General features: G+C 42.9%; 2 protein-coding genes and 1 pseudogene across 2 annotated transcripts; 2 read left to right on the top strand and 1 right to left on the bottom strand.

The window, feature by feature from the left end:
- The first annotated feature begins 58,646 nt into the window (after positions 1-58,646).
- LOC147424199 (uncharacterized) lies at positions 58,647-172,519 on the top strand. The gene is made up of 4 exons (XM_086501165.1): positions 58,647-59,993; positions 148,009-148,111; positions 171,604-171,918; positions 172,070-172,519. The coding sequence occupies exons 1-3, from the start codon at positions 59,969-59,971 to the stop codon at positions 171,710-171,712; spliced, it is 237 nt and encodes a 78-aa protein (XP_086357291.1). The 5' UTR covers positions 58,647-59,968; the 3' UTR covers positions 171,713-171,918; positions 172,070-172,519.
- LOC147424201 (uncharacterized) lies at positions 142,552-143,627 on the bottom strand (annotated as a pseudogene).
- On the top strand, positions 145,850-146,389 carry LOC147424200 (uncharacterized). Its single transcript, XM_086501686.1, has 2 exons — positions 145,850-146,096; positions 146,181-146,389. Exons 1-2 carry the CDS (start codon positions 145,850-145,852, stop codon positions 146,387-146,389), a joined length of 456 nt encoding a protein of 151 aa, XP_086357812.1.
- Positions 172,520-288,358: the final 115,839 nt, after the last annotated feature.

Below are 288,358 nucleotides of genomic sequence, written 5' to 3'. Positions count from 1 at the left end.
TCTCATATGCCTTGATGTTGACCAACCAGCAGTGTGGGTGTTCAATTCAATAAAAGGAACCCACCCTGAAATTAGGCTGTAAGTGTTTTGTATCAAAAAGTGTTTCTTATAGATATCCATGTAAATTTGAAGCCTCATGCTAACATCTTGACATTGCTTTGTGCAGTTGTATAAAGAGGTTGTTGCTTGCCTATGGCAAGCTATGTGGAAGGTATGAACTATACAAGGCCCCAATCAAAGATGTACCTGTCCCAAATCAAACCAATGGAAATTCTTGCGGCTGGAGATGTCTTCTCCATGCAGAATATGTCCTGCAAAGCTACTTTGCATTAAAACCTTTCATGACTAAGGTACCCATTTGGCAATGCATTCAGTTAGTTTTGGTTTAGTCTATAAAAGAATTCTCACCATGTGGTCTTTCAATTTTGCAGAGTGCTTTAAAAAACTACACATATGATTATTTGCAAAGATACCGGGTAAGTTTAATACAACACCTGCTTACTATGTCTATCCCTAGAGAGCTTGAAGATAGCGGCTTGGATGACCGCACTATTGATCTAACAAAACATGACGTGCCACCACGACAAACCCCTACATCTGATACAGTGGAATCACAACGGGCCGAGGGGGTCATATCAGCAGAAGATGAAAGAGCCGAGGATGAGGAAAGGTCAAATGAGCATATGGAAGGTGCTAAGGTACAACCAGAGAAGACAATGAAAGAGCCAAGTCAGCCAGTGGAGGAGCCAAAAGAGCCTATGGCTGAAACCCAAGATGAGGAAAGCAGGCCTATAGATGCGCAAAAGGATATGGATGAGGAAAGCAGGCCTAGGGATGAGCAAAATGATATGGATCAGGCAAGGATGTATGAGGCAAGCCGATCAACCGAGGGAGAGGAAAAGACCTTGGAGGAAACCTTGAATGAGGTAGAAAGAGCCATGGGGGAGACCCCTGATGAAGATGTGAATGATGACTATGAAGATAAAGCAGAGGAGAGCAACAACGACATGAACACTACAGAGACCCAGTATGGACCCTTGCTACCTGTAGATACGGTTGTTTCGGTAATGTCTATTCAAGTATGGCAAAATATGTTCAGCTTCTAACTACTTATATGTACTTTTCAACTTTTACAGAGGTTGATTATCTTGGACGTCAATGGATTGCTGCTGATGCGGGTGCCTCTCGGTGACAGAGGACCCTTTGAGGATTTACAAACGTTTCGGATGGGAACTTGTCGAGTCGTGGTTCGTCCAGGAACCAAGGAATTTATTCAGTTTCTTCTTCCGCGCTTCAGAGTTGCCATATGGTCTTCAATGCAAAGGCAAAACTTGTCGCCACTAGTTGCAATAGTTTGCAGTGTATACCACGCTCACACGTCAGATTTTGCCTTTTTGTATGATCAAAGAAATGCGTTACCGTTGAGGGCCACTACCACCCTAAAAAACCACACTTACCTCTTTTGTACAAATCGTTTAGCCAAATCGGTGTACCCTTTGATGCAACTAATACACTACTAATTGATGATACTCCTGAAAAGGGAGAACTAAATCCGCCGGGAACAATTGTCTCACCACCTTCTTTCGAGGGGCATTCCTTCGATTTTTACCTTGAAGACATTCTGATTCCATACTTACAGAAATTTTATCTCAGTCCATTGTTCACGGACGAGTTTGTACTTTCTAATGAATTAAGATGACTCTTCTATCATGTCTTTGTCTTGTCTAACATAGAGAGAGAGAGAGAGAGAGAGAGAGGTTTGACATGGTAAAGAAATGTATTTCAAGCACACTTTTTCACAGGGCACAATTGAAAAATGAGCTCAATAAACTTCATGTCTTGAAAGTCATTTGTATACACTTGGGTTCACAAGAATATCTGTTACATTGACACTACTTCAACCCGACCATCCAACTCTTTGCACAAAATATCTTTTTCCCTTCGCCGCATCACCTTACGGCCAGCTAGGAAAAAGGAAAAATCTGATAGGTCCTTGTCCATTGACTCTTCAATTATGTCATGCCGCAAATGCTGAAGACTGCATAGCTCCCTTATTGTAACCACCAACAGTAGGCCATGCTCTTTATCAATCACTTCCACATCCACAGCAGGATTATCTTCCAAACCTGCAGAAACCTGGTCCATACGAATGTACTTACCGTTGAGCATTTGTGATCGCATATACCAAAACGAGAGCAACAGTGATTGGCTTGCAATCATGTACTTGACAACTAGAGTATCAAGCGCGACCTCGCACCGTAAACCAATCTCTTCCTTTGCATACCATCCTTTGTCAAGAAGTTTGTCACAGGATGACTGCTGAAATGACTTGCACATGAACATAGTTTTTGTAACTCGGATGTTGTAGCTATGAAACAGCTCTATGAAGAGTGCAACAGGACAGAAGTTTGCAATTCTAACCAGTTTGGTAGGAATAGAGCTACGTAGAGACCTTTGTATATCCTTGTAGAGCTTACTTCGCATTGCCTCCACCATTGTTTCCTCGGGAACTGGCCAGCCCACAGTGTTCCAATCGGTTGGTAGAGGCACTTTCACCAACATGCCATTCTTATTCCCTGAGCTGAGTTGGTAAAAGTGGTCATAAAAAAAGATTCCCTCATCAGCCAGTCTTTTGCTGCTCCTCTCTGAATACTGTAGAGAACCAATGTGGGCATGAACAACATGGAAGAGGCCTATTATGCACTCCACAGGCTCCCATTGCTCATAAGAAGAGGGATAAACATCTGCAATATATATAAGAAGAGTTAAACTAAGAGTATCAATAAGAACAAATGACAAATCTAATGTAATTGAGCTGTGAAGAATGGAGACATTGCTCATAACAAGCAGGAGAAACATTGCAAAATATATAAGAAAACTTATAATGAGAGTATCAGTAAGTTCACATGTCAAGAGTACTTACAATTGCAACGTGGTTGATGTATATCTGATACATTTCCACCGTTTTCTATCACCTCAGGATGGGTAAACACATGCTGAACAAGAACTTCCTTTACAGATCTTTTGTCGATGTCAACTTTGAAATCCAACACTCTGGCCTTCCATGCTGAGCGGTAAACGTTGATACCACTAGACCTCTTGGGTCTTCTTGGTTGCATGAGGACCCATGAACCTTTGTTTATCCTTTGTCCAACCCATTGGTTCTCTGCACTTATTGAAGCTGGTATTGTAATTGAGGATATGCTACTACTTGGCCTTCTAGGCAAAGTGCAGTTGTTGGTTGTTGGTGTGAGAGACAGTAAACACCTGGAGCCTCTTGGGCAAGAAGACGTGGACGCCATAGCTCTCAGAGAAAAGCTTTAGTGGAGGGAGATTCACTTTGAAAGCATTCTAATGGAGGGAAAGTGTTTTAGAATTCCAATATCTTGTGCGGGCTTAATGGTCACCCTCCAGTACGTTAATGACCATAAGAGAATATCAGAAGTGGGACCACATGCAAGCACCTAAAAGCTCGGTAAAAGGAAGGAAATTACGATGCTACAATCCTAGATTCGTGAAAGTTTTATGCTATTTTCCTATTTTTTGAGTCTTTCCACGTACTTTCCTACGTAACGTAGCCTTCGTGCTCATTGGACGCGCTCTATTATTCTCTCTCTTCATATGGCCCTCCAAATGACCTCTGAAATTTTCTAATGAGGCTGAAATGGATAAGATTCCATATGCGTCTGTAGTGGGTAGTTTGATGTATGCAATGATTGCTACTCGCCCAGACATTGCATTTGCAGTGGGAGTAGTAAGTCGATACATGTCAAACCCAGGCAAGAAACATTGGGAGGCAGTGAAAGGAATATTGAGATACCTGAAAGCTACAAAGAGTATGCGTATATGCTATGGGAGTCAGGAGCTAAGTGTAAAGGGTTTTACAGACTCAGATTATGCAGGTGACTTAGACAACCGAAGGTCTACGTCATGGTATGTCTTTACATTGGCTGGTGGAGCAGTATCATGGCGTTCTAGATTACAAGATTGTGTTACTCAGTCTACTACAGAGGCTGAATATGTTGCAGCATCAGAGGCATGCAAAGAATCAATTTGGCTTAATCGACTAGTAACAGATTTGGGAATCAAAGAAGAGATGCCTGTGTTATATTGTGATATTCAAAGTGCTATACAATTGGCTCGCAATCCAGTTTATCACTCAAAGACAAAGCATGTGGATGTGAAGTATCATTTCATCAGGGAAATGCTCGAGGATAAGCAACTTCAGCTTGTCAAAGTTCACACCACAGAAAATCCTGCTGATCTACTTACAAAAGGACTTCCCTCAGAGAGCTTTGCGCATTTTCGCAAGCAGTTAGGTGTAGGGTAGTACATCACTTCTCTACATCTCTTGTATATTAGCTTGTATAGTAGCTTCTCTCACACTTAAAGTACCACATTGGACTTTAAGTGGGAGGTTGTTGGGGTATAAAGCCCAATGTGGTTGCCCAGGTAAGTGGGCGGGCCGCCAGGTATGTACACATATTCTTTTGTTAAAACCTAATAAGAACTCACTATGCTCTACACATTACAGTAGAGCGAGTTCACCATATCGTCGTGCTCTTCTTCTCGCACTCTCTCTCGCGTCGCACTTCCGCTCGTACTCCTTCATTATGGAATTGAATAGTGGTACTACTCACTCGGTATTGACCCATGTCTTCGCGGCAGTCATCAAGTTTTTCTTTTTAAGTCAAGCTTGATTCATTAAATGGCTCACTACCATTAAGACATGGGTCAATACCAAGCGAGTCAGTGGCATATGGAATTCGATAGCTGCCCCACTCGCTTGGTGTTTACTCATGGGTTTGTGGCAGTGTGACAGCCTGCTGAAATACCTTAAGTTTAATCTCTGCCATTGATTCATGTTAGGCACACTGTCTTGCTTCTGCCCCCTGAGGTTCAAAACAAAGTATATGTAATATTCTGGCGAAAAAGAATATTCCGACGAGGGAAAAAAAAAGTATCGGGGGCTTCCGCCCCTGAGGCCCCTAAAGTTGCCACTGAATTTTGGCCGTGAAAGTTTTGGTTTTCGGCGAGTGGTTTTCCTTCACGAACGATGGCTTCTCCTCATAATGGGGGCCTTACAAATGTGCGTTTTTACCACAGAAATTAAAAGGGGTAAATCAGGCTCCATACTTAACAGAGTGGACCCCGAGGTAGTCATGGAAGAAACAAACACAGTTATGGAGGAGCCAGCTAGACACCAAAATGAGCAAGTCATGGAGGATCCGCAATTAGTAAGGGCTGATGAGGAGCAAGAGCAGGCCAGGGTGGACCCTAAGGCATTTATGGAGGAACCAATATTGAAAGAAAATGATCCGGAGCCTGTGCCTGTTAGGGAGGACCCTACGGCTGTTAGGGAGGAGCCTGAGGTAGCTAGGGAGCCAGCTCAAGAAAGGCAAGGGCAAGGCTCTGCCTCACAAGGGCCATCGAACATATCAGATGAGTCAATTATTAGAGAAAATCAACGAAGAGAATGAAGAGGAGTTGCAATTTTTTCTCAGTGCAGCGCCTCTGCATGCATAGATACTGCTGCCTGGAAGGTCAGAGGAGGCCTGCGTTTTCAACCTCAATCAACAAGATTTCCTATGCATGAGCAGTTTCACCAACTCCAACTCAACGAATGAGGTCGTCAACATTGCTTTGTGGCAATTATCATACTCTTTAAAAGTCACGATTGGTTCATTAAATGGGTCTGTACCGAGACATGGGTCAATACCAAGCGAGACAGTGGCTTATGGAATTGAATAGTGGTACTACTCGCTCGATATTGATCCATGTCTTCGCGTCAGTCGTCAAGTTTTTCTTTTTAAGTCAAGCTTGATTCATTAAATGGCTCACTACCATTAAGACATGGGTCAATACCAAGCGAGTCAGTGGCTTATGGAATTCGATAGCTGCCCCACTCGCTTGGTATTGACTCATGGGTTTGTGGCAGTGTGACAGCCCGCTGAAATAGCTTAAGTTTAATCTATACCATTGATTCATGTTAGGCACACTGTCTTGCTTCTGCCCCTGAGGTTCAAAACAAAGTATACGTAATAGATCCGTTGATATCGCCTATGCTACAGAACAACTCAGTTTTCTTTTTGAGTTTGATGAACTGGTTTAGCAGAGTCAACTTTGACCTAGCGCGCTTTTTGGTCACTGCATACAATCAATCGTGACTTTTTTCTTGCCTTGGAAAATCCATCTTGCATTTAGAATCTTTCTCCTCATCTTTGATGGTGTCTTTGTAGTGATCATTGGAGTCTGATGTTATTTGACATGGAAGCTAAGATTGTTTACTACGCAAACTCTGGGCAAAGCAAGGCATTTCATGGTCGTGTAAAAACGTAAGGCCCATCTGGGTACATTTGGAAGTAGTGTCTCTTTGTAATGTGTTGCTGACTCAAGTGGTTATGTATGTAGTGCCGCGAAAAAACTTGTATACTGTGTAGAGCATGTTTTGTTAGAACATGATCTAGGAAATACCATCCGGCACGAACGGGTAACCGTGCCCACACAGATTGATGACTATAGCTGTGACTGACGAACTTGTTTGAATGCCCTGTTGCTCCTCAGTCAAATTTTGGATGTACCGAACGTAAGTAATCGTGCTGTTTCATTGTTTGCTACAACGTTTGTCTGAAGCAACATCTTTACTTACTTTCCTATTATCACTCTTCTACAGGAACTTCAATTACATAACTACACCCCCAACGATGTGCGACATTTTTCTGTAATGGCCATCCAGCATATTATAATCTCGGTAAACATACGCACAAGAGAGGAAGGGGCGAGATCTGAGGAGTTCGAACAGGCTCGCATTAACGAAATGACGCAGCGCTACAATCAAACTCAAGAAGATGTTCGAAATATGCAAGAAGCACTAAATCAATATTATGTGGACACCGTAGAAGTAGAGGAATGGGCTATACGTCGACGGCAAGAGCAAGAACAGAGGGAAGCTTCACAGGTGCAAGATGCATGGGAAGCCATGGAAGAGGCCCATGATTTCGAGCGACGCGAAAGGATGCCCGAGACCAGCGTCCCCAGAGGCACAAGTAGCAGCAACTGGAGCAGAGGGCAAGGGACCAGTGGCAGCAACCGGGGGAAAGGACAGGGGACCAATGGCAAAAACCGGGGGAGAGGACAGTAGCAGGAAAAGGGAGAAATTTACTTGTATAAATCTTGATAGAAACAACACAATATGTAAAGTTTTGAGACAATGAAAATGTACATTTTTGAAACATGGTTTGAACGCCACAAAATGTCTCTGCATTAGTCATTTTGAAGAGTACATCATGGTTTGCATGGCATCAAAGCTCTTTGCGTGCACATGGTATGTGACCTAGCTTCCAGTGGAAGCAATTAAGTGAAGTGTATTTGTGAGTGACTCCTTGCACAATGTTGTTTTCTCCTTACGTCTTGGAATCTGAAAAGAAGAAAAAGTTAGATTTTATCTTAATGTATTAAAGACAATCAAAATTCATCCATTTAGTAAGCACCTTTCTATTGTTGAGACTGAATGCATACAATTCCGGCAAAAGTGGAAGTTCTTCACATGTAAGATCTACCCTGAGCTGTGCAAGAGTTGTGCTTGACATTGTCTCCATCACAGTAAGTAGGCTGTCTCGAAAGTAGAGCTCCATTGATAAAGGTTTGTTCTCGAGGCTATTCTCTGTATCTTGGTCGAGTGGAATAAGCTGCCCACTAAGAAGATGATATCTAATATAGTAAAACAACACTAAGACATTTTGAGAGCTTATAATGAACTTGCAAATTATGGACTTCTTTTGCAAAATACAGATTTTGCTTTGTGATTGTTTCCTATCCCAATTATCATCTAAAAAGTCTAAACAGCTCTCAGACTTGCAAATGAACATTGTCGGTAGTTCTTATTTGCTCATCAAAGAAAAAATATACAAACACTTCAAGAGGCATAAATAGTGCGAGTCGAACTATTTTTGTGGCAATTGAATACTTGAGGGACTTTTGTATATCCTGAAACAACTTATTCCTAAAGCTTTCACTAGTTTGCAAAGCTGACAAGGACCAATCCTTGCTGTCAAAGGATGGAAGTGACAAAGGAGCTACACGACCTCAACCAATGGAAGTTCTCGGTTCCACATATGACATATCATAAAAGAAAATTCCATTATCTGCAAGTTCCTTGTGTTGTCTTCCTCGGTACATTTGCTCACCAATAAATGAATGGAAAGCATCAAAAATCCCAATTATACTCTCAACTGGTTGTCAATCTGTCCTATTCGATGGAGAAATATCTGAAACATACCAAAGATGATATCCACCACTTAACCTTCGAATATAATCATGCACTAAGCGAGATGCTCAAAATAACTTACAGTTGGGTCGATGCCTTGGAAAACTTGGAGGAGATGTTTGCAACCTTAAGTCTGCATGCTAGAAAGCATGTTGGATGAGGACCTCTTTCACCCTCTTGCTTTGTGCACACACTTTAAACTCTTTAACCTGTCCCTTGAAAGCCTCCACGAAATCATTGCGTTGCCTCCTCTTCCTCCTCCTAGTTTGCAGTAGAACCCAACTTCCGATAGTTATTCGAGATGGTATCCATGCTTGATCATCTGTAGTATAACTGTTAAAAATGCTAATAGAGTCAATGGTAGTGCTAGGCCTTCGAGAAGTAGTCATGGTGTGCAGTAGAATACACAGAAAGGTTAGTGCAAATATGAAAAGGGAAAGAAGTTTTGAGAGGGAAGTAGAGCTACTCAAAGTCATATTTGGGTGGGAACAAAGATACTAGATAGAGTCTTCAATGAAAGTTCTGAAATTCCTCGATACAGAGTTAGTACGACTTATGACATTTATGCCTTGAAAGCGTGCGTGAAATTTGATGAACAAAAACAATATTTCCTTCATTTTTTTTTAAAGAGCTTGACTCCAAAATGTCGATTTTCAACGTAACGTTAGCCTCTTCCTCATTGGTCGAGCGTCACTCTCTCTCTAGAACTGAAAGACCCAAAAGTGAGTCCAACTTTCTCCTAATGTCTTGACCTTGTTGGTCGTGTGTGTCATGTTGTTCCTCTCCTTGTGTGTGACTTTCCTCCTTTTTGCATTGACTAGATTCGTTAGATGATTCGAGACCATCGAGGCGTGGCTTCTTTGATTCTTCTCTTTGCCTTTGCTCCATCTTTTGCTTGAGCTCATTGTGAATGCGTTGTCGCATGGCGTCGGCAATTTCCTGTTTTTCTTCAGCTTCCTGCCTCTTCTATTGCTTGATCCTTTCCAAAGCCTGTGTTTGCTTGCGTAGCAGTGGAATACTCTCGGCTCCATCCTCTTCTTTCTCATCATCCTGTTCTGTTCCTTGGGTTTGATGTTGATCTTTCTTTTGTTGGTGGAGCTTTTCCCTCAATGCCTGAGCTTCTTCCATTGTCCTCCTGGCATGAGCAATGGGGATAGCCTCTGCCAAGTGCGCAGCCTTTTTCTTCAACATGGTATATCCCAGTGTGTATGGGTTGTCCTGCTCCTCCTCCAAAGACATGTACTCCGAAGGAGTGTCTCTTGGGTGGGACCCCTCATCCTGGCTACTCCGAGCATCTGACTCGATCTTCTCGCTGTGAGAATCCTTTAGCGGTGCATTTTGCCTTGTCTACGTGACTTCTGGTTTCGGCCGTGTAGAAGGTCCTGCTACTGGTCTTACAGCTCTTTTGGATCTGTGGATCAGATCTATCTATGCTTCGGCAGGTGGTAGATTCTGGATCATTCCCAGTGCTTGATAGGCTATACGTGTGAGCATTGGTCCCCCGTTCATGTAAGCTTTACTTCGTTGACTTCCCTTCATGTTTGCTTCCACAATAGTGTCAAGAAAGATAGTTGCCAAAGTCGCAACTGACCACCCTACCTTCAGCTAAGCCCATCGCCATTACCACTGTCATATGCAACAAAGGTTCGGTATATCTAGGCAGCTTCTGCACCTTGAAATGTTGCAATATAAGGCGCAATGGCAGTTTAGTTTCTGAGATCATTGTCTATTGCCTTTGTTTTTTGCAATAGATTGTGTGTCCCTTGCGGCAGGTGGAGGGCGTCATTGATAATTTCCGTTGTGATCTTTACCTTAACGACTGTCCCATCCTTGTTTGTTACAGTTGCTTCCCCATTGTACTGAATTGAACTTATGAGCTCGTGAGCTTGTCTGAAGTCCGTTCCCCAAGGAGGCAGTCGTAAGAAGTTGTCTAGTTGTAGGCACCTGCCCCCTGCTTGCACTTCTGGTTTTTGGTGCAAAGTCCACATTTTCTGTGGAAAGATTGTGGCCTTTACAATTTCTCTGTCTGCTGCTTGAAACCTTCCGATGAAGATGTTTGCCGGAATTGCTTCAAGTACTTGTTCGGTGAGGTGAGCTTTCTCATTTGATGAGATATCGGTTATCTCATAAGGTGCCGCATTCCACTCCCTTTGTGCTTTCCTTCGAGGCATCCTGTTGCCAATTTTAGCATGTGAAAATAGGTTTTAGCCATTGATCAAAATTTGTCGAAAAGTGTAAACTTGACCATAGAAAAAAAAAAAGAGCATAACTTTGTCAAAACTACTCCAAATTTGACCAAATTTCACCAATGCATCTAGGATTACTATAAGCACAAGACTGTAATGTGACAGATGAATTTTGGCAAAAAGGAACATAATTCACAATCCATGTTGGGAAGCATTTGAAAATTCGAACTTTGGGAAGTTGTTCCTGGGCATATGGAGATGCTATTGAGCAATTTTCTCTAGATTTATGGCTGAAGGTACATGGATTCGCGATCCATGTTGGGCAACATGTTGGAAATCTGATGATACCATCTGGTAGGGTTCATCTAGATTATGCCTTGGTCCAAATGTTTTGGGATTTGGATCATTGGTTTGACACTCGGGCTAAATTTTGGAAACCATTTGCAAATTTAGAGATTTTTTGGCTTTTTGAAGTGGATTTTGGGATTCAAATGGTTGGAAACTCCATGGCTTGTCTTTCTTGAACATACTGAACCAGATGGCATGGTTTTTGCTTATATTGAGCAAAAAGGTACATGGATTGCGATCCATGTTGGATAGAATTTTGATACAGTTCTTGTGCACATTTATTCCCATAGGTTTTCCTAGTACACTGGTGAAATTTTCAACTTTGGACATGTTTTTCCTTAGTTTGCCCCATTTTTCAGTTTATGGCCATGTTTTTTTCCGTTTTGACCATATATGTTTTTGGCAACCACTTTTTGGACTCATGTTTTGCCTGTGATCTATCATTATTTTGATTTCTGATGATTTAAGTCTGTAGTTCATAGCTTTGCCTAGTTCCTTGGCAAATTCCACCAGACATTGAATGCTTTTGAGAAGACAAACTGAAGCCTGCAATTTTCACCATTTTGCAAGTAACTTTTGCTTAGTTTTGATCCTACTGCCATCCTTACATTACAATTGCTTGTTGATAGGCTTCGAGGAGAGTGTGAAGTCTCCCAATTGACCTTATCAGTAATTTGAATTTTTCAGGACTTTATCTTTAGCCATTCTTTATAGGTCTTGCTGGCATCCCAGCATCTGTCCTCTCCTGATTTTTTTTCTTGGGATTCCACCTTGACCAAAAGACCATTTACAGACTAAAAATAGCAATCCAAGAGAATTTGATGATCTTTAGAGCACTTTTTGTGATCATTTTGCAACACTAGTACCATTTGTACATTGTCCAGCTAGTGAGCCACTCTTATCCTGATTTTGGCAAAAAGGAACATGGATCGCGATCCATGTTGGGAAGTATATTGAAAAGCCAGTCATAGGAGTGTGTTCCTGACCCTCTATTGTTGCTCGTGTAGAAATTTCCATGATTTTAGGGTTTGGGGAACATGAATCGTGATCCATGTTCCACCACTTTTTTCTGTTGTGTTTACCTTGGGTGATTCTGTCAGTTAGTTGGGGTCTACTGATGAAATATTTGTGGTTTTTGATGGGTTAGCCCTGTTAGTTTGCCAATTTTGTAACTTTGTATTGCTTTGATCTGTTGTTTTGGCACTGTTGATGCAGTATGGGACACACACACATGCTCTTGCAAGGTTAATGATCATACTTGAAATCTGGTGTAGTAAGATCCACCGAGGTGGTCGCAGTGGGCAGAAGCAACTCCAGAAACTCTATGCTCATGTGGCTCTCTCTCTCTCTCTCTCTCTCTCTCTCTCTCTCTCTCTCTCTCTCTCTCTCTCTCTCTCTCTCTCTCTCTCTCTCTTTGAATGCAAATGAGCTTATGTTGCCCCATTTGACTATATGTTCCGAGTCTACCCGGAAATCCCCAGTTACTTATCTTCATTCATTATATCTTGTTGTTCATATCACCTGCGGTTCGAACCGTTCGTCATTCTGACACTCGGTTTACAAATGACGTTCGATCTGCAATTTTGATCCTTCAAAAGTTGGCTCAAAATTCATCTTGTGCCGAATCTTTCCATATTTGCCATGTTCAAAGTCCTCACTTTGAAGTTTCGGCGTTTGCTTTCAAAAGTCAATTCTGACTTTCCTCGCTCGACTTATCAAATTTTTGTTGATTGTCTGTCGTTTTTTTCTTTTTTGTAAAAGAAAATTATTAACAATGATTATTAGTCAGCCAAAAATTAGCCAAAATTAGTGTCACCTCCCTTATATACATACTCTTATTCTGGTATTAGATGGTGACGGTATGGCTCATGATTATGCCAACTAGGAGTCTGTCAGGCTCTGAAAAACTTGTTCTTTGTTTTTTAAAGAAAGCGAAAGGAAAGGAAACGAAAATAAAATAATTAAGATGATAATAATAGTATATAAAAATGGTAATCCTGGCGCATTTCCCCCATTCCTAGAGTGAGTCGTCCCCGACGAACACGTGTCACAGTGCTTGGGAATAAAGTGCATGTCTATGCATAGCCGTATAGTGTGGCTCTATGATGCTGATGGAGGATATGCATGGGAAAACAAAATGCTATGCAAGAGATAGGTGCTGAACAATATGTTCAGTGGCTGGTGGTGGCGAGGTTCCCTGGAAGATGCGTGGTCCGAACAATAGTAATTGGAGAAGACGCGCTCTGTGTTGGACTGTGACCTGCAAAAGTTTTGATGTTGACGGTTGGGTTGCTTTTTGGCATTGTTTGGGTTGCCATCAAAATTGCTTAGGTTTGGATTCGCTAGAAGAGGCATCGTGAAGGCGAGGTTTTTTTGGTTGCCATACTTATTTGACTGTGTGTGGATGTCGAAGATAGTGGTCCATAGCGGTGGGCAATTTGTGGTGGTTTAAATTCTGTGTAGGCAATATAGGCTCACGTGTATTGGAATGTCGTATAGGTATCCACAATTTCTTAGGCTTGGTTTCCATTATTTATTTTTTGACCCATATTTTCTTGACCATGGTGGTGGAGTATCGTTGAGCTGGTGCATGTGGCGATGGTAGAGGTTCCCATAAATGGTCCATTTGTACGAATGGCGTGGCGAAAGATTGGCCCTCGTGTTCGAGGAGTAAAGTGTTGTCCTGCCATTTTGGTGTGGCTTGATAAGTGCGCATCCACGGAACTCCTAGAATAGCCGCTTCGTTAAGATATTGATCTTCGACCACATGAAATTGATGCGGATAAACGGTTCCATCAATGGTGATTGGTAAATTTATGTGGCCCAGACTGTCCATAGTGCCTTTGTTTGCTACTTTGAACCCCATAATGTTGGGCATTAGAGGTTTCTTCGTGATTTTTCTGAAAGTGGAGTAGTTAACAACATTAGCTCTGGCCCCTGTGTCCACTAAGGCTCTTTCGGTGGTGCCCTCGGCAAGTTGTAAATGAATACGTAGATCCATTCCTCCTAACCATGTAGTTGTCATTTGTATGGATGGTATCGGAGCATTCTCAATAGCAACGTCCTGCTCTGCTTTCCTCTGGAAGTTTGATTGTTCTTTGCGTTTCAATATTCTGAGTTTGGCTTCCTGCTGTGCTTGTTCCCGAATGTCCTGTGCTTGACGTATGCGCTAAGCTGCTGCATGGAGTGTTGCGAGTTCGTCTGGTGTTAGCGAAAGAAGATATTTCTTTAATCTACAGCCACTCGTCCAATTAGGCATCTCCTCTTCTGCTAATGTTGCAAGTTTGATGGCGCCACTTTGCGATATATCATATATTATAAAAGGACCCATTCCTTGCTTTTTGAGTTTTTTGGAGTCTTGTTTGAGGGTATACATGAGAATGTAATCCCATTTTTGGAACTCCTTTCCAATCACGTGTTGATCATGAAAAGCTTTCATTTGTTTTTCTGAGCATATATCCCAGCTATCACTCTAGTCTAGTTTCATCTAATTGTTCTAAGGTGTCTAGTCTCTTCGATAGCTCATGGCCCGTCCATCTTAATTGTGTTGCCACTCTTAGGGATTTGATTAGGAATTCCAATGGTAGGATCACATTAATCCCGAATACCAGGTTAAAGGGAGTCGTTCCAATGGAAGTTTTAAAAGCTACTCGGTAAGCCCATAAGGCTGTGTGTAGCTTTTGATCCCAATCATTTCTTGAGTTGCTGACTATCTTGGTGAGCACGGTGCATAGGATTTTGTTGGTACTCTCTGCCTACCCATTAGCTTGCAGGTGATAGGGTACCGATTTGTGATGGACCACCATGAATTCATCGAGGAGGCTTTCAATGACATCGTTCAAAAAGTGTGTTCCCCTATCGCTCACTATTTTGATTGGTAGTCCATATCTCGTAAAGACGTTTTCGAAAAGGAACTGAGCTGTAGTTCTTGCATCATTTTTTTGGGTTGCTTTTGCTTCCGCCCATTTAGTCATGTAGTTTGTTGCTCTGATGATGTATTGTGCATGAGTCCTGTATCTTGGAGGTATGATGGGACCAATGAAGTCAATGCCCCATTTGGCAAAAGCACGTACACCCATCATTGGCCTCAGTGGCATTTCATCTCTCCTTTGGGGTGGTTTTGTGCGTTGACATTCATCACATCATTTGACATATGTCTCTTCATCCATAAACAGGGTTGGCCACCATATGCCTGAGTGTAGCACGAGCCTTGCAGTTTTATCAGCAGAGAAGTGTCCCTTGGGCTGTCCTGAGTGTGCTTGATCTAGGATAACGTAATATTCGCTTTCTGTAGCACACAGCCGTAGTTGTTTGTCCTTTCCTCGCCTGTACAGTTGGTTGGCAATGAGCAGATAGTGTTTGGTCTCTTCTTCAACAGTTCTCATTCTTGCTTTGCCCCATTCCACTAGAAAGGTTTGGTTTTTTAAGTACTCAACTATGTGAGCACTCCATTTAGGTGCTTGTACTACGCGAAACATGGTGGCATGTTCCACTGGGGGTTGCATTATACCACTATCGCAGGATTTTACATATGTATGGACACTTTGTTCCATGTTTGGCCAATAGACGCCCAGTGTTTGTAGCCGTTGGTATGTCTGTGTTTCACCAATGTGAAATCTTGTGTTTTGTATATGAACTTGTTTGAGGTAGTAGGTGGTATCTTCGGGCTATACACATAGTCTCAGTATCCCATCCTTATCGTGTTTGTACAACCGTCCTGCTAAAAGCTGGAGATTTTGTGTTTGATGGATTATTGATGGTTGTCTTTCTATATGCAATGAGCCAAATGTGAGTAGAGGAATGACCTCTTCGCTCCACCTTGGCACCATTTCGATGTTAAACAAATATGAATCAGGAAGGTCATCATCGACACCCTCAGGTGCTTCCCCATGAAATAGTTGTGAAAGATGGTCTGCTCTTTGGTGTGTGGTCCCCTTTTTTACTACCACTGTGAAGTCAAACTCAAGCAGTAGTATAAACCAGCGAACAATTCTTCTAGTGTTGCAAGGTTTGTTTACTAGATATAGCGGTGCTTGATGATCCACGAAGAAGACAAACTTGTTTGCTAGAAGGTGGTGTCTAAATTTCTTGACAGCATAGATCATTTCCAAACCCTCTCTTTCCGTGGTGGTATAATTTCTCTCTGCGTTGTTTAGTTGCCGACTAGAGTAGAAAATGGGAAAATCCATTTTCTTCTCTCCTAGCTGGGCTAATATGCACCCGATGGCATAGGCTGATGCGTCCACATGGACATGAAAGATATTGCTCTAGTCAGGGGTTTGCAAAATTGGAGCCGAAATTAACTGTTGCTTGAGTTTTTGGAAAGCCTGCTCACTTCCTCCATCCATTTGAACTTAGTTATGAGGGCGTACAATGGCTTAGCTATTACAACATACATATATATGAAATGCCTGTAGTGCCCGCAATTCCCCATAAATGCTTTCACTTATTGTATCTTCGTTGGTCTCGGTAGTGCAGCAATTATTTGTACCTTTTCTTGATCAGTTGAAATTCCGTTTTTGGACACAATGTGGCCCAACTTTCTACCTTGTCTTACCATGAAGATGCATTTTTCCGGGTTTAAGCAAATACGATACATTCTACATTTTTCAAAGACTTTTCCTAGCTGAGTGATGTGGTCACTTCGTCGATGAGAATGAACACAAAGATCATCCATGTAGATCTCCAAAAATTGTCTGAGATATTCTTTGAATGCGTGGCTCATTAGTCTTTGAAATGTAGCCGGGGCATTGGTCAAGCCGAAAGGAATTACCCTGTAGGCAAATACACCCCACTTTGTCACAAAAGCTGTCTTATGCTGATCTTCAGCTTTGATCGTCAACTGGTTTTAGCCTGAGGACCCATCCAAGAAACTATAGGCCTCTTTCCCTGCTACCCTCTCAATAACATGATCGGTTATTGGTAGCGAATAGTTATCCCTGATGGTGGCTGCATTTACCTGTTTGAGGTTTACACAGACACGTAGTTCGCCATTATTTTTGGGTACCACCACAATCGGGGACACCCAATTGGTGTGCTCAATCTCGTAGATAAACTCAACGTCCTTCAGTTTGTTTATCTCCTCCTTAATTTTCTTGGCAAAAGTTTCATTGTACGTGTAAGGGCGTTGTCTGCGTGGTCTGGCATCACTCTTAAGGGGAATCGTGTGCTGACAGATCTCATGATCTATCCCCTTTAGATCTTTGTATGACCATGCAAAGACATCTTTATATCGTCTAAGCGTATCGACTAGAAGTTGCTCTTCCTCTTCAATAAGGCCCATGGCAATGTATGCCAATTTAGGCTCCTCACCTGGTTCTGCTAAGTTGATGCTTTTGGTGTTTTCAGGCCCATCATATGAAATTCCTGGTTCTTTGGGATCTTGTTTGGGTTTTTGCACCACAATCTTCCTATCCTGAATGATATACTTCTTATAGTGGGAAGGTGCATCGAATTTATCATCATTTGATTCCTCATTAGTTTCCATTTCTGTTGTTTAAACTTCCTTCAAGGCTCTCTTCAATTCATTGTATTTAACCTTGCGCTCCATTTTGGACAATTTAATTGATTGTTTGATATTTTTCTCTTTTTTTGGTTTTTGTGTGTTTGCTTTTTTCAATTTGGTTTTGGTTGATTCAGGTTTCATGTATTTCTTTGATATCCTGTCCTTGAGGCAGTCAGTCGCTTCTACTAATCTTAAGTACTGCATTCTGTCAGTTAATAGAGGTACTGAGTCCTTGTTGTGCTTGTTTTGGTTGTTTCTGCGTTTATCTCAATACCAGCGTTGTCTTTGAGGGTTTTGGTTTGGGAAATCATAGTAGATCACCCGTCGATCCCCCTCTGTCTTCGGAGTTAGGCTGACACCCATCATCTGGAATGGAATGATATCATACCCTTCCTCATCACAAAATTTGGTGAGGGTCACCTCGTTTACACAAACATCAAGAGTAACTAGTATTTGTTGCCATCCAAAAGGTGCGAACATCTCTTCTGGAAAAGGCTCTGGTATGTATACCTCATCTTGTGCAGTCCTATCAAGAATGCGGTTTTTCTTTTTTAGACTTTCACATTCTAAGCTTCTCCTGTCCCCACTGGTGAGATTTGTTCTGTAGCCAAGCCGGTATTCCTCCTTCCTAGTCAGTTGTGGAATGCAAGTCTTCTCCCGGGGTTCTTTCTACGTCTCTATAGCTATGATCTATGACACTAACTTTTGTAGTGACATCCTTGTTCCTGAGATATATATAGTCGTAGCCCCAATCTTGCACCATTTTGAGCTGACGCATGAATGGTCTGCCCCATATGATGTCAAAATTATTGCTCTCATCGAAATTCATAATAGCAAATGTGTGTTCATATGCAATTCCACAAGAGGTTACTACAAGCTGCTCCAAGATGCCTATGGGTCTTTCCAGATACCCATCTGCAAATTGAAGTTTCATTCTCGTCTTTCTAAGAGCAGGTTTTCCCCATTTTTTCCACATGGATTTGGTAGCTATGGCTTTGGTAGCTATGGCTATTCCAGCCCCGCTATCCAAGATTGCTATCAACTTAATCTCTTTGTACTCCACCGGTAGGGTAGTATTTCCTTCTTCACCTTCACAATAATCCCTACCTTGTTTACTGGTATTGGCCAATGTTTAGTTTGTTTTGAGGGTTGTTTCTTTAGTGTGTTTGGAGAAACCTCGGGTGAAGGAATTACCAGCCCTATCTTTTCCAAATATTTTTCGACCTCATCCCAAAGATGTGGTCTGATATGCAGTAACTCTGACAGAGTCAGTATACAATGGATAGGGGATGACATCAGCTCGTGAAGAGTTTTAATATCCATCATCTTAGGATTGGCTTTCCATTGAGATGGGACTTTCCTTACCTCCGATCGAGTTTCAAGATTACCAATAAATGAAGGTAAAGTCTTCAACGACTGCGGTTTACCGTCTTCCAATATTGTTGTGCCTGCATCGCCATACAATGATCTGATGTCATTTGGGTAGAGCTCATGCTCCAGGTGGATTTCTGGGATAGGAGTTGACACAAGTGTGGCACTTCCATCTTTTCTAGTCTTGGTATGTTCCCATAGCTCTTGAGGCCATTGTTCTTCTACCTCCGGAATTGGCAGTGGTACTTGAGAATGTGTTTCATCTGTTGTATTGGCTACCACCCTCGAATTCAATGGTGTTTCGTCTACAGGATTTGGTAGGTTATTCTCTTCAATTCCCTGCCCCTCTAACTCCCGAATCTTTTCTTGGATTAGTACCTCAGTTTTTGGAGCCGTAGGAACTAATGGTTCCATAAGAGCTTGAGCGGCTTGGATGAGCTCGTTACACATCTTTAGCCTCTCTTTCTCATAGCCTGGATGAGGGTACATTAACCACCTATCCTCTTGGGTTTGGTTAGGCTTTAGCCTTGCCTAGTAAGCTTTCAGAATTGCGTCCAAAGGTTCGAACACCTTATCTACCAAGACTGACCCTCCTGATGGCAGATCTCATGGTTTTTTTATCTCGTTGTTGCCCTTAAGGTCTCTTTCCCTTTGAGGTTGTTCCTCTGTTTTCAGCAATTTGGTTTCCAAGGCCGTTGTTTCCTTTTCTCTTTTGGCTTTCATCTTGTTTTGTTTTGCCTTCCAGGATTTTCTAGGGGTTCAGACAGACAAGTTGTCTAACTCTGTTAGGCTGGCTGGGACGTTCCTTACTGCCTCATGTGCTTGAGATCTAGTGACCGCGTTTATCGGAATATTTGGTTTTGTTTCTGATCCACTTGAGCTTGGCACAATCTCCATTTTGTTCATGGTTACTTTTTCTTTGTTTTCGGGGTTTTTTGGACAGTGTGGGATGAGATGGTCGGTCGTGCATCCGTCAATCACAGAATCCAAAAACTTTCACCCATTCTCCTTTGTTTAAACAAACTCTAGCCAATTTTCATCGCCACATTCATAGCATGGTCCTACAGGTGGTGGAGAAGCTTGTGGAGCTCCCATTGGTTGTCCTGTTCTAGGAGGGTAGCCCCTAGGTTTGTAGCCCTGATTTTCCATGAACATGACCATATTCTCATCGACCAAATAACTCGGGTATTTCTTTCGAAATTATCCATGGATTATGTCCCTCTGGAGCATATGCATTCCCATCAAATCCCCTCTCATAAGTATTGTCTGAATCTTCTTGATATGAGACTACTTGGACCATACTCTGATCAGAAGGTGGTTCTATGGGTTGAGAAATCCTTACCATAGCCCTATTTTCCTGGGGTAAGGGAGGTTGATGTCCCAACACAGGTTGAGCTTTTTTCTGCCCCAAGATTGCGTTATTTGGCCCCACTTGCTACCTTGGAGGGGGCGGAAGTTTTTGCCTCCCAAGTGGTCCTTATTGTCTCTCTCTAACATAGTTCCGATTATAGAAACATTCGTGAGTTTCATAGTTTGTCCATTTTTGTTATGTAGCACACCATTTCAATATTTGCTGTGTGTTTATTTCTGGCCTTTATTGAAGGTTGCACCACTGGCTTGGATGATCTCCTCCACAAGTATCGCATTTTTGGGTGGGCGGTTGTCGTGTGTTTGGGTTCGTCCTGTTTCCTTGGTTTATCCTCCTGATCACTTCCTCGATCATTCGATCAATGTCCGGCACAGTTGGGTTTTGCCTCCCAATTTTGTCGTGGACTCACTAGTGGTTGAAGAGGGGCTATTCATTCCTTGATCTGTGTCTTCAGTCATCTCTCCATATGCCTTGCAGTTGTCTACAAGATACCATGCCTCTTTTGTGACTTGCTCAAAAGTTACACATGCCTTCAAGTGCAAGTCCTTTTTGAGCGTGTCATTTCGCAATCCTTCTATTAAAAGGATTGATAGTCTTTCATCCTGAGGTAGTTCTCGAGCAGGGCATCTTTCTATGTACTTCTTGAAACGAAGTGATGCTTCCTTCACTTTCTCTTTTTCCTTTTGCCTAAATGCATAAATCTGGGAGACAGTGTTATGCTTGATCCCTCTTTTTGAGAATTCCTCAGTGAATTCTCGAAGAAGTTGCTCAATACTTGGGAATTCCAAGATATTTAATGGTTGGCAAGGCAGTACATTCTAATGTCAACCCAAATCCTTCATATTGAGTGTGGAAATCAGTCACATGTTCCGCTCTCAACACTTGTTTGAAGATTGAAACATGGGCATTCGGATCTCCGGATCCATTATACTTTTTGGGTACGCATTTTGCCACCTAAGATGGTCGCATACGTCTGGCCTCTGAAACCATTCTAACAACTCTTGGTCCACTTGGTGTGGCTTCTCAAGGTTCATAATGTCCTCTTGGTACTAACAGTGGTATCCTATCCGCTATACGTTCATCAAGTCGATCTCGTGTAATAGTCGGAGGGATTGCAGTGGTGTAAGTACTGTCAGCAATAATACAGCCTCTATGTGTGTTCATGGAAGCCCTAGATGCCGTCGATCCTAAAGGTCCTATTTTTGGGACTTGTTCATGTCCATAAGAATCCTCTATCCTAGTTCTCAAGGGGCTCACGGTTACAGTCTCAGGTTTGGTGTGCGTAGTCGTGGTTTTTACCTCTTCTGGATTTACATAATATTGGTGGAGTGGTCCTCCAAAATATGTATATCTCTCTAACTCCTTTCGATCCATTGGAGAGTACTTTTGGCCATACTTGTCCATTATGACCACCTGAATACTTCTGCCCTCCGTGTATGTGTAAACATACAAATTTTTTCGGTCTGTCAATTCTTTGATGCGGGGCTCGTCACATCTGTAATAGAGTGTTTGTTCTCCATAATTGAACTTATAAAGCCCCACATATGTGTTGTCTGTGTTAAGGTGCTCTGTCTCATTGGTGTGTTTGAGTATCGCGTTTTGTTTCTCCATTTTGGGTGATGCATCGGCCAGTTCACTATCTACTCTGTCCTTGGTGCCTGTCATTCCCCATGTATCCACAATAAAAGGGTTATAAACCACTAGGTACATTACTCCCTCTCGGTCGAAATATCTATCCCCGTCATAATCAACATCTACAAGGTCTCTGAACTTGCTCATCTTATTTTCCAACTTAACACAATAGCGGTCCATTCCATCCTTACAGATTTTGGCCTTAAGCACATTTTCAAATTGAAACTTCAAATACAACAATTTTATGTCAGATGTGGGTTGAGAAGGACCTGCACCCATCGAAGTTGTTCCCTTAGGGTCTGACTTGTTAGAATCTTCATTCATGAGGCTGTATGATCTCTCAGACGAAGTGTTAGAGAAACTCTCCTCTAAAATGGGTTCCAAAGGTGGCAGTGGTCTCTAATTCACACTTTCTTTTGTCCAGTGATTACTCCCTTGATCAAAGATGCTGGGGTTCCTATTCTGGTACAAACTTCCTGACCGCAAATTCATGAAGAATTGGTAATACAAAATCCAAACTGAGTTACCTCATTAAATAGTTTGAATCTCCCGTTTGATCTTGCTTGCTGGGTAGTATCTTCCAGTACCTGCAACCTATCAAGAATTCTCTTGATAGCTGTGAGCTTACATCCGTTCTTGTTAGTTCTTGCTTTTATTTGACAAAACTTAGCACACAATTCCCTACACAACCTCAACCATTTGGGTCCAATTTCAATTTTGAAAGAAGCACCAGGTTGCTATGGACTAGCTCTTTGTATGGTAAGTTTCTATCTCTGTTCTGACTCAGAGGTACATGGATCGTGATCCATGTTGAGAAGCCAATTGAACTTTTGTTGTCATCATCAAATTTAACCTGATTAAGAGGTCTTATTTTTGGAAATGAACCTCTGGATTGGAGGCTAAGTTGATTTTGTCACTTTTTTGCCTGAGCTTCTGTCAGTTCTAAGCTGTTGGGATGGTTTCTTGCACCCAAATTCAACTCTAGAAGGACCACTAGACTCTCCATGATGCCCTCTAGCTATGGTACTAGTTTGGTATCAGAGCATGGATTGCGATCCAAGTTCCTTTGTGTCAAAATACACTAAATTTTATCCCACAGCTAGTCCTTGGCCTAGTGATGCTGGCTATATGGTTTTTGAATTCTTTAAAGCTTTTTAGGACAGACAAAAGTCAGTTTTAGGGTTTATTTTAGTGGTTTCCCCCTTGATCTAATTTTTGCCCCCTTTTGCCCTCTTTTTGAAATTTTCTGATAAGGGTCCTTTGGGAGAAAGTGTTTCAATTGTTATCACTTCCCTGCTTGCCTTTTATTAGCTCAAAAGGTACATGGATTGCGATCCATGTTGGGAAGCATTTGTACATGAAATTTGGTTTTGTTGATTCCCTGCTTCTAATTGATCCCAATTCTCATCCTTTTTTGAATTTGGACAAGTAAAAGTTCAGTTTTTTATTGTTTTTCCCTTTTTTCAAGGTTTTGCTGTGCTTACCCCAATCTTTTGATTTTTCTGATCTTTTAGCACTCTATTTCTGACCAAACTCAAGGTTCTCATGCTTGAGAATCTGTCTTAAGCAAAGGAAATGGTTTCAACACATTTTGCCCAAAAGGTACATGGATCGCGATCCGTGTTGGACAGGTAATTTGAAAACTTTTAGCACAGTCTTTTTCAGCCAGTGTTTTAATCCCATTCTTGAAAGTTTTACTGGGTTTGGTCCAGTTTTGAAGCTCTGACCATCACCTCTTCAACTTGTCAGAGTTATGGTCTTCAACACCAAAATAAGGTTTTTGACAGTTTTTCCCTCGATCCTTTTGGCCCCAAATGATGGTGTAATTTGTTTCCTGACCTACTCCTATAAACTTAAATGAATCTCCAAACATAGTTGAACTTAACAGTACGAAAATAACAAAAAAGTGTGTGATGGAACAGCCCTTTCCAAGCATGTAAAAAATCAATGAACGAAATACTATCTTGTACTTCACTCACAGCTTTCTTTGCTCTTAAGGAATAGCACTGGCTAGTCACGGACTCCAGTCTCTATCAAGCACTAAACCTACGTCTAGCTGCTTCATTGTCTATGTGTAAGCGGAACGGGTATCAAAAGCTTGAAGGGGGATTTTTTTTGTTTTTTGTACACTGATTCACTCACCACCTAAGGATCGGTTTCCTTGACAGTGGCACCAATGTTAGCGGGTTGCCGCGAGACGGACGTCTGCAACATAGCTCTTTTGTACTAACATAATGTCAATATGCAAGGAAGCAACTCGAGATGGGGCATGGAGACTTAATGAGAGTGTCAATCTCACCAAAGTGAACTCAGGGGCTACTCGTTCTACGACAAAAGCAAATCAACCACTTCCTAGTCAAACAATCAATATGCGTCCAATCTCACCACTCTAGGTCATCACGCCGTTTCGGCATCCAAACAAATCCGGAATGCCACGAAACTTAAGGAGAGGTATCACAACACTTAAGGGCTCAATCCTACCAAGTTTTTTCACCATCTGGGAAGGTACATAAATCACAATCCATCACAAAAAATGTGCAAAAAACTGAAATAAAAGTGCTTGGAAAGGTCTTCCTTAAGCATAGAAACACTTATCCATGGTCAAAATATAAAAAAACAACCATTTTAACCTCCAAATCAATGCATTTAGCTCACAAACAATGCATCGCGAACTACAACAGAATTGGAAATGATTACACTTAGATTGTAGAGCAAGAGACAAGGAACGCAATGTGCTATTCGAAAACGAATTTTGCTTACCAGCTCAGGAGAAAAGAAGATTACAAGTTGTAGCAGGAAGAGGCCTCCACAGTGCATGTTTTTTATCCTTCCAAACTAATGATAAATCTTTCTAAACTAAGGGTTTTGACTTTAAAAGTTAAGGGGGCTTTCCCACGACCATTCGGCCTCTTACAAGGGTGTAGACTCAGAGAAGTAAGGAGGGTATTGTCTAATTACATCATGATTACAACTCATCCTATGCTGAATTACATGGCTTTCTTTGAAAGAATAGAGTGTTTACAAGGTTTGGTGTGCATACACCTGTATATGCCTGTATCCACCAAACACACCCACGTAAGCACAATCTTCGGGTAAGAGGTGCACAACATTTTTCTTCTGATAGTGTTTATTTAAGGAGCGGGGAGGGTGACATACGCCGGTTATACTCCATTAGGAAGGACCACCTTTCTTCGGCTTCCATACAACTCTGAAAAGGGAGAGGGTGAAGAGGATAGCGGCGAGGGTGAGAGGCTCACAACCCATGGGCCCGGAAAAAATTGCTTTGATACCACTGTGAGGATTATTGTTATAATCCTAGAATTAAGACTTAATTTGCATACTTAATTAAACTTGCACAGAAAGACTAGAACTCAGAAGACTTGATTGATTGAAATGAGTGTTACATCATGCCCTTTTATAGGCAATGAAGGGGTAAAATTGTAGGGACATGCCCTTTAGGCTAAAAGGTACAACTGTTGACAAAGAGACATAATGTAAGGGCATTGTTGAAGAGTTGTAGCCGTTCATGAATAGTCACGTCCTTTGATGAAAAAGTACATCCTTTGATGAAGAGGCAAATCTCTGGGGAAGAGAGACACCATGTCGTATCTCCACATTTGTATATAAATAGTATGCACAAGTAATAAGACATAGTCACAATCGTGACACTAAACAAAAAACAGTTGTTGATAGTCATCGTTGAGAGCTCTTATTTAAAGAGAATGATCAGGTCTTATTGCGCTTTGAAAAGGCATGATTGAGAAAGAAGAAGGACGAGGAACGTTTGTTTCCTAAGCTTAGTATGCGTTACTATGGCCCTTTTCAAGTCTCAGAGAAGATCACTAATGTGGCATACAGGCTGAAATTGCCTGAGAATTGGAAGATCCATAATGCATTCCATGTGAGTCTATTGAGGCCTTTTGTTGGAGAAGTGCCAGAAGAAATGGCTCAAGAATAACAACCTGAAGTTGAGGAACTAGATGAAATTCTGATTCCTAAGCAGATTATGGCACACAAAGAAAGGAGAGTCAGAGGTCAGGTTGCAAGAAGATATTTGGTGAAGTTCAAGAACTATTCACCAATGGATGCCAAATGGACGGAAGAGTTTGAATTGGCTGATTTTCCGAGCAGTTATTGCAACTTTACAAAGAGGCTTTCCTATTGAATTTTACAGTGACATGAGATGCTTTTTGAAGCAATGTACATTATGTGCTTTACACTTGTTCAAAGCACTTCATTTGAATAATGTACATAATTGACATTTGTTGTCATTGCATGAGCTTTCAGTGCTTTGAAGTTGTACTTGTTACGCTTCAATAATATGATTACACACGTTGTGACTTTGTGTTGCATCCAGAAGCATGCATAGAAAAGGCTCCAACTAAGCATCTTTGACTACATTTATGTGAGGCTTGAACTTGCAATGGCACAAATGATAGAGGGGAATTCCTATCATCGACCTTCTGTCATCTGTTAGCAAGAAATACATATGATGGCACAAATAACATGGGGAATCTTGTTATTGTCACGTGTCATCTGTTAGCATGTGTGGCTTGCAATCGAGGTTGCTTACTTCTTTCAAGAGGGGGGTATGTCACCAGGTGGTGATATTTTTACAGTTTCTTTCCCTATTTATATATTTATATAAATACATTTTTCTTTTCTTTTCTTTGCTGTTGTTTCTTTCCCCCGGAATCTTGGATTAAGCCTGGACATGCATTAGTGCCACTTGTCAGTTTTTGAGCCACTTTCCACATGCAGAAGGGGAAAATTGTACGATGTAACCTTGAGCTTGCTCCTTTCTGCCTCCTACTCTCTTATATGGTCAGTAGTGATGCGCCACTAGAGGGCCTTTCATTTGAAATGATGTACAGCTGTGTGGAATCTATGCTTTTACGTCGAGGCAAGAGCCTCTTTGACCATGAACAAATCCCTTGAATATTGCTAAGAAAATATCTTCCTAAAGAAGAAACTTCACCTATAAATAGAGTCTCTTGCCCCTCACTTGGGCATCAAGCAATCAAGCAATCAAGCGATCAATCAATCCCCACAATCAAGCCACTCTATCAAGCCTTCACCTAGCCTCCTAGCCATCTCCTTGAGAGAAACTCTCTCTCAATTTCAGCCCAACACATCTTGAGCTTGCTACTTCATGCCTCAAGCTTTCTATCTCCACACTTGTAGCATTCATACACTCTAGTACCCTTCTCTTATCAATAAAGACACATCATTGATGGCCCTTAAACGATGTTGGATCTAACTAATCATCTTCTACTTCATCAAATTAGCAACAAGACTATGGAGTCTTGAGGTGTGCTCATTTCCTTGGCTTGAGCTTGTGTGGGTCTTTGTGTGATGGTTGTCTCTCTTTTTCTCTCGTCCATTGTTTGATTGCTTTCCTAAACGTCCTTAAATGAATAATCCCAATGGTGTAACCTTTGACCCTTTTCACTTTGTGCAAAACATTAGGATCAACGTCTGTATTAGCTATGAAATCCACTTCCAACAGAGAATTGTGTCACTCTTTGGGCCAAAAAGACTGAGAGAAATTCTTATTTCTCCGCGTCCCCTTATTCTGCCACTTTTGGATTACTCTAATTCTTTTGATGTGCACATATTTATTCTCCTCTAAAGGTTGAGTTTTGTTATGAACCAAGACGACTTGTACACTCGAGTCACTCCTATCACTAGGCAAAACATCTACATCCTTGTAAGCACAAAGTTATAGTTTCAGAGAACCATCCGCAGTCTATTTGGAGCACAATGACTTGCAGCTATAAATGCATCAATAAACCCTTTTATCTTACCTATAATTAGATACGATCAAAGCCTTGATGTTCTTGTCTTTGTTTTGTTTTGAGGGTTTCACATGTGCGTATGTGTGTGTGTACGTGTAAGATCTCAATGGCTACACACAACATATTTTTCTACAAACACTAAGCTTGCTTAAGTGAAAGCCTTCACAGCTAGAGGCCCGACGTCTTCCTGGCAAGACTGTCAACTCTTTGACGGCGCGATAGAGACCTACAGATCTGGGGAAAAAATCAAAGAATTTTGATTGATAATGTTGCATGGTTTCATTTTTAAGGCTAGAGTTAAACCTTGAAGCTTGATCCCACATGCAATAGAGTTGACTCCCATCAATAAAGATGATCCCAAATCCTCTACAATAGATAAATGAGGACGAGAACTAGAGCTGGATTGTGGGTTGAGTCACCTCCAAAAGTCCCAGTCCACTCTATCATATACTTTTTCAATATCCAAAAAAAAAATTGTTAAAGGGTGCACGTCAGACATGCCCACTCTACCCCCTGGTAGTAAGAGAAAATATTATTTAAGATACATCTGTACTAGATAAAAGCAGTGTGAGAACAATGAATCAGATCAGGGAGAAGTGGCCAAAGACATGCTGCAATCATCTTGGCAAGTATCTTATATAGAGTGGGGAGGAGTGATTGGCCTCGACTATGGCAGCTAAGTACAATCACCTCCCTTAGGTATAAGAGATATCAGGCCAGAGCATAAAGAGGGTGTCATGCGCCCTGAAGAGAAAATTTGATGGCACCTCTGAAGTAAAGGACCATACATTGCATCCTAATGCGTCTCAAAAAAATAACGTGTGAGACCATCATCCCCTGGACAAGAGGCAGGGTCCAAATCAACTATAGCTATCTGAAGCTCCTCCATAGTGAAAGGCATCATAAAAAACTGACTCATTCCTGCAGTAACAGTTTGTCTAGTATGTGACCACATACTTTTGTATGGCTGCTCACATAGGAGGTGTAACTGACAGCTCTACAAAGAAAATATTTAAGGTAATAAGCAATAGAAATCTGCATAACAACACCTGGATGAGTCTGAAGGTGGTCTCTACTGAAGCCCTCTACGCTCAGCAAAAGCCCTCTCTATGCATAGGGCACTAGGTTGATTTCATGTCCATATGTCATTAATTAATGTGTCTAACTTTAGAAGATTTATTATTGATCGTAGGAAGTACCCAATGGCTTCTTAGACTATGAAACCAAGAAAAGGTTCTTGGGTGAGTGGTTTGGAAGCCATTGTGGTACTTCCTGCAACTCTTTCAAAATCATTAATATGGGCTTATGGTTTTGTATTCAATGATCGTGAATGGAGATGGAAAATTATAATTAATACACGTAGTAGTATTATTCACACATTTCAATCTCGAGTATGGCTTGAAATAATTAAACTCAGTGTATGTTTGTATGAAATGTATGTTTTTTAATACGTGAGGGTTTAATGTGTATTGTATGTATGCTATCAATTTCATGTATCTTAATTTCAACGGATCTATGGTGGATTGTAAGAAGTACCAATGGCATTGTATGAAATTAGTGTAGCATTGTATGAAATGTATGTTTTTTAACACGCGAGAGGTGACTTTGTTTACATTTACTTGTGTATTCATTATTCTATGCTTTCTTATATGAGACAATTAAGATGGAAGAAAACGTGGGACCAAGTGAGCCTTGCAATAGAACTCAAAATCGGAAAAAAAAAAAGGCACTGGGGATAGAATGAAAATATGCAATAAATATTGGTGATCAGTTCATAGATTGGGAATGTAAACTATGTCATGCAACAAAACCTGGTGGAGCACCTCGACTTAGGGAACACTTTCTAGGTGGAGGAACGAAATGTACATGAATCCACCCTAGTGCAACTGCAGTGGCCAAACGCTTGAGAGAATAAATTCAAAAAATAGATGTAGAAACATTACACATGTAGTGATATTGCTTCAAGGATGCAAGAACAACATGGATCTAATCAACAAACTCCATAAGCATCTCCAAGTTGCATGCCAAACGTAAATGGGCAGCTTGAAGGCAATATTCTAATTGCATCTTCATCGAAGCGTCACTTTGATCTGGGAAAAGTGTCTATGCGTCAAACTTCATTGCAAGAAAGCTTACGTAACGGTCAAACTCGATGATGCACAACTCGCTCTTGCTGCAGCATTTTCTTTTTTGGGAATGTGACGATGATGGTGGACAATGAACATTGAAAGAGAGCATGGAAGAAAATTGGTGAGTTTGGACCATGGTTTTCACCACCCACGTAAAATGCTATACGGAATAATCTTTTAGAGAAATTCTATGGTCAAGTCAAAGAACGTGTACAAAGGATTATTCTTAGCAATATTGAACTATCTCGATGCAGTATAGTTAGTGCTGGTTGGTCTAACGTGCAAAGAAAATTATTAATAAATATAATGATTGTTTCACCTAGGGTGAGACATTCGTCCGTGCTGTGGATTCTGCTAGTTTAATTAAGTCTGGGTCGTATATTGCGGATGAAATTGCTACTGTGATAGAGCAAGTAGGTGCGCAGAATGTAGTCCAAGTTCTGATGGATAATGAGCTCTAGAAGGTTGTGCATTTCCATGAGGGATGGACAATGCAAATTATGTCAAAAGATCAGTTCGGCTTCGGACCCGCAAAGCGTCACTTGGCTCTCGCAGCCAAGCGGTGCGTCCGTTTGCCATCAAACTTCACAAGCAGCTTACCCATGCCACTGATAAGCAAGCCCTATGGCGGGATTCACTAAAGATCACCCACGGGCTATCAACCAAAGTATGGATGCTTTCAGAGTGACAAATCACCAAATGGGGTACTAGTGGATCCAAGTGCCTGACCAACCACATGGCAAGGTGTCCTATGATCATATGAAGTAATGGTGATCACTTTCCTAGAATTTCATCGCAGAAAGTCACCCCAAGCCTCAAAAGAGGTTTTTGAGAACAAGGAGCCAATGAGGGAGTTAAAGCTTATCATTTGACTTCTTTTAATTGAAGTAGGGCACAAGAAGGCTTAGGGCACACACACTAAGCATAAGGAAGCACAAAAACATCATTTTCAATCTAGGGTCATCCTACGCGTAGGATGTCTTGTAGATCATTTTTTACAAAGCCAATCCCATTTTTGAGCACACCATAATATTCATCATGCTTCACTTAGCCTATGCATCAAGTTTCATAGAGTTTGGACCTAGGTAAGACATCCTATGCCCAAAAAACGCAAGGATGCCACTTAGGAAAACAAATGGTCATAGACACCTCAAAAGTGGTCCAAACTAGGTGAAATTTGACCTACACATTGTCCATAATATATGCATGCACACTACCGAGTCAGAATTTGAAAATCACTCAAAGAACATCTACACATAGGATATCTCACAGGCTCAAATTGCGTTTCTGACCATTTTTTCATGCTTTCCATGCATTCATCATGTCAAGACCACTACACACACCAATTTTCACCCAAAATAGATCACATCTTGACATCAATTCTTAGAGTTAGGGCTTTAGGTCACGATATACCAAAAGTGGCCTTGTAACACTCAAAACAAAGTGGCCTTGTAACACTCACGATATACCAAAAGTGGCCTTGTAACACTCAAAACAAAGCCGAATTCAAATCTGATTACGTGAGAGTGTTAGAACATCATATAATTGTCTTTTATGTCCTAATAAGCCTATACTCCAATTTTCAAGCCATTTGGACATTTTACACCTACTGTGTGAGACATCCTACCAATGAGAGCACCAGATCTTTAAATAGCCAAATCATGACCTTTCGACCTCCAAATTCAAATCCAAGCACATCAGAGTCATACGCAGGTCTTGTACTATGTGTACACCAAGAATCATCTTATTATGATAAAAAAGACATCCTACACGTAGGATGTCTCCAAATCTATTTTTACACCCAAAATTCATTTGCTCAACCTGCATGGCATCCTTAAGCCTTTTTGAGCTTGCATTTCAATTGTTAGATCATTTGGATTGCTAAAAGTCACTCTAACGTCCATACTGCAAGAATACGCTAACTTTGGATTTTTAAATGCAACAAGATCCATGGAATCGATCAAGTCCCCTGGCAAGAAGAAGAGAATGAATGTGAAGGACTACCTAGATCAAGAAGATCCCTACACCATACCACCACAGACATTGAGGCCGGCTACCATTTGGATGGAAGAAACAATGCTCAATGAGCAGAACATCCGGCTGTACCAAGGAACGTTCAAATATTCAGAAGGACATCACACAAAAGTGTTTATGATCCCACAATAATTGATTGATTACACATGGAAGCCAGAAGTGATGGAGATCTTGGAAAAGCTAGATCTCCATAGATACTTTGAAGCACTTGTGGCGGCCATTGATTGTCAGAGAGTGTATGAGCTAGTGACAAGTGTCGAAGAAAATGGTCAAGTAGAGATCATAGATCTCAGTGGGGCAAAGAGGTAGGTCGAGATCACACCACAACTGATCTTGGATGCACTCAATGTATGTGCTCAAGGGATGAAGAGAAGAGATGAGGTCAAAGTCTACAAGGAAAAGAAGAAAAATTATACCTTTGAAGACCTTCAGAATCCGAGGGTGGGAATCATGTGTCGGGTGTACAATCAATTCCTCCATGTAAGGTCTCCACCTGCCCTAGAAGAGGATTACCCATGTAAAATTTTAAGCCTAGACATTAATTTCACAAAAGATGCTATTTTTGGCAGGTTTCTGTGATCGGATATCGTTTTCGTGAAGTAATTCTTGTAGATTTTTTAATTTCAGTCCAAGACATGTTTCGCATGGTCTAGATGCGGCTGGCTCGTCGAAAAACCCCTTGTCCCAAGTTTCCTAAAAAATAGGGACCGAACGCCAAAAAGATGCTATTTATGGCATGTATTTGTTCCGCATGCCTGCTACTCCGTCTCAAGTTAGCAAGTTTCAAAATTTAATTTGGGTTAGTATAGGTCGATTTATCCTAAGGTGAGACTTTCCTAAGGTATGTCTATGGTATGGATGTGCATGTGCATGCATGCATGGGTATGCATGGGCATGGACGTGCATACATGGTCATGGATGTGCATACATGGTCATGGATGTGCATACATGGTCATGGATGCATGGTCATGTGTCCACATGATGTGTGCATACATGGCCATGAGCATAGTTAGCCTTAGGATAAGTGTTAGCTCAAATATGGGAAGCTTGGCATGGAATCTAAGTAGGGCTAGTGAGGTATAGGGTGAGGTGGAGAGAGAAAAGAGAGGGGCAAGCGCCACAAACCCCCCCCCCCCCCCCCCCCCCCCCCCCCCCTTATTTAATTTTGTGAGAGGGAGAAAAATAGAGGGAGAAAGAAAGAGAGAGAGAGAGAGAGAGAGAGAGAGAGAGAGAGAGAGAGAGAGAGAGAGAGAGAGAGAGAGAGAGAGAGAGAGAGAGAGAGAGAGAGGGAGGGAGAATAGGATAGTGAGATGGTCAAGTGAGGACATCTCAGTAGGACACCACACACTCTAGCATGGGCTTAAGAGAGGAGTCACTAGTGTGTGTGTAGCTCACCCCTATATAAGAGAGGCATCACACCTCTTGTAGACACACACTACCCCAAGATCTCTACAAGGAAGTGCTACTGTCGGAGCTAGTCCTTGGAGGAACGTATCTACGTCACCTAGCACACACAAGGAGGCTTAATCAAAGGGTAATTAATTTCAAGTTATGCTAATTGTATTGCTCCATAGCCTCTTTTCTCTAGAGGACCTATGTCAAGCCTATCCTACTATTACTCTATGCTAGCTGGCTACAGCAAATTATACTCCCTAGCGTCTCTCAATGCAGGTGATTGTCAATAGCCTCTCATCTATTGATCACACCCTCCCTTGTTGTATTAAGAAGAATTATGTCACCTTAATCTCTCAAGGAGATTCAATCCTCCTAATTTATGCATAATAATGCATAGTGTTGTTATTTTGCTCTTATTATTTATGCATCCATATCAATGTTGAATTGTTTCTTTTTCACTTATGCATATTAATGCATAGTGATCAAGGAATTCTTCTTGTCTCCTTTATGTACTTAATTGTAGCATAATCAAGATGAAATTATACCCTTGATTTGCATAGAATTTAGTGCATAATTGTGAAGAATTGATCTTCTTTTTTATCACTAGTTTGATGCATAATTAAGGGTGATACCCTGCGGTTGATGCCAATAGCCCCATTTTCACAGGAAACTTTTTCCCATAGGTTTTCCAGGTTATCCACATCATCCACCTACTTGCAAAACCCAAGAAAAACACAAGAACACGAGAAAAACCCCAACTTAGTGCTAGGAAGAGTGTTTTTGGCTTGTTCATAAGTCAAAACACATCCAAACAAGTTGTACAGGACCAAAAGACTCCACAGAGGCTTGGGAAGCTCAGGGAATCAGCTAGAGTAAAAAAACACCAAGTGGCACCAACCATGGTTGGTGACAAGGTGGTCAGATTGAGCTCAAAGTGGTGCCAAAAGTTTCCTAGCAGCTTCAGGATTCCAAAATATGCATGTAAAAATCCATTTTGACAGGTGAAAAAGTCCAAAGACCATCCAGAGACCCACTTTTAGGGGCAAAATTTCCAGATAAGTCCAAAAGGAGTCGAATCACTTCATACAAGGGTCCATTGGATTCCAAAGACCTAGGAAAGAGATTAGAAATTCACTAGGTAAAAAATAGAGCAAGTGGCACTGACCGCGGTCACTAACACCTGGTCAGAATCTAGTTGTTTTGGTTTCATCTCCTGGTACACAGTGAGAGGGTCCCAGGGGTATATTGGAGTTTTCAAACAGACATCAGAATCTAAAGATACTGAGTTTTGAAAATTTACGACGTGCTCACAAAATTTTGACCTGATTTCTGCCAGAATTTTGTGTCTAAAATTTTGTACAAAAGAATTGCCTGAACTTGGCTAGCTTATGCAAGCTATAGTCTCATAAAGCCGAGAGACAAAAGCGTTGTGATCATTTTCCACAAGTATCCACAGCATTCACGCGAGGCAACAAGGAGACATATTGCAAACTGAACAGGTATTATGTTGGGTTTAAGATCAAACTTGTCAAGCATATTCATGTATTTGAGGTCAGGAAGGTTTCTACCAAAGGAACTAGGATTAGGAGGTGATCAAGCCAGCCTAGTATCAACAAAAGGAAGTGTTAATTAGGCAGGGATAGGACCCCTTGCACCTAGCATAGAAGAGGGTAGTGAGACTGACACCTCTTTTGACCAATCTGTTTACGTTATGGTTGACCAACGTGTAGGAAACTACCCAACTGTCATGGTAGAAGGAGGTAGTACCTCTCAAAGCATGTATCAAGCACCAAGGTACACCACAATTTTCCTAGAAGGATCAAACGCACATGGAGCCCTTATTTACTCTGATGTTAGGGGATGTAAATGCGTGTGTATTGAATAGAGACCAGCCAAAGGCCTTGAAAATGTTCAGGTCTATGACAATGGTGATAGGTTTCACGACAAGGAAGGGACACATTACCTGATTGTAAGAGATATTGAGAATTACAATAAGTTCGGTGATAACATGGCGCGAGGTAAGATGGTCATGGAGCAAGGCGACCTGCCTCCTCCTGTTAGTCTTCCCAATGCCCTATGTATCTACGACAAGAAGGTAAGTCGAGTTCCAAGAGAGCACGATAACGAGAGAATCTATGAGCGTGCAGAAGGTATATCTAGGAGCTACTTTCATTGCCTAGAACCTTATCCAAACGAGTTAAGCCCAGAAAAGGTCTTGTCCTTGTTTTCCTACGACACGACCCAAGGAAGTAGTATCATTTACATTGATAAGTTTGGGTGTGAGTACATGCCGATAAATCCTAGGGAAGATGAGAGAACCGTTGGTCAGAGGGCACCTATCAGTGTTCCCAACATAAGACCTAGTGCCAACCCCTAGTAGAAATACCAATCTCTTTAGAGATGACGTAGATATTGTCACACAACAACTAAAAAGGTCTATAAAAAATAATGAGCCCTCCGCATGAAGAGCCAATGGGACCATAGTTCTTGCGGTCATGGTTGTAACCAAGAAGCACTAGAAAGGAGCTACAATAGAGGTGGATATTCAGCCATGTCAGGGCCAAGAACACGACCACCACCTCCGCCATACAACTTTTTGGCAAGAGCAGATCGCACATCTCAAATCGGGCAACAATGGGTACACTATACGCGGAGAGAGCACTCTCAGAAAGAAGACGAGATATGAACGACCCATTGCAAGGCCACAAAAGAGACTACGGATTGGAAGATGAGAGGGAAGCAGACCCTATCTTTGGACTAAGGCTAGGAGCACCCATTAGACGGGGAGTAGGAGAGCAAACACTCAAACTAGTGAACCAAAGACAAATTAGGCCATCCCAAGTTCAAAAATGCATGAGTAAGAAATACTCAGGAGAAGGGGATCCAAGAGATCACGTGGGGGCATTTGTCAGAGTGATCAGAGCCAAGGAAGTCCACAATTTCATCACACAATATGTAGGATTTGGGCTTACCCTTGAGGACAACACTACTACATGGTTTGATTCAGTAGAGAGCAGGGAGTTCGATACGATCGACGAGTTCATAGAGGAATTCTCCCAATGGGGAATTGCCCACAATATAGTCTCCCAGATGTGAGTATGAGAGGATAGTAATTTTTTGACTCATCTCAATGAATTCAACTCCTTGTTTACACAGCTTACTTCAAAGGGGATGAACTTGTTAACACGACAATGAGACAAGAGCCATATCCTTGCTTTTTCTTTGGCAAGTTTTTGGCACATGTTCAATACAAACAAAAGCAATTCCATCCTAGGCAGAAGGTAAGTGTTCAATGGTGTTACAAGTGCATTACTCACACTGAGGAGATACCATGCCAATCACTTGATTTTGGCGGTCATGGTGATGCCTATGTTATTGGTGGATCCAAAGGGGCCATAATCAGAATTGTGACAAGGCTAAAGAGTGCAAGAACACTTGGAGCAAGATTAGATGCAAATATATATATATATATATATATATATATATATATATATATATATATATATATATATATATATATAGTATTGTGTGATACCAATGTCATGAGAAAGGGCATTTGAAGAAAGATTGCCATGCTTTATAGTGAGATAAGAAGAAGTCTCAAGAAAAGTCAAACGCTAGTGCACCAAAGAGCAATGTAAACATAGAGGAGCTCAATGTTGTCAAGTCAGAGTGTTTTTGCAATGACACAACATGCAAATGTTCTTATATTCACTGTAGATTGTATGCCAAATGCCTTGGTTGCACAAGATGAATGCTATGCACATGATTGGTTTCTAGACTCTAGTGCCAATTTCTCATAGACAGTTTAGCTCATAAGTTGTTACGCATGGTGTAGTTAGGTGTGGTGACTCTTATGAGCTTGACATACAAAGTGTTGAGGATATGAAGTTATGCATGCACAATGGCATAGAGTACACACTTAGAAATGTTAGACGTGTGCCTAAGTTGACAAGAGCTTAATTTTTGTAGATCAGCTAGATGATATGTAAGCAAAACCTTGTGACCATGAAAGGCAGAAGATTGAATTATTGGATTCCCTTTATGTCTTTAGGGTTAAAAAAATTTTAGCTTCTATAGTTACATTGCCTTCTACTAAGTTGTGGTATGCATAGCCTGTTGTTAGATCACCTTTGACAGAAGGGGTGAAAATTTTATAGCATCCGATCACTTGCTTGTATTAAATTATTCCAACTTCTTTTTCAGTGAGCACTGCATTTATGTTGACAATTTGCCATTGGATTGGTAGCTAGGGAGTCCTCTAGATTTAGTACACAATGATCTGTGTGGCCCTATGCCACATAAAACTCTAGGAAGGGCTATATCCCCACATCACTATGTGACTTGAATCCGAGCCTTCTGGAGAAAGGATCTAGCCCTGTCTCGTAGGGGAAGCGAAGAACTATTCTAAACTACTCGGTCCTAAATTCCACCGTCCAGGAGAGGAAGAATCTCGGTTCCTTTTTCCCCATAGCTTTCAGAGGCACGTACCGAGACCTTTCGGCCCTTGGGCCAATGAAATAGCTAACTGATCATGCTTCACCTTCCAAGAGAGGGGAACTTTGAAGTACATTGAGTCCTTGTCTGCTCTTGGCACAATGAGAAGTCCAATTCGGTTTTTATACTACAATGGGGTAGAGAAGTCCCGACCAATCGGGACCACCCATCTTGTAGGTTGGTTACCATAACCAACCCCCCACTTTTCACCCCACAAGCACACGGATTTTTGTGTGGCCTAATTACTAACACTTTGTTGTTCAATAACAAAAGTTCCTTGCTTATTTCCCTACACTCATTCCTTAAAACAACCCTTCATATAATTTCAAGTCGGCACCAAAACAGATCTTTTCTAGGAAAAATAAACTCAACAATACATATTTCATTAACATTCCAATGTTGTGGACTCATAGGAACTTCTCCAGTGGATGTTCACTTCACCCCTTGTCGTCTAGCCATCCATACAACCAGTTCATGGTTTACCCATCCTAGAGTAACCCTCTAGGTATGACCATGTTTATCTGCCGCGTAACCCGCAAGTCATGGATAGAGAACGCCTAGCTGGTAAGCTCTTGCGTAACAAATATTCTAGCTCCTGCAAAAGTCTTGCGAGCTGCCCCTTGTGATCGATAGGGGTTCATACTAGTTTCAACATTGGAATGGGAAATGAAATTTGGTCGAGACAAATCTTTCCTAGCATACAATCTTTCCTACTGCAAACAGACTTTCCAAACAGCAATCCTCCCTCATGACTTAATCTTGAATTCAATAAAACATCAAGTACATATGCCGAATGTTTCAGTTCGATATTCCAACATGTTTAAAGAAGTTCAATCATTTCTAACTATCTTAGTGCAATGCTTTAACTTAAATGACAAAAATGATTTAGCCTACCTCATTCACTTTCGCTCCAACGCTTCGTGAGATAAATGGATCGTCCTCTCTCATGGGTGCCTTGCTGTTGGTGGCCACGTTGCTAGTGCTCGCCTCGCAGTCATTAGCACCTCTAAAACAAGTTCTTTTGGGAGCCATGTCTCCCTACTAGGGATTAGGAAACTCCGAAAAATGAAAGGCTATCTGATGTGAACCAATTATCACGTCAATAATGAGAAAAATCACATAGCTAGGTAATCTAAGAGAAAATTATAGAAAGAAGAGAACAATCATCATGCTAAATATGCATAGTCATCTTGTAAAACAAGCATCTGCCCCATAAGTTTCACACTTTGCATCAGTTAGATACATTAATTTAGGGTACAATGAAGGATTATAAACTTACATAGACTATATATGGTTGTAAGACGATCAACTCAACTTTTATTATGCATAGATTAGGTACAAATTGATTAATGCCATGGTGACTCTAAACATGCATAAGATTTAGGGAATAAGAGATCATAATCATGTAGAATTTTAATGCACAATAGATGGTTGATTTCATCTATAACTATGCATAAACTTGTGCATGAAAAGAAGATCAATCTTGACAATTTTGTACTAAATTAATTGCAAATCAAAGTTTGATTTCACCTTAATTATGCTATAGTTAAGCACATAAAGGAAAAGGAAACAAATTTTCAGTATTATGAACCATTATGTATAGTGAAGAGAATCAATTCATCATTAAATTGGATCATTATGTATGCATAAATAAGGAGAAATATAATAACATCATTATGCATTAATTACATAATTTAAGAGAATTAAGCCTCGCTGAGAGATTAAGGTACATGATTGCTCCTTAATTAAACAAAGAAGGGCATGATCAATAGATGAAAATCTATTGTCTATTTCCCACATTGGAAGACACTAGAGAATAGAGTATTTTGTTGTGGCCAGCTATCATAGAATAGTATGATAGGATAGGCTCGACATAAGACCTCTAGAGAGAAGAGGCTATGGAGCAATAGGGTTAAGATAATTGAAACTTAATTACCATTGATTAGCCTCCTTGTGAGTGTGCTAGATGACGTAGAAGCGCTCCTTCAATTACTAGCTCTGGCAGCAGCACTTCGTTGTAGTAATTGCGGTAGTGTGTGTCCTTGCTTGTGTGTGCTAGCTCACACTTATATAGGCCTCTCACACTCACACACACACACACACACTCACATCCATGCAAGGGGATGGTGTGTCCCAGTGAGGTGCCCAGTTTCCAATCTCTCTCTCTCTCTCTCTCTCTCTCTCTCTCTCTCTCTCTCTCTCTCTCTCTCTCTCACACACACACACACACACACACACACACACACACACAATTGATTAGAGGACAGGAGAGTAGCGCTCTCCTAGGTTGCCTGTTTGGGGGGGGGTGTGGTGGCCACTTGCCCCATACTCTCTCTCCACCTCACCCTACCCCTAACTAGCCTCCATGCTTCACCTCATAGCATACCCATGCCCATGCATACCCATGCACACATGCACACACATGAACATCCATGCCGTGCACATAGCATACCCATGCACACACATGAACATCCATGCCGTGCACATACCTTAGGGAATAATTAACCTTAGGCTAACTTGACCTATACTAAACCAAATTCAATTCCAGGACTTGCTAACTCGAGATAGATCTGTCGGCGACAGATACGACCACCTGCCATAAATAGAAGTTTTCCGACGTCTGGTCCCTATTTTTTAGGAAATCTGGGACAAGGGGTTCTGAGAGATTGCATGGAGTGGAAAGTGAAGAAGTGGGGCTTATTGTTATTCATCTAATATAGTTTGAATGTGAGAAAAATATAGATAACGAAGGAATCAAAGGAGGAGAAGAAGAGAGCTTCCCTCCCAAGCCCTTTCTTGCCCGTAGGCAATAAGGATACTGTGGGGAGAGATGTACCTGTAGCAAGGAGAACCCAGAGCTCGTAGTGAGAATGAGCTTCTACAGAGCAAAAGAGATGTGTGAGAATGTTTATATGAAATATGGAGAATTAAAGGTTGATAATAGGTAGGGTTAGGTATAGATTAGGAGATAGGAATAGAGATGCAGATTAGGCTACAAATGAAAAACAAGAAGCAAAAACCAACAAAAACACAAGCAAAAACACACCTCTCGATGAGCCGCTTTGAGAGTGTTTGCCACTTTGATGGAGAGATTGGTAGAGACAAGCCTCTAGCCTTGCTTTGATACACCCAATTCAAGTCCTTTGATTAGAATTGATGAAGCTTATACAAGTTGGGTAGCTTTCCTCAAGAAACAAGTGTAGAGAATGTGCTTAAGTTTATGGCCAATCACAATGTAGCATTACTCCCTTCACTCCCTAATGAGTGGTGATGCCCTTTCAAGGAAGAAGGGGGCCCTTTTTATAGATGAAAGGGATCCCTTACGGTTACACAAGAAAGAGAGAAGCCAATGTGAACATGAGCTGGCAAAGTTTGAAATGATCTCTTCCTGCATGATGTGGGGGTCCGCCATTTTGATCGTATCTCCACGTCCATAGCTACAAAAAATAAAATAAAAATATGTGGAGAATCCTTGGCTCATAAGCTACAACTTCTATGAAAAAAACTTTTTCTACGCTGGATGGAATCTATTTTTAAAAATTAGCCAAAAATGGGTGACTTTTTGGCAACAAAAGTCCTCTTGGGGTCCACTTTGTCTATGCTTGCACTTGATTCCAATGGACACCTCATGCAATATGAAAGAATGACATTGCTCCTTGACAAAGGTTTGTAGGCATCTTCTCAATGATGGACTAAAATGAGTGCATCTTTGAAAAGTATGCAAGGTAGGGACCTACTAGGAGTTGATGTCTTCCTAGTAGATATCCAAAAGAAATATGAGAAAAATATAGAAAATACTTGGAAAAAATATATATTGGGGTTCTCATAGCTATAGGATGTAGCTAGAGTTTGAGATAATTATGAGATAGTAAGAAGAAAGCACCAATGGCTTTTCCCCCAAGTTAAAGAGGCACAGCCGTCGATGCTTTTTCTCGCAGTATTTACTAACGGTAAAGTAAAATATTATATCACTGAGATATTTTATAAATAGTAAGATGAGATATAAAGCTCATTATACTTAGACATGCATATGTACATTATTGAAAATATATCATGCTTATAAAAGTAAGAAATTAAATCCCCTAGCACTTGTCCCACTATGTATGTGCCACAACACGACAACGTCTAAGCTGGTGCACTTTGGCTTTGGAGTGCCAAGGGCTTGTGATAGCAAAGAACTCTATGTCACTCTATCTCCTAGCTGAGTCCACTGAGAGGCATGTCTATGAAAGTAGAACTCATGTCACAGCTCCTCGATCTCTGTGACCTCCTGTCTGGCCTAACTCAACAAGGTCTTCACCCACTCATAAGAAGGCTGCTGCTCCTAAAGCTGCTGCAAGGAGGCTAGACTGTGTCTCACCGACGTTCTCACTCCCGAGTCTCCTCAAGTTGAGTAAGAGATATCTCATGTAAAAAAGAACTAAGTGTAGCAATTCCATGAGCACACTGTTCTGCTGCATCCACTTTCAAACTTTGGATATCCTTCCAAATGCGCTCAATGTTCCCAGCTAAGCTAGCATTTGCAAAAATCCGATCTAGAATCCTCAGCTGAAGGTTGGGCTCTTGAGGTTTCTCCTCAAAGGCCAGAATGACTGGCACATGCTCTGAAAAGGAAGTGCCTGCTAGAATCCCAATGGCTCCACCCTGGTCCCCAAAATGATCACATACACAAAACCGATCGATACAAGAAAGATTAGTTCCTCCCTGTTGGCAATCCGGCCTGGAGAAACTCAAGCTTCCTTGAGAGCGTGAAAAGACCTCATGCTGCCATACATCAGTGATCCACAAAGACATGCATAGATGCTCCCAGGCTACCAACTCTGAGCCCTGAACTATTACATGATTGCCTCCCATCCTGTCAGATGGGTCCTCAAGCATATTAAAGTCACCTCCCGCACACCAATGATCAACTTGAGGCAATGCATCCAAAATCTGTGTCCAAAAATCAGCTCTGGCACTAGCATGGTTGTGAGCATAAACATTAAGCACCCCTATGTGTTGATTGTGCATCCTCAAAGTGACATATTGCACCCTACCATGCACTTTAATCCTTTGATCAACAATGGCCTAGTGCCAAGACTCCACAATAGATATACATACACCTCCTTGCCCTCCCATGGGGCAAAGCCTCACACCAACAGGTATCCCATCTGTTCAGCATAATAGAACCATATCGGGAAATCCTAATCTCACTCAAATGTTTCTCTTGAAGCATCAAGATATCAATACTTCCTCCTACCAGGCATCTGTGAAGCTCTCGACGAAGCCAACCTCTGTAGTGCAAATAGTGCGAGCCTCCCAGGCCCTCCACATTCTATGAGATGATCCTCATGGGCGGCTGCTATAAGTGGATGTTGTCTCAGCCGTATGGCAAGCTTTCGCCACCAGCTTGGATGAGGAGTAGTCCCCATCTGACCTGCTGCGAATCTACCCACCCTGTGCTCCACAAGCACTACAAACAACAAGTCAATGTCTATGGCCCATGGCTACTACCTTAGCCTCCAAGAGCGTGTCCTCATGAATGCATACATAGCCAGGATCCCGTGCAAGATTGGTCACTATACGAACCACTAAGTGGTGAAACCCTGTGGGATCCACACTCCTTGTGACCAAGAAGCGTGCTGCTGCATGTGCACATCGGAGATGTGGCAATGTGAACCGCGTACACCTCATTGCACACTTGAGAGCTTGAAGTAGACACCATGATTTTCTCATGCAAATTTTGTCGGATCACTTCATGACCCTTGATTTTTCCTTCCATAAAGATTGCAAAGTCTATTCTTTTTGTCATAGCCTCAGAAATTCCTGCCCGACACCGTGCACGTTCATAGTTTCCATGGTTACCTTTTTTGCCACTTTGAATCCTCCTCTCTCAACTGCCTACAGCTCAGTGTTTGTCAAGTTTGTTCCCCTCTCAATTAGCCAGGAATTTGGAACTCTTCCCTGATTGTGGGTGATAGTGTTGCATATTTGCCAAGTGTGGTCAACACTATCATTCCAGAACCACATAAACTAAGCTCTAGAACCCCGTGCATTACTGCTGCCACTTGCATTGTCCCAGGTTCTTATTCCCCAAAAAGAAAGGACTATCGATCCATTGCCAGTGTTTCTTATGTTCTTCTTGCACTTTCCCTGATGTTTGCCCAAGAAGCCTTAGCATTGCACTCTACTCCCTTTTGGAATCCTCCTAATGGCCCACATTTTTTGTGAACATCAGACTCGACGGGAATCATCCCATACTGGACTTCCTCATTTAGATTGGACTCTTGGGAAGAGGTGGCATGTGGTGCTCTTCTTTGCCTTGGTTGATTCTGTGTAACATAGTCAAGTCTGTGTGTTGCATTTTCTTCCTCTATTGAGATAGTATTGTGTTTTCCCTTTTTTTGCTCACTGTCAAATTGTCTCTCTCGATGTTAGGATGTTGAAATAATGGATTGCCTTGCAGGACTTCTTCTACTTGGCTCACTGTGGATGTGGCTGTTGGGGTTCTGCCTTGTGAGACTTGTCTAGCTAATTTTTCTACCGATGACCTAGCCCCATGATATCTTCCCTCCAGATATGCTAGCATTTTCACACCCTATAAGAGTGCATTGGCCAAGTCCGAGACATAAGTGTCGTAAAAATTCAACGTTCCTTCACTGGCTAGCCAATTTGCCTGTTTTGTTTCAGAGAGGTTTGTTGTCAGTATGTGTGTTATGTCATCCAGCTCCTGTAATAAAAGTAGACATTTGGACACGAAGCATGAGAAAAGGTCATGTACAACTGTTAATAGCTTTTTCCATCGAGGATAACACACATTCCACCAGCTTAACCAACAATCCATTTGCAGAATGTTTGCATTTGGTAAGCAACTTTTGTTGGTTCCCTTTTTGATTGCTGTTGGGTTGTTTTGGTTGACTCTTTGAATGATTGGTCTCTCTTGGATACCCAAATGAATTGATTTGTTTTTTGTGCATGATGGTTTGTTTTGGCACCCATATTTTGGTGGTTTTTGGTTGTTGAGGCTTTGTTTGTAGCCTTTGTTGAAATTTTTATGTCCGTGGACCTTTTGGATGGTAGATTTTTGCTTTTTGGGGAGAGCTTGGCTGCTTGCGGATCCATATGGTGGATGAGCTTGGTCTACCTTTTGGTATCGAGATTTGTCTTGCTGATTTGCCTTGTTGATGGTTTTGGGGTGGCCTTTGCTTTTGACCGGCTTGACTGGTAGCCTTTGGTAGGGAAATCTTTACCTTTTGGTATCCAGATTTGTCTTGTTGGTTGGCCTTGTTGATGGTTTTGGGGTGGCCTTTGCTTTTGACCGGCTTGACTGGTAGCCTTTGGTAGGGAAATCTTTACCTTGGGTGTTTTTGGAACCCACATGGGTGGCTTTGATTCTTCAATCTCTTTCCCTTTGTTTGCTTTGTTGTTCAGAATTTCTGTGTTTGGCAGCAAAGGTTGCTTGGCGAACGTAATCAAGGCTGTAATGTCTTGATTGTGTATATGGATCCCTTCTTATTGCCAATCAATTTGCGCGTTATAAGTCCGTTGCCATGGCTGTCCTAGCAGTAATTGATTTGTTGCTTGACTGTCCTTGACCACATAGAACTTGTGACGGTAAACCAGATCCTTGATTTGAATGGGAAGTATGGAAATTCCAATTTCCCTTGCCTTGTGTCGTATAGCTCTGGATGTCCTGACTCATGGTTTGAAGATCCTTGTGGGCAAGTTGCTTGTATAGACTTAGGGAGATTATGTTTGTTTGAGCTCCTGAGTCTATTAGTGCCATTGCTAGAATTTGGTTATTGCCTACTTGTATTTAAATTATAGGATCTACTCTCTCCTCTTGTGTCTCATTCAATGTGATCTGATTGATTCGTAAAGCTTGAAGTCATTGTTGTCGTTGAACCGTCTTTTGGCGATGCGTTCTTGTGCTTCATGAATAATCGTGGCCTTCTCTTGCGTCTTCTTTTTTCATGATGGATCTTTTGAAGAATGTCCTGGGTTAGTGGCATATGATATTTCTTTAACCTGCATCCGCTTATCCAATTAGGCATCTCCTCTTTCTCTAATGTCACAAGCTTGACGGCCCCACTTAGTGATAGACCTTTCATCACAAAGGGTCCCATCCCTCGCTTTTCCAATTTATTGGCGTGTTGTTTTAGCGTGTAAACCAGCATGTAGTCTCCAGTTTTGAACTCTTTTGATCTCACATGTTTATCAAAGAATTCCTTTTGTCTTCTCTTGTTTGCATAAAGATCGGCTACTGCTTTTAAGCGAAGATCGTCTAGTTGTTGTAGTTCGTCAATTCTAGTAGACCACTCGTGTCCTGTCCATTCCAAATCTTTTGCAATTCTCAAGGTTGGGATTAAAAATTCTATAGGCAATATTGCGTTAAGTCCGAACACCATGTTGTACGGTGTCGTCCCAAATGACGTTTTGTAAGCCACTCTATATGCCCATAACGTGGAATGTAATTTGTGATCCCAATGAATTAGACACTATCTTAGTCAATACAGTGCACAGTGTTTTATTTGTGGTCTTGGCTTGTCCATTGGCTTGTGGGTGATAGGGGGCAGGTTTCCTATGGATGACCATGAACTCATCTAGAAGACAGGTTATGATCTCATTAATGAAATGAGTGCCTCTATCACTCACAATCTTGATAGGCAAACCATATCTAACAAACACATTCTCATACAAAAATTGTGCAGTGGCCCTCGCACCAGCCTTTTGTGTGGCCTTAGCCTCTACCCATTTGGTGAGATAATCCGTGTCTACAATGATATATTGAGCATGCGTTCTATAAGCAGGGGTTGTAATGCATCCTACAAAATCAATGCCCCATTTCGCAAATGCTCGTGCACCCATCATTGGCCTTAATGGCATCTCATCTTGTTTTAGAGGAACTTTTGTGCGCTGGCATTCATCGCAACGTTTGACGTATTGGTCAACGTCCATATATAATGCCACCATCTCATCTTGTTTTAGAGGAACTTTTGTGCGCTGGCATTCATCGCAACGTTTGACGTATTGGTCAACGTCCATATATAATGCCACCATATCCTTGTGGTCAAGATAATTTTTGTTGTCTTGTTGCCCGAGAATGGCCTCTTGAAATTCCTCCATGTGCGTGCTCTAGTATAGGCAAATAATTGTTTTCCATGGCACACATCCTGAGTTGGTTATCCTTACCCCTCTTGTAGAGCTGTCCTTCTATCAAGATGTAGTATCTTGCTTCTAATTCTATGGACCTTTGTCAAGCCTTGGGAATATTTTCTGGAAATATCTTGGTTGTTAGGTAATCAACCATGTATTGGCTCCACTATGGTGCTATTATTACTTGGAAAAGCATGGCGTAATCCACGGGTGGTTTGGCCTTGCACTTCTTACAACTATTGACATATTCATGAACATCTGTTGCATACATGGCCAATACACTCCAAGCCTTTGTAAGTGCTGGTAGGTTTTCTCCTTGGAGCAATGGAGATCAAGGTCTTGTACATGTGTCTTTGACAGATAGGCATGTACTCTTCTGGACTTATGCACAAGCTTAGGATCCCATTTGAACAATAGTGATATAGGTATCCTGCTATGATCTGAAAATTTTGTGCCTGCATGATCGTTTGCTGCTTTGTGGATGATTCCATTTTGTCGAGGATGATGTTGCAACAACTCCAAAAAGTTACAATTGTTTGTGACCATTTTGGAACCATCTCGATGTTAAAAAGATATGCGTCGAGTAGATCATCATCTATTCCTGTGGGCGCTTCCCCATTTGTTAATCGTGAAAGGCGATCTGCTCTCAAATGGGTTTTCCCTTTCTTAACTACTACCATGAAATCAAACTTGTTAACCCTCACGGCTCACGGACACCCTATCACCTACGACAGACGTTGTAACCTACGGCGGACGTTGTATTATTTACTTATAGAGTCAGGTACCGGGCTTGTCGGTCCAATAGGAAAAGGGTAAGAGTGATCGCCGATGAGAGGCGCACTCTAGCTGGAACATTCAAGGGATTAGTTGGCTAAGCATGGGCGCCCAAGTGTGAATGGGGCGAGCTCATATAAAAGTCAACTAAACCTAAAATTCACTCATTCTCTCATTTGTGCAATAGAACAGTGCTTTTGCTCCATCTCCATCTTCTTCTTCTTCATCTCCTTGTGTGTGTGTGTATACGTGAGAGAGAGAGAGAGAGAGAGAGAGAGAGAGAGAGAGAGCATTGCGACGACGGCATGGCGGCGGCGAAGCGGTTGAGCGCAGCAAAGCAACGGCTCCTTCTTCTTCGCGGCAAGGAAACCTCCACGAAGCAAGCGTAGAGCGGTGAGTGACACACCATCGCCTTCTTTGAACTTACTAGTTTAGGCTTGTTGTGTGCTTGGAGCCATTTGTGGCTCGCACACGGTGTATCGGCAAGTTCCTTGCATTGACACGTGCGACATACGCGCACATTTTTGGCGCCGTTACCGGAGAATGCCGTGCATTAAGCTCGAGTAGCACTCTGTGCTTCTCCGTGGTGCAATTTCAATTGTAGGAAAGGTAAGGAAGGAGGGTGTGTGTGTTGAGAAGAGGGATTTGGTGTTATACTGTGTGTTTTTTTTATTAATGGAGTTTTCAAAGGTACTGTGTTTATTCTCTGTGTATTGAGGTTGTTAGTTTTCTTTGTTAATAGAGATTTCAAAGGTACTGTGTTTATTCTCTGTGTATTAAGGTAGTTAGTTTTCTGTGTACAGTAAGTAGGAAGTAGATTAGTGAGAAGTAATAGAGTGTGTTACTGTGTGAGAGTAGGTGTATTAGTTAGAAGTAGGTAGATAGAGTGTGTGTGTGCTCTCGCGCAGGCCGCGGCGATCTTATCCTTTAAATGAAAAATTAAAATTTTAAAAAAATAAAATAAAAGGTAGGACCGGGATCGGGAATATCTCCCAGACCCAAGCCCAAGCTTACGCTCAAGCCTAGGCCTCAGTTGCCTTTTAAAAAAACGAATTTTAGCTTCACACGTAGCTAAAAATCGATTTTTTGAGGACCAACGGAACGTCAGATGCCCGAAAATTGTGCTGTAAAGCACACAGCGACTCTCCAAGTGATACGCTCATTTCGAGCTATCACACACTTTAATCAAAAAAATCAAACATTAAAAACGTAAAAAACACGAGTGAAAACGGACGCTTAAAAAAGGTAAGCGGTTAACCTTCGAGGTTATTCGCCGACGTTTGTAGGGTGCCAAAGGCACATGCATCTGCCCTCTGGTCGTGTGCTAGAGACAGAGCAACTGGAGAGAATTTTGGCTTACACGAGTTCTCAATATCCACCTACTTTAGGTTCTGGACCCTCGGCGGGGACCCAAGGTAGTATAAACCAAGACCCGAACATAGCGGCTAGTGACTCTTCCTCTGACTACGACGTCATGGAGGGTTTCCCAATGTCTAATCACGATAGCTCGAGCCAAGACATGCATGCCATGGGTCCTCGGTTCGGGCCGAGTGTGCTTAGCCGCCTAAAGGAAACCTTTAGTAGAGCCACTCGCTCCGAACATGGAGCTAATGATGTAAATGAGGCGGGTGGGGAAGTAAATCCTCCATTCGTGACAAAAGTAGACCCTATACCGTTAGAGAATGTGCACGTGAATACTTAATTCACTGCACCTCCTGACTCTTCAGAGTTATTTCCCTCCGAGGTCATATTACCTGATGGTAGAAGCCTTGCCGAAGTGCAAGAGGTTGAGCGATATATCCTTGCAGCGAGGGAAAAGGAAGTCGAGAGCTTACGCAAGGCGGAGCAATGAACAGAGTTAAAAGCGAAAGCTCCTATGTCAATATCCTTGCTAAGAGAGCAATCAGGTGCTCCTGATTTAGCAACCGCTAAGGGCCAACCCCTAGAAAGCAACATTGCATCTAGCTCAAAGGACACCCCTAGCACCTCAATCCTAGATGGAGTGTTCTTAAATGAGAACTAGGAGTACGAATTACAAACAAAGACTCTGACCGACCTATACACAGGTCACACTTATCATGTGGGTTGGTTAGATGTCCTACAATCCACAATGGTGCTACTAGTGTGGAGGATCAACAACAAAGAGTTTGTGAGGTCATCCATAGGGTCATTGAGTTAAAGAGACAGAACAAGGGGATCAACATGCCTTCAACGGGTCTCATGAGATTCTTGGATACAGGGAAGGCTAAACAACCGACCTTATCGCAAATGGAGACTCCCTCGGTAAGTTCGATGGATCCCCCATATGTTGTTTCTCCAGGGGTCTCAGTGCAATCTGAGCCCACAAGTGATAGATTCACCTTTCCAAGTCTAGCTCATCTTTCCCTTGATGACACCATGGCTACCATGCCTACCCCAATGATGGGCATGCCGAGAAACACGCCATGGACCTCATTTGTTAGTAAAGCACCACTACATGGTAGCTCAATGCCTGCAACAGTACCTACAAGTGTGTACCAATCGTATGCACCTAAGGGTCATCACACTCATGTAGTCCCTACCCCTCCCATTGTTTCAACTACCTATGCTCCACAACCACAATACACAAGTTCTTATTTCCATGGGACTATACCGGTTAGCATTAGCATGTCACATTCGACGTCTGCTATGCCTAGGTCCACCCATATGAACTATGGACCTCCACATGGCACCCAACGTGGAACCCAAGGGCTTCCTATGCGCCAAGACCGATGCCAATACCTACTCCACATGTAGTCTTTGGAGCACCTCCACCCACGGTGCTTGCTCACTTAGGTGACTTGGCAACATTTGCTTAAGCTATCAATCAATCTATTGCTGAGAATATGCGTAACGCGCCTGATAGAGAGCCTAGAAGTAAGACAGTACAAATAGCCAAGCTCACACAAAAATTTAGTGGAGACGGGGATGTGAGAAAGCATATCGAAGTGTTTGAACAAATATGCGATTCTCTAGGAGAACACAATGACCTACATAAGAGCAATGCTTTAAGCCTAACCTTAAGTGGAAAGACAGGGGATTGGTATAGAACCCTAAGGGTGGAACAAAAAACGAATTACCCTGCTCTTAGGAGACTGTTCTTAAAAGAATACATACGAGAGAGAGTACTTTGGGGTGTAGGCTCTCAGCTCCAGAAAGCCCAACGAGAGGAAGGAGAGTCGGTGAGAGACTTTATAAGTCACTTGAAGCATTTGAATTCTCGTTGTAATCCAAATGAGCGCTTCAACAATAACCAATTGCTTGATAGATTCATTAGGGGATTACGACATGAGGATATCTACAATGGCCTAGTTATTAGAGGTATCACCACTTGGGAAGCAGTCACCACCAATGCGATCCAATTGGAGGATAATTTAATGATTCAAGGAGAAAGAGTGTCTGTTGAGCCTAAATCTATTAGCTCGCAAGCATCAATGCATCAGCCAATGACCCTAAAGCCTATTGCTAAAGAGCCAAAGATATCTGAGATGACTTTAGCAGATCTCACCAAGGCTATTCAAGAGAGTCTTAGAGACAATCGTGCTCCGCAAAACAATCATATGTATCCAAGAAGGGAGCAGCAATGGTGCTCAGTATGCTATAGACTGCAGAGTACCAGTGAATGCCCTACTTTTAGAGTAAAATTCAATGGGAACTGCAATGCATGTGGAAGGTATGGTCATCAAGCTAAGGATTTCATAGTATTTAAGCGCGCGATGGCCAATAGACCAACCTTAGCATGGACAGACACACCTCGAGTGCCTGCATTGATGCCGGCCCCACCTCTTGAACAAACAACACAACACATGGTCCCTAGGGCCCAAAATGTTGTTCAAACAACACCCTTACCACCTCCAGTGCTAGGACCGCAACCACCACATCCGAGAATCACTTTTGTGAATCAAGTGGGAAGTGAGTCATCTATTGCTTGTTTGGAAGGCTGTGAGGAAGATATAGATCCTAATATCGCCTATGGGATGGATGTGCTTGAAGAAAGTCCACAATACTACATGGAGGACTATTGGGGACAAGTCAAAACTGCATATCAAGTAGCTGCTCTTGCGGCAAGAGGCCAAAATATCAACTACACTGCTAAGAGATCGCCTCTTCAATGCTATGAGTGTGGAGGTCCACATTGTGTAGCCGAGTGTCCTATTAGGCTACAAAAGAACACCACACTTATGCAAACCAATCAAGCGAGCACGTCTACAATGCCGATACTCATGTGTAATCGATGTGGCATAGATCATTTGATTGCCCAGTGTCCAAATAATCCAAATTCATCGAAGATCACACCATTAAACTTGATTGAAGTTACCGAGGAGACATCACCAAGTACACCCGTGGTACCAGTAAATGTACTCACACGATCGATGCTCCAAAAACAAAACTATATTCTTGAGGAAAGAGACACGGCATCAATTGCCCAATCTCAGAAAAAGAAGAAACCACGAAGAAAAGATCGCAAAAAGCAGCGAAGTCAGAACCCAGTTCAAAGACCAACATAAGGACTGGTGACGACCCCGTATATATGAACGACACTGAAGAAGATTCTGATTCAGGTGAAACCATGGAGACCAAAACGACCACTAACATAGAAACCAACAAGGAAGATCTTCATGAGCCACAATGGCCAGGATCCAAAAAGAAGATAGGAACTTACCCAAACCCTACAGAGGAGATTGAGCGAGTCAAGCAATTAAGGAGTTTGGTAGAAGATATCCAAAGGGATCTAGAACCAGCACCTAGAAATATCCAAATTACAGACACCGTGTTCCCTACGCAACAACAACCTCACCAAGTCCATAGACCCTTGGACATACCTAGTGTCATCCAAGAAGAAAGTGACTTAAAGTCATGGGAAAGTGGGCGTACTCACTTCTTGATGGAAAGAATGTTTACAGAGGGACTACCTGATCCTATTGAAGAAATAGAGATCCCATATTCCCCACGTCAAGGGACTCAAGGCCAAAAGGTGCCGTTAAACATTTCCAAATTGATGGATTTCATGTCTTCAGAAGTAAGAACCACCATCATGTCCAAACTATATAAAGAGCCTGAGCTAGTCTCAGCTCTTCGATCCTCAATGGAGAACTGAAGTTTGGGCTACCACAATTTGCACAGATGGATGGAGCTGGGGAGATGCCAATAGAGGAGGAATACATAGATCCACAACCCAACCTAGATGAGAACCTTGTTATAGAAATACCTGTTAACAAGTTGGGACAATACTTTGAGGGTGATGAATCCAATGCGACCATACCAATCACTACTAAGGGATTAACTGTGAAGGGAATCCTTGATGGTGGCGCTGGGGTTAGCATTGTGACTAAAAATTGCTGGGAAACTATGGGAAGACCTCACCTTGCGACCACAACCATAGTAGTGAAGATGGCCAATGGGTCTATTGGTAAACCTATTGGGATGCTAGAAGATCTCAAGATCAAGGTCTTTGGATATAAAATAAGAGTTACCTTCATTGTTATGGACTTCTCCAAACACACTATGGCATCGGAGATGATCTTAGGACGTCCTTTCATGAGGGAAGAAAAAATGGTACATGACTGGTCTAAAAACCATGTCTACTTGCAGTTCCAAGATTCTGTAATTCGAGTGGATCTTGTGACTGGTCGAGCACATCCTCTAGGAAATTGGTTTATAATTGGTCATAGATCTAACACCACAGTTCACTCGGCCCCATTGCAGTATTGTTACACGTGTAAAGCGGACACTGATGTTGGGTAAGATTCTCCTTATATGGATGTACTACCTGGGATGACTGAGTCGGACAATGTGGATTGGGTTCACCTAGCAGCAACCATAGACACTTGGGGAAACAGGGGGACGACCTAGGTAACACCTGAGGGGGATGAAATGTCCGTACCCTTAAATATGCTACAAGCAATGCATATAGCTTCTGACAAGACCCATCCCAATATAACAAAGAAAACATACAAGTGGGTCCCTAAAGCCTCTTTAACGACCATAGCTAGTGCTAAAAAACAAAAGCCTGGTAAGAAATGTCCCACTCGCTCCAAGAAAAGTAAGAAAACGTGGCGTTGGATTCCTAAACGACTATTGGAAGACGAAGGCTACTATCAAGGAAATGATCAAATTTGGGTGCCAAAACGTAGATTGTGTTATTACCTATCACCTGACCCATGTGAGCCCAATCCCATAGCTCCAAAACGAATCGACGATCGAGGAAAGAAAAAAATCAGAGAATGCTACACACTTGCTCCAGAGCTAGTCTGGGTACCGAAGAAAGAACGATTTGTTCCACCTAGCTCAGGAAGGGGGGAGTCCCATGAAGCTTCTAGCTCCTCATGTAATGCATCCATAGAGGTAAAAGCTTCTCCACAGCCTCAACCTACAATAGTGGACCTCCATAAAGCTACAAAGGAATCCACACCTCCTAGTGTTGAAGAATCACCTGATGAACCACTTCAAGTTCGATCCTGGGAGAGTACCTTACCACCCTTGCAACTCGACGAGGCACCTAAGGTAATAGAAAACTACTGGCAAAAATCCTCACCTATTACCAACTGGAACAATTGGTTTCAAAGGGTGACGAGCTCATTTCAAACGGCATGATCTACCCAAGGAAGGGGGGAGTGGTTGCTAACAGTCATCATTCACTTGCTTCCCTCTCAACCTTGTTTCCCTGACCTCTTAATCTCCAATCTTAGGGAATGTATATATATAGCCTTATACTCATAAAAACAAAATAAATAAATAAAGAGCAAGAGCAATTAGCAAATGAGTATGCACAATTAAAGTCAAAACATTGACTCAGACCTACACATTCGCATCCAGTACACTGAAATAGAAACTTGTGTCATCAAACACCTTTGATCCGCATCACTCAAGTGATGGAGGGTAGGTAGAATTGGTACGATAGGAGTGTTTCTGTTTTAGAGTTGAGTGATTACCAAAGTTCTTTTTTCCCACTGATGTGCCTCCTAGAGGTATTCTTGTGTTTCATAGTGTGTACAGGAACGTGTTGCTGTTGTTAGGATGTGGACCTTCATGGGATCTTTCTCTCGTTCACACTTCAAATCAAGCGCGACCATCAACACAAACAGGTGTTTCTTGTCCATTAGCATTGCCCCTTATCTTTTTTGCATCTATGATTGTCTCCTTTGATTGTGATTGGTAGCATAATATCCAACACATTTGCTTAGTATCAAACATTTAATTCAATGTAATTTTTTGTCATAATCACTTGTCTAGATTTAAAAATCAAGCAGTCCGACTAAGCTAGTTTGACCAAGTTAGGTGTTAGAGATCTTCTCTTAATACCATGGGGAATGCCTCCCTAATAATCAATGGTTACTTAGGTTCTTAATCCGATTTAGGTAGCATTGTGTGAAATGTACTAGGGCTTTCTAGTGGGCTTGACCCTATTGACCTTTAGCTTAAGTATTATAAAGGGAGTTTACTAGTGTGATGAGCCTGGGGAGGTGTATCAGTGTTATATGATCCGCCAAAGTTACAAAATTAAAATGATGAAAATGAACAAACAAAAAATCAAAGTGCCACAATGTAAAATCTTAAGCTGGAAGAGAAATCTCAGCTTGATTGGGTACTTCACTCACATGTATCGCCTATGGTACTAGAGCCCTAGAGGTTCCCACTATGGGCGCTTTTCCTTGAAAAGCAAAAAACCCAAGGCATACAAAATAAGCACACACATCAAAATTGAATCACTGTGAAAAGACTTTGGGGGGTCAAAGAAAAAGTAATCAGTCAGGCGATGATTTCATGAGAAATTCCTTTTATCGTAGCTTAACTACAAGGTCTTCTAGGTATAGCCTCTAGTCAGCCCTTGAACATGAAATACTTGGCTCTCGCGATTAAACAACTTAATTTACCAGAGAAAATTAAGAAGCTTACCCATGGTATTAATAGTCGATCTCTAGTGCCTTTCGATCGTTAAGTTAGCGACCCCAGACTTGTTTAATTTTTTACCTTTACATCTGTTTATGCATTTGATTATATTGCAATTTAATGTTTATATCTGACAAATTGTTTAAAATTCTGTTACTAATCAATTTGTCTGCCTAAAACTGCATATGCTTTTTAATCGCTTATGAGAATGCAATTACTGTGCCAATGTTGTTTGATTTTGCAGTGACTGAAGAAGGCTAAGGACATTCATCTCAAATGCTCTTCCACCTCGACGAACGAGCTTCAACTCAATAGCTTCCGAGGACGGAATCTACATCAGGAAGGGGGGCATGTTAACCCTCACGGCTCACGGACATCGTATCACCTACGACGAACGTTGTAACCTATGGCAGACGTTGTATTATTTACTTGTAGAGTCAGGTACTGGGCTTGTCAGTCCAATAGGAAAAGGGTAAGAGTGATTGCCGATGAGAGGCGCACTCTAACTGGAACATTCAAGGGATTAGTTGGCTAAGCATAGGCACCCAAGTGTGAATGGGGCGAGCTCATATAAAAGTCAACTAAACCTAAAATTCACTCATTCTCTCATTTGTGCAATGGAAGAGTTCTCTTGCTCCATCTCCATCTTCTTCTTCTTCATCTCCTTGTGTGTGTGTGTGTATGCGTGAGAGAGAGAGAGAGAGAGAGAGAGAGAGAGAGAGAGAGAGAGAGAGAGAGAGAGAGTGCGATCGAGCATTGCGACGACGACACAGTGACGGCGAAGCGGTTGAGCGCGGCGAAGTGGCGGCTCCTTCTTCTTTGCGGCGAGGAATCCTCCACGAAGCAAGCGTAGAGCGGTGAGTGACACACCATCGCCTTCTTTGAGCTTACTAGTTTAGGTTTGTTGTGTGCTTGGAGCCATTTGTGGCTCGCACACGGTGTATCGGCAAGTTCCTTGCATTGACACGTGCGACATACGCGCACAAAACTCAAGCAATATAATGAACCATCTAACAATTCATCCCATATTGCAAGGCTTGTTTATCAAATAGAGGAGCGCTTGATGGTCTGTGAAAAACACTAACTTGTTGGCCAAAAGATAATGCCGGAATTTCTTCACAACATAAATCATTTTTAAACCCTGTCCCTCCGTGGTTGTATAATCTTTTTCTGCACTGTTCAGTTGCCTGCTAACATAACAAATGGGAAAATCCACGGTCCCCTCTCCTGGTTGTGCTAGAATACGTCCTATTGTGAAGGCTGAAGCATCTATATGTACGTGGAAAAGCTTTTCCCAATGAGACGCCTTTAACATTGGTGCAGATATCAAAGCTTCCTTGAGTTTGTTAAATGAAGCTTCACATTCATCAGTCCATACAAACACAACTATGAGCCTATAAAGAGGTTGTGCAAGTTTCATAAATTTTTCTTTATTTTCTTGATTTTTCTCTTTTTTTTCTATTTAATTTCCTTTTTTATTCTTTATTTTCATAAATTTCTTTTACTTTTGCTAATTCCTACTTCATTTTCCTAAATTTTTTGAAATTTTATTTAATTCTCTATTTTTCTTTTAATGGATGTCTTGACACTTGTTGACGGGCCCAGAGATAGATGCTATGCGAGCACCACTGGCACCGCATTTTACTTTTTGACTTGATGATTGCCATACGATCCTCGACCCTTCGAGCTTGCTGCTTCGAGTAGGAGTGCCTCACCTCCTCTAGACATAGTGCCACCACCCACATCACTCAGGAGACCACCGCTAGGTTTATCATCACCTAGACTTGATTTGCCACCAGGCACCTCGAACTACCACGAGGCTAGAGTGATGCATACCTCGGCGAGTGCTAGTACTTCCCGTACCCGTCAGAGTGAGTCACAGATGGAGACCTAGAGCCTTCGAGAGTCGCATTTTATGGTGTCGACACCCTGCACCATCTAGAGACCTATGCCAGCCTCCGACGACACAAATGAGAGAGCATACGAGAGAGGCGATGGCGACCCCAGCACCACCTTTGAGAGCACCGGATATAGGTCACAGTAGATCATACGATGTAGATAATAGTGCTCCTCGATCGTTGACCCCCGCGCTTCATGTATCACATGTGGCTAGAGAGACTTCAGGTAGCACGACACAACCAGAGGGTCAGATTTTGCGTATCATAGGCCAATATCCACGTTGCGTTGCCTTCTATGTCGATTTTACATGACCACTTTTATGTCAAGATGGCAGACCCATCGAGACCATTGTCTAGACCTAGGCAGATTGTGAGAGTCTATCCACAGGCCGAGAGCGTACTTTTTATTGACGAGCTTAGAGAGCATTATCGCTCGATTGAGACCCTTGACTTTGATGAAATTGAGTGAGCACACCCAGACGATAGCCTAGACACGCAGAAAAATTCTAGGCTAGTGGAGCTTTCAGAGAGTTGAGCAGACCATGACATATCTAGACGAGCTTGGGCGTAGGTATAGATGCTTATCGAGTGGTGGATCTCGCGATCCTTCAGTGCACTTTCTTGCATATCTGATAGGAGATCCATGTTAGAGAGTCTATAGGGATACCGACCACGTAGTATACATTTTGACTATAGGTCTACCCTACTCCCCTCGCCTTAGGCATCATGACGTATGTTTATCTATGATGGCCACGCTAGCTCCACTATTACCAAAAGCTCCGAGTCCTCGCGAATGCCACTTGCGAGATCACCTCCTAGGCCTCCTTTATCGCGACATATTTTACCACCTTGGGATAGATTAGATGAGGACGACACCTATCTTGATGAGCGAGTGACTGCATGAGAGAGGATCGCTCAGAACACACCTTGTATAGTGCTTGAGCCTACACTAGAGCCTTTGAGGAGTTTGCCACATGAGATCCATCCAGCACCTAGCCTGCCCCCATAGGTAGAGCCCTCGAGACCAGAGCCTAGTCAGAGTGATTTTACGGAGCCTACACCACCTGTCACCCTTGTCCACGAGACTTCGAACGCGTAGCGAGAGACCTCACAAAGTCACACATTGAGTCACCTCGGCCTAGACGCAGATGAGACCATTTCACAATTTTTAGTTGTCTGAGCATTTTTGTTTCGATCTGCCGATCACAAAACGGCCCTTAGGGATAGCTGTCGAGCTAGGGCTACATACAAGACTAGATCCCTCTACAAGAGAGGCTGCAGAGCTGACATCATCGCTACCCCACACTTCTAGCCTGCATAGCAATGTCACTGCCAGTGAGCCACTGAGACAGCAACCACCCCAGGTAGATGTTGCCCTGGTGCCATCTACACATGCCGATTCATGATCATATCACTGGATTGAGCAAAGACTAGCCACGAGCCGTAGATTGCTAGATCAGGTTCCTAGAGACCATGTTAGAGACACCACGGAGATAGAGGTTACACCATAGATACCTGGGTGCACACGGAGTAGAGTGACCTCTACTCACACCCCACATAGGGATATGAGAGATCCTGCTAGGCTTGTTTGGAGACCATGTACACATGCATCCCAGTCATGTGTAGAGCCTTCTCTAGGCTGAGGTTCACAGCGACCAGTAGTGCCGCTGAGGAGAAACCCACGCCAGATCAGGCACATAGCTCTCCACGTAGAGCTTTTCGGATGACCCGACCTGTATTTGTTTCTTGTGATGAGATACATGCTAGATCTTTGCCTTGTGACGACATGACCATTTTTCTACTGAGCTATATGACCGACAACAGACTTTCACATGGTTGGCTCACATCTAGACAGTCACTAGAGGCATAGGATTATTTCGTGGGATAGAGATAGGTTTGGGTTCCTAGGCCACGAGCGATAGCACAACTAGCACATACACGAGCATATCCTAGTGCGAGGACTCCACAAGCCCGATGTCGAGAGACGAGACGCCCCGTAGAGAGGCTGGTACCTCCACAACAGCTAGCATGTCCTAGAGCTAGATGCACACGCATATGTGCTAGGAGATCTCCAAGAGATATCCCTACAAGAGTGCGAGCATTGCAGATCTGGCTACCGAAGAGCCTTCCCTTGAGTTTATCACACGTAAACCCTAGCACGACCTGGAGTCATACTTCCATTGACCATCCTAGAGACATAGAGCTATGTAGGAGTCTACCCGTGATACGTGAGCTTCATAGATTTATGACCAGTGAGGACAGAGAGGCTGATGTCATCCCTAGACTTGATATTTTCACCTTAGAGGAGACCACATGTGTAGATCTAGGTGCTAGTGAGCCTTTGACCATCAGACAGAGAGCTCGCAATTTATAGATTTTATTGTTTGGAGAGAGTTCTCTTGTCCATCCTAGTGCACTAGATCCTTGAGTTCTACGGATTGATCATGGTGCACTAGACACATGCACGTTTACTAGAGGCACTTTTTCCCACTTGATTTTTCCCTCTAGTTATCTAGGTTTTGAGACCTTAGTTTAGGATTTTCATTTTGTTTTCATGAATAATTGCTTCTTCCTGTTGATTTGCATCCGTGATGTATTGTGCTTTGGGTCTTACTTTTGTGCAGGGTAAAGAAGCTTGAGGACTAGCTTGACATTTTCTCTCGGTGACTTGCATTTTCGGCGAGCATCTCCATTGCTTTTGGGGCCTATTGTCACATCCAGATATGAGGATCCACCCCATTATTACAGGTGTGCTACTTCCATTTCTTCGCACTTTCTGCATTGTATTTCATGTTGCATACTTTCTTGTTGATGATGATTATGGCCATTTATGTATCTATAAAGTCACGATTCTCCTTGCCATAAAGTATATGAATGGACGTCACTAGTAACATGTGCTAGTTAATTGACTTAGAGTCTAACTTTATTTTTGTGCCCTCAAGTAGGTCATAGTACTCTTAGGCTCATTCTTGGTACCAATGAACTGACTTAGGCATTCTCTTCGCATTGGTAAACTCTTTAGATGTATCCTATGCTTGTGTGACCGTATAACATCTTAGCACCAAAGCAACATAAATTGTGTGTACATGCACTTAAATGTCTAATGAATGATTGCATAAAAGAAAAAGTAAAGCCAGAGTTCCCTGAGTGTATGTACGCTCACGTTGATCGAGGCTAACTCCCAGCAGTTTGGCGCTTGTAAGTGCACTTGCCTGCGGGGAGAAACATTCCCTGCTATTGTTGGCCTACCTCTTTCTAGAGCCGGCTCAACAAGTAAAAGACCTAAAAGGGTTCACTATTTCTTACTCCCAGACATTCACATAAAGCAAAGGCTCTACTTACTTAACTTGTGCATGTTGATTCCTATACTTTTTAATGGCACGGTTGAATTTTAAGTTTAGCGGTTCACATTTGACCATATTGTGTGCTTCACGCTTTTATTTCATGTTCTTATCATGTATCACAAGCACGGCATGCTTTCACATCTTTTACTTCTATGTAGACACACTTCGGCTCGAGTTTCTTTGTAGGAAAATCATTTTTCCTAAATAACCATAACCTCCTCTCCAAGGAGCCTCACACAAGAGTTTTTCTTGATAGATTAAGAAAACTTTAGCACAAGATAAGCATATATGTTCTCAGTCCAAGTTCGTGAAACACCATCATCCTTTTGCAGGACAATAGAGCAGCTTCTATTGTATTTTATATTCAAACCAGCAGTATGATTACCATGACAAGTTAAAAAACCTTTGATATTCATTATGTACAAAAGAAACCTGAGAACCTTTTACCTGTGGATCAGTAAGTTGTAGTGTAACCATAAATTTTCGTCAGACGAGTATTAGATGGTGCAAAAACTTGACCAACAGCATTTTGTTGACGGTGGTGACTGTAGTGTTTCAAATTGAGGAGGGTCAGAGTATGCCCAACTTACATAGCAAGCTTGGAGAAAGAGGTCTCACAGCTTACATAGAAGTCCTGTAGATGGCAAAAATGGAAGGTCACTATGTGGAGCTTCTATTCAAAGGAGAGACATCTTATGGTCTCTGCATGCCTCCAATTGTAATTTCCTTTTTATTTTTGGAATGCCTCTCTCCCTTCCAGTGAGGCAAGTTTGTAACTCTTTTTCCTTTTAATATTATTCCTGCTTCTTCCAAAAAAAAAGAACTTCAAGAAGATCCTACATTAAATGACCATATGTCTCTAGGCCAATCACATTTTTCTTTTCAATATCAAAATTGTTTTTCAATAGCAAGCATCGATTTTTCATTAGCAAAAAAGGGAGGCATTACTAAGGCCTTAGCCCTCTAGGGCAGGCAAATCTTTTTTTTTCTTTTAATACAATCTTTTTTAAGAACTGCCTTGAAGATTTAACACATAGGATGGGCAGGCCAAAACAAAGTTGCTCAGTGCAAGCAAACTTTGGCATACAACAAGGCCTAACAAGTGATAAAATCACTAGGTCTGCGGCCCCCCCTCTCTCTCTCTCTCTCTCTCTCTCTCTCTCTCTCTCCCCCCCCCGGAAATGTAAGGTGCAGCGGAATGATTGTTTGCGCTTTGCTCAAGATGAGTGCTCCGAACTGTGCTCAAGGTTCCTTTTGTTCTTATGGAAGGTAGAGCCTTCCGTTCTTAATGAGAGAATGCTATGATCACAAACAAAGTGAATGGACATTGTGCGTGCAAGTGTATGAGACTGAGAGATAGAGAGAAAAGAGATACGACACCAGAGACGTTGTAAAACCCTCCTATGAAGGCTTTACTCTCGTTGGCGAGAATGGTCTACTATTGATTGCACAATCTGGTACAAATGAATGCAAATGACTGATGCTCGCTCATTCCTTTGACGGCGGCCGCCATTCTTTCTTGGTGTCTGCGCTCCATTTCTCCTTTTCTTTCTGCTCTTCTTTCTGCGTTTCTTGCTTCGCGTTCTAAATTCCTTTTCATAAACATCTGCTCTAAAGCCTCCATAGGAGTTAGTGCAATCTTTGTCGTAGATGGGAAAGGGGGAGGGTCGGAAAAACCTCTTGGTGGGGAAAATTCTTCTTCGCCTCTCTCATGCTCATCACCTCCAAGCGAAGTATCCATTCCGCTTCGAGTGATGACCATTTTGAAGTCGTGGGTTCTTGTGGGTTCTTAAGTTCACGAGGAACTTGGGTTCTTGTGGGTCTTGGGTTCTTGAGGTTCTTGATGTTTTCTTTCGCTTGCGAACCGCGTTTGAGAAGGATCTTCTCTTCACCCGAGTTCTACTCCTTTCCGTGGGCGCACCCCTTGGCGGCCTTGCGCTCACACGAAGGTTGCTTTCTCCCACCTCACGTCGATTGGCCGGCCGCTAAGTGCACGGTCCGCTCTCAATGAGTGAAAAGAGACACAAGGGGAGGCTGGACAAGCCCTTCTTTCCTGGGATTCTTGTCACTCTTCAAAAACACGATGAGGAATCGACACGTCCAAGCGAACTTGGGTTCGTGCGACCTCAACAAGCAAAAAAAATTCTTGTGATTCTTGTGGTTCTTTCCTTGAGTGATACAGAACACTACCAAAGCTCTGATACCAATGTTAGGTGCAGTGGAATGATTGTTTGCGCTTTGCTCAAGATGAGTGCTCCGAACTGTGCTCAAGGTTCCTTTTGTTCTTATGGAAGGTAGAGCCTTCCGTTCTTAATGAGGGAATGCTATGATCACAAACAAAGTGAATGGACACTGTGCATGCAAGTCTATGAGACTGAGGGATAGAGAGAAGAGAGATACGACAACAGAGACGTTGTAAAACCCTCCTCCAAAGGCCTTCCTCTCGTTGGCGAGAATGGTCTACTATTGATTGCACAATCTGGTACAAATGAATGCAAGTGACTGATGCAAGTCTAGGCTATGTCGACGATGATGACGAAGTCGACCTAAGGGCTGAAATCTGCAATCTTTCTACTACTGTCCAAAAACGCTATGGGTTGAAATCTGCTAATCTTCTATCTGCTGAATGCTGACTCTGCCGATGACGATGTCGATGGCGACGATGCGACGACGACGCGCTGAAAACGCAGATGCTGAAATCTGCGTTTTCTGGGTTGAAACTGTCAACCTTGCGCTAACTGACCGTGCGGCGAGGAACTGCTGTGGGAAGGTGAGATCTGTGAGGTTCGAGACTTGATCTGCGGGTACTAACTGCTGAAAACTGAAAACGCTGATGTTCCTTGACTTTCCGTCGCGGTAAAGGTGCAAAACACCGGGGCTGATCTGCAACCAAAAACGCTAGGGCTGAATTTTGGTCCTGCTGTTGCCGTGGTTCTGCAAAATGCAAAACGCTAGGCTGATCTGCTGATCTCTTGCAAAAACGCTGGGGCTCTTGCTGTCTGCGGTAGCCGAGGCTGATCTGATGGGGAAAAACACTAGGTGATGCTGGATCTGCAAAACGCTAGGTCTCCTGGGGTGTCTGCTGAGAAGTTGCCTGTTGAGCGTAGAGCTTCTGTTGCCTCTTCTGCCATTTAGTGCTAACTTGGGTTTGCTTATATACAAACTTAGCAAAATTGCCCTACCTACTTTTGTTGGAAAGTCACTTAAATTAATAAGTGAAAAATGTCAAAAATAGGGAAAATAAGCTAAAATCACTAGAAAAATCCGCTAACTGATTCTAATGGATTCTGATGGGAATACTGATGATCATGCTATGCGCAACCAGAGGATATGCATCTACCCTAAGTGACTGGGCATGCACGGTCTACGAATAGACTCACAAAAGTGCCATATCACTTCTAATCTAGATCGACTGGATTGATTGAACCTTGATCATGCTGTAGCTTGTCCACGGACACATAGGGTTGGATGTGTCACGTGACAGGAAATATCCTGGTTGTAAGGTAGTCAATCATATATTGGCTCCAGTGTGGTGGTATGGTTACTTGGAATAGCGTGGTGTATTCCATTGGTGGTTTGGCTCTGCACTTGTCACAATTGTTGACATACTCATGAACGTCTGTTCGCACACATGGCCAATACACTCCAAGCCTTTGTAAGCGTTGATAGGTTTTCTCCTTGGAGCAATGGGAATCTAGGTCTTGCACATGTGCCTCTGATAGGTAGGCTTCGTATTCTTTGTCACAAATTGGTGACGTGGCTGCCGAGCGCGCGCACACACACCCTCTCTTGCAGGAACCCCCCCCCTCCCCCGCCAAAAAATGCTGACGTGGCTTGCTGTACGCACGCTGCTGACGTGGCTTGCTATACGGACGCCCGCCATTTGCGGCAACAGCAGTACGGAAAAGCAAATTTTCGCGTGGCAGCTTTTTGGGGCTACTACTTTATTCCATGCAAGAGGAAGAAAGAGAGAGAGAGAGTTTTACTTTTTTTAAGCTTTGCTTTATTTACTCAAGAGAGAGCTTGTGAGAGACAGAGAGCTTTTGCTTTATTTTTGGCAAGGCTTTTGATTTTGAAGCTTTTGGGCTCTGCTTTTGGCATCCCTTGTAACCTCTTTATAAGAGTTGTTGGGCTCTCACTTCTCAGAGCATCTGAGATCAGTCGACTTCCTCTGCATCCGGAGATGTGGGAAGAGATCACATCGAAGATTTACGCAAGGAGTACGGCCCATCTCGACCTACTCGGACGGAGATCGAAGAGATGTAGCGTCGACGTTTGATCAGCGATGCATGTCCATGAAGTTGAAAGCTTCTTGGGCTTGTTCTTACTACCGGCATCTCATCAGAGAGTTTACAGAGGTTGTTTACCCCTTTTCTTATTTGACGTAGAAAGGAGTCTCTTTCTCGTGAGGATCCACAAAGGTGACTACCTTTCAGAAATTGAAACAAAAGTTGACTACAGGACCAATTTTGACTTTGCCGGATTTGCAGAAGTCGTTTAAGTATATTGTAATACTTGTGGTCGTAGTCTGAATGCGGCTTTAATGCAAGAAGGCCAATGTCATTGCCTATGAGAGCCGATTGTTTGCAAGGCTGGAATTGATAGTACAGATATGTGAGAAAGAGCTTTTGGCGGTTATCCATGCTCTTACTCAATGGCGACATTACCTACTCGGAGCCGATTTTACTGTTTTCACAGATAGTTGGACTTTTACGCTACTTCTTGTCACAGAAGTAGCTATCGGAAAAGCAGATGCGGTGGGCAAACATCTTATCATCGTTTTACTTCCAGATTGTCCATGTGCAGGGACAGAAGAAATTGGTGGTAGATACTTTGTTTCGGAAGCCGTAGGTTCTGGCTATTTCCGCGATACATCATAGAAGCTTCGAGGATATGGTCGGTCAGTACGCCACAGATACAAATTTTGCAGATGTATTTAGTTGAATATGGAATGGGGAGATAGTAGCGGGATATTCCATTCGGGATGGCTACTTGATGAGGAAAACACGATGTTGTGCATTACACAACTGTCGAGGGAAAAGGTTCTAACCGAATGCCATTGTCCACCTTTAACGGGTCATCGCGGCATTGCTACCACCTTGAAAGGGGTAGAGACATACTTCTTTTGGTTGAGACTCAAGAAGGATGTGGACGAGTTTGTGCGCAGTTGCTTGGTATGCCAGAAGGTCAAGTTGGACAGGCATAAAGCACAGGGATTGTTACAGCCTTTGCCCATATCCACCTGCCCTTGGGAAAGTATTGCAATGGATTTCTTTTTTATCTCCTGAGTGTTAAGTATGGAGCCTGATTTACCCCTTGTAATTTTCTGTGTTAAAAACGTACATTTATAAGGCCCCCATTATGAGGAGAAGCCATCGTGCGTGAAGAAAAATAACTCGCCGGAAAATAAAATCACTCGCCGGAAACCAAAATTTTAACGCCCAGTCTAGAGCCTAAGCTCGAGACTGGCTTCGCCGAAATATTTCTTTTCGCCGGAATATTATGGCCAGATGGCGGTCGGAAAACGACCAGTCGGTTAGCCGGTGGTCGGAAGTCAATGGCCGGTGGCCGGTGGCCGAATTCAATAGCGGACTTGTCTTTTCAAGGGCGGCCACACTTGTCTTATTTTGAAGTACTAAAGCCATTGAGTGGTTGCTTTCTCGTGGACGTAGCCCACATTGGGTGAACCACGTATATCGTGTGTAGTCTCTCTCTCTCTCTCTACTCTATAATCTCTTGTGTGTGAAAATTATCTCTCTCCATTAAGTAATCTACTCAATTATCTACTTAGCTACGTAATATTTCCTAACACCGAGAACATAGAGTGGTCACGATGATATCTGGACTGTTATTGACAGATTTAGCAAGTAGGCTCATTTCATTCCAGTGAAGAAAACAGTCAAGCCGGATAACTTAGCGAGACTGTTTGTGGCCCAGATCTTCAGATTACATGGCATGCCCGAGACGATCGTCTCCGACAGGGACCCCAGATTTACGAGTTTGTTTTGGAAGGCAATTTGGGAGAACATTGGCACGCGGTTGCAGTTCTCGTCATCTTTCCACCCGCAGACTGACGGGCAATCTGAGATTGCTAATTCAGTGGTTTTAGATTTATTGAAGTCTTACATCTCGGATCAAAAGACTTAATGGGAAAAGTATCTACCTTTGGTGGAACTTGCCTACAACAACACGAAACACTCTTCGACGGGGAAGGTGCGATTTGAGATTATTGAAGGTGCTGCGAAGGTTCCACCCTTTCTAAGTACGAAAAATAAGATTTATGAAGCCGATGAGTACACGTGCGACTTGGACACGGCTTTTGCCAAGGTCCGTGAGGCTTTGGAGAAATCTCAGGAAAGACAGAAAAAGGTAGCAGATCGCCATCGTAGCGATCTGAAAATGAAGGAGAATGATTGGGTGCTCTTACGTTTTGAGAAGGCACGCCTGAGAAAGAAAAAGGGAAAGGAGAGGCTTTTTCCAAAGCTTAGTATGAGATACTACGGACCTTTCCAGATCTCCGAAAAGATAAATGAGCTCTCCTTCCGACTGAAACTGCCCGAAACTTCGACGATTTACAATGCTTTCGTGAGTCTCCTAAAGCCTTTTGAAGGCGATGTGCTTGAAGACGGGGGAGCCTGATGAGCAACCCGAAGTGGAAGAAAATGGGGAGATCCTTGTTCCAGAGTAGATTTTGGCACATAAGGATAGAAAGATTAAGGGTAAAGTGAGAAGGTGGATCTTGGATACATTCAAGAACTATCCTGCATTGGATGCGAAGTGGATGGAGGAGGAGGACCTAGCGGATACTCCTGAGATTGTGAAACTTTACCTTGAAGCTTTTGGTTTAGCATAGTCTATTCCAAATGGAACCCCGAATTCAGCTTGGCCGGATATCTGGTGCACTGGGTTTGCACAAGAGGGGAGTTACTTCGCTTCTTTGTCAACAAATGCCTCGATTTTTGAATACTAGAGTCACTGATGTCTCTTTGAGCTTCAGGGATACTGAGAGCTGATAGTATTCTGCTGTATGACTTTATGAAATGGAATTCCGGAATATATGAAACTGACTCGTTCTTGACTTGTTTAAGTGCAAGAACTGATAGACGAAATGACTGCAGCACTTCGGTCTGAATGATCTCGATAGACATGGTTGCAATAGGGATTAGTCAATCGGGCATCTATGAGGTCCTGAGTGGATCTAGATGCGATTGCTAATTGCATTGTCGATAAATCATGGTTTGAGATTCGAATGAATGTTGAATGCTGCACAGACGCCCGCCATTTGCGGAAGCAACAGTATGGAAAAGCAGATTTTCGCGTGGAAGCTTTTTGGGGCTACTGCTTTATTCCACGCAAGAGGAAGAAAGAGAGAGAGAGAGCTTTACTTTTTTTAAGCTCTGCTTTATTTACTCAAGAGAGAGCTTGTGAGAGACAGAGAGATTTTGCTTTATTTTTGGCAAGGCTTTTGATTTTGAAGCTTTTGGGCTCTGCTTTTGGCATCCCTTGTAACCTCTTTATAAGAGTTGTTGGGCTCTCACTTCTCAGAGCATCTGGACGCAGACTGTGAGAGTGAGTCGCGACTACTCGCTTGTACTTTGAGTTGCAGATTAATACAAAAAGAAATACCGAAAGGGGCGCTAGTGTTTGGGGCCAATATCTCTAGGCACGGAACTCCACCGGGCCAGTGTCGACGAATCAATTGTGAACTGTGAACTATTTGAAGTGAATTCTTGTGGTGTTGCGGTAGAATCTCGACTTGGAGTGTCCAAGTCTGTTACATTCTTCCAGACTTATGCACAAGCTTACGATCCCGTCTGAACCATAGAGATACAGCGTCCCGCAATGATCTAAAAACTTCGTGCTTGCATGATAGTTTGCTGCTTGGTGGATGGTTTCGTTTTGTCGAAAGTGATGCTGTAACATAAAAAAGTTACAATCGTTTGTGACCATTTTGGAACCATCTCCATGTTGAAAAGATGGACGTCAGGTAGATCATCATCTATCCCTATGGGTGCTTCCCCGTTTGTTAACAGTGAAAGGTGATCTGCTCTTAGATGGGTTTTGCCTTTTTTTACCACTACCGTGAAATCAAACTCAAGAAACATAATGAACCATCTAACAATTCTTCCCGTATTGCAAGGCTTGTTACCAAATAGAAAAGGGCTTGTCGGTCTATGAAAAACACAACTTGCTGGCCAAAAGATAATGCCCGAATTTCTTGACAGCAGAGATCATTCCTAAACCTCTCTTTCTGTGGTTGTATAATTGTTTTCTGCGTTGTTCAATTGCCTGCTAGCGTAACAGATGGGAAAATCCATGGTCCCATCTCCTAGGATACACCCTATTGTGAAAGCTGAAGCATCTATATGCACATAAAAGATATTTTCCCAATCGGGTGCCTTCAACACAGGTGCGGAGATCAAAGCTTCCTTGAGTTTTTTGAATGAAGCTTCACATTCATCGGTCCATACAAACACAACTATAAGCCTAAAGAGGCTGTGCGATGATTGCATACATGAAGATGAACCTCCTTAATATCCACAATGCCCCATGAATGATTGTACTTGTCTTGCGTTCCTAGGCCTGGGCAATTCAACTATCACTTGAATCTTTTCAAGATCCGTGGATATCCCGTTTCCTGATACTATGTGCCCTAGAATTCTTCCCTGCCTAACCATGAATATGCATTTCTCTAGAGTAAGGAAAATCCTATAAGTTCTGCACTTCTCGAATACCTTCCGTAGATGCTCAATGTGCTCTTCTCTCAAAAGAGAATAAACAAAAAGGTCATCCATGTAAATTTCCAAGAATATCCGTAGGTATTCTTTGAAGGCGTGGGCCATAAGCCTTTGGAAAGTGGCTGGGGCGTTGGTCAATCCAAATGGCATCACTTGATACGCTTATATCTCCCATTCCGTGGCGACTTCCGTCTTGTACTGATCTTCTTGCGCTATTGCTAACTGGTTGTATCCTGAGAATCCGTCTAAAAATGAATAAGCCTGCTTGCCTGCTACTCTCTCGAGCACATGCTCTATGATTGGTAAGGGGTAGTTTTCCCTTATCATAGCTGCGTTGACCTTTTTGAGGTTGATACACACTCTTAACTTACCATTTTTCTTGGGCACTATCACAATTGGTGATACCCAGTATGTGTGCTCTATTTTGTAGATGAACTCGGCCTCTTTCAGCTTCTCAATCTCCTCTTTGATGCGCTTTGCAAATGTATCGTTATAGGTGTACGGGCATTGTCTACTAGTTTTGGTGTCGAGCTTCAAGGGAATTGTATGTTGACATATTTCCGGATCCACTTCCTTGAGGTCGTCATAAGACAAAGCAAAGATATCCCTATACTCCTTGAGGAGGCTAATGAGCAGTTCTTCCTCTTCTGTGCTCGAGTCCGTAGCGATATACGTTGGCCTTGGATCCTCTCCTGGCCTTGCTAAATCTATCTTTTTCGTGTCCTTCGGTCCATCATAGGACTCGGCCTCTTTTCGTTCTCGCATGGGTTGTGCTACCACAATCTTTCTATCTTGAATGGTGAACTCCTTGAAGTGAGAGGGAACACTAACATCGTTCGTGTCATCTTCTCGCTTTCCATTTCGGTCGTCCATTTGGTGTGCTTTTGAGCTCTTTGTACTTCTTCCGTCTTTCCACCTTTGTCCATTGAGGCTATCCAAATTCATCTAGCTTTGGATCGTCCTTCTTCTTGCTCTTCCTGTTGGTTTCACTGGCCTCTGAAGCCCTTTTCCTTCTCCTTTTTGCGCTCTCTTGTGCGTTTGGGCTTTTGTGTCCTAGGAATCTCCTTGAAACCTAGTCCTTGACACAATCCTAATGCTTTGACAAGCATTAGGAAGTGCGTCTTGCCTTCTTAGGCATCGAATTCTCTCTCATTTGGTTCAAAGATTTCTTGCTTTTGTAGTGGCGTTGGCATCTAGGCTTCTGATTTGGAAAATCATAGAACCGTTCTGCGTTCTTGGCCTCTTCTTTGCCACTTTGACCGTCTGAACATTTGTCATCTGCCTTGTCTTGGGGTTCTGATTGTTCTAGTGAGTCATAGAAAGCTTCCTCCGCATCCTAACTCCTCTCATCATCTGAGTCTTTCGTGGTCTCTGGTGTTCTAGCTGGCTCTGTGATCTCGGACCACGCTTAGCATGTAGTAAGGAACTATGTCATAGCCTTTTGGATCACAAAATTTGGTGGTGAGGCAATCCTTTGTAGCGCACACATCTATGGTAGCTAGGATATGCTCCCATTCTAGCGGTTCTAGGGCATCCTCTGGAAATGGTTCTGTAATGTAGTCTTTGTCCTCTAGGGCCCTCTCTAGAATGCATTCTTCTCGTTTCAAGCTACCGCACTGCGATGCTCCGCACATCCATAGCTTCTTGGGTTGTCCTAGCCATGTCGGAATTCTTGAGTCTGCTATGGTTGTGGATGAATCAGAATCTTCTACAGGAGTCCTCGTGACGTCTCCGTAGCTGTGGTTTTTCACATTGATGCGTGTAGTATTTCCATGTGACGTAGGTAGATATAATCATAATCCCAATCTTGGAATATTTTCAAGTATCGCATGAATGGTCGACTAAAGATGATGTCATAATTATTTTTCTTTCCAAAATCCACCACCGCAAACCTGTGTTCGTACTCGATTCCGCATGACGTGACTACCACTTTCTCTAGAAGTCCTAAGGGCTTTTCTACGTATCCATCTGCGAGTTGCAGCTTCATTCTCATAGCCCTTAATGCCGGTTTTCCCCATTGTTTCAAAATTTCCTTGGTTGCGATAGAAACACCTGCTCCACTATCTAGGATAGCCATAGTTTTGACCCATTTGAATTCTACGAGCAATGTGGTGTTACCGTCCTCACCCTCGCAGTAATCTGCTACCTTGTTCAGGGGCACTAGTTGTGTATTTACGTGTGGCCTTTCCAAGTCTTGAATCCCTTCCTTGAGTCTCAATGTTTTTTTTTTTTTCCGAGAAAAAGATCCTTCTATTAGTTAATGAAAACTGCCCGTAGGGCTACAACCACCTCTACAAGAGAGGGCTACAACAAACATGATGGGGAGACTCTCCCAATGAAAGAACAGCATATATACAATGAGGCTAAATCAAGAGATGGGAGGAGGGAAGAGCCACACAGGTGGTCGGTAGTGCCATCTGAGCACACCTTGGACACTAGTGAAGAAAGGCCCAGGGCTCCAGAGTCGAAGGAAAGCCTCGCGGCGCCCCCGCATGCAGTCGGAGCTGCCCTGTAGTCCCTCTAGCTGTCCCTGAGAGTATGGATCAGCTCTAGCCAAAAGTCACGAACAGTCTCTGCTGGTGGCACAGAGCGAGCCTCAAAAATGAGGAAACAGGGGGCCCGCCAGATGAACCAAAGTGTCAGGCCACTGATGAGCTCCCAACACTCCTCTCTCTCACTGCACCACTCCTGTGGAGTAAGCTCTGTAGCAGGCTGGAGTGTAGGTCGCCCCCCCTGTATCACTATCATCCTGCTGGTGGAACATAGCTCAAACTGAAGTGCCGGGCCCGTGAGAGTGGACCAAGCCGCTGCCCCCAAAGTGTACTGTCTAGTCGTGGAGAGAGTAGGCATCAGCAGAAGAACTCGTAGCCACACCTGCTGGGCCGAGGGACAGTCCCAAAGACAATGACGCTGACTCTCCACCAACTGGTCACAGGCTGCACATGCGGCCGAGAGACCACTATGCACAAGCAAGCTCCCTACTGCTGTAGCTCTGTGTGCAACCAGCCACTGAAACAAAGTGACGCGCCTCGGTTGTCTGGAGTCCCACAGCCTCTGCCAAAAGGCTTCCAAGAACTCGACTGTGAGGCCCTCCTCCTGCCAATGACGTGCTGCAGTTGGGCGGGCCTCTCTCTGTGCTGCAAGTATATGACATCCAAGCCGAACAATGTACTGAAAGAAGGGGACTCCTGGGTGGTCTGCAGAAGAGAAGGGGTCCCTCCATAGCCACTCACCAGGATCCCACTGTACTCGTGCCAATGGACAACACTCCCAAGCCCATAGCCTCCAGTGTCCAGTCTCAAGAGCTGCTGGGTCAGGGTCTATAACGCAAGTCCTCCCACATATGCCCACAACTCGGATCCTCTGGAAACACCACTCTGCTACCTGCGTGGCCTCTACTGCAACTCGCTGTAATCGTCCCCCACCCTGAAGCTCGAAGAACAGGGCTGGGACAATCTCTGAGCAGGCCCTGACTGAAATGAGAACCTCCAGTCGTGTGAAGGCTCCCATCCACCGGGGTGCTACTGGCTAGAGAGGCGTGAGCCATTCTGTTGGAACTGACTCTGAGATGTCCTGACACATGCTCTGTACCCCTCTCATGCCCTGTAGCTGGAAACCCTGCACCTCCTCTGACAAACCTGTGAACTCTAGCCAGTCACCTAAAGAGCGCACTGGACTTGCTGCCATGGGACCCCAGGAAACATGAGGCCGACTACCAACCAAGTGGCCTCTCTGAGTGCTAACCATGGGGTTCCAGACGAGGGGCCGCCGTAGGCGCTCCTCTGTGCACGTCGGCTGTCTCTGCTCCAGGCCACGCCGTAAGAGCTCCCAAGATCGAAGCAAACTCACAGCGAAGCGGTCCTCCAATCTCCTGCTCAAACCAACTCGGCGCATCTCTGTAAAGATCCATCTGGTCGAAGGTTGCCAATGGCCTCCTGACTGAGGCACCCTGGCACGAAGCCTCTGTAGCAAGAACTCGTTCCAGGGCTCCTCACCTTGAAGAAGTCCTCTGACTATGAACTTCCCAAGAAGGGCTCTGCTGTGCTGTGCTGGATCAGTGATCCCAAGCCCTCTTTGAGACCAAGCGTGATGACCGACCAAGCCACCTTGGCTCGGGCTATCTGAGTGTCACGTCCTGACCAAAGGAAGTTCCTGATCAGCCTCTCTACCTGGCTGATACAAGAACTCGAGAAGATCCAACAGGAAGTGATGTACCACATAGTCGCCAACAGCACCTGGTTGGCAACTACTACTCTACCAGCCAGCGAAAGTCGTGCTGAGCTCCAATGTAACAGCTTTCTCCTGATGGATAGGAGAAGAGGAGCGATCTGTTGCTCGGGAGACAAGTCCAAACCAACCTGACAACCCAAGTACCGAATTGCAGTCCCTGGGGGAATCCACCTAAAACCCTCTCCTGGCATCCAATCTGGCACAGGAGCACTACCAACCGAGAAAGCCACTGTCTTTCTCCAGTTGATCAGTGTGCCCGATGCACAACAGAAGGTCTCCAAAGCATGCTCACATCTATGAAGATTGGCCTCCTGGCCATCTAAGTACAAGGCTGAGTCGTCGGCAAACTCAGCGTCCAATAGCTCATCTCCCCGAATAGGGAGTGCTAAGCCCCGTAAACCAACCTGCTGAGACACCAAAAATCTGCTCATCGCCTCCACATAGAACAGAAAGAGAAAGGGGGCAAGAGGACAACCGTGTCTTACCGAGCGTGTGAGCATGAAGCGCTCACCTCTCCCTCCTGCCAAAAGCACCTGACTGTGAACCTGTCTGTACAAAGCTGACACCCCTCTGATCCAAGCATCTGAGAAGCCCATCCTGCGTAGAGTGTCCTCTAGAAAGTCCTAGTCAACTATGTCTTATGCCTTCTCAAAATCGAGAAGAAGAATCACCAGGTCCTCACCACGGAGCCGTTCCAAGGCAGAAGCCTCCCAGAAAGTAAAAATGTTGTCAAGGATACTGCGTTCCTTGACAAAACCTGTCTGAGTCCCTTGTATAAGGCTCTCTAGAAGTGGCTGAATCCTCAAACTCAGAGCCTTCGCAAGAATTTTGTAGGCTGAGTTGAGGATGGTGATGGGGCGCCACTGTCGAATCTCATCCAAGGAGCCATCCTCCTTGGGAATGAGGTAGATCAGGCCCTCACTCATGCTGTCAGGCATCACTCCTGTGTGCAAGATGTACTAAAAAGCACTACAAAGATCTGGGCCAATTAGGTCCCAGTACTCCAAGAAAAAACTGGGAGTCAACCCATCCTCACCTGGACAGCTACCACGAGGGAGGGCCCTAAGAGCCGTGTGCAGCTCCTCAAGCTGAAGTGGCATCTCAAGCCTCTGGTGCATCTCCTCTGTCACAAGACATGGCATCTGTGCCCAAACCTTCTTCCTGCATGCATCCTGTCGCTCTGACTGAGGCTCAGCCGACAGTAACTGTAAAAGTCAGTAGCAACTGCACGCATATCCTCGGGCTCACAAGCAACTGACCCATCGGACCTCCTCAACTGAATGACCTTGGCATGCGAGTGCCGAGGTCCCACTGTCTCAAAAAAAGCACCAATCACTCTGTCACCCACCTGAGTCCACTGAGATGCCTGTCGGTGAAAGGCAAACTCATGATGCCTCTCCTCTGTGCTAGCAAGCTCCTGTCGAGCCTGCTGTAACTGCTCCGCCTCTCTCGCTGCAGCCCGGCGAGCCAGAGACTCCTGAAGAAAAAAGTGGCTAAGCTGAGCTAGGCCTGAGGCCACTCTGTCTGCAGGTGAAACCTGGCTGTCCATGCCCTCTATCCAGAGAGCCTCTACCCTCTCTCTGAGTGCCGAGTCCAACAAGACCCTATCTGGGATGCGAAGCATCGTGCTCCCACTCCTCTGCCTGTCTGCCACTGTGATGATCACTGGTGCATGGTCCGAGAAGGATGTCCCTGCCAGGATGCCCACTGATCCCCCCAAGTCACTGAAGTGATCACTAGTGTAGAAGCGATCTATCCGCGATAGATTCACTCCTCCCACTCTGCGGTCCGATCTAGAGAAGGCAAGACTGTCTGGGGGCCTCACAAAACCAGAGTGCTGCCATGTATCCGAGACCCTCAAAGTCATACACAACCTCTCCCAAGCTGCCAACTCGACTCCATGCACAATAGCATGGCTGCCACCAATCCTGTTAGAAGGGTCCTCCAACATGTTGAAGTCTCCTCCTATACACCAATGATCGGCCTGCGGCAAAGACGAGCACTCGCCACATTGGGTGCATAGATGTTCAGAAAGCCCACAAGGCCACCGTGAACCTGCATAGTAATCCACTGAGCCCTGCCTGGCACAATAATCCCTCTGCCCACAATGGCCTGTTGCAATGAGTCCGCAATAGTCATACATACCCCACCCTGGATGCCTCCAGGTCCAAAAGCAGCTGACCAAAAGGTATCATATCGTCCACGCAAAATCTGACCACATCGCCGAATGTGGCTCTATGCGGCTCTCACACAGATGGTGCTCCTGAAGCATAAGGAGATCAATCTCTCCTCCCACAAGGCAACGCTGAAGCTCCTGACGCAATCGGCCCCGCTGTCGTTGAAACTGGGGCCCACCTAGTCCCTGCAGGTTTCATGAGACGATCCTCATGGGGAGCGAGAGAGAACAGATGCCGCCGCAGCAGCAAGACGGGCTATCTTCGAGGCTGGCTTGGATGGGGAGTAATCCGCATCCGAGCGTCCTCTAGATAGGCGTGACTGCAGTGAGTGCCTAGCCCAAGCCCAAGCAAAGCGAGCCGTGCGTAAAGCAACCTCCTCCGTCCAAGAGTCCTCATGAATGTATACATAGCAAGGCAAACACTGCGTATCAGCAAAGAAGTACACCACAATGTGCCTACATTCTGCTGAGTCTGGGAGTGTCACCGCAAACTTGGCCAATGGCCACAAAGTCTGCAGCATATCTGTAACTCCAAGTTCTCCCATGTGGTGAGAGAACTCTAGGACCTGTGTATGCAACCATCCCACCACTGAGTCGAGGGACCACTCTGTGTCGGCCCTACCATAGAAGGGGAAGGAGAAACCAACTGCTGAGTCCAAGGCCTCTGTCCCCCTAGCGGCGAGGAACAAAACATGGACCCTGAAGCAGGTTGCCTCATGGTCTGCTGCGGAATCGCCGAGAAAACGAGTAAACCTGTAGTCGAAGAAGTCCCAGCGGCGTCGGATGTCAATGCTCGTCAGACCATGAGGGATAGCTGCAAGGGAAGACGTCTGAATCTGCAAAGGGGGCCGCAAGAAGGGCTGACCCTCTGTTGCTAGGCGACTCGTGGCAAAGGCGCTGCCAAGAGATCTCCTAGCTGCCGGAGAGGGACCTGTCCTCTGAGTCGACTGTGAAACTGGAGCAGGAGGGGGGGGGAGAAGGAGCTGGGGGAGGCGAAGGAGAAGAGGGGCGGGATGGGGCGACAGAGGTAGAGGGGCGAGGTGGAGAGGCGACGGGAGCAGAAGGCAGGGGGGAGGATGAGGAAGAGGGGGGAACTCTGGGGGGGGAGCGGCTATCGATGGTGAAGCGGAGGTGGAGGCTGGCGCAGGGATCTCCTCCTGCTCAAGAGGACCAAAGCGGTTTCCCATGGGAACCCACTGCTGCTGAGTAGGCACCTGAGGGCCACTTTGAGTACCAGGCTGACGCTACGGCCCTTGGCGTCGTCGGCCACGGGCCTGCTGCCACTCCTCCTCCGCTGGAGCCCCAGGCTCGGAGGGCGGCTCTGTATGTGTGCGCTGTGCCGTTGTCTGTGGCTGCGGGCCAGCCCTGTCAAGTTGGGGTTGAGGCTGTGGTGCAGGTTGTGGCCTCCTCCGTGGACAGGCCTTCGCTAAATGGCCTATCTGTCTGCAAATGAAGCACTGGTTCGGGAGGCCCGAGTACTCCACACTCTGTCGAAACCAACCCCCACTCACTCGAGGCAGAAGGATAACCTTCGGGAGCGTGTGGGTATCTCTGACCAAAACTCGAACTGAGGGGATGCCTGCCGCCTTGGCAGCTACTGATGTTGCCGTACGAGGTGTCTCCAGGACAGTCCCAATGACGGAGCCGATCCTAGAAAGAAGTGGTAAGTACTCCCTCCGTAAACCCGGAAAGTAGACTGAGATGGGGATGTCTGCCTCCTCTACTAGTACATCTGAAGCCGGGTCAAAACCATCGGGTCAAAACCATGTCGCCACTGTCGAAAGTGGGCGCGTGATGCTCGGATGGCCAATGGACTCATAGCTATGACCTTGGATGCCATCTCGGAGGTCTCAAACTCGATTTGATAGTAACCCCGTCCGAGAATCTGGACATCCAAGATCTTGCCCACCTCCGCGAGAAGGCGGGCCTGGAGAAGGTCTCGCAGCTCTCCTCTGCTAGGTCGGGTGCCGAGAATCTTGCAGATGACCGAAGTCGCCTGCAAGCGCTCTACTCTGCGGCTAGGCTTGCTTGCTCTGCCGGTGAAAGAGCAAGTCGAATGGTGGGCTCAGAGGGGTCGGGCGAGGGGGCTTCGGGCGAGTCCCTCTGTGGCGGAGCTAGAGCCTCCATTTGTGTCTACTGCTGTGTCGGAGAAGCGGATAAAAAGATAACGCTGCAAACGACCTTGACGAGCACTGTCCAAGGAGGAGTATTGCCAATCCTGGTTGAAGGATACCTTCGGGAAGAAAGGCGAAAAAACAAGGAGGCCGGGGGGGGGGCGCAATGCGGATTGGGCCGGAATATGGCGGTGGGCGGGGCAAGGCGGGACAGCGCGCTGGAGGGGCTGCGGGCTGGGATTGGGCGCGGCAGCAGGCGGGGGGTGGGCAGCGCACGGGGCGGACAGGGGGGGAGGTTGCGCAGGAAGGCAGGCAGTGCGGGCTGCGCAGGGGCGGGAAGGGCAGGCTGTGCAAGGGGGGCAGGGACGGATGTGCAACACATGGGCAGGGAGGAGGAAAGGCGATGGTGAGGAAGGGGGGGGGGGGGGGGGAATCGAGCGGCAACAGTAGCGAGCAGCAGTTCGAATAGCTTGAATTTTGTCCATGAGTCTCAATGTTGGATCCTTTACCCCAATCTTTTCTAGGCACTCGTCTATTTCTGACCACATACTTGGTCGGATCTTCAACAACTCTGCTAATGTGATGGTGCAAGCCACAAGTATTGACAAGATATCAACTAGCCCCTTGGAATCTATGACCTTGGGAGCCAGGAGTCTGTATGAGGGCATGACCTTGATGTCTGATTTGGCCTCGTACTCACCCATGTAGAATGGTAATGTCTGATTTTGCCTCGTACTTACCCATGTAGGATGGTAATGTCCTTAAGGATTTTGGTTGGCTCTCTATAGACACCATTGAACCTTTGTCCCCATAATATGATTACAATTCTAGGTTCACTTGTGACCTTGCCTCAAATTCCTCTATGGGAGCAGAAGGAAACGTTTCACTTCCGTCCTTAGCTTCTCGTACTGCTCTCCATAACTCCTTTGGCCACCGATCCTCAACTACTGGTACGTATGGTGGGATTCTCCTAAAAGATTAATCTGTCGTATTTGGGATAATCCTAGGATCCTCTGGCTCTACTCTTGGCTTTCTGCATTTGTCTTGTCCTTTCTTGGTTCATTCTCGTGGGTTTTCTCCTCTTCTAGGCTTACTTCCTCTGGTTGATTAGGCTTCTGGACTGATGTGCGGGTGCTACTTGTGCTGGAGGTGCATATTGCCGCTCTCTCACGTATCCCTTGTTGTAGTAGCAGTCTTTCGTTGTATGGTTGGTCAATTTTTGCTCAACTGCACACCACTTTGGTGGTCTCAATTGCTGCTGCAGCTAAGGAAGCACAGGGCATTCGGTGTGATAAGTGATCTCCTCCGCATGTGTAGCATCTCTTTGGTTGTCTCGGGGGATTGATTCTCCTGACCACTTCCTCTATGAGCTGCTGCTTGTCAATAGGTGGCTCTGTCCTAGGCGATGCTCTTGTCGATCTTGGACCACTATTTTGTGATGAGGTGTTGTCATCTAGATCCTTGTGATTACCTTCCTTGTAGACCGCACAATTGTCCACGAGGTAGAAAGCCTCTTTGACTAGCTCATTGAGCATTGTCATTCTCTTCGTGTGCTGGTCCTTTTGCAAGTCTACGTTTCTTAGCCCTTGCGTGAATATCAGCATCAGCCTTGATTGTGTCGGAAGCTCATCTACAAGAAAAACTTTTACATAGCGTTTGAGCCTCAAGGCTGCTTTCCTAACGGACTTTCCTTCCTTTTGTTTGAACTTATGAATCTGGGAGACTGTATTGTGGGCAATTCCCCATTGGGAGAATTCCTCTATGAATTCATCGATCGTATCGAACTCCGTGCTCTCTACTGAATCAAACCATGTAGCAGTGTCATCCTTGAGGGTAAGCCCAAATCCTGCATATTGCGTGATGAAATTGTGGACTTCCTCGGCTCTAATCACTCTTACAAATGCCGCTACGTGATCTCTTGGATCCCCTTCTCCTGAATATTTCTTACTCATGCATTTTTGAACTTGAGATGGCCTAATTCGTCTTTGGTTCACTAGTCTTAGCATTTGCTCTCCTAGTCCCCCTCTCATGGGCGCTCCTAGCCTTAGTCCAAAGATAGGGTCTCCCTCTCATCTTCCAATCCGTAGTCTCTTTCTGGCCTTGCAATGGGTCGTTCATGTCTCGTCGTTCTTTCTGTGCGTGCTCTCTCCGCATATGGCGTACCCATTGTTACCCGATTTGAGATGCTCCTCCAAGGACTAGTGTCACGTGCACATCTAAACCTACGTGTACATGGACAAGCTACTTCATGACAGGAGTTCAGTTAGCCTAGCTTAGGAAGTGTTCTGGTCATCAGCATTACCATCAGATTCCATCAGGAGCATTTTGTAGTGCAGAAAACCTATTTTCCCTATTTTAGCCATTTTTCACTATATATTTTTAAGTGACTTTTGTTGGGAAACTGGGTAGGGCAATTTAGCCAAGCAAGTATATAAGAAACCCTAGCGCTAGCATTGTCTGGCAGAAGAGGCAACAGGAACCCAATGTTCAACAGGCACCTTCTCGGCAAGACCCCCCCGGGCATGATCACTTAGAGTTTTCAGCCACGAACTGGGCCAGCGTTTCTTCAAGTGCACATCAGCCCAACATTTTGTAGATGCAGTAGCCTGGTGATAGCAGACACATCAGACCACAAGCGTTTTTACATCAACAGCCATAGCGTTTTCAGCCTTGCTGTCCAGTGTTTGCAGTAGATCAAATCAGTGTTTTTGCAGTAGGCGAAATCAATGTTTTTGTAGCAGATCAAACCAGCGTTTTCGGCATTGCTATCCAGCGTTTTTAGCAGGTGAAACCAATGTTTTCAGCACGTCGTCGTCATCGACATAGAGGCATAATTCAGCAGATAAAGGTTTGCAGATTCCAGCCATTAGCGTTTTCAGTTTTCAGCCCGTCTCGTCGTCGTCCTCATCGTTGGCAAGTCCATTGCATTGTAGAGATTTGTGCAATCAATAGTAGACCACTCCCGCCATAGAGAGTGGGGCCTTCGGAGGAGGGTTTGACAACATTCTGGCGTTGTATTCTTCTCTCTTTATCTCTCAGTCTAAGCACCTTCATTCACAGTGTTTATCCACTTTGTTTGTGATCACTTGCACTCTCTCACTAAAGGAACGGAAGGCTCTCCCTTTCCTAAGTAAAAGGAACCTTGAGCACAGTTTGGAGCACTCACCTTACATTGGTATCAGAGCTTTGGCAGTGTTCTGTATCACTCAAGGAAAGAACCACATATTTTTTTTTGCTTGTTGCGGTCGCACGTAACCCAAGTCCACTTGGGCGTGTCGATTCCTAATCGTGTTTTTCAAGAGTGAGAGGAAACCCAAGAAAGAAGGGCTTGTCCAGCCTCCCCTTGTTTCTCTTTTCACTCATTGAGAGCGGACCGTGCACTTAGTGGCCGGCCAATCGACTTGAGGTGGGCAAAAGCAACCTTGGTGTGAGCGCAAGGCCGCCAAGGGGTGCTCCCGCAGGAAAGAGAAGAGCTTGGGTAAGAGAAGATCCTTCTCTAACACAGATTGCTGAAACCGGCCTGTTCAATCCAAAAAGGGCGGTAGACTTTACTTTAAACCTTGATTTAGCTTTCACCCATTATTAGCCGTCTATTTTACTTGTACTTTCAAAACACAACAAAGGGGAGAGGGATACAGGCTGCTAGATTGCACCTGTATGAGTAGACGGCGGACACCAGATTGGCCCCTAACTTAGGTGCCCCTTTCGGTATTTCTTTATTGTTCAAAAGAGGGAATAAATGCTGTGGTTCCCTACAAGCTGCCCCGCACAAACTCGGCTGAATTTCCACTGTTCCAGCCCGATTTCGGCAGCATAACTGTACCAGAACCCTTCACGGTCAGTATTCCCACGCATTAAATGACTTTCCCGACGCATACGGGCACTTTGCAAAACCTGGCAAGAATCTGCAGCACGCTGAATTCTCTGTTTTCAGCCCCGAAAATGCGCCAGATCACCTGTACAGCGGTCCCCTTGCGTCCCCGAACCTCCTGGGGGTATCAGGGTCCGTCTAGGGCCAAAACCCTAAACCTGCAAAAATACACAGTAGGCTGTAATTCACTGTTTCGGGCTCTGTTTCGCGTGCTGGTCGCATCCGTAGCAAGTCCTCGAGCTCCCGCACCTGTAGGGCTACTTGCCCTTTGAATTGGACGAGATTTCTGGCGTGAAACCTCTCCGAATTCACCTGTACCTGCGGGGGGATTAGCCGCTAGCTAATCCAGTACCTGTGCAAGAGGCTCTTGCCTCGGCAATCGCGCATGAACCCACACAACTGTACATTGGTCAAATGAAGAGCCCACTAGAGGGGCATAACATACTGCCAAAGGGGAGAGAGAGGGCAGTGCGTAGCGTGCAGGGCATCACTCCTGGCACCGCACTGTGCATAAGAGGGAAAGCAAGCACTCCATAGCTCTTAACCTGTGACAAAAAACTGAAAATGAGGCTCTCCCCCTCCTAAATTCAGCGCCACTTCTTGTTGCATGAGGCAAGTGCACCAGAAGGTGCCACTTGGCACATTTATAAGCATTTTCCCGTTTCGGGGTTGCCGCCAAAAAATCTCCCAACCGGTTGCCCAGTTGACTTCACGGCAGAGTAAGAAAATGTTCCCCTTGTCATTCTGGAGGTAATGACGCCAACACCTTTTCAGGTCCCAAAATAGCAGTTCCCTAAAATTTAGGAGATGCTGCCATTGTATCTTTCTAGGTCATCCGACCCTCTTTGTACACTGCGGCCACATCCAGAACTGAAATGTAGCCTCTGTAGCAAAGGATTCCACTTTGGCTAGTCAATGACCCCACTTGGCTAACCATAGTCCTTGTCCAACCTTAGTGCTCTCTTGCCCTCAGGCTTGGACTCCCTCTGGACAGTTCCACACTATCTATGCAATGCAGGGCAGTTAGATTTCCCGAGGGGTGTTTCCAAAAAGTGAAAGTAAATAGATAATAAGAAAGAAATCAACAAAAAGGATAGATAGTAGTCACACGCTGGTGACATACCCCCCTCTTGAAATTTCAAACGTCCTCGTTTGCATCTATGTCGCACATGCTTACTGTCAACACTGATGTATTCAACACCTGTCGACACATATACGACACATACATGCTCATTGTCAACCCTGGTGTATTCAACACCTCGTCGACTCATGTATTGCCTGCGTGTGAACCCTGTCCCAATGACATAGTGGTAGCTTCGCACTCTGCCATTGCTTTGAGTCACTAACTGTCCAATGACAAAATGGTAGCTGCACATTTTGCCACTGTCTTATAGTACACGTTGGATCCCGTAACACTTTCGAGCATACCCAAACCGCAGTTTAAGAATGCAGTTACACATGTACTCTTCAATAGAAGCAATCACTGTATCCTTGACAAACTGACAAGAAATACTCACTTCTATAGCACTAACCAACTTTTGGACATTCCATAAGAGCAATTGCCAAACTGACAATCTGTACAGCTCTAACATTCATGTAACAGGTATTTCATTTGAGCTCACTTTAAATACCATGTACATCATTTGTTTCAGAAGCCATTGTCACACTGACAATCCATGTAGCTTTGAAACTCAAGGGGTCAAGGTAGGTTGCAAATCGAAAGCTTCCAGGTAAAGTGATAACACAGTTGGTGACTCTGCAAGTTCACCTTCTTCCATCCACTTAGCATCCATTGGTGGATAGTTTCTGAACTTTACCAAGTAACGCCTAGCAACCTTGCCTTTCACTTTCCTTTCTTTGTGTGCCAAAATCTGTTCCGGGACCAAGATCTCGTCAAGTTCCTCGACTTCCGGCTGATCTTCAGCTGGCATATCTTCTGGCACATCACCCACATAGGGTCTGAGAAGACTCACATGAAACGCATTGTGAATCTTCCAACTGTCAGGCAATTTCAGCCTATATGCAACATCACTGATTATGTCGCATACTTGAAAAGGCCCATAGTAACGCATGCTGAGCTTTGGAAACAGTCTTTCCTTGCCCTTCATCTTCTTTAACCTTGCCTTTTCAAAGCGTAAAAGCACCCAATCACCAAGTGAATATACCACTTCACGACGGTGACGATCAGCTGCTTTCTTTTGCTTTGCCTGAGTCCTTTCTAAGGCCACTTTGACCTTCTTGTACATTTCATCCATGTCCTGAACATACTTATCTGCTTCAAATATCTTGTCCTTTGTATGCAGTATGGGAGGAACTTTCTTGCCACCTTCAACTATCTCAAAGGGTGCCTTGCCAGTTGATGAATGCACTGTATTATTGTATGCATACTCCACCAATGGCAAATACTGCTCCCACTTTCCTTTATGCTTTGACACATAACACTTCAGCAGATCTAGGACAGTAGAATTTGCCTCTTCTGACTGCCCATCTGTTTGAGGATGAAATGACGAAGAGAATTTGAGCGTTGTGCCCATATTCTCAAACAAGCCTCTCCAGAACAAACTTGTCATGCGTGGATCACGGTCGCTAACAATCGACTGTGGCATGCCATGATACTTGAAAATATTGCTCATAAACAAGCGTGCCATCTGATCTGGCTTTATCTTCTTCCTGACAGGAATAAAATGAGCCTGTTTGCTGAATCTGCAAATAATGGTCCAAATACCATCGTTTCCTGTCTGCGTTCTCGGAAGATCAAAGATAAAATCCATAGCAATACTTTCCCATGGTTTATCTGGAATAGGTAGTGGTTGCAATAACCCTGGTGCCTTTTGCCTGTCAAACTTGACCTTTTGGCATATTAGGCATTCTCGCACAAAGGCATCCACCTCTCTTCTCAATGTAGGCCAATAGAAGAATGTCTCAACCGCTTTAGCTGTAGCATCGATACCATGATGCCCTGCATACGGTGGGACATGACTCTCTTCCATAACTTTGCGTCGCAATGGCTTTGTGACACACAATCTGCCATGCATCATCATGAACCCATCTTTAAGGAGATAGTGTTCATGACGTTGTCCATCCATTAGTTGCTCGAAGACCCTTGCAAAATCTTCATCATTTGCATACTGTTCTCTCATATCATCAAGTTCATGATGATAAGGAATCGACACAGCTGAAATTTGTGGCTTCCTTGACAAGGCATCAGCCACAACGTTCTTCTTGCCTTCCACATGCACAATCTGAAAATGGAACATGGACAAGATATTTGCCCATCGCATATGCTTCTCAGATAACTTTGTTTGTGTCAAGAAGTATCGCAAGGTCTGATGATCCGTTTGGACAACGAAATCTGCACCTAGCAGGTAGTGTTTCCAACTTAAGAGCGCATGAATCACAGCCAGTAACTCTTTCTCATAGACCTGCATGGTCATCTCTGGCCCTTGCAAAATTCTGCTCTCATAGGCTACTACCCTGCCATCTTGCATTAGCACTGCACCAATGCTACTACCGCAGGCGTCACATTGGACCACAAATGACTTCCTAAGATCTGGCAACACAATGACTGGATCTGAAGTCATCTTTTCCTTTAAGAGATTAAAAGCTGAAATCTCTTTTTGTGTCCATCTAAAGGTAACTGCCTCTTTTGAAGAGCATGTAAAGGTGAAGCAATCTCAGCGAAATTTCGGATAAACCTTCTGTAATAGGAGCATAGTCCCAAAAAGCTTCGGACATCATGCACCGTCTTCAAATTTGGCCATGACTTGATCGCTTCAACTTTTGCAAGATCCATTCTGACACCATCCTTTGAGACAATGTGTCCCAGAAAGTGAATCTCTTCCAGAAAAAACTCACTTTTCTTTGCATTGATGAGCAACCTATGACTGTGTATCTCTTTGAACACAATGGCCAAGTGATGCCTATGCTCCTCTTCATTCTTTGAGTAGACTATCATGTCATCAAAGAATGTACCAACAAACTGCTGGTGTGGACGGAAAATTCTGTCCATCATCCTATTGAACGTAGCAGGAGCATTTGTGAGACCAAAGGGCATCACTAAAAATTCGTAAAGGCCAAACGTCGTTCTAAAAGCAGTCTTGTGCACATCCTCTTATCTAATGCGGATCTGATGGTACCCACTCTTTAGATCTATCCTGCTAAACATAGCTGCTCCTTCTAATTTGTCCATAATATCATCAATTCTAGGTATAGGGAACCTATTCTTGATGGTATTCTTGTTCAGTGCACGGTAGTCGATGCACATACGCCATGAGCCATCCTTTTTCTGCACCAACAACACTGGAGAACAGAATGGAGATGAACTGGGCTGAATCAGTCCCTTTTCTAACAACTCCTGTACTTGGCCCATTATCTCTGAGCCGCACTAACCTTGTACGGAGGCTTATTTGGTGGGCTACTGCCTGGCACCAAATCTATCGCATGGTCCTCGGGTCTCTCTGGCGGTAATTGAGACGGTAATGAATCGGAAAAACAGTCACTATACTGTTGTAAAAACATTGACCTTTCTTTATCTAGCACAGATAAATTTGATTCATCACAATCTGACACTTCACGTGCAAAAACCAAGTACGTAGAAAGATGCTTTTTCATTACAGAAGTAATAGCAGAAGCTGATACAGTAGGAATAGACTCCCCTTTAAGCTTTACATCCAGAATGTGAGTCTTTCCCCTGCTCTGTACAGTGATCTTTTTGTTGTAGGCATCCATGATTCCCTGTACACGAAACAACCAAGGAATACCTAACAACACATCACATCCGTCCAGTGGCATGATGTAAAATTCTTCAGCATCTACATAGGACTGGATATGTAGACGCAACTTTCCAATGATGGGTGTCACAGCTTCTGTATGGCCAGGACATGCCAAACCTGCCTCTGCTGTATACCCCATCTCTTCAGGTCTGATTCCCAACTTTGAAGCCAATTCTGGGGAAATAAAGCTGGCTTTGGTACCTGGATCAAAGAAGATAAGCACTGTTTGATCCCTGACCTTTCCCCAAGCTCTGCAAAGCTCACTTGCATCTGAATTTGGCTTGTCGCCCACCATATCTAGCACTAGACCAGCCATGGGCTTCTTTCCTTTCCTGTCTTCCTTGTCATCAGAATCAGCTAGCCTTTTCTTTGTAGGACAATTGTAAGCAATGTGGCCAGGCTGCTCACATATAAAGCATTTGTTCTCTGTCCTCAGGACCTTCTTTTGCTCTTCTGACTTGCGAGGAAAACGTCTTTTCCATTTCTTTGCTGGTCCTTTTTCTGATTCAGCCGTAGCTTTGTCTTTCCCTGCGTTGGCTGACTCCTGAGTCCCTTTAAGAGCCTCATTGGGAACGTGCTTCTTGGCTGAATTTTTCTTGCTTGATCCTGCCTTGACGCCAGTGTTAAATTCACAATCTTCTCCCTTGAGCAAACCATTGCCAGTGTTTGCTACCTCGATGAGCTGTGTCAAAGTAGTGACTTTTGTCTTTGTACAGTACTTTCTCAATCCTTTAGGTAGGCCACAACAGTATTTTTCAATCTGTTTTGTCAATTGCACAAACCTATAGGAAGTTACTGGAAGTAGAGCTTTCCAAAACTTCCGATTGTAATCATCCAGATTCTTGCAAGTAGCAGCATTAAGTTGGTGCCATTCTGTCATGACATCTGCTTCGAAATCATCAGATAACCATGCTGCTGCAAAAATCTACTTAAAGTAAATCCATGTGGACGGAGCTTGCCCTTGAAGCAATAAAGTTGTCCACCATTGTCCCGCATTCCCTGTCAAGAAAGTGGCTGCCTTGCGGACCTTTGAAGCCTCTGTAAAGTTTCCCCCTGCATAGGCCTTGTCAAACTGCTGGAGGAATGAAAGAGCCTTCTTCCTGTCATCAAACCCTGTAAAGGTCGTGAATGACACACCTTTGCCACCTTCTTTGTACGGAGTTGGCCTCTCCAGCGGCATTAAATTGTCATATGGAAGTGACTGAAACATGGGAACACTATTAGGGTTCATCTGTGTTCCTTGGCCGCTATTGACTTGACCTGGAAATGCTATATTTGGCTGCTGATTTGTAATTCCAGCCATACCAAAATTTGCCTGTGGTATCCCAAATTGGCCCTGAGTTCTCTGAAACCCTGGTTGCATACCCATGGCACTGTACATGGGGTTAGGCATCATCGTTTGAGCACCCCTAAACACTGTTCCTGGCGTGTAAAACTGATTTCCAGGTGCATGACCAGCCATGCTCTGGAATACGGATCCACCTCCAAAATAGCCAGGGTGTACTGAAGGTGGTGGGAAGACCTGTTGCATAGCCTGTAGGTTGCTTCCCTGCCCATTAGAACCAGCTATAGACTGCTGAAAGGTGGCGTGCTGAATTGGTACAGCTTGAAAAACTGGCATCTCAGCCACCTGTTCTTGCACCTTAGGCACAGGTTGTGGAGACTGCATGTTCTCCGTCAAGTGTACAGGTGTTTCCATTGACTGTGCGGTATGAATCACCTGTGCTCGAGCCTTAACAGGCTTTTGAATATGATCGAGTGACCCAACTTGCTGAGACGGAACAGGAGGTTGCAGAAAGGCTAAAAACCTCGGGTTCTGCATTACTTGTGTGAACATAGCCACAGCAGTAGCCAACTGGGTCCTGAATATATCGTCATCTGTCTGTGGTGGTCTTGACGACTCACCCACTTCATGTGTCTGTTGACCCTGTGAAGAGGAAACCTCTTCAGTCACATCATCTGGTCTGTCAGCCATAATTGCAATTCCCTGTGTCTGGTCTATGATCCCTTGTGTCTTCAAGCCCAAAACTGACCAAGGCTCACTTCTATGGGAAAAAGGGATTTAATCCCGTCGATGGAACCATGAAACCGGCCTGTTCAATCCAAAAAGGGCGGTAGACTTTACTTTAAACCTTGATTTAGCTTTCACCCATTATTAGCCGTCTATTTTACCTGTACTTTCAAGACACAACAAAGGGGAGAGGGATACAGGCTGCTAGATTGCACCTGTATGAGTAGACGGACACCAGATTGGCCCCTAACTTAGGCGCCCCTTTCGGTATTTCTTTATTGTTCAAAAGAGGGAATAAATGCTGTGGTTTCCTACAAGCTGCCCCGCACAAACTCGGCTGAATTTCCACTGTTCCAGCCCGATTTCGGCAGCATAACTGTATCAGAACCCTTCACGGTCAGTATTCCCACGCATTAAATGACTTTCCCGACGCATACGGACACTTTGCAAAACCTGGCGAGAATCTGCAGCACGCTGAATTCTCTGTTTTCAGCCCCGAAAATGCGCCAGATCACCTGTACAGCGGTCCCCTTGCGTCCCCGAACCTTCTGGGGGTATTAGGGTCCGTTTAGGGCCAAAACCCTAAACCTGCAAAAATACACAGCAGGCTGTAATTCACTGTTTCGGGCTCCGTTTCGCGTGCTGGTCGCATCCGTAGCAAGTCCTCGAGCTCCCGCACCTGTAGGCTACTTGCCCTTTGAATCGGACGAGATTTCTGGCGTGAAACCTCTCCGAATTCACCTGTACTTGCGGGGGGATTAGCCGCTAGCTAATCCAGTACCTGTGCAAGAGGCTCTTGCCTCGGCAATCGCGCATGAACCCACACAACTGTACATTGGTCAAATGAAGAGCCCACTAGAGGGGCATAACATACTGCCAAAGGGGAGAGAGAGGGCAGTGCGTAGCGTGCAGGGCATCACTCCTGGCACCGCACTGTGCATAAGAGGGAAAGCAAGCACTCCATAGCTCTTAACCTGTGACAAAAAACTGAAAATGAGGTTCTCCCCCTCTTAAATTCAGCACCACTTCTTGTTGCATGAGGCAAGTGCACCAGAAGGTGCCACTTGGCACATTTATAAGCATTTTTCCGTTTCGGGGTTGTCGCCTAAAAATCTCCCAACCGGTTGCCCAGTTGACTTCACGGCAGAGTAAGAAAATGTTCCCCTTGTCATTCCGGAGGTAATGACGCCAACACCTTTTCAGGTCCCAAAATAGCAGTTCCCTAAAATTTAGGAGATGCTGCCATTGTATCTTTCTAGGTCATCCGACCCTCTTTGTACACTGCGGCCATATCCAGAACTGAAATGTAGCCTCTGTAGCAAAGGATTCCACTTTGGCTAGTCAATGACCCCACTTGGCTAACCATAGTCCTTGTCCAACCTTAGTGCTCTCTTGCCCTCAGGCCTGGACTCCCTCTGGACAGTTCCACACTATCTATGCAATGCAGGGCAGTTAGATTTCCCGAGGGGTGTTTCCAAAAAGTGAAAGTAAATAGATAATAAGAAAGAAATCAACAAAAAGGATAGATAGTAGTCACACACTGGTGACAAATTGCAAGCAAAAGAAGAACCTCAAGACTCCAGAACCTCAAGAACCCAAGAACCCAAGACCCACAAGAACCCAAGTTTCTCGTGAACTTAAGAACCCAAGACTTCAGTGTATGGTCATTACTAGAAGCGGAATGGATACTTCGCATGGAGGTGATGAGCATATCAGTGGTGAAGAAGAATTTTCTCCACCAGGAGATTTTGGTCAAGACGATGATGGACATGATGACACAACAAGAAGCGTTGCACGAAGAAAGAATGGCAGTCTTAGCGCGTGAGCGGGAGCAAGCATGCTTGGCAGACGAAGAAAGCATTGCAGCCTTAGAGCGTGAGCTTGAGCAGTTACGCTTGGCGGCCGCAGAAAGAAAAACAGAATTGGATCGCGAGCAAGTTGTTCATTCTTCATATCTCATTTCTAATGTGCAGGCGAACATTGAAAAGAATCAGGAGAAGGAGACTCTCTCAGTCTCTTCTTTTTCAAAGCATGACATACATGATTTGCATGATAATGATAAGCATGATCAAGATGTGATTATTCACGAGCATGATGATTTGCATGATCAAGATGTGATTATTTACGAGCATAATGATTTGCATGATAATGATGTGATTATTCACAAGGATGATGGTCTAGTTGATACTTTGTCTAGTGAAGCTAACCCCATTGCAGATTCGATCAATCACGAAGAACCGATCTTGGCTCTCGAGTCGAGGTCCAAAGAACCCCCACAGGAAGTATTCTGTGTTCGAATGATTAGTTAGCATGCATTGTTCAAGAGTTCCATTCGTGATGCTTTCCTGTATTTTAATGACCGTCATTATGTGATTCCTTTTCATAGGCATGACATATTGTCACAAGACGGGCACCACGTGCCAATAGAAAAGAACAGGTTGAACAGACTTTTAGCACTTCAATAACAACTGAACTGAAATAGAGAGAGACGACACGCGACACGGAGTGGCGGAATTCCACCCTAGAGAGAATTGGCTCCAAACCTTGGCGCCCCTTTCAGTATTTCTTTATATTGCATCAACCCAGTACAAGTCGGTACTCCAGACTCTGCACCTTCTCCAGGAAGCATGTCAGAGAATGAGCCCTAGCCTCATATTTAAAGGCCCTTGGCTTGAAAAGCAGTTACAGTAAAAAGCTTTTAAAACTCAAAAGCTTTTGGTCCAAAAAGCAATGCCAAAAGCTGCCAGCGTAATTTACGGAAATCCGTACAGCCTGCCACGTCATCAGCCAGCGCAAAACGCGAAAATCGATACAGCCTGCCACGTCATCATCCCAGTGCAATTTTCAAAAATCTGTCATGTCATCAGTTTTTGGCGTGTATCCGGATCCTGTTTTATTTTCTTCCTTTATGTCACTTGGGGCCCCATCGAACGGGGTTCCCATAAGTTGGTAGGACTTCTTTTGTTACTTGTTCTTCTTAGGGTTTAGGCCCCTCGGCCGACATCTGCAAGTTGGCTCCATTATTTAGGCTTTGACACGTAACAATGAGAGAGAGAGAGAGAGAGAAATGAAATGAAATGAAATGTTATATTAACGTCTTCAAAAGGCCAAAGTGACCTATGAGACCAAAAAGTTAAATGCGGTGTATCTGATACAAAGTCAGATTAACAAAATAAATTAAACTAGGATAACAAAATATGAATATTGCGGAATCCTAAACTAAGCTGATAGGTGTGAAAGGTGAAAGGCGTGAAATGTGTGAACTAAGCAGTACAGTGTGTAGACAATATGGGAGGGAAGTAGAGATCCATCTTCATAGGATCCATCTTCATCTGCACTCTGGACGACGAAAAAGTATGGCTCGAATCCTTTGCTGTAGCCTCCTTCGAAACTGTGTAGCTCCTCTTCTCCATCGGGGTCGTCTAGATCTCCCTAGCTCCAATGCTCGGTCTATGAGAATGCCAATAGTGCGGGCAGACCTCTCCACAGTTGGCTGCTCCTCTATCTGTTCTTCTGGGTGTTACATCTCCCCTTCTTGAAAGAGAGTAATCGTCCGCGATGACAACATATCTGCAAAACAACTCAAGTTAGCTCAAAAATTTCCGAGGGTCATTCACATTCTGAGGGACAATCAGTTTGCACTTTTTATTAAGGAGTTAGCTTCTCCTTTTTGCTCTTTTGATCAAGGAGTTAGATTCTCCTTTCAGCTCTTTTGATCAAGGAGTTAGCTTCTCCTTTCGTCTAGATCGGAACTCTTGATATTCCGGTGTAGTAGAATTAGCCATCACACACAGACCGTACTGATCTTCCACGGATGTCTTGATGCACCAAAAAATTACATACCCAGACAATCTCATCCAATTAGGAATATTTTGTAATTGGAACATCACAATGCAACACAAATGCTCACATATGCATGTTACAAAGACATAGAAACATAAAGCCGCTGATGAACACTCCCCCCGCAAATAACCATCCAGGTCCGAGCCATGAGTTGTTCAACGACTCCCTCATCACTCCTCCCGCAAATAACCTAAAAAGTTTCGGGCCATGAGATATAGAGGCCTTTTACAACCAAACGCCCCCCAGACCGCAATGTGCGTTGTTTGGAGGTGCTGAGAGTAATCACTGGTCAGAGACTTCTTAATACTCCCCTCGTAAATAACCATGCAGGTCCGGGCCATGAGTAACAACAACAATACTTCCCCCGTAAATAACCACAAGGGTCCGGGCCATGAGTAGAAACAACACTTTTCAATCATTCAATACTCCACCTGCAAATCACCACAAGGGTCCGGGCCATGAGTATGAACAAGCATTCTCAAACATCTTTTCTCACTACTCCACCTGGAGTAAAATCACCAATCATTGAAACCGGTATTAAAACCAGAGTCAAACAATTCAAATCGGCACCAAGACAGGTTCAAAACAGATACCATCCATTTCAAACAAATTCCAAACAGGATCACCAAAGAAGATCAAACAGATTTCAAACTTAAAAAGCAATCTCGACATCAGTCGAGCTCGAAAAGTCGACCGACCGACTTTCCATCCTAGAACCTGCACCAAAAATTAGGGTTAGGTTCATTCTGTAAGGTCGTAGCCGAGTACAACATGGTCCATCAGCTCTTGGGCAGACAGTGTTTCTTTGGCGGCGATGGTAGTCCCAAGATAGCAATCACACTGGATCTCCAAGTTCATCTGCTCGTGAAGAGACATCTACTGGGAGATGTCGAGAATCTTCAAGTTATAATCTGCTAGGGTTTCCATGGCAAGCATTTTAGGATACCCCACTCTGCCAGAAGTTGCACTACGAAGGAAGATGTCAGAAACCATATAACTTTGGGCAAATTTTTTTTTTCTTGAAAGCTTGCCAAGTACTTGGAGTATGTTGCTTGGTAGCTGTAGACATCAACATCTGCATGGCACTGCTTCCTAGAAAAACAGTGACTTGAAACAAATCTGGATCCTTCTCTTGCAAGTGATCTTAATTGGCTTATGCTTTGTAAGACATGAGCGGTGAAGACGGGAGCGCGCCCGATGCGCGATGAAGTAAGGGTGGGAGTCGCTAATATGTCCGGGTTGAAAGGCGAAAAAATCTGTCTGCTCTTTTGTAGGACCGGTATGCTTTCAGAAAAGCACACGCCTGATGCTCTGATACCACTGTCACAAGACGGGCACCGCGTGCCAATAGAAAAAAACAGACTGAACAAACTTTTAGCACTTCAATAACAATTGAAGTGAAATAGAGAGAGACTGAACACGCGACACGGAGTGGCGGAATTCCACCCCAGAGAGTATTGGCCCCAAACCTTGGCGCCCCTTTTGGTATTTCTTTATATTGCATCAACCCAGTACAAGCCGGTACTCCAGACTCTGCACCTTCTCTAGAAAGCATGCCAGAGAATGGGCCCTAGCCTCATATTTAAAGGCCCTTGGCCTGAAAATCAGTTACAGTAAAAAGCTTTTAAAACTCAAAAGCTTCGACTGCTTGATCAAGTGATCATTAGCTTCGACTACTACTCGCTACTGCTGAACGCCCCCCCCCCCCCCTTGCTGCGCCATCGTTGTTCCCCCCCCCCGCCTGCCCTTGCGCGCGGCAGCCCAGCCCGCCCGCCCCCCCCCCCCCCCCCCCCCCCCCCCCCCCCCCCCTCCTGCTGCGCGTACCTGCCCGCTGCCCCCATCTCGCGCTGCCCCCCAGCCCGTCCGCTGCCCCCCTCTCGTGCCGCCATTCCCCCCCTCCCTCCCCGGCTGCCTCTTGAAATCCCGCACTGCCAGCCTTATCCGATCTCCCCCCCCCCGTCTTCTTCTTTCTCGAAGCCTCCTCGACACTTGGCTCTGGCAGCACTGTTTCTTCGGACAGTGCTCGGCACGCTTGGTTGCAGCGTCTCTTCATCGTCCGCTTCTTCGCCACAGCAGTAGACACAGATGGAGGTTCCAACTCTGCCATAGAGGGACTCGTCCGAAGCCCCCTCGCCCGACCCCGCTGAGCCCACCATTCGACTTGCTCTTTCGCCGACAGAGCAAGTGAGCCTAGTCGCAGAGGTAGAGCGCTTGCAGGCGACTTCTGTCATCTGCAAGATTCTTGGTATCCGACCTAGCAGAGGAGAGCTGTGTGACCTTCTCCAGGCCCGCCTTCTCGCAGAGGTGGGCAAGATCTTGGACGTACTGGACGCTGAGTTTGCTGACGACTCAGACTTGTCCTTAGATGACTAGGAGGCCAACCTTCACAGGTGTGAGCAGGCTCTAGAGACCTTTTGTTGTGCATCGGGCGCACTGATCAACTGGAGAAAGACAGTGGCTTTCTCGGTTGGTAGTGCTCTTGTGCCCGATTGGATGCTAGGAGAGGATTTTAGGTGGATTCCCCCAAGGACTGCAGTTCGGTACTTGGGCTGTCAGGTTGGTTTGGACTTGTCTCCCGAGCAGTAGATTGCTCCCCTTCTCTTGTCTATCAGGAGAAAGTTGTTACATTGGAGCTCAGCACGATTTTCTTTGGCTGGCAGAGTATTAGTGGCCAACCAGGTGTTGTTGGCGACTATGTGGTACATCACTTCTTGCTGGATCTTCTCGAGTTCTTGTATCAGCCAGGTAGAGAGGCTGATCAGGAACTTCGTTTGGTCAAGACGTGACACTCAGATAGCCCGAGCCAAAGTGGCTTGGCACGTCATCACTCTTCCTTGTTCACAGGGAGGGCTTGGGATCATTGACCCAGCACAGCAGAGCAGAGCCCTTCTTGGGAAGTTCATCGTCAGAGGACTTTTTCCAGGTGAGGATCCCTGGAAGGAATTCTTGCTACAGCGGCTTCGTGCTAGGGTGCCTCAGACAGGATGCCCCTGGCAACCTTCGACCAGATGGATCTTCACAGAGATGCACAGAGTTGGTTTGAGCAAGAGATTGGAGGACCGCTTCGTTGTGAGTTTGCTTCGATCTTGGGAGCTCTTGCGGCGAGGCCTGGAGCAGAGACACCCTACTTGCACGGAGGAGCGCCTACGGCAGCCCCTTGTCTGGAACCCCATGGTTAGCACTCAGAGACGCCACTTGGTTGGTAGTCTGCCTCATGTTTCCTGGGGTCCCATGGCAGCGGGTCCAACGCGCTCTTTAGGTGACTGGTTAGAGTTCACAGGCTTGTCAGAGGAGGTGCAGGGTTTCCAGACAGGGCATGAGAGGGGTGCAGAGCATGTGCAAGGACATCTCAGAGGCAGTTCCAGTTGAGTGGCTCACGCCTCTCGAGCCAGTAGCACCCAGGTGGATGGGAGCCTTCGCACGACTCGAGGTTCTCATCTCAGTTAGGGCCTGCTCAGAGACTGTTCCATCCCTTTTCTTCGAGCTTCAGGATGGGGGACGCCTACAACGAGTTGCAGTAGAGGCCCCGCAGGTGGCAGAGTGCTGTTTTCAGAGGATCCGAGTAGTGGGCATTTGTGGGAGGACTTGTGTCATAGATCCTGACCCAGCAGCTCTTGAGACTGGACACTGGAGGCTGTGGGATTGCGAGTGGTGTCCACTGACACGAGTACAGTGGGATCCTGGTGAGTGGCTCTGGAGGGACTCCTTCTCTTCTGCAGACCACCCACGAGTCCCGTTCTTTTAGTACACTGTTCGACTAGGACGTCATATACTAGCAGCACAGAGAGGCCCGCCCTACTGCAACACCTCATTGGAAGGAGGAGGGTCTCACAGCTGAGTTCTTGGCAGCCTTCTGGGAGAGGTTGTGGGACTCCAGACAGCTGAGGCGAGTCACCTTGTTTCAGTGGCTGGTCGCACACAGAGCTACAGTAGTTGGGAGTTGTGGCTAGTACATAGTGGTCTCTCGGCCGCATGTGCAGCTTGTGACCATCTTGTGGAGAGTCAGCGTCACTGTCTTTGGGACTGTCCCTCGGCCCAGCAGGTGTGGCTACGAGTTCTTCGGCTGATGCCTGCTCTCACCACGGCTCGACAGTACACATGGGGAGCAGCGGCTTGGTCCACTCTCATGGGCCCGGCACTTCAGTTTGAGCTATCTTCCACCAGCAGGATGATAGTGATGCAGGAGGGGCGACCTACACTCCAGCCTGCTAACTACAGAGCTTACTCCACAGGAGTGCTGCAGTGAGAGAGAGGAGTGTTGGGAGCTCATCTGGCGGGCCCATTCCTTCCGCATCTTTGAGGCTCGCCCTATGCCACCAACAGAGACTGTTCGCGATTTTTGGGTAGAGCTGATCCATACTCTCAGAGGACAGCTTGAGGGACTACAAGGCAGCTTCGACCGCATGCGGGAGCGCAGAGAGGCTTTCCTTCGACTCTTGCGTCCTGGGCCTTTTTACACCATGGTCCAGGGTGTACTCCGGTGGCATTACCGACCACCTGTGTGGCTTTTCCCTCTCCCCATTTCTTGATTTAGCCCCATTGTACATATGCTGGTTTTTTCATTGGGAGAGTCTCCCATCATGGTTGTTGTAGCCCTCTCTTGAAGAGGTGATTGTAGCCCTATGGGCAGTTTCAGTAACTAATAGAAGGATCTTTTTCTCAAAAAAAAAAAACTCAAAAGCTTCTAGTCTAAAAAGCAATGCCAAAAGCTGCCAACGTAATTTACGAAAATTCGTACAGCCTGCCACGTCATCAGCCAGCACAAAACGCGGAAATCCGTACAGCCTGCCATGTCATCATCCCAGCGTAATTTTCAAAAATTTGCCAGGTCATCAGTTTTTCGCGTGTGTCCGGATCCTGCTTTATTTTCTTCCTTTATGTCACTTGGGGCTCCATCGAACGGGGTTCCCATAAGTTGGTAGGACTTCTTCTGTTACTTGTTCTTCTTAGGGTTTAGGCCCCTCGGCCGACATCTGCAAGTTGGCTCCATTCTTTAGGCTTTGACACGTCAACAATTTGTTACACATATTGTACGATGAACACGTCTCACTCATGAATGAGCACGGATGTATGCGGATTACGCATGAAAAGATGAAATTTTTGCACCCAAGGAATTCACATTCCATGTCTCTTCCTTGGCCGCATGACACAGTATCTGAAAGAGCACAAGAAGGATTGAGCATCAAGCATCGGCATTTTCATTGTGATTTGCCACAATTGATTGATTTAGATAAGAAAGTCAAGATTCGACCCCATTGTTTGCGTGTGTTTGATGAACGGTTTGGAACTCCGTCTCTATGTTCATCTCCATTGCATGCACAGTCTTTTCGAAAGACTAGAATTTTTCCAGTCACTTTACATGGAATGGGTATGTTTATGTTTTTGTGTTGGAAGTGGTTTCAAGAATTTTCATCCTCGGAGATTCTTGAAGAAGGTAGACGCATGACTATAGACGAAGTTGAAGCATTGAAGGAGCCACAGATGACTTTGTGTCGCTTCCGGCCCGGCCCAAAGAAGAAGCGTTGCAGACCTTTATGAAGTTCAAGTATCGCACGACCCACGCATCAGAGTGGGCCGGTGAAGAGTCCTTTCCAAGATTCCAGATACTGTTGGCGATCTCCCTCGACGCCATATAGTTCTGTCACGTGCACATCTAACCCTGCGTGTACCTGGACAAGCTACTTCACGACATGGGTTCAGTTCAGTCAGTTACCCTAGCTTAGGAAGTGATCTGGCACTTTTGTGAGTCTGTTCGCAGACCGTGCATGTCAAGACACTTAAAATAGATGCATATCCTCTGGTTGCTGGCACAAGACGGGCACTACGTGCCAATAGAAAAGAACAGATTGAACAGACTTTTAACACTTCAATAACAACTGAACTGAAAGAGAGAGACGACATGCGACACGGGGTGGCGGAATTCCACCCCAGAGAGTATTGGCCCCAAACCTTGGCGCCTCTTCGGTATTCCTATATATTGCATCAACACAGTACAAGCCGGTACTCCAGACTGTGCACCTTCTCCAGGAAGCATGCCAAAGAATGAGCCCTAACCTCATATTTAAAGGCCCTTGGTCTAAAAAGCAATTACAGTGAAAAGCCTTCAAAACTCAAAAGCATCTGGTCCAAAAGCAATGCTCAAAAGCTGTCAGCATAAAATCTGGAATTCCGTACAGCTGCCACGTTAGCAGTCAAAGCAAAATGCGAAAATCCGTATAGCATGCCATGTCATCTGCCAGCGTGATTTTTGAAAATCTGCCACGTCATCAACAGCTACGTAATCTTGTGTGTGTCTGTGGATCCTGTTTATTTCCTTTGTGTCACTTGGGGCCCCATCAGACGGGGTTCCCATAAGTTGGGAGGACTTCTTCTTCCGTTACTTGTTCTTCTTAGGGTTTAGGCCCCTCGGCGAGCATCTGCAAGTTGGCTCCCTTCTTTAGGGCTTTGACACGTCAGCAGTTTGTGACAGTTGCACACAGCATGATCATCAGATTTCCATCAGAATCCATCAGGAGCATTTTTACAATGCATAGACCTATTTTTCCTATTTTTGACATTTTCCACTTATTATTTTTAAGTGACTTTTGTTGGGAACTGGGTAGGGCAATTTTAGAAAACAAGTACATGAAGAAACCTAGCGCTAGCACTTTCTGGCATAAGAGGCAGCACGAGCGCTTGCTCACAGGCAACTTCTTAGCAGGACCCCAAGATTCTCTAGCGTTTTTGCATCAAAGCAGATGAGCTAGCATTTTTGGATCAAGAACCCAGATCAGCCAGCATTTTTGCATCTGCATCAGCCTGGCGACAGCAGAGGACAGATCAGCCCTAGCGTTAGTGGTTTGCACCAACAGATTCACAGCGTTTTTGCAACAAGACCCATTTTCAATCCTAGCGTTTTTGGATCAGCATACCATCCTAGAGTTTTGCAGATCCTTCGTGATAGAACAGTTAGAAGCACCAGTGTTTTTAGTTTTCAGCACTTAGGCACAACAGAACGGTCCCCGAACCTCGCAGATCTCACCTTCCCGCAGCAGATCTTCGCCGCACAATCAGATCCTGTGAAGTTTACAATTTCAGCCCGGAAAACGAAGATTTCAGCATCTGCGTTTTCAGCGCGTCGTCGTCGCATCGTCGCCATCGACATCGTCATCAACATAGAGTCATAATTCAGCAGATAAAGATTTGCAGATTTCAGCCATTAACATTTTCATATTTCAGCCCGTCTTGTCATCATTCTCATCGTCATCGACATCGTCGGCAAGTCCAAGCATTATAGAGATTTGTGCAATTAATAGTAGACCGCTCTCGCCATAGAGAGTGGGGCCTTCGGAGGAGGGTTTGACAACATTCTGGTGTCGTATTCTTATCTCTCTATCTCTCAATCTCAGCACCTTCATTCACAGTGTTTATCCACTTTGTTTGTGACTACTTGCAGTCTCTCACTAAAGGAACGGAAGGCTCTCCCTTCTGTAAGTAAAAGGAACCCTTGAGCACAGTTCGGAGCACTCATCTTGAGCAAAGTTCAACATTCACTTGCGCTGCACCTTACAAGTTAGGTACCAGTACCTCAATTTGAAAAGGAGCGGATGTCACGTGCACATCTAACCCTATGTGTACGTGGACAAGCTACTTCATGACAGGGGTTCACTTAGCCTAGCTTAGGAAGTGTTCTGGCACTTTTGTAAGTCTGTTTGCAGACCGTGTATGTCCAGATACTAGTAGATGCATATCCTTTGGTTGCACAAAGCATGATCATCAACATAACCATCAGATTCCATCAGGAGCATTTTGCAGTGCAGAAAACCTATTTTCCCTATTTTAGCCATTTTTCACTTAATATTTTTGAGTGACTTTTGTTGGGAAACTAGGTAGGGCAATTTAGCTAAGCAAGTATATAAGAAACCCTAGTGCTAGCATTCTCTGGCAGAAGAGGCAACAGGAACCCAGTGTTCAACAAGCACCTTCTCGGCAAGACCCCCCGGGCATGATCACCTAGCGTTTTCAGCCATGAACAGGCTAGCATTTCTTCAAGTGCAGATCAGCCCAGCGTTTTGTAGTTGCAGCAGCCTGGCGAGAGAAAACACATCAGATTTCCGTAAGTAAAAGGAACCTTGAGCACAGTTCGGAGCACTCATCTTGAGCAAAGTTCAACATTCACTTCCGTTGCACCTTACATTGGTATCAGAGCTTTGGCAGTGTTCTGTATCACTCAAGGAAAGAACCACAATAAATTTTTTTGCTTGCTGCAGTCGCACGTAACCCAAGTCCTCTTGGGCATGTCGATTCCTATTCGTGTTTTTGAAGAGTGACATGAAACCCAAGAAAGAAGGGCTTGTCCAGCCTCCCCTTGTGCCTCTTTTCACTCATTGAGAGCGAACTGTGCACTTAGCAGCCGGCCAATCGACGTGAGGTGGGAGGTGGGAAAAAACAACCTTGGTGTGAGCGCAAGGCTGCCAAGGGGTGCACCCGCGGAAAAGAGAAGAGCTCGGGTAAAGAGAAGATCCTTCTATAACAGAGATTGCAAGCTAAAGAAGAATCTCAAGACCCTCAAGAACCTCAAGACTCCAGAACCCCAAGAACCCAAGAACCACAAGAACCCAATCGTGAACTTAAGAACCCAAGACTTCAATGTATGGTCATTACCGGAAGCGGAATGGATACTGCGCATGGAGGTGATGAGCATGGCAGTGGCGAAGAAGAATTTCCCCACCAAGAGGTTTTTTTGACCCTCCCCCTTTCCCATTTACGCCAAGGATTGCACCAAATCCTATGGAGGCTTTGGTCAAGTCGATGATGGACATGATGTTACAACAAGAAGCGAATCGCATTGCCTTGGAGCCCGAGCGCGAAGCACGCGAAGAAAGAAAGGCAGCTATTGAGCGTGAGCGTGAGCAAGCGCGCTTGGCGGCCGAAGCACGAAAGGAAGCGGCTCAAGAAAGACGAGCGGCCTTGGCGGTAGAGCGAGAGGTACAGAGAGACCTACGTATGCAAGAATTGGTCCGACAAGTTCACAGCTCGAAACCCGAGCCGACCAAAGATGTTGGTAGTAGCCGTCTCACACTTGTACATGATTAGATTTTGGCCATCTGGCATAACCCACCCTAGTTTCATAAGTCAAAATCCTCTCATTTTGAAGATGTACACAGCACTTAGACTATTTCTGGGAGCTCTTGAGCTTTTGTGGAGAATCGGCCTACACTCGCGCGCTCATATCTCTTTTTACACGTATTTGAATGAGATAAGACTTCATGTGTTGCTTCTATATGCTCTTGGCACCGTGTACACGTGCTTGTCACTGTGTTTGAGTGTGCGTCGATGTCGCGTCGAGTGATTTTAGCTTGAGGTCGCGTCGTGCTTTCTACTTGTCTTTTGGTGGTTGTTTGAGGTTTCTATGCATATGTGGGCTTGGACAGAGGTAGCTAGAGCCTAGGACTTAGGAGGATCCATTTGACCCCTCAATCGACTTTTGGGGTGGTGGCACCAGATGCGGTAGGTGGCACCAATCACGGTTGGTCATTTCAGCACTTTTTTAGAACTGAGATTTGACTTCGCAGATGGGTTCCCTATGGTCTAAACAGCCTAGGTTTCAAGTTTCATTGAGTTTGGAGCTCGTTTGAGCCCTCTACGACCACTTTGAGTGCAGGTTTGCTTGCACGAAGGTTCTCGCTGTTTTCAGATCTACCGCGTATTTGGGATATTACACTACCCTCCTCAGTGCATTGTTGTACATGATAGTGTATTCGACATTTCCATGCCCTAGTCGAGTCAGCTACGCCCTCGGATTGAGATTTTTATGTTGGTCGAGTTCTCGCTATACTTGTCACGTGACACATCCAACCCTATGTGTCCGTGGACAAGCTACAACATGACAAGGGTTCAGTTCAGTCAAGTCAGTCTAGAATAGAAAGTGATTTGACACTTTTGTGAGTCTGTTCGCAGACCGTGCATGCCAAGACACGTAGAGTAGATGTATATCCTCCGGTTGCACACAGCATGACCATCGGATTCCCATCAGATCCCATCAAGAGCATTTTTACAATGCATAGACCTATTTTTTCTATTTTTGATATTTTTCACTTATTTATTAAGTGACTTTTGTTGGAAAGTAGGTAGGGCAAATTTGCTAAGTTTGTATACAAGCAACCCAAGGCTAGCACTATCTGGCAGAAGGAGGAAGGAGAGCAACAGGCACGCAGTGCAGCAGGCCCTCTGGAGCACCTTCTCAAGCAAGATTCCCCCATAGAACCACAACATTTCCAGCCTTGAAGACTCATTGTTTTCAGCATTAGAACCCCCAACTCCCCAGCGTTGTGAAGGCCATCACTTCAGCGTCTGTAGCTCAACAAAGCCAGTGTTGTTAGCCCCATAAACCTGGCGTTTTTCAGGACTAGCAAGCCAGCGTTTGCAGGATCAGTAGACCAGCGTTTTCAGCTTCAAAAAACCAACGTTTTCAGCTTGAGTAGACCAGTGTTTTCAGCTTTAGGAAACCAGCGTTTTCAGCCTCAGCATACCAACGTTTCAGCAATCCGTAATCAACGTTTTCCGCAACCATTAGCCAGCGTTTCCAGCCCCATTTGGACAGCGATTTCAGCCATCGATAGCCGACCAAAACAGCCATCAAATCCATCGATTTTCAGCCGTCAGACTCAGTTTTCAGCCATAATCATTGTCCTCGTCGTGCACCCGTCGACATCGACATAGCCATTAGACTTGCATCAGTATCATTGTATCAGATTGTGTAATCAATAGTAGACCACTCTCGCCATGGAGAGGGGGGCCCTTGGAGGAGGGTTTTACGTCTTCTCTGGTGTCGTATTCTCTTCTCTATCTCTCAGTCTCATGCACTTCCATTCACAGTGTCCATTCACTTTGTTTGTGTCCATTGCACTCTCTCACTAAAGGAACGGAAGGCTCTCCCTTCCGTAAGTAAAAGGAACCCTTGAGCACAGTTTGGAGCACTCATCTTGAGCAAAGTTCAACATTCATTCCGTTGCACCTTACAATACCGCTTCGTCCGATTGCGGTGATCCGCCAACATTGGCGCCGTTGCCGGGGACGTAGGATCTACAATAGTGGAGAAGGTCGCAGTGAGGTTCTTTTACCCATCTCTCGAGTGTTACAGTTTTAGTTGGTGTTGTTTGTCCATAGTTTAGACAGAGAGGCAGGACAACTTCTTGTCTTCTCTTGGTCGGTTCGAGAGTTCGGTGCACTCTTCGACCTTCCAGCTAGGTTAGGAGACTTAGGTAGTGGTTTTGCTGCTCGGCATTGTGTCCACGCTCAAGGGATAGACTTAGGATAGACTAGGTGACCAGAGAGTGAGCGGATTTTGGCTAGGTTCGACCACCCACCTCTGTCACCTTCTTTTGCATTTTCTTTGTTCCTAGTTCGCATTTTGTTTTTGTTTAGGAGTAGTATAGTTAGCTTATGGTTTTGGTGATGTCTCATGCTTACATTCAGGTTGCAGTTGCGAGCTATGTATGTCTATATGCCTTGTTATGCGGCTTGCTTTTTAGGGACAGTTTCAGCCTAGAGCAGATAACAGGTCAGAGGTTGCGATTCGAGAAGTGGAACTTGAGAAATCTTGCTTCCATACTTCCGTCATCACGAGTGGGTTGACTTGTGCTCATTTGGTTACCATTTGGTTATCATATTGACCATATCCTCATTTTTAGCATTTTTTGCGTTTTTTGCAGAAAACCGCCTAGAGCACACACAGAGCTTCAAGAGTGATTGGAAGTGCGAAAGTTGGGAATCCCGGTTCTCACACTTGCAGTAGTATCTGGGGATTGAGCCCTACTCATTTGGTTGCCAACAAATGACCATCGCAATGTCCATAGCGTTTTGATGCCAGAAATCACCTACGAGAAAATTTCACCAAATCGAGAGATTCAGAGCAGGAAATTCAAGAATTTTGCTTTGTGCACTTGCATATACATTAGGAAAGATCATCTGAAGATTTTGGTTGCATTTGGAGTGGAAATTTTTGAGCTTGGCCATTGTTTGCATTTTTGGACAAAGTAAAGGCGGAAAGCTTGGTTTTGTGTGAAAGAAGTGTCCAAACAAGCTTTGCAGGGTGTCATTGGAGAGCCAGAGAGTAGGGGGAATCAACAGAGACTGGCCATTCAATGAAGACTAACAGGTGGCACCAATCGCGGTTGGTGCCAACAACTCCATTGTCAGGGTCAAACCATCCCCACCGCTTACACTAGGTGCCTAGAGTACTTATCTACCTGCAATAAGCTAGAAAAATAAAAAAAAAGTGAAGAAAACCTTGAATTAGAGCCAGAAAGAGTGTTTTTTGGCTTGTTCACAGGTCAACACACATCCAAACAAGGTGTGAAACAGGACCAAAAGACTCCACAGAGGGTGGAGAAGCTCAGGGAATCAACCAGGCTCAAAAATCACCGAGTGGCACCAACCACGGTTGGTGGCAAAGTGCTCAAATTGAGCTCAAAGTGGTGTCCAGGATTCCAAATATGCCTAGAAAAATCCACTTTAACAGGCGAAGGAGCCACAAACCACTTAAAGATCCACTTTCAGGGGAAAATTTTTTAGACAAGTCCTAAAGAAGTCAAATCACTTCATACAAGGTACCATTGGACTCTAGAGACCTAGAGGAGTCAAAAGAAATTGGCTAGACCCAAAACAGAGACAGGTGTCACCAACCGCGGTTGGTGCCACTTTGTCAGATTGAGACCAAAGTGCTGTCAAAAGGATCCCAGCAGCCTGAGGACCTCAAATTTGCCTGTAACAAGTGATTTTGATAGGTAGAAAGGCCAAAAAAACCACCCAAGGACCACTTTTTAGGGTGAAATTTGCCAAACAGATTCAAAAGAGGTCAAAGCAAGTGGAAACAGGTGCCATTAGACTCAAAAGATATAGGGGAGTGATTTAGAAATTGACTAGGCTCAAAACAGAGCAAGTGGCACCAATCACGGTCACTGTGGCACCAACTGCATTTGGTGGCAAAGTGCTCAGATTGAGCTCAAAGTGGTGCCAAAAGATTGCTAGCAGGTTCAGGCTTCCAAATATGCCTGTGGAAATTCATTTTGATAGGTAGATTTTCCAAAAACTACGCAAAGATACACTTTCGGGGGCAAAATTGTCAGATAGGGCCAAGAAGAGTCAAAATATTTTACATAAGGGGCCATTGGAATCTAAAGACCTAGGGAAATGATTTAGAAATTGACTAGACCAAAATTAGGAATTGGCTAGACAAAAAAAAGGTGGTGGCACCAACCGCGGTTACTGCTACTTTGATATTTTTTGACTGTTTTGGTTTCATCTCCTAGTACACAGTGAGAGGGTCCCAGGGGTATATTGGAATTTTCAAACGGACACCGGAATCTATTACTTCATGAAAATTATGACACTTGATTCAAAAAGGCTAATTGCAATTTTTATTATCCAGTATGTATTTGACAGGGACATGTTTAAAGCTTATGATAAGATGGGCGATACTGAGATAGACCTTCGTACTTTGGTAGCTGCAACTAAGCTCAAAGCTGATTGCAGTTCCAAGAAGGCATGAATATCCGCAAGATTGTGGCAAACAAAGACAACCATCTCATGACAGATAGCGTGATCAAGTTCAAGGATGGACATATTGTGCAAGAATATGTGTTAAGCTACAGAACGTGGTTAAGGGTCAAATTGAATTGGAGTTAAGGTGGCAACCCTGTGACCCATGCCCGGACAAAATACTTATGCTTAATTTCCTCTTAACCGCCATATTACTTCTCGGTACATAGGTTAAGAGGTTTTGTGTTCCTGCATTGAGGCTCTTGAGTCCATGCATGGCTGTAATTATGGATCATGGTTGTGGTCCTATTTTAGGAGCTGTATTATATCATGTTAGTGTGAGGGTTCTTGGCTCATTGATTTGAAAGGTCATGGACACAGTGTTTTGCATGCTTTGTAACTTGAGATGTGTCACGTGACACATCCAACCCTATGTGTCCGTGGACAAGCTACAACATGACTAGGGTTCAGTTCAATCAAGTCAGTCTAGAATAGGAAGTGATCTCGCACTTTTGTGAGTCTGTTTGCAGACCGTGCATGTCCAGACACTTAGATTAGATGCATATCCTCTGGTTGCACACAGCATGACCATTAGATTTCCATCAAAACCAATCAAGAGCATTTTTACAGTGCATAGAGCTATTTTCCCTATTTTAGTCAATTTTCACTTATTATTTTTAAGTGACTTTTGTTGGGAAACTAGGTAGGGCAATTTAGCTAAGCAAGTATATAAGAAACCCTAGCACTAGCATTCTCTGGCAAAAGAGGCAACAGGAACCCAGTATTCAACAGGCACCTTCTCGGCAAGACCGCCCGGGCATGATCACCTAGTGTTTTCAGCCATGAACAGGGCCAGCATTTCTTCAAGTGCAGATCAGCCCAGCGTTTTGTAGTTGCAGTAGTCTGGCGACAGCAGACACATCAGATTTCTGTAAGTAAAAGGAACCTTGAGCATAGTTCGGAGCACTCATCTTGAGCAAAGTTCAACATTCCCTTTCGCTGCGCCTTACATTGGTATCAGAGCTTTGGCAGTGTTCTCTATCACTCAAGGAAAGAACAACAATAAATTTTTTTGCCTTTTGCGGTATCACGTAACCCAAGTCCTCTTGGGCGTGTCGATTCCTATTCGTATTTTTGAAGAGTGACAGGAAACCCAAGAAAGAAGGGCTTGTCCAGCCTCCCCTTGTGCCTCTTTTCACTCATTGAGAGTGGACTGTGCACTTAGCGGCCGGCCAATCGATGTGAGGTGGGAAAAAACAACATTGGTGTGAGTGCAAGGCTACCAAGGGGTGCACCCGCGGAAAAGAGAAGAGCTCGGGTAAAGAGAAGATCCTTCTCTAACAGAGATTGCAAGGTAAAGAAGAATCTCAAGACCCTCAAGAACCTCAAGACTCCAGAACCCCAAGAACGCAAGAACCACAAGAATCCACTCGTGAACTTAAGAACCCAAGACTTCAGTGTATGGTCATTACCGGAAGCGGAATGGATACTTCGCATGGAGGTGATGAGCATGGCAGTGGCGAAGAAGAATTTCCCCCACCAAGAGGTTTTTTTGACCCTCCCTCTTTCCCATTTACGCCAAGGATTGCACCAAATCCTATGGAGGCTTTGGTCAAGTCGATGATGGACATGATGTTACAACAAGAAGCGAATCGCGTTGCCTTGGAGCGCGAGCGCGAAGCACCCGAAGAAAGAAAGGCAGCTATTGAGCGTGAGCGTGAGCAAGTGTGCTTGGCGGCCGAAGCACGAAAGGAAGCGGCCGAGGAAAGACGAGCGGCCTTGGTGGCAGAGCGAGAGGTATAGAGAGACCTACGTATGCAAGAATTGGTCCGACAGGTTCTCAGCTCGAAACCCGAGTCGACCAAAGATGTTGGTAGTTCATCACGTGGCGCAAGCCGTCTCACACTTGTATATGATTAGATTTTGGCCATCTGGCATAACCCACCCTAGGTTCATAAGTCAAAATCCTCTCATTTTGAAGATATACACAACACTTAGACTATTTCTGGGAGCTCTTGAGCTTTTGTGGAGAATTGGCCTACGCGCGTGCGCTCATATCTCCTTGTACAGGTATTTGAATGAGATAAGACTTCATGTGTTGCTTCTATATGCTCTTGACACCGTGTACATGTGCTTGTCACTGTGTTTGAGTGTGTGTCGGTGTCGCATCGAGTGATTTTAGTTTGAGGTCGCGTCGTGCTTTCTACTTGTCTTTTGGTGGTTGTTTGAGGTTTCTAAGCATGTGGGCTTGGACAGAGGTAGCTAGAGCCTAGGACTTAGGAGGATCCATTTGACCCCTCAATCGACTTTTGGGGTGGTGGCACCAGATGCGGTAAGTGGCACCAATCACGGTTGGTCATTTCAGCACTTTTTCAGAACTGAGATTTGACTTTGCAGATCGGTTCCCTATAGTCTAAACAGCCTAGGTTTCAAGTTTCATTGAGTTTGGAGCTCGTTTGAGCCCTCTACGACCACTTTGAGTGCAGGTTTGCTCGCATGAAGGTTCTCACTGTTTTCTCAGATCTACCGCGTATTTGGGATATTACACTTCCCTCCTCAGTGCATTGTTGTACATCATAGTGCATTCGACATTTCCATGCCCTAGTCGAGTCAGCTACGCCCTCGGATTGATATTTTTATGTTGGTCGAGTTCTCGCTATACTTGTCACGTGACACATCCAACCCTAAGTGTCCGTGGACAAGCTAAAACATGACAAGGGTTCAGTTCAGTCAAGTCAGTCTAGAATAGAAAGTGATCTGACACTTTTGTGAGTCTGTTCGCAGACCGTGCATGCCCAGACACGTAGAGTAGATACATATCCTCCGGTTGCACACAGCATGACCATCAGATTCCCATCAGATCCCATCAAGAGAATTGTTACAGTGCATAGACCTATTTTTCCTGTTTTTGACATTTTTCACTTATTTATTAAGTGACTTTTGTTGGAAAGCAGGTAGGGCAAATTTGCTAAGTTTGTATACAAGCAACCCAAGGCTAGCACTATCTGGCAGAAGGAGGAAGGAGAGCAACAGGCACCCAGTGTAGCAGGCCCTCTGGAGCACCTTCTCAAGCAAGATTCCCCCATAGAACCACAGCATTTCCAGCCTTGAAGACTCAACGTTTTCAGCATTAGAACCCCCAGCACCCGAGCGTTTTGAAGGCCATCACTTCAGCGTTTGTAGCTCAACAAAGCCAGCGTTTCAGCCCCATAAACCTGGCATTTTTCAGGACCAGCAAGCCAGCATTTTCAGGATCAGTAGACCAGCGTTTCTAGCTTCAGTAGACCAGTGTTTTCAGCTTTAGGAAACCAGCGTTTTCAGGCTCAGCATACCAACGTTTCAGCAACCCGTAATCAACGTTTTCAGCAACCCTTAGCCATCGTTTCCAGCCTCATTTGGACAGCGATTTCAGCCATCGATAGCCGACCAAAACAGCCATTAAATCCATCGATTTTCAGCCGTCAGACTCAGTTTTCAGCCATAATCATTGTCCTCGTCGTGCACCCGTCGACATCGACATAGCCATTAGACTTGCATCAACATCATTGTATCAGATTGTGCAATCAATAGTAGACCACTCTCGCCATCGATAGTGGGGCCCTTGGAGGAGGGTTTTACAACGTCTCTGGTGTCGTATTCTCTTCTCGATCTCTCAGTCTCATGCACTTCCATTCACAGTGTCCATTCACTTTGTTTGTGTCCATTGCACTCTCTCACTAAAGGAACGGAAGGCTCTCCCTTCCGTAAGTAATAGGAACCCTTGAGCACAGTTTGGAGCACTCATCTTGAGCAAAGTTCAACATTCATTCCACTGCACCTTACAATACCGCTTCGTCCGATTGCGGTGATCCGCCAACATTGGCGCCGTTGCCAGGGACGTAGGACCTACACTAGTGGAGAAGGTCGCAGTGAGGTTCTTTTACCCATCTCTCGAGTGTTACAGTTTTAGTTGGTGTTGTTTGTCCATACTTTAGATAGAGAGGCAGAATGGCTTCTTGTCTTCTCTTGGTCGGTTCGAGAGTTCGGTGCACTCTTCGACCTTCCAGCTAGGTTAGGAGACTCAGGTAGTGGTTTTGCTGCTCGGCATTGTGTCCACGCTCAAGGGATAGACTTAGGATAGACTAGGTGACCAGAGAGTGAGCGGATTTTGGCTAGGTTCGACCACCCACCTCTGTCACCTTCTTTTGCGTTTTCTTTGTTCCTAGTTCGCATTTTGTTTTTGTTTAGGAGTAGTATAGTTAGCTTATAGTTCTGGTGATGTCTCATGCTTACGTTCAGGTTGCAGTTGCGAGCTATGTATGTCCATATGCCTTGTTATGCGGCTTGCTTTTCAGGGACATGTTCAACCTAGAGCAGATTACAGGTCAGAGGTTGCGATTCGAGAAGTGGAACTTGAGAAATCTTGCTTCCATACTTCCGTCATCACGAGTGGGTTGACTTGTGCTCATTTGGTTACCATTTGGTTATCATATTGACCATATCCGCATTTTTTGCGTTTTTTGCGTTTTTTGCGTTTTTTGCAAAAAACCGTCTAGAGCACACACAGAGCTTCAAGAGTGATTGAAAGTGCGAAAGTTGGGAATCCGGTTCTCACACTTGCAGTAGTATCTGGGGATTGAGCCCTACTCATTTGGTTGCCAGCAAATGACCATCGCAATGTCCATAGCGTTTTGATGCCAAAAATCGCCTACGACACAATTTCACCAAATCGAGAGATTCGGAGCGGGAAATTCAAGAATTTTTCTTTGTGCACTTGCATATACATTAGGAAAGATCATCTGAAGATTTTGGTTGCATTTGGAGTGGAAATTTTTGAGCTAGGCCATCGTTTGCATTTTTGGACAAAGTAAAGGCGGAAAGCTTGGTTTTGTGTGAAAGAAGTGCCCAAACAAGCTTTGAAGGGTGTCATTGGAGAGCCAGAGAGTAGGGGAATCATCAGAGACTAGCCATTCAATGAAGACTAACAGGTGGCACCAATCGCGGTTGGTGCCAACAACTCCATTGTCAGGGTCAGACTATCCCCACCGCTTACACTAGGTGCCTAGAGTACTTATCTACCTGCAATAACCTAGAAAAATAAAAAAGTTCATTTCACTATCACCAGTGGAAGAGGGTCGAGTCAGCCATTAATTCCCTCTGAAGACCTCCGCCATGCCCTCTGTGCTTGATAACCTGTATGCTCTTGGTATTCAGTGTGAAAACAGACTCTTTGCTTTTGTAGCTGGTCGAGGTTGCAATTGTGGTTGTATATAGAGATAAGGGTATTCATGTAGATGGGCTGGACTCCTTTCACAATATCACTTGTGCACTCACTTTTTTTTTTTCCCGAGAAAAAGATCCTTCTATTAGTTAATGAAACTGCCCATAGGGCTACAACCACCTCTACAAGAGAGGGCTACAACAATCTTGATGGGGAGGCTCTCTCAATGAAAAAAACAGCATATGTAATGAGGCTAAATCAAGAGATGGGAGGAGGGAAAAGCCACACAGGTGGACAGTAGTGCCATCTGAGCACACCCTGGACCATGGTGAAAAAAGGCCTAGGACGCCAGAGTCGAAGGAAAGCCTCTCTCCGCTCCCGCATGCGGTCGGAGCTGCCCTAGAGTCTCTCAAACTGTCCTCTGAGAGTATGGATCAACTCTAGCCAAAGAACCCGAACAGTCTCTGCTGGTGTTACAGGGCAAGCCTCGAAGACGTGGAAGCAGTGGGCCCGCCAGATGAACCAGAGTGTCAAGCCGCTGATGAGCTCCCAACACTCCTCTCTCTCATTGCACCACTCCTGTGGAGTAACCTCTGTGCAGGCTGGAGTGTAGAACGACCACCCTGCATCACTATCATCCTGCTGGTGGAGGATAGCTCAAACTGAAGAGCCGGGCTTGTAGAGTGGACCAAGCAGCTACCCCCCAAGTGTACTGCCGAGCTGTAGAAAGAGCTGACATCAGCCGAAGAACACGAAGCCACACCTGCTGTGTCAAAGGACAGTCCCAAAGACAGTGATGTTGACTCTCCACAAGATGGTCACAAGCTGCACATGCGGCCGAGAGACCACTATGTACAAGCCAACTTGCAACTGCTGTAGCTCGGTGTGCAACCAACCACTTGAACAAAGTGACTCGCCTTGGCTGTCTGGAGTCCCACAACCTCTCCCAAAAAAGCTGCCAAGAACTCAGTTGTGAGACCCTCCTCCTGCCAATGAGGTGCTGCAGTAGGACGAGCCTCTCTCTGCGCTGCCAGTATGTGAAGTCCCAGTCAAACAGTGTACTGAAAGAAAGGGACACCTGGATGGTTTGCTGAGGAGAAAGGGTCCCTCCAAAGCCACTCTCCTGGATCCCATTGCACTCATGCCAGTGGATAGCTCTCCCAAGCCCACAGTCTCCAGTGGCCAGTCTCAAGCGCTGCTGGGTCGGGATCTATGACACAAGTCCTCCCACAGATACCCACCACACGGATCCTCTGAAAACAGCACTCTGCCACTTGTGGGGCCTCTATTGTAACTCGGTGTAAGCGTCCCTCACTCTGTAGCTGGAAAAACAGGGTCGGAGCAAGCCGGAATTGAGATGAGAACCTCTAGTCGCATGAAGGCCCCCATTCATCTAGGCGTTGTTGACTCGAGAGGTGTGAGCCACTCAGCTAGTACTACATCTGCAACGTCCTGACACATGCTCTGCACCCCTCTCATGCCCTGTAGTAGCTGAGTGCCCTGAAACTCCTCTGACAAGCCTGGAAACTGTAGCCAGTCACCTAAAGTGCGTGCTGGACCCTCTGCCATGGGACCCTAGGAAACATGAGGCCGACTACCAACCAAGTGGCCTCTTTGAGTGCTAACCATGGGGTTCCAAACAAGGGGCTGTCTCAGCAAGCGCTCCTCCATGCAAGGAGGCTGACGCTGCTCTAGGCCTTGCAGCAGTTGCTCCCAAGATCGGAGTAGACTCACAGCGAAGCGGTCCTCCAGCCTCTCCTGCTCAAGCCAACTCTGCGCATCTTTGTGAAAATCCATCTAGTCGAGAGTCGCCAGGGGCCTCCAGCCTGAGGCACCCTAGTACTAAGCCTGAGGACTCCTCTCTTGGAAGAAGTCCTCTGACTATAAACTTCCCAAGAAGGGCTCTGCTCTGTTGTGCTGGGTCTATGATCCCCAATCCTCCTTGAGAATAAGGAAGAATGATGGCTTGCCATGCCACTTTGGCCCGGGCTATCTGAGTGTCATGCCTTGACCAAAGGCAGTTCCTGATCAGCCTCTCTACCTGGCTGATACAAGAACTCGAAAAGATCCAACAAGAAGTGATGTACCACATAGTAGCCAACAACACCTGGTTGGCCACTACAACTCTGCCTGCTACAGAAAGTAGTGCGGAGCTCCAATGTAACAAATTCCTCTTGATAGATAGAAGGAGGGGAGCAATCTGCTATTCGGGAACAAGTCCAAATCAACCTGACAGCCCAAGTACCGAACTGCAGTCCTAGGGGGAATCCACCTGAAACCCTCACTTGGAATCCAATCAGGCGTAGGAGCACTACCAACCGAGAAAGCCACTGTCTTTCTACAGTTGGTCAGTGTTCCTGATGCACAACAAAAGGTCTCCAGAGCCTGCTCACACCTGTGAAGGTTGGCCTCCTGTCCATCCAAGTACAAGGCTCAGTCGTTTGTAAACTCAACGTCCAGTAGCTCATTTCCCGTACCTGACTATGCGCTCGTCCGTACAAAGCTGACACCCCTATGATCCAAGTATCTGAGAAGCCCATCCTGCGTAGAGTGCCCTCCAAAAAAGTCCCAGTCAACTCTGTCGTAGGCCTTCTCAAAATCAAAAAGAAGAATCATCAGATGCTCACCACGGAGCCGCGCGAGGACAGAAGCCTTTCAAAAAGTAAAGATGTTGTCAAGGATACTACGCTCCTTCACAAAACGTGTCTGTGTCCCATGTATAATGCTCTCTAGAAGTGGCTGAATCCTCAAACTCAGAGCCTTGGCAAGAATTTTGTAGGTTGAGTTGAGGATGGTGATGGGGCGCCACTATCGAATCTCATCCAAGGAGCCACTCTCCTTGGGAATGAGGTAGATTAGGCCCTCACTCATGCTGTCAGGCATCTTTCCTGTATGCACCACTGAGCCGCGCGAGGATAGAAGCCCCTCAAAAAGTAAAGATGTTGTCAAGGATACTACGCTCCTTCACAAAACTTGTATGTGTTCCATGTATAATGCTCTCTAGAAGTGGCTGAATCCTCAAACTCAGAGCCTTGGCAAGAATTATGTAGACTAAGTTGAGGATGGTGATGGGGCGTATTGAATCTCATCCAAGGAGCTACCTTCCTTGGGAATGAGGTAGATTAGGCCCTCACTCATGCTGTCAGGCATCTCTCCTATGTGCAAGATGAACTGAAAAGCACTGCAGAGATCTGTGCCAAGCAAGTCCCAATACTCCAAGAAAAAGCTGGGACTCAAGCCATCATCACCTATACAGCTACCACGGGAGAGTGCTCTAAGAGCCGTGTGAAGATCCTCTAGCTGAAAAGGTAGCTCAAGCCTCTGGTGCATCTCCTCAGTCACAAAACAAGGCATCTGTGCACACGCCAGCTCTCTGCATGCATCCTGACGCTCTGGCTGAGGCTCTGCAGACAGTAGATCACGGTAGAAGTTAGTAGCAACAACTGCACGCATGTCCTCTGGCTCTAAAGCAGCCGATCCATCGGGCCTCCTCAACTGGCTGACCTTGGCATGTGTATGCTGGGTCCCACTGCCTCAAAGAAAGTGCCTGTCACTCTGTCACCCACCTGGGTCCACTGAGATGCCTGTCGATGGAAAGAAAACTCATGGCGCCTATCCTCTATGCTGACGAGCTCCTGGCGAGCTTGCTGTAACTGTTCCTCCAACCAAGGACTGTCTGGATGATGCTCCTGCATCCTCTGCAAGGAAGGAACGCCCCGTCGGAGACCAACCTCTTGAAGATGTTAATATATCATTTCATTTCATTTCTCTCTCTCTCTCTCTCTCTCTCTCACACACACACACACACACACACACACACACACACACACACACACACACACACACATATACACACCCACACACACACACACAAATTCATTATAGATTATTCATCTCTCTCTCTCTCTCTCTCTCTCTCTCTCTCTCTCTCTCTCTCTCTTTGAGAGATCCCCCTTCCCCGGGGTCTATGCAATAAATAACAATTTCAACATTTCAACAATATCACATTACATCAGAGTGCGGAAGTGTGTAACAACATGGGGAAGGTGGGCTCTCACGCCTCACGTATCATGGAGTTTAAGCTATGCGCCAGACTGCACCCAAGGGTACCTAGCGTCTAGTGCTACCCTTGAATGTTTATGCGCGAAAGTGGACACAAAGTTGTCAAGTGTATGGTGAATATAAATTTTCCGGGTCCCGTCGGGAGCAGCGCAAGAGATTGAGAGTAAGGGGAGTGCACAGTGAATACCAAGAGTGCCCAGGGAGACGTGAGAGATAGACAAGAGAAATGTTATGCCCAACTAAATCAAAAGGCAGCCATGTATTAATGCCACTTCAACCAAACTTGAAATAAACTGTACATCAAAACCAGTAACAGAAAGTAGAACCAATAACAGAAAATGATTTTGGATCAAAAAACCTTTTGAACAAAAACTTTTATACAAAAATACCATGCACAACTATTTTTGTAACTTCCAAACTCAAAGCAAGTAATGAAGAACCTCAACAGAAATGCTATATTCAAGAAATTAACTATAAAAAACTAATAAGTCAAATTAGCTAAAAAATAAAAGTACTTAAAAACTTTCAATGGTGTAAATAGGCAAATAATTATAGGCCTTGTATTTTGTGCAGAGCTTGGTTTCTCACTCTATGCAAGGCATTTTTATAAGAATCACTTGCCATGTGCTCAATTAACTGACACTTGGGAGTGAAGTAGTCATCTAATTTAGGATATTACGAATGTATGCAAAGTGTTCTTTGATATGAGGTAATTAGTTTGAAAAACATAAGATAATAGAATTTAATCTTACTTAGTTTAGTGTTCAAGTTTGATGTGCAGAGATTTACTCTCATTTCAAAGTGAACATAGGTATATAGACATTTTTGCGTCCATGTGTAGAGTCATTAATGTGTAGAGTCATTAACATTATGCTCTCACTGGAATAAAAATTTAGGAATAGCATGTCTAAAGATAGTTATCTTTATTTGGATTGGAAGATATATTGTATTATGTGAGAGCATACCCATGCTTGCACTATAGATAGATAATCGTTTAAAGGCCTATGGTGGACTATAAGAACTTCATGTTCTCACTTCAGAGAGATATCGTAATCATTGAGTATTCCAAATGATTATCTTTTAGTAATGTCACTTGTAGCTTGTGCATTTCATCAAAGACTTGACTTGATTTAGATTATTGATTACTGTAATGTGTGAAAACTGCAAGCTTGCACTTTAGATAAATCACTGTGCCACAGCGTTGATCTGTGTTATGCGCAAGGCTTGTCTTGTGGCACTGAATTGCTGCCAGCAACAGGGCTGTGTGTTCATGTGCCACGCTGCTGGTGAGTGTTATACGCAGGGCTGTGCAGGCCTCTTTTGTGGTTGTGTTGGGATTGTATGTTGGTTTGTGTACCACAGCGCTGGTCTGTGTGTTATGCGTTGTGTTGCTACCAACTGTTGTTGTTGAGAAGCATGTTTCGGCTGTCTGCAATAAGTGAGGATTCGGCCTTTGGGGCAGCGGTGCAGCGCTGCTGTGTGTCATGTGCAAGTCTGGTTTTTGGGGCTGTCTCCGGTGAGTGACGACTCGGCCGTTGGCACTCAATCGCTTCCAACGTGTTTGTTGTGCTATGCTAAGCTTTTTTTGAAAAAAAAAATGTGCTAAGCTTTTTTCACTCTTGACTTCAGAGATTAAATATGCGGTAAAGTTTTTCTTAATTTTCTCAGAGCTCCAATCAGAGTGTGCCAAGTGGCACGCTTCTCCACTCAGATAGACGATTTTCAGTCTTAGACAATCAAGTGTAAAGAAATGAGGCATATCAACGGGTGATTTAAGGACAGACATTAGACTACATGTGTGGCAATTTAGTGGTATGTAAGACTAAATAGTTATAGAAATTTTTTACTCCAAACTATATTTGAAATACTCACTGCCCATCATCATTATGTTGTTGGCATCAGCTTTGCGATTCGCGACTATTTCTTTCTCACCTCCCATTGCGCGGTGCCTCCCGTCTTCTCTGACGGCCTTGTTAATGCATGGAGTAATGATGTGCCCGTGTTGAGACCACTCTATTTAATCACACAAAATTCCTTGAGGTTGAACTACAAAGAGCCTCTAATGTCCTTTTTTTAACATTCCCTAGGCTGTGCTATGGACTTCATCACGAGGTAACCTTTCTTATCTTTGACTAATGAGTTGCCTTAGCAATCTTCGTTGTGTGATTTATTGCTTTTCACTCTACTTTTTATAATGCTACATTTTAAGACCTAGCACTTGGTATTTTTAGGACTCTCTCTCTCTCTCTCTCTCTCTCTCTCTCTCATACCTTGGAATTTTGATATTCAAAGGAAAGTAGCATGTTCGCATGAATTCTGTATTGTCAACTGCATGTAATGCTTGTCGCAAATTACAGAAAAGACCACTAAAGCATCCTTTGGCCAAAAATATTAATCCACGACTACTAGTGATTATGTTCTTGAGTTGCAACGAATAACCCAAACCGAAGCAATCTTTTTTCTCCTCTGGACATGCGAGAATGTCATATGGACATACCTCCCAACGCAAGAATGGTGTTACTGTTCACCTTCATCCATTGACTCTACAAAATATATTGTGGGGATTGGAAACTTGAAAGCATCGTAACTACTGGACCAAAGAAGCTATCGATGGACAACTGGCCTAGCTATTTCCTTTTTCCGTGTATATGTATAATATGTGAGTGCACAAAAATTAAGTATGGTGTCCTTGGAGCAAGACGCCCGCTCGCTGCTGCTGCCACACCTCCCCCTCTCGCCATCATTGCCCCCCCCCCCCCCCCCCCCCCCCCCCCTTTGCGTGCAGTCCCCCTCTCGCTGTAACCTACCCCGCCCGTTGCCTAGCCTACCGCTGCCTCTCTGCCCCACCCGCTGTCCGCTACACTACCCCGCCTGTCACCCTACCCACTGCCCGCCTGCCTGCCCACTGCCTCGCCCGCTTGCACGCTACCCTTATTCTCCGCCTCTTCTTCACAGCATCAGACACAAATGGACCCAAGGTCATCGTGATGAGCCCCTTGACCAGCGGAGCAGTTCGAGTCTACTTCCGACAGTGGAGACACGGTTTTGACCTAGCTTCGGATGTTTTGGTAGAGGAGGCAGACCTTCCCATGTCCGTCTGCTTCCCTGGTTTGAGGAGGTAGTACCTACCACTTTTGTCCAGGATAGGTTCAGAGATTGGAACTGTCTTGGAGACACCTCGCACGACAGCCTCAGTAGCTGCCAAGGCGGTCGGCATTCCTTCGGTACGAGTTTTGGTTAGGGACACACACTCTCCTGAAGGTCATACTACTTCCTCGGGTGAGTGGGGGTTGGTTCCGACAGAGCGTGGAGTATTCGGGTCTCCCGAATTAGTGTTTCATCTGTCAACAGATGGGCCATCTTGCGAAGGCCTGTCCACGGAGAAGACCCCGACCTACACCTTAGGCCTAGCTCCCAGCCCTAAAGGGCTGGCCAGCAGCAGCAAGCAGAGTCACAGAGTACACAGGCAGAGCCACCCTCCAAGCCTGGGGCTCAAGCGGAGGAGGGCTGGCAGCAGGTTCGTGGTCGACGTCTGCAGGGGCTACCGCGCCAGCCTGGTACTCAGGTTCCTGCCCAGTAGCAGTGGGTTTCCACGGGGAATTAGTTTCGACCCTCTTCAGCATGAGGAGGTCCCTACTCCAGCCTCCACCTCAGCCTCACCCTCGACAGCTCCCCTCCCCCACCCAAGTTTCCCCCCTCTTCCACCCTGCCTTTTCCTCCTTCTCCCACTGCCTCTCCATCTTGCCCTCCCACCTTTGTCGATCCCCCTCGCCCCCCCTCTTCCCCTTCCCCCCTGCTCCCTCACCTCCTTTCGCTCCAATGCCGCAGCCGTCCCAGGGGACAGGGCCCTCCTCGGCTGCTAGGAGATCTCTTGGCAACGCCTTTGCCACAAGTCGCTTGGCGAGAGAGGGACAGCCTTTCTTGCGACCCCCTCTTCTGGTACAGACATCTCCCTTTGCAACAATTCCTCGTGGTCTGACGAGCTTTGACATTTGTCATTGTTGGGATTTCTTTGTCTACGACTTTACGCGATTTCTCAGCGACCCCTCCCCAGACCTAGAGGCAGCCTGCTTTAGAGTTCATGTGTAAATGTTCCTTGCAGCTAGGGGGATAGAGGCCTTGGACTCGGCAGTTGGCTTCTCTTTTCCCTATGCGGCAAGGACCAAGCCGAGTGGACTATAGACTCAATGTTGGAGTGGTTGCAGACACAGGACCTAGAGTTCTCTCATCACTGGGAGACCTACGGGCTACAAACTTGCTTCAGACTCTTTGGCCATTGGCCAAGTTTGTCGTGACACCTCCAGACGCAGCAGGATGTAGACACATTGTGGTTCACTTTTTTATTGCCACGCAGAGCCCGCCATGCTATGTACACATACATGAGGACTCCTGGATAGAGGAGGTTTCTTTACGTACGGCTCGGTTTACTTGGGCTTGGGCTAGACACTCTATTTAGTCACGCCTATCTTGAGGATGCTCGGATGCAGATTACTCCCCATCCAAGCCTCGAAGATAGCATGGTTAGCTGATGCGGTAGCATCAGTTCTATCTCGCTCCTCATGAGGATCGTCTTATGGAACGTACAGAGATTAGGTGGGCCCCAGTTTCAGCGTCAGAGGGGCCGGCTTCGTTAGGAGCTTCAGCGATGCCTTGTGGGAAGAGATATTGACCTTCTTATGCTACATGAGCATCATCTGTGTGAGAGCCACACTAGACATCGTGGTCTGCTTTTGCATGGACGATATGAGACTTTTTGGTCAGTTGCATTTGGACCTGGAGGCATCCAGGGCGGGGTATCTATGACTATTGCGGATTCTTTGCTAGCAGGCCATTGTGGGCAGAGGGATTATTGTGCCAGGCAGGGCTCAATGGATCACTATGTAGGTTCAGGGTTGTCTCGTGGGCTTCCTGAACGTCTATGCGTCCAATGTGGCGAGTGCACGTGCAAAATTTTGGTCTCAAATTGTTGAGTCTCTGCCGCATGCAGAGCAATGGTGCATAGGAGGTGACTTCAACATGTTGGAGGAACCCTCTGACAGGATTGGTGGCAGCCATACTACTTTGCATGGAGTTGAGCTAGCAGCTTGGGAGAGGTTTTTTTATGACGGCGGGTTTCAGATGTGTGGCGGCATTCTAGCTTTGTGAGGCCCCTAGACAACCTGGCCTTCTCTCGTTCGGACCGCAGAGTGGGAGGCGTGAATCTATCTCGGATAGATCGCTTCTACACTAGTGACCACTTCTGTGACTTGGGTGGGACAGTTGGCATTTTGGCAGGGACTAGTGATCCTTATAGTGACTGATAGGTAGAGGAGGGAGAGCATGATGCTACATATCCCTGAGAGGGTCTTGCTGGACTCAGCGCTCAGAGAGCGAGTGGAGGCTCTTTGGACAAAGAGCTTAGATATGCAAGATTCTCTTGCTGACAGAGTGGCCTCTGGACTTGCTCAGCTCACTTCATTCTTTCTCCAGGAGTCTTTGGCTCGCCTGGCTACAGCGAGAGAGGAGGAGCAACTGTAATGATCTATGAGACCAAGAAGTTACATTGAGGTGTATTTGATACAATCTCTGTGTAAGAAACTAGAAAGGAAAATTATATTGCTAGAAAGTTAAAAAATGTGTAGTAACCTAGAACAGAGATGTGAGTAGCTAAATCAAAACATGTGTATGAGAACTGTTGTACAGATATAGTACATGAAAAATGTGGGGGAGAGATAATACCCTACAGTGGCAGTGAAGTTTTCTGTATCAGCAGCCGTCAATTACACATACATATACCTGGTCTGATCATCCCTCGTCAAGATGTGTACTAGAGACTGTAACTTCTCTCTAAAGAGACCTTGCTGCGTAAATTTAGTTGTAAGGTGCAGCGAAATGAATGTTTGAACTTTGCTCAAGATGAGTGCTCCGAAATGTGCTCAAGGGTTCCTTTTACTTATGGAAGGGAGAGCCTTCTGTTCTTAATGAGAGTGCAATGATCACAAACAAGTGAATGGACACTGTGCGTGAAAGTGTATGAGACAGAGAGATAGAGAGAGAAGAGAATACGACACCAGAGACGTTGTAAAACCCTCCTCTGAAGGCTCCACTCTTGTTGGCGAGAATGGTCTACTATTGATTGCACAAACTGGTACAAAGTGGATGCATGTGATTGATGCAAGTCTAGGCTAGGTCGATGTCGACGATGGGGGTGACGAGATCGACGTTGTGGCTGAAATCTGATGCTTTCTATCTGTTGAAAACGCAAATGGCTGAAATCTGCTGCTGCGGAAAACGCAAGAGAAAACGCTGATTTTTTTGGTCTTTATTGCTGAATTTCTGTTGGTTCTTACTCTTGTCAAAGGCTGAAATCCGTTGATGCTTATCTGCGAGGGCGATTTGGGGATCCTGGAAACGCTAGGGGCTGAGGTTGTCTTGTGGGGAAGTCTTGAGGGAAAACGCCAATGCTAGTGAGGCTATGGAAATGTTGATGCCTGTTGAAAATGCCAATGCTTGGGAGGCTATGGACGATGGGTACTTGATGGAAAACGCTAGGGCTAGGGGAGTCTTTGCTTGGAGGGAAAACGCCACCAAGGGGGTTCTTGTTGAGAAGTTGCCTATTGAGCTTGTGCTCCTGCTGCCTCTTCTGCCAATTAGTGCTAGCCTAGGTTTGCTTATATACAAACTTACTCAATTTGCCCTACCTACTTTCCAACAAAAGTCACTTAAAAATAATAAGTGAAAAATGTCAAAAATAGGGAAAATAGGTCTATGCACTGTAAAAATGCTACTGATGGGATCTGATGGTCATACTGTGTGCAACCTGAGGATATGCATCTAATCTAAGTGTCTGTACATGCACGGTCTGCGAACAGACTCACAAAAGTGTCAGATCACTTCCTATTCTAGACTGACTTGACTGAACTGAACCCTGGTCATGTTGTAGCTTGTCCACGGACACATAGGGTTGGATGTGTCACGTGACATCCTCTCATTTTCAAAGTGAGGTACTGGTACCAAACTGTATGGCGTCGAGGGAGATCGCCAATAGCATGGAAGGGACTCTTCGCCGACCCACTCTGATGTGTGGGTCGTGCAATACTTGAACCTTTTTAAAGGTCTGCAACGCTTGCTTATTTGGGCCGTGCCGAAAGCGACACAAAGTCTTCTATGGCTCCTTCGATGCTTCAACTTCGTCTAGATTCATGCTTCTTCCATCTTCAAGAATCTCCACGGCTGAAAATTCCTGAAACCATTTCCAACACAAAACCATGAACATGACTATTCCATGTAAAGTGAGTGGAAAAAATCTCGTCTTCCTCAAAGACTGTGCATGCAATGTAGATGAACAAAGAGACGGAGTGCTAACCCGTTCACCACACACACGCAAACAATGAGATCGAATCTTGTCGTACTGATCTAAATCAATCAACTGTGGCAAAACACAATGGAAATGCCCACGCTTGGTGCTCATACTTTCATGTGCTCTTTCTACAATTGTGTCGTGCCAAGGAAGAGACATGCAGTGTGACTTCCTTGAATGCATACTTTTCAGCTTTTCATGAACAATCCTCATACAATTGTGCTCATTCATGAGTGAACCCTGCTCAACGTACACTATGTCATGCCTAGGAAAAGGGATCACATAAGACGCTGACGAAAATACAGGAAATGATTACAAATGAAACACTCGAACAATGTGTGTGTACTAATCATGCGAACACATAATACTTCCTGTGAGGGTTCCTTGGACCGAGGCTCGAGACACAAGATTGGTTCTTCTTGAAGGGGTGCTTTGGACCTATGCTCGAGAGTCAAGATCGGTTCTTCGTGATTGATGGAATCTGCAATGAGGTTAGCTTCAATAGAGAAAGTATCAACTAACACATCATCCTTGTGAACAATCATATCATCTTCATGCAAATCATCATGCTTGTGAGAAATCACATCTTGATCATCCAATTCATCATGCTTGTCATTGTTATGCAATTCATCATGCTTATCTTTATCATTCAAATCATCATCATGCAAATCATGTGTGTCATGCTTTGGAAAAATAGAGAGTGAGAGAGTCTCCTTTTCTTGATTCTGTGCAAAGTGCGCGTGCACTTGAGAAAAAAGTCACCACAACTCTTTCATGTGTTGATTGCTCTTCTCTTGTCTTGCTTTGTTTTCGCGGTCATATTTTGCTTGTCTTTCATTGTTCTCGTGATCAAATTTGGCTTGTCTTTCTTTGGCTTTCAAGCTTGCTTGCTTGCTCACGCGCTATGGCTGCCATTCTTTCTTCATATTTGCGGTCGATGGTTGCTATTCTTTCTTCGCTTTCTAACTTCCTGTCCATCATCCTCTTGTCGCAAGCCTCCATAGGAGTTAGTGCAATCCTTAGCGTAGATGGGGAAGGGGGAGGGTTGGAAAAACCTCCTGGTGGGAAAAATTCTTCTTCGTCTCTCTCATGCTCATCACCTCCAAGCGAAGTATCCATTCTGCTTTGAGTGATGACCATCCACTGAAGTCGTGGGTTCTTGTGGTCTTGGGTTCTTAAGTTCACGAGGAACTTGGGTTCTTGAGGGTCTTCTTTCGCTTGCAATCTTTATTAGAGAAGGATCTTCTCTTCACCCGCGTTCTGCTCTTTTCTGCGGGCGCACCCTTTGGCGGCCTTGCGCTCACACCAAGGTTGTTTTTTTCCACCTCACGTCGATTGGCCGGCCGCTAAGTACACGGTCCGCTTTCAATGAGTGAAAAGAGGCACAAGGGGAGGTTGGACAAGCCCTTCTTTTCCTGTCACTCTTCAAAAACACGATTAGGAATCGACACGCCCAAGAAATCTTGGGTTACGCGCGATCGCAACAAGAAAAAAAATTATGTGGTTCTTGTGGTTCTTTTCTTGAGTGATACAGAACACTACCAAAGCTCTGATACCAATGTAAGGTGCAGCGGAATGAATGTTTGAACTTTGCTCAAGATGAGTGCTCCGAACTGTGCTCAAGGGTTCCTTTTACTTATAGAAGGGAGAGCCTTCCATTCTTAATGAGAGAGTGCAATGATCACAAACAAGTGAATGGACACTGTGCGTGAAAGTGTATGAGACTGAGAGATAGAGAGAGAAGAGAATATGACACCAGAGACGTTGTAAAACCCTCCTCTCGTTGGCGAGAGTGGTCTATTATTGATTGCACAAACTGGTACAAAGTGGATGCATGTGACTGATGCAAGTTTATGTTAGGTTGATGTCGACCCGACGGGACTGACGAGATCAACGTTGTGGCTGAAATCTGATGCTTTCCATCTACTGTCAAAAACGCAATGGCTGAAATCTGCTGCTGCGGAAAACGCAAGAGAAAACGCTGATTTTTTTGGTCTTTATTGCTGAATTTCTGCTAGTTCTTAGGCTTGTCAAAGGCTGAAATCCGCTGATGCTTTTCTGCTGAAAAACGCCATGCAAAGGGAGGGCAATTTGGGGATTCTGGAAACGCTAGGGCTGAGGTTGTCTTGTGGGGAAGTCTTGAGGGAAAACGCCAATGCTAGTGAGGCTATGGAAATGTTGATGCCTGTTGAAAATGCCAATGCTTGGGAGGCTATGGACGATGGATACTTGATGGAAAACGCTAGGGCTAGGGGAGTCTTTGCTTGAAGGGAAACACCACCAAGGGTGTTCTTGTTGAGAAGTTGCCTGTTGGGCTTGTGCTCCTGCTGCCTCTTCTACCAATTAGTGCTAGCCTAGGTTTGCTTATATACAAACTTACTCAATTTGCCCTACTTACTTTCCAACAAAAGTCACTTAAAAATAATAAGTGAAAAATGTCAAAAATAGGGAAAATAGGTCTATGCACTATAAAAATGCTACTGATGGAATCTGATGGTCATGCTGTGTGCAACCAGAGGATATGCATCTAATCTAAGTTTCTGGACATGCGCGGTATGCGAACAGACTCACAAAAGCGCCTGATCACTTCCTATTTTAGATTGACTTGACTGAACTGAACCTTGGTCATGATGTAGCTTGTCCACGGACACATAGGGTTGGATGTGTCACGTGACATTAGTGCTGACACAGAGGGTCGACATTTGGGGAAGAGGAATCATATGATTGGGCTATGTGGGATGTAGGATCAACTTCTTTGATGGTGCATGGGCGGATGGGGGACTGATTTTGGCAGAGATTCTTGCAGAGATACATCAGATTGACAGAGATGTCATAGCCAGGAGTTAGGAGATTGAGTCTGCTATACCATCTTTATGGGATAGAGTGATTAGAGGCACTAAGGCCTTGCATGAACATGGAGGATGGTGGTGTTTCTTTGAGGGCTCGGTGTGCTCAGAATTTCATTCTGAGGTCATCTCGGTCACCGTTCGGCTTCGACAAAGTTCTGCGCAGGCCATTTTCGAGTACGTGGTCTCAGCGGGTGCAGATCCGACTCTGCAAATTTGGGGTTTTCGGCCTACGACTGCAGGTGCTGAGGATATCGACACTCCCAGAGTGTTGATTTGTGGCTGTCTACACATCGAAGGACGGCTCACAGTTCTTGGAGGCGTGTCATATACGACACGGACGCATCTACACACAGACTGTAGGCGACATCCACTAGTTCATCAGGTAGCTTGTGTTTGCTGCTTGATATTCCAGATTTCATCCTGACATTGCAGGTACTTCCACATGGGATGTATTGTCAGAGATGATGTATGTCTGTTGAGGGTTTGCTGGCTGTGAGTCACGCAGCAAACAACCGCCGCAACGGTTACAGCATACAGTGGGAAATTTGTGGATGTATGACTTTGTGGGAAGTCTATGTACTGTCAGATTTACTGCAGCCTTTGTTGAGGGTCGAGTGAGGTTTTATTGAGCTGGAGGATTCTCGAATGTTGAGATCCTTTCGGTGATACAGGTCTTGGAGCGATCCCTCGAGCACCCTTAGATAGGCAGCTAGGATGTATTGACTGTGAGTTAGACAGTTGGGATTGCATCTTTGCTTTACTGCCGTTGAGGCATTGTCGCAGTCTATGCTTACAGGACTGATAGGATAGTCAGAGACAGTACAGGTGCAGGACAGGTTTACCCACAGCTTACAGTGTTAGAGAGACAATGGTTTTTGGAGCTGTTTTTTGGTCTGTTTTTAGTACACCAGAGCCATTTTACAAAGGAGATTCTGCCAAAATTTCTGCAGAATCTCAAGCTTTCTTGGTTCATTTGACAGCTTGATATTGGTTCAGAGGTCAATTTACAGGGGAAACTCTGCCGAACTTTTCCCAGGAAAGTAAACTACTGTGAAGCGTAGCTATGGCTGGATCACAAGACACTGCTCTTTACAATATCAAGAAGCTGGATGGAACCAATTTCCCATTGTGGAAGAAGAAGATTTGGCATGTGTTGGTACAAAAGAAGAAGATAAAACCTATAAAGCTCAAAGGGATAAAACCAGAAGATATGGACGAAGATGAATGGAGCGAAATGGATGAATTGGCACTTTCTACCATTATGCTGACTTTGGCAGAAAGCATTTACTTCAATGTAGCAAACGAGATGTCGGCTTATCAAGCATGGTTAAAGCTGAGTGATCTTTATGAGAAGCAGAGTGCAGCTTCACAGGTATACTGGCTTACGAAGCTTGTTGACTTGAAGATGAAAGAAGGGACACCTATGTCCAATCATCTGAATGAATTCAACACAATCTATAGTCAGTTGTCAGCTCAAGGTGTCAAGTTTGATGAACCTGTTAGAGCTATGTTCCTGTTGATCACATTGCCGGAAAGTTGGGACACTTTTCGCACAACTTTGAGTAATTCTGCACCTCCAGATGGTTTGAACATAGCAGGTGTAGAAGGAAGTCTGCTTACTGAAGAAACCAATAGAAAGACAATGGACAAAGGCAAAGGAACAGCCTTAGTTGTCAGGGGAAGGACCAAAGAAAAGTACAAAGGTGGAAAGAGGAATCAGTCTCGTAGCAAGTCCCGCAGTGCTAAAGGCAAGAGTGACATAGAATGCTACCATTGTGGCAAGAAGGGTCACATGAAAAGAGACTGCAGAGAATGGAAAGCAGAAAAATGCAAAGACAAAGCTGAAGACCGTGGTGAGAAGAACAAGTCCTCAGTGAAGATTCAAAAAATAAATGTGACAAACACTGTTGCAGAGGATGACAGTCTAGTGTCAGGAGACATCTACTTCTTGAAGAATACAATGGACTCAGCTCTTCTTACAACATCTGATGGAAATGCACTGAGTGACTGGATTATAGACTCAGGGGCATCACTTCATGTGTCTCCAAACAAGGAGTGGTTTACCTCTTATGTGACCACTAAAGATCATGTTCGGCTAGGCAATGGGCAGACATGTGAGATCTTAGGTGTTGGAGATGTTCAATTGAAGTTTCAGAATGGATCTTCTTTCACGCTGAAGAATGTGAGACCTGTTCCCGCAATTACAAAGAGCTTGATCAGCACAGGTTTACTTGATGATGCTGGCTACGTCACCACTTTTGGACAGAACATGTGGAAGATATCCAAGGGTTCTATGACAGTAGCACATGGAGTAAAGTCTGGAGGACTTTACATGATTTATGTATCAAATGTCTCTAAAAATGTAATCAATGTAACCGAGCAGCCGAACGTTTCTTTGTGGCATAGCCGGTTAGGACATATGTCCAAGAAGGGAATGGAAATCTTGTCTCGTTCTGGTTATTTGCCTGGCTTTTCATTTAAAGATTTTGAATTCTGTGAACATTGTCTGTATGGTAAGCAAACACAGTAGCCACATAAGCATAGAAGCACTAGAAGAGATACACAGTTGGCACTTGTTCATAGTGATTTGTGTGGACCTATGCCTAACCTATCTCTAGGGGGAGCTTCTTACTTTATGACATTTATAGATGATTACTCGAGGAAAGTATGGGTTTACTTTCTCAAGCACAAGGATGAAGCGTTTAGTGTTTTCAAAACATTTGTGACACTTGTGGAGAATCAGAGTCGCAAGAAGCTTAAATGCTTACGCACTGACAATGGTGGAGAGTATGTTTCAAAGGCCTTTTGGGACTTTTGTGAGTCAAAAGGTATAAAACATGAACTTACTGCTCCTTACAATCCTTCTCAAAATGGTGTTGCTGAGAGGATGAATAGGACCATACAAGAGAAGGTCAGAAGTATGTTGTCTAATGCACAGATGCCAAATGGGTTTTGGGTTGAAGTTGTATCAACAGCTGTTCATCTTGTAAATAGATCTCCTAGCAAGGTTTTGCAGAAGGATTCAGTGCCAGAGATGGTATGGTCAGGCAAAATTCCCTCATACAAGCATCTCAGAGTCTTTGGCTGTGAGGCATATACTCACGTTCCAAAGGAATTTAGGAACAAACTTGAGCCAAAGAGTAGAAAGTGCATCTTTCTAGGCTATGGTAATTCTGGTGAGATGGGGTACAGACTTTGGGATCCCGAATCCAGAAAGGTTGTCCGCAGCAATGATGTTCACTTTAATGAATCCAAATATCATTCTAAACTAGAGAGGGTTGAGGAGATTAGAAGAGTTGTCTTCCAAGAAGATGGACCTGCACGTGCAAGACAAAATGCCAGGGCTCAAGAGGAGCAAGGACAGGATAGAGTGGAACCACAGGTTGTGGCTGAGCCTGAGCCACCTATTGTGCGTAGATCTGGATGTTTCACGCGACCTCCTGATAGGTTTGTTCCATCTATGAACTATGTCATGTTGACCGATTGCAATGAGCCTTCATGTTACAAGGAAGCAGTGCAAATGAAGGACTCCGGGAATTGGCAATTGGCCATGCAGTTAGAGATGATAGCTGTGCATAAAAACAAGACATGGAAGCTAGTTAAATTACCACAGGGCAGAAAGGCTCTACCTTGTAAATGGGTTTACAGGTATAAGATCACCGCTCATGATAGTCAGCCAAAGTACAAAGCAAGGCTTGTTGCCAAGGGCTTTAAGCAAGAACAAGGCATTGACTTTGATGAAGTCTTCTCTCCGGTGGTCAAGATGACTACATTGAGATGCTTTCTTGCATTGGTTGCCATATTAGATTTGGTGTTGCACCAAATGGATGTCAAGACAACGTTCTTGCATGGTGATTTAGATGTGGAAATTTACATGCAGCAGCCAGAAGGGTTTGTTGAGAAAGGCAAGGAAGATTGGGTATGCCAGTTGTTAAAGAGTCTTTATGGCTTAAAACAATCACCGAGGGCATGGTACCATAAATTCCACAAGTTTATGCTTTCTCAGGGCTACAAACGTAGTGAGTTCGATCACTGTCTATATACAAAGAAGGCTAAGGATGGTAGTTGGTTGATCCTTATTTTGTATGTGGATGACATGTTGATTGCTGGCAAGCACTTGGAAGAAATTTCAGCTTTGAAGTCAAAGATGGCAAAATCGTTTGACATGAAAGACATGGGTGAGGCAAGTCATATACTTGGTATGCGCATTGAGAGAGACAGATCAAAGAAGTTGATTTGGTTATCTCAAACATAGTATATTGACAAGGTTTTGCAATGTTTCAATATGGAGAAGGGAAAGGCACTGAGTGTTCCATTGCCACCATATGTGAAACTTAGCAAACAAGATTGTCCTGTGTCTGAAGAAGAACAGGCTGAAATAGAGAAGATTCCATATGCATCTGCAGTGGGTAGTTTGATGTATGCAATGATTGCTACTCGCCCAGACATTGCATTTGCAGTGGGAGTAGTAAGTCGATACATGTCAAACACAGGCAAGAAACATTGGGAGGCAGTGAAAGGAATATTGAGATACCTGAAAGCTACAAAGAGTATGCGTATATGCTATGGGAGTCAGGAGCTAAGTGTAAAGGGTTTTACAGACTCAGATTATGCAGGTGACTTAGACAACCGAAGGTCTACGTCAGGGTATGTCTTTACATTGGCTGGTGGAGCAGTATCATGGCGTTCTAGATTACAAGATTGTGTTACTCAGTCTACTACAGAGGATGAATATGTTGCAGCATCAGAGGCATGCAAAGAATCAATTTGGCTTAATCGACTAGTAACAGATTTGGGAATCAAAGAAGAGATGCCTGTGTTATATTGTGATAGTCAAAGTGCTATACAATTGGCTCGCAATCCAGTTTATCACTCAAAGACAAAGCATGTGGATGTGAAGTATCATTTCATCAGGGAAATGCTCGAGGATAAGCAACTTCAGCTTGTCAAAGTTCACACCACAGAAAATCCTCCTGATCTACTTACAAAAGGACTTCCCTCAGAGAGCTTTGCGCATTTTCGCAAGCAGTTAGGTGTAGGGTAGTACATGACTTCTCTACATCTCTTGTATATTAGCTTGTATAGTAGCTTCTCTCACACTTAAAGTACCACATTGGACTTTAAGTGGGAGGTTGTTGGGGTATAAATCCCAATGTGGTCGCCCAGGTAAGTGGGCGGGCCGTCAGGTATGTACACATATTCTTTTGTTAAAACCTAATAAGAACTCACTATGCTCTACACATTACAGTAGAGCGAGTGAGTTCTTATTAGGTTTTAACAAAACAATATGTGTACATACCTGGCGGCCCGCCCACTTACCTGGGCGACCACATTGGGCTTTATGCCTGTCGAATTTCACTCCAATCTGAGCTGGTGACTCTAGCCTCCTGCAGTGCTGCCCCCCGCCAGGTATGTACACATATTCTTTTGTTAAAACCTAATAAGAACTCACTATGCTCTACACATTACAGTAGAGCGAGTTCACCATATCATCGTGCTCTTCTTCTCGCACTCTCTCTCGCGTCGCACTTTTGCTCGTACTCCTTCAGGTAGAGCCTTGTTAGAATTGCGCTGGGATTCAGCTAAGTGGGAGTGGCATACACGTCTTGGTTTCATGCCTTTCTTCAAGTACACTGTCAGGATTGAGAGGACGCTCTTAGTACAATGCTAGCTGGATAGGCCGACTCAATTGTAGATGTGGTTGCATGAGAGTCTTCAACACACTTTTCTTAGTTAGTTCTAGAGAATCTTATGGGGTTTGTGTATTGCGATGAGGATGATTTATTTTCTATGGCTTGTGGTACACGTGGGAGTGCTGTTGGGTACATGGGCTGGTTCTAATGATCATGGTCCTTCATGCCTCAGATGTATTTAGCATGTACCGTCTCTAGGGTTGCTTGGCTTTCCATGCAGTATGGTGATCAGTGACACTTGTGATCAATAGAGCAGGCTGCAGTTTGGTTTCATGACATGGGGTTCCATTGTCATGTGATAGCAGGACAAGGAAATGCTAAACACAGAGATGAAATATTTTTAGTAGTAGGTTGGTATCTCATTATGGAACATTTGAAAATCATGTTGCCTTCATGTTCTCAGAGATTCACCGAGAGCTACGCAGACGGTTTTGGCGACGATTCACCTTTCTTTACCTTAGATAAGGGGGCCTTGAGATGGCACTACCAGCCACCTACATTGTTGTTTCCTCCTCGCATCTCATGATACTCATTGTTGTGCGTATGTAGCTTACTTTGGCCATGTGTATCAAAAGAGCTAGAAAGAAAAAGATTCTCTTTCTATCATAGGAAAAAGTAGCTTCAAAAGGTACTTGACAGGTTTAATATGTTTGATGCTAAGCCTTTGGGAGTTCCCCCTCCATCTTAGCAAAAAGGATTGCCCAAATGATGACTCAGCCATACATGCTATGGGAGATGTTCCTTATGCATCAACTTGTGGTTCATTGATGTATGCCATGGTTGCTACACGCCCAGATATTGCTTATGCAGTGGGAGTTGTAAGTAGGTATATGGCAAAGCCTGGAAAGTCACATTGGAAAGCAGTGAAATGTATTTTTCTCTATTTGAGAGGCACGTGAGTAAATGTTTATGTTTTGGACAAGGCTCTATACAGCTAGTGGGATTTTGTGATTCGAACATGGCAGGTGATATTGATACTCGTAAATCTACAAGCGGATACATCTTTTTTTGGGCTAGTGTTGCAGTTTTGATGGTGCTCTAGATTGCAAAAGATAGTTGCACTATCTACTATAGAGGCTGAATATATCTCAACTACGGAGACTTCTAAGGAAGCCATATGGCTTAGCAGACTTGCTACAGATTTGGGATGCAGCATCAGATACTTGTTATACATTGTGATAGTCACAGTGCTATATATCTGGCTAAAAATGCCATGTTTCATGCACGCACAAATGATATAGATGTGCGATATCACTTTATCAGGCAAGTGATCAAGGGTGGTCTAGTCACCCTGACTAAGATCAACAAGACACAAGATAATCCTGTGGATATGCTTACACAGAGTTTGTCAAAAGCTCAGCATGAGCATTGTTATACACTAGTCGGGGTTGGATGACATTGCATCATCCCTACTTCTACTTACAGGTCACCACACTTGGTCTTTAATTGGGAAGTTGTTGGGGTTAAAGGCCAGATGGTTCCCAGATGGCTTACCTGTATAAAACCCTGTGAATAGGCTAGTGTATAAGTGATTTTTTACATTTCTAAAAAAATTGTTTGGCCATTTTATTGGCCGGCCACCATGTGAATGGGTTAAAATTCCCAAACCTTAAAAAACTCAACATAAGCAAAAAACGAGCTGGTAGAGTGAGATTAAGCCAGTGAAACCTCTCTCTCTCTCTCTCTCTGTGCTTTCCTACGACACACCTTTACACATCTTCTCCTTTGTGCACTACAAGCTTTGCTCAATCTGCTACACACATGATTCACTTCTTTCCTCGCTCTCTGTGAGATCTATGATCTCTCTGGCCATTACGAGCTTCTGCTTCCCAAGAACAACAACATGAGATGGCACAGATAGTAAAACATGTTATCCAATGGAATGCATTATTAGCATGCAAGGGAGGTCGCTTGCAGTATTTCAAGAGGAGGCATGTCACCAAGAGGTGCATTTTAATGTTTCCTTTTTCTAATCACTTACTATATGATTTTCTTCATTTTATGTTTTTTTGTATCCCCTAGAACTCTTGAAAAGGTGCATATGGACATTACGAGCTTCTGCTTCCCAGGAACAACAACATGAGATGGCACAAATAGTAAAACATGTTATCCAATGGAATGCATTATTAGCATGCAAGGGAGGTCGCTTGCAGTATTTCAAGAGGAGGCATGTCACCAAGAGGTGCATTTTAATGTTGCCTTTTTCTAATCACTTACTATATGATTTTCTTCATTTTATGTTTTGTTGTATCCCCTAGAACTCTTGAAAAGGTGCATATGGACATTGCATGGCCAGTGTGAAACGGCTCAGGATCATAGCATCTTTTGCTGCTACAAGTCTTGGGCAGTCAGCCACGGGCTGATCAGGTCAGCTTGCACTGAATTTTGATAGGTAAGGAAGTGTGTACACGCCAAAATGGAATTTGGGCCATGCGGCAAGTCACTCACAACTTTATAAGTTGGAAGGGGCTAGGAATTAACCCAAAGACCATAGTGGACACATGGCACCATCTGGTGCACTTGCTTAATGCAAGCAGGGGAGGTAGCTTGATGGTTGCGTAAAATTGATGAGGGGGACTCAATTTGGAGCCATTCTACTACAGTGTGAAGTGTGTGTGAGTGGTAGGTGCAGGTTTCCAAGCTCACATCTTTATTGGAAAGTTTGCCTTCTCCAATCAACACTTTACCGCTGCAATAGGATGGAAACCAAAGTGCTTGATGATGGGTCAGCATAGGCTAGGATTAGGAGCAAAGATGGAAAGACGGCAATACAATTTTCGATAGTTTGTGTGAACCACGGAAGAGATAGGGAAAACCTTAGGGACTATCCGCTTCCAAGGGCTATCAAAGAGTTCAAAGAGTGTAGAGGGTTTCGAGATTTCCTAGGGGCACTATTGTAAAGCGGGACTATAGTGGTGCAAAGGAAGAAGAGATCTTGCCAACCTATGAAGGGCAAGAGACTCTTTCTTCAGGATTTTTGGGGTAATCTATAGAAGGTTGAATTTCATGCAAGAAATTCAATGAGTTGTGCAAGTGGAAGAAGAAATATATATATAGTGTTCAAAGTGAATTACAAGGATGTGATGTTATTGAACCTGAGAGGTTGATCATAGGAGTTTTGGAGGAGGTTTCTTTTGTTGATATTATGAATTTCAAAGTTCCAGAGAAATTTCAAGGATACAGTTGAAGCATAGGTGGACACTAATTTACAAAACTTTGGCAAAGAAAGTGAAGCCTGTAGCTGCACCTCTTCCAAACGAAAGTGACCAAATTTTTGAGAAGGTTTTAAAAGAACGGAGTCTTAGAGATTTGATTAAAGTTGGACATAAATTTACATAAGAAACATTGGATGAGTTGAAGATTGGAGAAGGATTTCTTACAAATGCAAAGATCAAGTGCTTTTGAGAGATGATAGCAAAACATGGGATGATAGCAAAATATGGATACAGGTCCAATCTAATATTGTAAAAGTATTTTCCATCTTAAATTGGCCATTTAAGTTTCAAGGAAATAAAAAGAGAACAAGTGAGATCAAGTAAGTGCTTATAGACTTAATTTGGCCAAGGCTTGGGGCCAAAGGAAAGAAGTCTATAAAAGAACAAGGATAACTGCTAACTAGTTTACCCTAGTCAAAGATGCTGGTCAAGGGAGGATAATCTTATCTCGAGTAACCTTGACTAAGGGAGCAGGACAAAGGGGGTGAGTAGAGAAATTATAAGAGTCTAAAAATAGTAGCTAGATATGTAAATTCTAAGTGTAGAGTTTTTTTCTTTAGATTCCAAACATGAATCCTCAAAGTCCTAAGTTAAATTTGAAATTTCCCAAAATAGTCTAAATTTAGCAGATTCTAAGTTTAGTAGATTTTAAGTCCAGCTCCTCTAGGGAATCTCTAAAGGTTGTGCTATAGGTTTAGCATAAGAGATGAGAGTTTTAAAATGCCAAAGGGTGAATTTTATAATTTCCAAAGTCTATCCTTATTTAGCAAGTCTTAAATTAGTAGATTCACTCTAGCCCAGGGCAGTTTCATAAGCGTCCAAAGGATAGTGCAAAGTTCTTGCACATTTAGCTAGGACACATGTCTTAATTAGCTCACATGAGCTTAATTAGTAAAGGCCAAGTGTGTGAGTGGTATTTAGGTTACTCTTAAGTCCAAGGAAGAGGAGAGCATGAGTTTTGCAAATGGGGAAAGGTCTCCAAGTGTCCAAGCATGCATAAAGTTGAGTGAGAAAATCAATTGGTTAAAAAGGCATTGAAAAATTTTGCCAAAAAGGTGGTAAAACATAAGTAATCACATTTTTTGCATAGCTGGAAAAACTATGTATTGTCATTTTCTATTGGGTGATGACTGATTTGAGAACCAACTTTTGACCACAACATTTCCATAATTGAGAGGCTTTGAGATGAAAAGGTCATAGACAAATTTGGTGATTTGATTAGCCCCCAGGTCAGTAAATTGAAAATCTGCCAGACAGAAAAGATTGATTGTAGTCACTAAAGCTTGGAAATCAAGACCAAAAACCTTAAGCTTTAGAGCTTGAGCATTGCAAATGAAGGTTAGACCCTAGGACCTTCAAGAATTAGGGTTAGAGACCTCTCTTAGAAAATTGCAAAATTTCACACAGAAAATCAAGAAAATTAGGATAAACCCTAATATACAAGGCCAAAACCTATGAGACTTGAAGGGTAAATGCCATAGAAGGTTTTGAGTCAAGTTAAGCTAAGAAGCTCTAAAAAAGCACGATTATTGTTGAGACTCTACCATATTTGAGAAACACCTTGTCAAAGCTGCTTGAAAGATTGAGCCTTGCAAGAGAAACCCCACCATTCAATCAAAGTCAATTTTGGCCATTAGAGTCACACTTAAAGTGGAACTATTTGCCTTTGGAAAATAGACACAAAGGACAGCCAATGCTACCGCATGGAGATCCACCTTTGGTACCAATGGTGGAATATGTCAAGGTTCATGAAGAGGTGATTTTAGGGCTGAAGAATTAAATAAATTCCTGGAAAAATTTAGGAAATGGCTCAAGTGTACCACAGTATTATAGACCCATGATAGGTTATAGGCACAAGGTAATTGAAGAGCTTGGAAAACCAATCATATCAGAGAAAGTCTTGTATGGAATGTTTTGGCCAAAAACTCAAGAAATTGGTAACCTACAAAGCACTACAAGGAGTTTACAACAAGGAACGTAAAAATTCCTAGGCCTTGAGGAGTTGAATGACCATTTTTGTGGGCCTCAACGAGATAGACCAAGGGAAGAGTTTGACCCTATGTGGCATGTGCATCAAGGTGACTTTGTTATGCTAGTTCCAAATGAAATAGAAATCTATCCAGTTTGACTTGCAATGGCTCTATCTGACATTGATAATGAGCCTACATCACCAAACTACAAAAAAGTATTCATCCAATATTGGGCACCTTGTGCAAGAAAGAGTGGGATGATAGATGCTCAAGCTTACAACAATTGTTGGAAGGGTTTTTGGGTTGTCAAGTATAAAGATCCACAAGTGTGGGAAACTGTAGATGCAATTGTTTGGTCTTGGTGGAGACCCAACAAAGAAGGACCATTTTCTAGAATTAAGATTCCAGAAAGGCATGCTCAAAAAGCGAAAGAAGGGCTCATGCGTGCACATCAACCACTCTTGGATCAAAGTGTAGATGTGGTATCAAACTACAATAAATTTATTTGGAGCTTTTATTGGTGACTATACAAGTGAATTCTCTAAACAGAATCTTTATTTGTATCTTCATTTGTTTTATGTAATTTGGAATATTCATAAGAGTTCATGTGTAGTACATCCTCTTGACTTTTGGTATTTACCAACACCAATCCTTTATGATTTGCACTCTATATACCAACCATAAGTCAACACGTTTGTCTCATATTTTTCCACTTTAAGTGGATAACTCCCAAATTACATGAATGTGGTCAATTTGGAAATTCCCATATTGTGATATTCTTATAAAAATACCTAATATGGTCTTAAAAATAATTGAGATCCCTTGTTAGGCTAAAAATTTGCCTTATATACCCCATCCCTTGGATGTCCTAATGCCAAAATTCACCTACTTTACTCTAATGTCAGAAATATTTACAATTTGGAAGCTCTTAGAGCCCCAAAATAATGTACAAGGTGAAATGTATCCCATAATGAATGATGTAATCCTCAGTTTACATGTCCGGAGTTAACTCCACTAACAAGGATCAATTGGTTCTTGAGATTAAGACTACTTAGTAAGTATCATGGTAAGTGGGATACGACTTCTATTCATTCATTTTTGCAACTCTCTCTCTCTCTCTCTCTCTCTCTCTCTATCTATCTCTCTCTCTCTTGGGGGTGGGGGGGATCATCCTGTATATATCCATCGTGGTCGCCATAGTTGTAGGAGGACCTCCTTGTGCTCTTTCATGCGATCAAAGCTACTTAGAAATCGCTGATACTGACCTCTGAGTGAATGAATGAAGCAGCGAGCTCAAAGATACAGAAGCAGCGAGCTCTCTAATCCAAATAAATCAAAGTGTCAAGCTACCAATGTAGACCGACCATCATGGATCAATCATCATGCTGACAGAGGTCATCTCGTACCTAAGTGCGGGATCCATGAGAATGGACCAAGCAGCAGCTTCCAAGTGAAATGTAGTCGACGAAAGTGTAGGCATCATTTTGAGAGTCCGTAGCCAAACCTACTACGCCACGGGCCAATCCCACAGACAATGTCTCTGTGTACCAAGTGGATGATCACAAGCAATACAAGTGACAATGTGACCGCTATGAACCAACCAACTCCCTACTGCAACAACTCAATGGGCAACAAGCCACTAAAACATCGTGAATCTCATTGGCTGCATTTTCAGCCTCTCGGAGTTGTGTTTCTTTGGGTAGACAGCAGCCTAAAAGGCTTATGTTTTTGCACATACATCGACAACGACAGTATAATATGAGATCAAATCATTTGTTCTAGAATAACTCTAGATGTAGTTCTAGAAAACTCTATAATACATATATACGCCAAATGCAAGAGTTTAGATGGGACTAAAAAAGTATTTGATGGATTGAAAGACAGAGATATTATTTCATAGAAAGCGATGCTTATGGCATATATTGTGGATGAAAGATGAAAAAAAACGCATAAAACATAATAAGGTTGTATTTCTAAGCTACCTAAAAACATGTGATGCCATAAGAAGCTTGCTTTGGAGAAGAATGATTCATGATCAAATCATAAGGGCCGAACTAGACTCAGATACAACTATAGGAAACACTCTAGTTGATACTTATGGGAAGCTTGGTAGCTCAAGTGAGGCACAGAGGGTGCTAGATGGAATGCCAAGTCAAGACATTGTTTCATGGGCATCGATAATATCAAGCCTATCTCATGATAACAAGTTTGTCTTGACTAAAGAATACGTGGAGGTGATGCAGAAGCATGGGTTGAAGTCTATTGATACCAATTTGATTGGTGTGATTTCTTCTTGTACACATGCTGGAATGTTGAAGCAAGATATAGATTGTTTTGAGAATATGAGTGAAGACCACATCATCTTTCCTAATTGTTGAGCTATTCAGCTTTATGATTAATCTCGTCAATGCACAGGATGTCAAAGAGAGACAAAATATTTGATACAAACAATGCGCAACTTACCTGACAATATTTCTTGGACATCATTGCTTACAAGTTGCAAGACATTTGGCTGCGTGTTCCAGTTTTGACTGAGGTTCTTTGGTGTAATGTCGTGAAACTTGAGGAAGAGAGATACTCAGAGCCAAGGCCTTGAAAGTTTTGTATTTAAATAGCTTGACCTTAAATCTCTGCATAGGGAATGCATAGGTCATCTATTTTTTGTCAGAGGATAGACCAGCATTGTGCAATATGTCTTACGTCTACAATAAGATTCTTGTATCCTTCTGAAGGTGTGAATAAGGTGCCTTCTTGAAGAATATTAACGGCCAAGGAAGTAAAAAATCTCAAGCATTCAATACAAATTAGGAATTGCTATAAATTTCTAGACAACTCCACCACGTATTTCTACACATGCCACTAAGGCACCAACGATCAACCACTTAATAATATCATGGTCCAATAAGCATTAATAGTAAAAACCCATTTCAATGCTTTTTTGGAAACACCAGGTAGTCAACAAACAAAAAGCTATGAAAGTATGTACAGATAGTCAATACTCTGTACATACCTCCACGTTCAACAAGTGAGACAATTAGACTATTTTTCAAAGACTTATGCTTGAAAAAGCCAGTTGAAAAGGGTCTGCAACCATCATCATTCTTTTCACAAACCTTAACCTCTCCACAGACAAGAAACAATTGTGGAATAAAATTAACGTCAAATCAACAAAGCAAAAATACCACTTAAGAAAATTCTCAAGTGCTAACAAACACACAAGAACATAAATATCCACATAGAAGTACTTCAGCATGGCAAAGGACATCACCTCTCACAGTTTGCAAATATAAAAATCTGATATGAGAACTTGCTCGATCAAGGCTTTGCTGATAATTCTTACAGAATGCCACGAGATACAAGCATGCTTCCATTCTGCAAAAGAGATTCAACGAAACAACCTGAACTCGTTGACAACACCCCATGCACTTGTATAAAGATGAAAATCTAGGAGGAAATTTGAGAAGAGAAACACTTTATACGATTACAAATGTGTCACATGAAATATATCACATAAAACTAAGGATTGGTAGAACTAAAGCATGCTACTTGCAAAAAGATTTGAGGTGAAAGTACGAACCTTCACCTCCTTCATGTGCATCTATAAGCACGCTGCAGAGCAGCCCTCAATGCAGCGGAAAAACTATCCCTTATAGGCTGTGACAACACCTCCCAGTAGAGAAAAACGGCAAACAACTTATAGCTACAAGCAATTGCAGCAGTAGCGGCCATTGCAGAGCCCATTATTAGATAGCAGTTACGAGACTAAGTACACCGGAAGTCGCTGGGTAATATGGACGTCTGAGGGAGAGACAGAGGAGAAGAGAAGAGAGAAATATACTAGACAGAGGAAAAGGGGGAGATGAAGAGGAAAAATAATGTTGACAAGCCCACCTCTGCATCAACAGCCTCTCCAATCCTATCTTTTTACAGAGGCATGTGTGCACAAAGTAGAGAGGAAGGGCGAAAACTCACAGTTTGCAAATATAGAACTCTGAAATACAAAGTTACTCAATCAAAGCTTGCTATTGATTCTGATAGAATACGATGAGACAGTGCTTGCATTCTGCAAAAAGAAATTAAACAACAAAAAAGACAAACTGCACCATCACTTTTTACATGCTTGACCACCAAGAAAAATAGAAAGTGTGTACATGTCCTCCACATTTAAAAATGGTCTTGAAATGGCCAATTCTCATTGGCTAAGCCCCCTATGGCTATGGTTTCAAATTTCTCCCCAATAGACCCTGCCGTAACGGCAGTGCCAACAAAGGACATGTCATAAAAGACTCGATGCATAGCTTTCACATAAACTAGACACCATTTCTTTACTTCATTTCATTTAAAACATAATGCAGACAATATAGAACACTGACTACACCCGCTTGAGCCGTTCATCAAGCCTCGATGATCCAACCGCCAGAGCTCAAGTCCAAGAATCCTTGAAGCATATACCTGGGATATCATTTCTTGGCCTACCTCAGAATCAACCCCTCCTATGTTTAAACCAAAACTCAAAACAATTGTGGACCGTATAAGAGTTGGTTGAAAGTAAATGCTAGCACAATAAAACTGGGTAAGCCACATCGTGGTTATTACAATCAGTACAAGTAAACTCAAGTGGGCAATAACAGCAAAATCATAGGAACAAGAAATTTGCATTATAAGCTGGAATCAGAGTCAAGCACTCACTTTACTTTGGCCCAATGTCCTTGAGTGCCCAACACCCATTGCAGTTACCACAAGTCTTTCCCACATAACCCCATGTGGATAAAAAGAGCCAACTTTTTTTAACATTGTCTGAACTTGAAGTTTGGAAGTTTTGGGTGCCACCCTAACACTAGGTTGGTAATGGGACACTTTTATGTCTTGTTAAGTGACCATTTTCCTTGAATTATGTCAAGAGTTTCAAAATGGATTTTGAGGTGCTATCTATCTAGAAAGTTGTCTCATGAGCTGAAAAAAACTCCACATTTTTTTGGAATATCAATTCCATCTTTAACATTGTCCTTGCACAACATTTCACAACCTAAACTATGTAAAAAAACGGGTCCTATTTTTGCCTTTTTTCAACTTTTTGCAACTATACCACTCTAGAATTTATGTTTGTGAGGTCTATAATGCTAGAGAACTATCTTTAGTAGTCCTCAACATGTCTTGATGCTTCTAGGGAGAAATAAATATTAAAGTTGTAAGTTATGACCAAATTACAAAAATTGTCAAATCCTGTTTTTTAGCCAATTTTAGCTCTTCTATGATTTTTTTGGTGGATTTCATGATATCCAAATGCATTTTTGATTTTCTATGTCGCATATTGTAACATAAAGCTAATATTCCTTGAGTTTTGGGGCACCTAATACCCTATTTTGCATACTACAGAATGATGGTTGATTTTTTCAATTATAGAAGAAAATGAAACATTCTAGTATATCAAGTATAGTTTTTTCAATATTGTTAGTTTCTTGTGACAACTACATGCATTTTGTAGGTAGTAACCATATCCAGTCATAAGGATCAAATTTGGCTAGATATTCAATAGTTTCTATGGGATTCTACAACTCATAATATTGAACCCAGTTTTTTCATGTTTTCTGTATTTAGCACTTCATCTTTGTCCCCAAGATTCCCCTTGGTAAGAGATGTATTATTCTTTTGACATGCTCCATGGCTCCTTATGAACATAAAGGACAATAGGGAACTAAGAAAACATGCATATATTATTTGTATTGAGCGTGGCTATAGAAACTTTGATGATAGGTTTGCAGAATGGTAAAAATTCAACTTTTTTATACCTATTTATTTTGGCAAAACAAAAAATAGTGAGTGAGAAGCAATCATATGTTATGATCACCAACCCATTGAAGTTAACTAGGGAATTTATATCAAGTCCTACAAAAATCCCTAATCTTATTTTTATGCAACAAAGCATAATAAATGACTGTTTTGATAAAAATGCACTGGTCCATCAACTTTGGAGGCTTGGTGTGACCAAAAGATGATAAATTTTACAAGTTTCTTATTTTTTCCATGTGTAGTAGGCCTTGAACTATAACCTCATGAAAGGATTTTACAAAATAAGTGGATCTACTATGGTTTTGGAGGTTTTTTTCAAAACCCTGAAAGGACACTTTTATGTCCTGTTAGGTTACCAACCTAGTGCTAAGGCTAACCTACACTTTGAGCCCCAATTGTTACGAGGCAAGTTAACAAAATTGGCTCAACAACATACGGCTATCTACCGTCTAAGCTTAAACCTAGATTTACAGGTATCAAAATTTTTACGCTGAATAAAAACAGCCATATCAAAAATTAAAGTAGCAGCTGTTACACACTATCCAGATCATCTTTGAAGTAGCAGCCATTACACAACGTCCAGATCATCTTCAAAATTAAGGGTCTCAACTGAGGCTCCAAAAACAAAAACGAAGACATTCAACAAGCAGTCTCTCTTCAACCAGTCATCTTGCACACAATGGAGGCGTACACACCAAGATCTTTAGAGATATCATGTGCAGCTCGCAATCCTTGGTACTGCGGCATGTTCACTCCGTACTTTGTGGAGGTCAAGCCTGTGAAGAGACCATTTGCCTCTAGCACTGATATCATGGCTGAATTCTGGCAAAACCATGTTCCAATCAGTCGAGGCCTGCATTCTTGACGCCACAAGAATCTCTCTGCATTTCTTTCTGCACTCATCTAGCATCTTCCTAATCAAAACGCTCTCCCAACCAACAAGCTTTGTGATCTTCTTGTTCAGATTAGTAGTCTGCCTCTTCGAATTAGCAACCTGCCTCTTCAAATTAACAACCTTCCTCTTCAAATCAGTAACCTCCCTCTCCAAGAAGGCCACCCGTTTTGTCAGGTCATTGTTCTCGACTTTTAGGGCCTCGTTCTCCGCTTTCAACACTTCATTATGTGATAGCAGAGATGTCTTCTCTGCCTTGAGCTGGAAAATGTCGAGTTGAAGTTGCTACACCCGTTTTGCTGAAATGTTATTTTTCAAGTTCTGATGTTCTTCTTGCAAGTTGAATATGCGCAACTTTAGTGCAGAGTTCTCCTCCTTTAAGGCGCCGTTCTCTTGCTTCACGTCATTTCTAAGAGCAACATTTGGTGCGCATAATGACACATCCTTAACCCCCTGCATCCTCAATTGATAAATCATGCATCTTGGGCCTTGCATCTTGTGATTAGTCTTCCAGTGGGTTTGGCTTCGACGACTACCATGTAGTCGTTCACCCATTCTTCCACCGGGAGTGGGGAACTATCCTTTTTCTCAAGAGGCCCTATTGGGCGAGCATGGAGGAGTTTCTTGGGCAGGCGGAGCTCATTTGATGCTTCTTTCATGCCATGGGCCGCGATAGCCTTGAGCGAGCCAGAGAGATCGCCCACACGAACAAGAGAAGAATAAACAAAGTCGCTCTCCATGTATGCAACCATCATAGCAGCAGCAGTAGCAGCCACATCCAAATATATGCCTGCAAAGCTGAGAGACAGATGGCTTGACTCGCAAATATATCTTAGAGAGAATACACATAGCCACAAAAAATCACAAAATGGTATGTCTCTTGATTCCTTTGAAAAGACAATCTAGAAAATTGTGGGGTCCCTACACGTGGGGTCTCTCCTGGTGCCCTATTGTGTTTGGTGCCCTACGATGTTAAAATTCTACGCCTTCTTCTTCTTCTTCTTCTTCTTCTTCTTCTTCTTCTTCTCTCTCTCTCTCTCTCTCTCTCTCTCTCTCTATCTTCTACTAACGTAGTAACGCCTCCCTTTTCCCCCCCACTTCTCTCTCTCTCTCTCTCGCTGTCTTCCAGCCAGAGCACGGACCTCCCATCTTTGTTGTGAACGAGATAGAGTCTCCCTCGTGCCACTGTTCTAGCAACCCGCTACATTGTCCAAGGTATGTCTGCAGAACCAGACAAGCTAAGTAGTAACTCAAAGTTTTTGACACCGCGGCGACCCCGCCCGAGCTTTGCCACCGGCCTTGCGGCACCGAGCAAAGTGGATCGCATCGGGCGACTCCAGGCAACCCTTCTCAGGGTGATGGAAGAAAACCGTGACCTCAAAGCACGTCTCAGTGTGCTTGAGGGGCGTTTTGACACCATGGTTGGGCTCGCCACTAGCAAAGTGAAGGAAGTTGAGGCCAAGGTTACCCAAGCTCACACAGTGGCATTGACCAAGGTCGAAACCTGTGTGAAGGCAGAGCTCCGAGAACGACACCTTAAAGAAGAAAACACACTCAAGGTTCGCATTGGGGGCCTACTCCAAGCATGGGACAAGTGTGAAGACGATTTCTTTGAACGCATCAACTTCCTCAATGAAACCCTCAAGCCAATCCATGTGGACTACGACATGATTGAAAGCATCACCAACAAGCTCAACCACAAAAATACACCAAGCGGACATACCATCCTCGAGTTTGAGAACAAAGAAGGACGACTCCGGCTACTCCAACAATCGCACCTCCTCAAAGGCACCAGCTTTTGGATTGCCGAGGAGCTCACCACAACACAACTAAAACACAAAGGTAGCGAACTCAAAAAAGTACACGCAGCAAGAGCCCAAGGGAAGTGGGCGGTATATCGCGGAGGAAAGGCTCTCATACAGGAGTTTCAGTCTCCCAAGCCTCCTATCACACCGCCGGATACCACCCCCTAGCCCCATAGTTCCCATTTACCCTACTTTATTTTGTATTGCATCCTAAGGTTGTCCCACCTATCCACTAGATCTTACCCTAGCCCTACCGACCCCTTTTTTTTGGTCGCACATGCTAATGTAACAACCATTACCCTCTCCTTGATGAGAGGAGATACCCTTTGTACGCATGTTTTGGTCCCATGGGTCATATTTGACCTCCGAGGACGATAATGACATCTATCTATCTATCTCTCTCTCTCTCTCTCTCTCTCTCTCTCTCTCATGAATCATCATGGAAGCAATTCCTCCATTGTGCCCTAAAACCCTAGCACCCTCTTTTCTCTCCGACATGCCTCTCCTTCTAGCAACAGAAGCAGTTTAGCATTTAGCAGAAGCAGCTTGCCAAGGGCGAAGGATATAAAGGGCAATGTCAAGCCTAGGGGCAACCCGGACAAGGGCAAGGGCAAGGCAAGCGCGTCAATGAATGAAGATGTGGCTACTGCTGCTGCTGTTGTGAGGGTTGCATACATGGAGAGTGACTTTGTTTGTTCTTCTCCTTTTCTTCGGGCGATCTCTTTGGATCGCTCAAGGGTGCCGCGTTCCATGGCATGAAAGAATCATCAAATGAGCTCATCTTGCCCAAGAAACTCCTCCATGCTCCGCCAATAGGGCCTCCTGAGAAAGAGGATGGTTCCCCATTCCCGACAGAAGAATGGGCCAACGACTACATGGTAGTCGTGGAAGCCAAACCCGCTGAAGGATTATTGGCAAGATGCAAGGTCCAAGATGCATTGATTTCTCAGTTGATGACTCAGGGGGTTGAGGATGTGTCATTATGCGCACCAAAGGTTGCTCTTAGCAATGATGTGAAGCAAGAGAGCGACGCCTTAAAGGAGGAGAACTCTGCACTCAAGTTGCGCATATTCAACTTGCAGGAATAACATCAGAACTTGAAAAATAACATTTCAGCAAAACGGGTGCAGCAGCTTCAACTCGACATTTTCAAGCTCGAGGCAGAGAAAATGTCTCTGCTATCACATAATGAAGTGCTTAAAGCGGAGAACGAGGCCCTAAAAGTTGAGAACAACGACCTGATGAAACGGGTGGCCTTCTTGAAGAGGAAGGTTGCTGAGCAGGTTGCTGATTCGAAGAGACAGGTTATTGATATGAACAAGAAGATCACCAAGCTTGCTGGTTGGGAGAGCGTTCTGAGTAAGAAGATGCTAGATGAGTGCAGAAAGAAATTCAGAGAGATTCTTGTGACGTCAAGTATGTAGGTCCCGACTGATTTGAACATGGTTTGCCAGAATTCATCCCTGATATCAGTGCTAGAGGCAAATGGTCTCTCCATAGGCTTGACTTCCACAAAGTATGGAGTGAACACGCCGCAGTATCAAGGATCGCAAGCTGCACATGACATCTCTGAAGATCCTGGTGTCTACGCCTCCATTGTGTGCAAGATGACTGGTGCAAAGAGAGACCGCTTGTTGAATGTCTTCAAATTCGCTTTTGGAGCCTCAGCTGAGACCCTTAATTTTGAGGATGATTTGGACGGTGTGTAATGGATGCTGCTTTAATTTTTTATCTGGTTGCTTTTATTAAGCACAAAAATTTTGATACTTGTAAATCTAGGTTTAAGCTTAGACCGCAGATAGCCGATTTTTGTTGGACCACTTTTGTCATATTGCCTTGTAACAATTGGGGCTCAAAGTGTAGGTTAGCCTTAGGGTGACACCCAAAACTTCCAAACTTCAATTTCAGATAATGTTAAAGAAAGTCGGCTCTTTTGATCCGCATGGGGTTATGTGGGAAAGACTTGTGGTTATTGCAATGGGTGCTGGGCACTCAAGGACATTCGGCCAAAGTAAAGTGAGTGCTTGACTCTGATTCTAGCTTATAATGCAAATTTTTTGTTCCTATGATTTTGCTGTTATTGCCCACTTGAGTTTACTCATAGTGATTATACTAACTGCGATGTGGCTTAGCTAGTTTTGTTGTGCTAGAATTTAGTTTGAACCAACTCTTATATAGTCCACAATTGTTTTGAGTTTTGGTTTAAACATAGGAGGGGTTGGTTATGGGGTAGGCCAAGAAATGATATTCTAGGTATATGCTTCAAGGATTCTTGGAATTGAGCTCTGTTGGTTCGGCCATCAAGGCTTGATGAACGGCTCAAGCGGGTGGTCAGTGTTGTGCGTTGTCTGCATGATGTTTTAAGTGAAATGAAGTAAAGAAATGGTGTCTAGTTTATGTGAAAGCTATGCATCGAGTCTTTTATGACATGTTCTGTTTTGGCACTGCCGTTACGGCAGGGTCTATTTGGAAGAAATTTCAAACCATGGCCATAGGGGGTTTAGCCAATGAGAATCGGGCATTTCAAGACCATTTTTAAATGTGGAGGACATGTATGCACTTTCTATTTTTCTTGGTGGTCGAGCATGTAGAAAGTGCTGGACAGTTTGTCTTTTTCGTTGTTTAATATCTTTTTGCAGAATGCAATCGTTGTCTCATCGTATTCTATCAGAATCAACAACAAGCTTTGAGCGAGTAACTTTGTATTTCAGAGTTGTATATCGCAAACTGTGAGTTTTCGCCCTTCCTCTCTACTTTGTGCATGCAGGCTTTGTAAAAATATAGGATTGGAGAGGCTGTTGATGCAGAGGTGGGCTTGTCAATATTCTTCTTCCTCTTCATCTCCCCCTTTTCCTTTGTTTAGTATATTTCTCTCTTCTCTTCTCCTCTGTCTCTCCCTCAAACGTCCATATTACCCACCAACTTCCGGTGTATTTAGTCTTGTATAACTGCTATTTAATAATGGGCTCTGCTATGGGCGCTATTGCTGCAATTGCTTGTAGCTATAAGTTGTTTGCCATTTTGCTCTACTAGGAGGTGTTGTCATAGCCTCTAAGGGATAGTTTTGTCCCTGCATTGAGGGCTGCTCTACAACGTGCTTGTAGATGCACATGAAGGAGGTGAAGGTTCGTACTTTCACTCAAATATTTTTGCAAGTAGCATGCTTAGTTCTACCAGTCCTTAGTTTTCTGTGACATATTTCATGTGACACATTTGTAATCGTATAGCGTGTTTCTCTTCTCAAATTTCCTGTTGGATTTTCATATTTATACGAGTGCATGGGGTGTTGTCAACGAGTTTAGGTTGTTTTGTTGAATCTCTTTTGCAGAACGGAAGCATGCTTGTATCTCGTGGCATTTTGTAAGAATTATCAGCAAAGCCATGATCGAGAAAGTTCTCATATCAGATTTTTATATTTGCAAACGTGAGAGGTAATGTCCTTTGCCATGCTGAAGTACTTCTGTGGGGATATTTATGTTCTTGTGTGTTTCTTAGCACTTGAAATTTTTTTTAAGTGGTATTTTTGGTTTCTTGATTTGATGTTAATTCTATTCACAATTGTTTACTATCTACGGAGAGATTAAGGTTCGTGAAAAGGATGTTGATGATTGCAGACCCTTTTCAGCTGGTTTTTTCAAGCATAAGTCTTTGAAAAATAGTCTAATTGTCACACTTGTTGAACGTGGAGGTATGTACAAAGTATTGACTATATGTACATACTTTCATAGCTTTTTGTACGTTGACTACCTGGTGTTTCCGAAAAATCATTGAAATGGTTTTTTACTATTAATGCTGGCTGGACCAGGACATTAATAAGTGGCTGATGGTTGGTGCCTTAGTCGCATGTGTATAATTACGCGGTGCAGTTGTCCAGAGATTTATAGCAATTCCTAATTTGTATTGAATGCTTGAGCTTTTTTACTTCCTTGGCTGTAAATATTCTATAGACATGTAGTAGTGTTAGTGTGTATACACGCTTCACCAGGGGCACTTTTCTCCCACTGGGTTTTTCCCCCTGGACATCCGGTGTGAAAGGACACCTTATCTCTTAGGGTTTCATATAAGCTTTGTAGCTCTGAGTTTATATACACTATTATTCTAATACAGAGAGAGAGACTACAAAGATCTCGTACGCAAGCTCTATGTCTTCTCCTTCTCCATCTTCTTCCTACTCTGAGTTGTTGTATTCCTTCTGTTACCTGTTTCATCATCTTCAACAATTGGTATCAGAGCAAGGTGATTTCCAGAGCCTCTACTTGCGTTTTCGCGTCCGCGCGCGCAATCGTAGTTTTCAGGCAGTTTTCGGAAAATTTGCTCGTGGGAGCATCCTCGACGTTCCGGGAGTATTCTAAACAGGTGACCTACGGTTTTACCTCCCTTTCGAAGCCACTCGAGCCCTCAGAATTTTGTTCTGAGCAGCGTAGCAGAAGTTACTTTTCGGAGGCGTTTAGATCAAGAGGGTGTGCTTTTTTACAGATTTTCTTCAGGTAAACAGTTCTTTTGGGAAGCAGCTTGTCTTAGCTTTGTGCTGAGATTTTGTGTAGAGTTTTGCTTGCATTGGAGAGGAGATTTTTGAATCTCTTGGAGGTTCTTTTGCTCTCTTGTGTGCATCCACAGTATGGCTCAATCTACGGAGAAAGAGATTTTTGGTGCGTTTACATCCGAAGACAAATTGGATGGTACCAACTATTCTCTTTGGTCTTTTATGGCAAAAAATGTTTTGGTTGGTAAAGGATTGTGGGATCATGTATCTGGAGATGAAGTTCGTCCAGGTAGCATTGCACATGCCACGCCTGGTCGTGGTGCGGCTGTTGGTGCAGGACCCTCACAAGTCACTCCAGAGCAAAAGAGATGGGATACTAAAGATGCACATGCTATGGCTGTGATTGCCTTAACCATAAAGAGGACAATCACACCACATATCAGATCTTGCAGAACTTCTGGGGATGCTTGGAACACTCTGCAAGCTATGTTTGGAGGAAGAAATGCTGCCAGAATAGAGTTTTTGAAGAAACAACTTGACAAAATACAGATGGAAGAAGGTGACGATATTGTCGAGCATCTTACAAAAATCAGGGATCTTAAAGAGCAATTGCTTAGCATTGATGAACTGATTCCAGAGAAGGACTTGGTTTCCAAAACACTCAATTCACTACCACCATCTTATCTGACTTTTCAGACTTCTTTGACTCTGTCTTTGCGAGCTAATCCTGAGCTTCTTCATTTTGAAGAGTTAGTGGCTTTGCTATTGCAGGACGATCAATCACGTAAGAACAAGTCTTTATAGGTGGATGGTATGGATCATGCTCTTCTTGTACAGAACAAAAACAAGGGTAAAGAGAGTGCTCATTACTCCAAGTCTGGTGCAGGACAGTCTTCAGAGAAATCTAAAGGTGATTCCGACAAGTCCAAGAAGAAAGGTAAATGTCACTACTGCAAGAAACCTGGTCACTACATTAGTGAGTGTAAAAGCGAATTGCTAAAGAAAAGAAGAAAGAGTCAAGTTTGGTTGTTTCAGCTTCTGATGATTCTTCTACAACTAAAGAAGAGTCTGCAAACTTTGTGCAGGATTCTTATGCTTTCGTAGTATGTTCAGATTTTTCTGCTTACAGTGTTGACAAGACACAAATGATTTGGTACTTTGATAGTGGTGCATCCAGGCATATTACTTCAAGGAAGGATTTGTTTTGTTCATTGGATGCATCTCTCACAGGAAAGAAGGTGACATGTGCAAATAATGCTTCTTATCCAATCAAAGGCGTTGGTAAGATTTTGATTACCATTTCAGATGGTTCAGATTTATGCTTGCCAGATGTCTTATATGTTCCAGGGATCAAGAAGAATTTGTTGTCTGTATCCTCTCTTGCAAAAAATGGTCTTCGGGTCATTTTTGAGGATGACAGATGTGTTGTACGAGATCGAGAGAATGGTTATTCTCTTATCACTACAGGTACGCTGGAAAATGGACTATTTGTGCTAGATCGTTATGAAAAGCAGATTCAGGTATGTATTGCAGAAACAAAGACTCAGGCCATGCATGATGCTGAGTTGTGGCATGCTAGATTCGGGCATGTTAGTTATGGCAGTTTGATGACTTTACAATGTCATAATATGGTGCATGATTTGTCTTTATTGGAGATGCCACCAAGACATGTATGTGAAGGTTGCGTTCTTGGAAAGATGCACAGATTTGCATTTTCGCAGGATGGTTCAGTGAGAGAGACACGAAAGTTGCAGCTTGTACACAGTGATGTATGTGGTCCTATGAGGACGCCATCTATAGGAAACAGCCTTTATTTTGTGACCTTCATTGATGACTTTTCCAGGTTTTGTTGGGTGTATCCACTCAAAGAAAAGTCATACGTGTTTGCAGTTTTTCAACATTATGTTGCCATGGTTGAAAATGAAACAGGTTGCAAAGTACAGACTCTTCGTACCGATCGAGGAGGTGAATACATGTCAGGTGCATTTAAGGATTTTTTGGGAAAGAAAGGCATTAAACACCAATGCACTATGCCATACACACCACAACAGAATGGTGTTGCAGAAAGGAAGAACGGGTCTTTAATGGAGACGGCTAGATGTATGCTCAAGGCTAAGAGTTTGCCTCATAAGCTATGGATGGAGGCAGTTGCTTGTGCAGCACATGTTTTGAACAGGTGTCCTACTCGTGCCTTGAAGACCATTACTCCATATGAAGCTTGGTATGACAGAAAACCTTCAGTCAGTTATCTTTGTGTTTTTGGTTGTCTTGCTTATGCTCGCATCCCTCAGCAGTTACGTGGGAAGCTTGATGATAAGGCCATCAAATGTATATTTGTGGGGTACAGTAGTGGAAGTAAAGGTTATAGACTTTACAATCCTGCTACAAACAAGATTTTTGAACGTCGTGATGTAATTTTTGCAGAAACTACTGCTCAACCTATGGTTGCTTTTGATGTACCTCATATGCAGACACATGATGTATTTGAAGGTTTGCTTCCTTCTTTTGTGGAGAATCAAGAATCACAACAGGTTGATAATCTTGATCAATCTTTTGATCAGCATGTGACACCTCATGATGTAGAGGAAATTGTGCGTGAAGAGCAAGAAGTTCTCAGGGAAGAAAGAACCTTGCCTAAATGGGTTCAAAAAACTTTGCAGGATAGCAAGTTGGATGCACCGTTGCCACGAAAAACACCTGCTGGTACTACTTTTGGCAGAGATCAAGTAGATTTGGCTTGCTTTAGCACTCTTTGTGATGCAGATGAGACTGATTCATTTGAACAAGCTTTAGAGTGTGTTCAGTGGAAAGATGCTATGCAGCAAGTAATTGATTCTATTCATAAGAATCATACATGGGATCTAGTGGACTTGCCTACAGGTAAAAAGCCTATTGGTACAAAGTGGGTTTTTAAGGTAAAAAGGAAACAAGATGGTACTGTTGATAGGTACAAAGCAAGGCTTGTGGCAAAAGGCTATGCGCAACAGAAAGGCATATATTATGATGAAACCTTTGCTCCTACTTCTCGTGCGTCCACAGTTAGATCACTAGTTGCAATTGCTGCTCATCATGGTTGGAAAGTGCATCAGTTGGATATCAAAACTGCTTTTTTGAATGGTGATTTGCAGGCAGAAATTTATGTAAGTCAACCATGTGGTTTTGTTGTAAAAGGTCAAGAGCAAAAGGTATGTAGATTGCGTAAAGCTTTGTATGGTCTCAAACAGGCTCCAAGAGCATGGTATGAGAAGATACATACTGATTTGATTGGCCAGGGATTTCAGAATAGTCCAACAGAAAGTACTTTGTATGTCAAAAAGAGAGATGGAGTTCTCATTATGCTAACACTTTATGTGGATGATATTCTTCTTACAGGCAATAATGCAAATGAAATTGAAGCGTTTAAAGATGCTTTGAGAAAAACCTTTGAGATGTCTGATCTTGGTTTGCTACATTATTACTTGGGTATTCAGTTTGTGCAATCAGAGGATGGCATATACATGTTGCAGGCAAAATATTTGCATAAAATTTTGGACAAGTTTGGTATGCAAATTGTAAGCCAATCTCTACACCCGTAGAAACTGGATCAAAGTTGAGCATGCATGATGTTGGAGAACCTTTTGATGTACATACTTATGCAGCAGCCGTTGGTTGCTTGATATATTTGGCAGGCAACACTCATCCAGACATTCAATTTGGGGTTTCACAAGCAAGCAGATTTATGCACAGCCCAGGTATGCATCATTGGCAGGCTGTGAAGCGCATACTTCGTTACCTTTCAGGTACCCCTAATCTTGCCATGTTCTTTCCAAGGGGGGATATGTATGGAAAGCACAGTTCTATGCAGCTTCTTGGTTACAGCGATTCAGATTGGGCTGGTGATTTTGACACACGACATTCCACAAGTGGCAATTGTTTTTTCTTGGGAAATGCATGTATATCTTGGCTAAGCAAGAAGCAACCCACAGTGGCTACATCAACTTGTGAAGCTGAGTACATGGTAGCTTTCACGACAACAGTTGATTGTGAATGGATACGCAGGTTATTGGCAGATCTTTGTGAGTGTCAACAGGCACCCACTACCATTTTCACTGACAGTCAGAGTGCTATGGAACTTGCAAGGAATCCAGTATTTCATGCAAGAACAAAGCACATAGAGGTTCACTACCACTATGTCAGGGAAAGGCTACATGCAGGGGAGATCACACTAACTTACTGTCCTACACAGGATAACATTGCAGATCTATTTACGAAGGCGTTATCACGAGAAAAGTTTGAAGCTTTCCGAAAAGCTTTGGTCTTACTCTCATACACATGATGATCTGCTACCTTGTACGGATTAACACTATCACTACAGGGGGGATTTGTAGACATGTAGTAGTGTTAGTGTGTATACGCGCTTCACCAGGGGCACTTTTCTCCCACTGGGTTTTTCCCCCTGGACATCCGGTGTGAAAGGACACCTTATCTCTTAGGGTTTCATATAAGCTTTGTAGCTCTGAGTTTATATACACTATTATTCTAATACAGAGAGAGAGACTACAGAGATCTCGTACGCAAGCTCTGTGTCTTCTCCTTCTCCATCTTCTTCCTACTGTGAGTTGTTGTCTTCCTTCTGTTTCCTGTTTCATCATCTTCAACATATTCTTCAAGAAGGCACCTTAATCACATCTTCAGAATATACCAGAATCTTATTGTCAACGTAGATGTTCGTCACGTTCTCGTAAGACATATTGCACAATGCTGGTCTATCCTTTGACAAAAAAATAGATGACCTATGCATTCCCTATGCAGAGATTTAAGGTCAAGATATTTACATAGAAAACTTTCAAGGCCTTGGCTCTGAGTATCTCTCTTCTTCAATTTTTACGACATTACACCAAAGAACCTCAGTCAAAACTGGAACAACCAAAAATCTTGCAACTTGTAAGCAATGATGTCCAAGAAATATTGTCAAGTAAGTTGCGCATTGTTTGTATCAAATCTTTTGTCTCTCTTTGACATCCTATGCGGTTTAGGAGATTAATCATAAAGCTGAATAGTTCAAAAATTAGGAAAGACCCTGTGGCCTTCACTCATATTGTCAAGACAATCTATATCTGGCTTCAACATGCCAGCATGCGTACAAGAAGAAATCACACCAATAAAATTGGTATCAATAGACTGCAACCCACGCTTTTGCATCACCTCCACGTATTCTTTAGTCAAGACAAACTTGTTATCATGAGATAGACTTCATATTGTTGATGCCCATGAAACAATTTCGAGTGACTTGGCATTCCATCTAGCACCCTTTGTGCCTCACTTGAGCTACCAAGCTTCCCATAAATATCAACAAGAGTGTTTCCTATAGTTGTATCTGAGTCTAGTTCGGCTCTTATGATTTGATCATGAATCATTCTTCTCCAAAGCAAGCTTCTTATGGCATCACATGTTTTTTGATAGCTTAAAAATACAACCTTATTTGGTTTTATGCATTTTTTTCCATTTGCTCAAAGAGTGCCAAGGCAGAAGTATTGTGCCCATCCACAATATATGCCATAAGCATCGCTTTCCATAAAATAATATCTCTGTCTTTCAAGCCATCAAATACTTTTTCAATCCCGTCTAAACTCTTGCATTTGGCATATATATGTATTATAGAGTCTTCTAGAACTACATCTAGAGTTATTCTAGAACAAATGATTTGATCTCATATTTTCCTATCATTGTCAATGTATGGGAAAAAACACAAGCCTTTTAGGCTGCTGTATACCCGAAAAAACACAACTCCAAGAGGCTGAAAACGCAGCCGAGGAGAGTAACGATGTTTTAGTGGCTTGTTGCCCATCGAGTTGTTGCAATAGGGAGTTGGTTGGTTCATAGTGGTCACACTGTCATTTGTATTTCTTGTGATCATCCACCACTTGGCACACAAAGACATTGTCTGTGGAATTGGCCCATGGCGTAGTAGGTTTGGCTACGGATTCTCAAACTGATGCCTTCACTTTCGTCAACTACACAATTCACTTGGGAAGCTACTGCTTGGTCCATTCTCATGGATCCAGCGCTTAGATGAGATGATCTCAGTCAGCATTATGATTGCGATCCATGATGGTTGGTCTACATTGGTAGCTTGAGACTTTGATATATTTGGATTGGAGAGCTTGCTGCTTCTGTATCTTTGAGTCTCTACCCGTCCAGTAGAGACTATATAGGATATCTAGATAGAGGTCATTCATTCACTCAGAGGTCAGTATTAGTGCTTTCTAAGTGAATATGGCGACCATAACCTTTGTTTACCTTAGATCAGGGGACCTCAAGATGGCACTATCAGCCACCTACATTGCTGTTTCCTCCTCGTATCTCATGATACTCATTTTTGTGCGCATGTAGCTTATTTTGGGCATGAGTATCAAAAGAGTTAGAAAAGAAAATCTTCTCTTTCTATCATAGGAAAATTATCTTCAAAAGGTGCTTGATAGGTTTAATATGTCTGATGCTAAGCCTTTGGGAGTTCCTCTTCCATCTTACATTAAGCTTAGCAAAAAAGATTGCCCAAATAATGACTCAGCCATACGCGCTATAAGAGATGTTCCTTATGCATCAGCTTGTGGTTCTTTGATGTTTGCCATGGTTTCTACAGGTCTAGATATTGCTTATGCAGTGGGAGTTGTAAGTAGGTATATGGAAAATCCTGGCAAGTCACATTGGGAAGCAGTGAAATGTATTTTTTGCTATTTGAAAGGCACGTTGAGTACATGTTTATGTTTTGGACAAGGCTCTATACAACTAGTAGGATTTTGTGATTCAGACAGGCAGGTGATATTGATACTTGTAAATCTACAAGTGGATACATCTTTATTTTGGCTAGTGCTGCAGTTTCATGGTGCTCTAGATTGCAAAAGATAGTTGCACTATCTACTACAGAGGCTGAATATATCTCAGCTACGGAGGCTTCTAAGGAAGCCATATGGCTTAACAGACTTGCTATAGATTTGGGATTGCAGCATCAGATACCTGTTATACATTGTGATAGTCAGAGTGCTATATATCTGGCTAAAAATGCCATGTTTCATGCATGCACAAAGCATATAGATGTGCAATATCACTTTTTCAGGCAACTGATTGAGGATGGTCTAGTCACAATGACTAAGATCAAGACAAAAGATAATCCTGCGGATATGCTTACAAAGAGTTTGTCAAAAGCTCAACATGAGCATTATTATACACTAGTCGGGGTTGGATGACATTGCATCATCCCTACTTCTACTTACAGGTCACCATACTTGGCCTTTAAATGGGAGGTTGTTGGGGTTAAAGGCCAGATGGTTCCCAGATAGCTTCCGTGTATAAAACCCTATGAATAGGCTAGTGTATAGGTGATTTTTTACATTTTTAAATTTTTTTTTTTTTGGCCATTTTATTGGCCGGCCACCATGTGAATGGGTTAAAATTCCCAAAACTTTAAAAAAATCAACATAAGCAAAAAACGAGCTGGTAGAGTGAGATTAAGCCAGCGAAACCTATCTCTCTCTCTCTCTCTCTCTCTCTCTCTCTCTCTCTCTCTCTCTCTCTCTCTCTCTCTCTCTCTCTCTCTGCTCTCCTACAACACACCTCTACACATTTTCTCCTTCGTGCACTTCAAGCTTTGCTCAATCTGCTACACACATGATTCACTTCCTTCCTCACTCTCTGTGAGATCTACGATCTTTGTGGCCATCGCGAGCTTCTGCTTCCCAGGAACAACAACATGAGATGGCACAGATAGTAAAACATGTTATCCAATGGAGTGTATTATTAGCATGCAAGGAAGGTCGCTTGCAGTATTTCAAGAGGAGGCATGTCACCAGGAGGTGCTTTCAATGTTGCCTTTTTCTAATCACTTACTATAAGATTTTCTTCATTTTATGTTTTGCTCGTTTTTTCTAGAACTCTTGAAAAGGTGCAAATGTACATTGCATGGCTAGTGTGAAATGGCTCAGGCTCATAGCATCTTTTGCTGCTACAAGTCTTGGGTAGTCAGCCACGGGCTGGTTAGGCCACATTGCATTGTATTTTGATAGGTGAGGAAGAGCATACGCACCAAAATGGAATTTGGGCCACGCGGCAAGTCACTCACAACTTTATATGTTGGAAGGGGTTAGGAATTAACCCAAGGACCATAGTGGACACATGGCACCATATGGTGCACTTGCTTAATGCAAGCAGCGGGTAGCTTGAAGGTTGTGATCACCATCATCATCATCATTTGTAGTTAAAAAGACAATAGCTGCAAATGCAACACAAAAACAATGAAGATGTTTGGTGCAAAGAAACATGAGAAAAGCAATATGCTCAATGATCCTGAGAAGTTAGCACCAAGGAAGATAGCATGTGGGTCTCGAGAGTGTGGATGTGTGTCCAAAGAGAGAGAGAGAGAGAGAGAGAGAGAGAGAGAGAGAGAGAGAGAGAGAGAGAGAGAGAGAGAGAGAGAGAGAGAGAGAGAGAGAGAGAGAGAGAGAGAGAGAGAGAGAGAGAGAGAGAGAGAGAGAGAAAAGTACAAAAGTCAATTAGAAAAGAGAGAAGATACAAGCATGTAAGAAGTGTAAGGAGGTGATTTAGAAGGTGTAGGATATGGAAGAAAGAGAGGTTAGAGAGAGACTCACAGTCACACAAGGACTCCCCTCTTAATGCTCCTTGGACCATCCTATGTTTGCAATTCCCACTATCATTTTGGCCGCAAAAGGTCATACCACCACCCTAGAAAGGTGGGCCATTTCGGATGGTTGGTGTAGATTTTCAATGAAATAATATTTGTGCCATTTTAGATCAATCCTTTTCAAATGAATTATGCTGCTTTTGTTTTTTTAAAGAAAAATGATAAATTAGATCAAAGTAAAAAATTACACGTTTCCTAGGGAAATGGACAACGCAAATCCAATAGAAGACGGTTAGATAATTGAGGGGGGGCCCTAGGGCGAGAGCATAAGCTTAGATACTCATAAATCATTACTAATCTTTGAGGAGAATAGAGCTTAAAAAAAACAGTCCTCCACTTTTGCCACCTAATGACTTTTGGACCTCCTTTACATCTTTGACAACAGCCTCTTTCAATACTTGAAGAGATTCCTTCACAATGTTTATGCTCAGGGGAGCATAATTGGAAGTAAAAGGCCTTCCAAAGACTGCTTTGTTCCTCTCAACCCAAATATATGCACTCCTCAGACATTCCAAGTAGAAATATCTTTCATGACGCATTCATCCAGAAGCAGTTCTCTCTAGGACACTGGTGCCTGATTAGGTCTATAGGCTAGTTGTAGCTCCTTCAAACACTTTTGATTACACTTGAAAGTCAAAAACAAATGTTGTAAAGTTTCTTCTTCCCTACGAGATCTACCACGGAGACCACTGCTTAGTCCTAGCTTCTTGGCCTTTGCATCTATCCAAATACTATTGTAGGAGCAACCATAACAAAGTACTTTGTTTAACTGAACGTGGGAAGGCCGAGATGCACTTGAATCTATATGACCATTGATTAGCTTATTAATAAATCTTCCATCTACTCTTTAGTTTAGCCAAAAGCTTCTTATCAAAGGGTTTGATGCTATTATTTTGCTTGTAGATGTGGTGACAAAGTTTGTGCAAGGAAATCACCCTATCCCTTAGGCATGCTTGTATGGAGTTCTTCATAACAGCTAGTCTAGACAGTACCAGATCAACACACCCTAATGACACTCTCTATGTCCTTAAGATCTCTTCTTTAGTTAGCCAATGGTCATCTTTAAACACATCCTTCTAGCACCTCTTGATGCTTGGTCTGAAGCATGAGTGAGCTTTTCTTGATAGAGGTGACCTCATACCATGTACAAGGTAGCCAAAACATATAGAATCAAAAAGGAAAAAGTGAAAACATTGTGTTGAGTTTTTTGGAGGAGTCCAATTAGCTTTTGCCTTGAACCAAGCTTTCCAAAACTTTGGATATAACAACAAACCCTTTAAGGGAATTTTAGCTAGCGTAGCATAGATTTCCCTAGAGTTCAAGTCTTTCGAGGCCTTGTAGAATATAACAATAGACCCTTTAAGGGAAATTTTAGCTAGTGAAGCATAGATTTCTCTAGAGTTCAGGTCTTTCGAGGCCTTGTATTCCTTTAAGGAGAAGCTTTTAATGTTTCTCTTGATTAATAGTGCCTATATTTTTTTTGATGAAGGTGATTGCCATATTCAATTGGCAACAAGTTTGGTAGAGATGTGCTCAATATTAAGAACACCCAAGCCTCCATTCTCCTTTCTCATGCAACAAGTCTGCTAAGCTACTTTTGGTATCTTATTTAGGTCATCATTACCTTGCTAGAAGACTCATTTTTTCTTTTGAGCTTCTGAAGGCATCTAACAAGACAAAAAAAAGATTAGAGAAGACAACAAGTATTAATTAAGAACAAATACTTTTGAGGATGTTAGTAGCACGCTAACTCGGATAACATTTTTGGAGCTTTCATTGTAAAAACACTTAATATTTTGATGAATCGGGAATGTTGTAACTCCTACTTTCCAGATAAACAGTGTAATTAATGAGCCAGGGCTACAAGCTTCCAGATTGTATCAACCCGTTTTTAGTTAGAGCTCCCAGATTATTAGTTTTGACCAGAAAAACCTTGGCTAAGGTATAAAAGCCAATTTTTGTAAGTATTTTAGAAGTTTTTGGATAATAGAAACACAACGTGAGCTCACGACGCTCACCTCTCTCCTTTTCGTGCTTCCTACTCCCTTTACGGTTGTCACATTGCAGTGCCGTCTGTTGCGTTGCAACCGTAGGTAAGAGCTCTACGCATTGACGTAAGCATTTCATGGTAATCCGTAGCTTTTGGCATCGCCGACCCGCGGCCTAATTTCATTATAAGTAGGAATTTAAGCTTCAAAATCATAAACAAGTATAGGCGGGGTATTGGGGCATCATTGCTAAGCATTTAGATGCATTCTGGGTCGAAAATGACTAGGGCAAAAACTCACTACTGTTAATAATAGTGATTTTTTCACTTGACCTAAAGTGATATTTGAGACTATAAGCATGTGTGTTTAGGTCTTATAAACATGTCTTAGAAGTTTTGTAACGTTTGGATGTCGTTTGATGCTGCAACGGTTGTGATTTGTTTGCCGATGAGCGACTAGTTTTTGGTGATTTTTGTCATTTGAGTGTAGCTTGATATAGATGTGAGTTGTTTGTTGTTTTCCAAGAGATTGACAACCTCTTGTAGTCTTTATGCACTAGTTGAGTCAGCTTCATCCCATGGATTGACAATTATATTCGTGGTTCTCGCTATGTCTGAAATAAGATGGGAGTGAGGTTAGACACCCGTCCCACATTTAGCGCCACTGTTGGGGATCGAAGAGACCTAAACTAGGAAAAAACACGAGCGTCTCGTGAAGTTATCCTTTAACTTCCTATAGGTTTACCTAGAGTCAAAACTTTCTTTTTAAAACAACATAGGTTAAGATTGTCGTCATTTGTTGTGTAGAGGTAGATTGGAAGTAGGTTGTACTTGCTAAGTACCTTTTAGGACTATAGGATTAGATTATGATTTTGAGAATGATTGATGGACGAGACAAGTCTTAAGATCAAGGCTAGAAAACCATAAAAAACAAGAAAACGAGTGTTTGTGGACACTTTCCACAACCCCATTGCAGTTGAACCTAAGAGTAGGGTAAGTAGAATCCGAGGTGGGATCTCAAAACATTGCTCTATCCAAAAGAATCAATTGTGAGTTTTTTGTGTGAAGTTACAGAATTTCAGGTCTACGGCTAGAAATAGCACCAGAAGACTCTCCACCATTGTATCGGATTGGAGATTATGCTTTAAAAGTTGTATAAACCATTGGGTAAGCTTAAGGACGCATTTGAGGTAAAATTTCAAGAGTTTGCAAAAACCCATATTATTTACTTTCTCTTGACATTTTAGGCCAAATTAAGTTTTGACTTTATTCAGAGGCTTAAAATAGTTCGTAAAAAGACTGTCCACTGAAAAAGTTGAAAAAAGTGCTTATTTTAGGCCAAAAGTAAATAATCGCGATTATTTACTTTCAACTCAAAAGTGACCAAGTTTGATACTAGAGACTTTATGTATGTGTTCAAACATATTTTGTAAAGGCCCATAGAATTTGGATCATCAAACTGACCAAAAACTTGGTAAAAATTAAAATTTGTACTCATTGTCAAGAACTTGAGTGTAAATTGGAAAAATTTTGTTCAAACTCAGTGAAACTTGACTCATAGGCTTATATTGAAGTGTTAAACAAGTGTACATGCTCAATTGACCAAAAAGATGCAAAAATTTGTCAGAAGTAAATAATCACGATTATTTACTTTTGTCTCATTTTTTAACTTTTTTGACCAACCTAGCATACCACTAGTTTTAGCATGATATATTAAGCCCACAAATCAAATTTGGTGAGAATTGGATCATTGGAGTGAAAATTGTGGCCAAATTTATAAAGTGAGTCTGCAGACACAAAATTGTTGACCATTTGAACATGGATTATCCAAACTTGATGAAACTTGGCTAGGGAGCTTAATTTGATCTTCTTAAACATTCTGTGTCAACATTGTGGCAAAAACTTGCATAAAAATAGTAGAAGTAAATAATCGTGATCATTACTTCTGATACATAGAGACACCATTTTGAACTTTTGAGCTTGTACCGTGTTAGACCAACATAATACAAGGCCATCGGTCAATTTTGGTTTCAATCGGATCCAAATTGGTACATATTCAGCCGGTTTCCAGGTTGCAAGTTAGTCCTTTAGCTTTTTGCAAAAGTAAAATCTGAAAGTCTCAATTGCTGACTCATTAAACTCAATTTGAATTGATACACATAGACCATTCACAATAGTTAGCAAAAATTGTATAGTCTTTGTGAAAGAATAGCTAACTTGATTAAAACTAATATAGGAATCAGGTTGCAAACAAGGAATTGAAAGCTTGACAGAAGTTGCAATCAAGTCAAGTGGAAGAAGTTGACAACAAGTCAATGCGACGGGAAGTACTCTATCCAGGTCTTCGCAAGTCTATATGAACCTTAGATCTGGTCGTATATTAGCAAACCAATGCATATTTGGAGAGACCGCTAGTAGAGTATCCACCGAAGAGAGTGTGAATCAAGGTGATCATTTGGACACTATCTTTGAAGAAGTCTCACTCACTTTCTCAGAATCAACATCTAAAATGTCTTCCTATTTGACTCATTCAGAAACCGGAACGACAATGCATTATAAGCACATACTCACCTTTTATAAGACTAATCGCCATGGAGCTCAGGTTTACCTAGATCCTAAGAAGAGTATGCTATTCGCATTGATGACCATGACATAGAGTTTGAAGAGGAAATCATGGCAAACAAACAAGGAAAAATGTACATGGATAAAAATGAAACTCAATATTTACAAGTTGAAAACCCTATGTGATAAATACCATAATTCCAGATATGGCAACAAAAGAAGGACCACCGACTTTAGAATTCGAGGGATACAACCAAGTTGATCTGAAGCCTTTGAAACGGCTTAGCACAGATAATCCTAGGATCGGAGTCTATTGTTGGGAGGATAGAAACGTCAAAGATCTTCTACGGACTTCTCATGCCAAATCAAGACAGTTAACACCCATGAAGATCATCTATATCTTCAAAATCAAAGACAAGGGTTCAACATATCTACCAACATACCTATTTAGGGATTGTTATAACAATAACTTTGTTATGATGAGTCTTGAAGAGGTGGAACAAACCAAATATCAAGGGTACTCCATAAGGGATTGGATATTGGGCCAAGGACCAGAAACTATTCCAAGAGATGAACTCCGTGAGAGATCTTTTGAGAGCAATGTTAAAAAACCAAAAAATACCTCATCACGAAGAAAAACAGGTGACACTAAAGCCAATCGAGGACTACATGAGTCACTATTTCCAATAGATTGGTTTGAAGGACTCGGAATGGGACCAACTGCCAGGAGACCTCGAGCTGAACCAAATAGACGTGTCAGATCAACTGACTTTTAAAAATGGGTCAGAAAATACAGTGGATCTGGGGATCCATATGACCACTTAGCAAGCTTTAAACAAGTGCTAAGAGCAGAACGTATATTTGATTTCCATACTCAATTTGAGGGATTTGGAATGACATTAGAAAAAAAAGCACTGACATGGTTACAAAACATTCCACCAAGGTCAATTATGGAATTAAATACATTAGCTCAAGGATTTGTAGTTGCATGTTCCAAAATGGGGATCAAACATAATACGGTAGCTCAAATCTATAGCTTCAAACAAAAACAAGTTGAGTATGTTAGGGATTGTGCAACTAGAATGAAATAATACATTGTAAGATGCCCAAAACTAGAAATACCTGCAAAGGAAAAGTTAGTATCATTATTTCTAGAGGGACTGCTAAACAAAGACCTTCATGCTATATTGTAAAGCAACAAACATATGACCCTACAAGAGTGTGTGTCAGATGCTATTGACTTAGGAGACAATTGTGATATTTTTAATGAAGAAGATGTGCCTAAGGATAATCAAAGTGAGAAAACAGCATCCACCAAACTAGCACAAGTGGGAATGGCTACTGCAGCCCCGCTTATAGCCATAGAAGACATGCTCAAAAGGATGAATGAAATGATGAATAACATGCAAAAAGCACCTATGAGGGGACCAAGGCAAGGGATACCTCAACAGAGACAACCAAGCAGAAATGGTATGCAATCGAGGGTAAATGGACCAACCATGAGACCAATGAGTGCTATTACCAACCAAAGTATGATGGGAATGTTCAATACGTGCCTATGAGGCCACCAACACAACCCATGTACAGATATCAGTCTAATATGGCCCAACAAAAAGACCACCGATGGGTATGGAAAGGCCTCAACGTGTGTTGGGTCAACAACTTCCATATCCTAAACATAATGCAGTACCTGTAAAGTACATGCATTCAAAGAAAGTCATAGATAAATAAGCACTAGTGCTTGTTACACCCTATGCTGAGCCTAGTCCATCTACCATAATGGTAGAAGGAGATTGGTATAATTCACATCCACCACCAATGGAAGAACCTATGACTTATACTACACCAGAACTTGCATCGATGTACTATGTAGCTAATCAAGGTGTTAGAGCTCCGATGGTAAGCCCCATGATTAAGCCAAGAACTGAGAATTGTCATAACTGTCGTGCAGATGATCATTGAAAAAATGAATTCCCAGAGCCTAATAAGAACATTAAGCCAGTTGAAGCTTTTTATATACAATGTTGCAAAAAGGAAGGACACTTCCCTGAAGATTGTCCAAAAAATCCTTTAAACAACGACAAAACAGTAGTAAACATAGTCCAAGTGTTACCTAGTAGCTCATCAGAAAGTGAACCTATTGTTCCAATCAAGGTAATCACCAAAGCCCAGGCTAAGAAAAAGAAACATAACTCCTCTCCTCATTCGGAGAATACTAAAATTTCCTCTCAAAAGACCAAGAGAAGTAGAAGCAAAAGGCATGAGGTGAGAAAACAGAAACAAAGGGCTGAAATCAAGGAGAAAGCAAAGAAACTATTCCAGGAAAAAGTGAAAGAAACTAGAAGTGAAATCAAGGAAACCAGAGTGAAATCTGGAGGATTAATTTTGGTAGACAAAAATTTTGAGCCAATCAATGCAGCCTTCGAAGCTTACCAAGCGGTCCTTAAAGAAGGCCAATACATGGAAAACAAATGAAAAAACTATCCTTCTCTAGATATGGAAGCAGTAAGCTTGAAGCTTATCAAAATCTGGTAAGAACTACTCAAGATATACTGGAAAAACAAAAACTCAAGGTCGAGAGTATGGAAAAACTTGAGGAGCTTGTGGTAGGAACCAGTAAAGAGAAATCTGAAATGGTAGTAGAACCCCACCTTGAAACTAAAGATCTAGAACCCAAAGTGCTTGACAGTGAAGATGTCTTAGATATAACTCCATTTGTAGAAGAAGACTTGCCAGGACACTTACGGGAAAAAGTTAGAGAGATTAATGATGGGAGCCTAACTCTGGAGTCAGCTTCTATAGAGGAAGTTTGGTTAGACAATCTACCTCCCGATAGGGAGAATGGATGTACAATCCTTGTATGGAGATTGCGGCTCTGAAGCTTTGGGAATGTCTATACCAATGACTCTAAAAACACTACCCTCTTACTTGGGAGATAACAAAGATGAATCCATAGTGTGTAAAACCTGTTAGGAAATAAGACGTAGCTAAATAGATTTTTGAGTAGATTACTTAATGGAGAGAGATAGATTTCACACACAAGAGATTATAGAGTAGAGAAAGAGAGAGAGTACACACGATATACGTGGTTCACCCAATGTGGGCTACGTCCACGGGAAAGCAGCCACTCAATGGCTTTAGCACTTCAAAAGAAGAAGTAGTTTACAAAGGGATTAAACCCTTGATAGAGCTCCCGCCTTGCTTCACTCTCACCACCTCACACTCACCTTGTTGCATTAACTTCACACTATGAAATGTGTGTAGAAATGGCCTCCTTTTATAGGACAAAAGGGCTGTCCTCTCTTATGAGAGACAGCCATGTGTAGCCGCCCTTGTGCGAATAAGTCCAAATCGGACCCTCCAATCCGCCCATGTGTGGCCGCTCTTGAGAAGACAAGTCCGCTTTTGAATTCGGCCACCGGCCACCGGCCATTGAATTTCGACCACCGGCCATTGACTTCCGACCACCGGCCATCGGCCATTGACTACCGGCCACCGGCCAACCGATCGGTTGTTTTCCGACCACTTTCCGACCGCCATCCGGCCATAATATTCCGACGAAAAGGAATATTTCGGCTGAAAAAAAGTCTCAGGGGGCCTCCGCCCCCGAGGCCTCTAAATTTGCCCCTGATTCTTGTCCGTGAAAACTTTGGTTTCCGGTGAGTGATTTTCCTTCACGCACGATGGCTTCTCCTCATAATGGGGGCCTTACAAATGTGCGCTTTTACCATAGAAAATTACAAGGGTAAATCAGGCTCCATACTTAACAAAACCACTCAGTTAAAAAGAGTGGAACAGATCCTAGAGGTAGATAACATCCATTCAATCATGTCTACACCCATCCAATGCAGGAGAACTGTTAAAAATCAGCCCATATTTATGGAATGATCTACAAAAAACTCTAGAGAAGGTGGAGATAACAGGGCTGATCACAAAAAATTTGAAAAAACTAAAACACGAATTGGATAACAAAGAGATTAGTTCCGTTCCAATGAAAAAAGTTGGAGAATACTACAAAGGGGAAGAATGAAACACAATCCTTCCAGTGAGACAATGATTTAGAAACCATGGCAATATTGGATAGTGGGGCATGCATAGCCATAGCCACAAAAGCAGTATGAGAATCATGGGGAAAACCAGTCATTAGACAAACTCAAATGAAATTGCAATTGGTTGATGGACACATCGAAAGACCCTTAGGACTGCTTGAAAAAGTGATAGTTAATTCCCGTGGATTGATTATCAACACACTTTTGCAATAGTGGACTTTGAAAATAAACTCAATTATGAAATTATCTTGGGGAGACCTTTTATGCAACAAGTAAAACTCATCCAGGATTGGGAAAACAATTATCTGTACTTGAAGCAAGTGGTATCAATAACAAGGGTTAATCTAAAATATCACAATTATAGAGATGTCATGAAAACACCCATACAAGAATTTGACTCACACTCTTCGGCTGAAACTAAGCTTCCATCTTGGTTGAACAAAGACACACCTATTTGAATGTGTAGAGCCTCAGAAAACAGGAGCTTAAAACAAGAAGAATGTATCTTAGAAAGGGATTGCACGTATGAAGCCTATGTACCTGAACTCTTTCTGGATAATTTGTTTGAGCCATTTAAGTGGACTCAAATTTTGGCAACAATGGATGTGTGTATAAATACGTCTTTGCCTACTCAATTTTGCAATGAGGATGGCTATGACATAATTCCCATACAAATGATCTCAACCCTTCACATTGAAGAAGAAATTCATTAGGAGATTTCGGAGGTCTTTTGGAGGGCCTTTTGGAAGAGAGAGGAAAATAAGCTCCTTCAATGAGAGAAGAGCTTACGTTACATAGAAAAATAGATTGCTATTAACAAAAATATAAAAGGTGTTCCTCTCCTCATTTAATAATCTAGTGGTCCTTGAAGACGATCGCTCTCTTTCATTTAATGCGAGCACCTTTTTCAGAAGGTAGATGCGGTGCATTTAATACGGCTTACGTCATCACTGGAACTCAAAAAATCACAAAACTATCAAGTGGTGGAAGATTTTGAAACTTTTGATATTGTCAATGCGTCCGGAACGCCCAAATATCCTAGAAATGAATGTCTAATTGCCTTGCTCCGACATCCAAAGAGGAAAAAAATGTCAAAAACCCCTAAAAGAACATTTTACTAATGGCGTGCGAGAGGGCATTCCAAAATTTTGGAATGCCTCCTCGCGCACCGTTAGTAAAAAGCCCATTTTTTTCTCTTTTTAGGGAGCTTTTTGAGAGGAAAATGTCAAAAAACTTCTAAAAAGGGGCTTTCTTGAAAGATAAGTGTCCAAAAACCACTAAAAGAAGCTTTGTACTAACGGCGCGCAGGGGGACATTCTAGAATTTTAGAATGCCTCCTCGCGCGCCTTAAGTAAAAAGCCCATTTTTTGGGGTTTTTTGACATTTTTTGCTTCTTCGGATGTCGGATCGAGACAAGTAGACATTCGTTTTTAGGGTATTTTGGCATTCCGGACGCATTGGTGGTGTCAAAAGCCTCAAAATCTATCACTATTTGATAATTTTTGACTTTTCAAGTTCTAGTGATGACGTAAGCTACGTTGAATGCACCGCACCTGCCTCCTCAAAACGACGCTCGCATTAAATAAAAAAGTGACCATTTTCAAGGACGATTGAGAATATAAATCTACTTTTTAGAGTGTCTGGTTGTCCTTTTGGACGTACTCATAAGGTGCAGTGTATTTTAAAAAACGTTTCTAGAGAGAGAAATACAGTTTCTTACAAGGCCCTCCAAATGACCTCCAAAATTTTCTAATGCAAGAATTCAAGGAAATAATGAAAGCTCAAAAAGTCTTTTCAGACCTCTACTATGATGCAACAGATGAGTTAGAAGAACGTTCAGCTATCTCAGATAATTCGGGGTCAGAAAAAGAACATATGAGAGCTAAACTACTGATGAAAGGAGGGGAAGAAAAGTTTTTTGACTTTCCAAACCAGAAACCAAGAAGAAAAAATGATATAGAAAAAAAAAGAGACACGAGAAACTCGAAAGCTAGACCTATGCCATCAGTCTCTAGTAGAACACAGTTTTTGATGCAGATAGATGCACATGATTGTGTCAAAGACAGAATCACTGGTAGATATCCTTTGAACAAAAAGCAAAAAATATCAAAAACATTATGAAAAACGAGAAAGGAAACTCAAGAAAAACCTGAATACAAGGACAAGGATTCAACCATGACACGAGTTGAATGAAGAAAGAAGTATCAAGAATTGAAGAAAGCTCTAAAGGCGATATATACAACTGAAATGAACACCACTGAGGAGGAAGGTAAAGATGTAATAAGTGTTCCATCCCATTACAAGAAATATACTCTCCAGGACTGAAAAATCATAGTCGAACAATCTGTCAGGGAACTACAAAAAAAGGGTGAGTCCTACGAAGGACCTGAAAACGTAAAAAAGATAGATATGGCCAAATCAAGAGAAGAGCCTAGACGTGCCTACATTGCAAACAGCTTGATGGAAGAAGAAGAAGAGCTTTTGGTAAGCTTACTGAGAGAATACCAAGATATCTTTGCTTGGTCTTATAAGGATCTCAAGGGTGTTGATTCAGAAATCTGTCAACATACCATACCTATGAGAGATGATGCAAAACCAAGCAGACAGAGGCTATAAACATATAATGGAACATTTTCCAGAAAGATCAAATAAGATATTGAAAAGCTAAAGGAGGCCAAATTCATTTATGAAATTCAACACACAGATTGGGTGTCTCCAATTGTGGTAGTACCCAAGAAAAATGGAAAGTTACGGGTGTGTGTTAATCTCAAGAAAGTGAATGCAACTACCATCAGAGGCAACTTTCCTCTTCCAATCACTGAGCATGTTTTATAACGAGTTGCAGGAACAGAAGCTTACAGATTTTTAGATGGATTTTCGGGATATAATCAACTTTTGGTTGACCCCAAAGATCAGCATAAAAATTATTTTGCAACTAAATGGGGTATTTTTGCCTATAGGATTATGCCTTTTGGGTTAACTAATGCTCCTGTCACCTTTCAAAGATTAATAAGCCATGCTTTTAAAGAATCCTTGGATTTACATCTTGAACACCAAGTCTCCATCTTCCGGACCGGTTGTCTTGTCTGGCTAATTTCTGCAATCTGCCTAGCCATTTCTTCAATTTTCTTGGTCCATGATCCCTTCTTTGATTTTTCCATTCATTGGAGCTGCTCTCGGAGCTAGTGGACGTTACACTGGAATCAGAAGCTTAAGTAGCCGAACTACTGCTACTACCGGTCCTTCGCTTCTTGTGGCTCTTTTCTTTCTTAGCCTGCTGTTCCAGTTTTAATGCTCTTTGGACTAGATCATTGAATTTTTTTGTAGGGGCTGGTACTTCTTGTTCTCTAAGATTTTTGCTTCTGAACCCATTCAGAAACCATGCCCTCAATCTGTTCTCAGATGGCGGTTCTTGCAACTGCCTGGTCAGTTCTTTTATCTTTTCGACATAGCTGCGGACTGACAAATTCCTCTATTTGATCTGATCCAATTCACAGAGAATATCCTCGTCCCCTCGATTGTCAGAATATTCCAACCTAAAGGACTTAAGTAATTTGTTATATGATATCAGCTAGCATGCAGGGTAATGGTAATACCATTTCCTCGCTGCTTCCTTCAAGGTTTGTGGAAAACATTCCCCCCAATCATCTTCATCAATGTTTTTTAGTTCAGCATATTGCTCGAAATCTTGTATGTGAACATCTGGATCATCCTTTTTCCCTCCTTTGAATATGGGAAAGGAAATCTTCAGGGAAGCGGTGTAATCATTTTGATTACTGCTGATCCCACCACTTCTCTTCTTGGCTTCAGAATGACGCTTGGGAGCCTTCTTTCAATTGTCAGTGTAAGCAACCCAATCAATCTCTGTCTCTGTCTCAGTATCAGTATCTTCTCTGTTTTGTCTGCTAGAAGTACGGTGACTTCCCTTTCTGCCCTTGACATTCTCATCTTTCTGGCGAGACTGAGAACTCTTGGAACTCTTTGCCTTTCGTGCTTCCCGTTCTGCCCGTCTGCGTCGAGAATGACTGGAGTGATGTGAGTCCTGCGCCTCCTCAGCCTGACTATGCTCCTCCTGAGCCTCAGTGTCAGTCATTTTCTCTTGCTTGGGGTCAGACTCTCTTCCTGACTCCTTAGGAATGGGGTCCACACGATTGGTAGATTTCCGGCCACGATTGGACTTTGGTGCCATTGCTGAAAACTTCAACTGAGAGAAGAGTCTTTCAGTCAACGAGCTTCAGCTCGAGCCACCGTGATCGCCAAAATGGAATTGGAGCTGATCTCTTGAGACAGCTAATTCCAGTGTTGAAGGATTTCAGCTACTAGTGTGGAAAGATTTCAGACAGCAGACTAGACAGAAATCAGAGACTAAACTGAAATGTGGATACTAAAATAAGAATCAGACTTATAGACTGTAGTAAGGTTCAGATTCAGATTCAGAAGACTGGTCGAGAAGTAAGTATCACTGAAATGTATACCATGATTGAGATTACGGTGAATATGATTACAGAGAGAGAGAAAGTATAGCCGACAATACTGCCACTGATGCTCAAGTACAATTATAGCCCAAAGCGCTAATACAAGTGATAATAATTGCCAACCTGATAATAATGTAATGGGCCCTATTTATACACTTCGGTTTTACTATAGTAATTACTAAGTAATTCGCTACCCATCTTCTAAGAACACGTTCCCACATGGTGATAACCCAGCCGTCAGATCCTAAAAGACAGTCTTACAAGAAGTATAATCAACTGCCTCTTATGTACATGACCCATTGGTACAACTTACATGAATGGGAGTGCAAGCTGATTCAAGAATCCTTTGGATTTCTAATACTTTTAAATGGATTATTTACAAGTCTTATGAAAGATCCTAAGGACGTCATGGAGGAATAAGATTTACCAGTAGATGAAAAAGAGGAAAAGAATGAGGAATATATTGAAGTGACAGAGATAGAGGAGTCCATTGATCTTGAAGAAGAAGAAAAAGAGGTGAAACGAAGCAGTCTTCTCTCAGCGAAAACCTCAAATATCAAGCTACCTCTAGATGTGTCAGGTTTCAATGAGCGGCAAGCCACCTTAATGCTACCAGGAGTGACAGAGTTTAAATTTTGAAATAGGTCATACATTTTTCTTCATGATATACAAAGTATTTTTTGTTTGCAGGAGGACTTTGCACTGGCCACTATCTCCAAGTATCAGAAGGAGAGGAATGGATTTGTTTCAGATGATAGTAGTGATGATGAGGCAATGGAGATCTCCAGTAACCCACTAGACTGCCTTAAACTCTCCTTTGAAAAGGCAAAAAAGTATAAAGAAAGCCTTCCTGATGAAGCCACATTTCAAACTATTCGAAATAATCTTAAGCCATCAACTAGTAAATAGGATAAGGAGGATTGGTTTAAACGACCAGTGCAGGAGTCAACCGGATCAGTCAACCTATGGAAGGATGAGTTTTTTTTGCAAGATGAGAGTTTCATGGTATAAAATCCTGCCCCCCCCCCCCCCCCCCCCCCCCCCCCCCCCCTTCCTCTCTCTCTCTCTCTCTCTCTCTCTCTCTCTCTCTCTCTCTCTCTCTCTCTCTCTCTCACTCACTCACACACACACACACAAATACTTCTTTTGTTTACAGTCATGAATTGATGAAAAGGACCGACTTTCTTTGTCGTCGAAGAAGATAGTTCCATGGTAGGGATGCAGCTCTAGGACAATATCTTCCTAGTTTATGTGAGGCACCCATCACAAGAGGGGAATACTGCAACCTATGCTTTCAAGACATTATCTCGCTTCTTAGGTGGTCCAATGCTGCCACAAAATGCTGACAAAGTTATCCTCATCGACAAGGTTTTTGGGAGAGAATGTTTTGGTTACTCGCCAGAATATACTGGGAACCGTGCAACATATTACTACACATATACAACAATGGCATTATCTTTAGGGAAAGCAAACCCTACTGAACTCTTAGAGTATGGCAAACATTTAATGATCAGATACATGGGTGAGGTTCCAAATGATATTTGTAAATCATCAAAATGTTGAAATAACTGTGGTACATATTGAATTTAATTCTACAGGCATTTGTGGTACATCCAATCATCTAAACTCTAACTCTCTTGTTCCACCGATAGTTGGCATATTGCATTGTCTCTCTCCACCTGATTTGACTTTCAAGAGCACTTGAGTTGTTGAATGTGTGTGCTCGCTTTCTTTTGTGAAGGTGCAAATGTCGGATTGCCTATACGGTTGTTAAAGAGGCCAGTACTTTCTTTTGTTGCATGCAATGAATGATTCTGCGATAAAACCACTGAAATAACTCCTTCACTCAACTTTGCTAATGTAGGTAGAATGATATACTCTCCCTCGCTTTGTTAGCTTCACATCTTCCATACATTGAGGTTTAGATAGAAAACAGCGTGCCTTGACCCCACCTATGGATGGTTTGCAGGGTACATCTTCTCATTGGTTGACCTTTTTTCGTCCCGTTGTATTTTCACATTGCCCCCATGTAGACCAATATCTAACAAAATTATTTCCAAAGCCTCTCGAGCGACTTGTCATTTAGATGACTTTTTGATTTTCCAAGCAAACCCAATGTACAAATATACCAACTTCTCTACAATTCGGCAGAGACCATGCATTGTACAAATATGGACATTAACAAGTAGTATATCTAGAACTAGTCGGAAATTAGAGTCTTGATTGTGACGAGTAGGAGCCTTTAGTCACCACTTTTGGTCATCACTATTGTAGGCTCCATGCAATACAAGCATGGAGACTTTGCCATGGCACCCATTCCACAATTATACATACACTTCAATGTTTTGAGGTCACCTGCAAGATGCCATTGAACTTGAAAGTCTCCTCTCCCAAATGCAGCCAATACCTCTCCTCGATTCATTTGCCTATCAATGATATCTAGAATAGGGATTTGATAGAACACCCAAAATAAAATGTCATGGTCTTGTTTCTTTACCTGCGGGATCAATCCTTATGAGATACGAAAAATAAATCTAAAGAGGGCTTGCTAGAGCTGCAAAATTGGAGATAACAGGAATACATTAAATGAACCAAGCCACCATATGTTTGTTTCTGATTGAACACTGAAGTATGAAGGGTTATCAATGGGACATTTGGAAAGGGCCCTATTCATTAATGTGATTGTAACTCGCTCTAGCTTCTTCTCTTTAAGAATCTCACACTCATCTAGCTTCAAAACAAAATGTAGAACGCCACCTATCTCTTCAAATGTGATATTGTAGAACTCTACCATTCTAGTTTGCAACAAAGTGAGGTCCATGAAGATATTGTTGTACTCATCATAAGTGACAGTAGTTCCCTGTGAGTGATAAATATCTTGAATATGAAATGGACATCCAATGAAGTCTGTCTGTTCATTCTTGAGTTGTAGTCTTTCCTTCCAAACACTTGCAGATGTTGATAAAAGCTTAGAATTTATTCCCTTCTTCACAAACATGGAAGAGATAGACTGTTGAATAGCTGAGTAACCTCTTTTACTAACTCCAAGGGAGTCCAATGTACCCTGTATATGCTTGGCAGGCACTGCATTCTTTGAAATGAATATGTCAATGACATCCCATTGCAAAACCTTAAACTTTTTTTCATGCATGATATCCTTTGCAAGACCACTAGTTATCAATGGCTTTAACTGCTTTCCTACATTGGCCTTCGGGTCTATGTTCTCTTTGTCTGGATAGATAGAATCTCTACAAAAAAAGCATAACTAACATAAACAAAAACTTAGGTTAATTTAGATTAATTGAATAGTTTAAAATGCTCACATCAATACTTGGATTCTTTTCTTAAGGCCGCCAGAGCCTACCTTCAACGTTTCAAGATTCCGAAGTTTCTTCTTTCGCACATGAGTGCCTAACATTGTCTCTTTGTTTTGTAATGGCTGTACCTTTGTTCGCAAGACCTGTGATTTTTTGTGTGCGCTACATAACAGTCTTTTGGTCCTCATGATGCAAGTTTGAAAGTGTCTGAATCTCATTTTCTTGGTGCTTCACCATGTCTTTATAAGTTTCTGATTTTTTGTTTAGAGATTTACAATAGCCAAGCAATACATTCTCTCCATTACCTGCAAAGGTCAATAAGTTAGTGGGATTTGAAAATACTGGGAAAGCTTTTGTCATGGGATTCAATGGATAGAGTGAGCCTTTTGTCCAAATATCTAAGTGCTTTTCTCTCTCTGGTTTGAGACTCTCTGTCATGATCGGTGTCACTTTGATGTTAGTTTTGCCTCGCTTACATAATGGTGTATATTGGGGATCCAGATCAATGTGTAGATGATAGAAGGGTCTTTTAAGGAGGACATTTGTGGGGGTGGAAGAAGAAGCCATGTGTGCAACAGGGAAAGAAAGGGAGGATTTCTTTAAGGTCAGCGCACAAACAATGAGAGAGTAAGGAGAGAGTAGGTTTGGAAGGATACGTCCTATTTCCTTTAGTCATACATTCCATGTACAAGAAACTCCCTCCAATCCTAGGACGTTCATTAAATGCAATTGAAAACAATTTTTTCTTCAATCATCACGGCCGTTATGACACTGTGGCAAGAACCTACTTGTAAGTGCACTTTTTGAATGGTTATTCCAAGTTTACAATTGCTTTTACCACACCTATTTTCTAGAGAGAGAAAGTCAAAATTCTATTTTTCTTAGAAGGCTCTCCAAATGACCTCCGAAATTTCCTAATGAACAAACAACATTCTCGAAAACTTCCCATTTAGTTTCCAATGGTGCATCGTATTGAAGCTTCTTCATCCATAATTTTTGCTCAACCATTTCAATGTACATTGGTGCCCGTTTGAAATCCATACATAGTGATAATTTCTCTTTCCTTTGGCTAAAATTATCATGCTTAGTTGCTTCTCCACATGAAAGGTCGGTACATAAGGTGCGATGGTCGGATTCTGGGTCCATTGGACAAACATAAAAACTTTTTATGCAATATATGATGGCTTCGGAGAGTGGCATATAGTCAATCACACTGTCCCCATTATGTCTCATACATGTAAATCCATTGGTTCCACTCCACAAAGATACACCATTGGCAATGAGCATACCCATGCTATTACACATGTGTAAAAGTAACTTTCCATAGTGATCCGGCTCTTTCTCATCCATTGAAGAACGATCATATAAGTGAACTTCCTCTAACTCCCTTGAAATGCAGTATGGCATATTAAATTGTTGAGTATCATGTTGTAATGTTTTGTGCGAGCATTCATATCCCTGAATACAATAACATCACCTTCACCTTTGAAATAAACAATGTCCTCTTCTAAATCAAAAAATGGTTGATCTCTATCCATGCAAGCATAAAAGGGGGAATTATGATAAGGAATGTAGCAACCGGCTACAAAAATGGGTGTTCTTTTTGGTGTCATAATTTTCAGCCATACATAACGTTTGTACTTGTCATCTTTCACAATTGATACAAAATAGTCCAATTCTTTCTTAACCATACATGCTACCCCTCTTTGTCCTCTTCGTTGCTTAAGATTCTTTGACCACATCAATGAATGTACATTGTAATTCTCCAAGCAATTAATCCTTTGTGTATCATGCTCTCAAGTTTCAACAAGAAGTACAACATCGGCTTTGCTTGTTAGTTCATCAATGCCAACCCCGCATTCCATGTGTATCCATTACAATTCCAAAAGCATATTTTCAATTGTAACTCGGTCTCATAGGTCACGCATCCCTATTTGCTCGAGGGACTTGCCTCCTCCTTGGGCATATTTTCTTCATCAGAGATCTCCTTGTTTTTCTTATTCTTTTCCTCATATGCCTTGCGACGCATGTTTTGTTGCTTAATAGTGCAATCTTCACATACAAAACATTTTTTGTCCCTCAAATAGATCCAACTATGATCAAGGATAATCTTTGCTTGGTCTCATCCGGCATGGTGCATACAATTGGCTGTTCTCCCGAGCAAGGAGCTCCTTGCTTCCCCACTCTATGTGCTCCATAGACCATAACTCCGGACATGCCAAAGTGGGTTTTGAAGAAATCTTTGATAACAATGGAAAGAGAAGGAGGTGTCTCTAGCTTGTCTTCGGGAATTCCACGAATAACAATGTTCTTGGAACGTTGCTCTCGTCTCTTCAACTCCTCCACATACACATTTTCAACATTCTTGTTTGAACCACATCTTGCATGAGTGAGAAATTGGAAACCACATTGCTACCACATACATCAGCCCAAGACTTGTTTGTGCATACATTTTTCATGTCGCACACATTCCGGCTCATGGTGTCAAATTTCTCCTCTTTCAATACACGGTCATGCTCTACTTTGCTCATCCTCTCCTTCAAAGCATTCAAGTCCACAAGAGAGCGTTTACATTTCTTGACTTCCTCTTCAAGTTGCATCATACGTGTTGTTTGCATCTCAAGTGTCCTCTTGAGATTGTCCTTCTCAACCACAAGTACTCTTAGTGTGCTTTTCTCCATTGCAAGTGCTCGTAAGTCTTTGCCTTGTTTGTTTACGATCTCTTGTAATGATACCAAGTATGCCATGATCATGGTTTCCGATGTCGTTGGTTGGGTGGTTGTGTTGCTATCTCCACACTTAGGAGATTTTGAATCATTTCCTACAATTGTTGTGGACAAACAAACAAAGCGTAGGAGGAGGGACCGGGCGGATCAATGCCATCTCTGAACGACTAGAAGGAAAAAATGGTAAATGCCATTCAAGCATGGCTAGAGTACGGGCTCATCGACGACGATCATGAGCATGTGCTACGAAAGTAAGTACACCATGTCGTGTCAAAATGCATGCTAAAGAAAGCAAAGGGGGAAGGATCGGATGACGCTTCGTCAAGCAAAGCAGGAGAAAAGAAATGAGTTTAAATTTTCAATACAATTTACATATGGCCTAAATGGAAGGGTTTTGGATGATGTCCATTACTTTAATAGACAATGTATGTACCGTACTTTTTATAACAAGACTTGGAACTTTAATGATGTCCATTTTTTGTCGCTCTATTCTCTATCTCGCTACATTTCTTTTTTGCTACCTCTCACTCTATACCTCTCTATCTCTATCTATCTCTCTCTCTCTTACAAAATTACGGAATTGCACTAGACAAGAAATAGTAAATCATAAACTTGGAAAAGAAAATCATTTTTTGGTGGACAAGATCTAGACATCGTTTCTTGGATAGGTCTTGGCTCGGGTTAGTGCCTTAAATAATTTGGCTTCACTTACAAACCAGACTGATGGATAAACATGTTCTCATTCTAGCTTAAACCCAATACTCACAAAAAAATAGAAAGACAAATGTTTGCATGCAAGATAGGGTTTTTGCTTTGCCACACAATCCATGAAGTCCGGGCATTTGCTGGATGGCTCCTTGCAAATATGGACACTATACAATCTAGCATGGCCATCTTCACCAAGGGACTCTACTTTGAAGACCTCTTGAACACCATGTGCTCCACACATCTCCTCTAAGACCCGTTCATTCATTTCTAGGGCTAGGGTGATCTTATGTGAAACATCTAGGGAGATATAGGATATATATCGTATGCGCACGCCATCTCTCATCATGGCCCATGCAGTACCTTGAGGCATGGTTGTTTCAATGCACTTGTTGGGTGTGTTACTTTCATTTCTATCACATGCATTGGATGTGGCAGGAGATGGCTCTGGCTCTCGTACACTCTACTTGGTACCCCCCTTCAAGCAAACTTTAAATCTCATCACTGGCTAGATTGGGGCCCACATGTACAGGCCAAATGTGTGGCGGATGCGAAGGCTGTGGCTCAATGTTTTGGTCCACTATGTGACAATGCAACACATGATTAGGGAAAAACCAAAACCATTTCCGCACTACCTCTTTGTGATGCTTTTTGTAACCTCCAAAGGAAGGAGCTAGTACATCAATGCTTGACAATATTCTGTCCACACCTTTGTCCCCCTCTTGGCATGCCACTGCATGTGAGTGTGCTATCGTTTGATGTTCTTCATATAGCCCACATTGCTTCATTTACCTTGTGTTCCTTTACAAGCTTTCCACCTGGATCTGTTGAGCATTCTGGGGTTTGTGATGTGTTGTCTTGCACAAAATTAATTTTACGTGGCCTTCCACTCTTCTTATGATCCTTGCTTACCGAGTTGTACTCTGGCCTGTGTGAAGCATCAGCTTCCACAGCAATCACTTCACTTGGTCTTCGCTTTTGCCATTAATTCTCCTTATCTCGTCTCAAGGGAACATTTGCTATGTACATTGGAGCACCTTCAGTAGCTTCGTTCAATGTTCTAATTACTTAACTTGGACGACTTCCATTACGTTCAGCAAGCTTTTGATAGACGGGCCCTTCCCAATGTATTTGCCTTGAAGGTATGATATGGCCTTTGTGCTTTGAAGAATAGATTTTGCTAAATCAATTGTACAAGAATCATACAATGAAATGCATTTGTGGAATCTCTCTCTTGCTAGCCAGCTGACATGCTTGCTCTCAACTAGGTTTATGCGTAGAGTATCCGGTCCTTCGGTGCTACCTTCTACAAGTTTCATAATGCTACCCTAATTTGCAATATGAATCTCCCATCAACTGAGCCATGAATCCATATATGAAATATTCTGATCCATGTAGTGTCTGTTACGCCACCATTGTCGTATAAGTCAAGCCTCTGCTGCTACAGACTCTTTGGTGGGCGCTTGCCTCCACTTCTCACACATTTCTTTGTGTATACGTTGAGACACTTGTGCAACATATTTTGTTGTGTGTTGATTCAAGATTTGCTTCCAATGGAAGAGACATAAACGCTCTCTTCCGCGCATCACATTATTCTTGTCCCCGAGGGGTTCACTATATGTAAGACCACTATATCACGTGCATTCAGACCCTTTTTCTAAAATCCCTATTCTGTGAATTTTCTAGGAAATATAATGAACCCTTTTCTTTAAAATTCTGTAAATTTTTTTGAGCTTTGTAAAAAAATATCCTTATGTAAATTAAATTTTTTAAAGCTGTGAGAGGCCAGCGTTCCTAGTGCATCACTTAATGGGACGATCACAGCACTGTGAAATGGGGATATTTGGTACACGTAATACAAGTTATTTGGGAAGTGTCTACAAGTGTTAGAGTGTGCACAAGAGCCAAGAAGTTACACATAAATGAACATGGATTGAGTTTGAAGAAGAGGTAGCATCGTGTGTATGTGTTTATGTGTGCATCCGGGGACACCTGGGAACGTTTACTTCTATGATTGAGCATTGCATTCATTTGGGGTCATCCTCTCCCTTACAAGTCAAGATTTAAGGTGTCTTCTAATTGAGGAGAAAGGTAAGTGTCTCACTAACAAAGATGAGAGAATAAATTCTTTCACTTAGAAAGACGAGACGTGCGTTCCCTCTCCCAAAACGTACACGGGACGCTTTCTCTCTCGGCGGGAAGGATGGCTACTAATTTTCTCTCTCTTCATCAACCTTATTCTCTCTCTAGTCGTGCATGAGAGAGTCCAAGACCTATTTCTATCAAAGGTTGTAGCCTGAAAGATCTTCCAATCTTCATCCATCTCTCTTCTGCATTTCTCCATAAGGGTTTGAATATCACACTGGGGCTAAAAATATTAATAGACTTAGAGATGTGAGAACTGTCACCAAACTCCAATAATATTGTGTCAAGCAGCCTTTTAGGAGGAGTCTCATCAACACTACGTTAGAAACCAGACATTGTGGAAGTAAGGCAATGAGGCTGTAGAATTAAACAACGAGTTGATTGGAGAGCATGACGTGTATAGGAGAATTAGAAATTGATGGAGGAGGCTATACACTTCGTGAGGATAAGACCATAGCACGAAGCGAGAGGAGACACGGGGGAGAGACTTTAAAGTGGGCATTGAAAAGAGTGGACAAATTTATAGTACGTCAAAAATTTTACCGTTGGTCACACATGTCAAGCATGCAAATGCGACACATGGCACCAACATCATACTTTATGACACATATAAATAAATATTATTTCTCGCATTTAGGCCCATGTGTGTCTTGAGCTTCGTGAATTTCAGGATTTTTTAGTGTTTTCTCTCTCTCCCGCAGATGCACACAACGCGCATTAAGCGAGAAATAAGACCTAACTTCAAAACAACCACAGGTTTTGTTTTAGGTTGCAAGTTGTCATTCATGAGAGTGGTCAAAGATATTTCTATTAGGTTGAGTTATAAGTTATAGCCCTTAAAAAGCCATCGAAAGTACAAGTTCCTAAATCTTACAATAAATGTTATCATTCCAAACTTGGACTCTATGTATCTCCAAGCATTGGCAATCAGCCTCCATCCACCACAGGTTTTTGATTTAGGTTGCAAGGGGACAAATTGATTGAAGTACTTGAATTTACTAGTTCCATCATGCAAATTGGAGTTTGGATGGATTTGGCATAAAATTGCCAAACAATCTTGGCAACCTTGCAAAAAGAGATGAAGTTAAACAAATGAACGTTTTAAGCAACATGAATATGATGAGAGAAAGTATACAGGCTTTTTACACCTTGCAATTTTTTTCAGTGCTAGGAAGTGAGTCCATAAACATTGCATGTTTCCCCAAAATGTCGATGATGATGAGACTCGGGTGCTCTCTATAGAGTAAAGGATTGAAGCAAAATCAATATAGACTTCATAACTTTGGATGATAAAGCTTGAGGGAGAAACATTTACTTCTCAACTAAAAATAAATAATATATTTTCATTGTGAAATGACAAGTTTCAAAAGAAACTCTCTATTTTCCCATGAGAGTTGAAGACAACATGTGTAATAAGTGGATCCAGAATAAAAACTTGTCTTTTCACTTCCCCTAGAAGTTCCAGCATCAAACATCTAGAAGAAAATCGAAGAAGGCATAAGAGGACATACCAAAACCAACCCTGAAATCAAAAAGATAAAAGGAAAATTCCATTACCTCAATGCAGCCAACCGCACAGTGTCAAAAATCTCTAATTTGAAATCAAGAAGCATCTTCGTATTGTCAAGCAATATGTTGAGGTAGTTTTCATTCTCGCAAGGAGCTGAGATGTCAACTATCATCTGGCCAATGACCTTTTGGGACTCCTTCAGGTTGGAGGCCGTAAGGATGTCTATTTGTTCAAAGCTAAGTCTTTCTCCTCAGAGATCTCTCCCTCTTTTCTTCCTCCTCCTTTTCCTTCCTCTTCTCTTCTTGGACTTCAGTGGTGGTTGTCCTTGTAGGATACAGGTGGGTGATGTCTTCAATCACAACAATTGTCTCCTTGGGCTTCCCTGCTAGAGGGATATTAAGGATATTGTATGCTTTCATTTCTTGATTGGGATAGGCTCAAGTAATCTGTCAAATTTGTACCCCTCCCCACCCAAGGGCCTATATCCTACATTGGAACTAGAAAAGGAGCCCTTCCCACCCAAGGACTCTCTAAACAAAATGCCCTCCCCTAGATAAGGAAAACTCCAAGGGGCCATCCCCTATCAAGGATAAATCCCCAGTCAAAGAAAGGGCAAAGCAGTCTCCAGCAACAGAAAAATTAAGACAACCCCCCTGGTCCTGACCCCAAAAGGCAAAAATGAGGATTAAAGATTGCTAATATCTTTTAATGAAGGGAGAGAGTTAGCTATCAATCAGTAGTCAGGTGTCATGAACTTGACGGCTACTAGCAATGGGCCCTACTTTGTGAGACGAGGAAGTTACCTTACAAAAATGGGACAAAACTCAATATTTTAAAATGTTTCTTTTCATTTTTGTGTTGTTTTTCATGTATTTCTACATTACGTAAGGTTGCTGCTCATTGGATGTGCCTTCTTTTCTCTCTCTCTCTCTTCAATAAGGCCCTCCAAATGACCTCCAAAATTTTCTAATGTTTGTGCCGAAGAATGATTCGCTATAAAGCATCTCCATGGTATCAACAAAGATAGATCACACAAAAAGTGGTTTGATAAAGAATGTCAAGATGCTCGAAAGTCCTTGATAAATCTTGATGCAACTATGGACAAAGATAACTATCAAAGTCATTTGCATACATACAAGGCATTGATTCAAAAGAAGAGAAGAAGATGGGAAGTAAAGCAACAACTTTTTCAAGTCCAAGAAAAGGCATATGCATGCGGAAGATTTTGGAGAAATTTAAGGGGCAAGCGGGGTTGAGAATTTTGGTAACTTGAGTCTTGTGGATATGTACACACATTGTAGGCAATTAGATGAGCAAGCAAATGCTAAAAAAAAGTCATTTTATGGTTCACTCCCATGTATGCCCTCTTTTTTTACTGTTGAAGATGTATGCGGTGGGCTTGAAAAGTTGGCCACTCACAAAGCGAGAGATCTTCAAGGTATCAAGCCAGAGATGATCAAATGGAATGGACGGGATATTTTACCCATGAGTGTATGTGTGGTATGTTCAACCTTGCCCTTCAACATGGTATGCCTTATGATTGGAGTACTAATTGGGTTAAGCCTTTGTATAAAGGAGGGGATGTAAAGAATGTAAAGCACTACCGGACTATAATGATTGGGTCTCTTATGGCAAAGTTTTTTGGGTGCATAATGGAGATGAAATTGAGTGATTGGGCTGAAGATAATGACAAGCGTGCAAAGGGACAAGCTAGTTTTCGTCGATGCCATAACACCATCGATCATCTTGTCACTCTTCGTGTTATCATGGAGGAAAGTCGGTTGAAACGCAAGTGATTTTATTATTGTTTTGTGGAATTTAAGAAAGCCTTTGATATGATTCCACGTAACAATTTGTGGAGAAGGATGGAAGAACTCCAAGTGCCAAGTGAGTTTATGCTTGCGGTTTCTCGAATCTATGAGAAGGTGATTTCTCAATTGCGCATGGGAAGAGAAATTTCAGAAATTTTTATAAGCACTATTGGGGTTAAACAAGAATGTCTGTTGTCACAAACTATCTTTGGTCTATGCATCGATCAATTGGAACAAATGGTACTTGACTTTATGCAAGAAGAAGGCATTGAAGAGGTCACTATTTGCAATGCGGTAATCATGCTTTTGTTGTATGCGGATGATGTAGTGCTTCTAGCACACACTTTAGAAGATGCACAAAAGCTTATGGTTATCCCTTGAGAACTTTTGCTTGCATAGTGGATGATTGTGAATGAATCCAAAACAAAGGTTATGCTTGTGAAAACCACCATAAGGAGAAGCCATGCATTGTGTACAACAATAGGTTCCGTCCAATCACAAGTGGCATGAATGTGCTATGCATCGTTTGGAAGCGGGAAAGAGAGCATATTATGCATTTGAGAACATGTGTAATGCGGGAAACATCAAGTGTTGGGTTCTCAAGAAGTATCTTTTTGATGCATTGGTGACACCGGTTCTTCTTTATGGACAAAGTGCATGAAGTCGTCTGGAGTTAAAGTGTGGGGCGGGAGCATCTCAAAGTCTACTTGGAAAGAGTTTGAGAATGTCCAAAAGATTTTTCTCACAAACTTTCTCAACTGAAGACACAAACACCATATGTGCTCCTACTTGTTGAGTGGGGATGTCTTCCGATTGAGGTTATGGGGAAGGAAAGGGTTGTGGAGTACATGATAAAGATGCGTCAAAACCCCCCATATCGACTTCCTACAATTGCATGGGACTCGCAAGCAAAAAAGTTCAAAAGATTCATAAAAGAAAGATCTTGAGCATGGGATGGATGCAAGACATAAAAAAGTGGTTTGGGAGATGAGATGCATTACACTTGCTACATGATGCTTCAATTGACTCCCAAGTGAATGAAGCTTTTCTACAATGCCAATGTATTACGGCTTGGGAGAAGTCCGGTGGGTCACACTTCATACATTACACCACCCATATTGCCCCCAACTACAAAACCATGTTCTTCGCTGAAAGAGGAAACCGTACTCACACTTACATGCTTTGAGCCTATCCCCTTTTCTACGATACGCACTATCGCAGCCATTTGGCTTAGCTCCCATTTCCTTCGATGCGAAATAGGACATTGAGGCAATGAAGAAGATTCAAATTGATTATGTACATTATGCTCAGTGCAAGTTCGAGAGTCTGAGTACCACACACTACTAGAGTGCTCAGCTTTTGGTCACATCCGAACTTGCTTCTCTCACATTTTCAGCCATAACTTAGACATACACACTTTCCTCTCCCAGCCAAAGTGTGGGCTCTCCATTGTGACTTTCATCACCACAATTTTGGAGCATCGAGTATAAGACTTAGGGTAACTGAACATAGGATCCTCCTCCCTACCGCCCCTTATATAGGCTAGCTCCTAGCACTTGCCCTAAGCGGATCCCCAGTCCGCACTGGTCCAGTCTAGGCCCTTGGCCTAGGTCCCTAATCCCCTAGGTTGGGCCTTGCCCCGTAGGACCCTTGTCCTGACATTACTCCCCCCTTAAGGAAGAGTTTTCGTCCTCGAAAACACAAACAGTAATATCTGCTTAAGAATACGGATGTTTTCTTTACTGACGTCCCATAAGTGAGCCAGTTGTCTGTATGACCGATAATTGGTGCAGTGAGGAGGTTCAATGAAACCAAGAGCAACATCTTGATTTTCAACATTGTTGTCCGTTTGCAACCACTTGGGTCTAAATGGTGACTCCATTTATAACTCACTTGAGTACTGTAAAGGAGTAACCACAACTAAGAGTTGTCCAAAGGCATAACTAGTTTTCAGATCTTCTGAAGGTACTGGAATAATGGAAGGAAACCTTGGTGTAACTTTCCATGCAGTTGTGAGCCAGATTTCCTACTCGCCTGAGTATCTTGGAAAGTCCGTAGATAGGGAATGTCCTCGTGTTAGAATTCTGAATAGTTTGGAACACAAAGAACTACATGATCATCCCTAATGAAGGTTACTTGCCAACATACTTTGTCAGCACACCTGGTAAGTCCTTGACGTATGAAAGTATTGACACGATCTCCAACCCCACCACAACAGGTGTTCAAAGTTGAAAACCGTACTTAAGCAAATTCTAGAATAGGGAGAAAATTATCTATTCAGAAATGCGTTGTGCTAACGTATGCTCTTAGCCGATCCTTTAGCATAAGATTACTCTTTGTAATCTGCCTGTCCCCTTGGATAACTGACAGTACTAAGGTATGTTTTCCTCACGGTTTATAGACAGTCGTCCCAGATGACTGGTAAACGGAAAATCACAGTAGTGTATAACATTGGTGAGGACTCAACAATGTCCGAAATAACCATCGTAGTTAACTTGGAAAAATCCACAAACACCCAAACCGAGCCATGACCTCTATTGGTGATTAGTGGACCCGAAAGTAATCTCATACAGATAGTGCACATAGAGTGCAAAATGCTTCATAAGCAGCAACCTGAGGAATATGCATGCCGTTCCAAATCAGCCTTTGCTAAACACTAGGACCCATAACACCTAGTGTGCATGCATTTAGCAAAAACTAACCCGAACCTGTATATCCATAATGATCTTTGCCAATAATTATGGCAAATGTGATGAACCTAGGACACATTAAAAGGAATGTAAATAGTTCGGAAAAGAAACTAAATACTTTTAGTTGCAATCTTTTGCAAGTCTTGTTGAAACATCTGAATCACAATAGAAGGTGAAATATTGATCACTTCTAGGTATAGTCAAGGAAAATTTTTCACGAACAACTTATAGCCTTGCTATATGTATAAACAACCATCTGTAATGTTGTTTAGCAGTACTTGTACCTTAACAAGTCATTCTAAGTATCTGACAATTTTTGGCCACAAAATTGCTCCTGATACGTCGTGCTAAAAATGGTCTAGAAAACAGATGGGACCAGCACCTAGGGACTTTGTCGTGACACATAATTGAAATAATGGCGCAAGTGTCAGTCCAGAGACTCATATTCTCTACATGTGGAATATGTCTCATATAAGGATGTGTAGCTCTCGCCGAGGCTAACCCGTTGATGCTCTCCGTTCTCCGTTCCGAATACCATAACGCACGTAGCACACACAAACTCTCACTCCCTCTCTCGGTCACACAGAGTCGTACGACAGTTTTTGGAATTTAAGATAAGATAAAATTAATGTGCTCAAAAATGTTACAAAGTGGGTTTTATACCTTAGCCCACAAACCCTAAAAATTGATCCTAATCTAACTCACTGTCTCAATATTTACAAAGTGAAAGCTTGTCGAAAGCCCCAAAAATAATATACATGAAGAAACTGTTGCCGTTACTGCCACATGATACAAAAATAACAAAAATATGAGTTCCAAGCGCTGCCACTAGCTAAGAAGGGTGGGTTCAGACTACGTGGCAAAAGAGAAAGGCAAAGGGGCGTCGATGCTCCATCGCGAAATTTGATTGGTTGGAGTTGAGGCACTCTTCCGTCGGGCCCTCAATTTTTCTTCCGAACCCCCCCCCCCCCCAAACACCTTTCGAAGAGTTGATGGCCTCTCTTAGCCCCCTTCACTTTTTCACTTTTCCTCCTCCTCCTCCACACTGTCATGGACTGAGAACATGAGCGAGAGGACCTCATAGACTTACTCCACACTTGAATTCCATGAATTCCTATGTCGTGGTGGACAGCCTTTGTCCATGCATATTCCATGAATCTTGGAACATGTTGGAACAACATGTGTCCTCCTGAAAGCTGAGAATTTGACAACATACAATAGTGGGTCTATCCTTACGTTCATTAATTAATTACCGTAGAAGATTCCTTTGCCAACAAATTCAAAAGCAAAGGTCTCCTGATCCCCCCACTCCCACGCAAGCATCCTTGCTCGCCCACTCGCCGTAGATAGCCGCTCGTCCATACGTGCTCGGCTCCATCTCCGCTAATTTGACCTCATCCTGCCTGCACTGCAGGGAATCTCCTGCTCCTGAGAATGCCGGAGCTTGCCCTGCCATAGCAAAGAGGGGATGCACGCCCCACTCCGAGCCTGCTCTGGACACTGAAAGGCCTCGAGATGGAGAGACGGAATCAGATCCAATTCTTACCAAGACAAACTGTGTCTCTCCCTCTCTCTATTCGCTCAACTGAGGCCGATTTCCTTCTCTGCCAGTTCTGTGCAGACTCTCACATGGAGCTCGACAGCCCACAATGATGAGATCTCCCACGACTACCAGCCGTCACGTCTACTCCTCCAATGCCCTTTGCTTGCGGATCCGTCTCTACTCCATGCAGATGCTCCTTTTCTTCTCATCTCCCCACCACCTGCGTCAGCGTGAGAGAGAGAGAGAGAGAGAGAGAGAGAGAGAGAGAGAGAGAGAGAGAGAGAGAGAGAGAGAGAGAGAGATTATGCCGGCCCATGCCCTGCGACTCACACTCACTGCGTCTGCCTCTTGCATCTACAACTAAGGCCCATGATGTGAACGAGCCCGAGACAAAGAGAGATCCCACATCATCCCCTCTGCTAGTGGCCATCGCTGGGTCCTGCGCTTCTTTGCCTCCCTTTGCTGGGCGGACCCCTTCCCACCCCCTCTTACATCTGCCTCTACTCGTCTCTTACTATCTCCGTCTCGCAAAACCGGTTCGCCTCCCCCCCTCTGTCTTCCTCTGCACACCGCTTGTCCGACCATGGCCTCACATCTCCCTTTAGAGCAACACTGCGGGCCCGCACGTTGGAAATTTAGAGGAATTGAAAAAATCTTTTCTCTGCCGCTATCCCACATGGCCAATCCCTTTCTCTCTCTCTCTCTTCCACTTGCCATGCCCGCCTTTTTCCCCTCAAAAGAGCTTTGAGGGGAAAAAGGCGGGCATGGCAAGTGGAAGAGAGAGAGAGAGAATTGGATTGGCCATGTGGGATAGCGGCAGAGAAAAGATTTTTCAATTCCTCTAAATTTCCAGCGTGCGGGCCCGCAGTGTTGCTCTGAAGGGAGATGTGAGGCCATGGTCGGACAAGCGGTGTGCAGAGGAAGACAGAGGGGGGGAGGCGAACCGGTTTTGCGAGACGGAGATAGTAAGAGACGAGTAGAGGCAGATGTAAGAGGGGGTGGGAAGGGGTCCGCCTAGCAAAGGGAGGCAAAGAAGTGCATGACCCAGCGATGGCCACTAGCAGAGGGGATGATGTGGGATCTCTCTTTGTCTCGGGCTCGTTCACATCATGGGCCTTAGCTGTAGATGCAAGAGGCAGACGCAGTGAGTGTGAGTCACAGGGCATGGGCCGGCATAATTTCTCTCTCTCTCTCTCTCTCTCTCTCTCTCTCTCTCTCTGACGTAGGTGGTGGGGAGATGAGAAGGAAAGGAGCATTTGCATGGAGTAGAGACGGATCCGCAAGCAAAGGGCATTGGAGGAGTAGACGTGACGGTTGGTAGTCGTGGGAGATCTCATCATTGTGGGCTGTCGAGCTCCATGTGAGAGTCTGCACAGAACTGGCAGAGAAGGAAATCGGCCTCAGTTGAGCGAATAGAGAGAGGGAGAGGCACAGTTTGTCCTGGTAAGAATTGGATCTGATTCCGTCTCTCCATCTCGAGGCCTTTCAGTGTCCAGAGCAGGCTCGGAGTGGGGCGTGCATCCCCTCTTTGCTATGGCAGGGCAAGCTCCGGCATTCTCAGGAGCAAGAGATTCCCTGCAGTGCAGGCAGGATGAGGTCAAATTAGCGGAGACAGAGCCGAGCACGTATGGACGAGCGGCTATCTGCGGCAAGTGGGCGAGCAAGGATGCAAACCTTGCAAACCTTGCGTGGGAGCGAGGGGATCGGGAGACCTTTGCTTTTGAATTTGTTGGCAAAGGAATCTTCTACGGTAATTAATTAATGAACGTAAGGATAGACCCAGGAGGCATGGATTATGTAGCTAATATGTAGATAAATGCCATGAGTAGGAAAGCAATTCTTTAGGTAGAATCTTAGGAGATACTTTTGTTTAAAGGGATGTAAAAATAAAGTTGAGTGTTTTAGTTTTAATCGAAAAGCAAAGGGAAAACTTTTCCTTTATTGGTTTCATATGCAAGCGATCGGCAAGCCAACGGGAGGGTGTGTGAGCTGGGGTGAGGAGGGATAGTTGTTGCACAAGCTAAGATGCAACATCAATGTTTTTTTTAAAAGTTACCCATTCGTGGTTGCAAATCTATGCATCGAATCTTCAAAGATTTGGTTTGACAATGAGATCCGTTTTTGAGTGCTTAGTATGTAATTTGTCACAAATTACCTCGCAAAAAAGGCAATTATGTCTAAAAATATTGAACCAATTCATCACCAAAGCCTACATACCCAACTCAAATTTTAGTTTTAGCATCGTGTACGATAGAGTAGGACGCCACAATTTTTGAGTTTGGGGCTTATTAGAGGGTATCTCACTAGATACCCTCAAAAGCAAAAGAAAACTTTTGGAAATGCAAATTTTCTGTTGCACGCCCAGACAATCGTGGAGGGGGTGTGTTAACGCAGACTCCAGGAGAGAGACAGATGCTTGAGTATGAGTATTTCACAAGATACTTTGGTGTCTTATAAGCAGTGTTTGGGAGAAATGCATCGGCTTAATATCTTGCTGCTTTCAATTTCAAAAATGCCGGTTGAGGGCAAGAAGAAAAGGAGAAATTCCGCCCCAAAATAGAGAAAAAATAGTGTAAAAACCCAAAAAATAAACCAAATTCTCTAAAATTTCCTCTTGGCAAAATTGAAGAAAAGGAATTTTGTATGTTAGGAAAAATGATTTTTCCCGAGCACTGCTTATACTTGTGAAAGTGGAGGGTGGTGATGACAGGTGTAGGAGAGAGGGCAATAGGGACAGCGCAGTGCGAGAGGGAGATTTTTTAAACTTGCAGGACCAGCTAGGACGGCCAGTTCTTCACGATGGAAGTGGAGGTGGACCAGCCAGCTGATCTGCAGGAGGTGAATCTTATGTCTTCGCAACTATGGGTATGCATGGCCTGAGACTAAGACTGAGTGAGCCAACTTCATTCAGAGTTGATGGTGTAAATCCATTCAGAGTCAGGCCTGTGCGGTTAGAGAGAGAGAGAGAGAGAGAGAGAGAGAGAGAGAGAGAGAGAGAGAGAGAGAAGAGAGTGTAGCAGCTTGCGATGAGATTTGGGAGCTAGAGGCAGGCGAGAGCAGATGGGCCACACATGAGCACTGTTGGACAGACCAGGAGGATGAGATATGCAGGAACGCAAGAACGAACTCTAATTGCTTTAGCTTCAAATTGAGAGATTCCTTTGGCATCGAATATGACATATTAATAGTTTTGAATATGACAGATTAATAGTTTTGTTGGTGGTTTAGACCCAGTAGTAAATAAATGCCAATCCAAAATACGGAATACACGATTGTGTATAGATAGAGTTGCTGAAGAGAGAATATGCCAATTCATGTTCCAAAATTGGATCCACACACCATGTGATAATAAAACACCCTGTATATACTAGGGTAAAGGGGCCAATAAAAAACCAGGTCCCTATCGTAGGACGCGTGGCCCCCTTTTACAAAGTTCATTTTGTTCTAGAAGAGGGACACACTCAGCTGGGTGTTGGAGTGGTTTATGTGAGACTTGATGGAACACTCACCGTCCGATCGTGTGATCAAGCCTCGTTGGTTGAATGGTCCAAATTAGACCCCTCGTCGTCTTCCTGCTCAAGGCCGTTTTTGTTACACTTGAAATTTTGTTTCGCCTCTTGTGTCCTGTCCGCTTCGCTGCAGTCCACCAACATGCCATGCATGTGATGCGTGTATAGATTACAAGCCGTGCTTGATGAGAAGTTGGTTTATAGAGGAGTGTTTTGGCTTGTTAAGCAGATGCCTAGAAGACATTGTGTCTCATCTAAGGGTTACGTTACATAGACTGGAGAGAATCAACGATGGTCACTCCAATCCAACTTGTTGTGTGCAACCAAAGACCGTCTTGATGCGCCTGATAGCTCTCATAGAGATTACAAAGAAATAGGCGATGCTACGGCCGACTGATGTAATTAAGAAGTTGCTTGTGTCTATAGCGAGGTTGCGTAGATTACGTGTACGCATGCAGTGATGCATGCAAAACTGAACCGCCCTGCAATGTTGTGCCAGTCACCTCATGTTGCAAGTTCTCATGCACGGACTGCCGTAGTCGATGATGAGACTGCCCTTGTAGTGGCCTCCTTGTTGTTTGCACCACCCACACGCATTCTCACTTACTAGCGTAGGATTATTGAATAAGGAACTAGAGTGCTTCGTTAGCCTGTATAACCGGAAGTGGATAACAAACTAGTATAAAGGTACAAGCCTTCAAGGCGATTGCAATTAGAGGGAGCAAGAATTGAACAAGAGTAAGATCCAAGAAGATCGTAAAGAAGATTGTAGAAAATGAAAGTGTGTGTGTGTGTGTGTGTGTGTGTGTGTGTGAGAGAGAGAGAGAGAGAGAGAGAGAGAGAGAGAGAGAGAGAGAGAGAGAAACTTGAGAGAGCGCTTACTATTTGTTTTGCACAAATCTTGTTACGCCAAGTGAGTGTAAGTGACTGAAACGATTTGATGAAAATAGTATGCCAAAAAGTTGATGAATTAAGAACGGAACTTTGAATGTAGCATGCAATGACTTCTTTACAATGAAATGGACAAAACTTCTGTGGAGAAGAGGAGGAGGACTATATCGGTAAGATGCTCTTCAAAGTTGCGCGTTTGGGTAACTGGTTGACAGAGAAATGGCGCGAAACGAATTGTTTAGCTGACTGAAGGTGGTTGGGGACCACATTAGAGTAATTTATTTGTATAGTCTCGAGTAGGCCGAGCACGTCCGCAATCTGCACGAACAACATACAATGGTGTTTTGTGGAGCAACTAGCTAGCACGGCGATGTCGATGGTGATTTGTCGAGACTGAGTGTATTCCAAGTGATATAATGAGGATGCCATGGGGTAGGTGGTTGAACTGGCCATGGAATGAGTGGCCATGGAATGAACTCACTCCATTTATGCATGTAGTGTCTGAGCACCCGCTCTTGCAAATTTGGGTAAAGACAGTATTGCAAGTTATACATTGCAGTCTCAAATTCTAGCTGCTATTCAATCAGATCAGCTGAAATTGGCCTACCCATTCTAAACTCAAAAGAAAAAGCATTTAAATCAAAGCAGTTGATAAGTTGTCATGTCTGTCATAGTTTGAATGGAAACAAAAAGGCATTGTTGTAGGCAATGATCAAAGTTTTGTGACAAATACAGTGAGCAAAACAATGAAATAAAGACGACAGTAGTTTGTAGCTATATTTTCTTGTGATTTTTCAAAAAATAATATATTCTCAACCTTGGTGGATGTTCGGAACAAACGTTATAACCTAATGCAGTTGTTGTTTTGTGTTGTTTAATATAGAAATGTTCTAAGTTTCTAGCTTTATGTATATTGGTACTAGTTGCTAAAGTGGTAATTTTAAAATTGTCCTCGAAAGGAATATGTGTCTACATGTCCGCTTGCATTCTCTTCGAAGGATTGCGCTTGTGCTAGCCAATGCGTTTATGGATGTTATTCGTAACTCCGATATATCTCCTATTATTTTTTGTGCATTGTATACTGTAGACTATGTATTCTTCCCACGACGTTTCTTTTTCTGGGGTGGAAGGATGATGCTTGTCTCTGGTTGTTGATGAGTGTCTAAATCTGCAGTCCATGCAGATTGGTTAGGTAAATAAAAAAATGACGGTGCTACAGAGAAATGAATGGAAGCTAGTGATACTTGTTATCCATACTTGCCTTGGTTTGTTGCAACTAGCTCGTATGGGGAGGCTGGTTGGCCATAATTTACTGCTTTGTGTTCGCAGTAGAGCCATGCTACCTTCTGGATTGTGATAGGTGGATTAGTTGCGTCGTGCATGTGGTTTGACGAAGTCATGAAATTTGTCAATATAGCGGCACATTTTTCTTGAGTGGCTTTTGAAAGTTCAGCCAAATCAATGTTGTAACCAAACAACAGTAGCTCCATCGCGTACAATGTAATTCCTTCAGTTTTTGTGTCGAGGAGTGTTGTGCTTCACCATTATGCAACATACTCTCATCATCCTCGTACTGGATATCAAGCTCTTCAAGTATTTGCTTCATGAGACGTGCAGGATGTAGGAGCAAGCTGGTTAGCACAACAGACAGAAGGCATTATATTTTCCCCTTCTAATAGTACCTATTGTCATCCTGTCTGTTTTTGGTGTGGCCATCGTTTGGTCTAGAGCTTTATATCTTGCGTCGCACTTATTCATGAAGTTGCGACGCTCTTGAAAAGTATGGAAGCCCTCAATATACGCATGGGGTTTCTCGCCTGCTGAGTTTGCCAATCTCATCTGCTTAGTCGTGTTTGTGTGGAAGTCGGGATCTTCAAGCCATGCTTGGAGCTCAGGGACGTTGTGTGCATTCGTTTTGAGGCCGATTTGGATGATGTGACTATGCCGATGGAAGCGTTCCAAGAGAAGGTTATTATAATATCGAACGTCACTCTTGTGTGTGCAAATGACTGTCATATTCCTATCCATGTGTTGCTCTATTTGATCCTGCTTTATGATGCGGTCACCGAGCGCATCGTAGATCTCTTTCTTTGTGGGGAGCCTGACTCTTATTGTATTGAGGAACTCTATGAAAGAGATATATTTTGCATGGTGCACTGAGCAAGACATAATGTACATAGTAGCAGTGGACTAATAAGTGGAGCTTGTGATGTGGCATGAGTAGCACTGATCACTTTTATGCCTGCATACTGGTGGCAATTGTGCCAAATCACCGAACAAGAAGACCTTTTTATCTTTGAATGGGTCTAGCAGTGTGCCGTCGTGACATTCACAATTTGTCGTACTATGAGATCAAACGTTTTCTTTGTCACATAGAAATCTCGTCTATGATAATCTTGTCTGCCTCTTTAATACTGACGTACCTGTCATCAGTTTTGTAGATTGACAGGGGATATTGTTGTGTGCGCACTGGTATCTTGAATTGGTAATGGACAGTTGTTGCGATGCTGCTTAACCTCGTGGCTGCTGAACCAGTCGAAGCACCGACTGTGATAGTTTTCCCTTGCATTATGAGTTGGCTTGTGATATATCTTATGAGGAAGCTTTTTCCACTCCGAGGAGTGCCTGTGATCACATGTAGTCCACCCTTTGCTGCTGTGAGCTTCTTATAGATCTTTGCATATTCAGATGTCAGTGACGCATTTTGGACGTTTTGAAGCTCGTTTCGAAGGGCAGAGATACGAGATGACGTGTCCTATTGCTCGTAGTCTGTTTGCACATCTGGAGATTGAAATGAGGCAGCCTTTGTTGACGATGTCTTCTGTAGTATCATGTTGTGAAATTGGTGTGTTTGGTCTGTCGTGAGCATGTTTCGTTGTGTGTACTCTGTGATGTACATCTCAAGATCCTCATCTGTCAGTATCAAAACTCTAAGTTTGCACTCAAGATAGTATGACCTAGACGTGTTCTCTGGTGAGAGCAGCTGGGATTCGTTTCTGGAGGTGATGCTCTTTAGCAGCACGTTGTAAAAGAAAGCCTCCGGATGATGCCCTGGGTGAAAGTCTATGAAACGGACCAGTCGGTGTTGCCGCTGCAGTGATTGGCCGTAGGTATTCTCCTCTGAAATACCTTTTTTCCTTTCTTTTCCCTTTGTTACTATGTAATTCTTGTGGAAGTCGTAGAATGTAAGCTTCTCCAGAGTTTGTGGTCGTGTGCAATACAGATCAACAGGGTGCAGCACGACATCATTGTTGTGAGAAATGATTCATTGTCGTAGTGCCGGGGGTGATGAGTCGACGTATTGGACGCTATCGCTCTTTGAAATGATTGGGATTTGCAAACAATTTAATGCCACTTTTGTTGCTGAGATAGGTTTTGACAGTAAAGAGGATGAGATCAGCTTCAATTTTATAGTGTCAAGGCCACCTAGGCCTAAGCGCTCTGCATCTTCTGAGCGGATGTTGAGATGGCCCGTTGGTTCAGTTTTGAGTGCATACTTAAAGAGGTAGTAGGACATTGATGAATTGGTGACCCGCTGTATATTCATATGTGCACCCCATAGCAAGAGCATTGTAGGGTGGTCCGGTACAACATTTTTGTCTTCATGCCAAGGCCTAAAGTATTGCCATCTGTGATTTTGTTCGTTGAAGACTGGGTTTGGATTTGGCTGCGCATGAAATGGAAACCCGTGTTTACATACTCCATCTCTTTGACTGTGGTAACAACTTGCACGACACTTGTGAAGTTGTTTCCTAAGTACGAGTTCTTGGAGCCTGCTTACTTCTGGCAAAACCACAGAGCCAGTTTCTGTCGGGATATATGCAGCTATTTTAGTAGATAGTTGCTCTTTGTCTTCTTCATGGATCCATAGTATGACATGAGCATGCAATGATCCTCTATTTTGGACCTCATATCTAACCAAGTGGTGTTGCACAGGGCCCAACACACCATTCACAAGTATATATTTGGACATAAGCATTTGGAACTTGGAGTGGCCGAAGGTGACGGCGCATTCGACTGGGCAGTCTGTCCAAGTGAAGGAGGCGTTCAACTGACGTGCAATTAGCTCGATTGTGTCAATCTCAGGCCATCTTGTGTCTGTGACCTCATCTGCAGTGAAAGTCAAGAAGAAATCAGACATTCCCCATTCGTCCACCATTGCTATCAAGTCCTTTAGGTTCTTGCGGTGCCATGAGCAGGAACCTGGCATGCTAGAAGGGGTGCTGTACTGAAGCACATGTCTCACAGTATCTTTGTCAGTTGCTATACAATTGGCCCTCTTGTAGTTGTCAATGTCCTTTGGCAACAAGCTCGTGTGTGTATTGTTAGCCAACATAAGTGCCTGCTTTAGTTGGTACATTATGAGCAGGTATGGCTTGTACAGGGTGTAAATGGAGAATAGAGTCGATGCACGTATCTTTACATATATACTGAAGTTGATTTTACCATCATACTGGCCTTTCCCAAAAGGGAACAGGAATGGAAACGTTGTCGTCTCTATTGTGATGTCGTTCATAGTGCTTGATGCGGCAGGCATGCCGTTGGGCTTGAAAGTAACTGTTCTCTCAAGCAATTGTTGACGGCCACGGAGCTGCAGAGAAGCAAATTCGTAAGTATCGCTAGCGGTGAATGCTCTTCTCCTGGCTGGTTCAACGATGTTTTCGATGATACCAAACTTCATCAAACTTGTGTCAAGCTGCGCCATCAGTGCAAACGATGCGTTGTCTTGTTGTTGCTGAATGATCTTGCTCACACTATCTTGACTTAGTATGCAGAGGCCAAGCTTCTTATTCGGTCGTTCAGCCATTGACATGTACTTCTGTATAGTACGAAGTTGTTCTCAAGATTGAATGCAAGTATGTCTGCGACTTGTGATGTAGCTAGGTCTTGCTCTGTGAAGGTTGTTCTATGCTCTTTACTCCATGATAGCAGAGGGTTATCTAATATTGAACGTCTGTCTAGTGTACCTCGTGCAATTGTTGTGACTGTTGAGATGGCATTGACAGATATGTCAATGACTCTCAGTAGCTGTATGTGAAGCTGATTTCCGTTCAGTATTCTTCTTGTGTAGTCTGGAAGTAAGGGCACACAATATCTGCGACATGCACTTGAGTTCTCACAAGTGGAGCACTGCACCCATTGCATTTCTATGTGTGTAGCCTCTAAGCTGGATAACAATAGACTACTAGCAAACATTGCAATCGATGTCTCGTCTGGAGCTCGAGTACAATCAAAAGAGGCACTTCTTTGGATGAAAACTACACCACAAACAAAGCATATACTGAAAGGTCTAAATACCGCTGCAACGTCTGAACTCCATCGGTATACTAAATTGATGATATCAATCCATGATTGTGAGCATGGTAGAAATCTAGCCTTCTTCTTGACTGAAGTGTGATGTCTCGCTTTCGATCTGCTGAGGTGTATCCTACACTTTCGGTGATGGTCCATTGAAGGCTTACTTCTGACTCAATCTTAATGATTCAATGTGATGAGAACCTTGTGATATTTACTTACTAGTCATGTCTAAGCAACGGATAGTTCAAGCATTTGAAACAACCATGTACCTGGTGCTGGATTGCGCTATTGCGGGGTTTCGACCTGGGAAGAGGCAAGCGATAGGTGATTTCCTGAATGTCCCTCGCACAAAATAAGTACGAAGCGTTAGAAAAGTAATAGCACAATGTTTAAGGTTCTGAGAGTAATCTAATTATTTGTATGTGTTCTTTACGTGCTAGTGTCCTTGCAGGAGGGAGTTTGCAGAGTCCTCCCCAATTTTTATAATACGAGGGAACGTGCCATTCCCACGGCAGCATGCAATTTTTTGGTGTGTTCCTTTTTATTGTGTCCTCAACGTTCAAGATTAAAATGTGGCACTTTTAACTCACCGCACGCTGGAATATGTCACCGTTGCAAATGAAGAGGAGATTTGTCCAAGTTTCTCTTGATCTGTTTGCAGTGAAACACGGAGAGTTAGGCCATAAATAGTTGAGCCTGCATAAACGAGCCGAGTAAGGTAGTTGAACGTGGACATACACACGAAGCTGCTATAATTGCCAGTGAGACCCTTTATCCTCAGCATGGACACCCTCTACCTGTGCATAATAACTCTCCCCTCCTAGACGTTGCACAAGGTGGACATGGTCTCAAAACATCAAATTAGTTATCCATGCAAGATGCACTAGCAAGTAATGAAGATCTACAGGACAATTGGTAGCATTGTGAAACGAGGAATCACCAAGCAAACAATTAGAGCTGATAAGAGGGATTTGCTAGTAGTGTTGTGCGTTGTGACTAGCCCTGGTCTGCTAACGCCATCTATGTACTCCATGGCCCTCGAGGTCCTCCAACTACTCCTACCGACAGCATGCAGTAGATCTTATTGCATCAACGCTACTACCACACCCTGCATCATCGCCACAAACCCTAGAGCATTGAATTTTTGAGAGATGTATAGTGCAAAGTGGGACAACAAATTGCGCAAGATCTGATTGGAAAATCCAACAATGCATTGTCACCCACTTGAGCCACTTAGAGCTCCTACATATCCACAATGATAATCACCTACACTTGCATGTTCACGGCTACTCTAGAACAAGAACGCAAGAAGTAGATTTTGAGAGTATTGCTCTTTGTCGAGTTGCAGGCCCGGACTCAAGAACACAAGAAGTAGATTTCGAGAGTATTGCTCTTTGTCGAGTTGCAGGCCAGGACTCAAGAACGCAAGAAGTAGATTTCGAGAGTATTGCTCTTTGTCGAGTTGCAAGCCCGGACTAGCTCTGTGACACCTTGATTTATAGAGCCTCTTTGTCATCCCAATCCCCTTACCGGCTTTTGAGCATCTTGACATTGTTTATGAAACCAAATCTAGCTCTGTGGCACCTTGATGAGACGTGTGTTTTATTTAATCTTAAATCCACCATCCGATGGCATTCTTGAAGGCCTCCCATGGTTCCTCTAAGGGTGCCAAGCTCTTTTTCCTTTACGGTGTTGCCTATGCCGCTACGGAAGGCTGGATTGGAGTGAATGTGGAGCCCAGGTCAAGCCCGCCAAGCTCTATTTCCTTTACGGTGCTGCCCAGTCTGGCCCGGACTGTGGAGAAATTGTGGAAAAGAGAGAGAGAGAGAGAGAGAGAGAGAGAGAGATAGAGAGAGAGAGAGAGAGAGAGAGAGAGAGAGAGAGAGAGAGAGAGAGAGAGAGAGAGAGAGAGAGAGGAGAGAGAGAGAGAGAGAGAGAGAGAGAGAGAGAGAGAGAGAGAGAGAGAGAGAGAGCCTGAGGCTGCGAACTGTGAAACTGCTGTCAACCTGCGACAATGAGCCTGCTATCAATCCTACGACTTGTCAAACTGCCTGTGGAGAAGATCGACGGAATGCTGTTTTTATTAATTTGATAGCGGCGTAGCTTTTGACAACGCAGCTTTTGGCAGGAGGTCGTTTTTTTTAGCGCTATAAAGCGCTGCCACGTGGGTGAATGAGAGGGGAGGGATTGAGAAAAAGGCACTACGCTAACGAAGTAAAGATGGCTATGGTGATTCCATAAACGATCAACAAGATTAGCAACCTAGTATCCTAGCGTCACGCAATCAACGAGTATGTAAACACACATATCATCATACAAGATATATGGTAAAAACTCACATAATCATAAGCGTGCGCATGTCCTTCCCTCCAAGAGAAAGATAGTACTAGCATGCTCGGATTATGAGAAATCAACCCAATATAACCACATCTAGGATTAGATTAAGAGTGCACTTACACACCTTAATCTAGTCTAGGTTATGGAGTTAACGAAAAGCTATTGAAACAAGCTTGAGACTAACACATAAACGGTTCAATGGAAAAGGAGTTCCAGAGCTTAAGATGACACATGAATAAGCATCAAACTTACCCTTCCTAGGATGGAATGGTAGCCTCTAAGGGTCGCTTGGCAGCAGCACTTCGTGGCTTAATCGTATTGTGTAGAGCTAACCTTGCAACACTCCCTTCTTGTAGAGTTTCCTTGTGTGTGTTACAAGAGAAGAGCTCTAGCCTTTATATAGGCTTGGCCTAGAGTGTGTGTGTGTGTGTGTGTGTGTGTGTGTGTGTCACAAGCCCTATGCACCTTACTTAGGACCTCACCCCTGACCTTACCCTTTTCATCCCCCCCCCACCCCTCTCTCTCTCTCTCTACAATGGAGTGTGTGAGGGGATTTTGGCGCTCCTACTTACCAAGGGGGGTAAGGTGGCTAGAGCACCTCACCTCACCCTCCTCTCTTGCCCCTTCTGGCCTGTGACTAAGCTGCATACCCCCTTGTGATATCTTACCCATGCATGCACATGGACATCCATGCCATACCTTAGAAAATACTTACCATAGGATAATTCGACCTAAACTAATCCAAATTAAATTTGGAAACTTACTATCATGAGACGGATCTAGAGACGTGCATATCAGCTACCTACCAATAGTAGCTCTCGGTGTCGGAACCCTATTTTTATGGAAATCTAGGATAGTGTTCAGTTGAACAAGGCGGTCGCAACTAGCTAGGTACCTGGTCCCAAAACTTACTATTTCTGGAAAAATTTCCACAAAACATGGATGACCAGAATGGAAAGCTTTACAAAATTACAACATTGGGGCATCATCAGAACTCCAAAAACCTACTAAATATAGCACTTTATTGCATGAAGAAGTCTGGAGTCAATTTTTGTACATGGGAATTCTCCCTCTTGTGTAAGATAGCAGTGACTAGAGCCTTAGATTCCACCACCCAACCACCCTTTATATAGGCATGCTCCTGGACCTTTGCCCTAGTTGATCTCCCCGTTCCACACCGCCTAGCCCGGCCCGGCCTTGTCTAGTCCGGCCTTGCCGGTGTCCTAACATTACTCCCCCCTTAAGAAGAGTTTTCGTCCTTGAAAACAACAGTGGGAAACTTCTTCTTAAGAAAACTAATGTTTTCCCAAGTGGCACCTTCTTCAGGTCGGTCTTTCCACTTGATTAAGGCTTGTTATTGTACTTGATGACGTGTACACAACTCATGATAATCAAGAACACGTTCAGGTTCATGAGGTAAGGTAGGAGGTTCAATCTAATCAACCAAAACCTGTTGGTCAATGACATTGTCATCCCCATGTAATCGCTTTCGGAGACGGCTTACATGAAACACCGGATGAATGCAAGAATGTAAAGGTAGTAATAGTTTGTAGGCACGATCACCTACTTGCTTGAGTATTTTAAAAGGCCCACAATATCAGGGAGATAATTTAGGCATCGGTCCAATTTTCAGACTTTCTGAATGCTCTGGAACACGTAAAAATACTTCCTCCCCTTCTTCGAAGGTAACTTGCCGACGTTTCTCATCACTATATTTCTTATACTGATCTTGTGCTTGCCGGACATTCTGACAAGCAAGTTTCAGCATATCCATGTGGTCTTGGAGAAAATCCTCAACCCTGTTGGAGTTTTTCGGTTGCCAACCCCACCATAACTGGTGACCTAAGTTGAAACCCGTACATGAGCATGAAAGGACTAAAACCTGTTGTGACATGCTTAGCACTGTTGTGGGCAAACTCGAGAATAGGTAAGTATTCTTCCCAGTCTGACTATTTTTTGCTGACGTATGCTCTTAGCATATCCTCTAGCACTTGGTTAACCCGTTCCGTTTGACCATCCGTTTCTGGATGATCAGATGTACTAAGGTTTAATTGTGTACGCAATCGTTTAAATACAGCTCTCCAAAAGTGGCTGTTAAACTTGGGATCACGGTCACTAACAATGTTACTTGGAAAACCATACAATTAGATTGTCCACAAATAACTTGGCTAGTTCTGGTGTCTTAACCGTTGATTTGGTCGGAATAAACTTACATAGTTTAGTCAACCTGTCTACGACCACCCATACTTAGTCATGACCTTGTATAGTGGTTGGTAGACCTACAATAAAATCCATAGAGATACTTTTTCCCATTTTCCATTGGGAATCTCCAAAGGATGTAAGAGTCCTCCTGCTTTCAGGCGCTATGCCTTGTTAACCCGACATTTTTGGCAGTGCAAGACATAAGCTTGCACAAAGCCATGTAGACCTGGCCAGTAAAACTGTCGTTGTACGAGAGCATAAGTTTTTCTAATCCCCGGGTGCCCTGCACTTAGACTATCATGACATTCATAAAGAATTTGGCATCAAATGTCCGTGTCTGCGGTACACAAACTCTCCCCTTGTGAAGTAGGTACCCATTGTCGATGGTAAAATTCTTCCATCGTTGTAGTTCATCACTTGATAAAGGAGAACTAGGTGTGGAGCTTATCTATACACTACCGTCATTGGAGTGAGAAGGATCCCTCTTTTGAACATGGCTCCACACTTTGGAATATGCTTCATCATGCTCATATTTGCCCTTGAGAGACTCTAAAAATTCACTATGAAGTTCCATGAACAAGAGCGAATTGATCTCTGGCATTCGACTTAGAGCGTCTGCCACTACATTGTATCGGCCTTTGCGATACCTTAGCTTGGCGTCATATTCCTGAAGGATCGCGGCCTACCTGGCTTTTTGACCCTTTAAATCCGTTTGTTGTGTAAACCATTTAATGCTTTCATGGTCAAACATAATATTGAGCTGAGCACCATACAAATAATGCCGCAGTTTTTAAGGCAGACACTATTGCATAGAGTTCGCATTCGTAAGAAAAATAGTTCTGCTGAGCTGCATCAAGCTTCTTACTTTCAAATGCAATCGGCCGTTCGTCTTGTAACAGGACTGCTCCAATAGCACGATCACTGGCATCCGTTTCCCAAATGAATGGTTTCAAAGGATCTACTATAGCCAGTATAGGAGCTATTGCTAATGCATCCTTGAGTGTATCGAAACTGTGTTGTTGAGCGGATCTCCATTGAAAAGCTTTTTCTTTGCCTTTTAGTTGATCCGTCATAGGAACAACAATTTGAGCATAGTTTTTAACGAACCTTCGGTAAAAACCTGCAAATCCTAAAAATATTTGTGATTCTTCTAGAGTTTTAGGAGGAGGCCATTTCCTGATGGTATCCACTTTGGATTGATCCATGTATAGGCCGTGAGCTGAAATAACATGCCCAAAATAATGAATTTCATCTTTTTAAAAATCACATTTAGATAAATTGGCATATAACTTGTTTATCCATAACAACTCAAACACCTGCGTGAGATGTTGTAAGTGTTCTTCTTCAGAAGCACTATAGACTAGGATGTCATCGAGGAAAACAATGACAAATTTTCCCAAATATGGCTTCGAGACACTATCCATAAGTGTCATGAATTTTGCAGGCACATTGACTAACCCAAAGGGCATCACCAAAAACTCGTATTGTCCAAACCGTGTTTGGAATGCAGTGTTAGAGACAAGTCGAATACGGACTTGGTGATATCCTGACCGCAAGTCGATTTTTGTGAAAATGCGAGCATGGGTTAGCTTATCAAATAACTCATCTACTCTTGGTAATGGGTATTTGTTCTTAACTGTAACTGCATTTAAGCCCCGGTAGTCTATGCACATGCGCACACTGCCGTTCTTTTTTTACTGAAAGGATAGATGAAGCCCATGGTGAAGAACTGGGTTGTATAAACCCTCTGCTAAGGTAGTCAGCAAGCTGAAGTTCCACCTCAGCAGCCTCTGAATAACTCATACGGTAAGGTGGTTTATTAACAGGTTTACAACCTGCAGCCACGTCAATGCTATGTTGTACTGATCATGTCGGCCGTAATCCCGATGGAAAATCATTAGGAAATACATCTTGAAATTCCTTTAATAGTTTTTGTAATTGACTAGCAACGTTTGCTTGTTTAGAATTAGCAATTGGTGGAATAGAGGAGAGAGAAGCATGTGGCATTGAGGAATGTTCAACAGACTCAATGTTAGAAAGAAAAATGAGACAGTGAGTAACACAAGAAAACCTGATCTATTTCATTATCAGAAACGAGCTGCATAAGCTCAGCGGTACAAATCAGTGGTGATGAAGGTATATCTTTTTCTCCTAACAAAAACACATGTGCTCCATGGGATTCAAACATCAAGCTGTTGTGCTCATAGCTACGCTTCAGTGATGTCCTAGGCTATGCAACCACTCCCTACCAAGAACCACATCAGCCCTTTCCATGTTCATAACCTGAAAATCCAAACAAGTAGAGTACCCTTGTACTTCCAATGGAACAACTTGGCATTGAGTATCCCATATTTTAGTATCATGTCCATTCATCATTGCTACCTTGTAGCGGTGGGTACTCGGTGTTTAGGCAGTTTGAGCTTTCGCACCAATCCATAATTGATGAAATTGTGAGTAGCACCGTCATCTACCAAGATGCGCACCTTGTGCCCTTGTAGATGTCCGTGCATATGTACTAACTCATGTGGTCCAAAGGTTTGTTGCCACATGGAAGCTGTGAGACAACATTCATGCACCACCTCAGTGTGTGTTACTTCCACTATGGTGAATCTTGAGGAAGACTCAAGAGGTAGTAGTTGCACCGTGTGCACTGCTTTCTCCTTCCCTTGAGCAGTAGATTTCCCCTTGGGACAATTCTTTTTGCCATGACCTCTTCCTAAACATTGAAAACATAACTTTTCTTTCTTGGCTTTATCAAAATCCTCAAGAGAGAGAGGACCCCTGGACCCCTTGGGTTTTTTAGATGCATCTGAATTAGCAACTAGAAATTTTCTTTTATTGTGTCCATACTGAGTGCGTGTATTACCGTGTATACTAGCAGGCACGTTACTATTATGTGTTTTCTTCTCATCAAGGTCATCATGAATATGTGCTTTCACTATGGCTTCCTCAAGTGTTTTAGGGTCTTGGGTCTTAGGCATACTTCTTAAGCTCGGGTGTCAGACCTCGTATGAACCCTCGTACTTGTTGAAAGGTATCCAAGCCTTCCAACTTGAGGATAACGTCCCGATAGTGAGAGATATATGCAAGGAGTGATGGATATTGGCGCATGGAACATGTGTCCCAAGCCGTCCAATTCCGATCGGCCTCGTTTGTAGACAAAAATTCCTTGCTAAACATTGCTTCAAAGGCTGCCCAACTCTGTGGTATGATGTTCTTCTCCTTGAGAGACATCCACCATTTGTAGGCCTTGCCTTTCAGAGTACAACTCTTTTGCAGAGCTCTGACTGCATCCGGAGTACGCCGTAAGGCGTGAATTCCATCCCACTTGCTGAGAAAGATATTCAGTGCATCCTTATTGCGGGCTCGGTCTTCTCCCTTAAAGACTGGTAGTTTAAAGTTCTTTAACAAGTCATCCACCTCTTTGGCAGTGAGAGTATGCAATGTATCAGTAGTTGGGCCTTGCCCTTGTGTGCCAACGTGCTCATGCATGTGGGTGTCAGCAGGACTCTTAGACTATTGATGCATTAATTGAATTACTAATGTGGAGAGTTTAGTAGCATTTTCATTTAAAGCTTTAAAATTTTCATCCATGACTGTCATGCGTGTCTGAAGTGCATGAAATTCTTGAATATCGAGCAATTCATAAGTATCTTCTCCTGCCATAGCGTCGGGGGTACTCTCCTTGAGAGGATCCGGCTGCGTGCCCCAACTACAGGCCATCATTGGTAGGATCAGGAGTACTTTGCTCAAAATTGAATGTCATATTTATATCGAAATCCATGGCTACATAGTGCGGTGAAAGAAGTACTCAGAAAAAATACATGATATTGAGAGCACTCGCAAAGTATAGTAGCCGTGCTAACTCCGTCAAAATCGAGAGTAGTCCACCGTATATGGAACTCCACAAGCTCTTGATAGTTGAATCAATTATGCTTGAAGATGCCGACAAAAATTTGTACTGCTTGAAACGTAATTGTTTGCTTTGAAACGTCGTAGACGACTTAATCTTCCCAAAGGAAGAAGGTGCAATAGATACTTGTTCAAAAATTTCAACTCCGTCGAATTTTAACCGCTCCCAATTTCTGCAATTTCTGAACTTTTGACAGTTTGCCAAGAGGTGACGGCTTACAGAAGAAGTTTGTGGCCCCTTGCCGACAACCGGTCTCAAATCTCGTGTATGGGGTGTGTGCCCGGGTGGGCATGCAACCTTGCTTGAATTGTTTTGAGGAAATTGCCCAAGGACAAAGGCCTTAGGGTGCTTTAAGTGTGAAGATAAACTCTGCCGTTGACTATGGCGACCAACACATTGCCGCGAGAGCTCAGGAGAGAGAGAGAGAGAGATGCCCATTCGTTGCTTGCCGGGTGTCGCTACTGTGACAAAACCTCCTCCCCTTCGCAGCGCGAGTCCGCCAAGCTAGGCCACACACCATATGGCGGAGGTCGAGAGTCTCTCCCTCCCCAACCAAGCGGCCCTGCACACGCTACGGAATTTTGGCTTCCCCCTTAGCAGGCGGCTCTTCACGCCCTCAAGGTGATGACATGCGAAAAGCCCTCGGTGGCTCCACGCCCTCTTGCCCAAAATATACCATGCTTTGATACCAATGTAAGACAGAGGTGACTAGAGCCTGAGAGTCCACCACCCAACCACCCTTTATATAGGCATGCTCCTGGCCCTTTGCCCTAGTTGGACACCCCGTTCCACATTGCCTAGCCTAACCCTGCCTTGTCTAGTCCGGCCTTGCCGGTGTCCTGACATCTTGGGTAGGCGGAGACCTTACATCCTCCCCAACGTGAAAATTTGAGATTTCCTCATCTCAAGAATAAGTTGGAATAATCTTTGCGAAGAGTGGCCTCGTCTTCCCAGGTCGCATCTTCCTCAGGGTAGTCCTTCCACTTGACTAGATGCTCTACGATCGATCTGTTTCTCATCTTTCTTTCTCGGGTATCTAAGATATAATCAGGTTGAAGCTCAAGAACACTTTGCTTTGGTAAAACAATCTGCTCAGCGTCCAAAATGTGCTTGGGGTTGTGAACATAAGGTTTAAGCAGGCTAATATGGAATACATCATGAACCTTGAGATTGGAAGGTAGCTTAAGCTTATAAGCATCTCTGACTACTGTAACAATTTCATAGGGTCCACAATATTTGGGTCTTAACTTCTAATACTTTCCCAAAGATAGGGTACTCTTCTTAGGTTTGACCCTAAGAAAAACTTTACCCCCTTCCTTAAATATTCGTTCGGACCGCTTCTTATTTTCATAGTGCTTCTGTCTGTCCTGAGTTGCTTAAATATCCTTACGAATGGCTTTTGTCTGGGCTTCCATATCTTTGAGCATTTTCTTTGAAGCTTCTACTCTGATAGTAGGATCTAAGAAGTTTAGTGGAGCTAAGCAATCTTGACCAGAAAGTGCTTTGAAAGGTGACATCCCTATATCGGTGATCGAAAGAATTGTAAGCATATTCCACTAAAGGAAGATATTGAATTCATTTTCTGGGTTCTTGTGAACAATAAGCTCTAAGGATATCCTCAATCACCTGATTTACCCTTTCAGTCTGACCACCCATTAGTCTGAGGATGGTATGCTGTGCTAAATCATAACTGAGTCCCAATAGCTTGAAAGAGAGATGTCCAAAACTTTGAAGTAAACTTTGCATCTCTATCATTGACAATCCTCCTCGATAAACCATGAAGTCTAAAGATCTCCTTAATGAAAATCCTACTGATGTCAAAAGCAGTAGTGGTTGTTTTGACAGGTATCAAGTGAGCTACCTTAGTGAGCATGTCAACTACCACAAATACAGAATTGTAGCCTCAAATAGACGGTAATCCGATAACAAAATCCATACTAATACATTCCCATTACATCTGGGGTATATCAAGAGGTTGGAGTTGTCCGGGTAACTTTATTCTCTCGGCTTTAACCTACTAACAAGTGAGACACTGTTTCACATAGCGAAGAATATCTCCTTTCATACCTGGCCAATAGTAACTCCTTCTAACCGCATTCAAGGTTTTTGCATACCCTGGATGTCCTGAGATTGGGCTATCATGGGCCTCAAATAAGATCACCTTTTTCAAAGCAGGATTCTTAGGTACACAAAGCCTTTGTTAGAAATAAAGACATCCCCTTGAAGAGAATAATCTTTAGCTGGATTATTGGTCGCTTGAAGATTCTTGCCTTGCTGAATCTGAGACACAATTGCTGATAATCCGGATCTTTCAAAGATGCTTCTCCAATCCTTTCCCACATAGGATTATTAGGTATAGAGATGGAATTCAGAAAAGATTTGCGACTAAGTCCATCAGCAACTGCATTGTCCTTTCCAGGTCTATACTTTATATTGAAATCAAACTCTTCAAGAAGCTCAATCCACCTCCTTTGCCTCATATTGAGGTTGGGTTGTGTAAAGATTCACTTTAAGTGCTCGGCGTTCCACTCAATCCTCATTCCCTTATTTAATAACTCTGTTAAAGGAGTTGTGATAAGAGCATAATCTTTGACAAAAATCATGTACCAACCTGTAATCTAAGAAATCCTCTCACTTCACTGACGGTAGAGGATTGAGGCCATTCCACTATATCTTTGATCTTCTCGGGGTCGACTGAAATACCTTCGAAAGATATAAAAAAGCCAAGATAAATAACTTGGGGAGAGTAAAAAGTGCACTTGCTTTCCTTGGTGTAAAGCTGATGCTCACGTAACAGTTGTAGAACCTTACGAACGTGACCTTCATGTTCTGCCACATCCTTAGAATAGATCAAAATGTCGTCAAAGAACACTATGACAAAATCATCTAGGTAAGGTCTAAAAATATCCTGCATCAGTCAGTTGAAACTTGCAGTAGCATTTGTGAGACCAAAAGACATTAATGAATTTATAATGCCCATACCTAGTATTGAAAGCTGTCTCTGGGATGTCCGATTCTTTGACTCTAATTTGATAGTATCCAGACCAAAGATCAATTTTGATAAACATCTTAGCACCATGAAGTCTATCTAAGAGCTCATCAATCCTAGAAATGGGATACTTGTTCTTAACAGTCACCTGGTTAAGTCCATGATAATCAATGGAAAGTCGCAAGGTACCATCCTTCTTCTTTTGGAAAAGGACTGGTGCACCCCAAGGAGAAGTACTTGGTCTAATAAAGCCTTGTTCAATAATCTGCCTAAGTTGTTCCTTTAGCTCAATCGCCTCAGGAAGTGACATCTTATAAGGTCTCTTAGAAACTGGCTTGCATCCAGGGATAGTTTCAATTTCATGTTCAACTTCTCGGGTTGGTGGTAGATTTATGATATTTTCAGGGAACATGTTAGCATATTCCTTCAACCAGTCAGGGTGAAAGTTTGATTTCGAGTTGTCCACTGTATTGAGCTTAACCGCAAAGATCTGTTGACCCTTCTTAAGTCGCTTTAAAAGTCTGCTAGCTCTAACTAGATGAGCCTTAGGATTCCTGTTTTTTCCTTGAACTAAAACTTCATTGCCAAAGCTATCTGTAAAAGTGAAATTCCCCTGTGCACAATGAATATGAGCTTGGTTCGTTTTCAACCAACCCATTCCCAATATTCCGTCATACACTCCTAAAGGTAAAGTGCAGAATTGTGCGGAAGTAGAATATCCCCCTAGTTCAAATTCTACTTGACCTGCTGAATGTTGGGTTAGGAATTCCTTTCCATTTGCTATCTCTACCACTAGTCTTGGAGTAGGGTGTTGGTTTAGTTTTCATTTCTCATGCACCTAGGAGATAGAAAAGAGTATGTGCTTCCACAATCTATTAAAAATTTGGCTTTTTCACCTTGGCGAGATCCAGGTGCTTGGATAACCGCATACTGGTGGCGAGCACTGGGTTATCAATTGCAGCATGAAAAATTGTCCTCTCATCAGCTTCATCTCCCACCGTTGGCTGTCCTACCACGGCATTGACCGTGGCATGAGTCCCACGTCCTCTAACTCTGATTCCTCTTCCGTGTTCTCCACGTCCATTCTGTTGGCCTCTTCAATTAACAGGTAAAGGAGTGGCATTAGCACCAGTAGCACGAAGCCTCCTTGGACAATTAATTTTGAAGTGTTCGTAAGCATGGCATTCATAACATTGAACTCCTGGGTTCTTGCTAGTAGTTGTTGAGGCTACCACTGGCCTACTTTGATAGGCATGATTGGTCGGTCCATTATTCCAGTTGCTTAGTTTGGTCCTCCTTGCTAGATAATAATGCCTACCTTGAGTAGACTTTTGGTTCTCTTTAGCTAAAGGTTTGTCCCTTAGCAAAGCATCTTGGAGAGTCGTTGGCCTAAGAAGCTCCAAATGATTATTCAAGGGTTCAATAAACCCTTGGCAAAACCTTGCTACCTGCTATTCTAGAGTCATTCTTGGAGCATATCTTTTGAGTGTAACAAACTTTGAAAATTACTCATCCGCTGAAGAAGATAACTGGCGAAGGGAAAAGAACTCGTTCATTTTGATAGCTTTATGCACTGGTGGGAGATAACATTCTGTAACTGCAGTTTTGATCTCCTCCCAAGATCGAGAAGATCCTGTGAGACCTAGATCCCTACAATGCTGCTTCCACCAAATCTTAGCATCACCAGTAAGGCGGAACATGGCAAGCATTGTCTAATTTTTAGGCTGAGTCCCTGCTGCCTCAAAGTAAGCTTTTGTTGCTTCGATCCATACTTCGGCATCGTGCTCTATGTTAACGCCTTCGTCCTTAAATTTGGGAGCTTGTGCTTACTTAAGGAGAAGCTTCTTCTCCTGAACAATGGTGTATAAGTCAATAGACGGTACCTATACAATAGTACGCTTATCGTTATACTTGAATCACGGTTTAATAGAATACCAAATTACTTAAGAGTTAAACAACGCCATATAAGAGACTCAAGATAAAACTTTCTTCATCCAAGTCAAGAACCATAATGTATTCATGCCAAAGTATTTACAAGTTTAGGTTGTCTCAAAAGGTAGAAGATTCTAATTGTTGGATGTCCAGGAGACTATGGTACAAGCGATAAGTGTTTTGAGGACAGATTCTTACAATCCACTATCTCATCAGAGTAGTACCTCTTGTACACATCAGTAATAGGCTCGTATATTACAAGATTCTCATTCCGACGAAATATATTCGAAATGACAATAGGCTTATTCCTATCACTTGGAATTACATTTTTTACTTGATCAAAGATCCAACTATTCAAGGTCATCTTGATGCCATCTACAGTGATCTTGACTTCTTTAAAAGTTCCAAGGAAGTAGAAAAGTTGCACAACCCACAACTCGTGCACCCAACATAGCTTCTTTAGTTCAGTGGTGGATAGGTACTCAAATCTCGTAACATTGATGTAATAGGTAGCACCCTCACTACACCATGCAAGTTCCCAGCCTTAATGAAGTGATGCTGATGGAGGAGCAAAAGCCTTCATCAATATTTCCATCATACTTTGACGAAAATGATAATTGGGAGAGCGACACGCCTCCACATACATAATGTCAAATGTGTTAAACTTGCTATAAGCAATCCTTGCATCTTCCTGGAACATCAATGTTCATGTTTTTGAGTACGATTATCCTACTAACCCTTTTTTTTTAAAAAGTTTCGATCAACATTATTTTTTCAGTTCATAAACCTATGCTTTGATACCACGTGTCAGGTCCCCACCCCGTTATCTCAAATAACGATTTTGATGGGTAAACCTGACAGGTCGCTAGGCCCTAATCAAAACAAAGAAATCAATAGGATGGATTGAATAATCCAACAGACAGATTCTTGTCACATAGTAACTCAAATCTAAGCCGCTAGCATTAGGAAATTTTGGAGGTCATTTGGAGGGCCTTATTGAAGAGAGAGAAAAGAAGGCGCAACCAACGAGCAGCAACCTTACGGAACGTAGAAATGCATGGAAAATATCACAAAAATGAAAGAAATCATTTTAAAATATTGAGATTTGTCCCATTTTCGTAAGGTAACTTCCTCGTCTCACAAAGTAGGACCCATTGCCAGTAGCCGTCAGGTTGCTAAGACTTGACTACTGATTGATAGCTAACTCTCTCTCTTTATTAAAAGATATCCACTCCCTTTATGAAAGGCTTTCAAAACACACTCTCCCTCCATTATAGCTATGGCTTTGTCTTCTTCCCACCCAAGAAGTTCTAGAGGTTGCTCTACACTGTCCCCAACTAGCCTCACAATTATTGTGCCAAGAAGACCATGTAGTAGCATAAGCACTATCTCAATCTCAAACTCTCTCACTACAGATAATAGGTGGCAAGAGCAGAGGATAAGCAAAGGTTCTTGGGTTCTTATGCAACCAAGAAGGAGAAAAAGCTCAAAGGCAACAAATATGTTTCGTTCTGCATGGAAAGCAAGAGTTCTGGATTTCAAAGTCGAGGTTGGTAAGAAGACTGTGAAAGAGGTCTTGGCTCAACATGTTTTCACTCACTCTGATGTGATTGCTAACGACGGCGATGTCTCCATGGTGCATAATCCGCTGTGGAACTGTGAGTTAATTATTTAGCACTCCTCCATAAATGTTATCTTACATTTCAAATATGAATCTGTTTTTTTCTTCTCTTATTACAGATATTCAAATAAGGTTATACAGATGTTTGTATTTATTTCTATTCTTTTACATTCACAGATGTTTATCCTTCTTCATACGAGGAATGGGAGCCACTGGAGTGCATTATAGATCTCATCTCTGTGACCCATGCTCATATTGGGGTCTTGCAGTATGCGGGTAGAACTAGCAAAAGCCTTGCAGACGAGGGTATTTTCTTCTATGACCATTTCTACCAACTCAATCAAAAAAATTAGAGAGGAGTGTTGGTGAAGGTTTCACTACCAACCAACTAGAAATCCATGGATTGGCCCGTTCCCGACACAACAATGACTGAGGCATTGAGGAGCAGGCTCTATAGGGATGTTGAGAGGTCTCTCCGAAACTCTATACCCACTAAATTGGTGAAACTTGCAAATTTCTATCATGTTGGTCTCTTTGTTGAGTTATCTCATACTTGCAATGTACATGTTGCTAAAACTATGCTGCTCTTCAAACCATTTGATTCCCTCTTGTGTGATAAGCTTCTTGATCGAGGGTAGTATGTGAAAGTAACAGATGGCATATGTTACGAGATTACGCTTGACACTTTCATTGTCAAGTATATTATTGTGACACAGACACTAATTATCTCTTTTTGGTACAAGCGTTCTTATCTTGTTGAAGGATGCTATGTGCCTATGGATCAAGAGGCAGCAAGTTTAGCAAATACCAATGCTGTCATAGACGTGGAACTGGTGGACAAAGACCTAAATCTTATGATAGTAATTACAATAAGGCAGCAATGCAATCTTTTGCAACTTCGACATGACATAGTTGTTTTAGGGCAAAACTACTCCCCTGTTCATACTCACGAGCACGACACAGACAACATACTTATCATCCGATGACACGACTAACCCGTAGGTGCACGTAGGCAATCTCGTTAGCTTGTCAGGCTTAGACCAATCTACACATACGCACTTTTATGATGCATCAATCATTAACCCTGGTTGAATGCAACCCACTCTATCCCTAAACGCTCACAACACTGTTTACACTTCCAATGAACTCCGAATTGCATCAAACTTACTAGGAACCATCCTCTCACTAGGATATACTTACCTATAAGTCTAATCTCACCAGATTTGAACCCTAGTTATCTCGAATACAGTCGCGATAGACTAACAGGTCATAATCCAAAAGTGGGCGAAACCTAAGTTTATGAGCATCTATGTGTAGCTAATCTCTTTCTCATTCCATAAAGCACTTCATTATTGAAAATAGACACTGTTTGTGCTACTTACAAGCAAAACAAGCTCGAGGAAGGATCGATTGCAATCAGCTCGAAAAGGTGAATGCGTGGCGTGGGCGCGTAGCTCTCGGAGAGACTAACGCGATGGTGTGGTCACGTCGTGAATCCGGTGAGGGAGAAGTGCGTAGCGAAGAGGATAAGACACTCTCTCTCTCTCTCTCTCTCTCTCTCTCTCTCTCTCTCTCTCTCAGACTCGTATGACACAGAATTAATGTTCAAATGTCGTTCAAAAATGGTTCTAAGTTGACTTTTATACTTTAGTCACCTTAGCTCAAAAATGTACATGGGGTTCTCTTACTCCTTATTACAAAGTGGGAACAAATCTGAGTCCTGACTAACTGATTAATCTTTACATAACCCAGAGGAATGGATCAAAATGATAAGACGTCTTTGACATAAAATGGGAATTTGATATGCTTTACAAGATGGGCTCATTACAATAGTTGGATCAATGGGGCTCCAAGACTCCCCCTCTCCTAATTCATGTCTACCACGACATGATCGTCTTTGTCTTCATTGTCTTTGTCGTCTTTCTTGGTTGATTTGATGTAGAAACGCATCATATCGCATAGACTCGCTTGCCATTAATGGGCCAAAATTTTACACTTGTACATGAAGAAGCCTGTGTAAAATGCTTCTTCGAAGGTTTGTAGATGGTAGCTTGGCAGAAACATTAGCCGTCTGAAATAGGCATACAATACTGGCTCTGTAGGTGGTCCACTTAGATCGTATGACAGCTTTGAGATTCTTCTTTCGGTATTCATATACTCTGACGTCCAGCTTTTTGAGAAGACTGTGAGACAGGCCAAAAAAGGTTCGAGCTATTTTACATAGCATCTTGCAGGATAGGTCGGGAGAGCCTCCGAATTCTGCGATGGAGCCCTGAAGGGTTTTCACCATGTAAGAACTGGATATTCTCTCTCCCTCTACTGGCCCTGGCAATGCTGGATAATTTAGCCATGTCGAATTTCTGCTCTATAGTGCTTTATATTGGCTGTAGGTGTATGTTCGCGGAGTTGGGAAAAAAGTTCTGTCATTCCTCAGCTCAGACGGTGCGTTGACTAAGTGGATCAGGTTATTAGGATGATCCAAGAGCCATTGACGCCTCCACTTTGGCTGGCTGTCTACTATTCTGTTTTGTTGTTCTCGATCCTGTACTTCTCCTTCAAAAACTGGCACTTGTGCTTCTTTTTCGAGCTGCCGTTGATGTGTTAGAGTTTCAAATTTCAGCAGAGCATATGGTAACATAGGGGCATTCCATTCCTTCCGTAGCTCTGCTGCTATTTTGCCTGATTTGGAGAGCCCTTGTAGAAACTCCTTTTCTAGTTGCATTGCCTTGTACCATATCATCTCTGATTGTTTTTCCATCTACTCGGCCAGCCTCTGCTCTTCCAATCTCCTGACTGAATCTTCTTCTATTTCTTGGTCTTTGGAGCCAGTCTGATTAGTCTGTGTATCTGGGTCCTCCTGTTCATCTGATTCTTCCTCCTACTCATCTTGACCCCCATATACTTCGACGAGTCCAGCCAAATTCGTTGTTGCTTGTTCCTGGTGCACTCGTACCTGTCCTTGGTGTTGCCTTGCAGTTTGTAGACTTGCGATTTGCGCAGCCATTGTTCTACTATTGATTTGTAGAGCTTGAAATTCCATTTCTTTTTGAGCTGCTGTTGAGCCAGCAGAGGATCACACCCACATTTTTGCTCACACTCATCATTTTGTAACCATTGATTCTAATAAATGTCTTTCCGACATTAATTTTGATTTGAGCCATTCATTAAGTAACGGGACTCAATTGAGTTTCCAGCTTGTAATCCCGAAGTAATTTCACTTGTTGATGTAATTAGTTAGAGATGTTCTCACCTCCAAGGCTGAGGTATATAAGCCAAAGTTTTTGTAACCTAAGGGGATTCAGATGATTGATCAAAGTGAGTTTTTGAGCGCCGTGACTGTGTCTGAGAGAGAGTGAGAGAGAGAGAGAGAGAGAGTCTTATCTACTTGCTACGCGAGCTACGGAGCCGCCATTGGAGAAGCGACACCGCCATTATGTTAGCAACGGCGAGAGCTATGCACAGATACCAAGAGTGCGCGCTATCGGCTTCTATGTGTGGTAAGTTCCTACGAGCTTCGGTGTGAGTTTTCTTCCAACTCGTGTGTCGGAATGGAGCGTGCAGCATATCTATAGAACCACAACGAGTAGAGCTACACATTGGTACCATCGGGGTCAAGTTTCGATCACCTGTATTTTTTGGCCTGTCTTCATACGCGTTTACCGCACGGAGTGGTTATAGGTTGATTTTGCAGTTCAAGTCTTTAGGGTGTTGTTATTACCTAGTGTATAGACTTCCCCTTGAGTTTGAAATCGATTCAACGATTCTAGATCCTGTTTCGTATAGCATTCGTTCGTAGTACGGATTTCAGTCACTTGCGTATTTTAGAACTTAGATTTGATTTCCTTAGTAGTGATTGTCGTTAGAAGGTCGAGTAGATGATTTGACACCCACCTAGTTGTTTCCATGCGCCTGCGGGTCAAGCTCCGTCCTCGTCTGACAAATTATGTTGTTGGTTGAGTTCTCGCTATTTAGCTTCCGCTAGCGGCGTAACCGCCTTAACATTTGGCGCCGCTGCCGGGGATGAGAGCCCTAAGTAGGTGACCTTAGACTAATCCTACGAGGTGAGTCGTATAAACTACTTTGTATACTTTAGTTAGAAAAGATCTAGGAGTGGTGGACTCCGAAGATCTCGAGAGACACTAGGAAGTGGGGTATTCCTGGGTCTTCCGTGTTGACAGTATTTTTAGTTTAGCTTAGATTTGTTTGTTGTTTTGTTGGTGTTGAGTAGTTGTTGATAGAAGAAGAATTTGCTAGTCCGTGAGTGGCAGTGGATCTCTTTAAAATCACAATTACCAAACCCATTTTATGATTAGGAATAGCTTAGGTAGGACTTCATTTGATCCTGATCTGGAGCTAGTAATCATTGGAGTATTTGCTTGATATGGTTGATTGCATGTTAGATCACTAAACCGTCGAGTTAGTAGTGAAACTTGCAATAAACAAAAGTCAGAGAAATTTTCTGTGTATCTGGGAGCCGCTGAGCACTTGAGAAAGCTTTAGGAAGGATTCTGTGCCAAAAAATTGGAAATCTGCAACTTTAGACATCATACGCGTATGATGTCTAAATGACCAAACAGAGACCAAAACAGAAATTTTGACTTTACTAGAGTGTTCAAAAGGGGAGTTATACCCTAATTTCAACTTAAAACAAGAGCATTAACACTCAAAGAAACCCAAAAAGACAAGTCGGAGTCCAAGAAACGCAAAGAATAGGAAATTTTGGATTCAGATCTTGTTTTTACATTCAAACCTGACAAAAACACTTGAAACTCAATTATAAACATTGGAAAAGGCTTAAAACCAAGAATAGTCAAAATCTGGGACAAAAGACATCATACGCGTATAATGTCTTTTAGCACATCCACTACTTATTTTTGATATCTGACCTGACAAGATTGTTACAAACACTGTAGAAAGCATAAATATCAAGTCTTGACCCAAATTGATGAAAAAGACATCATACGCGTATGATGTCTTTGACCTAATTTTGGACATATTTTGATACTTTGCCAACACAGATCCATTGTAATAGCTGTCTAGAGGTTATATTTCAAGTTTCATCCCATTTGGATCACAATTGACCAAAACAAGTCAAAAGTGGAAAATTGCAAAGAAAAGCCTAAATTAGCCATAACTTGCTCAAACAGAGTTCAAACTGAATTTTATGAGTGGACAGAGCATAAGGGGGCTACTGAGAGTGAGCATGACCGAAATAGTCCAAATCTGTGAAAAAAGACATCATACGCGTATAATGTCTTTTTCAGCATAACTGCAACAAAATTCTCACTTGATGAAACAGAAGTTGTCCAACTGACAAGATTAAACAATTGACCAAGTATCAATCAATTTGGATCAATTCTGACCACAAAAACTTGGGAAAACAAATTGCCGAGACGGAGAAGTTAAAGTCCTTTAGGGGAATTGATGAATTTGAGATCGAGCAGGAATCTCCAGAATAACCAACCAAAACAAGGGGAACAAGCAAGTGTCATATCAACCGAGGGAAGTGTAAACCAAAGTTGGGTGCAAGCATTAGAGCCGATATTTGAAGGAAGTGTTTCTGATACTTCTTCGGAGAGATCTTACGAGATTTTCACCGAACACTTGGAACACTTGAACCTGAACAACAGAGAAAATATGGCAGCAGGATCTTCAAACCCTTCCGCCACAATGAAGCTATTGTTCATAAAATACCAGTACGACAATGAGCAAGGTGCCAAGATCTACAAAGATGGAATGGACCGCTATTGTGTAAAGATAGAAGAGAGACCTAGTGAGTTCAAGGACTTAGTGCCTGTGAGCTATAGTGGAGATAGATATCTAGATGACGAGGGTACCATGTACTTGGTAGTCCTAAACCCTAACATTGTGGACAAGTGGGGATTGATGGGCACCAAAGCCAAAGTAGATGAAGAACTTGAGGAGAAAGCACCAATAATGAACTTACCTGATGCGAGGTTAAGAAGAGAGAATGAAACTACAAGGATCAACACTGATAACATCTATGTGGGGCTATACAAATATAATAATGGGGAGCAAGATCTCTATTATAGATGTGAAGAACCCTACACCGGAGAGTTGACAGAACAAAAAAAGACTTTATGTCTTTACCTACACAGAGGGATCGGAAGTGAAAACTGCCGCTTACGACAAGTATGGGAGACAATACTCAACAATGGGCAAGAAAGAATTAGAAGGATATACATACTTTGGGGGACCACTACATCAGTATTATGTTACTTCTAGCTCACAAAGACCAGCACCAACAAATGGAGTGCAAAACCCAATGACAACAGGAGGATAAAGAACTCAGGTTGCTGACTCTTTCAGTCAACCTCAGTACTCGAAGCCCGGACCAATGGGATCATTACATTCCAGAGAGTCAATGGATATGAATCGAGGTAGTGCAGTTCCAATCCCCACATATACCACTCCAGGTCCAAGGTTCGAAGCGGAACCATCACATTTACCTCCTAGTAGTAGATTCAGGGCAGGGGAACCGACAAGGGTAACCCATGAAGTCCATGATGCTAGAGAAAGCTTTAGCCGGGACACAGGAGCAATGAGATTGGTAGCAGACCATAGACGTATGAGACCATCTCAAGTAGCCAAGTGTATGCCAAAGAAGTATGGTGGTTCAGGAGATCCGTATGCACATGTGTCACTCTTTAAGCAAGTCTTAAGAGCTGAGCAGATAACAGATTTCCATACACAATACGAGGGATTTGGTCTTACTCTAGAAGGTACGGCATTGACATGGTTTCAACCACTGAAAATAGAGGGATTCCATGACATTGACCATTTGCTAAGAGATGTTTGCTGAGGAATTCTCAAAACGAGGGATTAAGCACAATACGGTCTCACAAATATATGCTTTTAAACAGAGAGAACACGAAAAAGTGAAGGAAGCTTCACTTCGCTTCAAACAATACATTGAGAGATGTCGAGTACGTGAACGACCACAAGATGACAGACTATCTGTTCTCTTTATTCAGGGACTGAGAAACGACACTCTCAAGAAGGATTTGCACTTGAAAGCTTGTACAAGTTTCGAGCAAGTAACGAGAGAAGCATTGTACTTAGTGGATAACTGTACGGTTTATGGAGAGGTGTCAGCAGATACAGATTTTGTATCCAGTAGCTCTTCCTCCGTAGTGAGTGAGACTACCACTAAAAAGAATGTTCAAACAACAACCATGCCAAATGTAGAGCAAATGATAGAAGAGGCTCTAAAAAGGATGGCACCATACCAAAAACCATTGCCAAAACCACTGAAATGGTGTGCTATTGAACAAAAATGGACAAACCATCCAACAGAGGAGTGCTATTACAACAAAGGGTATGTAAGGGAGCGTCAGTATGCACCTCCTGCTCAATTAGCACCACCTCAAGTACATCCAGTATCTCGATACCCAACGGGAAATGTACCAGGACCTATGGGGATAGAAAGGCCACAACCAGTATTGGGACAACAACCACATTTACCAGGAGCAAGACCAGTGGGCATTCGATATGCACCAACCTTAGAGAATCAGGAAGAACAAGCCTTAGTGCCTGTTCAAGCCTATTATGAAGAATCTGGTGCACACATGTCTCCAACTGTGTATTACCCACCAGAAGAACCCAGACAACCAGAACCATGGGGCATGATTGGGAATGTTGGAATACCAACAGTTACAAGTGCTTCTGATGAAGAGAGGTACAATTTGGATGTAAGAACATTGATGTTCATAGCTCATGGAGGATTAACAGGACAAAGACCATCCTATCCACAAAGGACGAATCAAGTGGGACCAAGACCAGCACTAGGACCCTGTTACAAGTGTGGAGGTGACCATCTGATGAATGTTTGTCCACATACGGAAATCATTAGAATTAACGCTTATTGCACTGAGTGTGGGGTTACTCACTTCATTGAGGATTGTTCAAAGAATCCAAACAAAGTGCAAAAGACGACATTGAATATGCTAGAAACTATTCCTACCAGCAGTGGGTCTGAAAATGAAACTCTGATACCAACACAAGTTGTTACTAGAGCTCAAGCTAAGAAAACCACTAGAGAACCTGAGAATGGAAAGTTAGCAACCAAAGTGGTTAGTCAAGGACCGCGGAGTCAAAGAAACACATGGAAAGCTAGAAAAGCACGCATGAAGTTGAGAAAAGAACGTGAAGACGCTATTCTAGATGAGGAACTAAAGCGAACTAAAGATAGATTAGAAAAACTTGAGAGTCAAAACGGGAAACGAGAGATGAGCCCGGAAAGAACGAAACAAAAGAGTATCAAAGAAACAACTAGCTTAAGCTCAGGGGGATCAGTGCTAGTCGACAAAGTACACGAACCATTGGACGCACTGATGAGAGCTTACGAAGCTAGGTTAAAGAACAACCAAACACAAGAACAGAGGTGGATGACATACCCAAACACGGAATTGGAAAAGCAGAGACTTGAAATGTGCCAGAGAATGATCGAGACTACACAAGCCTTATTAGAACCACCAAGAGAAACAATGAATTGTGGAAGGGAAAACCCAATTCAACAAGAGACTATCATTTCACGGGTAGCTGAAAAGACTCCCAGTGCACAAAAGCCTGAAAATACACACAAGGATGACCACATAGTATTGAACACCACCGATCAGGAGATAGAGAGTTTTCATCCAGTCATACAGAGGTCTTACGGAAGAGATGAGTTGGGAAAAGGACATCAGGAATCCTCCCATAGTGGAATTTGAGGCAAGATCTCAAGTGGACTTGGATCTGCAATCTTACTGGGGAGATGGGGGCTCTGTTAGAACAATGGAGAGCAAACCTCATTCATTGAAAACCTTACCTTCATACTTAGGAGAGTATGAAGCAAAATCCGAGATTAGAGCACTTCCCTCACGAAGAATCTCATCAGAAAAAGTCATGGACTCGCAAGGATTGATAGAGATCTTGTCAACACCAGTGACATGCACTATCACTCTAGCTGAGCTTTTGAAGTTAAGACCACATATGTGGACCACTGTAGGAAAATGCTTGGAGAAATTTGGGATAAAAGACCCAACATCGAGACTGCAAGAGGGTATACAAGAGCTGAGCAAACCACAAAAGAACGCTAAGCCTGTACCCTTAAACAAGGTCGGAGAGTATTGCGAAGGTGAAGAGGGGAATACAACCTTACCAGTTGAATTCCAAGGAGTGAACACAATGGCAATACTAGATAGCGGAGCTGGGGTAGCCATTGCTACAAAAGAAATCTGGAAAAAATGGGGGAAACCAGCAATAAGGAAGACTAGGTTGAAACTCCAATTAGCAGATGGACACATGGAGAAACCTATGGGGTTATTAGAGAAAGTCGTAGTGACTTCTTGCGGCATTGAATACGAACATACTTTTGCTATTGTCGATTTTGGCAAGGAGAATAACTATGATATCATACTGGGAAGACCATTCAGGAGACAGTTGAAAATGGCCCAGGATTGGGGCTACGATCACATATACCTTAGAAATATGGAAACCACTACACGTGTGAACCTGAAAGACCATAGCTACAAAGATGTGAATCGAACACCGGTAGAGGAGTTTGATTCAGCTACTTTGGCGGGATCCGAATTTCCAGCCTGGTTAGGTAAGCCCAAGGAGTTATGGATGTGTGGAGCCTCGAAATGTGGAAGTCTGAGGCGAGAAGAATATGTTTTAGAAAGGGCTATCGAAGACGAAACTTGTATAGGAAAACCCTTTCCAGAGGACACGCTTGAACCATTAGAATGGACACACATTCTAGCAACCCTAGATGTTTGTGCAATCCCGGATGGTCCCACAACGAAATTTTGCGACAAGGACGGTTACGACGTGGTTCCATACTTCATGCTGAGAACGATACTCGAAAAAGAAACTGAAAAGAACGATACACTGGAAAAGGAAAATGAAGAAGAGGTGTTTCACGACATTCTCGATCATCCAGAGTGGGGAAATGAAGCAGACAACGAGTCAACGGACAATTCAAGCAGAAACGAAGAAACTATAACGGATGTCCGATTTTATGATTTTCCGAACCAAACTAAACAATGCCAGAAACACTATAGAGCAAAGAGAAAAACAAAGGGGGTTAGAACCAATCCGATGCCTAGAATAAGGGGAAAAAATCAATTCCTAATGCTAGTAAAGGCAGAAGATTGAGTTAAGGACAAGATTTCTGGAAGAATGAGAGGCAATGATCAAAAGAGCTTACAAAAAGACAAAAGAAGCTCAAGAAATCAAGTTCAAAGGAATGAAACGAAAACTGAAACAGAAAAATCAGAAAAGAACAAGCGCAACAAAGAACACACGGAGTCCAAGTTAGAACGTAGAAACAAGTACAGAGAGCTCAAGAAAAATCTGAAAGAAGTTTGGACGACAGAAATTGAGAGTGGAGAGGACGAAAACGCCAAAATCAAGGAAAACATGGATGTTCCCTCTCACTACAGGAAATTCACAATAGAGGATAGGAAGGTGGTATTAACCCAACCTATTCGAGAGAGAAGGGAGAACGAATCTTATGATGGACCGGAAGATGAAAAAAAGTTGATTTAGTAGCTCCAGGTGAGACACCTAGACCGGTGTACATAGCCACGGATTTGTCTCTAGGCGAGGAAGAGATACTTTTGAGTCTTCTCAGAGAGTACAGGGATGTGTTTGCATGGTCTTATAAGGACTTAAAGGGAGTTGACCCATCGATATGCCAACACACAATCCCACTAAAACAAGATGCAAAGCCTAGCAGACAGAGACCATACACATATAATGATACGTTTGCTAAGCGAATCAAAGAAGAGATAGATAAGCTAATGGAAGCTGAATTCATATACGAGATTGAATACACCGATTGGGTATCCCCAATTGTGGTGGTACCCAAGAAGAACGGAAAACTCCGAGTGTGTGTCAACTTAAAGAAAGTGAATGCTGCAACAATCAGGGACAATTATCCCTTGCCGATAATTGATCATGTTCTAGAGCGTGTATCAGGGAAAACAGCATACTCCTTTCTTGATGGTTTTTCAGGATATAACCAACTAGCCATAGCATTGGAAGATCAACATAAAACAGCTTTTGCAACGGAGTGGGGAATTTATGCTTATCGGGTTATGCCTTTTGGTCTAACCAATGCTCCCGTAACCTTCCAGAGGCTGATGACACATGCTTTCAAAGAATACTTAAGGTTGTTTCTAGAAATATACATGGATGACTTATGTGTACATTCTTCTGAGAGATGAGCATCTAGAACACCTAAGAAAAGTATTTGAGAAATGTAGGACATATCGCATTTGTCTCAATCCTGAGAAATGTGTGTTTATGGTCCGACAGGGCAGAATTCTGGTTGTCTCACAAAACGGAATATCCACGGATTTAGAGAAGATAAAAGTTATAGTGGATATGCCTAGACCAACCAATGCGAAACAAGTACAGAGCTTTATGGGACATTGCGGATATTATAGACGATTCATTTACATGTACGCTATAATAGGCCAACCACTTTACAGGCTAATAGTGAACTTTGAATGGACAGAGGAGTGTGAGGAATCATTCAAGAAATTGAAAGAGGCACTCATTACTGCTCCAGTCTTGAAATCACCAGATTGGGAGAAGATATTCCATGTGCATATAGATGCTTCTGCATATGCAATAGGATGCATTCTTGCTCAGCCAGAAGAAGGAAACACGGATTTTCCTATCTGTTACGCCAGTCGACAGCTCAACAATGCAGAGAAGAATTACACCACAACAGAGCGAGAGGGATTAGGAATGATATATGTTGTGAAGAAATTTCGGCATTATCTTCTAGCCAACAAGTTTGTGTTTTTTACGGATCACCAAGCCTTGCTCTACCGAGTGAATAAACCATGCAATACCGGGAGAATAGTGAGATGGTTCATTATCTTACTGGAATTCGACTTCACGGTAGTAGTAAAGAAAGGAAAAACACATCTTAGAGCTGATCATCTTTCGCGATTGACGAATGGAGAAGACCCTATAGGAGTAGATGACGACATGCCAGACGCGTACTTGTTCAACATAGAAATGATACCGAAGTGGTCTCAAAATGTCGTTAGCCTATTAACCTATGGAGGAGAGTTTGATAAAAGAGAATACAACCAGAAACATATTGCTATTCAGCAATCCAAGAATCTTCAATTGGTTGCAGGAAGGTTGTATCAATTGGGAAATGATCATGTTTTACGACTATGCATCAATCCTGAGGAATATAATATATATCTGCGCGAAGCACATGTTCAGGAATGTGCATTTCATTGTTCAAGAAGTAACACATATAGGAATTTGTTACAGTTGGGAGTCTATTGGCCAGGAATGAAAGAAAGCGTACATGAATATATCACTGTATGTATTGTATGTTCCTCAAAACCGCCAGTAGAGTATTCAACATTATATCAGATAATGATCGCTCCGGAATGGAGTCAATATATTGTTGAATATCTCACAAATAAAACTTTCCCAGAAGGAACGTCAAAAGCTCGTCAGAAATCTGTAGAGACAGAAGCTAAAGATTACACTTTAATAGGAGATCAACTCTATCAGAGAGGTAAAGACAACCAGCTTAGGATTTGCGCATCAGAGTCTGAGTATGTGATAATCCTGGAGCAAGCTCATGGAGGAGTAGGTGGAGGCCACTTCTCAGGTGATAAGACAGCAAAACTTGTCTTAGCCGCAGGAATATGGTGGCCAACATTACAGATGGACGCTGAGGAATACGTTAAACGATGTGATGACTGTCAGCGGACCAAAGTACCACTTAAAAGAGATGATATGCCGCTTAGACCAATGATGGGGGCAAGAGCTTTTGCAAAATGGGGGATTTATTATGTCGGACCCATTTCACCTCCTGCCTATAAGACTCATGCACAATACATCGTTGTGGCTATAGACTATCTAACAAAGTGGGTCGAAGCAAAGGCAACTCAAAAAGCGGATGCCAAGACCACGACACAATTTCTATATGAATACGTCTTTGTACGATATGGATTGCCAATAGAAATTGTGAGTGATACACATTTTATAAATGAAGTGATAAAGATCCTTCTAGATGAATTCATGGTAATCCATAGGAAATCAGCCCCGTATCATCCACAAGCAAACGGACAAGCTGAAGCAACAAACAAAACCATATGCACGGTCCTTACGAAGATTGTATCTGAGTCGAGAACTGACTGGGACCAGAAGTTGCATTCAACATTATGGGCATATAGGGTAGCATATAAAACATTAATAGGAACGACCCCATATAACATGGTTTTTGGGCTAAATGCTGTCTTACCAATAGAATTCTTGATTTCAATCTTAAGGGTGGCTAAGGATATAGAGTGGACAGGGCACGAGCTTTCTGATAGAATAGATGACCTGAAAAAGCTAGACGAGCTTCGCCTAAAAGCAGTAGCTTCTATCTACGCTCAAAAAAGGCGACAAAAGGAATTTTTTGATAAGCATGTGCGGACTAAAGAGTTTAAGGTTGGGGACTATGTCCTAGTTTACACTCTGAAACAGCATGCTAAGAAGCTTAAAAAGCGAGGGATGGGACCTCTGGTGATTAAAGATCTATCACCAAGTGGAGCCGTCAAGCTTGCTACATTAGACGGAGAAGAAATGCCCAATTGGATTAGTGGATGCAGAGTGAAAAAGTATCTTTTGCCGCTAACCCAAGACATGCTTCTCAAAATACATCAAGAAAAGCTGCGTGTCCAGAAAAAGAAAAAGATTGTGGAGGAAGCGCAAGCCGAGGCGAAGGAAAGAATGGAGAAAAGAAGACTACTGCGTCAGAAACAGCGCAATGAAGGAGCAATACGAATAAACGCAGTCAGTATAACAGAAATGGATAATGACAAAGAAGAACCCATCATTGAATGCAAAGTAGGAACCAACCAAATCAAAGCCAGAGCACTATTGGATTCAAGAGCTCAAACTAACCTACTTTCACTCAGTTTGTATAGACAATTGACAAATGACACTAAATTACAAACTGCCAAGCAAGAGTTAAAGAGTTACTTTGAGAATTCAATCAAAACTGTCGGATGCACAGTTTTACATATACAGATTAACCAGTATGTGTATCCTCATATGTTTTACGTGGTTGAAGACCAAGCTACACAACATCCATTATTGCTAGGACAACCATGGCAGAAGCAATACAATGCAATGATTGACTGGAATTCTAAATTAGTGCTTATCAAATACGAAGGTGAAAGTCAATCAGTTAAGTTCACCAAAGGAGCAGAGCCAACTCCAAAGGAAGAATCCAAGCACAAAGGTAAACAACAACTAGAGAAAAAGAAGAAGCAATGGCAACCAAAAGTTTCTATACAACTGGATTGCTCTTCGACGAGGAACTCTCAACAGTGGATAAGGAAGACAAGCAATAATATAACAGCTCAACCTTGGGAAAAAACGGAGTCAAAGTTGGTATGGAGACCAAAAAAGTTTGTGACAGAGGAAACAAAGGTGGAAAACAGAGTCTTCAATTCCAGACAACAGAGTGATTCCAAACAATCAAGGACAGTGAAACAGATCTGGATTCCAAAGAAGTTCATGACGGCACAAAGCTATAGCAAGCAAATTTGGATCCCAAAGATTTGTAAACAGGAACTCCCTTCATTACAATCCACGGAAACTCCTAGGTATTTCAAGGCTAGGAAATCAACACAAAGAACAAAGCAGGTTTGGGTCGCAAAGAGTTTGTGGCAAGCACAAGCGAAGCGGAAGCAGATTTGGATTGTGCAAAAGAACAACAAGGTAAAGAAGAATCCATCTACTGATTCTACTACCGCAGTGCCAAAACCAACCCAAAACCCGACCACCAATCCTTCAATCAAACAAAGAGCAGCTTTATTGGAAAGACTATTGTATCATCGCTCTACAATTGCAGTGGGAACTTATGACCAAAACAACTACAATGCTTCGCCCATAGACAATTCATAGTCGTCCAGGAGGACTCAGACTAGGAGGGGGGGAGGTATACAGGTATACAGGAGCTACAAAGCAGCTACAAGCGACAAAAACAAAGAAAAACAAAAATTATATTACAAGGGCAGTGTCTTAAATGATTTTGCAATTTTTATGTTTGATTGCGGATATTGATAATATTTATGCCCTTATATACCTTGTTTTACAACAAAAAGAGATCAAATGATGGATTTGGGTCTCTAGACGTGTAAATATCACTAAATAAGAGTGTGTTTGGAGCTAAAAAGTGGAAAAAAGTGGTAATCCAAGTCCAGAAATCACAAATAAGTGTATATTCATATACACAGGGTTACCAGCTATTTACTGTGTATGTTTGGAATTTTTTGGCTTCAATTTGCTATTTTTCTTTATTTTTTATGATTTTCTTAATAAAAGTAAAAGAAAAATTAAAAAGCAGGTGAAATGAGATCAGAAAAAAGAAAAGAATAGATGGTGATGATCCTAATGACAAGGGCAACCCATGGTAAAAATTGAGTACAATTCGGGAAAAGTTGCGGGAAGCCCGAAATGACAGATGGCAAAGTGGACAGATTTCTCAGAAACAGGTCAAACGGAGTCCAAATTGAGAAATTTCAAATCCTAAAGTGTATTTCACGACGAGATAGGAGCACATGTCAAATTTGGTAACAAGTGATCCAAGAAGTCCGAAGTTAAGTATTTTTCACATCACTTTCAAGCTCATTTCCACTATTATCTTCTTGGAGAGAGCAAAGAGCACACAGGAGCATCCAACCTTCTACAGCCTTCTACGACTGCTACGAGAGCTCAGAGGACACCAGACATGAGAGGTAGACTCGTTGCCATAAGCTTTTGATGCTTATCGTTAACTTTTGTCGCGAAAACTGACCAAAACCAAGAAACAAAGGGAGCTTGGTCAGGGAAAGAAGGGAGGCCATAGAGGTCTATGGGCCCAAGAAGCAAAATGCAACCTATGGAGATATGGCGGACCCAAGAGCGGCAACCCTTTATCGACTGTACAACCAGTTTCTCCATGTTTGCAGTAAGAGACCGCAAAAGTATACGACACCACCCCATGCCATTGCGACCACCATCACATGGGCATTAAAGAGCAATATGCCAAAAGAGGTGAATTACGCTCAACACATCCACGAGCAAGTAATTGCCATGCACAACGAGAAGCCAAAGTACATAGGAGGAGCGGAAATTCTGACAAGAATAGCTTATGAAGCTATTGGAGCTAGAGATCAGTGGCCAAAGGTTCCCTCCCAGAATGAGTGGCTTAGAGAAGCCGACGAGGAGGAAGAACAGCCCGAAGTATCCAAGAGGGCATCCACAAGAGCATGCCGGAAACTAGAAGTAGTTTCAGAACCTGCAGAGGATGTGGACGAGCCGCTTAAGAAGAAAGTAAAGAAGAAGGTTGCTCCCAAGCAAACCAAAAGTTAGAAAGCGGCAAGAATGGAAAGACTAGTGGAGCAGTTTAGAGCAGAAAGAGCTCTAAAGGGTGACTTTGAAGAAAAGTGGGTGCCAGACCCCACTAAAGTCGGAACTAGCTCAGCCAGGCCACATATTGATCAATACGATCAATATATTAAAGCTTATGAGGAGTCAGAGGCTATTCTAGAGCAACAACCTGTCGAGCCATTCACTGAAGAGGAGGTACAACAATTAAAAGCTGAGTTGAAAAAAGACGACAAGGGGAAAAGGAAAGTAGATGAGTCTACTAAGCCTCAAGAGATAGACGGGCAAGCCGACAAAGGGAAAGACAAGGAAGTTGAGGACAGATATCCCTCTATGACTGATGTACCAAGCCTGAAGAAGACGAAAAAAATTGTGGAGGAGACCACAGTAGAGGTGGACACAGATGATTTGGAAAAGCCAGAGGCCGAGACCAAAGAAAAGAAGATAGATCCAGTTCAGCAAAAGAGAAATGATTATGAGGATCTGGTAGCTATAGGATACACTGAAGAAGAGGCCCTTGAGGCAGTTTATGGGATCACACTACAAAAAAAAGATGAACGGAGAGGGACGGAGGAAAAGACAAAGAGTAAAAAAGAAAGTGAAGAGAAACTGGACGAACCAAACGTACTAGAAGAGCCAAAGCCAATGGAGGTGGTGGCAGAAAGAGCTTTAGAGTTGACAGATGAAGATGAAAAAGACATGCACATGGTGCATGAACTACTCAGCAAGATAAAAGAAAGATCCAAGGCAAAGGAAGTAGAGATGGAGACAGCCAAACAAAGGGAAGCGGAGTTGCAGAGGAAATTAGAGAATGCTATGACTGAATCTGAAAGTCATAAAGCATCACTCTATGACGTGGAAAACGAGAGAGACGGCTTGATACTCCAGCTAGCGGAGGCTTCAAAAGAAGTAACAAGTGCACAGGAAGCAAGGGAGCGGATAGAGGATGACTTGGAGGCGGCTAAGGATGAGCTCATTGAGCTAAGGGAGAGAGTCGAGCTCCAAGAAAGAAAAATCACTAGACTCAGGACTACCCCTAGAGCTAGCAGAGCAGGAACCGAACAAGAGGGATTTATCATACCAGCTTTGTAATTTTGATTTGAGCCATTTATTAAGTAACGGGACTCAATTGAGTTTCCAGCTTGTAATCCCGAAGTAATTTCACTTGCTGATGTAATTAGTTAGAGATGTTCTCACCTCCAAGGCTGAGGTATATAAGCCAAAGTTTTTGTAACCTAAGGGGATTCAGATTATTGATCAAAGTGAGTTTTTGAGCGCCGTGACTCTGTCTGAGAGAGAGTGTGAGAGAGAGAGTCTTATCTACTTGCTACGCGAGCTACGGAGCCGCCATTGGAGAAGCGACACCGCCATTGTGTTAGCAACGGCGAGAGCTACGCACAGATACCAAGAGTGCGCGCTATCGGCTTCTATGTGTGGTAAGTTCCTACGAGCTTCGGTGTGAGTTTTCTTCCAACTCGTGTGTCGGAATGGAGCGTGCAGCATATCTATAGAACCACAACGAGTAGAGCTACACATTGGTACCATCGGGGTCAAGTTTTGATCACCTGTATTTTTCGGCTTGTCTTCATACGCGTTTACCGCACGGAGTGGTTATAGGTTGATTTTGCAGTTCAAGTCTTTAGGGTGTTGTTCTTACCTAGTGTATAGACTTCCCCTTGAGTTTGAAATCGATTCAACGATTCTAGATCCTGTTTCGTATAGCATTCGTTCGTAGTACGGATTTCAGTCACTTGCGTATTTTAGAACTTAGATTTGATTTCCTTAGTAGTGATTGTCGTTAGAAGGTCGAGTAGGTGATTTGACACCCACCTAGTTGTTTCCATGCGCCTGCGGGTCAAGCTCCGTTCTCGTCTGACAAATTATGTTGTTGGTTGAGTTCTCGCTATTTAGCTTCCGCTAGCGGCGTAACCGTCTTAACAGCTGCAGACTCCTCTAACTGTTTTACCTTTATGTGCAAGTTTTCATTTTCTTCCCTGAGTGATTTGGAAACAATGCTTTCCATTTCACTGTCAGGAGCTGGTCCTTGTTGCTGGTCACTTTGTAAGTCGGAAATTTGCCTTTGTAGTTGATCCTCTGCTCTAAGCGCACTTTTGGCTATCATTAAGCGCTGTTTTCTTTCCAACTCCAGCTCCCTCTTCAGTGCAGCCACTTCTTCTTCTGGGTGGACTACCGGTGTTGTTGGTAGCGGCGTTTTTTGCTTCCTAGCTCGTTCGATTTTCCTTGCTTGTATATCTGTTACTGCTCTCAAATCTTTGATTTCAATTTTTAAGTCATCGATGACGACTTGCAAACTTTTGATTGTGTCCAACGCATCTTGCTTTTATTTTTCCAACTTATTTATGTGTTCATCTCTGTCACTGACATCTTCAAGGAATACGTTGATTGTATCTTCACATATGGCATTGAAGTCTTCAGACTCCTGTAAATTGTCTTTGAGGAGATTCACTGTGCTTTTGAGCCCCAAGATCTCAGCATCTCTGATGCTGATCAGCTTTAGAGTGTCCTCCCTTTTCTCCTGCAGTCTTTGAACTTCTCCATGGGTTTGTTGTAACTCATTTTGTTGGACCTGTTCTGATCAGCTAGCCATTGATTGTGCAGTCTTGTTCGGTTTAGTATTGTCGCCATTGACTGCAAATCTTCATCTATAGTAGCTTCCAGCTCAATTTCTTGAGAGGAGGAAGCTTTACCTTTTGTCTGATCCACCTCTTTTTGCTTGCCTTTATCACTTTGTGATATGGTTCCAGTGTTCGCGTGACCATCCGTTCTTTCTTCTTCTTCTTCACTGGGAGGTGTATGAACTCTCTCATCACGATGTGAGCTTTCTGAATGCCAAGTAGAGTCAGCAGGTGGGCTAGATTGCCTCTCACTTGCATCTGGCCTTGAAGATGGCGGCGGTGTTTCCTGATCTCGTGAAGTTGGCCTCAACTGATCTCTCAAAGTTTGGAGATCCTCCTCTTCTAGTAGCAATTCTGGTTCGTCCCTAGCATTTCTTTCTTGGACGTACCTCTCGAACTAGTCCAATTCAAAAGCTGGGTTGTTTCTATTCTTCGTTCTCAGTGTGTAAGTGCTACTAGAAGGTTTCCAAGTGGCGCCTACATCGCCTCATAGAGATCTCTCTAGAGCAAATCCTTCTAGCATCCTTTCCATTTTTGCTATCTTCTGCAACCTGGTGTTGTTTTCCATTTCCGCTTTCCGCTTCTTTAGTTGGGCATCTTCCTCTTCTGTTCTTCTTTCTTCTTCCATCTTTTCTTGTGTACTTCTTGTTACTCTTTCCAGCCTGCGTCCTCCAATGGTGTTAATAGAGGGAGATACTTTCCTTTGTGATCTGTCTTCGATATTCTCTCTTAATCCAGCCAGTCATTCTGATGAGGGGCAGGTGGCAACTGATCTGCCGCGCCTATGGCCTGGTATATTACTCTGGTCAGGACTTCTCCTCCTGCAATGTAATTTGGTATGTCCTGCCTTAGCTTTGTCATTTCTTCAAACAGATATGACGCGTGATCTATATAGAACTCATGGGTCATTCCCATAGCCCATGTCAGTGTGGTTGAGATGCTCCCGTGTGGTGTAGTGTATCTTGGCGGTCGTTTGCTGTAGCTCAAAAAACACTGACTGTAGATCTGTGCCAGTTCTCTTACTTCCGGGTTTGCTATGAGTTCGAAAGAAGGTAGTTTAGACTTTTGCAAGTAGACTGTGAGGTTTTTCCTTCTTTCTCTCATGTTTGCTCCTTGATTTGACAATTTCAATGCCTCTTTGATGATCTCTTTGGTGATCTGGATCTCCATCACTTCATTATCCATGCCTGTCACTCTACAAGTTCCATCTTCTTGGATAGTCTCAATTAGGTGTTGTACCCTCTTGAAATCTATCCCTATTGGTGGTAGTGATACAAAGTTCCACAAGACAACTTTTTTGAACCATGACCTTTGCGGTGATCTTTTCAAGTAATTCTCTGCCTCCTTGGGGATCATCACTGTATCCACCAAGTTTCTTTTGTCATCCACATATGAACCTTGATAGATCTGAAAGGCTGCTACCTGTTAAACATCTGCAGGTATCCAGGTGGCTGCTGGCTTTAGGGAATTGGGTAGAAGTGCATAGGGTACTGCACCTTCCGTTGCCAGGTTCTTGCCTTTTCTTTTTCCCGGAGAAGCATCCATGGATCCTGTATTCACAATTGACAGTTAATGCACAAACATAGTACTACTCTTCTAAATTGATTACCACTTAATCATGCATCTAGATGAGCCTTCTTAGTCCCCAGATTAGTTAAGGTAAAATGTTAGCAGATAGACATGTTCTTCCATTGTGCGACTTTGACGGATTCAAATTAGTGTTGGTGAAGGTGGACAAGTCCAAATGCCTTGAAATTTTGTGTGGTGTATGTTCACAAGGCATGTAAGGTCACTTTATAAGCCCAAGCTCAAAATCTATTCATTTGCATTTTTTTTTCTGTCTATCGCGATAGACTAGACTTTTTTTTTTAATTAGGGACCTATTTTGCAGTTGTGCCATCACTAATTGGTTTCCCATACCTTGCACATGATCTGATCCTATTTTCACCTCAAATGAATGTCAAGTGACCCCTTTTTGGATCAACTCCCATTTTTCCAGATTCCTTCCACGGAGATGTTGGTCTATCTCCTTCATTTTGTGTTGTTTTGGGCTCAAACTTACTGGGTGGTCCTCTTGCATCATGTTGAAGACAACTGTTAATTCAAAATTTTGATAAGATGGTCCAGTATCCCTCTGCTTAGTCTATCCTGATAGACTGGTACTTAGTGTCAATTTGTCATTTTTTGGCTTTGTGATCATCTGTCTTCCTTCTCCCAGTTGATGTAAGGTTTCTTGACCCCTCACATGTGAATTTTACCTGTCTGCCCTTGAGATTTCCTGTTCTGACTCTGAGTTGTCAACATGTCTTTCTCAGCTTGCCATATGAGTCCATCCTGTCACCAAATTTGGTGTACTGCCTTCCTGTGCTTCCCCAAGTCTATTTTGTTAAAATTTTGAAAAGTCTTTCCCCCAATTATTGGTGTAGCAAGTCTATCGCGATAGACTAAGTTATTTGACCAAAAAAGATCCCTCTTGCACTTTGATTTGATAATGGTGGTTAATATTCCTTGTTAGCACCCCTCATGAAGCCAAAGTCAAAATTTCACTTGTCTAATTGTAAATTCAAGTCTATCGCGATAGACTAGTGCTTGGTCAGTTTTACCAATTTTGTTTTATGTTAGTTGACCACAATGGTGTTAATAGGCCCTCTTAGACACACACATCAAGTTTTAATCAATTTAGAAGAGTGTACTCCTTGTTTGCAGCACTTAGCTGGTCTTGGAGTCGAAGTAGACCACTTAGGTGATGGTCGCCGTTCCTTTTGGTCATTGTATGATTCCGGCTGTCTTTTATTTCCTTTTGACCTTCCATCCAAGCAGTCAGTTGTTGTTTTGGTGTTTACAACACCAAGAACGACCATTTGGACATCTTTCTGGCCTGTTGCCGGCAATTGCACTAGTGGAAGAGATTTTTTCATGAGTGGACTTATCCATCTCGTAGTTGACCTCTTTTGGATGTACCTTGTTAAATTTGGTGTCATTTTGTCGCTTGGTCGGCCCGTTAGAGTATCGTGACGCTTTGTGCGGTTTTCGTCAGACAGGGACTTTAGGCTCCATTTTGACGAACTTTTTCATGGTCTAACCCTTCAGTCGGTTTGTCGAGATTATTGGCTTGCTATCTATGAATTTTGGCTCATTTTTTATCACCTTGGTTTAGTTGCCCTTTTGCAGGTCCTGTGAAATTAGGATTTTCTGAGCGGCTTCCTTCGCGCTTTCCGAGGTCATAGGCTCGATCCCTAAGCTATAGGCATTGTGCCTTTCAATTTTGGTTCCATTTGGTGGCCCCTAGGTCTCCCTAACAACCAGTCTACCGTATGTGTGCACAGGTTGTGATTGTGATGCCGGCGAGGTTTTGCGACTAATTGAAGTAAACAACACTTAGAATCAGTGTTGACGAGCATACCTCTCATATCTGATGTCGATCTGGTGATCGTGCGCGATGGATGAGCTTCTGTAAGTCTCAACTGCTGTAGGGAGCTCTCTCTCTCTCACTATGGAAAATGACTCAAATGAGGGATTTCTAGCCTAGCCTCTCTATATGTAATCGAGACTCCGACACCAAATTTTTCCATCTTTTACCTGTGGCCATAACTTTTTGCGAGATGCGGTTTAGGCTCGCAAATTTCTTGATTTGGACTTTGGTTGCTCCAGTTTTACCATTTTTGTAGATTTCTCCTGTTGGAGGTCCCTTCATGACAGTGGTCATTTTGCCCTGTCACCTTTGCAGTCCCTATTTTTTATGTGTCTTCTTTACCTTGCTCCAATCACGCGTCTCTTCTTCTGTGTTTCCATCTGGATTATGGATTTTTTTCTATAGTTTTTGCTAGAAAATGGCTAAAATAAAGCAAATAAATCCCAAAATAACCCGAAAATAGCAATTCTAACCTAGAAAAATACCAATGAAAGGCAAAACACTTTGTAGCTCCCTTTTCTCTCGTCTATGTACATTCTCGCTCATTATCGTCAACCTTGGCCTATTTTTTTGCTGTTTTTAGACAGTTTTTGGCCAATTTGACTCTCTTTATAGTCTATACACATCCCTAGGGGCTCATGAATGATGATTTGGTCCCCAATTATGATTAATTACGAGGGCATATTCTTTTTCCAAAATCACACAATAAAACGCAAAAATGGTTGAAAAATTGCTCACAAACATTGCCCTCTAATATATGACATGAGTCCGCATTTGGAATGCCTCCCCCCCTCTTAGTTGGAGTCCTCCCGGACGATAGGGTATCGTCAAGGGTATGTGTTGTGCATGGGTTTGAACTCGTGCTAATGTAGGCCTTGTAATATAGCCCTATATGCATGTAGAAAGAATTTATGCAGTGTAAGAGGAAGGTATAAGCGATACGCTTATTGGCATTTGTCGTTGAGGCTTCCTGTGGTAGCTTGAGTTGGTTGGCAAATTTTATTTGCAAGGAGTAGTTGTAAATTTGCTGCTCTTTGTTTGATTGTTTTCCACTGGTTTTGAATTGGCGTATGTGGTTCCTTTGAAGTCGATATTGTCGTATCTGGTGGAACATTCTTTCTTTCTGGTTCGATGACTTGGGTCTTATAGATCCTTGTAGTTTTTGTTGTTGATTCTGTTTGTTTCCTCGTGCTGTTTACATGATGTGGCTTGACCTTGATAGTTGTAGATAACTGCTCGATTGTCATCTTTGGCCTCCCTTCTTGTGTTGTTGGCCCGTTTTGAATTGGCAATTTTTGCCGCCATACCAGTATAGTCCGTTGCGTATTCGACAAATTGACTATGGTTCTTTGAAGTTTTGCTGGCTTTCGGTGTTTTTTCTGTTCTTCTGACTCCTTTTTTATAGGAATTAGGCTGTCGTGCCTTATCCAAACTTTGTATTTCCTCTTTTGATGTAATTGTGCCTCGGTCAGCTCTGTACGCCGTACCCAAACTTGTTTGGTTCCCTGCATGGTTGTTGATTTTTGATAAGACGTTGCTGGACTTGTAAACTTTGTTTGTTGTTGGGCAGATCTTTGCGTTTGTATTGACTTTTGTTTCCTCCTTGACATGAATTGGTTATATGATAAGAAGGGTTCTGAAAATTTTTCATTTCTGAACAGTGCTTCATTAGTATCCAAATCAATGAATACCCTGTTAGCTTTCATCCATGACACTGCTAAGATACACGGAGTTGCTGATCTACTTGGTGGCAGTACATGGAATTGTGTAGTACACAGGTGTGCCTACATTGTGATTGGTATTATAATAGACCACAACGTGGTCACCTCATCTCCCGATGCTACTTTCAACCAGTGTGTCTCTGGGATCGTCTTTATTGGTCCAAGTTTCTGAAAGAGCTCAAAGCTGATGACACTCATTTTTGCTCCAGTGTCAAGCAATGCATAGATTTCAACTTGTTTTGTGCCTGCATAAGCTTTTATGTAAGGACTACACCAAGTATCTTCCAAGTCGTCAATGATGCTATTGTCCTGAGCCCTAAGGTCTGTCATGGTCTTTTCTAATTCGTCGCTTTGTATATCCACTTCGATTGGTTGGGATGTTGAAAGAGGATATTCGTCAGTCATCATTGGGGTGACTATGTTTATTGTCCTAAGAAATTGCTTTCGTTTAGCAATCCATTCCTTTGCTTCTTGTTGTGCCAGGTCCTGAATTCTTTGTTGTTCCTGTCTATAAGTTTTTCCATAATGCAGTTGAAACAACATTTTCGATGTTAAAGGTAGATGATATTTTTTTTAAACGACACCCACTAATTCAGTTCGGCATTTCTTTTCCATCTAGTGTCGACAGTTTTACTGCTCCGTTGGATGATATTTCTTGGATCAAATAAGGCCCCAGTCCCCTTTTCTTTAGCTTTTTGGCATGCTGTTGAAGGGTGTATACCAAGACATAGTCGCCCATTTTAAAGTCCTTGTTCTTGACATGTTTGTCAAAAAACTCTTTCTGTTGTCTTTTTTTTTTGCATATATGGCCGCTACAGCATTGAGTTGTAACTCATCTAATTTTTCAAGGTCCTCTAACCGTTCTGAAAGTTCATGCCCCGTCCATTCCAATTGTGTGGCTTCCCTTAGTGTGGGGATCAAAAAGTCAATAGGAAATATTGCATTTAACCCATATACCATATTAAATGGTGTAGCATTGAGTGTTGTTTTATATGCAACTCAATAAGCACACAATGCCGAATAGAGCATCTGATCCCAATCTGTTCTCGTTTCACTAACCAGTTTCGTAAGAACTGTGCACAATATTTTGTTGGTCGCTTCCACTTGGCCATTGGCTTGTGGATGATAGGGTGCAGATTTGCGATGAATTACCATAAACTCATTTAAGAGATGTTGGATAACTTCATTTACAAAGTGTGTCCCTCTATCACTCACCAGCTCGATTGGAAGGCGATAACGTGTAAACACATATTCATATAAGAATTGTGCCGTGGTTCTAGCGTCTGCTTTCGTTGTGGCTTTTGCTTCCACCCATTTGGTCATGTAATCCGTGGCCACTATGATATATTGTGCTTGTGAACGATACGCTGGTGGAGTGATAGGACCAACAAAGTCCAATCCTCATTTAGAGAATGCTTGAGCACTCATCATTGGTCTTAAAGGCATTTCGTCTCTTTTAACTGGTACCTTAGTGCGTTGACATTCATCACACCTTTTCACGAATTCTGCTGCATCTTGAATCATGGTCGGCCACCATATACCTGCAACCATAATGATTTTTACGGTTCTCTCTGCTGAAAAATGACCTCCTGCTATGCCTTCATGAGCTTGTTCCAATAATGGAAAGTAGTCATTTTCATGAGGAACTAACCTCAGCTGGTCATCAGTTCCTCTTTTATACAATTGGTCACTAATAAGGGTATACCTATTCGCTTCGATTTGTAAAGCCTTTTGTCTGGCTTTAGACCAATCTCCTGGCAGCTCCTTATTAGTCAAATATTACACAATAGCATGACTCCATGCGGGTGCTACTGTCACTTGGTATAATGTGGCATAATCCACAGTGGTATTGGATGTGAAAAAGTCACATTTCTTGATGTAATTAGCTACATTGCCTGCCATTCCTAGCCAATACACTCCAAGTCTTCTTAATTGTTCATACATCATTTGATTTCCTCTATGGAATCCCCCTGCTTGTGTATGGGCCTCCTCTAGATACGCTTTGTACTCCTCTGGGCCTATACACAACCTTAGAATCTCATCGTTTCCATGATGGTACATTCTTCCTGCAAGCATTGTGTAATTTCATGCTTGTCTAATGTATTCCACCGTGTGTTTGTCGTCAAGATTCATTCCATATGTCAGCAACGGAATAATTTGCTCTGACCATTTCGGTACTATCTCTATATTAAACAGGTATGCGTCTGGGAGATCATCATCTACCCCAGTAGCTTTTTCCCCATGTAGTAATCGAGAAAGGCGGTGTGCTCTTTGATGAGCGTTTCCTTTCTTAACTACTACCATAAAATCAAACTCCAGCAACACAATGAACCATCTTACAATTCGTCCCGTGTTACAAGGTTTGTTAACTAAGTACAAGAGTGCCTGATGATCCACAAAGAATGTGAATTTGTTCGCGAGTAAGTAATGATGAAATTTCTTTACCGCATATATCATACCCAATCCTTCTCTTTCAGTGGTAGTGACGGAAGCAAAGCGAACCCCGAACCCCGACCGCCTCTAAAACAACGGGGACCCAATGGCGCGCCTCGAGCCTGTCATGGTAAAGCAAACAGGGGGCACCACCTAGCTTCAGCCGCTAGGACGCAAACAACACACCACCATAACAAAGTTTTCATCCAAGAGAGATGGATGCTTGGGAGTAATGATGAAGAGGAAAGGGAATGAGATCAAGTGAGAGAGAGAGAGAGAGAGAGAGAGAGAGAGAGAGAGAGGGAGGAAGTATAGCTGCTTAGTACTTAGGCACCACAAAAGGATGGCGAATCCGCACACCCTTCACACATACACAAGCTCACTCCAAAACACAAGACTAGGTGGCGATTCCGCACACCTCACATGGGCAAAACATTGCAAGAAAACATACTCACAAAACCTCAAGATTTATTTAGAGAATAAGGCGATGAAATGGGGAGCATAGGGTAGGGGAATGAGAAGGGAGAGAGTGGTAGAGCACATGGCGGATAGGTGGGAGTTGATGGCGAAGACTCGCACGAGGATTACGGCCATCATCCTTCATTTAGTTGCCCTTCATCTTCCATAGCCAAGGGTGTAGAGGTCATGCTCAAGACAAGCATGGTGATTGCGGTGATGGTGATGGTGTGGGTGTGTGTGTGTGCACTAGGCACACACAGTGCATAGTGTGTTCTTTGGTGATGTTGTGTGTTTTTGTGTGATGGTGACCCCTCTTTATATAGGGGAGGAGGGGGGGAAAAATTCTAGAATTTAGAAATGAAGAAATCATTATCTACATAAGCCATGTGACTGTGGGCCCCACTTGTCTGGCTGTGTGTATATGTGCCAGAACAGCAGTCTCATGAGAGAGAGACTAAGAGAGAGAGATGGGTTGATGAAAAAAAGTGAGAGGTGACATGGAGAATAAAGTAATTACAAGAGGGGAGAGAGGGGAGTGTGCTCAGAGGTGAATCTGTGTGCAGATGTGTGTGAACACAAGAAAAATCAGGTAACCACCGGGTGGGGATGGGTCTGTGGGCACCTTTTTCAGTGAAACTGAGTGTGTGTGAGTGTGGGGGAGGTTATTTAGCTACAAGACAAGAGACATGGCGCCCTTTAGAGAGAGAGGGGGGTATTTGGGTCATGGGATATGATAGGAGAGAGAAAGGGGGGGTGGGGTATACTATTTTGGAAGATAGGGTAAGTTGCATGTGAGTTATGGTGCATTATTGGTGAGTTAGAATGCATTATTGGTGAGAGGTGGGGTAGCTTGAGGGGAGAGAGAAAAGAGAAAGGACAAGGGGAAGAGAGAGGTGACCTTTTGAGTGGAGGAGAGGAAAAGGGACACACGGCCGGGCAACAATGAAGAAAGAGGAGGCAAGGTGGGGATGGGCTGCCCCGCAGGCATGAGGTGGCCTATTTTACCTTTCTCATATATTTACATAATCATACTTTATTTTTTTCTTACTTTTTTCCAATGTCTTTTATCACTCCCTCCCTAAGAGGGGGTTTTCATGGGGTGGGGACGAGAGAAGAGGGGTATGGGAGCTTGGCTTGTGAAAAGCCCCCATCATTAGCCCTCCCCTTTTGGCTAGAGGCATTCATGTCTCTAGATCTGTTTGATCATTATCGTCGGAGGTGGCGGCTGATGGTGTGTCCTCATCTGGAATGTCAATTGGTGGAGCCTGGTCAAATCAAAGAAAATAAGGTTTAAGTCGCCAACCATTTACCCTGGTTTTATGAAGTTTTCCATTAGCCTCCATAAGCTGGTAGCTTCCATTGGCATACTTTTTCCTGATGATAAAAGGGCCTTCCCATCGGAGTAGGAGTTTCTTATCCTTGCGCGTGTCGAAGCGATTGTCGTAGCGGAGCACCAACATTCCTTTCTTCAATTCTTTTTTCTGGAGATGCTCGTTAAAGCTAAGCCGTCTATGCTCTGCTTGTGCTGCATAATAATTTATTGCTTCTTCTCTGTCCAGCTGCAGTCTTTCCAAGTTGATGATGTGATCTCTCAAATGCATGTTGGGCTGTTGAAGCTGGCTTGCCATTACTCTGAGACTTTGTAGTTGCACTTCAATGGGCAAGATTGCTTCCTTACCAAATACTAGATGATACGGTGTGAATCCCAAGGATGTACGAAATGAAGTTCTGTAGGCCCATAAAGCTGGTAGTAGATACTTATCCCAGTCTCCAGGATGATTGTTTACCTTCTTGGTAATAATTTTAGAAACCATTCCATTTACCTTTTCAACTAGGCCATTACATTGAGGGTAATATGGTGAAGAGTGCCTCCTTGTAATGCCCAGTTTCTGCATTAATTCTCCTACCAAGTCTGCTCTGAAACCTGGCCCTCTATCAGAGATGATCTCTAAAGATGTGCCAAACCTACAACATATGTGCTCGTAGATAAATTTAGCTACCTCTACCGCTGTGATTCTAGTGGTGGTTGTAGCCTCTGCCCATCTAGTCGTGTAGTCAACCCCCATGATAATGTAGAATTTTCCTGAGTTGGCCCTAGGTAATGGCCCAATGGCATCGATACCCCATTTTTCAAATGGGCCATATGAGAGAATAGGTGTCTGTGGTTTAGGCATAAGTGACCTAGTGCCGGCCTTTTGACACAACTTACATGTTTTGCACCAGTGGTGTACATCACGGTTGAGGCTAGGCCATATGAAGCCTGCCTGCAAGATTTTCCTACTTGTTATGTCTAGGGCAAAGTGACCACCACAAACCCCGTCGTGACAGCTAGCAATTACTCCCGTGATTTCCTGAGAGAGAGGGACCTTCTTGAGTATTTGGTCCTTACCCTTACAGTACAAACCGTCATTGATGAGTCGATACCTTGTGGCCTTCCGCGTCAGCCATTGCTTCTGTCCCTTTGTTAAATCTGATGGGCATTCCCCTGTCTCCAAAAAATGCATGATGTCAGGCAAGGCATCACTTCCTTGAAATAGAGGGAGCTTTAGTTTTATTGCTCCAACCACCACTTCCTGTAGTCTTTCACTTGCTAGGGCATCTGCTTCTTGGTTTTGAGCCCTTGGGATATGGTGTATTTGAACTTCTTCAAACTTACCCAACAAGGTTTTTACACCACTTAAGTGAGTCCTTAAACTAGGATTCTTGCATGTCCATGCTCCATTTACTTGCCTTACCAGAAGTAGAGCATCCCCAAATACATTAAGGCGTTGTACACCTTGCGAGACGCACCATTGTAGACCCTTGGTTAGTGCTGCATACTCAGCTTCATTGTTAGAATGTGAATCTAACAATTGGCCCAACGAAAATACCTTTGTCCCTTTGTCATCAAAGACCACTATGCCTGCAACTGCTTTGTCGTACGCTCGCTTGTAGGCTCCATCAAAGTAGAGAGAGTATGCTCCTTCTACCATAGGTGGTACTGGAGGTAATCGGACTTCTCCTTCCTTAGATTGCTTCTCCTTCCTTTCAAAGACTTGGTAGGTCATGAGTCCCCCCAAACTTGCCCTTGTCGTGCTTTCTACCTGTACCGTGTAGTCAAACTCTTGCAGACGAACTAGCCATTTAGTAATTCTAGCAGACACATCCATGTGTTGTACAACATAGGGAAATACTTCATCCGTGGTTAGAATCACAAATTGCTTAGGCAGCAAATATGACCTAAACTTTGTAGTTGCAAATCTAAGAGCTAGGACTAAGTGTTCCACATGGGTGAAACCTTTCTCTCCTGCTGCCATCATTCGACTAGAGAAGTAGATTGGCCTCATGAAAGATGTCGTCATATCCTTTTGGAGTAGCACAGCCCCCCATGATTCATCACCAACACTTGAGGTGACATAGAATTTTTCATCCCACTTAGGTGGTGAGATAGTTGGCAGAGTGGCTAAGACCTCCTTTACCTTGTTGTAGTGATGTTCGCTTTCCTCGTCCCAAGTGAAAGTTGATCTTTGAGTGAGTTGTTGCAGTGGTAGAACAAGTTGTGATAGTAGATGTATGAATCTACTTAAGTACCTCACCTTCTGTAGAAAAGAGACCAGTTGATGTGCGGTCGTTGGTGAAGGTAGGGCTATGAGTGCGGACACCTTACTTGGGTCGGCGTTGATACCTTTTGCTGAAATTTCATGGCCTAGTAGAATGACTTTACTCTCCCCAATGTGGCATTTGTCCACATTTAATTGCCCACCTAGGCTCTGCAACTTGGCTAAACCTTCAGTTACCTTTTCTAAATGTGAAATACGGGAGCTATATATACAAAAATCATCAATGAACACTCTTATGGATGTTCCAAAGAACGGTTGAAAAACATATGTGACATATCTTTGGAATGTGGTAGGTGCATTTGTGAGACCAAATGGCATAACCCTGTATGCAAAACAACCCCATGGCGTGATAAAAGTGGTTTTTAGCTGATCTTCCAAGGCTATGCGTATTTGAAAGTATCCAGAATAACCATCACAGACGGTATAGCATTCAAAACCCGCTACTTCATTCAGAATTTCATCCAAGAAAGGGAGAGGAAAGTGGTCTCTCTTTGTAGCTGCATTTAGTGGTTTGTAGTCAACACAGACCCTCCACTTACCATTCGTTTTAGGCGTCACCACTACGGGTGACACCCATTCTTAGTTTTCTACAGGATAGATGAATCCCGCCTCCAGCAGTTTCCTTACCTCGGCCAAGAGTGCCTTTTCTTGTATGACCCCCAATCGTCGTAGCTTTTGCACAACTGGTTTTACCCCTTCCTTCAGCTTAATATGATGTTCCACCACTGTAATGCCTGTGATTCTTTCATAGTTGTCAATGAACAGGTTAGGAAATCCCATCAACATTTGCAAAAAACTATCTTTCTCCTCAAGTGTTAATTCCGTAGACAACATACCCTTCAACCTACTTCCTCCTAGGCCAGGTGATTTTCTCTCCTCTTCATGTTTCCCTTTTGGTGATGGATCACCAGTTGTGCTTACCCTTTGTGGATCCTTCATAATGATACCCATCACATCAATGGAACTGTCACTTTCGTCGGTGGATGTGGTCTCCTCAGAACTGGAAGATTCGCTAGTGGTTTCATTTGCCGATGTTTCCAGATTCATTTGCTTCTGTTTGCCAATCCTCATGTCGTAGTAGATTGTCTCCCCTTTCTTACCGGTCATGCGTAGAAGGCCAGTACCCCAGTCCTGTTTTGCCTTCATGGCCATCAACCATGGCCTTCCCAAAATTAGTGGATAGCCCTCCCCCTTAGTGGGCATTACAAAAACATCTACCTCTACCTCAGTGTTGAAAGCTTTGATTTTCACGGCACTTATCACACCCACACACTTTACTTTTGCATAGTTTGCCATCATTGCCTTGCATGGAGAAGGCCTGTCAACCTCGAGCCCTAATCGAAGCATCATAGCTTCGCTCATTACACAGATTTGTGCACCTCCATCAATGTAGGTGTTTCCAACCCTCTTTCCTTTTATGTTTACGTCGACAATTGGAAGGATGTCATCCATGTTGCATCCCGAAATTGCTCCGGCTACCTTTGTTTTGGATCGTCTTGTACTAACCATTTTAGACCATTGTCGCCTTACTTTTGGTGCAAGATGTAGCAGCTGTGGCCATGTAATCTTCGGTCCTTGCTCTGCCACATCCAATGTTAGATCATAGGGCTTAGAACTTTCCCCTAGCTGGAAGTCGGTGATGCCCAATTTCCGTCGTGGCCTGGATGGCCTCTTGCTAGTTTCTCCTCTCATGCTTCTCTCATCATCTGATTGTGTAGCTTTCTCCCTCCTAGCTCTTTTCACAGTCATGGCTTCAAGTGGTTCTAAAAAGGTTACCTTCTCCTTACCCTTGTCCCTCTCCTTTTCTCTCGGTGGATCCACTACTATGGCTTTTCCTTTCTCTTCTAGCCTTATGATGTTTACAGGGCGATCAGGTGGTGGGGCTGGTGGAAGAGGTGGGATGGATGCTTGTAGTGGTGTCTGGGGTGGACGTAGAATTTGTGTTGGTGGGGGTGGTGCTCGGGGTGGGGGCGTTCTTTCTCTAGGGGGTGACAATTGGTTCCTCCTATCTCCTCTATTATAGTTTTGTCGTGGTTTGGGACAGTAGTACATACCGTGACCGTCTTCTCCGCAGTTGTAGCAATGATACTCCCTGTTTTGTCTTCGTGCTCTTCCAGGGTCTTGATCTCTTTCTTGACTCCTCCCTTGTTGTATTAAGTGGACAGACAAATTCTGCAGTTGGTCAGTAATATGGGCCAACATATCTTGTTGGTCATCTCTTACCCCAAGAGCCGGTGGTGGTGGTGGAATGGTGGTTGTCGTAGTTGCTGGTCGACGCGATGTTCCTGATTCTGTTGACTCGGTTTCTTTGGCTTTCATTTGCAGCTTCTTGTCTTTAAGGCGAGCAATCTCAACGGCTAACTCGTACGTAGCCGGGAATCTACCTTTCACCTTCTCCTTGAGAAGCGGCCATAAGCCATGCGTGAACCGATCTTTTTTTAGGAAATCGGGTGCAGCTTCCCCCCTAGCCAGTGACTCAACCCACCGTTCCCACAAATCCACAAATTTGGACTCATAGGTGGCATATTCTAAAAGACCCTCCTGCTTCAAGTCTCTCAACTTGTCCCACAACTTTTCTGAAGTGGTACCTCCCCCAAAGCGCCTCTTAAAAGCGGTTTTTAAGGGTTCCCAGTCATCCTTGGTTGCTTGTGGAAGTGCATTGTACCATGATCTAGCTTCTAGCTTCATGAGATGCTTAAAGATTCTAACCCGGGATTCATCCGTATCTTTGTTGCTCACTACACATGCTACTTCAAAGTCATCTAGGAAGTCTGTTACCAAATCCTCCCCCTTCTTTCCTTTAAATGTTGGAAATGCTACACTTGCCATGATTACTGAGAGAGAGCTAGAAAGACACACTACTTAACTTGCAAAAGTTTTTTTCTTCTTTACAAGGAGGCGTGTATACCCTCTTATACTAGGACATAGATTAAAACTTCAAACGATACATTGCCTTGTACCAAAGGTAAGACAAATGGTTGATCTGATGCCAGAACCTCCAAGAACCGCTCCCCACCCGGCATGGTGTCAATGACGTGCTGGTAGTGAGCCTTCAAATCCAGTATTACCTTGATTGAGCGTACATGTGTTGGTATGTGTGATCTGTCTTGAGGTAGGTTGTACTGATTCATGTGAAGCTTAGAGGTGCTTAGTCACTGTCCAAGCTTGTGGGAGAGGGTGGTGTTCTTTCCTGAAACAAACTCAGTAGATCCCTAGTTTCTCTAGTGAGAGTGTGAGCCAATGCTTCCGTTATCTGTGCTGCAGCATCAGGTGCGACTTGAAAACTGACTGTGATACTTACCTCGGTGACTTGAGTTACCCGATTCTCAAAGTAGAATAGTGTTGATTCTCTATTGTGTAGAGCTCCTTCCATTTTGTTGTTGTGGGTTGGTTGTAGGTTGCGGACATGGTTTCGACCTTCTCCTTCTTCTTCTTGGCACTTGGCCTATGTATATCCACTGGGTTTGGCGTGTTGGTTGACTCTCCCATTGCAAATCGATTACCGTTACGCCTAGCACTCGAGCTTCGATGGAGATGCGGAGTTCGTCTAGTTGTGCTTGGAGCTCTTCTTCTTCTGTCGTCCAATTAGCAAATCCTGCTAGCCATTCATCCATTCACAATAGTTTAAGGGTTTCAGTCTTATAAACTGAAGGGTTTCATGAAAAGATCCTCAGTGGGGGCACCAAATGACGGAAGCAAAGCGAACCCCGAACCCCGACCACCTCTAAAACAACGGGGACCGAATGGCGCGCCTCGAGCCTGTCATGGTAAAGCAAACAGGGGGCACCACCTAGCTTCAGCGGAAGGATGCAAACAACACACCACCATAACAAAGTTTTCATCCAAGAGAGATGGATGCTTGGGAGTAATGATGAAGAGGAAAGGGAATGAGATCAAGTGAGAGAGGGAGAGAGAGAGAGAGAGAGAGAGAGAGAGAGAGAGAGTGAGGGAGGAAGTATAGCGGCTTAGTACTTAGGCACCACAAAAGGATGGCGAATCCGCACACCCTTCACACATACACAAGCTCACTCCAAAACACAAGACTAGGTGGCGATTCTGCACACCTCACATGGGCAAAACATTGCAAGAAAACATACTCACAAAACCTCAAGCTTTATTTAGAGAATAAGGCGATGAAATGGGGAGCATAGGGTAGGGGAATGAGAAGGGAGAGAGTGGTAGAGCACATGGCGGATAGGTGGGAGTTGATGGCAAAGACTCGCACGAGGATTACGGCCATCATCCTTCATTTAGTTGCCCTTCATCTTCCATAGCCAAGGGTGTAGAGGTCATGCTCAAGATAAGCATGGTGATTGCGGTGATGGTGATGGTGTGGGTGTGTGTGTGTGCACTAGGCACACACAGTGCATAGTGTGTTCTTTGGTGATGTTGTGTGTTTTTGTGTGATGGTGACCCCTCTTTATATAGGGGAGGAGGGGGGGAGAAATTCTAGAATTTAGAAATGAAGAAATCATTATCTACATAGGCCATGTGACTGTGGGCCCCACTTGTCTGGCTGTGTGTATATGTGCCAGAACAGCAGTCTCATGAGAGTAAGACTAAGAGAGAGAGATGGGTTGATGAAAAAAAGTGAGAGGTGACATGGAGAATAAAGTAATTACAAGAGGGGAGAGAGGGGAGTGTGCTCAGAGGTGAATCTGTGTGCAGATGTGTGTGAACACAAGAAAAATCAGGTAACCACCGGGTGGGGATGGGTCTGTGGGCACCTTTTTCAGTGAAACTGAGTGTGTGTGAGTGTGTGGGAGGTTATTTAGCTACAAGACAAGAGACATGGCGCCCTTTAGAGAGAGAGGGGGGTATTTGGGTCATGGGATATGATAGGAGAGAGAAAGGGGGGGTGGGGTATACTATTTTGGAAGATAGGGTAAGTTGCATGTGAGTTAGGGTGCATTATTGGTGAGTTAGAATGCATTATTGGTGAGAGGTGGGGTAGCTTGAGGGGAGAGAGAAAAGAGAAAGGACAAGGGGAAGAGAGAGGGGGTTGACCTTTTGAGTGGAGGAGAGGAAAAGGGACACACGGCCGGGCAACAATGAAGAAAAAGGAGGCAAGGTGGGGATGGACTGCCCCGCAGGCATGAGGTGGCCTATTTTACCTTTCTCATATATTTACATAATCATACTTTATTTTTTTCTTACTTTTTTCCAATGTCTTTTATCACTCCCTCCCTAAGAGGGGGTTTTCATGGGGTGGGGACGAGAGAAGAGGGGTATGGGAGCTTGGCTTGTGAAAAGCCCCCAATTCTTTTCTGCACTGTTGAGTTGTCTACTAGCATAACTGATTGGGAAATCCGTCTTACCCTCATCTGGTTGTGCGAATATACAGCCTATTGCAAATGCTGAAGCATCTACATGTACATGGAAGATCTTTGACCAATTTGGTGCTTTTAGAATTGGTGTAGATACCAGTGCATCTTTTAGTTTTTGGAATGACTCCTCACATTCATTTGTCCAAATGAAGAGCGTGATTAGACTATACAAGGGTTTTGCTGTTACAGCGTACATGTAGATAAAACGTCGGTAGTATCCACAATGTCCCATAAATGATTGTACCTATCGTACAATGTTTGGTCTTGGCAATTCTATGATCACCTTTACCTTGTCTTAATCAGTGGTAATTCCATTAGCCGACACTATGTGGCCTAAGATTTTACCTTGTCGTACCATGAATACACATTTTTCTGGCTTGAGGCAAATCCTATACGTTCTGCATTTCTCGAATACCTTTCTAAGATGATCTATATGGTCTTCTCTTAATAGAGAATAGACACACAAGTCATCCATGTAAATATCCAAGAATTTTCGTAAGTATTCTTTAAAAGCGTGTGTCATTAATCTCTGAAATGTGGCTAGAGCATTGGTCAAGACAAATGGAATTACCCTAAACGCATATATGTCCCATTCTGTTGCAAATGCTATTTTGTATTAATCTTCTAGTTTGACCCCCAATTGGTTATAAGCAGAGAATCCGTCCATAAAGATATAGGCTTGCTTGCTTGCTACTCGTTCCAGGACGTGTTCAGTGATAGGAAGAGGGTAGTTGTCCCTTATTGTTGCTGCGTTTACCTTCTTGAGATTCACACACACTCGTAATTTCCCGTTTTTCTTTGGTACCACCACTATCGGGGACACCCAATCTGTGTGTTCTATCTCATATATAAATTCAGCATCCATAAGTTTGTCTATGTCCTCTTTTATTCTTTTGGCGAATGTCTCATTATACGTGTATGGACGTTGTTTGCTTGGCTTTGCATCAGACTTTAGAGGGATTGAATATTCACAAATGTTAGGATCCACTCCCTTCAAATCTTTGTACGGCCATGCAAATACATCTCGAAATTCCTTAAGTGTTTTGATTAGTAATTCCTCTTCTTCTCGACCTAGATCTGTGGCAATGTAAGCAGGTCGAGGATTTTCTCCTGGCTCTACTAAGTCTATTTTCTTAGCGTTCTCTGGCCCATCGTAGGACTCGTTTGATTTAGGCTCCCTCATTGGTTGCTGAACCACCAATCTTCTTTCCTGAATGGTGTACTTACAATAGTGAGGAGGTACATCTATCTTTTTACTCCCATCACTAGCGTTCGTTCCATCGCTACTTTCCATTTCAGTTGTCCATACATTTTTAATTTTTTGTTTCAACTCATTGTATCTCATTTTCCGTTCAATTTTTGTCATAATTGGACTACCACAGACATTCAATTTTTCTGTTGCAACTCTTTTTTTTGCTTTGCTGGTTTTCCTAGGTTTCAACAGTTTGGACTTAAATCCTGAGTCTTCAACAACCTTAAGAAATCTTCCTGACACTTTATCCTTAGCACAATCAACAGCATGAATGTTCATAAGGAAATGTGTCTTACCCTTAAACTCCGGCATGGGTCTCAGCCTGGTTGGTGGACTGATATGGTGTCGTTTACTCTTGTATCTTTTTTGGCGTCTCTCACTTTGGTTTGGGAAATTGTAGAAGAAGTAATTGTCTTGATCTTGATTGTTGTCTCCCTCCGTATTTTCTGACTTCTTGTCATCCGCACTATCCTTGTTTTCACTTTGATCAGAAGAATCATAAAATTCTTCTCCCTCCTGCTTGATTTCTTTAGTGGGAATGTCCACATAGCCCACTATCTTAATCTCAAGTTTCGTTTCTATTTTATTTATCCTCATATTCTCAGTATCTCCATTGTTCTCGTCCTCCTCCACAATTTTGCTCAACCTGTAGTATGGTATGATATCGTAGCCATTCTCATCACAAAATTTGGTGGGAGTGACTTCATTGACGCATACATCCAATGTAGCCAAAAATTGAGACCATTCTAGGGGTTCGAGCTTTTCTTCAGGAAAAGGTTCTTGAATATATGCATCGTCTTCCAAGACCCTCTCTAGTGTCCTTTCATTGTGGTCAAATTCACTACATTGAGATGCCCCGCACATCCATATCTCCTTTTTCTTACAAAGCCACGCTGGGACTTCTCATCCACTAATGGTGGCTGAGTCAAATTCTTCCACAGGGGTTCTCGTGACATCATGGTAGCTATGATTTTTCATGTTTACACGTGTAGTAGTTTCAGCATGTCTTAGATACAAATAATCATACCCCCAGTGCTGCACCATTTTGAGTTGCCTCATGAATGGCCTACCAAGGATAATTTCATAGTTGTTCTTCTTGCCGAAATCTACTATGGCAAAGGTATGTTCGTACTCTATGCCACAGGAAGATACCACAATTGCCTCAAGCGATCCTATAGGCCTTTCTATGTGCCCATCCGCCAGTTGCAATTTCATTCTAGTTGTTCGTATTGCTGGTTTTCCCCATTTTTCCCATAGCATTTTGGTCGCAATGGCAATTCCAGATCCACTATCAAGTATTGCCTTAGTCTCTATGCCGTTATACTCAACTGGTAGGGTTGTGTTGCCGTCTTCACCTTCACAATACTCTCCTACCTTGTTGAGTGGCACTGGTCTAGTGTTGACTTTCTTCGGTTCGGTGTCATTAAGCTCGGTTTCAAAGAACTTAAGAGGTCTCCTTATGCCAAAATTTTCAAGACATTTGCCCACTTTCGTCCACATTCTTGGCCTAATTTTTAACAATTCTGCCAATGTGATTGTGAACTTGACCGGAGTGGTCAATAAGTCTGTCAGGATTTTAGTGTCCAATTGATTTGACACGCCTATTCTCTGAGAAGGTACTCTTCGAATTTTTGACCTTGCCTCATAGTTCCCCATATATGATGGCAAAGTTCTGAGTGATTCTGGTCTGCTATCTTCAGATGCAACTGAACCATTATCCCCTTGAAATGATTTAACGTCTAAATCCCATGGAGGCTTATTCAAGTTCAACTCCGAGAAAGGTGCCGACTCGACTATTTTTGTCTCATATTTTTCTTGAGCTTTTCGCACCGTTTCCCATAGCTCTTCAGGCCAATTTTCTTCCACAATAGGGGAATATGGTGGAAAATCTTTCAGTGATTCATCAATGCTATTAGGCACGTCTTTTGCATCCTCAACATCCGGCAAGGATTTAATGTTTTCTATCTTGTCGGGTATCCTTTGTTCGGTTTTGTGAGGTGTTTCATTATTTGGTGGTTTGATTAATCTATCTCCCGCTTCCATAGGTGGAGGCTCCAGTAAAGCTTGTGCAGTTTCAATCAGCTGTTTGCACATCTCTAGTCTCTGTTTTTCTATCTCTGGATATGGATATGTCATCCACCTTTGCTCTAGAGTCTGTCTGTTCTTCAATCTTGCTTCATATGCTTGCAAGATTGCATATAAGGGTTCATTGATCTTATCTACCAATACCGACCCTCCTGAGCTTGCACTTCTTGGTCCCTCCGTTGATTTTAGAGAGTCGGACTCTCTTTGGTGTTTAAGTTGCTCTCGAGCTATCGTTAGCTCAGCTTCTACATCTTTTTGTTTTCGCTCACGTCTAGCGTTCATTTTTGCTCTTCGTTCTTTCCAAGGATTATCACGACTGATGCTAGACTTCTCAGTCTTGATTTCTTCTTGATTTTCATCGTTACTCTTGGGCTGATTGTCATTTTTCCTTGCTTGGGCTCTCGCCAAGACCTTAACAGGAATTGGATTTTCGTTTTCTGACCCTCCATTGGAAGGCAGCGCTCCCAGCATATTCAAGGTAGTTTTTGCTCCTTTGCTCGGGTTTTAGGGAAATCAGGGATCAAGTGAGTAATTCCACACTCCGTGAAATCTGCGTTGACGCTAATGATTTCGTCATGAGGGCAGTCCCTCAGCCAATGGTCTCCACCACACTTGTAGCATGGTCCTTTAGGTTGTTGAGGTGCTCCTGGAGCTCCTCTTTGTTGGTGTGCAATTCTTTGCCCGCTCATGCCTCCGTTGGCTATGAACAATAGTGTTCTTTCATCTAGGCTATATCGTCCTTCTCCCGCTGCCTGCACAGCAGTTGGTGGTCCTGTATTTCCTATCATGCTCCATGGTTCTGGTGTAGAGGGTTCTTCCAGTGGATAATAGACAGAGTTCGCCGCATATCCATTGGGCTCGTCGTAGTATGCATGCATAGGTACCAAAGTCTTATCATCCGACTCAGTTATTGTGGGTGTGTATCTTATGCCGACCGGTCGTAATCCTGGTAGGGGTGGTTGTTGGCCCAACACTGGTTGTGGTCTTTCTACACCTACAGGTCCTGGTAGGTTGCCTGTTTGATATCTAGGCATCGGTGGGACTTGAGGGGATGTCACCTGAGCTTGCGGAGCATATGGTCGTTCTCTTACATATCCCTTGTTATAATAACACTCCTCCGTCCCATGGTTTGTCCATTTTTGTTCAATAGCACACCATTTTGGTTTTTTAGCTTGTGGTTTGGAATACAAGTTAATCTTTTTAAGCACTTCCTCTACAAGCTGCTTGTAACATTTAATGGCCTAAAATCTTATGTGTAGCGGAAATTAGCATGAACATAGTGAGCATTTCATTAGAGTTGATTCCTAATGAGAATTACAAGAGTGCTTGGGTGGAGAGAGCAACAAAAAGAATAACACCTAGTTAGATAGCATCGACAATACTTTCAAAAGAGAGAGTAATTAAGCTATTGACAACAGTTGAGGACCGGATTTGCATGGAGCCGGTCCCCCCTCCAAAAGGCTTTGTATTATGGTTTCTCCCATCAAGAGAGACATTGTACAATACAATTCTTTGTGTTCCTTCAAGACGAGCTAGTGCAATGAAGATGGAAGCTTCATACACCAAGCAAAACACTTAATCAAACACAACTTGAATTATCCCCGTTCTCAGACCCAAGACCTCACACACCTTCGAAGATGGTGAGAGCTAGCAGGGTATGAGAGTAGATTGAGAGGAAAAAGAAGTATCTTATGAGAAAGAAGTACATCTCCTCACATAATCACTCATATTAGCATAGCTTAGCTTAGTAATTAGCTTGGTAGAGAAGATGAGCATGCATTGAAGCTTGGCTCTTGGTTGGATTTGCATCCACATGCCAAGAGAGTGTTGATGTAGGCTTCTATCTCCCAAGCTTGGAGTAGGTGATGAGCTCTCCATTAAAGCTTGGGAGGAGATAGAGTATTTTCCCTTCACACATGGTCAAGTGTGAGAGTGTGTGTGTCCATGCCAAGCAAAAATCAGCCCCCTCTCTCTCTTGGGCGAGCCCTAGCTGCTAAGTTAGTCTGGCTTTTGCCTCATTGGACCTCCCCAGGTCAAGCCAATAGGGATTAAGCAGCATAAGTGATAGCCTTCTGACATGTGTCCCCCTTTCCCCTTTTGTAAGAGCTTTAGATAATTAAATAATTAAACTAAACTCTCATTGGACCCCTTTGCCTCCTGGCCAATAGGAATCAGGCAAGCCATGGGGCTCCTGAATGCTCATTGGACCCCTTGGGAGACTGCCCAATAGTCTTCTAGGACACTTAATTCTTATTGGTTTCTTTTATTAAATGTTTTTAAATTAATTAAACTAGATTTACTCTAGCCTAATTCTCATTGGTCCACTTCAAGGGTCTTCCAATAGGAATTGGGCATACCTTGTGGGCATCTGGCCTAGGGAGCTGACATGTGTCCCTCATTCCCTTTGTGTAAAGGGAGCCTGTGTGTGTGTGTGTGGCTTTCTCTCTCATCCCCTAGCTTTGGGGCTCGCCCCCTCCCATGTAGGGATGTAGAAAGACTTTTTGGGCACACACTAAGCATCCAATTTTCCCTAAGGTTGACCTTTGGACACAACCTTTGAATTTTGGAACCTTAGCATTTTGGAAGTCTTAATGGGCTGAACCTTAGGGTCTTTTTAGCCCGTTGTTTCACATGGCTCTTTTGCAGATGCCCCCCCTTTTGGATCCCTATTTTCCCTCCTTTGGATCCCTACTGTGGCCGGTCTGCTAACTTAACCAATATTCTAGCTTTTTCTCCCTTGGCACTTCCCCACATTAAATGATCAATTTAATATGAGAAAATCATTTAGGAGAATTAGATATTGATTATTATGACATTACCTCTCTCTTGAAATCATAGTCGTCCTCGACTATGGTGTAGAGAAGATAAAGCATATGCATGAGTCCTTTTCTTAGCGGGTAGAGGATCCCTATGTTACCCTACGACATCATTCCATAATGGATGACTAGTCCATTTGGCGCTTGAGAGCCTGAGGCTGCCGCAAGCATGTCTGCACATTAGTCCTATCAGTCTTCCATAGTAGAGTGACAAGCTCTACTTGGTGTTCGGGAGACGTTGTCTCCGCAAACTTGATCTAAGCATGCATACTACTTCATTTTTGTGCAAAATAAAGAAAAAGAGAGTCTTATAAGACAAAAAATTTTGTTCATTTTTAACATTTTGTACATTTGCTTACTCTTGGGAAGCATTGTAAGCATTGACAAGGTTTAGGTTATCCTTTAATTGTATGCCTTGCATCCATCTAGCATCTTCAAAAGGATAATTCTTAAACTTAATAAGATATCGTCGGATAGTCTTACCGCCTCTTAATACCTTGTCTTCATGTCGGAGAATGGACTCGGGCTGCAGCACCTCCTCGTGGTCCTCGATCTCCGGTGGGTCTTCAATAGTTGGTTCTTGAGGTGGCTCTCCTTTGTAAGGCTTTAAGAGGCTCACATGAAAAGAATTGTGTATGAGCCAATGATTGGGCAACTTAAGTTGATAGGCCATCTCATTGATTGGCCTAAGAATCTGGAAGGGACCATAGTACCTTTTTGCTAGTTTAGCATAGTACTTTTGGTGGCCCGTAGGATTCTTGCCCGTCGTGTGCCTTAATCGAGCCTTGGGAAACTTTAACAAGACCCAATCGTTTTCTTTAAAGGCTTGGGCTCTTCTGTGGTTGTCAGCAGCAGCCTTTTGCCTTTGTTGTGAGATAGAGATAGCATCCTTAATCTTTTGGAAAGATTCTTGTAGGTCTCGGCTATACTCATCTGCAGCGAAGATCTTCCCATGTACCTTAAGTAGCAAGGGACTTTTTGATCTTCCCTCAATTACCTCGAAAGGTGCTTTTCCTGTAGAAGTATGTACAGTGTTATTGTAAGCATACTCTACTAAGGGTAAGTACTTCTCCCATTGGGATCTTTGATCTACTTCCGTTACATAGGCTTAAAGAAAAGCTTATCTCTCAACCTGTGCTTACACTACCGGATCTCTCAAAACCATTTGAGGTCCAATGTGATGCTTGTGGTGATTGCCTTGGGGCTTTTTTGCTCCAAGAAGGGCACGCCATAAGCTATGAGAGTCGAAGGCTCGACCCTGTTGAGCAAGCTCTAGGCATATACGAAAAAGAACTCCTTGCAGTTCTACATGCCTTAGACTCATGGAAGCACTATTTATTGGGGACTCCTTTCATTCTGCGAACGGATCACCAAAGTCTTAAGTACTTCATGACGCAGACCAAGCTCTCCGACAAACAAATGAGGTGGGCAAATTTCCTTTCGCAATTTCATTTTCATATTGCTCACATTGCTGGCAAGCATAATCAAGTAGCCGATGCACTCTCAAGACGACCGAGAGTGAATGCGGTTTCCATAGCAACTCACAATGATCTATCTTTAATGATAGATGAGTATGCTATTGATCCCGATTTTAGAGATGTGATTTCAGCCCTTGCCTTAGGGAAGAAAGAAGAACCATTTACTTTACAAGATGGTTATCTTCTCTATGGCAATAGACTATGCGTTACTAACTCACTACGTGAGAAAGTAATGTATGAATCTCATGCTCCCCCATATGCGGGGCATAGAGGGATTCAGTCTACCCTAAAGGGAATTGAAACATATTTCTATTGGCCTACCATGAAAGTGAACATACATGAGTATGTTTCCAAATGTGTGGTATGTCAAAAGACAAAATTTGATAGAGGGAAGCAACTTGGATTTCTTCAACCCTTGCCAATTCCTAATTCACCATGGGAGAGCATATCCATGGATTTTATCTTTGGATTGCCTAAGTCTATCCATGGGAATACGGGAATATGGACGATAGTAGACAGGTTCAGTAAACAAGCTCATTTTATACCTGTCAAAAAGACTATCAAAGCCCATCAAATGGCAACCCTCTTCATTTCACAAATTTTCAAGTACCATGGCTTGCCAATGTCCATAGTGTCGGATAGAGATCCTAGAATGACCAGTAATTTCTGGAAGGGTCTCTTTGAGAATTTAGGAACAAGGCTAAACTTCTCTTCGGCCTATCATCCACAAACTGATGGCCAAAGTGAAATAGCTAACCTAACTATTCTCTCTTTCCTTACCTATGATGGCACCTTCGGTGCTACAGACAAAGTTTTGGCCTTTATCCAGCAATTCGATGCGGCGTTTGGAGATGAGGGCTTCACGGAGTCCTCTAAGCTACGCCATGTAGCTATGCACTTTCAAAAGTCCGCCAGACAATGGTGGTCTAGCCTACGAGCCAACGGTGAAGCTCCACGAACATGGAAGGCTTTAAGAGCTTCCATTATGAAGCAGTTTTTGGCCACCGATGCCAAAGACAAAGTACTCACCGAATGGCGAAGCTTAAAGCTCTCTCCCAATGAATCCATCCACAAATATGTAGACAAGTTTTGGGACCTACAACTCAAAGCCACTGTCTTCAAAAAGTTGGATTTTGGAGAGCAAAAGCAACAATTTTGTGCGGGCTTAACCGAAGAAATGGCGGAGTATGTCAAGTCCCAAAGGCCACGTACCATATCGGCGGTAATACACCATACTATGGTGGCCTCACGAATCAATTTCCAAACGGGGGGTAAAAGAAATAATAAGCCCCCGGAAAACAAAGGTTCCAATGAGCCTAAGGGGAAGGACAATGTCCAAAAGTCTCCTAAGGGCAATTCCAACAAAGCTAAAGAGAAGGGAGTTTACAAAGGAAAGAATAAACTCTCTCCTGAAGAGCTTGAGCGTTATCGTAAAGATAACCGGTGTTTCAAGTGCGGCGAACAAGGGCATGCGTACCGCGCTTGTTCCCAAAAGAACAACCGCCAAGATCCTCCTAGAGCTTCTTTGGTTGAAATCCAAGAGGAGGAGATTCACCAAACTCACCACAAAGGATCTCCTCTATGCCATGCTTGGGGAAAGGTAAGAGAACATGATGCTTTTATTCTCTTTGACCCTGGTTCTACTCACAATTTCATATCTATGGAGTTAGCCACCAAGCTAGGCATACAATCCTACGAGATGGGAGATATCCTATCCGCAGACAGTGCCTTCAAGGGGCAAGAAGCTTCAGTCACTCCCTTAATCGGGAAATTGAGGCTTCATGTCCAAGGCTATGTGGACAAAGAGGATTTCTTTATCTCTCCTCTCAAGCATGAGGATGTAATCCTAGGGCACCATGGTTTGACCGTCTGGCTGCCCATGTTAAATTTCCTGAAAGGAGAATCTCCTTTAAGTTCAGGGAAAAGGACATGTATATAGATGCTAGGGAGATGGGTAACACCATCCCCATTGTACATACACCAGCTTTCAACAAGTCAATAAAGAGCTCTATTTCCGTGTACATGATTTTTGTTAAAGATTCTCAAAATGAACCTAATGCTTTAGCAAAAGAAAATAAAAGCAACCAAAAGGAATTAGAGTTATCCAATTTTCTCAAGGGGTTTCAAGATGTCTTTATTGATGACATCCCTTCTGAGCTACCTCCTAAACGAGGTAATGACGACCATGCAATTGAACTTCTTCCAGGAAGTTCACCGCCTAGCAAACCTCCTTATAGAGTTTCTCAAGCTCAACAAGAGGAGATTATGCGGCAAGTGCATGAGTTAATTGAGAAGGGCATGGTTAGGCCTAGCTCATCTCCATTTTGCTCACCTGTGCTATTAGTGCAAAAGAAAGACGGCACATATCGTATGTGTGTCGACTATAGAGCACTAAATAGGATCACTATCAAGAATAGGTTTCCCGTTCCACGGGTAGAAGACCTATTTGATAAGCTACAAGGATCGACCTACTTCAGTAGGATTGACCTAAAAAGTGGCTATCATCAAATAAGGATAGTTGATCAAGACATTGTAAAGACCGCATTTCGTACTACATTTGGTCTTTACGAATACATTGTCATGCCTTTTGGCTTGACTAATGCACCAGCCACATTTAACCGCTTGATGGAGAAGCTGTTCAGACCTCATCGAACCTTCACTGGAGTGTTCTTTGATGATATTATCATCTACTCTAATTCATTAGAGGAACATAAGCAACACCTCCAGGTAATATTTCAAGTTTTAAGAGAGAATAAACTTTATGTTAATCGAAAGAAAAGTGAATTTTTCTTCCAAGAGATTCAATGTTTAGGTCACATTATCTCTCAAGATGGAATCCAAATGGATCCATCCAAGTTAGAGGTAATAAAAGGATGGCCTAAACCAAGGAATCTTCATGAACTAAGAAGCTTTATAGGTATGTGTGCATACTATAGACGCTTCATAGAAAAGTTCTCACAAATTGCGGGACCATTACATGACCTAACAAAGAAAAATGTAACATTTAATGGCCTAAAATCTTATGTGTAGCGGAAATTAGCATGAACATAGTGAGCATTTCATTAGAGTTGATTCCTAATGAGAATTACAAGAGTGCTTGGGTGGAGAGAGCAACAAAAAGCATAACACCTAGTTAGATAGCATCGACAATACTTTCAAAAGAGAGAGTAATTAAGCTATTGACAACAGTTGAGGACCGGATTTGCATGGAGCCGGTCCCCCCTCCAAAAGGCTTTGTATTATGGTTTCTCCCATCAAGAGAGACATTGTACAATACAATTCTTTGTGTTCCTTCAAGACGAGCTAGTGCAATGAAGATGGAAGCTTCATACACCAAGCAAAACACTTAATCAAACACAACTTGAATTATCCCCGTTCTCAGACCCAAGACCTCACACACCTTCGAAGATGGTGAGAGCTAGCAGGGTATGAGAGTAGATTGAGAGGAAAAAGAAGTATCTTACGAGAAAGAAGTACATCTCCTCACATAATCACTCATATTAGCATAGCTTAGCTTAGTAATTAGCTTGGTAGAGAAGATGAGCATGCATTGAAGCTTGGCTCTTGGTTGGATTTGCATCCACATGCCAAGAGAGTGTTGATGTAGGCTTCTATCTCACAAGCTTGGAGTAGGTGATGAGCTCTCCATTAAAGCTTGGGAGGAGATAGAGTATTTTCCCTTCACACATGGTCAAGTGTGAGAGTGTGTGTGTCCATGCCAAGCAAAAATCAGCCCCCTCTCTCTCTTGGGCGAGCCCTAGCTGCTAAGTTAGTCTGGCTTTTGCCTCATTGGACCTCCCCAGGTCAAGCCAATAGGGATTAAGCAGCATAAGTGATAGCCTTCTGACATGTGTCCCCCTTTCCCCTTTTGTAAGAGCTTTAGATAATTAAATAATTAAACTAAACTCTCATTGGACCCCTTTGCCTCCTGGCCAATAGGAATCAGGCAAGCCATGGGGCTCCTGAATGCTCATTGGACCCCTTGGGAGACTGCCCAATAGTCTTCTAGGACACTTAATTCTTATTGGTTTCTTTTATTAAATGTTTTTAAATTAATTAAACTAGATTTACTCTAGCCTAATTCTCATTGGTCCACTTCAAGGGTCTTCCAATAGGAATTGGGCATACCTTGTGGGCATCTGGCCTAGGGAGCTGATATGTGTCCCTCATTCCCTTTGTGTAAAGGGAGCCTGTGTGTGTGTGTGTGGCTTTCTCTCTCATCCCCTAGCTTTGGGGCTCGCCCCCTCCCATGTAGGGATGTAGAAAGACTTTTTGGGCACACACTAAGCATCCAATTTTCCCTAAGGTTGACCTTTGGACACAACCTTTGAATTTTGGAACCTTAGCATTTTGGAAGTCTTAATGGGCTGAACCTTAGGGTCTTTTTAGCCCGTTGTTTCACATGGCTCTTTTGCAGATGGCCCCCCCTTTGGATCCCTATTTTCCCTCCTTTGGATCCCTACTGTGGCCGGTCTGCTAACTTAACCAATATTCTAGCTTTTTCTCCCTTGGCACTTCCCCACATTAAATGATCAGTTTAATATGAGAAAATCATTTAGGAGAATTAGATATTGATTATTATGACATTACCTCTCTCTTGAAATCATAGTCGTCCTCGACTATGGTGTAGAGAAGATAAAGCATATGCATGAGTCCTTTTCTTAGCGGGTAGAGGATCCCTATGTTACCCTACGACATCATTCCATAATGGATGACTAGTCCATTTGGCGCTTGAGAGCCTGAGGCTACCGCAAGCATGTCTGCACATTAGTCCTATCAGTCTTCCATAGTAGAGTGACAAGCTCTACTTGGTGTTCGGGAGACGTTGTCTCCGCAAACTTGATCTAAGCATGCATACTACTTCATTTTTGTGCACAAATAAAGAAAAAGAGAGTCTTATAAGACAAAAATTTTTGTTCATTTTTAACATTTTGTACATTTGCTTACTCTTGGGAAGCATTGTAAGCATTGACAAGGTTTAGGTTATCCTTTAATTGTATGCCTTGCATCCATCTAGCATCTTCAAAAGGATAATTCTTAAACTTAATAAGATATCGTCGGATAGTCTTACCGCCTCTTAATACCTTGTCTTCATGTCGGAGAATGGACTCGGGCTGCAGCACCTCCTCGTGGTCCTCGATCTCCGGTGGGTCTTCAATAGTTGGTTCTTGAGGTGGCTCTCCTTTGTAAGGCTTTAAGAGGCTCACATGAAAAGCATTGTGTATGAGCCAATGATTGGGCAACTTAAGTTGATAGGCCATCTCATTGATTGGCCTAAGAATCTGGAAGGGACCATAGTACCTTTTTGCTAGTTTAGCATAGTACTTTTGGTGGCCCGTAGGATTCTTGCCCGTCGTGTGCCTTAATCGAGCCTTGGGAAACTTTAACAAGACCCAATCGTTTTCTTTAAAGGCTTGGGCTCTTCTGTGCTTGTCAGCAGCAGCCTTTTGCCTTTGCTGTGAGATAGAGATAGCATCCTTAATCTTTTGGAAAGATTCTTGTAGGTCTCGGCTATACTCATCTGCAGCGAAGATCTTCCCATGTACCTTAAGTAGCAAGGGACTTTTTGATCTTCCCTCAATTACCTCGAAAGGTGCTTTTCCTGTAGAAGTATGTACAGTGTTATTGTAAGCATACTCTACTAAGGGTAAGTACTTCTCCCATTGGGATCTTTGATCTACTTCCGTTACATAGGCTTTTAGTAGATCGAGAATAGTTAGGTTAGCTATTTCACTTTGGCCATCAGTTTGTGGATGATAGGCCGAAGAGAAGTTTAGCCTTGTTCCTAAATTCTCAAAGAGACCCTTCCAGAAATTACTGGTCATTCTAGGATCTCTATCCGACACTATGGACATTGGCAAGCCATGGTACTTGAAAATTTGTGAAATGAAGAGGGTTGCCATTTGATGGGCTTTGATAGTCTTTTTGACAGGTATAAAATGAGCTTGTTTACTGAACCTGTCTACTATCGTCCATATTCCCGTATTCCCATGGATAGACTTAGGCAATCCAAAGATAAAATCCATGGATATGCTCTCCCATGGTGAATTAGGGATTGGCAAGGGTTGAAGCAATCCAAGTTGCTTCCCTCTATCAAATTTTGTCTTTTGACATACCGCACATTTGGAAACATACTCATGTATGTTCACTTTCATGGTAGGCCAATAGAAATATGTTTCAATTCCCTTTAGGGTAGACTGAATCCCTCTATGCCCCGCATATGGGGGAGCATGAGATTCATACATTACTTTCTCACGTAGTGAGTTAGTAACGCATAGTCTATTGCCATAGAGAAGATAACTATCTTGTAAAGTAAATGGTTCTTCTTTCTTCCCTAAGGCAAGGGCTGAAATCACATCTCTAAAATCGGGATCAATAGCATACTCATCTATCATTAAAGATAGATCATTGTGAGTTGCTATGGAAACCGCATTCACTCTCGGTCGTCTTGAGAGTGCATCGGCTACTTGATTATGCTTGCCAGCAATGTGAGCAATATGAAAATGAAATTGCGAAAGGAAATTTGCCCACCTCATTTGTTTGTCGGAGAGCTTGGTCTGCGTCATGAAGTACTTAAGACTTTGGTGATCCGTTCGCAGAATGAAAGGAGTCCCCAATAAATAGTGCTTCCATGAGTCTAAGGCATGTAGAACTGCAAGGAGTTCTTTTTCGTATATGCCTAGAGCTTGCTCAACAGGGTCGAGCCTTCGACTCTCATAGCTTATGGCGTGCCCTTCTTGGAGCAAAACAGCCCCAAGGCAATCACCACAAGCATCACATTGGACCTCAAATGGTTTTGAGAGATCCGGTAGTGTAAGCACAGGTTGAGAGATAAGCTTTTCTTTAAGCTTTTGGACATTGTCCTTCCCCTTAGGCTCATTGGAACCTTTGTTTTCCGGGGGCTTATTATTTCTTTTACCCCCCGTTTGGAAATTGATTCGCGAGGCCACCATAGTATGGTGTATTACCGCCGATATGGTACGTGGCCTTTGGGAGTTGACATACTCCGCCATTTCTTCGGTTAAGCCGGCATAAAATTGTTGCTTTTGCTCTCCAAAATCCAACTTTTTGAAGACAGTGGCTTTGAGTTGTAGGTCCCAAAACTTGTCTACATATTTGTGGATGGATTCATTGGGAGAGAGCTTTAAGCTTCGCCATTCGGTGAGTACTTTGTCTTTGGCATCGGTGGCCAAAAACTGCTTCATAATGGAAGCTCTTAAAGCCTTCCATGTTCGTGGAGCTTCACCGTTGGCTCGTAGGCTAGACCACCATTGTCTGGCGGACTTTTGAAAGTGCATAGCTACATGGCGTAGCTTAGAGGACTCCGTGAAGCCCTCATCTCCAAACGCCGCATCGAATTGCTGGATAAAGGCCAAAACTTTGTCTGTAGCACCGAAGGTGCCATCATAGGTAAGGAAAGAGATGCTCTTCCCTCCCTCTTTGAATTTCTTCAGCTTGGACGACCTCTTCCATGCGGCATAGGATTTCCTATGGCCTCTTCTTTTTGATGGTTCAAAAGTTGCACCATCACTTTCTTCAGAAGATGAAGAATTTGAAGAAGGTGGAGAAGAGGGTGACCTCTTTCTCGCCTTTTTCTTGTCTTGATCTTTGTCGTCTTCACCATAGCTTTCGTAAGAGGAAGAGGATAAAGAAGATGGAGAAGAGGGTGTCCTCTTTCTCGCCTTTTTCTTCTCTTGCTTTTTATCATCCCTCTTTGAATTATGGCGTGGAGAAGAGTGTGATGGTCTTCTCCGCTTTGGTGGTGATGGAGAGCGTTTAGCCCGCCGTCTTCGTGGAGCCATCTCCGCCGAGGTGGCGGGAGACTCGCTTCTTTCTCGTTCCTTCGGTGGAGGCTCTTGAGTTCTCCTTTGGGAAGGAGATGCATCATCAAGAAGTAAGTTCTTGAGCCCTTCATATGGATTCTCTTCTTCTTCCCGAATCGGAGAGAGCCCTCTTTTGGTAGTCTCACAAGGAGGCTTCCTAGGTGTTCTCTCGTCATGGTGATGATCTTGGAGAATCCCGTGAGCACGGAGCTGCCGTTGCACTTCACTTTGGAGAGATGGATTGCCCATGGCTTGTTGAAGCCTAGAAACAAGATAATTAACAAGCATTGAAGCATCATTAGTAGCTTGCTCATGAGCAAAATCAAAGTTATCAACATTAATTTCACTCTCTTTACTATTGTCAGCCATTCTAACAACTTTTAGGTGTAAACTTTTTAGGTGTACTTTGGCACTTCAAGCCCTAGTTGCTACTCCTCTTTACCCCTTTAGAAAAAGCACTCAAGCTACTGTACCCGCGGCTCGAATACCATTAATTGCAAGGAATAGAAGAGAGGGTCTTTCGACACCAAAACAGCACCGGCTCCTGTCAAGCTTCTAATAGCTCAATAGTGGTTAAGCCGTAGGCAAGCCCCGTAGGACTCCACTATTAAGACCATAGCTCTCGACGGTGATGCCCCGTTAACTGCACAAAGGCAGGCGCACTGCAAGGCTGAAAAATCCCTATTCTACTTACTCACAGGCAATTAATAATACCAACCATTTGTAGCTAGCTTGAGGACCTCCCTTCTTGAGCAAGAAAAGAGAAACCTTGAGCTCTGATACCAATGTAACATTTAATGGCCTAAAATCTTATGTGTAGCGGAAATTAGCATGAACATAGTGAGCATTTCATTAGAGTTGATTCCTAATGAGAATTACAAGAGTGCTTGGGTGGAGAGAGCAACAAAAAGCATAACACCTAGTTAGATAGCATCGACAATACTTTCAAAAGAGAGAGTAATTAAGCTATTGACAACAGTTGAGGACCGGATTTGCATGGAGCCGGTCCCCCCTCCAAAAGGCTTTGTATTATGGTTTCTCCCATCAAGAGAGACATTGTACAATACAATTCTTTGTGTTCCTTCAAGACGAGCTAGTGCAATGAAGATGGAAGCTTCATACACCAAGCAAAACACTTAATCAAACACAACTTGAATTATCCCCGTTCTCAGACCCAAGACCTCACACACCTTCGAAGATGGTGAGAGCTAGCAGGGTATGAGAGTAGATTGAGAGGAAAAAGAAGTATCTTACGAGAAAGAAGTACATCTCCTCACATAATCACTCATATTAGCATAGCTTAGCTTAGTAATTAGCTTGGTAGAGAAGATGAGCATGCATTGAAGCTTGGCTCTTGGTTGGATTTGCATCCACATGCCAAGAGAGTGTTGATGTAGGCTTCTATCTCCCAAGCTTGGAGTAGGTGATGAGCTCTCCATTAAAGCTTGGGAGGAGATAGAGTATTTTCCCTTCACACATGGTCAAGTGTGAGAGTGTGTGTGTCCATGCCAAGCAAAAATCAGCCCCCTCTCTCTCTTGGGCGAGCCCTAGCTGCTAAGTTAGTCTGGCTTTTGCCTCATTGGACCTCCCCAGGTCAAGCCAATAGGGATTAAGCAGCATAAGTGATAGCCTTCTAACATGTGTCCCCCTTTCCCCTTTTGTAAGAGCTTTAGATAATTAAATAATTAAACTAAACTCTCATTGGACCCCTTTGCCTCCTGGCCAATAGGAATCAGGCAAGCCATGGGGCTCCTGAATGCTCATTGGACCCCTTGGGAGACTGCCCAATAGTCTTCTAGGACACTTAATTCTTATTGGTTTCTTTTATTAAATGTTTTTAAATTAATTAAACTAGATTTACTCTAGCCTAATTCTCATTGGTCCACTTCAAGGGTCTTCCAATAGGAATTGGGCATACCTTGTGGGCATCTGGCCTAGGGAGCTGATATGTGTCCCTCATTCCCTTTGTGTAAAGGGAGCCTGTGTGTGTGTGTGTGTGGCTTTCTCTCTCATCCCCTAGCTTTGGGGCTCGCCCCCTCCCATGTAGGGATGTAGAAAGACTTTTTGGGCACACACTAAGCATCCAATTTTCCCTAAGGTTGACCTTTGGACACAACCTTTGAATTTTGGAACCTTAGCATTTTGGAAGTCTTAATGGGCTGAACCTTAGGGTCTTTTTAGCCCGTTGTTTCACATGGCTCTTTTGCAGATGGCCCCCCCTTTGGATCCCTATTTTCCCTCCTTTGGATCCCTACTGTGGCCGGTCTGCTAACTTAACCAATATTCTAGCTTTTTCTCCCTTGGCACTTCCCCACATTAAATGATCAGTTTAATATGAGAAAATCATTTAGGAGAATAAGATATTGATTATTATGACACTGCTCTTGGCTTACCGCTACTTCTCCTTTCAGTGTTGTTTTAGCAGACTTGCTTCCGCTTTGTTGCGAGGAAGAATCATCGTCAAGATCCTTGAACTCACCCTCTTTGTAGACCGCAGAATTGTCCACAAGGTATAGAGCTTCCTTGGTTAAATCATTCAACATCGTGCTCCTTTTCATATGTAAGTCCTTTTGAAGATCTGCATTCCTTAGTCCTTGGATAAATATAAGCATAAGTCTGGACTGAGTTGGCAGTTCTTCTACGGGGCAGAACTTAACATATCTTTTTAATCGGAGGGCTGCCTTTCGCACAGACTCTCCATCTTTCTGTTTGAATTTATGGATTTGTGAGACTTTATTATGAGCTATTCCCCTTTGTGAGAATTACTTGATAAACTCGTCAAACACTTCCTCCATCGACTGAAAGTCTCTTCGCTCCACCGAGTCAAACCATGTAGCAGCATCATCCTCTAATGTTAAACCGAATCCTACAAATTGGGTAGGAAAGTCTAACACCTCTTCAGCTCTAATTACACACACAAAGGCTGCTACATGATCTCTCGGATCCTTGCTTCCCGTATATTTCTTGTTTACCCATTTTTGCACTTGAGAAGGTCTAATTCTACGATGGTCTACAAATCTCATCATGGGATCTCCCCGTCCTAGTCGATATACCTCCTCTGGTTTTCTGTAGTGGCCAGGTTCCTCTCCCAATGGTGCTCCTAATCCATAATTTCTAACAGTTCTCGCGAGAGATGGTTCATCTCTCCGAACTCGTTCTCGGGGTGTTCTTCCAGGCTCAGTTGACCCCTGAGTCTTTGGTTTACTCTCTCCTTGATACTGTGCATAGAGTGGTGGTTCTTGTAAATCCCTTAACCCTCATGCGGTTTGATAACCCTCTCGGGTTTGGTCTTGTTCTAATGTAGCACTCTGTCGAAGCCATGCTTGCAATGATGGCTGAGTAGCTGGTTCATCGTGGTATTTGGACATCGGTTGTCAGGTAGAATGTGAGGTAGCGTCATACTCTTCTGAAAAGGGATTTGTCGACTTGCTAGGGGTGTAGGTGGCTCTTGGTACTTCGTCGGGGCCATAAGTCGATGCTCCCGGAACTGTTGCCTTTTCAACCTCTTCTGGGAGAATACGTTTGTATTCTCGCCCGTATCTGTCAACAAAAACAATATCCTTCCCCATAGCAGTTTCATAAGAAAATAAGTAAAGAACCTTGTCTTTGCTTAATTCGTTTGGGTATGGTTCCTTGCATCGAAAGTAAGAGACTATTCCCTCGCTTTCATGCTTGTAAATCCCTACATTCTCATTATAGGTTGGGACCCTGGTTGTTTTCTTATCATACATAAAAAGCGCTCCAGGTAGATCAATGTTAGGAGGCAGTTCTTGGGTTTCCGAAACCATTTCCCCTTTTGCCACGTTATCCCCATATCTGTTGTAATCCTCAGGGTTACTCACTATTAGATAGTGGTTCCCCTTTTCATCTCGGAATCTGTCACCATCATCATAGACTCGAATTATCTCTAGTCTCTGAGCCGGTCTTTCTTCAATACAAATACACTTGTGTCCTCGATAGTCAGAATAAACTAAGGCTCCCCTCGAGTTAGTTCCTTCCAAGAAGATTATAGTGAACTTGGTTTCGTTTAAGGGATGTAGGGAGGTTCTCCCCCCTGGCATTGGTCCTTCACCGTTGAAACCTCCTGGCTATTGACTCCCCATCATGAAGAAGGACTTTTCCGACGAAGTGTCAGTATCACTACCCTCTTCAATGATTGGTGCTAATGGGTCTAGTCTCGTCCGAGTTACACTCTCTTCGGTGGACGTGGTGCTTACTTGACTTTTGACACTTTTAGCTCCCGACTTAACAAAGGCTCCTAACCTTAAATACATAAGAATGAAAGTTGGGTTGCAAACTTAAAGCTTACCTGGACTCCTTCTTCCTGTGTGGCTTTGTGATGATCTCCTTCTGGGATCTACACAAGGATGGTTAGTCTGTTCACAAGGGTTTTCCCTAAATTACCAAAAAATATTTCAAGTATATACAGCAACCCCTTAGTCAGTCTTCTGGTGGTCCAATTTCAAATATGAAATGATGGTTGGGATCTATATAGAGAGTATGTCCTAGTAGTATAGTCACAAATTGCAAAAAGTGTCTGAATCACTACTTTCTTAGTCTATCGCGATAGACTGACAATTTGCTCAGCACAAGTCAATTCAAAATTGTGACTTTACCCTTGAGTTCCAGTTACCCTCTATAGCCTATCCCTCAAGTTTTATGAAGTTTGGACACTTGGTATGGGTTTTGGTCCCATTTTAGTATTTCAGTCAGAGCTTGATTCTCTATCTGACCCTCAGATTGACCTTTAGTGATCTAAATGCCTTGAATTTTGGTGTGTCTGCTATATAGGCCCTGATAAAGCTCTCCCTAGGGAAAATTTGAAAGAAAAGTTCCCCAGTAGCAGTTTCCTTGGTCTATCGCGATAGACTTGGCACTTTCTCCAATTTTAGCATTTTTCTCAAGTTTTCTTCACAGTTGGTTCAGCATCCCCTTGTGTAGTGCATTGACCAATTTTGGCACTGTTTGGACATTTGGTCAAAGACTTCTTGCCCTTGTCTCTGAATTCAGACTCTAAACACCAGTTTTGAAGTTTTCTGGTCAAGATGGTGTTCAAATTCACTCAATTTTTGTGAGTACCCTTGTATTGATGTGTTAAACCTGTGGTATAAAGGTTTTTTCCTTGTTGCTAGTCAATCACCACCTTCATCAGTCTATCGTGATAGACCAGGCAGAGAGCAATGGGGATTTAATTTTTTGTCTGTTTTTGCATAGTCTTGTTACCTGCGCCCATATAAGTCTATCCCCCAAGTTTTATGAATTTTGGATTTATCTTGACCTTAAACTCAAGCACTTCACAAATTTCACTTTTCTCCGACAATTCACAACTCCATTGCTCTTGAAGTGATGCAAATTTGATGACACTTCATCTTAAACTTGTGAACATCAGTCGTACCTCATGACACAGTCAGTTTACCCTAAGCTAATGGTTATATTTCTTCTTGGCCTCTTTAGGTTTACTTAGTGTTTCCTTATGAAAATCACCTGTTTCTTTTTTGTTGGTTTTGGTCGCAATTTTTATGTTTTCTCGAGTGTTGGATCATAAATTTCAATGTCGACTCTTTTCACCCCCTTCAAGGGTATATGGGGTGGGTTTTTCTTTCAAGGCAAGCAAACAGCCTTATTGTTTCTTCTTTTTGTTTGTTTTTTGCATTTTTACAGCGTTTTTCTACTCTATTTCTTCACAAGTATAACAAGCATTCAAAACCAAAAACCATAACTCCACATTATCCTACTTAACTAAATCTAACTAGTCGCAGACCCTCGGCAAGACACAGGCTTCCTGGCTATCCACTAGACCTCAGGATACTCTATCCTGGATCTTGTTCTAAAAGTTTAAGCTCTCTCTAGTCAAAACTAAAGTAAGCTAACCATCACACGAGTGACGTAGATGTCCCTACTTAAGGTTTTGTGTCCCCGGCAACGGCGCCAATGTTTTAGGGCAAAACTACTCCCCTGTTCATACTCACGAGCATGACACAGGCAACATACTTATCATCCGATGACACAACTAACCCGTAGGTGCACGTAGGCAATCTCGTTAGCTTGTCAGGCTGAGACCAATCTACACATACTCACTTTTATGATGCATCAAGCATTAACCCTGGTTGAATGCAACCCACTCTATCCCTAAATGCTCATAACACCGTTTACACTTCCAATGAACTCGGAATCGCATCAAACTTACTAGGCACCATCCTCTCACTAGGATATACTTACCTATAAGTCTAATCTCACCAGATTTGAACCCTAGTTATCTCGAATACAGTCGCGATAGACTAACAAGTCATAATCCAAAAGTGGGCGAAACCTAAGTTTATGAGTATCTATGTGTAGCTAATCTCTTTCTCATTCCATAAAGCACTTGATTATTGAAAACAGACATTGTTTGTGCTACTTACAAGCAAAACAAGCTCGAGGAAGGATCGATCGCGATCAGCTCGAAAAGAAAAATGCGTGGCGTGGGCGCGTAGCTCTCGGAGAGACTACCGCAATGGTGTGGTCACGTCGTGAATCCGGTGAGGGAGAAGTGCGTAGCGAAGAGGATAAGACACACTCACTCTCTCTCTCTCTCTCTCTCAGACTCGTACGACACAGAATTAATGTTCAAATGTCGTTCAAAAATGGTTCTAAGGTGACTTTTATACTTTAGTCACCTTAGCTCAAAAATGTACATGGGGTTCTCTTACTCCTTATTACAAAGTGGGAACAAATCTGAGTCCTGACTAACTGATTAATCTTTACATAACCTAAACGAATGGATCAAAATGATAAGACGTCTTTGACATAAAATGGGAATTTGATATGCTTTACAAGATGGGCTCATTAAAACAGTTGGACCAATGGGGCTCCAACAATAGTGGAGGACATTGCTAACATTGACTCCATAAACTTTTATTTCTTGCTGGGCGGACGAAGAGAAATTCAACGAAGGGAGAAGCATTTTTTGTATGGAGATTTTTCTGGCCGTATTCAAATCGTGCCCATGTAATCTAGCTTTAATGGCTTCAACGAAATGTAACTTATTTGACTAGTTTAGTCTTAATATCAAGTGTTTGCTCACAGCTCTCTCTCTCTCTCTCTCTCTCTCTCTCTCAAAACAGGTACAACGAATCATTATGAAATGTTGTGGGCTATGTAAGAGGCTTAAATACAGTTGTAGCAAATATGGGAGCCTGCTATTAATTGTGTATTAAGAGCTCTCTCTCTCTCTCTCTCTCTCTCTCTCTCTCTCTCTCTCTCTCTCTCTCTCTAAGTATTCGAAACACATAGACAGGTGGACAATATCAATTTAATGTATAAAACCTGAATTACTAAGTACATTTGTAAGTACAAATTCCGATGTGCTCAATGGGCTTAAGTACCATCCTTGCAGGTATGGGACCAAAATGTCCTCTAGGTAAAAATCGTGAAGATTCCCTTCAAATGAAGGTGGAAAATAGTAGTTCCGGGTGGATTAAGTAAACCCTTATGTGGTGTGTCATCAATCAACAAAGTATTGAGAGCATCATAAGGCACATTGATCTGTTAAAAGGGCTTGTAGAAAATTTGTAGATCAGGTTTAGTTGGGTGGAAATGTCCCATAACGGTAATACAATTTCTTTGACTATACACATAATAAAAATCCAATCTATGAATTTCAACGAAATTGCAAACTATGGTAACAAGGGGATTCAAGTTTTGGGGCTGCACTAAAGACCAGATAACAACCCTACACCGTGGAATCAAAAAATTCAAAAATTCCTTTGTGCCTGGTCGAATTACTACTTTGAGATTTCCCAAGCAGAACCTACATAAATTGGAGATCTCTCTAGGTCCACTGTATGGCTCTCGTAGCAACAACAGTCCATTGAGATCCAAATAATTAGTCTTTGCAATCATTGTGTGCATACATATAAGTAGTTAGAAACAAAAAAGAGTATATTATTTAAGTACAATGGAGATTACCGGAACAACCATATCTACTTGAAACAAGAGTCCATACTGGTCATGTCTAATGTTGATATTCTGTTGTTGAGTGTCGATGTTCCCTTTTGTATTGCCAAAGGTATCCACCTCTTGTGGTTGTGTAGTACAGGACTCTTGTGTTTCCATGGCCGAATGGTTAACTTGTTCTGTTGTCTATTCATGGATTTGATTTGCAACGTTGGCCTCCTCCTTTACATGGCCTAGACACTCTATATCTTCTCTCGGCTCTGAAGAGCTCTTCACATCAGCAATTACTGGAACTTGGACTCCCTCATATTGATCATGTGCCTCATCCTGTGCCACAATAATAGGCACTCCCTTATCCTCCTCTACTTGGGCTAGACCCTCTGTTGCATTCCTCGGCTCTGAAGAGCATTTTACATCAGCATTTTCAAGAGCTTGGTCTACTTCACATTGATCAACTCCAACTTCCGTTTCAGCCACTCCAACTGCAAAGCAAACCGGTGTCTGTTCCTCTAATATTGGGTCAGTTTTAGGGATTTGGTTTCCAGTGGTGGAAACTGGCATGACTTCCTCGTCACCGTTCATTGTTAAAGTTAATATATGGTTGATGACAAAATTGTCTTCTATATCTAAAACTCTAGGAGTTGAAATAGATAGTAGATGTTGAATAATTGATGCACGGTACCTTTGTAAATATTCCAAGGTATAATTTTCCACAGCATTCTGCAAAATTAGGTTAACTTGTGGTCGATACTTCAATTAATAATAGCACCAAGTTGGTCCAAACCATAGCATCGGAATACCTTAGACATAAATGGATTCAAAGCAAAAAAACCTTGTAGTATGTACTCTGTGTGGAGAAGACATCTTCAACCACAAGAATTTATGTCTGTTTGATTAGGCACTTCAGCAACTTAAAGGTTGCCTTGTAGAGTTCTTGATTTCCACAAAGCCTTCCATAGACATGAAGTAATCTTTTTACACATCTATGAACAGTGAAAGTTATTTGTTATTAACAATATTGAGGGCATCATCCATAGCCCAAATAAACACTCAACGTTATATCAACACTCACAGTCTTGTCTCTAAATGTGTTCCTCGTATGGAGCTGATAGTCCATACCACTTGTTTGTCCAAGTCAATGCATACAAGGCTCCAATGATTATTTGATTTGTATGGAAACACCAGAGTTGTGACCTGAAGCATTGGACAGTAGACAAACAATCTCTCCAATGTTCCATGAGGGGTGTTTTTTTTTTGGAGTAGCACAGACAACTGTGGATTTAAAACATGTATTCAGTATGGGTTTGTTGAGGGAGTTGGCTCTTTATTAAGTTACAATCAATAACAAGGATTTAATTAGTAACCAAATATAAAAGTAAAGGATCTTAAATATAGAGAAGGGAACTTACTTTAGGCATAAATAAACAATAGAGTTTGTAAATTGTGCATTGGGATCTTTCAAAATCCCAATATCAATAGAATCCAGAGCTAATTGCCGAGTACCATCAGCAAGGGGAATGGTTGCTAACACTCCTTCTTTCATGGAATGTAAAATATCGTTGTTTCTTTCATTTAAGTCTGTGGTAACTAGCCCATAATTTCTCCTCAGTGCCTCTTCATCAGCAGCAGCAGTCTCTATCTCCTTTAATTTCTCTGCTTCTAGGAAACCTCTTTCTTCTTGCTCAGCTCTGGCTCTGGTGTTCACATCATGAGTAGCCTCATGAGTCTTAACCCCATGCTCCTGTCGCCCTGGTAGTATTAGCAATATATCCTTCATTTTAGGGTCAATAAACTCATTATGGATGAGGAGCTTATCGTATCTCCAACGTTCTCTCTTGAGAGTCTCATTGTCCTTGTCCATTATTGTGACCCAGTGAGCATGAGCAGGAACAATGGTGATATCATTAAAGTAATCTAGTAAAAAATCTTTTGCTGCTTCTTGAAGACAAAACAGGGCAACAACCTTCCATCTCATTCTACCAGCTTCCTCGCAAATTTGCCTTATTGCTCTATGGAAAGGAAGGTTAGGGACACAAAGATCAATACATTTCTGAGCTTTTCTGATCTCTCTGAATAAACCCACATTTTTTTGAATATTCTTCATTCTTGGTCCCTTCAATATCTTCATCGGTTTACCTCGTCTTTTCTTCTTACTAGCAGACCTTCCACATGCTTTCTTTGTAAGCCCTGGTCCTTTCCCTGCCTTCCTTGCTGTTTTCTTTGTTCTTGCCATTCCACTGTAAGAGAAAAATGCAAGGGATGTGTGTGTGTGTGTGTGTGGATTACGGCACGCGGACCCAAACCTAAGAAAAGATCATAGCCTATCACGTACCATGTTCCAATATTAGTGTTCTCTCTCTCTCTCTCTCTCTCTCTCTCTCTCTCTCTCTCTCTCTCTCTCTCTCTCTCTCTCTCTCTCTCTCTCTCTCTCTCTCTCTCTCTCTCTCTCTCTCTTCTACATCAACAAACACTCTGGGAAGTATCAAATACAAAGTAAATTACCAAATAAAATCTTTTACAATATATCGTTGTACAAGCTTTTGATATTGTGGATCACGGTGCACGTCGGGGCTTTTCAAAGGATTATTTCGACTGTAGCGCGATGTCATCCACAAAGAAATTCTATAGTTCAAATGTCTTATCTCCTGCAACTATTTCTCTATGTCTATATGTCTACCTCTATACCATTTTAATCTAAACTAGCTTAGCTTACATGATCATTATGTCTAAATTCTTACAAAGTTTTAAACAACAAGCTAGTCAGGTCATAATACCTCTCTTGGTGGATAGAGGCGGTTTGAAATGAGTATACGAGGCGGATTCCTCCAAGTGCTGCTTTCAATGGGTTGAAAACGCTTGAAGGAGTTTGTTTGACCTTAGACGTAGCTCTTCACTTTGTGTCTTCGGCAATATCAGCTGTGCGCCTTGGTTGCAAAGGTCGTCTCGAATGATGCAATTCTCTTTGGTTAGGTCTCTCTCTCTCTCTCTCTCTCTCTCATCATGAATCAAGTGTGCATTTGTTACCCTAAATAGTACCTGTATTTTTTGGTTGTAGAAAAATCTTTATTTTTGTCGTACAAGCCATTTCTTGCATGTTTTGCTAACACATGTAGAATATTAATTCGGCATGCTTTGTGAATAATCCTAACGGTACTAATGTCTATTATTGTATGAAAAGAAGAGGAAGAGAGAGAGAGAGAGAGAGAGAGAGAGAGAGAGAGAGAGAGAGAGAGAGAGAGAGAGAGAGAGAGAGAGAGAGAGAGAGAGAGAGTAGCTTAGTAAAGGGGAGAGCTACTACCTCCGCCCATTCTTGGACCAACGAGGAGAGAAAACAAGAAACTTCTGCGCATTCATTTGTTGAAGCAAATATAGACATCGCGAGAGATAGAGGCTAAGAAGAGAGAGAGAGAGAGAGAGAGAGAGAGAGAGAGAGAGAGAGAGTTAAAAAGTCCACTGCCTCTTTCAAAGTGCAAGAATTAGAAGCGTGAAGACCAAGAGCAACGTTCCAAGCCCTGAATCTCTATTCCAAGAGCAATGTCTAGTCCTGGGAAAGGTAAAGGCAATCTCTTCACGCGTATTTGGTCAATAATTTGGTAGTTTTTAGGAATTGTGCCACAAAATGTGAAAGATAATTTAGCATTGAACCTAAGCAAATTCATAGAAAGTATTGAAAGTGGATCACAGCGTGCCAGTAGTTTTGTGGAGTTTCGTTTATGTACCCCGCACGCCATGATCCACTTTTTAAAGTGTACAAGGTTTTTTTTCCTAGAGTATAAAATTCTTTGATGTTTTGGTAGCTACTACTGTGTAAAAAGCAGGTATTGTATTATAAATATGTAGATGATTATTAATTATTGCTTGCTTTTGGTGCTTTCCTTTGATTGCCGTTTCTAGATCATGCATGAAAATTGCAGGAGACCTTACCTTGCCTGAATGAGGGTAACTTTGGCTTTTGCTCTTCACAACTATAGTGCAATTTTCCATTTGCTCAATCATTATGCAGGGCAAAAGTTTAGTGACCCTTGCACACAAACCATCAAAAGATGCACTTGCTAGTCATCTTGTGTTATTGTTTGCATAGATTATGAGAATTTCTGTATGCTGCCACAAGAGTACACTCTCAAAGATCAAAAACTTGGAATATAGAGCCTACAACAGGACCAACTAGAGGACCAACTAATATGATCACCTCAACACATCCCCTTGCTGACCTCAATTCGAAGCCATGTATATGGCTATGCAAGAATGCATTGTCAAATGTCGATGGATATAGAGGTGATGGACATTAAGATGATAATTGAAAATCTTTCCATTATCAAGACTAGTATTAGAAGAGTAATGTGGCCTTCAAAAGCTCAAAAGTAATGGAGCTAATGTCTTACTCACACCCCCCACGTCTTTACAACCAATTGCATGATATAGTGTTGCCATGCAAGCGGAGGGGTAAATCTAAAAGGAAGGATGGGAAGGGTGGCACCTTTTAGGATCTAGATAACTATATTTCTTAGAGTTTAGAGGATATAGATAAAAACGCGCGCGGAGTTCTCATAGGATATGTGTAGGTTATTCGCGCACCGTTGTCCACAGTTTGTGATACATTATAGGGCATTTGCATAATCTTTAAATTGGCTTGAGGCAAAGGTAGGATCTAGTTGTAAGCTATCCAGTTACTGGTCTTGCATACACAAGATGAGGAGAATTTTTATCTTAGAGTTCATTAAAATCATCTTTTATGTCTATATGATCAGTAGGAACTAATTGTGAGATACCTAGCCATTGTTTGTTGAGAACTTATATGATCATGTGGTGCTCTTCTTTTTATTTATGTTTGAAGAAACTTATATTTCTCAGTATGAAATAAATGGTAGGACTAAGATCTGATAGGAGGAAGAGGCAAAAGATAGATCCCGAGCGCATCCTTGGCCAAGGAAACGTTCTCAGAAGACTTCTGGAGCTGTTAAAAACTTCTATGAAGAGGAATATAGACTTCACAGAACCCATTGATATATCTGGTGTAGAGCCTGCCATGAGTTTGGAGGAGCTTGATATTGATCCTTTGTCGAAATGGAGACCCCTTCTACTCGAAAATTACTTTAATGAACTCCCTTAAGAGAGAGGTGGATTTTTCAGCACCTACTTTGCAGAGTGCCCAATGTGTTGCAACAATCCCCAAAAAAAGAGGCAGTTATTCATGAAGACCCTACAGTGAGTGATGAAAGGCTTTTAGATTTTGCAGTTTCTTCTGGGGTTGGTGATAAGTTTGACTTGGTCTGCTGCATTTCTAATGCTCCATTTAATCTTGATGTGTTTATAGCTGAACAGAGTGAACACTTAAAGCTGGAACGAGAGAAGTTTGCTCAAAAGGATAGGGTTAATGTTGGTGAAATGGTGGTAGTCCATTTAAAAGATTGTCATCCTAAAAGACAGTCTTACAAGAAGTACAATTAGTTGCATCTTATGTACAGACCCCATTGGTGTAGCTTACATGAACGGGAGTGCAAGCTGGTTCAAGAATCCTTTGGATTTCTAATATTTTTAAATGGATTATTTACAAGTCTTATGAAAGATCCTAAGGAGGTCATGGAGGAACACAATATACCAGCAGATGATAAAGAGGATGAGGATGAGGAATACATTGAAGTGGCGGAGATAGAGGAGTCCATTGATCTTGAAGAAGAAGCAAAAGAGGTGGAACGAAGCAAACTTCTCTCAGTGAAAACCTCAAAAATCAAGCTACCTCTAGATGTGTTAGGTTTCAATGAGCGGCAAACCACCTTAATGCTACCAGGAGTGCCAGAGTTTAAATTTGGAGATAGGTCATACATTTTCCTTCATGATATACAAAGTATTTTTTGTTTGCGGAAGGACTTTGCACTAGCCACTATCTCCAAGTATCAGGACAAGAGGAATCGATTTGTTTCAAACGACAGTAGTGATGACAAGGCAATGGAGTTCTCCAGTAACCCACTGGACTGCCTTAAACTGTGCTTTGAAAAGGCAGAAAAGTATAAAGAAAGCCTTCCTGATGAAGCCACATTTCAAACTATTTGAACTAAATTTAAGCCATCAACTAGTAATCAAGATATGGAGGATTGGTTTAAGCGACTAGCACAGGAGTCACAACCCAATCAGTCAACCTATGGAACAATGAGTTTTTTTTGCAAGATGAGAGTTTCATGGTATAACATCTTCCCCCCCCCCCCCCCCCCCCCCCCCCCCCCCCCCAAAATCTCTCTCTCTCTCTCTCACACACATACACACTGCTTTTGTTTGCAGTCATGGATTGCTGAAAAGGGCGACTTTCTTCATCGTCGCGTCAAAGAAGACGGTTCCGTGGGAGGGATGCAGCGCTAGGACAATATCTTCCTAGTCTATGTGAGGTACCCATCCTAATCTTCCACAACAGAATGTCACACAAGAGGGAATACTTCAACCTATGCTTTCAAGACATTATCTTGCTTCTTAGGTGGTCCAATGCTGCCCCAAAATGCAGACAAAGTTATCCTTGTCGACAAGATTTTAGGGAGATAATGTTTTGGTTACTCGCCAAGATATATTGGGGGCTGTGCAGCATATTAATACACGTACACAACAATGGAATTATCTTTAGGGAAAGAAAACCCTACTAAAGTCTTAGAGTATGGAAAATATTTAATGATCAGATACAAGGGCGAGGTTCTAAATGATATTTGCAAACATCAAGAGTTTGAAATAGTTGTGGTACATGGTGAATTTAATTCTACGAGCATTTGTGGTACATCTGATCATCTAAAGTCTAATTCTCTTGTTCCACTGATGACTGGCATATTGCATTGTCTCCCTCCACCTCATTTGACTTTCAAAAGCACTTGAGTTGTTGAATGCGTCTATTTGTTTTCTTTTTTGAAGTTGCAAATGTCTGATTGCCTGTACGGTTGCTGAAGAGCCCAATACTTGCTTTTGTTGCATGCAGTGAATGATTTTGCAATAAAATCACTGAAATAACTCCTTCAGACTGTTTGCCTTATTTTGAGAGCCTCCATGATATCTGTGTCTGGAGTAGGCATTTCTAGCCATGTAATGAGACTTCTCCAAGCCCTGGGTGTTCCATATACCTGGATTCCCATACTTTTGGATGAAGTATGGAAAATGATTAAAAATAACGTGCTGCAAAACAAGAAATTTATTTAAAAATTTAAACACAAACTTAGTACTTCGATTGTCTGAGGTGCTTTGAATTTACTATGTAATGAGTGATGTGAGTGTCAGTCCTTGCTGTCTTGAAGGATTTTTTCAATAGCTGAAGGTTTTGTTTAAACTTGCTGAGATTATCTTGTGACCAATCATCATTCTCACACATTTAAAATAACATGTCAATGGAACGCCACACATCACCCTTTTGTTAGGAAATAAGACGTAGCTAAATAGATAATTGAGTAGATTACTTAATGGAGAGAGACAGATTTACATACACGAGATTATAGAGTAGAGAGAGAGAGAGAGAGAGAGAGAGAGAGAGGACACACGATTTATGTGGTTCACCCAATGTGGGCTACGTCCACGGTAAAGCAGCCACTCAATGGCTTTAGTACTTCAAAACAAGAAGTAGTTTACAAAGGGATTATACCCTTAATGGAGCTCCCGCCTTGCTTCACTCTCACCACCTCACACTCACCTTGTTGCATCAACTTCACACTATGAAATGTGTGTAGAAATGGCCTCCTTTTTATAGGCCAAAAGGGTTGCCTCTCTTATGAGAGGCAGCCATGTGTAGCCGCCCTTGTGTAGATAAGTCCAAATCGGACGCTTCAATCTGCCCATGTGTGGCCGCCCTTGAGAAGACAAGTCCGCTTTTGAATTCGGCCACCGACCACCGGCCATTGACTACCGGCCACCGGCCAACCGACCGGTTGTTTTTCGACCACTTTCCGGCCGCTGGCCGGCCATAATATTCCGGCGAAAAGGAATATTTCGGTGATTTTTGGCTGTGAAGATTTTGGTTTCTGGCGAGTGATTTTCCTGATTTTGGTTGCCTCTTTCAAAAACACAAAACACTCAAAAACACTATCTCTCTCTCTCTCTCTCTCTCTCTCTCTCTCTCTCTCTCTCTCTCTCTCTCTCTTCTACATCAACAAACACTCTGGGAAGTATCAAATACAAAGTAAATTACCAAATAAAATCTTTTACAATATATCGTTGTACAAGCTTTTGATATTGTGGATCACGGTGCACGTCGGGGCTTTTCAAAGGATTATTTCGACTGTAGCGCGATGTCATCCACAAAGAAATTCTATAGTTCAAATGTCTTATCTCCTGCAACTATTTCTCTATGTCTATATGTCTACCTCTATACCATTTTAATCTAAACTAGCTTAGCTTACATGATCATTATGTCTAAATTCTTACAAAGTTTTAAACAACAAGCTAGTCAGGTCATAATACCTCTCTTGGTGGATAGAGGCGGTTTGAAATGAGTATACGAGGCGGATTCCTCCAAGTGCTGCTTTCAATGGGTTGAAAACGCTTGAAGGAGTTTGTTTGACCTTAGACGTAGCTCTTCACTTTGTGTCTTCGGCAATATCAGCTGTGCGCCTTGGTTGCAAAGGTCGTCTCGAATGATGCAATTCTCTTTGGTTAGGTCTCTCTCTCTCTCTCTCTCTCTCATCATGAATCAAGTGTGCATTTGTTACCCTAAATAGTACCTGTATTTTTTGGTTGTAGAAAAATCTTTATTTTTGTCGTACAAGCCATTTCTTGCATGTTTTGCTAACACATGTAGAATATTAATTCGGCATGCTTTGTGAATAATCCTAACGGTACTAATGTCTATTATTGTATGAAAAGAAGAGGAAGAGAGAGAGAGAGAGAGAGAGAGAGAGAGAGAGAGAGAGAGAGAGAGAGAGAGAGAGAGAGAGAGAGAGAGTAGCTTAGTAAAGGGGAGAGCTACTACCTCCGCCCATTCTTGGACCAACGAGGAGAGAAAACAAGAAACTTCTGCGCATTCATTTGTTGAAGCAAATATAGACATCGCGAGAGATAGAGGCTAAGAAGAGAGAGAGAGAGAGAGAGAGAGAGAGAGAGAGAGAGAGAGAGAGAGAGTTAAAAAGTCCACTGCCTCTTTCAAAGTGCAAGAATTAGAAGCGTGAAGACCAAGAGCAACGTTCCAAGCCCTGAATCTCTATTCCAAGAGCAATGTCTAGTCCTGGGAAAGGTAAAGGCAATCTCTTCACGCGTATTTGGTCAATAATTTGGTAGTTTTTAGGAATTGTGCCACAAAATGTGAAAGATAATTTAGCATTGAACCTAAGCAAATTCATAGAAAGTATTGAAAGTGGATCACAGCGTGCCAGTAGTTTTGTGGAGTTTCGTTTATGTACCCCGCACGCCATGATCCACTTTTTAAAGTGTACAAGGTTTTTTTTCCTAGAGTATAAAATTCTTTGATGTTTTGGTAGCTACTACTGTGTAAAAAGCAGGTATTGTATTATAAATATGTAGATGATTATTAATTATTGCTTGCTTTTGGTGCTTTCCTTTGATTGCCGTTTCTAGATCATGCATGAAAATTGCAGGAGACCTTACCTTGCCTGAATGAGGGTAACTTTGGCTTTTGCTCTTCACAACTATAGTGCAATTTTCCATTTGCTCAATCATTATGCAGGGCAAAAGTTTAGTGACCCTTGCACACAAACCATCAAAAGATGCACTTGCTAGTTATCTTGTGTTATTGTTTGCATAGATTATGAGAATTTCTGTATGCTGCCACAAGAGTACACTCTCAAAGATCAAAAACTTGGAATATAGAGCCTACAACAGGACCAACTAGAGGACCAACTAATATGATCACCTCAACACATCCCCTTGCTGACCTCAATTCGAAGCCATGTATATGGCTATGCAAGAATGCATTGTCAAATGTCGATGGATATAGAGGTGATGGACATTAAGATGATAATTGAAAATCTTTCCATTATCAAGACTAGTATTAGAAGAGTAATGTGGCCTTCAAAAGCTCAAAAGTAATGGAGCTAATGTCTTACTCACACCCCCCACGTCTTTACAACCAATTGCATGATATAGTGTTGCCATGCAAGCGGAGGGGTAAATCTAAAAGGAAGGATGGGAAGGGTGGCACCTTTTAGGATCTAGATAACTATATTTCTTAGAGTTTAGAGGATATAGATAAAAACGCGCGCGGAGTTCTCATAGGATATGTGTAGGTTATTCGCGCACCGTTGTCCACAGTTTGTGATACATTATAGGGCATTTGCATAATCTTTAAATTGGCTTGAGGCAAAGGTAGGATCTAGTTGTAAGCTATCCAGTTACTGGTCTTGCATACACAAGATGAGGAGAATTTTTATCTTAGAGTTCATTAAAATCATCTTTTATGTCTATATGATCAGTAGGAACTAATTGTGAGATACCTAGCCATTGTTTGTTGAGAACTTATATGATCATGTGGTGCTCTTCTTTTTATTTATGTTTGAAGAAACTTATATTTCTCAGTATGAAATAAATGGTAGGACTAAGATCTGATAGGAGGAAGAGGCAAAAGATAGATCCCGAGCGCATCCTTGGCCAAGGAAACGTTCTCAGAAGACTTCTGGAGCTGTTAAAAACTTCTATGAAGAGGAATATAGACTTCACAGAACCCATTGATATATCTGGTGTAGAGCCTGCCATGAGTTTGGAGGAGCTTGATATTGATCCTTTGTCGAAATGGAGACCCCTTCTACTCGAAAATTACTTTAATGAACTCCCTTAAGAGAGAGGTGGATTTTTCAGCACCTACTTTGCAGAGTGCCCAATGTGTTGCAACAATCCCCAAAAAAAGAGGCAGTTATTCATGAAGACCCTACAGTGAGTGATGAAAGGCTTTTAGATTTTGCAGTTTCTTCTGGGGTTGGTGATAAGTTTGACTTGGTCTGCTGCATTTCTAATGCTCCATTTAATCTTGATGTGTTTATAGCTGAACAGAGTGAACACTTAAAGCTGGAACGAGAGAAGTTTGCTCAAAAGGATAGGGTTAATGTTGGTGAAATGGTGGTAGTCCATTTAAAAGATTGTCATCCTAAAAGACAGTCTTACAAGAAGTACAATTAGTTGCATCTTATGTACAGACCCCATTGGTGTAGCTTACATGAACGGGAGTGCAAGCTGGTTCAAGAATCCTTTGGATTTCTAATATTTTTAAATGGATTATTTACAAGTCTTATGAAAGATCCTAAGGAGGTCATGGAGGAACACAATATACCAGCAGATGATAAAGAGGATGAGGATGAGGAATACATTGAAGTGGCGGAGATAGAGGAGTCCATTGATCTTGAAGAAGAAGCAAAAGAGGTGGAACGAAGCAAACTTCTCTCAGTGAAAACCTCAAAAATCAAGCTACCTCTAGATGTGTTAGGTTTCAATGAGCGGCAAACCACCTTAATGCTACCAGGAGTGCCAGAGTTTAAATTTGGAGATAGGTCATACATTTTCCTTCATGATATACAAAGTATTTTTTGTTTGCGGAAGGACTTTGCACTAGCCACTATCTCCAAGTATCAGGACAAGAGGAATCGATTTGTTTCAAACGACAGTAGTGATGACAAGGCAATGGAGTTCTCCAGTAACCCACTGGACTGCCTTAAACTGTGCTTTGAAAAGGCAGAAAAGTATAAAGAAAGCCTTCCTGATGAAGCCACATTTCAAACTATTTGAACTAAATTTAAGCCATCAACTAGTAATCAAGATATGGAGGATTGGTTTAAGCGACTAGCACAGGAGTCACAACCCAATCAGTCAACCTATGGAACAATGAGTTTTTTTTGCAAGATGAGAGTTTCATGGTATAACATCTTCCCCCCCCCCCCCCCCCCCCCCCCCCCCCCAAAATCTCTCTCTCTCTCTCTCACACACATACACACTGCTTTTGTTTGCAGTCATGGATTGCTGAAAAGGGCGACTTTCTTCATCGTCGCGTCAAAGAAGACGGTTCCGTGGGAGGGATGCAGCGCTAGGACAATATCTTCCTAGTCTATGTGAGGTACCCATCCTAATCTTCCACAACAGAATGTCACACAAGAGGGGAATACTTCAACCTATGCTTTCAAGACATTATCTTGCTTCTTAGGTGGTCCAATGCTGCCCCAAAATGCAGACAAAGTTATCCTTGTCGACAAGATTTTAGGGAGATAATGTTTTGGTTACTCGCCAAGATATATTGGGGGCTGTGCAGCATATTAATACACGTACACAACAATGGAATTATCTTTAGGGAAAGAAAACCCTACTAAAGTCTTAGAGTATGGAAAATATTTAATGATCAGATACAAGGGCGAGGTTCTAAATGATATTTGCAAACATCAAGAGTTTGAAATAGTTGTGGTACATGGTGAATTTAATTCTACGAGCATTTGTGGTACATCTGATCATCTAAAGTCTAATTCTCTTGTTCCACTGATGACTGGCATATTGCATTGTCTCCCTCCACCTCATTTGACTTTCAAAAGCACTTGAGTTGTTGAATGCGTCTATTTGTTTTCTTTTTTGAAGTTGCAAATGTCTGATTGCCTGTACGGTTGCTGAAGAGCCCAATACTTGCTTTTGTTGCATGCAGTGAATGATTTTGCAATAAAATCACTGAAATAACTCCTTCAGACTGTTTGCCTTATTTTGAGAGCCTCCATGATATCTGTGTCTGGAGTAGGCATTTCTAGCCATGTAATGAGACTTCTCCAAGCCCTGGGTGTTCCATATACCTGGATTCCCATACTTTTGGATGAAGTATGGAAAATGATTAAAAATAACGTGCTGCAAAACAAGAAATTTATTTAAAAATTTAAACACAAACTTAGTACTTCGATTGTCTGAGGTGCTTTGAATTTACTATGTAATGAGTGATGTGAGTGTCAGTCCTTGCTGTCTTGAAGGATTTTTTCAATAGCTGAAGGTTTTGTTTAAACTTGCTGAGATTATCTTGTGACCAATCATCATTCTCACACATTTAAAATAACATGTCAATGGAACGCCACACATCACCCTTTTGTTAGGAAATAAGACGTAGCTAAATAGATAATTGAGTAGATTACTTAATGGAGAGAGACAGATTTACATACACGAGATTATAGAGTAGAGAGAGAGAGAGAGAGAGAGAGAGGACACACGATTTATGTGGTTCACCCAATGTGGGCTACGTCCACGGTAAAGCAGCCACTCAATGGCTTTAGTACTTCAAAACAAGAAGTAGTTTACAAAGGGATTATACCCTTAATGGAGCTCCCGCCTTGCTTCACTCTCACCACCTCACACTCACCTTGTTGCATCAACTTCACACTATGAAATGTGTGTAGAAATGGCCTCCTTTTTATAGGCCAAAAGGGTTGCCTCTCTTATGAGAGGCAGCCATGTGTAGCCGCCCTTGTGTAGATAAGTCCAAATCGGACGCTTCAATCTGCCCATGTGTGGCCGCCCTTGAGAAGACAAGTCCGCTTTTGAATTCGGCCACCGACCACCGGCCATTGACTACCGGCCACCGGCCAACCGACCGGTTGTTTTTCGACCACTTTCCGGCCGCTGGCCGGCCATAATATTCCGGCGAAAAGGAATATTTCGGCGATTTTTGGCTGTGAAGATTTTGGTTTCTGGCGAGTGATTTTCCTGATTTTGGTTGCCCCTGATTTTTTGCCGTGAAAATCAGGGTTTCCAGCGAGTGATTTTCCTTCACGCACGATGGCTTCTCCTCATAATGGGGGCCTTACAAATGTGCACTTTTACCATAGAAAATTACAAGGTAAATCAATCTCCACACTTAACACCTTTGCATTGTGTTGGCTCTTGGTCTTTCACTACTAAATGAGGTTTTGTCCTGTGCATATACTGAAGTTTGCTAATGTAGGTAGAGTGATATACTCTCGCTCGCTTTGTTAGCTTCACATCTTTCATACCTTGAGGTTTAGATAGAAAACAGCGTGCCTTGACCCCACCTATGGACGGCCTATGGATAATTTGTAGGGTACATCTTTCTCATTGGTTGACCTTTTTTCATCCCGCTGTATTTTCACATTGCCCCCATGTAGACCAATATCTGACAAAACTAGTTTTAAAGCCTCTAGAGCGACCTATCGTTCAACTGAATTTTTGATTTTCCAAGCAAACCCAATGTATAGATATACCAACTTCTCTACAATTCGGCAAAGACTATGCATTATACAAATATGGACATTAGCAAGTGGTATATCCAGAAGTGGTCAAAAATTACAGTCTGTTGGAATTAGGGTTGCAGAGAAACACACACAACTTGGAGAAGAGGAAGGAAGCTCAAGGCACACAATAGAGAGTGTGTTAATTAGTGTGCAATGGAAAGATAGATAGCCCTAGAGTGATGGGCGTATATACAATGCATGGGGGAAAAAACCTCCTAAAGAGGAAAAAAATGCCCCGGTGGTCCTAGTGTGTTTGCACACATCATTACCACATGTATATGGAAACAGAGTCTTGATTGTGACGAGTAGGAGCCTTTCTTACATATACTTCAGTGTTTTGAGGTCACATACAAGATGCCATTGAACTTGAAAGTCTCCTTTCCATCTACAACCAGTACCTCTCCTCGATTCATTTGTCTATCAATGGTATCTGGAATAGGGGTTTGACGGAACACCCAAAATAAAATGTCATGGTCTTCTTACTTTACATACAAGATTAATCCTTATGAGATACAAAAAATAATCTAAAATTTAGGTACATTAGAGGGCTTTCTAGAGCTACAAAATTGGAAATAATTGGAGTACTTGAAATGCACCAAGCCACCATATGTATGTTTCTGATTGAACACTAAAGTATGAAGGATCATCAGTGGGACATTTGGAAAGAGGCCTATTCATTAATGTGATTGTCACTCGCTCTAGCTTCTTCTCTTTAAGAATCTCACACTCATCTAGCTTCAAAACAAAATGTAGAAGGCCACATGTCTCTTCGAATGTGATATTGTAAAACTCTACCATTCTACTTTGCAACAAAGTCAAGTCCATGAAGATATTGTTGTACTCATCATAAGTGACAGTAGTTCCCTGTGAGCTATAAATATCTTGAATATGAAATGGACATCCAATGAAGTCGGTCTTTTCATTATTGAGCTAGAGTCTTTCCCTCCAAACACTTGCGGTTGTTGGTAAAAGCTTAAACTTTATTCCCTTCTTCACAAATATTGAAGAGATAGATTGTTGAATAGCTGAGTAACCTCTTTTACTAATGCCAAGGGAGTCCAATGTACCCTGTATTTGCTTGGCAGGCGCTGCATTCTTTGAAATGAATCTGTCAATGACATCTCATTGCAAAACCTTAAACTTTTTGTCATGCATTATATCCTTTGCAAGACCACTAGTTATCAATGGCTCTAAGTGCTTTCCTACATTGGCCTTTGGGTCTATGTTTTCTTTGTCTGGATAGATAGAATCTCTATAAAGAAAACATAACATAAGGAAAAAATTAGATTAGTTTAAACTAATTAGACATTTTACAATGCTCACCTCGATGCTTGGATTCTTTTTTAAGGCCGCCAAAGCCTACCTTCAACGTTTCAAGATTCTGTAGTTTCTTCTTTTGCACACGAGCGCCCAACGTTGTCTCTTTGTTTTGTAATGTCCGTACCTTTGTTTGCAAGATATGTGATTCTTGTGTGCTCTGCATTGTAGTCTTTTGGTCCTCATAATGAAAGTTAGAAAGTCTTTGAATCTCATATGCTTGGTGCTTCACCATGTCATTATAAGTTTTTGATTGGATGTTTAGAGCTTTCCAGTAGCCAAGCAATCCATTGTCTCCATTACCTGCAAAGATCAATAAGTTAGTGGAATTTGCAAATGCAGGGAAATCATTGGTCATGGGATTCAATGGATAGAGTGAGCCTTTTGTCCAAATATCTAAGTGTTTTGCTCCCTCTGCTCTGAGTCTCTCTGTCATGATCGGTGTCACTTTGATGTTAGTTTTGCCTCGCTTACACAGTGGTGTATATTGGGGATCTAGGTCAATGTGTAGATGATAGAGGGGTCTTTTAAGGAGGACATTTGTGGGGGTGGAACCATGTATGCAACAATGCAAGAAACGGAGGATTTCTTTGAGGTCAATGCACAAACAGCAAGAGAGTAAGGAGAGAGCAGGTTTAGAAGGATACGTATTTTTTCCTTTGGTCATACATTCCACGTACAGGAAACTCCCTCCAATTCTACAATGTTCATTGAATGCAACTGAAAATGATTTATTCTTCAATCATCACGATCGTTATGACGCTGTGGCAAGAATCTACTTGTAAGTACAATTTTTGAATGGTTATTCCAAGTTTACAATTTCTTTTACCACAGCTATTTTCTAGAGAGAGAAAGTCAAAATTCTATTTTTCTTAGAAGGCCCTCCAAATGACCTCCAAAATTTCCTAATGAGGAGGGATCCTAGCCTTGCCGCGTAGGAGAAGCGAAAAGCTAACATTAACTACTCGTTCCTAAATCCCACCTTCCAGGAGAGGGAGAATCTCAGTGCCTTTTCCCCCTTGAGAGGAGAACTTCAACGTACATTGAGTCCTAGTCCACTCTTGGCCTAATGAGAAGTCCAATTCGGTTCTATAACAAAATGGGTGGCACAGAGATCCCGACCAATCTGGACCACCCGTCTCGTATGTTGGCACATCGAGCAAACCCCCACTTTCCACTCCACATTCACACTACTTTTACGTGGTCTAATTACTACCACATGTTGTTCAAACACATAAGTTCATTGCTTAAATTCCATAGCACAAGTTCGTTTATACAACCTTTCAAACCAAGATAAAACCGGCACCCAAACATTCCTTTTATAGTAAAAACATTAAACAAACAACACTTCATTCACAGTATTCCAATACTCTAGAGTTGTGAGGACCTCCAACGGATGTTAAACCCATTGGTTGTCAACTGGCCACCCATA

Source organism: Adiantum capillus-veneris, chromosome 26 (assembly GCF_014529385.1).
Source record: "Adiantum capillus-veneris isolate H3 chromosome 26, ASM1452938v2, whole genome shotgun sequence".
NCBI lineage: Eukaryota > Viridiplantae > Streptophyta > Polypodiopsida > Polypodiales > Pteridaceae > Adiantum > Adiantum capillus-veneris.
This window is presented reverse-complemented; position numbering and strand designations above follow the sequence as displayed.

Coding starts and splice junctions, on each gene's coding strand:
- LOC147424200 (XM_086501686.1), top strand. CDS start 145,850: ATGTCTCTGCTATCACATAATGAAGTGCTTAAAGCGGAGAACGAGGCC. Junction 146,097..146,180: donor AGAGATTCTTGTGACGTCAA/GTATGTAGGTCC, acceptor GTCTCTCCATAG/GCTTGACTTCCACAAAGTAT.
- LOC147424199 (XM_086501165.1), top strand. CDS start 59,969: ATGAGGATCCACCCCATTATTACAG. Junction 59,994..148,008: donor GATCCACCCCATTATTACAG/GTGTGCTACTTC, acceptor TCTCTTTTGCAG/AACGGAAGCATGCTTGTATC. Junction 148,112..171,603: donor TATATTTGCAAACGTGAGAG/GTAATGTCCTTT, acceptor TTTTGTTTGCAG/GAGGACTTTGCACTGGCCAC.